The sequence below is a fragment of the Homo sapiens genome, chromosome X (assembly GCF_000001405.40).
Source record: "Homo sapiens chromosome X, GRCh38.p14 Primary Assembly".
NCBI classification, from domain to species: domain Eukaryota; kingdom Metazoa; phylum Chordata; class Mammalia; order Primates; family Hominidae; genus Homo; species Homo sapiens.
In genome coordinates, this window is record NC_000023.11 from 105807271 (window position 1) to 106095628 (window position 288358).

Consider the following 288358-nt stretch of genomic DNA (forward strand, 5'->3'; position numbering starts at 1 on the left):
CTCTGTTTGTCTATTATTGGTGTATAGGAATGCTTGTGATTTTTGCACATTGATTTTGTATCATGAGACTTTGCTGAAGTTGCTTATCAGCTTAAGGAGATTTTGGGCTGAGACAATGCGGTTTTCTAAATATACAATCATGTCATCTACAAACAGAGACAATTTGACTTCCTCTCTTCCTATTTTAATACCCCTCATTTCTTTCTCTTGCCTGATTTCCCTGGCCAGAACTTCCAATACTATGTTGAATACAAGTGATGAGAGAGGGCATACTTGTCTTGTGCCAGTTTTCAAAGGGAATGCTTCCAGCCTTTGCCCATTCAGTATGATATTGGCCATGGGTAGGTCATAAATAATTCTTATTATTTTGAGATACGTTCCGTCAATACCTAGTTTATCGAGAGTTTTTAACGTGAAGGGGTGTTGAATTTTATCGAAGGCCTATTCTGCATCTATTGAGATACTCATGTGGTTTTTGTCATTGGTTCTGTTTCTGTGATGGATTACGTTTATTGATTTCTGTATGTTGAACCTGCCTTGCATCCCAGGGATGAAGCCAACTTGATCATGGTGGATATGCTTTTTGATGTGCTACTGGATTCCATTTGCCAATATTTTATTGAGGATTTTCACATCGATGTTCATCAGGCATATTGGCCTAAAATTTTCTTTTTTTTCTTTCTTTCTTCTTTTTTTTTTTTTTTTTTTTTTTTTTTGGTGGTTGTTGTGCCTCTGCCAGGTTTTTCTATCAGGATTATGCTGGCCTCATAAAATGAGTGAGGGAGGAGTCACTCGTATTCTGTTGTTTGGAATAGTTTCAGAAGGGATGGTACCAGCTCCTCTTTGTACCTCTGGTGGAATTTGGCTTTGAATCCGTCTGGCCCTGTGCTTTTTATCGTTGTTGGGCTATTAATTACTGCCTCATTTCAGAACTTGTTATTGGTCTATTCAGGGATTCGACTTCTTCCTGGTTTAGTCTTGGGAGGTTGTATGTGTCCAGGAATTTATCCATTTCTTCTAGATTTTCTAGTTTATTTGTGTAGAGGTATTTATAGTACTCTCTGATGGTAATTTTATTTCTGTGGGATCAGTGGTGATATCCCCTTTATCATTTTTTATTGTGTCTAGTTGATTTTTCTCTCTTTTCTTCTTTATTAGTCTGGCTAGCAGTCTATCTATTTTGTTAATCTTTTCAAAACATCTCCTGGATTCATGGATTTTTTGAAGGGTTTTTCATGTCTCTATCTCCTTCAGTTCTGCTCTGATCTTAGGTGTTTCTTGTCTTCTGCTAGCTTTTGAATTTGTTTGCTCTTGCTTCTCTAGTTCTTTAAATGTATATGTTAGGGTGTTGATTTTAGATCTTTCCCGCTTTCTCCTGTGGGCATTTGGTGCTATGAATTTCCCTTTAAACACTGCTTTAGCTGTGTCCAAGAGATTCTGGTATGTTGTCTCTTTGTTCTCATTGGTTTTGAAGAACTTATTTATTTCTTTTTTTTCATTATTTATTTATTTTTTATTTAGGTCATCAATTTTTTTTATACTTTAAGTTTTAGGGTACATGTGCACAATGTGCAGGTTTGTTACTTATGTATACATGTGCCATGTTGGTGTGCTGTACCCATTAACTCGTCATTTAACATTAGGTATATCTCCCAATGCTATCCCTCTCCCCTCCCCCCACCCCACAACAGACCCCAGTGTGTGACATTCCCCTCCCTGTGTCCATGTGTTCTCATTGTTCAATTCCCACCTACGAGTGAGAACATGCGGTGTTTGGTTTTTTGTCCTTGCGATAGTTTGCTGAGAATAATGGTTTCCAGCTTCATCCATGTCCCTACAAAGGACATGAACTCATCATTTTTTATGGCTGCATAGTATTCCATGGTGTATATGTGCCACATTTTCTTAATCCAGTCTATCATTGTTGGACATTTGGGTTGGTTGCAAGTCTTTGCTATTGTGAATAGTGCCGCAATAAATATATGTGTGCACGTGTCTTTATAGCAGCATGATTTATAATCCTTTGGGTATATACCTAGTAATGGGATGGCTGTGTCAAATGGTATTTCTAGTTCTAGATCCCTGAGGAATCGCCACACTGACTTCCACAATGGTTAAACTAGTTTACAGTCCCACCAACAGTGTAAAATTGTTCCTATTTCTCCACATCCTCTCCAGCACCTGTTGTTTCCTGACTTTTTAATGATCACCATTCTAACTGGTGTGAGATGGTATCTCATTGTGGTTTTGATTTGCATTTCTCTGATGGCCAGTGATGATGAGCATTTTTTCACATGTCTTTTGGCTGCATAAATGTCTTCTTTTGAGAAGTGTCTGTTCATATCCTTTGTCCACTTGTTGATGGAGTTGTTTGTTTTTTTCTTGTAAATTTGTTATTTATTTCTACCTTAATTTAGTTATTTATCCAGTAGTCATTCAGGAGCAGGTGTTCAGTTTTCATGTAGTTGTGAGGTTTTGAGTGAGTTTCTTAATCCTGAGTTCTAATTTGATTGCACTGTGGTCTGAGAGACTGTTTGTTATGATTTTCATTCTTTTGCATTTGCTGAGGAGTGTTTTACTTCCAATTATGTGGTCAATTATAGAATAAATGTGATGTGATACTGAGAAGAATGTATATTCTATTGATTTGGGGTGGAGAGTTCTGTAGATGTCTATTAGGTCTGCTTGGTCCAGAGCTGAGTTCGAGTCCTGAATATCCTTGTTAATTTTCTGCCTTGTCAATCTGTGTAATATTGACAGTGGGGTGTGAAAGTCTCCCACTTTTATTGTGTGGGAGTCTAAGTCTCTTTGCAGGTCTCTAAGCACTTGCTTTATGAATCTGTGTGCTCCTGTATTGGGTGCATATATGTAGGATAGTTAGCCCTTCTTGTTGCATTGATCCCTTTACCATTTTGTAATGCCCTTCTTTGCCTTTAATCTTTGTTGGTTTAAAGTCTGTTTTATTAGAGACTAAGATTACAACCCCTGCTTTTTTTGTCTGCTTTCCATTTGCTTGGTAAATATTCCTCCATCCCTTTATTTTGAGCCTATGTGTGTCTTTGCACCTGAGATGTGTCTCCTGAATACAGCACACCAATGGATCTTGACCCTTTATTCATTTTGCCAGTCTGTGTCTTTTAATTGGGGCATTTAGCCCATTTACACTTAAGGTTAATATTGTTATGTGTGAATTTGATCCTGTCATTATGATGCTAGCTGGTTATTTTGCCCATTAGTTGGTGCAGTTTCTTCATAGTGTCGATGGTCTTTACAATTTGGTATGTTTTTGCAGTGGCTGGTACCAGTTTTTCTTTTCCATATTTAGTGCTTCCTTCAGGATCTCTTGTAAGGCAGGCCTGGTTGTAACAAAATCTCTTCAGTATTTGCTTTTCTGTAAAGGATTTTATTTCTCCTTCGCTTATGAACCTTAGTTTCACTGGATATGAAATTCTGGGTTGAATATTCTTTTCTTTTAAGAATTTTGAATATTGGTCCCCACTCTCTTCGGGCTTGTAGGGTTTCTGCAGAGAGATCCACTGTTAGTCTGATGGGCTTCCCTCTGTGGGTAACCCGACCTTTCTCTCTGGCTGCCCTTAACATTTTTTTCTTCATTTCATCCTTGGTGAATCTGACGACTATGTTTCTTGGGGTTGATCTTCTCAAGGAGTATCTCTGTGGCATTCTCTGTATTTCCTGAATTTGAATGTTGGCCTGTCTTGCTAGGTTGGGGAAGTTCTCGTGGATAATATCCTGAAGAGTGTTTTCCAACTTTGTTCCATTCTCCCCATCACTTTCAGGTACACCAGTCAAACGTAGGTTTGGTCTTTTCACATAATCCCATATTTCTTGGAGGCTTTGTTAATTCCTTTTCATTCTTTTTTCTATAATCTTTTCTTCACTCTATTTCATTAAGTTGATCTTCAATCTCTGATATCCTTTGTTTCACTTGATTGATTTGGCTATTGATACTTGTGTATGCTTCAAGAAGTTCTCGTGCTGTGTTTTTCAGTTCCATCAGGTCATTTATGTTCTTCTCTAAACTGGTTATTCTAGTTAGCAATTCCTCTAACCTTTTTTCAAGGTTCTTAGCTTCCTTGCGTTGGGTTAGAACATGCTCCTTTAGTTCAGAGGAGTTTGTAATCACCCACCTTCTGAAGCCTACTTCTGTCAAGGTGTCAAACTCATTTTCCATCCAGTTTTGTTCCCTTGCTGGCAAGGAGTTGTGATCCTTTGGAGGAGAAGAGGTGTTCTGGTTTTTGAAATTTTTCAGCCTTTTTGAGCTGGTTTTTCCTCATCTTCATGGATTTATCTACTTTTGGTCTTTGATGTTGGTGACCTTTGGATGAGTTTTTTTTTGTGTGTGTGGACGTCCTTTTTGTTGATGTTGATGCTATTTCTTTCTGTTTGTTAGTTTTCCTTCTAATAGTCAGGTCCCTCTGCTGCAGGTCTGGTGGAGTTCGCTGGAGGTCCACTCCAGACCTTGTTTGTCTGGGTATCACCAGTGAAGACTTCAGAACAGCAAAGATTGCTGCCTGTTCCTTCCTTTGGAAGCTTCGTCCCAGAGGGGCACCCGTCAGATGCCAGCCAGAGCTCTCCTGTATGAGGTGTCTGTTGACCCCTGCTGGGAGGTTTCTCCCAGTTAGGAGGCACGGGGGTCAGGGACCCACTTGAGGAGGCAATCTGTCCCTTAGCAGAGCTCGAGCACTATGATGGGGGATCCACTGCTCTCTTCAGAGCCGGCAGCAGGAATGTTTAAGTCGCTGAAGCTGTGCCCACAGCCACCCTTTTCCCCAGGTGCTCTGTCCTAGGGAGATGGGAGTTTTATCTATAAGCCCCTGACTGGGGCTGCTGCCTCTCTTTCAGAGATGCCCTGCCCAGAGAGGAGGAATCTAGAGAAGCAGTCTGGCTACAGCAGCTTTGCCGAGCTGCAGTGGCCTCCATCCAGTTTGAACTTCCCGTTGGCTTTGTTTACACTGTGAGGGGAAAACCACCTACTCAAGCCTCAGTAATGGCAGATGCTCCGCCCCCACCCCCCAAACTCCAGCTTCCCAGGTCGACTTCAGACTGCTGTGCTGGCAGCGAGAATTTCAAGCCAGTTGATCTTAGCTTGCTGGGCTCCTTGGGGATGGGATCTGCTGAGCTAGGCCACTTGGCTCCCTGGCTTCAGCCCCCTTTCCAGGGGAGTGAACAGTTCTGTCTCAATGGTGTTCCAGGAGCCACTGGGGTATGAAAAAAAAAACTCCTGCAGCTAGCTCAGTGTCTGCCCAAATGGCCGCCCAGTTTTGTGCTTGAAACCCAGCGCCCTGGTGGTGTAGGCACCCAAGGGAATCTCCTGGTTTGCAGGTTGCGAAGACCATGGGAAAAGAGTAGTATCCTGGCTGGAATGCATGGTTCCTCATGGCAAAGTCCCTCAGGTCTTCTCTTGGCTAGGGGAGGAAGTTCCCTGACCCCTCGTGCTTCCTAGGTGAAGCGATGCCCCTCCCTGCTTTGGCTCACCCTCCATGGGCTGCACCCACTGTCTAACCAGTCCTAATGGGATAAGCCTGGTACCTCAGTTGGAAATGCAGAAATCACCCGCCTTCTGCATTTATCTTGCTGGAAGCTGCAGACCAGAGCTGTTCCCATTTGGCCATCTTGCCAGCCTCACCCGGGAGATCTTATTTTTATTTAAAAGACCTTTATTGTGAGTTTGTATATGTTTGTAAGATCATACAAAATTGTGTCATAGCTAGTAAGTATGATTACCTCACAGGGAATGAGACAGCAGGTGCAAAGGTAAACTAGTAAGTTTTTCTTTATACACCTCTATTTGACTATTACCCTGTTTATAAAATGAGGTTTTACTACTTTTGTAATTTTTAATAAAATTTGCTTTTTCTTTGTGTTTGCATTTCCCTGATTACTAGTAAAGTTGAACAAGTTTTCTTATACTTATTGGCTACTTATATGTCTTCTTCTGTGAATTGCCTGATCATTGGTATTGCCCATTTTTCCATTAGTTAGTTCATAAATTTGTAGGTGTTCCTGGGTAGTAGGGATATTAAGCATTTGTTGGTCATATGTGTTGCAAATATATTTTCATGTTCATTGATTCATTTTAGTTTTCATGTGATCAAATCTGTGAATCTTTGTTTGTAGCTCTTAAAAGAGTAACTTACTCCTATATGTCCTGATGTACATAACATATTAAGTAAAATAAGGCAAGTTGCTGAATGATATGTATAGTTTGATCCTCTCTTCCTATTTTGAAAAATAGGGGAAATATGTTTGTGTATATTTGCCTATATTTGTATTAGCAAATATAAAGCTATGGAAAGATAAAAACCCAAACTGTTAACATTAACAGTGGGGTGAGATGGGAGGAGGCAATTTATTAACTTTTTCTTTACACATCCTTGTATCATTTGACTTGTTACAAGTTTGTATAACTATTGTAATGTTAAAAATTCCAGTAAAGAAAAAAAGTCTTAAAGAATAATATTGCTGTAATTTCATCATCCTCCTTGGAGGAGAATGTATATCATGTAGGGCAAGAACTACCCTCTCACAGATTCCCCTTGGAATCACTAAAAGAGAAGTAATTGATTGGATATGTCCCATAACTTATGGTTGGGTGAGTAGCACAATCTCTCAGATACATTCCCAGAGATTGACACAATACCCACCCCCGGTCTCACACACACACACTATCTGACCTTGGAGACTCTTCTCAATGCTAAATAACACAAAGAGAAAAACGGAGATGGAAGTAGATATTTGCAGACCGTAATGATAGTGCATTTTGCATAGTAATGCATAGGAGTGGGAGAGGGCTAAGGGGAGACGGAAGGAGTGGTAGCAATGTTTGCATTGCTCAGTACTTGCACCACATACAAAAATAGCTAGCTATGCCTTTGCATTCTAACCAAGTGTCGCATTTGTTCTGTGACCTTATATAAAACGTACTTTCCTGGGTGTGACTTAAGAATAGTACATGCCCCTATGTTGGAAACAGAAGAGCAATGCCCTTTGAAAAGAATAGTAGTTGCATAATTTCTCAGAATTGGAAAGGACTTAGAATTGCTTTAGTTCTATCTGTCTTCTAATCCATGAGTTTTTAATGCAAATCTGGTGCAGATGATCATCTAGTCTATGCATGAACTATTTCCAGTTAGAACTCTCTCCTTTAGAAAGCAGCTGTGATAATTGTTAGAATATTTTTCCTTTAGTTGCTCTGAACAGGGATAATTGTTATAATACTCTTCTTTAATTACTCTGAATTTTACCTTTTTATAACCCCTATCCATTGATCCTTCTTCCTTGTGACTTCCCATTAAAAATATGTGAAAATAGCTACTCTGTCTCCTAAGCCTTCCCCTCCAAAACTCTACATGGTACTCATTCTTCAAAACTTTCCAATTATGTCATGATTTCTGAATTATTCACCATCCTACTACTTTGGAAACTATTTAATTTGTTTGAAATGTAATATTCTGAAATAGTTACACCTCTTCAAATGTCTGCCTAGTATAGAGTGCAGTTAAGATGATTGCCCTTGATTTGGATATTTTACTGGTCTCTCTGGTGTCACTGTAGCACCAGATTAACATTACTTTTCAAGCTAGGTTTCTCACATCCCATGCTTACAGAATCAATTGCTTGCTTTTTTTTCTTTTCTTTTCTTTTCTTTTTTTAACTTAGCTGCAGAGTTTCACACTTATCACTGTAAAATGCCATCTGGTTGGTTTAGGCTAACAATTCCAGGCTCCTGCATTATCTGTTTCTCTGAAGAATGGATCTGCTTCTTTAATGCTTCAGCCCATGCCCAGAGGGAATGCAAAAAACCAAAAGCAAAAACAACAGGAGGAACCAGGCAGCCATAAACAAGCATGAACTGGCCTTCATCTATGCTTATTCCTTGATCCATGTCAGTTTGGCCCCTGCCTCCTTTTCCTAACCCCCTGCTCATTCATCATTCTAGCTTCCTGTCAGCTCCAGTCTCATCTCTAGTTTTATCTTCTCAGCTTGTCTGCTTTGCTGCCTCCCAAGCCTATATGCCCAATTTATTGCTTGTCTCCTCTACCCTGTTCTGGCCTTGGGACCCTTTCCTTTGAACTAACCCTAAAAACTACCTATGTTTCAGCCCAATCACTTCCCTAGCTCAACTCCCTTCTTGCTCTGACCTTGGAGTGCCAAACCCGGGAAAAATACTGTCAACATATAAATTAATAATTGTTCCCCATTGGGGTTCATCAACAAAAGTTATGTTCATGTCTTTCATGTTGTCACATAAAACATTGATAAGTAAGTTGAACACTGAGCCAAGGACAGAAAATCTGTACCACATTCCTTTTAGAGTATCTGTCCTTGGTTTTCTATTTCTTTTTTTCTCTAAAGTTTAATGAATCTGATTTTTTAAATTGTACAGGGTTGCACTAACTAATACAATAGCCACTAGCCATATGTCTATATAAATTTAAGTTTCCTTTGATTAAAATTAAAAATTCAGTTCCTAAGATGGCATGTTTCAAGTAGCCACACAGTTCTAGTGGCTATAATAAATATATGATATAGATATAAAACATTTTCACCACCATAGAAAATTCTATTTGATTATGCCCAACATAACCTTATAACAATATTGCAAGTACTCTTCATTTTGCCATTGATTCATTAGTTAACTGTTTTGTTCAACTAGTCATGAATATGTCTATCTTTGCTTTACATGCTCACATTTTTCTATCTTGCCCAAAAGGATATCATAAAATCTTTTGCTGAAATAAAAATACATTGACCACTGTAATACCCTGGTCTAATTGCTGAGAATGCTTTTTAAAAAAACATTTTTTTAAGACAGGGTCTCCCTCCAGTCGCCCAGACTGGAGTGCAGTGGCATGATCTCGGCTCACTGCAGCCTCGACTTCTCAGGCTCAGGCAATCCTCCCACCTCAGCCTCCTGAGTAGCTTGAAGGACAGGCATGTACCACCACTCCCAGCTAATCTTTTCTTTTGTATTTTTAGTAGAGACAGGATTTTGCCATGTTGCCCAGGCTGGTTGAGAAACCCATTTATTAGGTGTTTATTGCCTTTTAACATATCACCCCAAAATTTAGTTGGTTAACACAATAATCTTCTCTTATAGCTCAGGTTTTCTATGGGTCCGAAATTTGGGAGTGGCTTGACTCAGGGTCTGTCATGTAGTTATAGTCACATGTTGTCTGGGAATGTTTTTATCTTAATGTTTCAGTGGAAGTGAGAAATCTACTTCTAGAGTGGCTGACTCATGTGGCTGGCAAGTTGGTGTTGGCTCTTAGCATGGGCCTCAGTTCTTCTCTACGTAGGCCTTAACAGAGGTCTACCTTAGTGTCCTCAAGGCTTGGCAAGTGATTTCTCCTAAATCAATCTATCTGAAAGACCTAGCCAGAAGTTTCAGTTTCTTTTATGACCTAGCCTTATGAGTCAACACTATCACTTCCTCCATATTCTATTGGCCACAAAGGGTCAGTCCTGATTCAATGTGGGGGGAGACCACACAAAGTGAATAACATGATGACTGGTTCATTGGGGGTTGCATCGAGGAGGTTACATTGAATTTGCTATCACCACCCAAAATAGGAAATGATAGCCAGGCATGGTGATGGGCACCTGAAATCCCAGCTACTTGGGAGGCTGAGGCAGGAGAATTGCTTAAACCCGGGAGACAGTGGTTGCAGTGAGTCGAGATCACTCCACTACACTCCAGCCTGGGCAACAGAGTGAGACTCTGTCTCAAAAACCGAAAACAAACAAACAAAAACAAAACAAAATGAAACAAAACAAAATCAAACTAGGAAATGAGCTAGTTTGCCATGGCTCATTATTAGTGAACAACTACTTGCTCCTGGGAAGCATATTTCAGGAGCCATCTGTATAATATTGTGCTACAATTTCCCCTAAAAGCAACATTAAATTTGCTGATATACACTGTCTGGAATCTTTTCTTCCTGTTTCAAAATTTGAGTATTTTGGTCGAGGGAGTATTGGTCAGGTGGTATATGATTGGATGGAGAAGGTAGAGACTATTATTACCTTCTTCTGCATTCACTTTTGACTTTTTTGACTTGTAAAATAAACATATATTTATTTTGTAATTTTTTCTAATTAAATAATATAAGATATAATATGCTTTCTATCATTATTACTTTCTCCTCCACAGTGTTGTGATCTGTAGTTAAGAAGTATTGCCCATATAGTTCTTGTCATCAGTCTGTAACGTACACTCATAACAATATTACTTTTGTTTCCTCTTTCCATTTTATCCTCAATTGAAAGGATATCTATCCTGCTTAAGTGATATATTCCTTTCTACATAGATGGATAACTTCTTAACATTCAGTGCTATTCCTCCTTTGCTACTCTGGGCTTTTTCTCTTTTAAAAGTACATATTCTCTAGTTATGGATTGCTAGTTGCAACTCCTACTTTGTCAAGCCTTAGTGATTTATGGAGATTATACACACACAAACACATAATTCAAGTTTACTGTGTTCTCTAGATGTGCATTCAGGGACAGATTTGAGTTTTGTTGAGTCTGAAGCTTTTATAATTTGAGGAGCCCACATCAAAGTAAGGAATATAAAATTAGCAATACAGAATTACTAGGGCCACTCCTAGGGCATTGGAAGTGCAAGTGAGAGGCCTTGAAGCTTAAGCTTCATTAGTGTCACAGTAAATAAATTTCCATGTGCATCTGTGCCAGGTGAGGAAGAATGGGTAGCCTGAAGTTGCTGGGCTGGGAATTCCTGGAAGAGGATGGTATGGCCTCCAAAGATAGGAAACACTAAGAAAAAAAAAAAAGGAAGCCTCTTTCCAACTTCAGAAATCTATCTGACTTTTGGCCTTAATTTCCCTGTTTTAGTTGTCTTCATAAAACAATTGTCTTTTTTTAGAGTAGCATTCCAGTTTTCAATAGCAAGAAGACCCGTGTTCAGCTATGCTGAGGGTTTCCAGGGCCTCATTTTAGAAACAAGCATAGCTCAAATCATGCTGAGCTTAAGAGCATTCCATGACAAGCAACAGAAGCTTTTCAAACTATGGTCAGAAGGCACATTTCATGACCTCTAGCTTGAGAAACATTAGGTAGCTTGTTGCTTTGTCCCCAGAGAAGTGGCATGTAAGAAAAATCAAAAGTAATGGTGCCAGGAGTGTTACGAACTGTGGTGGAAATCCTACAGTTTGCAAAGGTGTCTCCAAAAAGAAGAAAGAAAACCTCAAGAAGGTCCTTTAGCCTAGTGGTTCCCAAAAGTTTCCTCCCTCTACTAGGAGGATCTTTCAGAGAGGCTACCCAGCCACTCACAAGTATATTGGAAGATATTGGACCTGAAATGTTTGGAATCACAGATGTGGGACTCTTCTTTCCAAAAAGATTGCTATATAACCTTATGTCACCATTCCCACCCAGGGCCCTCTGATGTACACAGCAAGCTTGTGCTAAGAGAAGAACTAATTTTCATATATGAGGTGTCAAAGTAGAGGAAAACCAGTAAATGGCAGACCCTTTTTGTATGCTTGAAAATTTTAATAAAGTGTTTTATGAGATGTTAAACAAATTTAAATAAAATTTTTGAATAAGTGTCTATTAAGGTAAATATTGCCAATCTTAAATGTGTAAACGAAAAAAGAAACAACCAAGAATATTTTGAATCTATATTTTTCATAATACACACATGCCCTTGCAGTGTAATTTCTTCAGATTACGTGATTAGCAACTTACATAGCAAAATGAATATGTGGTTCTTTGTGTACAAAGATGGAAGTACTGACTTTGGAGTTGTTTTTCCAGTAAAAGGGATGCGAATTGGCAAGGCAGGAGGCGCTATTAAGGGCCAAAGAGCAGACAGATGCATCCTGATCCTCTAGGGTATCAAACCCATGTCCTTGGCACTATGTCCATGGTACTCCTACCAACTGGGCTACTGTCTGTAACCTTGCCATGTAACATCTCAGTTCTGTTAAGCACGATTGCTCACAAACACAGCCTCCTTCAAGTCCTTACTGAATATGGTTTGTTCCCAGCCAAAAAAACTCACGGGAAGGAATGGGAATACATTTTAATTTTTTAGCATTAAAAGTTGCTGTTTTACTTTCTGGAAGTTTCTTAGCTTGAAAAACCGTGATTTTGCGCTCTGAGGTGATCCACTTGGTGATATCTGCTTAAGCAGTCACTACCTACTCTTAGGCTATGACTGGGTTCCATTTCTTTTTATAAATCCTGTTATTTCTGTTAGGAGGGCTTGAGGGCTGAAAGGGGGAAGGGGGAACTGGATAGCTCAGGGGCCTAGCTAATGCCATCTGATCTCTCTTACCCCGAGGCTTTTTTGCATTTGGCTCCTCTTCACACAATCTCAAAATATGCACCGCACCGGCCCTTCAACAGTCATCAACAAGTGGACTCTGGAGTCAGACTGCCTGAGTTGGAAGCCAGGCTCTTCCAATTACTAGCTGTGAGGCTTTAGGCAAGTTGCTTCATCTCTCTGTGCCTCAATTTCCTTGACTAAACACTTGGGGGCAATAATTTAAAACCTAGAATAATTGTCAACAAAATTAAATGAGATAATACATGCAAAGCACTTAGTCTGGTGCATACAGTAAGCTCTTAATCAATTTTAGCTATTAAAATATACCAACAATTAAAAGTTCCAAAGGGCTAATGGCCTTAAGATAACAGAATGGATTGGAGAAGAAGGGGATGGTACAAATATGGGACGTGTAATGTTGGCAGAGAGATCGTTTCAGGGTAAAACAGTATCTGAGAAATTCCTTGACCATGGACAGATTAGGGTTATTTTCATAAAGTTTGAAGTCAGGAAAGAGAGAGAGAAATAAGAACATGTTGGAAGGAGGCAGGGAGATGATGGTTAATAGGGTGAAAGGAAAAGAAGTCCCGAAGTTGGAAAACAAATGCCCTATTTCAAGGCTGTGCTCGGGTCACAGCCCCATGCCTGGAGGCCATCTATTTGCCTTCTCTTCTGCTAGAGGAGCTGACCTTCCCCAAGCTGGCCACAAAAATCCCCATAATGCCAGCTTACAAGGTAAAGTTTCCATGCTCTTCCATGCCTTCTTTCTCCCTTGAAAATAACAATAAATTTAAAAATCTGTAAGTTCCCTGTCAAGTTCTGGTCAAACACGTAGTTTCCCCTCCCCGCACCTGGGGAGGGGGGCGGTCCCAAGAGCCATGTGGCTAATCCCTATGGAGTCTCCAAGTGGCTAGCCTCCCACAGAGCCTTGCAACTAGTGAGCCCAATGATCTAGCCTGGATTGTTTTCCTGGCCTGGACTTGCCCTTTAGACAGGCTAAAACGGTCTTTGCCATTAGGGGCCACGGGGCATTTTCCCCCACACCCCACGTTCAGCAAATCGTATTGTTAAAAAAAAAAAAAAAGTTTTGACTTATGAACAGCTCTTCCCTTTAGCAAAGATTCTCTTCAGAGTTCCTTTAAATGTTGTATTTTTTGACTCCGTGTCTTATTTCTAAAAACTAAATGTGTATGTAAAAGTGTAATTTTCTGTTAACTAGTTCACCTGCCCTTCTCTAGTTAAGAAATGTTAATTTCAGACTCACATTTAGGAAGATTCAGTAGAGTTTTACTGATCATCCAGGAATTCTTAAAGTGTGTTTTAAAACGGTTTATTTTGTGTGGTAAAATTGTCAAGATTTGAATTATTGGAAAGTGTAATAGCTGAAAGTGTAATTTCAAATATGTATCATATTTGAATTATCGAGAAAATTCGATCCAGCACACCCGGGTTTGTTTTTGGGGGAAGGTAGTGGTTGGTTTTCTCTGCAACCGTTAACAGAGAATTTTCTTTATTTAGCGAGACCCGGTTCCTCACACAGGCTGTGGCCATTACACAGCTCACTGAGACTTGAAAGTTAAGGAATGTAAAGAGGTCAAACTCTGGCATTGAAACAGACAGGAAATAAACAAAATCTACCAATATGTAAAGATATTACAGAAATTAGAAGAATGAGTCAGAAATGGAGAGCTCTAGGTCAGTGGGAAGAATTATTCGTATAAATCTTCTTAGAAGAGGTAGGTAATTATTAATCAAAAAATAAAGAAAGAAACAGGAAACAAGTCCCCCCACATCGCTTTCCGACCCCGGAGTTAGGGTGCGCAGAATGCCGTCTGGGAGCTCCAGAGAAAGTAAGCAGTGTCGGGACATTTACTAAAGTGCTCTCTGCAGAGCATGAGTTTAGAATGCGGTTAGTTTATGCACCGACTCCCCTTCCCAGGAATGTTTCAAGGGGCTCTTTCTCAAAGCTGAATCACGTTTGTGAGATTCTTTTAAGCCATATGTCAGTCCCCCAGCGCTTTAAAGGAAAACGGAAGCAAACAACTTGGGCACTTGGAAAAGTTTTGCAATGAATGAGCGAATGAATGAAACCCGGCCGGAACGCTGGAGGCTGGAAGGGATGCAGGAATTTTCTCCGCGCGCTGCGAATACGGCATATGCAAAACTTAGGACCCAGGGCAGGCCGGGCTTTGGAGACGAGTCAGTCTTACTCAACCCTGCGCACCTGAGAACAGGTGCTGTTCTGAGTGAACGACTGGGACCTGGCACGAACTAGCCTGGGGCCAGAGGAGATAAGGCCTGCCGGGAGAAGAGTTCCCAGCGGCTCTGTCCATTCTGCTCTTGCCCTCGGCTAATGGCTTTGAAGGCCAAGCTGTGACAGCCCCGGGGCGTACTCGGTGCCTTCCTCTGTTCAAATAGGTGCTCGCCTAGGACTGATTCCCAACCCATGGCAAGTCATTTCCTTCTGTAACTCGGTAGGTCTTTGCAAGAAATGGAGCGATAAAATCAGAGGGACAGAAAGAGAAAACAGCCAACTAGAAAAGTCAGAAGTGTTTCTTGGGAAGTCTAGGGCGCGGGTTGTTTGGACTGTGGCAGGGCTGTGGGGCCCAGACTGGGAGCGGCGCGGAGCGAGACCGGTTTTCCGGGGCTGGCAGCTGCCTGGAAAAAGTTTCCTGTGGAACACTCGCCAGCGGGGGCGGGGGCAGGGGCGGCTGGCGCAGCAGTGGACGTGGGAGGGGGCAGGAGGGCCGGGGGAGGCCGCGAAGGGCCTGCTCGCAAACCGTTATAGTCCTTCAGCACCTCCCTCGGCCGGTGGCCCTCCTAGCCTGCCTCCCCGCCGGGCGGCTGCCCACCTGGCGACGTGACGCTGCACCAATCCCTTTCGAGCTGCTCCCGGGTCCCCTCTCCTTGCACCGCCCCCCTCCCCACCCTGAAAGAGGCGCACCCTGACGGGGCAGACACAGCGCTCTCGACACGGAGCACCCTTCTAGCTTCTTCGTCTCCAGGACTGACGCTCAGGCTCCTCTCTCGCCTTAGCCCAACTTGCTTTCCCGCCTCGCAAACTCCGGTTTCCCTCCACTCCCAACTCTTTTCACTACACGTTTCCCCTCCTCTATCTCCCACGCCACGAACCCCGATCCCCAGACTCCTCTCTCCCGCCCTCCTCCTTCCTCTCTCCTCCCTTCAACTCTTCATCCGCTTCCACCTCAGACTCTGCGCGCACCCAATTCAGTCGCCCGCTCCCGTTCGGCTCCTCGAAGCCATGGCGGGACCTGGGGGCTGGAGGGACAGGGAGGTCACGGATCTGGGCCACCTGCCGGTGAGTAGAGGACGCCCGTCGCCCCCCGAAATGCTCTCTTTTGGCGGGTTCTGCGTACCAGAGGGAGGGAGCGGACGCCCTCAAAACGGGCTAGACCAGGACTTCGACGGGTCCCCCGGGCGCGGAAGGGGATCCTGGGAGCCGGCATGCGGAAAAGGCGCCCCCTGGGCACCGGGACCGCACCAAACTCCAACGAAAGGCAAAGGCACGGGGCGGTGGGAAGGAGAGACAGAGAAAGAGATGGCAGTGGGGTGCTGCGGACCCTAAACAGCGGGGCATTTTAAATATGTGACCCGCCTTGTCTAGCGGAGCTCCAGTACCTGTCCTAGCCCGCTCGTTCCAACAGAGGTCAAAAAGTGCAACGTCGGGTGGCTTCCTGAGAGTACTCCTCCTTCCTGTTATCCCGCCGCCCCATCGTTTGCTGCTTCTTTTGCCATGGGAGATGCTTACTTGCGGGGTGACCTTTACTTTAGGTGACAGCGACTAGAAAATTAAGGCGTTTGAGTCCCACTTTTCTTATTTTCTAATACACTTTCTAAAACCTTATTCTTGCCAGGGCAATGTTCCTGATTTAGTGTTGTGAGAGTGAAAGAACTCGACGCCTTTTGGGGAAGGAGTGAATTCTGCACACTCGATTTTTTTTTTTTTTAATATTGTGTTCCTTACCCAACCAGATTTAGCTTTTTCTTGTGGTTTTCATTTGTGGGCTCATCTTTTCCCGAATGCCCAGCTTCCCTCTAGAGTTGTAATTGATTGGTAAGCTATTATCGCCGTCGTAATTAGTAGACTTATTATTTTGGCAGCGCAGTTTATTTCATTGGCATCTGGTTTCTGGCTAATATTGGATCCCACCCAAATCCGTGTTTCAAGTTCCCTTTTTAGATTGGCATTTCACTCGCACCCTGTCTTGAATGCAAAAGGCCCCTGGATTCTCCGAAAGGGAATAAGCAGGCACCGCGCTGGAATGATCACCAGGCAACTGTAGTTCAGGGCAGTGGCCTGCTTGCTTTGAAAAAAGCTAAATATTAACCTTAAGGTTATAGGACTATTCAAAGTCGATTGACTTAATTTTACACATATTTGGCATTTAAAGAATGTGTTTTTGATTATGACAGAAGCCTGCCTCCCTCAAAAATAGGGCATTCCCAAAGCCTTCCCTATATAATTTTACATTAGATGCTATATGTGGAGAGGTAAGGTGGTACACATGGGTAACATTTTACCAAATTGTTCTCTGCCATTTAAAAAAAATCAGTGCAAACTTGAATTACAGATATTAGTGTTGCAATTATTTATGCAGCTTCATAAAATATGTCACAGAACTTTTTAAAATTAAATCTTTTCTCATTCTGCATGCACCCAGAATTTCTTCCTTTCAGTGTGCATACATGAGATTTCCGGAAAATGGAGGCCTCAATTGGTGGTTTCCTTTCTAAGCAGAACTTTCATATTCAGACTAGATTTGCACCCAAGTAAAAGTATAAAACCAAGGAATAAAATGTTACCCTTCCTCCAACATTCTCTGCCTATGATTGGGAAAAGAGAAAAAAAGCAAACTAGGGCAGATATGTGAAACTGTTGCGGGCAGGTGGGCAAACTGAAATAAACTCCCTTCTAAATATGACTAAATGGGTGAGTGGTAAAGACGTCATAGAAATGATAGGACAGGGAATTCCAAACCCAAGGAAAAAAAGAAGAAAAGGTTTTACTGCCACAAAAAAAAAAAAAAAAATGTGGGGAAATGGCCCAGACTACCTGACCCGGTCATGGCCCTGGGACATAAGAATTTGGTGGAGCCCAGGAGATAAGAGGAAAGTCTGCAGTCTTTACATTGCAGTTCAGTGGAATATTAGTTTCCTGGAGGTTGGTGGAGTGGGTGTGTGAGGAGCGTAGAAAGATAAGATTGGTTTTTAATGTAAGGGGAGTAGCGAGAAGATACAAAACTTCAGGACATTGATGCTTGGCCTCATTTTCCAGACTTAATGAAAGTCTCATAAAGTCCTCAGATTCTAACAATTTCTAAATTTTATACATTAGCCATTTTGTCTCATGTGTGGGTTTTCACTCTCTGAGCAAATTATGCATAATTCTCCCCTGTCCTCAAACACCCTGATTCAAACCCTAAGAAATCTAGCAGAAGAGCAGTAGCATGCCCTTTAGAATTTTCTTTACTATCAAATTTTTAGTCATGGAAAAGTTATTGTTGCTTTGGTCACTGAGTTATATTTTTCAGCGATTTGGGGTTTCTTTACATTTGATTTATTTTCTGACTTTTTGAAGAAATAAAACCAAATGAAGAGGTGAAGAGACATCTTAATCACTTGTGTTGAAGTTTGCATTTTGATGCAAAGTAGAGTTGATAAAGCAAGTAAAGAAACCTTCATATGATGGTATCCCTTGCAGTAATTATCCTCAATAGGACATATGTGGAGGTCAGAAAATTGCCATCTGTAAACACCAAGTATACCAATTTGGCAACAGCCAGACAATGAGGGAAGATTCAAACATTGGAGTTGCAAACTGAGAAAAAACATTCAGAATGTGGAAGAATAAATAAATATGACTCTAGTTTAAGATTGATACATTATGTCCTTTGCAGGCCTAGCCAGCTAAATGACCACAAGACAAAGACCCTTGAGGGAGGATAGACTTGCTTTACAAATTGAGAATTGAAGAAATTGGTAGGTTATTTGGTATTTTTGTTATTAGATAGATATTATTTTTAAACCTAAAAGAGTAAACAGGAATGAAAGCTAGGAAACAAGAAACGGTGACAAAATTATATAACTTTCAACATTAAAACATTCACTTTTATACAATGATATAACTTTTTCACGTAATGCACTAAAATCAGAGACAAAATAAGAGAGCCAATGTAATTACAATAGATCAATTCCATTATGTTTGTTAATTAATGGGTTACTGTAATTTTCTGATTTTCTATTGAATAAATATTTTCTATAGGTGAAAAAACAAAAAAGGAAGTGCAGAGATTTGTGGTTTGTGTTTCCTTTCTGAAAAGAGAAGTACAAAGCTTTATGTCTTTATATATATCTTTGTAATATATGTGTGTATGTATATTCACCTTGCCCACCAGCAATACCTAGGGATGTGCGTGTATGCCTCTCTGTCTCCGTCTCTCTCTCTCTCTCTCTATATATATATATATACACATACACACACACACATATATACATATATATGTTTGGGTGATATATATATATATGGTAAGATATATATATGATTATATATATATGGTAAGATATATATATGATCATATATATGTGATAATATATTATCATATATATAATAATATGTGATAATATATTATCATATATAATATATATGATAATATATATTTCATATATAATATATATGAAATATATATTATCATATATATAATAGATAATATATATTTCATATATATAATAGATAATATATAGTATATACATTATATATAATATATTATATATATTATCATATATATAATATATATATAATATATATATATTCCTAGTATGCCTGTGTCCTTGAGACTGGAAACTATTTCTTCCTCTCCAAATCTGTCATGTCTTTCACTATGACTATCCCCTTTGCCTTCTGTGCCCAGTATGGTAATGACATTCCTCACGGCTGTGGCCTTGGTATTTGACACTGCCATGTGCAGTCCTAATCTATATTGGGGTCAGGATTAGACAGGCCTTGAGGGGACAGTAGTGGCAGAGGTTATCTGAAATAGCACATGATCCAAAAACTATATTTGAAATACATTAGGCTTATATTTAAATATAACTGCCAGCTCTACCCAGACCAGGCCTGCTATCCACATTTGGTCATGAGAAATTTCCCACTTTACCAAGTTCCTTAGCCCCCTGTTCAGAAGCAGTTTTACCTTCATTTCAGTTAACTATAATTGAAATATTCAGCATAATCCTCAATTACATATATATAGAGCATCACCTCTGCATAACACTGCACATCAGTTTATTTTCTCAGTCTTTTTTCCAGTTTCTAGAGCAATGGTTTTCATATGGTAGTGCACAAGAACAGCGCACAAAAATCAAGAATAATTTGGAGATTTTGGGACCCATGATCAAAAATTCTGATATCGTAATTCCAAGGAATCTGTATTTTTAACAGTATTACCCAGATGATTCTCACGTAGCGAGAGTCTATACAGTCTACAGTTTGAGAAACACTGGGCTGGATGAAGAGATTTCCCCTTTAATGCCACCATGTAAATTGTGAAGCCCATTCCTCTGACTATCTCTGAAACTCACTCAGGCACTCATCTTGCCATATCCATCCCTTTCATGTTCTCTCTCCATAAACTCTTTTCATAAAATTGCTGTTTCTAATATTACAAATAAAAGGAGGAAAGCCTCTGCTGTCTCCTTCAAGGTACTGTGCAGTCTCCTTCTTTTTGCAGCCTGACTGCTGGAGCGTGTTTCCTCACTCTCCTTTACTATCCTAAATTTGAAATTTCTTGCTACTCATGTTGACCATTTTTGGTTCCTTTTTCTCCTTAGTCTCTGCCATATTTGGTTCTGTGGATCAGCTTCTGCTTTGAAATTCTCTCCCTTGACCAGTTAACACTGCTTTCTATTGGCTCTTTTCCTTCCAGTTACTCCCATCCCTGGCTTTTATTAAAATTAGCCATCAAGATGGTCTTTCTTCCCTGCCCTTGAATTCAGGAGACAGAAACGACTCCCCAGAATTTGAGATTTCAGTGGGCAGCCAGACTAGGACTTTTAAACTGCAGGAGATAATTTAGATGCATAGAAAGAGATAACGAAAGTACAACAGGTTTGTCTAACAGTTTATGGTTCAAAAATGTTTTAAGACTTAGATTTTTAGTAATTTATTGTAAGACAAACTAGAAATTAGTTTCTTCTTTACTGACCATTTTGTATACCCAAATGGGACATCAAGACATACCAAACCCCCAAATAATCTCCAAATTGGTATAGCAGTCATAGATACGAACATCTACCTTCTGGTTTTCTTATCTCAAGGTGGCAGGGCAGAGGAAAGGACCAAATAATTATGGAAACCCCTCTGACGTGGAACTTCTATTTTCACAGTGACCAAAAAGATTGTTCCTTTCCAATTCTTCCTTCCTTGGAAACCCAGAATAAACTTGCTCTGACTGTAAGTGCAAAATATATGAGGAATTTGGCGTTGTTAACCTAGTATTAAGCATAGTCCTTCTCCTCTTTTCCCCAATTTAACGTTTAGTCTTGAAAGAGAGTAGCATGGAGATGGGGAACAAAAATAGCATATAGAACTAAAGAAAACAATATAGTCTTAGAATATATGAATACTAAGTTGAGCTGCCTTTAAGAGGAAATTTTTAAAATGTTCTTTTATTAAACATGAGTATGAAAGATGGTTTGGTCATTCGAGAGCAGAAATCAAGTTTCCCAACATAGATATGAGGCCTCCATGAATTTTGACGGGCATTTTATTCTAGTCCATTTCCTTGGTGTCTTTTTTGAATAATTAGGTAACTGTATTCAAATCAGGGTAAAGTATTTATGTTATTGAGGACTAGAGAAAGGAATAAAGAAATTTAAGACTGTGCTCAAAGATTCAAAAATAAAGCTTGTACAGATGTTACAATAATTCTCTAATATATGGTATCTTTTCCAGCTAAAATGCAGCCTTAACTATAGCAAAGAATAGTTTACCAATAGGAATCAGCTAACATGTTTGATTATTTTGACAGATGGCCAAAGACTGTTTCTCCAGAATTAACAATGTCTAAAATAAATCCCTCAATGATATCCATCACATAAATATGCTACAGTGATAAAGTCTTCAAGTCAGTCCCTAGTAACTTTTTTGTTGGCTTTTCTCTCATAAATCTTTCAATGAGTTATAACAAAAGTGATATGCTTAATAATAAGGGTAATATAATGATCTATTTTTACTTCTTAGATCCTAAAAATTATCATTTTAGATAAATTACATGTTCGTTGGGAGTATATTTCTGGAACTATTTCTTTGAAATGATAACTGTGTATTGTGATCTTAACTTTGATGATCATTTTGAAAAACTAAGCTGCTAGGCTGCTGCTTTATCTAACAATGCTTTTATCAATTCAGTGGAAACATCTAGATTTTAGAATGACTGATAGACTATGATTTTTATCTGTAGAATTTTAGAGCTGGGAGATCACCTATCACAAGACTTTTATTTTATGTATGTGAAAACTGAATCCCAGAGAGAGTAAATAACTTACCCAGAGTCATATAGTTAATTAATGGTAGAGCTGGGGCTAAAATTCAAGTCTTCTGACTCTCTGTCCAGTTGAATACTTATTGAATGATGTAATCCCAAAGCTGTGTCATTTTCCTATGACAGTTTTGCTAGATTACACAAATATCACGGCAGTTTTAAGGAGTTTATAATTTCATTCATCTAAGTTGCATATGCTCAATAGTTTTCCTGTTTAGCTTATATTTATCACAGCAATAAAAATGTTTTCAAACAGGATTAAACAACGTTTGTGTATATAAAATAAACTTTCAATAAGGTATGTGAATTTCCAAGAATTTGCCAATGTTCTTACCACTTTGTGTATAAATTGGCATCTACTCATGCCTTATATAAGTTTTGCTAAAATAGCAAAATAGGCTGCTAGACTAAAAGTTCAAACAGTGATAAAATTCAAGAAACCATATTTTGTGGTGAACAATCAAGGAGTACCCATATTTAAAGGTAAGAAAACAATACTTGAAGATAAATATGGAAGCCTCATAACTCTATCCCAAAACATGTTATGTTTTGTTTCCTATGATGCCACATTTAGGGTTAAGCCACAGAAAACGTCACTTTGTGCCATGAACAGGTATTTAGCAGATGCAAAGTTTAACTTTTAAAAAATTGTCTAATTTTCTTAAAATGATGCTCTTTTAATATCATGATCTTGCTTTGTTATTCATATTTAGTGATGGTATTTCTTTTTTAAGAGCTGTTACAGGTTGGTGCAAAAGTAATTACGGTTTTGCCACTATTCTAATGCCAAAACCGCAGTTACTTTTGCATCAACCTATAATTCAAATAAGTAATCTAAACTTTGTATCCAACATCTAGTCATCATTGTTGCATGTTAAATTTTCTGCTTGTCTAGTTATCACTCAAAAGAATAACATCGGCTGGGCGCAGTGGCTCATGCCTGTAATCCCAGCACTTTGGAAAGCTGAGGCGGGTGGATCACGAGGTCAGGAGTTCAAGACCAGCCTGACCAACATGAAGAAACCCCGTCTCTGCTAAAAATACAAAATAAGCTCAGCTACTCGGGAGGCTGAGGCAGGACAATCACTTGAATTCGGGAGGCAGAGGTTGCAGTGAGCCAAGATCACGCCATTGCACTCCAGCCTGGGCAACAAGAGTGAAACTCCGTCGCAAAAAAAAAAAAAAAAAAAAAAAAAAAAAAAGAAGAAGAATATTAAAAGAGTACTTCCATTGCAAATAAATGAACTTATTTCTATTTTATCTTTCTAATTACATCATTAATATGCCTCAGCCTTACATAATTGTGTGCATTTTACAGTTTTATGATAAATAATTACACGACTACTTAATGTCCATACTGCTTATTCTTTTTTATGAATGAGTATAGTCAGTTCAAGGAGATTGTGACATGTCTATTATTTTGGTAAATGACATTTAGGTTCTTCCCATGTAAATTTTAACAGAACAAGGCAGATTGGAAATACCACTTAAGATAGTTGAATGCAGCCATAAAAAAGGTAGAGTTCATGTCCTTTGTAGGGACATGGATGAAGCTGGACACCATCATTCTCAGCAAACTATCACAAGGACAAAAAGCCAAATGCCACATGTTTTCACTCATAGGTGGGAATTGAACAATGAGAACACTTGGACACAGGAAGGGGAACATCACACACTGGGGACTGTTGTGTAGGGGGAGGGGGGAGGGATAACATTAGGAGATATACCTAATGTAAATGACGAGTTAATGGGTGCAGCACACCAACATGGCACATGTATACATATGTAACAAATCTGCACGTTGTGCACATGTACCCTAGAACTTAAAGTATATATATTAAAAAAAAGATAGTTGAATGCTCACCTAATTTCCTAAGAAGATTAACAATTTTTATTTTACTTTTTTGCAGGATCCAACTGGAATATTCTCACTAGATAAAACCATTGGCCTTGGTACTTATGGCAGAATCTATTTGGTAAGTTGACTTACATTATTTATTCATTCTTCATTTTCTAATGACAACAAAGATTGTGAGTCAGACACTGCAAATCACATAATGCCAAAATATGGCATTTCACTTTGAGAGAGAAATCAAATTAGATAGCCCAGTGACACCTGTAAGAATTACTGTTTATTATCACAAAAGTAATGGATTGGCTAATCTATAGTGTACCAACCAACCAAACATAACATCTAAAAATTAGCAGAAAATAAAGTCACCAATGGAAAATTGAAGTAATTCAAATAAGATATACCCAAATAAGATATCACTTGTCTTATAGTATACATCCATACCATTCTAAATACTCACATTCAACTGAAAACTGAATGTTATTAAAAGGAATGTTTTCATAACATTCTATATCATACTGTGTACTTGAGTGTGCACATGTGTGATAAAATTTTCTAAAGAATCTAACAAGAAAAAATCTGAATTTATTTAGTGATTACTTATGGTAAACACTAAGTATGTGCAGATGCTGTGATAGTCTCTGGGAATAAAATGATGAACAAAGCAGATAAAGTCCCTTCTCTTTTGGGGCTTATGGTTGAGAAATGTATGTGAGTAAGTATGTATATGTTATATGTGTTGGGTTTGTTGGGGGAGCCATACATTACATAAGTAAGCACACAAATAACTGTATACTTCTGTATCTGTGCGTTCCACATCCATGGATTCAACCAACATTGTATCAAAAATTAAAAAAATGCGTAATGTACAGACTTTTGTTCTTGTCATTATTCCCTAACCAATAAAGTGTAACAACTATTTATATAGCATTTACATTGAATTAAATGTTATAAGTAATCTAGTCATCACTTAAATTATACTGGAGGATATGCGTAAGTTATATGCAAAAAAAAATTACTGTGCCATTATATATCAGGGACTTGAGCATGCCCTGATTTTAGTGTTCACGGGAGGCCCTGAAACCAGTCCCCCACAGATACTGAAGGATGACTGTAATTGCAACTGTAATATAAGATCTGTAAGAAAATTCTTAGTGATGTAAAAGCATAAAGCAAGGGGGCTTAATTTAGATTGAAATGTCAGTGTTGATCTCCCACTCCCTGGAAAGGGAAAGTGACCGTTAAACTGATATCAGAAGGATAAATATGAGGTAACCAAGAAAAGGTGTGGTTGTGGAGGATGATGTTAATACATTCTAGGTGGAGGCATGGACAGTGTTAAGGGCTGGTTTGGGGATGGGGTGCTTTAGTAGCCATATCACACTGATCAGGTACCTTTCTATTCTCTAATATGGGGAACTGACATTTTCTCAATCTTGTGTAATGTTCTATATAATTGCAGTGTTCTTTTTCCCCAGGCCTGTTGCTCAAAAACCGGATTACTGTCCTTAGGCTGATCCTTACAGCAGACTGATCACAGGTCCTCCACATATAGGTTGTATAGAGGTGTCCTAGTATAAGCCCAGAGGAGAAGGGGCTTCTTTCTAGTTCAGAAAAGGGTGCCTTTTTTCTTGCCAAGTCTTGCAACTTTGGGACTACATCTACCCAGAGGGGCTTCTTTTCTTATTCATCTGCCCAGGTGGGAAAGGAGTATGCTTTTTAAACTTTGCACAACAGCTCCTATAGGGCCTGGTGCTGTGGCTCACTCCTGTAATCCCAATACTTTGAGAGATGAAGGCAGGAGGATTGCTTGAAGCCAGAGTTGAGATGATCCTGGGCAACAAAACAAGACCCCAGCTCTACAAAAAATTAAAAAGAAAAAGTTAGCCAGGTGCAGTGGGTGTGCACCTGTAGTCTTAGCTACTCAGGAGTCTAAGGCAGAAGGATCACTTGAGCCCAGGTGCTTGAGACTGCAGTGGATTATGTTTACACCACTGCCCTCCAGTTTGGGTGACAGAGCAAGACCTTATCGCTTAAAAAATAAAAATAATAAAATAATAAACTAAATAAAGCACCCATAGCATAGAAACTGAGTAGTAGAAATAGCATGTGGACAGGTCTTAAAAACAGAAAGAACCTTGGTGAATATAGGGAACAGAGGGAATGCTAGTATTCATGACCAAATGTTTTCAAACCATTTTGATCATATCTATTAACAGAACCAATAAGCTATAGAGGGTGATATAATATAGACTGAAATATATTGCTTAGGCTACCTCAATTCCATCCTGTACTGAATGATTATTTAATATTTGTGCGATCTAGGTCAGTTTTGCCACCTTATACATAGATACCTACATCTTATACATAGATACCTACATCTTATACATAGACAAAATATTTATGGTACATTTACAGTCTCCATGGCTGTATGCACATTTTAGTTCCTTAGGGTGTGTGTGTAAGTGTGTGTATATACTTGTTCTGATTCAAATGTATAGAGCCACCAGATGTGAGAAATAAAAGCTCAGAGTCATATAAGGTAAGAAGCAAGGTTAAAATTAGACAACACAGAAAGATGGCTACTCATTATCATTCATGTGATAATGAACTGTGATGGCACCAAAAGAAGAAAAGTAAGACGGTAAAAAGGTAAGTTATGCATGTGAATATCCTTTTTTAAAATCAGGGTTTATTGGGATATAATATATATTTGGTAAGATTAACTCTTTTAAGTGTACAACTTTATGAGTTTGGACAAATGCATACAGTCATATAACTGCCACCACAATCAAGATTTTCAATGTACATCTTAAACTAATCACAGTCTAGATTCAAGGAGTATTCTACCTCTTCACTGTGTGGTTTCCCAACTGGTGTACTCTAGGGTTATGGCTGTCAGGCATTTTGCTTTTACATATGCTACAAACCCACAAAACTACTGTACTTTCCCTATACTTACTCTTTTCCCTGTTTTCACTACTACTATTTTTAAAATTTAGCTAATCAATTATCTTTTACAGCAATTAAAAGTCAGAAAGAGTCTTTTATGTTTATCTTCATTTTAACCATTTCTGGAATCTTCATTTCTTTAGTGTAGATCCAACTTTCCCTCTGGTGTGTACAACTTAAGCCTGAAAAACTTCCTCTAATATTTCTTATAGTCCAAGGCTTCTGAGTAATGAATTATCTGCTTTTGTGTGAAAAGTCTTAATTTCTCCTTCATTTTTGAAAGATATTCACACTGTGTATAAAATGTGGATTGAGAGTTATTATTTTTTTCTTTCTCTCAGCAGTTTAAACATGCCAATTTGTCTTCAGACTTGCATAGTTTCTGAAGTCTGCTGTAATTCTTACCTTTGCTCCTTTATATTTTGTCTCTGGCTTCCTTTAAGATTTTTCTCTTTGTCTTTGTTTTTCAGCAGTTTAAATATGAAATGTCTGGAGGTGTGTGCGTGTGTGTGTGTGTGTGTGTGTTGAAAGGATATTTATCTGAGATAATGGTTAGAGATCTTTGGGGTTCTCTTAGCTTCCTGGACATGTGGTTTGACATATTTCATTATTTGGGAGAAATTTTTGGCCTTTATCTTTTCAAATATTTTTTCTACTCTATTTGCTTTCTTCTTCTTTTGGAAATCCAATTTCATATGTGTTAGGCCTTTTGATATTATCCCTCAGTTCTTAAATGTTCTGTTTTGGAGTGTGTCTGTGTGTGTTTCATTCTTTTTTTTCTCTTTGTGTTTCAGTTTTGATCAATTTTTTTTCTATCTTCACTTTCATTGATTCCTTTCTCAGCTGTTTCAAGTCTACTTATGAGAGAGTCAAGGACATTCTTCAACTATATTACTGTTTTTCATTTCTAGCATTTCTACCTGACTCTTTAATAGTTAACATGTGTACTGAAATCCCCTATTTGTTTATTCATGTTTTTCATATTTTTCACTAAAGCATTTCATGCATTAATCATAGTTATGTTAAATTCTCTGTCTGATGGATTCAACATCTAAGTCATCTCTGAGAGGCTGGTTATGTTGATTGCTTTGTCTCTTGAGAATGTTTTTTATTTTACTTTATTTCACAATTTTTGTTTAAATGACATAGTATGTAGAACAGTAGAAATTAAAGTAAATAGTATTTATTTCTTGAAATGGGCACACTTTTTCAGCTAGGTTGTTTATATGGGAATTCACTCAATCTAATAAGAAGATAAACTACATTTGAGTTATGTTGTTGATATGGTTACTCTCAGTTCACTACCAGCTTCAGATTCCTCTAATACCTTGTGCATATGTGGGGGTTGGTCTTCTGGAGAGTTTTTCTTAATATCCCTGTTCTTTTCTCAACTTTCCATATTCCTTGTGTATCTGTGCTTCAAAGAGGTTCTTGCTCCATGCTGTTGCCCTCCCCTAATGGTATACTGCTATTGCTTCTTATTAAGTTCTCATTGGCCTGGTGGTGTGGGCAGGTAGAAATGCTCTGTTTTTCTGCTTCAACCTCAGTCTTGTAAGATCCTGGGCCTCTGTGTCACAGGAGTGAGACTTTCTTAGTTATCCTTTCCCTCTTCTAGTGGTAGGATACTTCTAATTGTTTGGGCCCACAACTAATTCTTGCCCTTCTCCCAAAATTGGAGGACTTTTTTTTTTTTTTTACCTTTCCCCAGCTGCAGTAGGTCTTCATCTTTACCCTGGGGAGAATACACTTTGCTGCCTTTCCCCTAGGGCTTAAGACTTTTATTCATGAAAAGGAAAGGAACTGGACCTGGTTTCCTACCTTTCCCACTGCAGTGGCTTCTCATCTCCATCAGATCTGTACCATAAATCTGTATGTTTGTATAAATTTGTCCTGTGTCTATGGCTTCCAAGGGTTCTATACTCTCATGCTAACCCACATTTGCTCTTTAGCAGTTCACTAAAAATTTGCATGCTTGCAACCAAAATATCTCATGCACCTCATAAATATATACACCTATTATGTGCCCACAAAAATTAAAAAACAAAGAAAAATTTAGTTGAATTCTTTATACCTGCTTCCGTTGTGACCTTGTCTTCCCTCTACAGCCACAGGTGAGCTAATGCTCATGTCCCATCTCTTTTTGCAGGTGCTTGTCTTTCTCCAGACCTCAGCCTAGTTGGTTGCCTTGAGACTTCTCTATAGATTGAAGAAAAGTTACGATTAGCTAGATTATTCAGCTTATTCTTGTTGTTAGGGTGGATGTGGCACACTTTCCAACTTTCACATCCTCATCAAAAGCAAAAAGTCCATGTTAATTCCTTTTAACTGACTCTTCATGAAGAATATACCATATGCTAGATCCTCCTGTACACATTTATAAATCCTAAGAATTTTCTGTGTACCTACTCAGATCCAGAGATAGAGAACAATTTCTAACATCAGATCTTCCAAGTACAAACTTCCTTGTTACAGAAGGTAGATGCTTAAAAAAACTTCATTTACACCAGAATGATTTCCGTCTGTCACTCATTGACTTTACCTCTTTTTTTCTACCTCTAATTACTATAAAAATATTTGGGATGGTGGTGCTATCCACTGACAATACCCTCATGGAAAACAATCTGGGAGTATGTAAATAAACACTTAAAAATGTTTATCCTCTTTACACCAATAATTCAACTTTTGGAAATATATGATAAACATCCCAGACATAGACAAACATGTAGATATACATTGCAGAAGAAAAGTAGCATATTGTGGTGAAAAAAGGGCGTGCTTTGAACCAGGCAGACCTGATTCAGTGCTTACTTAGCCATTAACTAGCTATAACCTTGAGCAAGTCACTTAACCTAAGTTTAAGTTTCCTTATTTATAAAATGGGGCTAATAATACCTACCTTGGGAGGTGCTATAAAATATCAAAACAATATACATATATGTACACATTTGTAATATTTGGAATATGGTAAATACCTGTTAAACGGCAGTTATTGCCATCATTATTGTTGCTATTATTTTTTAAAAGTTCAATTACAATAGTTTAAAAAGATGGAAGTAAATTACTTTTTAACCAGCTAATATATCATTGTCCTATAAAGCAATATTTATGAAGTTATCTAGCAGCATAGAACTATGTTTAAGATCTTAAGTAAAGTATTCCTTATTATATTTGTGCCCCAGTTACAGCTATGTTAAAATATGCAGATAAAAAATGGTGAATTAACGATTAGAATAGTGAGATATTGGATTTTTTCTTTTCTAATGTCTGTAATATAATATTTAAGTACAGAACATATATATCTGTACGTATATTTAACATATTATATATATGTGTGTATTAGACAGTACCAAATGTTGCATAAATAACCTGTACTGCAAAATAGAAGCATGATACCATTCAAAATTAATGTCAGAGTGACTCATAGAGTCCTTTGCTTTTTCAGTGCTGCCAACCACATCCCCTGCTGGAGTTTGTTTTGGTTAAAGTCTCTCCAATGTCTTCCAGCTTGTTTCCAAGGCTTCGTTCCCTGGCAGGTTTCCAGCTGTCTGCTGAAGTCTGTGCACATTGAAATGAAGGCTGAGTCTCACACTACTATTGTAATCCTCTTCCTTTCCTTCTTTTTCCTCTAATTAGATGCCTATCCTCTCACCCTCTCCCACCTCCTGCCAGTTCAAGCCTCACTTGAAATTGTGGGTTCTATTTTTCTCTCTTTTTAGGAGAGAAAGTACTGGTCTTCTCTTTTTTGCCCCAGTAGAGTTAGAGAATATAGTTTTCTCCTCACCTTTAACTGCTAGTCTCATAGTTTATGGGTCGTCATTTTAATTGGAGGAATGTTTAGTATTTGACCATGTGAGGCCATATTAGAAAAAAGAAAATAGGTTGGAACTCATTTTTAATGGTACTTTTTAAAAAAAGTAATTTCCCCAAGAGCAATAGACACAGAAAGACCACAGTATTAAGAAAGAGACCAAGACCTTTAGGGTGGCAAAATTGGAGGTGGCAACCTGACTCTCCCAGTAACTGACAGTAAACGTGTTTCTTGACTTTCTGGGCCCATTTCTTCAACAATAAAACAAATGTATTAGACTCTATAATCTCCAGGCTTTCTTCTGGCTCTGAGATATTGCACCTAGCACAGTGCCTGGCACTCAGTAAAATGTAACCTATTCTTATTCTTACTGTCATCAGCATAATTATAGTGATCCTATTGTCGCTTCTCCACCTTACACAGTAGAAGTTGATTATTGGCTATTAGCTGGAGTAGTTTCACTTTTTACCAAATAAAATTATTTTTAACATGTTTTTCTATTCTTTTCTTCTGTTTTACCACCTGATAGTGAGACCTGATTTTTAGCTCAGTAACTAATAAGACACTCAATGTGAATGTAAAACTGGGTAGCTGGTATATTGGGAAGGTAGGAATGCTTCATTATATATGTTATCTAACACCATTTTGTTAAGGTTAATACTAGTGAGGTGAGACAATGAATTGGTATCCAGAATGAATGAGTTTGCCTTGGCCCTTCATGAGGTCTTGACTACACCCCTAATATCAGTCACCTACTCCTACGTTACCATTTGCAGGTGGTGAGGACAGAAAAAGGAATGGGAAAGGATTCAAGGCAACCATTTCAAGCAAAGGAAAAATTCACCTGAAATAGAGTAAACTTCTACAGTTGGGCATACAGCCTAATTGCCATGTACGCTGATGCCTAGTTGAAACTCAGTTAAATGCTGGTGGAAGAAAGGGACCACCCCAAGTTTCTTATTGTTTTAACACCTAAAAACAGACCATGGCCATATGTGAGCATCCATCCTTGAAAGAGATCACAGGAGTCATCTGTCTTCTTGGTGGTCAGTAGATTAAGTGAGGTATATGAAGGTCACAGTCAGGAGCAAATTCCTGAATTGTTTGCACTCTGAAAGTATACAATTAAATATGGAAATTTCGTTTCAAAACAATGCATCACCCTTAAATTTGGTTTTATAAATCACCGCCTGACACATTGCTTTTATTTGCAAACCTCACCAGACAGTTGAGATTTATGTTTATTAGTTATATTTTCTGGATTTGAAGTTGGTGCAGGGAATGGGAATGGAAAGGAAGGAAAGGAATGTTGTCCTCAAAGTTGATGACATACAATTTATGATATTTTAAATTACATTTCAGAAACACAGTGCTGACATTTGGGTTGCCTAGCCACTAGGCCTATTGGATGGGGGTTTGAGTATTTTTCCTTTTAGGCTGAAATTATACTGTTTATTTGCCTACCAAATGTCTAGCACTGTGAATGCTTTCTTTTTAGGTAGAAAAGTTTCCCTCACATCCTTGCCATTTTGCAAATATAGCTTAATTAAGTCAGCCAACAAATAATGCTTGAGCACCCCTTAAAGCACATAGCACTATGCATTTCATTATACATTGCAAGTTTCTGAAGCAGGAGCTGAAGCTGAAGCTGAGTTGAGGCCACAGGCATACTAGGCTATTGTGTCTTCATAGTACAGTGCCACAAGTCCAGAGCTATGTCTTGGTTCCACCTTCATCCTGTGACATTGTGATAATGTGCCTCAAAAGTAGGGATTGATATTTCTTAAGGAACCCTCAAGCTGCTCTAGCATAGAAAACATTAAATTTACCTATTAACATTGATTTGAATGTGTAAACCATTCTGTAATAAAAATTTAAAAAATACATTTATTGAATGCACAGTATGTCCCAAGTATCATGTTACATACTAGTTGCTAGTTAGAATGATCAGAATACATTTTTTAGGAGCGGTCATTTTTATTAAGTTAGTTTTAGTAGAGATAAGGAAGGAAGTATTTTCTGTATGACCGTGACCGCTTTATTTGAAGAGGGAGTGATGGGTAATGGAAAGGAGTGAGAGAGATTGGAAAAAATGAAAAGAGGAAATTGGGACATAGTTTTTTTGTTTTTGTTCCTGTATGTAGAAAGTCTAATGAAGCTTCTAAAGAATGAGACTCCAAGAACAAGTTTTTCCTCAATAAGAAAACAGGTTGAATATTTGCAATGGGGGTGAAAAAAACAGCATAGGCTAAATAAATTGAGACTCAGGGGACCAAATTAGTGGAAATTGCTGAGGCTTACAGGCCTTGGAGAAAAATGGAATATTTCTATCTTGGCCGTGACAACTCTCCAACTGTGGAATAGAATCCAGGCCTCTGAGTTGCAGGCTTTACTTTTTCTTATTATGTTATACCAAAATTTTCTTTTGCTTCCCAATAAATCTTGAGGGAGGATGAAGCAGTTGGTAGCTGACAGGTATGAAAGGGGAAAGTAAATGTCATGGGATTTTTGCTCCCAAGAAGTCATAATTATTTTTCACAACTACTCTAATCTGCTTAATATGTTCACAGATATATATTGGGAAGTAATTCAAATTATGTATTTGGTGTATTTGGGTAACACAAAATATATTATGTCATTTCTGCAGATGCTTAATCCAGTTGATTGTTATAAAGTTGTTCCAGGAGCAGGAAAAATAAATTTAAATATTTGGAGACAAATACACATTTCTAAACAAAAGCCAAAACTAATAAATTCTTTATAGCATGGTGGCTTTGGTCAACCAGATAAAAACATCCCAATTATGAAAATCTTTATGAAATGTAAGTATAAATCTCCATGGCGAAATAATGCAGTTCCTTAAAAATAGGCATACAAAATTGCCTGATTGCTGCTAAGCTTATATATTTAATGCTATTTTTAATATATTAGTCCTAGGAAAATTTATCTGTACAATATTTTATAAACCACTTTATAGAGTGATGAGGGTGGGTTGGGCAGTGTTAGAAGTAATAATGTACTTTTTAATATATCAAAAAGCAAATTTTGTTTTATTTTGCTTTTGCGTATATATATGTATGTATGTGTCTGTGTGTGTGTGTATATATATATATATACATAGAGAGAGAGTTATATAATTATGGTCAGATTTTCAGAGTAAATTCTGTTAAGGTGGTTGAAGTATCACAAGTTCTTGCTTTAGTTTATCGTCTAGTAGTTGACCACTAAAAACTAGTTAACTAGGTCCTCATCACATTTCATGAAACACTCTTTGGAAAATAGCACTTCAACAGTTGTTACTCTTGAAATAAGAATAGTCCTAACTTGATTTTAGGACTTCCAACATTCTACCATACTTGTGCATCTGTGTCTAAGGTAGTTGTGTGGGTGGTGCCAAAATCGCACTTGGAGATTAATGTGCTGCTGTAGCTCTCTGAGGGTGTCAAAAGAAAAGTGGAAGCTCTTATAATTTTATGATGCTGAGGCTACTCTGAAGGCAGGCTTCTAAAAAGCAGCTTATCAGTAAGACTAAATTAAAATATCAAAGAATATAAAAAGACATAAACAGATTTTTATCCTGCAGTTTTATTTTTTCCTGCTTACCTACACCCAGGTTGTAATAAATTCCTCCTCTACCAGAGCATAAAGAGAGGGAAAATGAAGTGGGAATTTTGTGTTATTTCAATTGTAGAAATTATGATATGACGGTAGTTTATGTGTAATTTGTGTTAGAAAACTAAGAAAGCTCCTTTTGGGTTTGTCCTTCTTAGCCAGAGTCCCTTTATGACTAGGGAAAGAAGGTTAGATTGTTCAGGGTCCCCTGAGGGAAAGAAGATTGATTATATTCTAAGCACTGCCAGTAACATTTTGTATAAATCATTAACTCTGAAGAGAAAACAAAACAAAAATACCACCATGATCTAAAAGGAGAAGTCTAAGAGTCCTCAGAGAAAGACAGCTTTTCTTGACTCTGAGAAATAAAATAAAATAAATAAAATTATTGAGTGTTTGAACTGGGTGAGAAAAAGATGGAGATTTAAATATTAGTCACTTTAGAGATAGTGACCTCAATGTTCTAAAAATGGATAACATTTACTGAGTGCTTACAGCTCATAAGAGCATTATGAGGTAGCTACCATTGTTTTCATCATCCTACCATCTCACAAACGAGCAAACAGGATTCAAGAACCTGAGTTACTGAATAGGTTCACAAAGCTAAGATATTGCCTTGCAAAGTCAGGATTTAAACCAAAATTTGCTTGGCCCGAGGTCTGTATCTTAATCATAATATAGTATATTCAGCTCAACAGATATAAACCAAAGTCAAAAAACATTCAATTAGATTAGCCAATTGAAAAAACAATCTGCCCAAGTGCAAAAATTTACAAGAAACTAATGAGCTGAGGTCGGTAATGAAGATCTTTAATGATGTGTCTCTCCAACATATTTGTTTCCTTCATGATGGGCACTAAGACAGTCTAGTCTTAGGGTCTTTTTCTGGAACGTAATAGATTTCAGAAATGGATGTGGACAAGCAGATAGTCTTTACAGGATACTCAAAGCTGATGACTAAATTTCTACTCAGACTCCTGGAAGCCATGAGAAGGTAGAGAAGTACTTACTGTCAACCTCTTCACTCTCTTCTTGTGGGCAGGGGCCCATCTCTGAGGCAAGGGTGTTTTTCCTGTTTTATTGCTTCTACTGGGAGCCCTGGAAAAGAGGGAAACAACAAAGGATCAATGAAAGTTAGTGCTTTGCTTGTACATGATTGGTTTCTGATTGGTAGGAATTTTAAAAATCAACACATTAAAAAACAATTTGTGTATTTTCTAATGAATGTATTTCTGAAAACATGAGTGAATATTAAAATATGTAAAACTTAGGGGACCCTCATTTGTTCCCTGCCTGAGAACAGAGATCCCAGAGTCTGGGCTGAATAAATTACATGTAGGTCTAAGTGGCTATAGCTTGGAAGGTTAGAGGGTGGCAGAGGCAGAGAGTTAAGCAGGTGGATGGAAACAGTAGGGGTTTGCAGGTGAGGAGGTAAATACAAGGTGTGCTATTTAAGTAAAATTGTTCTTATATTGTTCTCATCAGATGAGCATGCAGGTTTGAACAGAAATTACAGCTTTAAGACTTTCCTGGTGGTTAACCTCTACAAGAATTTTGCAAGCAGCTGAATTCCTCCCACCTTTCCACAAAACAAAGTGTTTCAATGACAGTAGAAAACCAGTTACAAAGCTTGGGGTGGATGCCTAAGAATTCGTTAGTCTTTAGTTCATGAATTTCTTTAAGGGCAGGAACCTGGACTGTTTCATTTCAAATCTACTCTTAGAATACCTAGTAAAGTGCATTGTACATATTAGGCAGCAGGGCATAAGGGATAAATGGCAAGCAGAAATTTCAATGCAGACTGTTTTGTATATTTTCTGTTGCCCACACTCATATACTCCTTTTATTAGTAGTATTATCATTCTACAAGTAGATGTTATGAGAAACATTGGCTATGTCCAAAAAATCTATCTTAATCACCTTTGTGATCTCTTTGGGACTAGCACAATACCTTATACATATGGGTACTTGACACAATTTCTTCTGGAACTAAAACGATATGTGCAAAAATGACCCCGACCCCTCGGAATGACTATTTTTACAGGGGCTCTCTGCAGATGTGCCTTGATGGAAAGGACTGAGTAATGACACCCTGTTAAGCCAATGCTGGAGACAGGTTGGCCTTTCAAAATTATACCACCTAAGTAACTTTCTATTCTGACTATAAAAAGGTGGCACTGTGTAGAGATAAATATTTCCAAAGGATGGAAATATTAGCCTTACTTTTTTATTACTTTCTGCTGAATGAGTCATTTAGGAAGCTTGAAAGAGTATATTTTTTCTCTGGGTACTGTAGTTTGCTGTAGTGTTATTGGCATGGCCAAGTATAAGGATGGCTTCAAGAGAGTCTCATACCATCAGGAAGATGTCTAGAACATGTGTAAATATTTCCTGACTTGGAGGATTGGCAGCTGTTAGAAAGAAAAACACATATAAATAAGAGCCTACAAATGCCCTTGCTTCTTGTGGCCTTCTACCTACAATTCCCAGTTGCTGTAATGGTTTTTTTTAACTACCTTACATTTTAGTAGATTTCAAAAAAAAAATTAATGGCTTGAAATGTTAAACTCTAAAAGCTTTAGTAATGTTTATTTTGCAGGTCCTGCACTCTGTGTGTGTGTGTGTGTGTGTGTGTGTGTGTGTGTGTGTGTCTGTGTGTGTGTGTGTGTGTGTGTCTGTGTGTCTGTGTGTCTGTGTGTGTGGGTGCTTTTTCAGTCCCATGTCCTAGGAAACCACTGCCAGTCTGAACAGTTAGTCACCATATGTATATGCTTGATTTATGCCCTTTCATACTTAACAAAATATTATACTCTATAAGAGTTAGTGGTATATTCCCCTCTGCTGCACTAAGAGCAAGGAGGAACATACATGAGTAGGAAGGTGCCTACTAATTTAAAAGAAGTGTGAAGTAGAGAGATGATACTGGTAGAGAGCAGAGTCTGTGTATATCCCAGCCAGTGCAATGTGAAAATTGGTTTGACTGATTTCTTCACCACCACCACTACTGCACCCACCCCAAAATATACAGACAGAATTAGTTGGTTATTTGATGGAAATTACCAAAATGTTTGTTGGAATCTGGAACACATAGCCTTACTAAAATGGAAAATGAATCTTTTACATTACATCCAAATGCTTTTTGGGACTTCTCAGGCAGATCTGAATGTCTGGATTCAAGGGAGGAAGATTAGTGAAGTATAACTCACTGTCAACCTACTTCCCTGAGGCCCTTCAGATGGGATACCTAGGAATGAGGCCAGAACGTTCCAGATAAACCTCCCCCCATTTCCTCTCCTTTTTTGAATCTGGCAGTGGTATGAGTGATAGGTGAGTTGCATAGGAGAGGGTTTACAGAAATCCATATGGCTGGTTAATGTATACAAGAAAATTTGTTTAAAGAAATAAATAGCAAAGTAGCTATTTTCATAATTCCATTGAGGCTGAGCTGTAAAGCCTTCCTCACTCTACAAAACAGGAGAATTTATGATTTTTAAATAGGCAAAGTATCTGCCTCTCAGCAGCTGGTGTATATAGTAATGTGCTTCCAGCTCCATTGTAAGTGCTCATATCTTTTGAGTTCTGTTGGTGTTGTGAATCATCTTGCCATTTACTTGCATTTTATATATCATTATGCACTTGGTAGAAAACTACAATTCGTGAATTGTATTGTGAATTGAGTTACAGTAACAGAGATTTAGTGCCTGAGGATGTGTCTCTAGGTTTATAGGGAAGCAAAAGCCATTTGAGTTTCTAATGATGCCACTTGCCCTCTATTTGCATTGAAACATGCAGAATGAGATGTGGACCCAAGCAATTTTACTTAGCCTCAATCAAATTTTTTCGTTCTAAAAAAAGCTATGAGGGCAGGGACTAGATAATATTCATTGTTTCTTTTATATTCCCTGCAGTAGCACTGTGCTGAATCAAACTTTGTTGGTTAATTCTATATTTTGTAGTTTTCCTTATTCAAATCTTATATTCCAGGGCCCTGATGACCAGATAGAGGGGTGAAGGAATAGAGCCTGGTAAGTGGGGAAAGAGAGAAATAGGATGCAAGAGACCTTAGAACTAGGGTTGCCAGATTTGGCAAATAAAAATACAGGATGCCAAGTTAAATCTGATTTTGATGAAGAACAAATACATTTTTAATGTAAGTATGTCCCAACAGCATATAGTTATACTAAAAAAAGTTTACTTGAAATTCAAATGTAAATGGGCGTGTTCTTTACTTTATTTGCCAACCTTACACAGAATCAACTTTACCCCCATCACAGATTTGCCACCTGACAACGTCATGTTAAGAAACAAGAAAGAAACTGACTCTCCCACCTGCTGTGGTGTGGCAGAGAATCCCAGATCAGCCTATCTAAGAAGCTGCCAAAGGGTGGGGAGGAGGTGGTCTTCTGGTCCCAGAACAGCTGCTACTCCTCCCTGCTTCTTCTGGCAAATGTTTTGTAGTGCTTTCAGAGCTTCATAGGAATGCGGCTTTGCTGGCAGCTGTAGGGATCATTGACTCCAGGTGAGTAATTCTCTCCTCATTGAGGGGCTGGGTCAAGAAAAAAAGAAGAGTTTTCTCCTTGACATGCCAAGGAGAGCCTTTGCCTGCTCAGTCCCCTAGGCTGTAGAAGAGAATCAAGGTCACTCTGGGTTTATTTTTTCCTACTCCATAAGGGAAAGGGCTCAGGGCTGGTGACTTGAATTGATTAGTCACTCTCCGGTTTTATTATACCTAATATAGGCCCAAGCCCCTAGTGTGATTGCAATCAATGTCAATCAATGATATTAATTTTTTTGGTGAAAGACCTTATGTTCTTCTGTTTCACAGGCCAGGCTATCACTGGCTTTAATCTATAGATTTCTCACAGAAAGACCGTTTGTGTCATTTAGAGCCCCATTGCATGCGGTCCATCTCTGTGATTTTTAAGTTAAATTACTCATTTTATCTGTGGTACTGAGAAATTTACCTTAAGGAAGGATATGTAGGACATGAATGGTCAGTGTGTGGAGTGGAATTGAGGCAGACTGCCGGCAGAACTGCTTAAATTCAACTGTCACATCACCCTGCTCTTAATTCTGTTAACATAGCCCAGAGAATATACTGTTTTTTTTTTCCATTTTGTAAATAATGTTCTTCGAGGATAAATAACAATCTGCAAAGGAATAACACTTCTGTAGATCCTAAAAAGATTACAAAAGAGGCAGCAATACACTGTAGATCTCCAGGTGATGTAACATTGTTATTTATGTCCTCTCTGAATTTGCTAAGAGTCTTAGTGGAGACAGAGATAGAGCCAGAAACAACGTCACCATCTCTCAGCCCTCGGGAACTTCATTTGCTGTACCTTCTACCATCATCAACTCTCTTTCTAGTTCTTCAGGAAAATTAGTTTCTCATTAAAAAGTGAGGGAGACTATTTGCTGTAATGTATAGATACAAAATAAATAAGTCTTAGATTCTAGCCAATTACAATTCAAGATAACTTTAATTAAGAGCTTATTGTATACCAGATACTATTCTATATGCTTTATAGGCATTAAGTCATTTGATCCTCATAGGAATCCCATGAGGTAGTTTTTATCAATGTTATTCTCATTTTGTATATGTAACTGAGGCATAGTGAAGTTAAATAACTTGTCTAAAGTCATGCAGTAAATGTCTGAGCCAGGTCTGTAATGAGATATCCCTGGCCTGTAAAGCCCTCACTTTTAACTGTGCCATATAAAACTACAGGAGAATTGTTAAGTTTTAAAAAAGCAGTACATTTGTACATGATATACTCAAATCAGTGAGGAACTGGAAGGTAGTTCCACCAAGCCCCCAAGGAACATTTATAATGAGGATCCAATGTCTACAACTCTCCCAGTTCCAGTACCATTATTGTTTTCCTCCAGTCTGTGTCAAAGAGACTTTCTAATGAAAACAGAGAGAATTAATGAATTATATTTTCAGTCATTTGACAAAGCCAAATTACATGGCATGTTATATGGGGAATATTAGAAACTACTTGAAAAAATAATTAGCAATTCATGAAGTGCCTGTTCTGAATAGTAAATATTTAAGAAAGATTCAATTAAATTTTCTAGTAGCTAGCTTTTTATTACAGAATCAGTTTTATGTAAAATATTTCAACAGCAGCATGCCCAGTGCACAATATAGGTTTTGGAACCAACCAGAACAGGAATAAATTAGACATGCTATTGATATTGTGCTACACAGTTTCAAAAGGGAAAGTTCTCTCAAAAAAGCTAGACAGTTGAAGCATTTAAAAGACTAATCGCTTTGACAAGAGCCCTGACCAGGAAGGTATCAGTTTAGGTTCATGGAATACATTCTAGGTCATCAGCTAAAAATTCATGTAGAGACTTATTTTCACAAGTTTAGAGTATGCAGCTTCCATCTTTCTATAATCATGTCATACTAGTCCCCTGCCATGCCACAGTGGGAGCATGTGCTTTGGCATCACATAAATCTGATTTTAACTCATGGCTCCATGAGGTGAGTGACCAGGGAGTGAGTTGCCTAACTTCTGTAAGCCACAGTTTCACAAAACTAATGGGGACAATAAAACACATTATGCAATGTATCTCTTATCATCCTATGAAAAAACAGGCAAAAGTTTTTTATCAATATGGAGACCAGTATTAAAATGTTATTAGCATTGCAAGTGGACAAATTGGTAGATGAATATCTTTAATACAAAGTTTATTTTAATATTCACTACTCTGAAGCTGAGGCAGATGAGGAAGAATCAAACTTTACCACAGGACAGAGCTGATAGGACTCCATTCAGGTCGTAGGTCAATCCGTTATTTATAGATAACAAAACTCAAGCCCTGAGAGGGGAAGTGACTTCCTTTAGGTCAAATAACTAAAGATGTAGAGCATCCCTTTGCTATAGAAATAACACGTCCTTCTCCGTCCCTAACTCACTCCCACTCACTCAAGGTTTCCCAGGTATTACCTAATACTCTAATTTCCAGGTAGTTATCCTCTAAGTATCTTACTTCTTTCTAGGAATCTGAAGGTGAAATATCTCATTACTTTTCCCTCTCACATAAGATTGTGAATAATTAAAATGGTGGTAATTCTGATTGATAGTAATAGCTATTCTTATTATAACAGTGAAACTATAATATTTTTCAAATCAGAAATGATTCAGATGTACCTACAGAATCTTATGAATGACAGCTCTGAGTAAATGATATTATTCAATTTAAGTTAAGGAGGCTTATTGATGTTCATCAAAATACAAGGAGAAAAATATCTCATAAATCAGCCTTAAGTTACTGCAGCCTCTAACAAATGAACCCTCTATGTTCAGTTCACATCAGCCCCACTTCACATCTCTTTTTCTTATTTCATTTTAATTTTACATCTCACCTCCTCATTCTTGCTTTAGATTCTGACAATTTCAGTGTGGTTAACAACTGTGACTGATAGGAATCTTTTCAATATTTTTGGACAGAATCTGGAGATATGTTAATGATTTATTAGTTGATTTTCCAGAATCTGTTTCCACCATTCTTATCTTCATATGCTTTTTATTATTATGTAAAATTTTGATAATTTGTCCCTGGTATATTAGATGGTGATGAACATTTGAAAGCACTGAATCAAATGAAAGCTTAGCCTTCCTGCCTTGCCTTAAAATATCTCTCTGTATTGTGCCTTATGCGGCCCTGTGTATTAGTCTGTTTTCATGCTGCTGATAAAGACACACCCAAGATTGGGAAGAAAAAGTGGTTTAATTGGACTTACAGTTCTGCATGGCTGGGGAGGCATCCAAATCATGGTGGGAGGTGAAAGGCACTTCTTGCATGGTGGCGGCAAGAGAAAACGAGGAAGAAGCAAGAGCAGAAACCTGGATAAACCCATCAGCTCTCATGAGACTTATTCACTATCATGAGAATAGCATGGGAAAGACCGGCCCCCATGATTCAATTACCTCCCCCTGGGTCCCTCCCACAACATATGAGAATTCTGGGAGATACAATTCAAGTTGATATTTGGGTGGAGAGACAGCCAAACCATATCATACGGCCCCTGGCCCCTCCAAATCTCATGTCCTCACATTATAAAACCAATCATGCCTTCCCAACAGTCCCGCATTAACCCAAAAGTCCGTAGTCCCGTATTAACTCAAAAGTCCACAGTCCAAAATCTCATCTGAGACAAGGCAAGTCCCTTCTGCCTATGAGCCTGTAAAATCAAAAGCAAGTTAATTACTTTCTAGATACAAGGAGGGTACCAGAATTGTTGTAAATACACCTGTTGCAAATGGGAGAAATTGGCCAAAACACAGGGGTTACAGGGCCCATGCAAGTTCAAAATCCAGCGGGCCAGTCAATTTTAAAGCTCCAAAATGATCTCCTTTGACTACAGGTCTCACATTCAGGTCACATGATGCAAGACGTGGGTTCCCATGGTCTTGGGCAGCTCCGCCCCTGTGGCTTTGCAGGGTACATATTTATTACCTCCTGACTGCTTTCACAGGCTGGCATTGAGTGTCTGCAACTTTTCCAGGTGCACGGTTCAAGCAGTCAGTGAATTTACAATTCTGGGGTCTGGAGGATGGTGGCCCTCTTCTCATAGCTCCACTAGGTGATGCCCCAGTAGGGACTCTGTGTGGGGGCTCCAACCCCACATTTCCCTTCTGCACTGCCCTAGCAGAGGTTCTCCATGAGGGCCCCACCCCTGCGGCAAACCTTTGCCTGGTGATCCAGGCATTTCCATACATCTTCTGAAATCTAGGCGGAGGTTCCCAAACCTCAATTCTTGACTTCAGTGCACCTGCAGGCTCAACACTATGTGGAAGATGCAAAGGCTTGGGGCTTGCACCCTCTGAAGCCACAGCCTGAGCTCTACATTGGCCCCTTTAAGCTATAGCTGGAGCGGCTGGGACACAGGACACCAAGTCTCTAGGCTGCACACAGCACAGGGACCCTGGGCCCAGTCCACAAAACCACTTTTTCCTCCTGGGCCTCCAGGCCTGTGATGAGAGGGGCTGCCATGAAGGTCTCTGACATGGCCTGGAGACATTTTCCCCATTGTCTTGGTGATTAGCATTTGGCTCCTTGTTACTTATGCAAATCTGCATCTGGCTTGAATTTCTCCTCAAAAAATGGGTTTTTCTTCTCTGCTGCATCATCAGGCTGCAAATTTTCCAAACTTTTGTGCTCTGTTTCCCTTTTAAAATGGAATGTTTTTAACAGCACCCAAGTCACCTTTTGAATGCTTTGCTGCTTAGAAGTTTCTTTGGCCAGATACCCTAAATCATCTCTCTCAAGTTGAAAGTTCCACAAGTCTCTAGGGCAGGGGCAAAATGCCACCAGTCTCTTTGCTAAAATGTAACAGGAGTCACCTTTGCTCCAGTTCCCAACAAGTTCCTCATCTCTATCTGAGACCACCTCAGCCTGGACTTCATTGTCCATATCACTGTCAGCATTTTGGGAAAAGCCATTCAGCAAGTCTGTAAGAAGTTCCAAACTTTCCCACATTTTCCTGTCTTTTTCTGAGCCCTCCAAACTGTTCCAACCTCTGCCTATTACCCAGTTCCAAAGTCACTTTTTGGGTATCTTTTCAGCAATGCCCCACTCTACTGGTACCAATTTACTGCAATAATAGTCTGTTTTCATGCTGCTGATTAAGACATACCCAAGACTGGGAAGAAAAAGAGGTTTAATTGGACTTGGACTTACAGTTCCACATGATTCTGGAGCAAAGTCAGCAACATTGTGAGCAGAGGTAGCAGCAGGCCTGGTCTTGCTGCCTTCTGATGGAACAAAACGCCCTTATTTCTGTATTTCTGTGGTTCTTAAGTAAGGGTGCACACCAAAATCTTCTGGAGGAATCATTTGAAAATGCAAATGCTCATGACCCACCCTAAAAGATTTGGATTGGGAACCACTGCTTAGTTGAATTTGAGATTCTATGTGTAAACTAGAAATGTCAGAAAGGGTTTATTACTTTTCTCAGATGGTGAAAAAATTACGCATATGTATTGGGAAGGAAGAGATTGGACTTAATGTGGTGTGATTTGCAGGAAAGATATCTCAGACCAAAAATATGTTCCACGGACCAGCCTTCCACATTTCTCAAAATTCCAATTATTAGAGTCATTCTTTTGGACTTCTTATTAGAAATCACCTGTTCAAGTCTATATTATAAATTAAGTAATGCATTAAACAACTAATTAATACTTTAGCACAGATAAGAGTGGGTCTCACCTTAATCCCAAGGGAAATGAGGCACATGGCAGGTAAATTATTTTTGATGAGTGTGAGACAGTTGAGAGGAGAGTTTTGTAACAAGGGTAGTGGTTCCTTAACAAAGCAAAGCGAGATGTAGCACCTCTGTAAAAGGAGAGAACCCTAAGGGCACCATGGGAGGGGAGGGGGTTGAAGGCAAGGTACACTTCTGCCAGAGGTTATCCAATTGCCCTTGATGAAGGGAGCCTGCTTTTCTCTCTTACAGGATCAAGTCTCTCTTGGTTACAATGACCCTCCACTGACCCTGGTTCATTTAAATGCAAAGCAACAAAAGGGGAAAGGCTGGAGGGATTTAATCCTACCATTTAGGCTACATAGTATTAAACAGCTGATTGATTTGGCCCATTCAGTGAAGAGAAAGCACACACTGTATATTCAAAGCAACTGTTCGAGTTTATTTGGGAAAACAGTTAAACCATATTAGATAAATGGAGAAACGACTTTCTCAATCTTTTTTGCAAATGCCATTTTCTGTTTGCTCACCTGAAACTTAGCCAGAGTTGTGGAGCCTTCTAAGTCCTCTGGTGGATAGGAGAAGTGACTTCGGGTCAAATATTATCAGAACCTTTCAATATGTTGAGAATGTTGAAGTGGTAGCAAGCACAGGATCCTAGTCTGAAGGGAGGATTGAGGGGATAGGGAAAATAGTCATGTAGATTTGGCTGTTTTAAGTTAACTGACAAATAGGGAAATGGTGAAAGTTCTGGTCATGGCTATAAAAGAAGTTTTGGTACTTGGGACATTAGCAACCACGAATTCTACTATTCCTTTTATCTCTCTAGATTTCAATAAAGCCCATTTGTCCACATATCCTTAGAGCAGCATATAGTTAAGAGACTGTGTTCCCTTAAAAATGTGGTTTTGATTAATCTGCCTTTGGATTATCCAGTTGCTCTTTGGTTGGATAACTTGAGCCTTGGCCTTCATTTTTTTTCTTTTTTATATTTGGCCATCTAATAGAGGGATTAAAGCACATATCAGATCTAAGCAGCAGGATTTGAACAAAGCCAAATGCATGAACTCTCTTTCTTAGTCCTCCCCCTTTAAAGTTAGCATCCATTCCTTAAAACAGTACCAATGTTTTCAATTAAGGAAGCCAGTTGAAGTGGCATGAGTGTGCACCACTTTCTTAAAAGAAGCTCAGAAGCCAGAACAAAAGTCTTGGCAGATAATATAGTGGAATTAAAATCTAGTCACTATAGATTTACTGGAAATCTGCTCAAACCTCCCCAAGCCCCCTATATCTTAACAGTCTTGATGGCAAAGGAGGATGGAGTGACTTTTTAAAAATTTTTGAATTTCTTATTACACTCTCGTGAACTTCAAATCTGTCAGCCAAGTCATGAAATTAGTTAGGTTTTTTCCACCTCCTCTGGCTTACCAGTTTCTTCCTGTAAAGTTCAGTGCCATGTCCCTGTCGTCCTTGGAATGACTCATTAATCTTTCTTTTATGACCTTTTGGTATGGTTGATTCACAGATTCTACTTTCACATGTTAATTCCCTTAGCATAGTGGTTCTCAAAGTTTGGCCTCTTGACTAGCAGTGTCAGTATCACCCAGAAACTTGTTAGAAATGCAAATTCTTGGGAGCCACTCCAGAAATAGTAAGGCAGAAACAAACCCAAGTAGGAGTACTGGTTGGGGGAGCAGGCAATCTGTGTTTTAACAGATTAGGTATTTCCGATGCATGCACCAGATTGAAGAGTCACTGCCTCAGTTATAGCCCATCCTTTGAGGTGCTTCTTTGTTGCTTCATTGTGCATATTATCCTCACTTAGAACCAGGCACTAACATGAGAAAATCACGTTTTCATTGGAGTTTCAAGGTGGTTTGGTGACATTGATTCCTGACACTGCCCCACCAACCATGTGTGCACACGCGCAAGCACACACAGACACACACACACAAATTTAGGAAATAAAAATATTAATCATTACTTGAATATTCCAGGAAGGGGATAGTGAGCTGCATATCTCTCTCCCACTGGGTGAATCCCAGGAAAGGGCAAAATTTCCCCATGTCAGGCATATAAGTTTATATAGATTATCCTTCAGATTAAGTTCTTAGGATATATAGATTTGAGGAAGGTATTTAAGACTTTCCTTCACAATGAAAATATACTGTAAACTATGAAAGCATGTCTTCGCAAATTAATATAAGCAAATATCCTGAGTCTTCTACTCCCACACCATAAATCCCTAAAAGTTTAGAAATACATGTAGAACTGGTTTTGATTATAGAATTAGGTACTTTTCCTTGTTTTGCATATGTATCCTGTTAGTGAACTGGAAACTTAAGCTATTTGTTCCTTACATCTTAATACACAGTAGAGTAGCATTTTGGGGGCTGCCTTCACAAAGTTCCTTTTTGGCAAGTTGGTGATGGCAGCTTAGTACAATGGTTTGGAGTACTGTAACAGCATTCTGCAGTAAATTTCCCAGTGCTGATGGCTTAGAATTTGCTAAATGTTTCTGCAGAACTTTCAGATCTGGAAACCTGGGCAAGATTTCTCAGAAAGGGCAGAAGTTAAGGATGGTGATGTAGAAAGTTGTAGGATTCCCTCTCCTGATAGAATTTACGTAGTGAGATACTTTGCAGATGATTTGAGGACCTTTGTTAGTCTGCTGCCAAACAGACTAACTGGTCTCTTCCAGCCAACTTGGTCAATTTAATAATAAATAAACCTTGTCAATCCAGTTGTTTGACTAGGTTGTAAGTTAACTCTTGGTTATTTAAAACACTGGCTGATTATTTCACTGAAGACACATAGCCTCAAGATACAGCCTAAGTTTGATATATTCCTATTAAGAAAGTGAGGAAATATTAACATCTACAAGCCACTTGCATACAATTTTATATATTTGGTCAATGGACTTCAGATTAAACATAATTATTTGAGTCACAGGAAGCAAACATTTATAAGTTAGTATATTTCACCTACATTTCTTTTAATCTGAGCCCAAGTTGACTGAACCCAGGTTCGCTGTGTTCTGGTCCATAATATGTCAAGTGGATATGTCAGGTGATAAATGTTCTTCTATTCTTTCTGAGGCTGGGTTTCAGTATTTACAAGGGAATCCTCAGTTGTAATTGGCTCCTTTTATTCTTATTTGAAATAAATAAAACCTAGATTACCTTGGGAAGCTGAGTAGTGTATTACCGTAAGCATGAGCTTTGGAATCGCTGAGACCTGGATTTTAACTTTTAACTCTGCCACTTTGTGTGTGACCTTAGGCAAATTACTTAAACTCTCTGAGCCTCAGGTTTTCTCATCTATTAAATTAAGCATGATAATACTTACCTCACAGGACATAGTGCCTGGTACATAAGAAATGCTCAGTAAATGTTAGCTATCCTCTTGCAGGCAAAGGACTTAAGTTGCATTTGAGAATCTAATCTTAATTAAGAGGCATAAACATGGAGTTGCACCAGTGACCTGGAGGAAGTACCCTGCTTGCCTTTACCAGGTCAATCATGAGCTGTGGGTATAGATATCACATAAGATGTTGAACAGAGGGGAAGAGAGGGAAAGGGCCTTAGGTTGCCTCTCTGTGTTCTGATTTAATAACAAGTCCAAAAGGATTTTTTATTCAATAGAGGAAACAATACTAAATGGTAAGATGGAAGTACATAATTTTAATGGAAGAAGTAAAAACTAGAGTTAGGAGAAATAGGAAAAACTTCATAATTGAACTAGAAGAGCATAAAGAAATAATTGTAATACAATACATACTGTAAGAAATCTTATTAAGGAGCTACAAGTGACAGTGGGAATGTGAGAGAGAAAGAAGGAGAGACATATTGAAATTATTCTGATTGAGAAGATTCGGGGTGAGGCAGTTTCTGAAAGCTTTATCCTTAGGGCCTCTCACCTCCTCTAGCTGGGAGACAAGTCTGCATTTGCAGCATACATAATTGATTATCTCCTCAGGTGATGGTCTCATAAATGATTCTCTTTATCTCTAATTTATAAAACAAAAGAATGAAGTGAAATTATTGGCAGTAGGGACCTATAGATATTTGGAGACAGTAATATTTTAAATTTTGCTCTGACACTGACAGAAAGATGAGATCCACTAAACCACTGTAGATGCCATATATTATGTGAAAGATAAAGTATGTAAGATATCAACTCATGCTTCACTTTTTAAAACCACTCTAAAGTACCTTACATTAAGTGTACAACAAATTTTCTAAATAAACTAAGGATCAGTAGGATAGTCTCTTTATAGTTCTTAGACAATCAACAATAGTTATAGTTTTCCTGTAAGGAAAATAATTTTTACCTTACCAATTTCTTTTCAAGTTTGATGTTTATCAACCACACTCAAAAGGAAAATTTGTGGTTGTAACATTTTTATTGCTTCTATTGATCAGTTTCCTGTAATCGTTCCTTCTTTGATTAAAAAAACTCTTCTGACAGTTTTGCTAAATCCTTTAATTTATATTTTATGAAAATATATCTAAATATGTTATTTAGTTACATTAACAGTTGCTTACAACAAACTTGACAACCAAGACATTTAAGAGAAAGCTCTGTGAGGAAGTGCCTATGTACCTAACAAAGAACTCTCATTAGAATCTTTGTCCTTAAAGGAATTCTAAATTTTGGGGCTGTGTTTGTTCTTCACTTTTGCCACTTGATCTTCAATGGTATGTAAACAGTCTGTAATAAAGTGACACTAATGCTCCTTGAATGTCATGAAAAATCTCATTTTAGTTTATTATGTCATAGGGTTAGTGCTCATGTATGTAAGATGCTAAACATCTGAATATTTGATAACATTTGAATGTTATAGCATCATATTGTTATTGCCAATGTGCATGCTATTTTAGAATCTTTATGGATGCAACAGCAGCAGAAAGCAATATCAATATTTAGTATGCTTGTAGGTCATTCCAATTTCAGTAAAGGAGAAGAACATAATATACCAGGCTAAGGATACCACTACCACAGGACCGCTGACTGTTTAGGGACAGAAATAGGGACCTCAAGACCACTTAATAAAGATTAAAGGGCCTGATTTTCTTAGGTACAGCAGTATCTAAACTTCTCTATACATATATATGAGAATGTTTCGAATAGATGCTAATCAAATAGATTTGATCAGTGAGTGGGTTTTTGAGGGTCAGTTAAGAAAGTTATTTGACCCAACATGTAGTGAAAGGAAGTATTGTATAATGTTTTAAAAACATGGGATCTGGGGTCAGATTTTCTGGATTTGTATCCTGATTGTGCCACTTAAGTATCTCAGGCATGTGACCTCTCAATTTTTTCATCTGCAATGTGGGCACAATGATACTCTTTGACCTATGGGATAGTTGTGAAAGTTAACTGAGTTTGTCAATGTAAGAGGTTCCTAGAACCTGTTACATAATAAGTCATCCACAATTTTGCATTTATATTTATCACTGTTATTAGTTACTTGAGTCTAATGGCTCTTTGTCCTGGAGTAATTTTGAGACAATAACCAGCATATTGAAGAAATTTCAATTGATTCATTTTCTTTCTTAAACAATCATTATTTTTTATTGCTCTATTCTACTATTAAGAAAATAGTATTGCTGTATAATCTCTGATTAGAATCACACTCCTCTTAAAATATGGGCTATCAGTTAAGAAGCAAAAGGTTGGTACAGATCCATGTTCCACATTACTCTTTTAGCCAGTTACCCAGCAACCAGATGCAAACAATTTATAAATTAAACCCCACCTTTTGTCAGAAGATTTGAGGCAATTTGTAAAGTTAATATGCATTGCTGAGATCGAGGTGAGAGATCAGAAACCAATCAGGAGAGGAATAAAGATAACGATCCCAAGAATCTAAGATGCGAAACTGAATTCAGTTGAATAATAAAGATCAGATTTTCCTGGCATCTGAGGCCAAATAAACAAATACCCAAAACCTATGATAGTATTTATATTAATTTGCAGAGAACCTTATTTCTTAAAGAAAAAAATCCCCCCCTTTTTTTTTGCAGTCAGATCTTGATTGGTTAAGCCAATTCAAAGGGACCCTTAATTTACTGGGGGCTTTGTTACACACATAGCTAATAGCATGACTAAGAAAATAACCAGACAAATTTAAAAAGCTATTTCCAGGCATTTGCAGACACGTGGGCACATATTCAGCAGGGTTTCACAAATCTTCTGTGTCTATAATCAATAGTTAAAACTAACTCTGCAAAATGTGCGCATAAACAAGATTTCCTTTTCATCTTCCTTCCCACTTTTTTCCTTCTCTCTCTCTCTGTATGTGTCTTCTTTCTCTCTCTGCTGTTTGTTTGCTTGCTAGTATCCATCCCTTGCATCCCTGGATTGCCCAGGCCTGTCACCTGAGGAACCCTACCTGATTGACCAAGCTGGCTGATGTATCCTACTGTTCTCTTCTCTATCTTCTCTATAAAGCAGCAAATAACTCTAGCATTTTAGAAAACTTTTCAGCAAAAAATAGGGCAAAAAGTGTGTTTTAGATGCCTCTTGGTTAAGTTAAACCTTTAGTCAAATAGAATTTTCCATTAACTGATAAGTCCTTTACCAGCACAGTCAGTATAATAAGAATAAAGTGCCATCTGATGGGATTTTCTGGGGTAGTGAGACTATTCTTCATGTTGATTGTGGTGGTGATTATGTGACTGCATGTGTTTGTCAAAACTCATAGAAATGCACACTAAAATGGGCAAATTTTACTGATGTAAATTGTACCTCAGTAAACCTGACCAAAAAAAATGTGTACCATCTCCAGTTTTTTTTTTTTTTTACTTTTTTCTATTATAAAGGGAGAGACTTGAAAGATATGTGGATGGATGAATGGATAGATAACCAAAATGCTATAGAGATAGAATTGTGTAGTTATAGAAAAGCACTGAGACTTAGACCCCAGAGGTATAATTTCAGGCTCACTTATACTGCCAGCTGTACTCTCTTCTCAAAGTGTCACCAGTAAGGTTACTTTCCCTTTCTGGAATTTGTTTCTGCCTCTATAAACTGAAAGCATTGCACTAGTATCTGATTAAGCTCAGGCAATTCCTCTGGTGAGGTGGCCTGATTTGGGGGAAGGGTAGGAGGGGGAAGTAGGCAGATTTGCTTGAGTGTCAGAAAATAAATCATCTATCACAAAAACAGGTGGAATGGATAATGTCATGTGAAATTTGAGAAACATCTGTTCGCCTATATTAGTGTCTGGGTCAAGATGGAGCCACCTGGGTTGAAGTGATGTATCAGGTTGCCAAAATCAGTGTCTAGTTGACCCAAGATGATTTGGCCAGTGTAAAACAAGACTGTTATCAGTTTTACAGTTTTTAGGGTTTTTTCACTTTCTTTAATTTCTGGGGAATTGTTATTTTTTGGAGCTAGCTGGGGAAGAGGGAAAGTTAATTAATAAAGTTAATCTCAGTGTAAGAGAATATACTCACCTTAAAAGAGTAAAGATTGCCTTCTAAGAAGAGTAGGTATTATTTTCTAAATATTTTACTGTCTTGCTTTACTGTAATTGCTTGCTCAAATAGATCTCTTTCAGTTAGATAAAAGAGAAAAAACCTGGATCATTGATTGCATAAATACAGAATGGGGAAGAGTAATTTGTTTAGTAATATTGATATGTGCTTTATAACATAACCTGATTATGTTTGGGGGAGCTGAATTTCCACTTCCAAGCACAAACAGACCTATATAGAATAGTAAAATTGCTAAGATGATGATTTTGAAAGAGAAATAATAAGAGCCAAGGTAAACCATGTTCTATGATGGACCTTGGTTGTTTTCATCCTGCAAGGAGCATCAATAAATGAAACCTGCCAGATAAGGTTCTCCAGTGATAAACTAGACTACTCTTATGCCAATGACTTGCCAAATTATTGTATATAGCCAGTATCTGCATGATTTTATGATTCATAACCCAAAAAGGGTGTGTTTAACATAATATGCTGCTTGAACCTAGAAATCAGCAGCAGCTGAGAAATCTACATTTCAGAAATACACTGGAATATGTTCCTCAACAGAGTGTGTGGAAGCCAGGCTTTTAATATATTAATACAATGCTTTTGGAAAATATATCACAGCTATCCCCAGTGAGAGATGACTGCTTTTTAGTGTTCACTTAATAGCCACACATAAATAGAATTCTTTGCACTACCTTATGCAATGCCTCCTCAATCACATGTGTATTGGGGCAGGGAGAGAAAGGGGTGCAGAAGCCTTTTGAGGAGGCAGATGTGCAGTTGGGGTCTCTTGCCATACAGAAAGCTTGAAAAGAATAATAAAACCAGTCAATGGTAATTTTGTAATAGCTTAGATGACCCTGAACCCCTTGAAGGTGAAGTCCTTGACTTAATTTGTTTTTGAAGCTCTCACCCAGTACCTTGCCTTAAATGAAGTATCTCTGTTTGGCTTTGTATTTTTTTATTGCTTGCTATGTGTCGGGCACTATGCTACTTCTTTCTTGTAGGTTATCTGTTCTAATCTCTAAAACAATCCTGTGAGGGAAGGTATCATTATTCCCCTTTTACAGTTGAGAGGTCAAGTAACTTGCCTTATAGTCACAGAGTTAGCTAATGATAAACAGCTGGAATTCAAAGACAAAAATGCTTTTTTACCATACCAGAGCTTGCTTCAGTGTCCAGAGATTGACCATGCATTAATTTGTACCTTTAATATATGAGTATTATTATTAAAATGTATCTTTTCAAAAAATTTTTTAAGACTAGAGGAAATTCATATTTAACATCTCCACAGTCATTATTTAACTTATTTTCATTTAAAAATAACAGCTTTATTAAGATATCATTTATATAACCATCACCTTTTAAAGTATACAGCTCAGTAGTTTTTAGTGTATACAAAAACAGTGCAACCATGATAACTATTTGATTCCAGAACATTTTCATTACCCACAAAGGAAACCCTCTAACCATTAGCAGTCATCCCCCAGGCCCCCTGCCCCCAGCCACTGGCAACCATTAATTTATTCTATGGCATATTCTGGACATTTCACATAAATGGAATCATACAATGTGTGACATTTTATGACAAACTACTTTCTCTTAACATATATTAGGTTGGTGCAAAAGTAATTGCCATTACTTTTATTGGCAAAAACTGCAATTACTTTTGCACCAACCTAATAGTTTTCAGTTTATTCATGTCGTAGTATGAATCAGGACATTATTTTTTCTTATAGCTAAATAATATTCCATTGTTATTGATATACCACATTTTGCTTATCCATTCATTCATCAGTTTTGATGGACATTTAGGTTGTTTCAGCTTTTGTGGCTATTATTAATAATGTTGACATGACCATTCATATACAAGTTTGTGTGGGGATGGATCTTTTCAATCCTATTGGGTATATACCTCCAAACGGATTTGCTGGGTCATATGGTAACTCTATGTGTGACTTTTTGAGGAGCTGCAAGACTGTTTTCCACCATTACTACAGCATTTTCCATTCTTACCAAGGGTATATGAAGTTCCAATTTCTCCCCACCTGCACCAAAACACTCTTCCAATTTTAAAAATTATTATAGCCATTTTAGTGGATGTGGAGTGGTATCTCACTGTGGTTTTGATTTACATTTCCCTAACAACTAATAATGCTGAACATCTCAGTTGCTTATTGGGCATTTATGTCTTCCTTGGATAAATCCATTCAGATCATTTGTCAGTAGAAATCCCTGATAAGATATATGATTTAAAAATATTTTCTCCCACTCTGTGGGTTGTCTTTTCACTTTAATTTTGATGATGTCCAGTTTATCTGTTTTCTTTGGTTATTTGGGCCTTTAATATCATATATAAGAAATCATTACCTAATCCAATGTCACAAAGATTTACTGCTATGTTTTCTTTTAGGAGTTTTATAGCTTTACGTCTTACAGTTAGGTAGCTGATCCATTTTGAGGTAATTTCCGTGTGTGGTAGAAGGGAGGGGCACACTTTATTTTGTTTTGCAGTTTGCCCCAGCTCCATTTGTTAAAAGACTTAATCTTTATCCATTGAATTGTCTTGACATTCTTGTTAAAGATTAATTGCCCATAAATATAAATGTAAGGGTTTATTTAATATATTTTCATCAAATTATGAAAGGTTAATATTGTTAATTGTGCTTACCATGAATTTGATTTAAATTTTTGAATTTCAGCTGGGCACGGTGGCTCATGCCTGTAATCCCAGCACTTTGGGAGGCCAAGGCGGGCAGATCATGAGGTCAGGAGTTTGAGACCAGCCTGACCAACATGATAAAACCCCATCTCTACCAAAAATACAAAAAAAAAAATTAGCCGGGCGTGGTGGCACGCGCCTGTAATCCCAGCTAATCAGGAGGCTGAGACGGGAGAATCACTTGAACCTGGGAGGCAGAGGTTGCAGTGAGCCGAGATTGCGCCACTGCACTCCAGCCTGTGCGGCACAGCAAGACTCTTATCTATCTATCTATTGATCTATCTATCTATCTATCTATCTATCTATTTATCTATATCTGAGTTTCACATAAAACAAGATGGTGATAAGATACAAATTGTGCTTAGTTGCTGTAAAACAGTTATTGAAATAATTTTGTCATCAAGGAAGCAACAGTGAATGGTTTATTACTTTGAAAATAAATATAATTGAGTCTTTATCATAATAAATTAGTATTCTCTACTACAGCCTAACTTTAACTGTGAACTAGATTACTCAAGAGCTAGTTTTGAATAAGGTAATATATAAATGTCATCATTCATTGGCTGCCTTAGATGAAATCTAAGAATTTTTTTACTTGTTAGCCACTAAAATTTCCAATGAGAAAAAAAAAAGCCAGCCAGGAAGTTATCCTACACAAATTAAAGCTAATCATAAGACATTTTGAAAAATAAAAATAATAGGAAAGTCATCATCCATTTCCAAAATGAAGAAATACATTTTCAGGTCTCTGAAGTTCTTTCTTCCTCATGATTTTATTTTGGTTGAGATTATCCAGAGATTTCCTTCAAATAATAGCAATGGACAACAAAATATTTTGGTACTATGATATGGACCATTTGATGTACAAACTATATAGAGAATATATTGGTTTTGAAATGGGTGTGTTTGTGACTTTAACTTTCCAAAGTCAATATTTACCATGGATGCAATTAGTGGCTGATGTTAAAACTAAGGTGACGGGGCTTGTGCTTATTGTGCTCTTAATGGTCTCAGCAAGTTGATTAAATTTGTTTCCAGTGGGCAATACACTTGAGGCAAAGAGGCCCTGCATAGAGTTTAGCAAATTTATACTTTAACAATTCTTAAATATTCCATATCATGAGTGGCTGGTTTGAGAATTAAGATTTTAGTCACTAAAAAGTTAGAAAGTAGCAAGAGAAGTTATGTACTATTTATCTTCTAGACAGGCCTGAGAGAAACAAAAAACAATATTGTATAAATGGTGGACAAGGAATAATACTTAAGCTGTGGGATGGTATGGTATATGATTTTTATGAAACCTCAGCCCAGGCTTTTGCACCAAATTGATTGCATTTTCTGAAACGCAAGAAGTAAAGCCACTGTGAAGACACTAGGGATGGTTTTAAGGATGCTGAAGTTGCAGAAGGTACGAAGGCAGTTGTGTTATTGAATACTATTACTACTGGAGAATAAAGAGTTTTGTTTTAACACCCTTTATTTAGACTGGCCAAACTTCAGACTTTTAGGTTAAATAGTAACAGACACACACACACACACACACACACACACACACACACATACTATTTTAAAGTCTCTGTGAAAAGGAAGTTACCCATTCCCATGTGTTATTTTAATTGTCAAGGAATCCTTGCCGATGTTTAGTTAATAATCTTTTCCACTTTCATTAAAGCCCATTTCCTTTTTATCAGTTTTCTGTAGTCACAGCAGCAGCCATAAATTTCTGAATATTCAAAGATAATATTCCAAGTTACCATTGAGCCTTCTCTTCTCTCAGCTTAACAACACTAATGCCTGCAAACTTTCCTAGAAAGATTCATTTTCCATTACTTTAATCATTTCTGTTATTCTCTGTAGAAGAGTATTCTTCTCTTTTAAAGGTAATAATGCTCAGATTGACTTAAGTGGAGTTTCTTCAGGAGATTTTGCACTTTTTATACATTTTGTATAAGAGAAGGAGCCTGACAATCTCAGAATTCTATCTAAGAGACTTCCATTTCTTACACTGACATTTCTCAGACTGTCATTTCCCATCATCTTATGTGGTAATTTATGAAAATTCTATAAGCAAGGCTTATGCCAAAGCAGTTCCCAAAGGCTTTTGCTGTTGGAGTCAGTTTGGCCATCAACTCATGGGAATGACTTGTTTAAGTCACTTTTTGTAAGAGGATAATCTTCCAAGCTTTATCTTATCCAAAGCAATTCAGTTGCATGAAAATAATAAAAAGTTGTAATTCAGATGGAGACATAAAAATTTGATTTAAAAGACCTTTTTCTATTGCTATGACTTTATTTGGAATGTATAATGCAGAGATATGCTGAGTTTAACTCATATAATGAGAGGCAGAGTGTACACTTGTAAATCTTCATAGAAAGGATTTCACAGCTCTCAGTGCTGCTTAGTATCAAAAATCTAAATGAGATACCAACTAAACACAGATATTTGGCCTGCAATATTGTATAGTACATCTAGTTACCCTGAAAACATAGGGAGAGGTCTTGAGATATCTGTGGGCTACTTCACTATTACAACTTGCCAATTCTGTAAATGGACTCACTCTATTTATTAGGAAAATCTCTCCCTCTTGTTTGAGCTGGAAATTTCTAAATCTTTTAAAATAAAAAAAATTAATGAACAAACTCTGAAATAATCAAATGCACCAAGTAGAGGAAGAAATCAGATCTTTCCAGAAAATCACTGTTTGTTTTAACTGGTAGCAAAGATGGATCAAATTGTAAAGTTAAATTAATATATACATCTTAAGTAAAACACATACACATACACACACACACACAGACACGCACACATATGTATGGTTCTCAATACTTGAATAATTTTATGATTTAATTTGGTGATTAAACTTGTCAGGAGAGAAAAACTAGTTTCCCTTTGGCTTTCTGTAAGGCAAGACTTGGTCATGTCCCAGTTAATTTGGGAGAATATAACTAGGTAATTTAGGGTGTCTGAATTTTGCAGAGACAATAGGTAAACTTCACAGAGTTTAGGCAAAAAGGATTAATCAGATGAATTTTCAGGGGAATAAACTTTTCTCTTCTCTCTCCTCTCCCTTCTCTCCCCTTTTCTCTTTTTATCCCACCCCAACAGTTTGGGCTGGAAGCAGCTTACAGCAAATCAGCACCTTAGCACTCTTAATATCACCCAGTGAAAAGCAGGGTTCTATTCTTCTAGCCATATACACAACTCTTTATGCCCCCCTTCAGGCTCCTGTTGGGGATTGTATTTTCCCTTCACTATTGCCTTTGATGTTTATTTTAAACTGTGAATCTCTCCTGCATTTAAATACTTGTTGCACCCCTTAGCAGCTGCTGAAACGTATTGCAGGGGTTCCACTCTGATGAGACAATTATAAAACAATCTCACTATCTCCTAAGCCCGCACCTGGGGTGGTGGGTTGGGGATAGTGGGGGAGTAAGTAGTGGAGAGTAGCAGTGTATTCCTTAGAGGAAAGCCTTAATTTTGGCAGGAACAGAATCCTCCTTAAGGAGGCCCCTGAGTTCACACTCTTTTGGGTACTTCCCCATGAAGAGTATAGGCATTTTCTGACTTCTCATAGTTCGCAAAGGAATAAATAAGAACAAACTCTAAATTACCACAGTGACAGTGACTCATGACCATAGCACCAGAAAAGACCCTTGGAGCCAGAGTACTTTGGTTGTGTGAATTCCCAGGTGTGGGCTTAGAGAGATAGTGGGATCTTTTTTTGTAGTGGTCTTGCTCAAGTGGAAACCCTGCAATGTTTCAGCAGCTGTTAAGGGGTGCAACAAATATTTAAACCCACACAAGTGGCAAAGGCTGCTGAGCTGCTATTTATGTAAATATTGTAATTTGGGCCTGAAAGGAATTAGATTTTGTATATTAATAAATAAAATTGGAGTAAAGAAATAAATCATCTATCTTTACCACCTTTCTTTGCAGGCCTCTAGCTTGATTTCTGTATCTCTTAAAGACTTATTTAGGATGAAGATATTGGTCATACAGCCTTGTAGGCATTGCTATATCAAGATAATTTTTTCCTCATTTAGATTCTGCCAAGACAGCCATTTGTCGGTCAGCTCAGGGGAAAACCAGTTCAGTCAGTTACTTTGTGTTCAAAGTTTAGCCCAAGGAACACTGCTTAGCCTCAGGAGCACTCGAGGTGGCATAGCTCTCAAAAAATGTAAGAATGTAAGTCAGGTGCATAAAACAAAACAAAGCAAAAAAAAAAAAAACATAAAAGTCAGTACACTTTTTTCATGGATCGGTTTTAATCTCTGTTATGAATTCTCAAATAAGTGTTTTTTCTTACCTTAAATTTATTTTTATTAGTGATAGAGGAGGTTTATTTCATAAATGAAATTAAAAATCTATTAGAATATCAGAACTTCTGTGCATATATGCCTAAAATATACCCTAAAACTAAGTGAAGCTAAATTGATAGAATTACAAAAGACATTGATACTTCCATAATCACAGACTGGAGGACTTTAACATCTGCCTCGGAATGTTATAGATCAAGTTGGCAAAAACCTCCATAAGAATGCAATTAGCAAGCTTGGACCCATGGAAATATATTGAATTCTGAATCAAGAGTTAGAGAATAAACTAAAAAATAATCAAGGTTAGAAAATAAAATGTTTCTTATGTGCTGTATTCTTTTCCAGCACGTAAGGGACATTTTGAAAAATTGATTATAATCTTGGCTGTAGAGAAAATCTTAAATACCAAAGAATCCGTATCCTATAGAACATATTCTCTGACCAAAATTCAATACAATTTAGAAAGGAACAACAAAATGATAACCAAAAATCCTTAAGTGTTTAGAAGTTGAACACATACATGTCTGAGTGATTTATAGGAAAAGGAAAATGTTAATGTGAACTCAAAAAATGTATTTACTTTATTGGATATTTATCTAATGCATTAATACTTTTGATTAAAGAGGAAAATAGTTTTTGGGGCCTCTCACACATATCAAATGATAAGATTAAACAAATAGCATAATAATTCATAAATATTTGTGGGGGCTTTTTAAAAAGTGTTGTTGAGCAAATTAATATAATAGACAAAATTGTAAAAAGATTATTTAATCTATTTAGGACAACATTTTTTTTTCAAGTTCTTTGGTAGCCCTAGATTTTCTATCACACACTTCCTAACACAGTGTGTTGCAGACAGGCATTCAGTGAATTTTTGTTGAATTGGTTGCAGTAGAGGATAGTGAAAACATATACCTTGGTATAGTCTTGATGAGTTAATTAAAAATTATTCTTGCTCAATCAATATACTAGGTTCTCTAAGGTTCTCTGTTAGGCAGCCTGGATGAATATATTGAAGTTGCTTCAATTTAGATTTTAAATTAATTCAGATTGACCTTCCTGATAATACTGCTAAATAAACGAAGCATAACGTAATTGGTTAATCTTTTCAAAAAGACAAAGTAAATCTCAAAGCCACATCCCACAGATACTCTCTTGCCTCGGTCAGATGTGGGTGAAGTATCTTCTCTGGACTCTATAATCTGTCATCTAAGCCAGATGGGGATACATGGTTTTTGAAACTGATTAGCCAGGGTGAACTTGCTAAGGTTATAGATAGACCATCTAAATTTACTTCTAATTCCAGACTAAGAATTAGGTCCCAGTTCCTGACTTATACAAGCCCAAAGTGAAAATAAATTTCATCAAACATATTTTTATCTTTTAATAAGTTTGAGCATTGTCCGAGTAACACATAAATGGTTAAAATAATATTTAGACTGCATTTGTGCCTGCATTTGAATTCACAGAGATATTTATAGGTGAAGCTCTCTCTTCCCTTTTGCATAAACATTAAAATAATTCAATCAGCTTGTTATACCAGATATTTTCGTTATATCTCCCAAATATTAGCAGTTTGTTCCATAGGATTTAATCATGGTTCCATCCAGAGGCTTATTATTATAGCAGTAATTTATGGCAATGAAATCAATTTGAAAACATACAGAACCTAAGAACTAACAAAATGTAGTTGTTATGTGTGAATTAAAATATAAACTGAGAATTTGAAAATATTCAAATAACTAGAATCTCTCTAATTTGGTAGACTGCTGACCTGGATTTGTGAAACATTTTCAATAGGAAAATCTTAAATATCATTCTAATACTTTCAAAGACCTTGTAATTTTCACTTGTACTCTTACTGTGAAAATTGCCACATTGTCTCTTGCATTGTGGAGGTTTGTGTAACTTTATTATCTATATTAAAAATTCCTTAAAAATAAAAACTATAACTAATTTTTATATTTCCTTGCTTTCTACATATCATATAGGTAGTATTTAATAAATACTTACATATGCAGGTAGTGTGAAAGGGTTAAAGAGCACCAGGGTCTTGGGCTTAGTCTTGCCTCTGCTACTACCTCTATGCCTTTGGACAGTGGGAATCAATGAATTTGGAAAATTAGTGGTGGAGAATTCAGCAGAAAAAAATGGTGAAACTATTTGAAGGAGGAAAGAAAAAAGTCAAAGTTGTGAGCAAGGTAAAGTTGGTTTCTACGTGCTTCCATGATCCTTTAGATCGCTTTCCTTCCTTTCCTCCAAATCTGGGAATTGTCATTGCTACACATACACACTGCTCCCTCCACGTACTCCTCCTACATGCATGCATACACATATACACACATTTATTGAAACAACCAGATAATTGTTATAAATATGTAGTTTTATCTAGACGATTGCCTTAGTCTTCCATATTGCCTCGCTAGATTTCACTTGCCTACCTCAGTGACTTTTATGTTTGGGTAGCCTTAACTCAAATCTTCCTGTAGTTGGATTCTATTATTCTGTGCAATAGTACCATTCTACTTTTATCATGTTGCATTTTTCAGCTTGGCATTCTTTGAGTGGCTATATCCACCATACTTTCCCCCCATCCACTTCCCCCGCCCCCCACCACTCTGTTCGCCACACAACTGTAAGGGATATATTGAGGGGTTTAACTCTGAGACTTTCAGTTGATTTCACACTCTTCATATTTCATTTCTGCAGGCTTTAGGTAAACAGCATGTCATAGGCAAATCCAGCATTATAGTAGCCAAAATGTTCTGAAATTCCGACTGCCTTGGTAATTCCTTAGAGTTAAAAAACACTCTCAAAAAAGCATTAAATTTAAAAACTCAAGTTCGTAATTAAAAAAAACACACACACACACAGCCCCAGTTAAAATGCACATGTTGTACCATGATGAGAAAAGAGGTCACTGGATAAGATCTTTGCAATACATTAGTATGGGAAGATTAGCTAGTGCTTTGGCTTTGCAAAGGCCAAAGCCAGATGCTGAAGGAATGGGACAGCAGGGTGGAATGTTGAGGAAGGGAATGTGTGAGGCATGGAGTTTACCCATAAAGGTCAATTCAAGGCAACAGTCTACATGTAAAAGTAGTTTTCAGTCAACTTAGGGGCTACAATGAGGACTCATACCTTTTGAGGGTGGCAGGGCCTGGAAGTTAGAGGTAAATTGATATTGATAGAAGATGTCCTTTTGTTCTCTCATGTCTATGTTTAAAAGCATTGACTAGACCCTAAGGGCCTTGTACTATCTTAAATGTAAACTATGCTTTTTTCCTCATCATCATCTTTCTCCAGTCTTTTTCTACTCCCTGCTGCTTCTCTCATTTTCTCTTCTATTCTTTCCTTTTCTATTTTCCCTCCTCCTTGGCATTTCCCTTATTCTTAGTAGCCATCCCAGTCAACTTCAGTGCTTCTAAAGTGCCTTTGAGTACTACTAGTTACTGCTATGGTTTGCAGAGACAATTCAGTTTATAAAGACTTTTTAAAAAATGCATCAACATCCTCTTCACCTCATCTTTATATTAAGGGCTGTTGTGTTTGTACCTCTGTGGACACACCTGGAAAAGTTGAGAATTCCATTTTGACTGTGTAGATTTTAAGACAAAGTTGCTTCTTTTGGTTGAACCCCTCTTCTCAGTCATCACCCATCTGTCTCAGTGCTTTTCTTTCAACTAGTTGTGCTGTTTGATAGAATTGGAAACACTGCAGCTTACATCTGTCTGAGCAGATGGAATGCATTTTGCATGAGTGTTAACTGATTCATGCATTACATAAAGAAAGCAATCTGTGTTAAAACATTGTGACATTGCAATAAAGCACTATCTGCTGTATGCTGAAACCTGTTTGCTTACGGAGGGTTTTGTTGCTCTTGCCATACCCTCACCCACTGCCCCATGGTTAAGCCCAGACAAACCTTAAAAGGAAAAGGTATACAATCTACCATAGTGGGAGAAAATAGTAACTGAAAGAAAAAAAATCCTGAATATGTAAGTCATTCCAATAGATGAGTTCTTTTTTATTTTTGTAGTGTATTGTCATTCGGAGGGAAAAAAAGAGAATGTCATTGTGGGGAAGCTTCTTACATGGAGAACTAAATAGTCATCAATCACTTGATCATGCTTTCCATATACTTTGGTAAACAATGCTGCTTGGAAGTGTTATCAGAGGGTTTGAAATAGTGTGGGCCCTAGTCTCATGGAGTTCCTATGTAGTTTCCTCAGCATGTGCAGTTATAGCCTGTGACTTTAAATTTGAATTAGTGACCAGCATTGAAGGTTTTATGGTGTCACCCATTTGTAACAGCAAGCTTCAATGGCTTTGTACTTTTGTCCCCTGTAGATCTGGCTTGCCACATAGCAGTATGTTGCAGTCTTTCCTTAGTTGCCTACTAGTAGCTATTCATTTATTTCCTGCAAATGTTGTATGTATCCCACAGCCAAGAACACAGAACTTTATTGTCCATTTTGTACAATTCGTCATTTGAGTGCTATAGCGTAATAGAGAGCAGCTCTATGTGCAAATGATGTTACTATGTATTTTGACCTATTGTTTCCCTGCAGGAGTAATAACAAGGGCAATAAAACTCAGTCAAAGCTGCTGTATAAGCACACATAACTGCCTCAAATTACAGGGCACTTTCAAAGCTACAAAGCCACTGAAACTACGAAGGCTGTCTTCTGACTCCTTTCACAGTTCTAATAAGCATGACCATGACTGTCCCAGATTTCTGGAAGGGGAAAAACATTATTCTGTTGGATTATTCTGGTGATTCTGTAGCTTTTTAGCTACAAAAATCTGTTTCCATACAAATCCTTTGACTACATGTAGCAAAGGTTTGGGTAATTTAGGGGTATGTTAAGAAAAAAAAATGTAGAAGTAAAGAACTTAGAGCTAGCTCTCACTATCACATGTCCCCATAGTTGATATAACTACAGAGGGTATCAACTGCAAGTATTTAGTGAAGATTTCAGAGTAGTAGCCACAGGTTAGGGGAAGCATGGATGAACATTAAGTAATGTTACCTGACAAACTTTTGTCAATTTGGCAAGAGCCTTGGCACTTCGATTATTTTGTGAGCTCATGCCCTCTGACCGTGACTAGCTTCTTCATTGAGGCCCTCTGACTGAATAGAGTTGTGAAAAATTTTGGGTGGCATCACAGTGCAACCTAGGGTCAATGAAAATACCATTTACTTATGGACAAAGAATGGCCCTTGAGTTCCTGGAGTACTTAGCCACAGTACTTTCACAGCCTTTGTCAGGGAATTCCAGCATATCATGGAGCCCACTGGGCTTTGGGCTCCCTCTAACTCTTCTCCCATATTGTTTGGTATATAAATTATCTTTGTACACCCCACCAACACACACACACACACACACACACCTCTGCCTTTGCAACTCCTTCCTTATTTAGTGCTCCATGTTGCAATTGACTTGGTCAGTTCAGCACATATGTGCTGAGTGCCTATGATGTGCCAGGTACTGTGCTAGACCCTAAATTTAGAGAGGAAAGTTACCCTTAGGGAGCTGCCAATCCAGTAGGGGAGATAGATAGGCAAATAGATTCGGTGGCAAAAGGAACTTAAGATGGCTCAGGAATATAAAGTGCCAACTGATCATGTAAGTTTCATTTATGTTGCTAAAACAGCTTGAGTGCAAATTTACCCTCGTGATACATGTGAAGATAGGACATTTCTCCATAGAGGTTTAAAAGTGACAGCAGTGTCATAAGCAATATTTATAAAGTCTAGTAATAATCTCTTTGTTACTATTCTTGAAGGAAGAGGCGATCCTGTTCTTCCTCCCCCATTAACATGCAATGTTTGACCTGAAAGTTGTAGCAGCTTGATTATAGAAGCCTTTGTTGATCTTAAAGTGTCAAGGTTAAAATAGTATTTATTCAACTCCAGGATCCATCTGCTGAAAGTCAGAAATATCGACTCCTGCCAGTTCTGAGTTTTCTCCAAAAGGAAAAAACCACACCTAAGAAGAATTTCCCAAATTTGATACACTTAGGTGTATCAAAACTTTGTAATGATGGGATGCTTATACAGATATCAAATAACAGACTCTCTTCAGTGTCCTTTGGCAGCTAAATGACTGTCCCTCAATCTAATGTAATGAGTACAGCCTGTGGCCTAGCAGTATATACAAGGCTTTATGGGAGTTAATAAGTGTGAAGCTTAATAATCTTGTCAATTACCAAATAGCGCCTGTCAAACATCTAAACATCATTGATTTGCTTAAACCTTCTTAAAACAAATCTAAAGTTGATGTCTGTAAAATAACTTTGAGGATCTCAAAAACAGGCTACATCTCCTCTTTGGGCAATTGTTATTATAGTAATAAGTAAATCTTCCTGATGGATAAGATGTGAGATGGAGAGTAATTGCCATGTTCCCTTATATGTCCCCAAACCTATCCTCCCACCACTACTACCAATCTGTGGTAGATCCACTCCAATCTCAGCCACACCTCCAAACCCTGAATGTTCTGATCCCATCTGTCCCTTTGGGCTTGTTGAGCTTGACAATGGTGATGAAGACTAAGAAGGAAGAAGCAAAATGAAAACTTTCAAATACTAACCAAATCACCATTACTTCCCATCTCAAGCACTGGTGAAGGAAAGGCCTTGCTTAGAGACATTGATAAGGACTCGTTAGCCTTTCAAAGTCCTTTCTAGCCACATGTCTTTGTTTTTCTGCATGGACCTGATGCTGACAAAAACCATCTTGTCAGCCGTGTTGTCTTGTCCCTCCCTGGCACAGCATCAAGTACTCCCAGGTGCTGTTTACAATCGCATTCTCCGTGGCCTCGAAGGGTCACTTTGTTTGCTATGAGAAAGCTGGCATCCAAGCAAATGACTAGAAGGACAAAATTCTATGAATGAAAAACGAGGTTACAGAATGGACATGAGTGTAGTAAGTGCCTCATGGCCTTCTGCCACCAGAAAACCGATTGAAAAGAACGAAAGAATGCCCTGGGGGATTATGTGGTTTTGATTTGCCAACAGAAAGCAAAGCAAATAACGGGAAGGACTACGTAGGAACTGCTGAAGGATCAGCAGTCTTCCTACAACAGTTTCTTTAACTGCATGATTTTTTTAAAAATTAGCCTAATCAAGATTACAAGGCCATCAAGGACTGTCCTGTATTCTTTCCAGAGAAAAACATGGTAATTAACTGCTGCGGAATGGTGGATTTTCCCAACACAGCTGTCACAACTGCTATTTTAAATCATTTGTTATGGTTTAAAATGTGTAATCCCCAAGAAATTGATCATTACTGCAATTCAATGCTGGTTTTTCAGTGCCTTAACAACCCTGGGCTTTGCATCAGACCATTAAATAACAAAACCCAGTCATAAAGTGATAAACTACTAATGGCTCATCTCAGTGATGACTTCTGTCTTCTATTAAACAAGATTTTATTTAAAAAAATTTTACACTGAAATTTCTGGCATGACAAAAACAGGTGCACTCTTGCATTCTCTCCTTTTCATCTGTCTTCTCTCTATGACATTTCCCCCTTTTTCCTTTCTTCCCTTCTTTAGTGTCTGTGCCTTCCTGCTCAGCATTACCTCATAGCCTTTGCTCATAATGTCCCATCCACTGGGCCCAACCTCTGCTTCTGAATCTGTTCAAATGCTATGCCATCTTCAGGGTCCATTTGACATTTTACCTCTTCTGTGAAGTCTTCCCAGTTACTCTATTCATCATTCACTAAACTAGTACTCATTAAAAGGGCCTTATGTACCAGCTATGATGCTAGGCACTAGAGATACCAAGGTAAAATAAATATATTACTAGACTTTAAGGACTTTTATGTTTCACCTGATTTTATTGATAGAGTGACTAAATCCTTGATACAGTGATGTGCTTGATAACTACGCTTTAATGCCCTATTGTTTTTTTTCTGACATTTTCTGTATTTAATAAATTTGTCCACATACCTTACTCAATACTGTCAGTGTGGTCCAGATTTGAGAAGACTAAGCTCCACCTAGGGCCATCACCTGGTCTCTGCTCTACTCCTACCCTTCTCTCTCATCTCTCCCCACACTCCTACATCTATCTCGTAGATCTGCTTACAGAAATCATAGTGAGTAACTGGAAGAACCACTTACCTCTATCTGAGCATGCCCAAAGGCAGAGGACAGACTTATAAAACAAAAGTGGAAATCTTCAAATGCTGTGTGCCCAAAGGAAGTAGGGGCTAAAGACTATGGTAGACTTGTTGATCAGTTAGAAGTCAGCAAATTTAAGTCTCAGGTGACCAAGACACTGACAATTCATAACTCTTCTTTACAATTATTGGGTAACCTGTATTTGATTCTGGGTCCCCAGTGTAAAAATTGACCTTGCTTCATTACTTTTGAGATACAACTAAATTTGGGGAATTTGGTGTCGCATGAATGCAAGTCCTTTTGTAAAGTAGAAATGTTTTATGACTGTTCCTTTATTTGCTTTGTTATGTTTAACAAGATTTTCCTGCATTGGTTTTTGTTAAAAGCAGGCACATATACCTCTTAACAATGCCCTGTATGTGAGCAGTATCTTAAATTCAGGGACATGCAACATATTCTTTTCGTAGGACAGATTTGAAATGCTAATATTAATTTTAGAGTCATGAAGAACAACAGCACCGTAATAAACTAGGTTTTTCCCAGGGGAAGTGGACTAAATGATGCTGCTTATTTGATTATCTAAGTTAATTAATTAAGAACACAAATCCTTGCCAAACTGAAATCAACACATTAAGGGATATGTATTCTCCCTGGATAGTTTGAAATGATACTGCAAAAAGAATATACGTTCATCTTAATTACTATATTTTGGAATGCAACCCCAGAAAACAGATTTAGTTGTGTCAGCATAAATTAATCAGGGAAGTTTTTTAGGACTTTATTTAAGTCCTTCACATGGTAGCATATATTTTTTCTCTAGAACTGTTTAAACATACTGTATTTGAGATCCAATAATTTATGTTAATAACTAGCCTTTGCATTTGGTTCTATTCTCTAATTGTTTCTGGTGTATACATCTTACAAACTATAAATTTCTCCAATAAACTGTGAATAGAACAGTTTATCTTTCCAACTCTCCATCCTCTTCCCCTTTTTAAAACTTCATTCACTTTTTGAAATTCCCTGCTCACTCATGGTCTCATGGTTTCCCTGCTCTCCATTCCAGAAACCTGCTTCTTTCAATATGGCTGAAGAACAACCCCTTCTGGAACTCCTCAGGCTCCAGCCTTTTCTTTACTCCACCTTCTCATTCCATCAGTACTTAACTGTTCATTGCCACTGTTTTAGTTACCTCATCTGATAGTCTAACTCATGCTTAAATGTTAGTGACAAATTAATGTGTCCTTCTCTTAGCTAATATTGAGTTTCATTATCTTAATAACATGGAGGACAGGACTTAATAAATAATTTTTATACCTTGTTGTAGGTTGTGGAGTACCCGGAAGTATTTTGAATAGTTGACCTATTGCCCCCCAAATCAATAACTGAATTATTATTTATTATTATTATTATTATTAACTAAACTTGAATGCGTGGAATGAGTTTGACAACAAGACAAAGAGTTTTCTTAAGTGAAGATGATAGACTTCTTGATTCTAAATGCCAATAGACTTGAATCTAGAGTCAAGAATGACTACAAAGCATTGTTACTACCTATTGTCTTCTGTTCCTCAAATACGAAAGAGCCTATGAACTTATACAAAGTATTTAAGCAGCAGTTGCTTTTACGATAAGAATGAGAGCTAAGAGAATTTTTTTCTCCTAGCTCTGTGATGCTTGAAAATTATTTAAAAAGAAAGAAATGCTGTCATTTGTGACAACATGGAAGAACCTGGAAGACATTATGTTAAGTAAGATAAGACAGACATAGAAAGACAAATAATGGATGATCTCACATATCTGGATTCTAAAAAGTTGAACTCATAGAAGCAGAGAGTATAATAGTGGTTACCAGAGGTTGGTGGCAGTGGGGGACAGGGGATTGGGGAGATATTGGTCAAAAGACACAAAATTTCAGTTAGACAGAAGAATAAGTTCAAGAGATCTGTTGCACATCATGGTGATTATAGTTAATAACAATATATTGTTATAAATATATTTACTAAAAGAGTAAATTTTAAGTGTTTTCACCACAGAAAAATAATAAGCATGCAGTGTAATGCATATGTTAATTAGCTCAATTTAGCCATTCCACAATGTATTCATATATCAAACCACCTTGTTATAAACCATAAATATATACAATTTTTATTTATCAATTAAAAATGTAAAGGTCATTCTTTGTACTCAAACTCTAGTTAATGAAGCATTATTAATCTTGTGGAGCTAGTGGCTCCTGTATGATACTCCAGATATTACTGATAGGAAAAACAGCCCAAAAAATCCACATTTATAATTTACTACTGTTCTTGTGATTTTCCTGAATAATATTCACTGAGGTTAAAGGCAATTGTGAGATTATTTAACACTCAATGTAGAATCTAAAACTAAATTTCTTTCTTAACGTTCTAAAACTAAATTCCTTTCTTAGTGTTCTTTTGTGTGTTTAACACAAATGTTGTTAACGTAATTTGCCATAAAACTCACATTCTAACTGAAAAAGGGCACATCCTAAAAACTGGATTCATAGGTTCTAGTTCAGCATCTCATTTATGACAAGTCCTTCAGCTAAGATCGCAAAACAGCTTCTGTATAATCAATGAACCACAAGATGGCACCACTGAACAATTAGCTTATCTCAAGGTGGCTTCTAGGTTCTCTAGATAGGTGCCCAAGAATAGTGTTATACTTCTTCAAAACGAACATCAGTCACTTAATCAGTCACTTCTGGTGAATAGAGTATGAAAGGGAAAAATAACAACTTTATAGTGGAGAAACCTGGCAGGTTGTTACCTTAACCAAGTGCTCAAGGTTAATATCACCATTGATCAACATGGAGATATCATGTACCCCTGATATGATGTGATGAAAAGGGCATTTCACTTCTGTGATATCCTTCCCAAAAATTCACATAACCTCAATCTAATCATAAGAAAACATCAGCCAAACCCAAGTTGAGGGATATTCTACAAAATACTTGACCAGTACTCTTTAAAAGTGTCACAGTTATGAAAAACAGGAAAGACTGAGGACTTGTCACACACTGGAGAAGTTTAAGAAGACATGATAGCTAAATAGAATGTAGGATCCAGGTTTGGTTCTAGAAAAAGGACATTAGTGAGAAAACTGGGAAGTCAGAATAAGTTTTAAAATTTAGTTAAGAGTATTATACCAATATTAATTTCTTCATTTTGACAATTGTAGCATGGCCATCTAAGATGTTAACATTGGAAGAAACTGGGGAAAGGATATACAGGAACCCCCTGTGCTATCTTTGAAACTGCTCTATAAGTCTAAAATTATTTCAAAATAAAATTTTTGAGGAGTCAAGGTACAGGGGGAACTCTTCTGAAATGCTCTCTTAACAGTAGCACATTTCTATGATCTATTGTCTGTATATGCCAGACTTCTATGGAGTCTTGTAGAATGATTTGGCATATTAACTCAGTACATGGTTCCGAGACCTGGAGTTTTATTCCTCTGTAGGTTCAGTGAGCATATTTTTCAAACCCAATATTAGGACACATTTTCTGACGAAATAACTTCATTCAATTTTCAAGTGTGAATAAATCACAGATAATGAGGGTAGAACCAAGCTGATTTTTTTTCTGTTTTATGGCCATGGTTGGAATCTTTTAATGACATTCAGTTGTCTCACTAATATGTCATAATCTATTGATTTTAGACTTCAAAAATTTTGTATTTTACTTATCATCAGTTAAATAATGTATGGCTAATATTTTTGATAACCTGATAAATATTTTGTATTGCCCAAAATAATAGTGGCTCATAAATAATCTCTTAGAATCAAGGAAGGAAGCATTGTAACTTTTTAAAGGGATGCATGCAAATCAGTTTCCAACATGTTGTATTTGTGCATACAGATGTGGAAAAAATTTTACTAGCAAGTGTTCGTGTGAATAATTATGAAAACAATGCTTCCTAAGTTATAAGGACTGAATAAATAAAAATATTAATATATAATTCCTCCCAGAGATGTAAATAAATTTGAAGGGTATCCAACATACTCAATAATTTTTATAAACTCGGTTAAGTTCAGGTGTCATTACAATCCTACGAAAAAGAACAGTTTAAAACTGTTTTATTATAACTGTCCAGCAAAAGTAATCTGACTCCATCCAAACAGGCTGCCCCAATTAAGACAAGTGACAGAAGATAACACAAGCTCATGTTCTTTTGAAAAATTTAAAAGAAGCTAAGGAGGTTGCAAAAATAGTGCTTTTTGTCTGATAAAAGAGAAAATTGTTTCTAGAACTTGATAGTATTACTTCATGGATTGATCCTTACAAACTCTGCCTCATTTCCACTTCTCATGTAAATCTGATTTTGCCTTTGCATTTGTTTCCCAAGACTTTAGGTTAAACAGACAGGTCTTGATCTTGGGTTCCTACTTTTCTCTGGATCAATCAATAACCTGTAACTTTTTCCTTTCCTTTAAAAATTCTAGTCTTCTGTGGCTGGCATGCTCCGCCCTAAACTGCTCACCCAATTCTGGACATTTCCTTGTGCCTTGATTACTAGTCTCTGAACCCTATCCCAAGTCAAGCACATTACCTTGCTCAGTTTCCGTCTTTCCTGCCTTGTGTACTAGTTTCTTAGGTCAGCTGTAAAAAATTGCTACAAACTGGATGGCTTAAAACAAACAAAATGTATTCCCTCACAATTTTGGACATAAGAATTCTGAGTTGAGGTGTCTGTTGGGCCATTCTCTCTCTGAAGTCTCTAGGGAGGAAACTGTTCCTTGTCTCTTCCTGGCTTCTGGTGTTATCAACAATCCTTGACATTTCTTGGCTTGTAGTTGTATCACTGCAATTTCTTCTTGTCTTTTACATGACTGTCACCCCTTTCTGTATCCCTGTGTCTCTGCGTTCAAATCTCCCTTCCTTTCGTCTTATAAAGAAACCGGACATTGACCAAACAAATCCATATGACCTCATCATAGTTTGATTACATCTGCAAAGACCCTGTTTCCAAATAAGGTCACATTTTGAGGTTCCAGGTGAACCTCAATTTTCGAGGGGACACTGTTCAACCAAGTACAGCCCCCAGATCAAACCTTCTGCTGAGAAATATCAGATAAGGCATTCTATTTATTACTCATAGTAATGTTATACTGATTTTTTCTATGACTACAGTTTGGAATATGTCTAGAAGGTACCAGCCACAAAATAGGAGATCTGATTCCAAACCTATGTGTTCACCTTTAAAAATTACAAATCTGTAGCTTATACTTGCATTTAGGGTAAGATCTAAGCTCTTATAACTCATCATATTTTCAATAAGAGAGAATTTTCTAGAACTTATTCCTTTTATAAATATTTTTGGTTCATATGATTCAGGACATATTAAACAGTTTAGAGGCTGTTGAATTAATTATGAATCACTCACACTAAGTGATCATTATGGAGATAATGCATGGCTAATATTTTTGCTAACATGATAAATATTTTGTGTTTGAAGAAGAGTCCAGTGGAAAGATGTCTGCATAGTATCACATAATCAATTGAAAAAATGTTTAGTACAACAACTCGTTTTCTGCCATCTTCAATAGAAAATTTTCACTTAGATTAAATGAAAATTTTCATTTAGATTAAATGCTTTGGTGCCATGCAAACCTAGATTAAAGACACTAAGTAAGCAATAACTTTAAATAGGCAATTATGTCCACTAGTTACTACAGATGTAAACAGCCAAACTGTTCCATAACCTTCGTCGAGTGTTTTGAGTGGGATGGTGATTTCTTTAAAATGTTGATAATTTAATATTTCTGTTTTCTATATAATACTATATATTTCATTTGTATATATTTTATATTTTATAACATACAATGTATTCGACACTAATTTTAATATTTTCTACTTTAATTGCTTCTTGATAGCTGGATTACCTAGCCAGCATTTGATATTTATCACTATCCTGTATTTCAGGGACTTCATGAGAAGACTGGTGCATTTACAGCTGTTAAAGTGATGAACGCTCGTAAGGTAATATTATAAATTGCCTGTATTCTCTTCCCTTAGTGGACTGTGTTCCTGGGATACACAACTCAGAAAATATTGTATTTGTTTTTAAATCATTATTTTATATAATAATTATTACATCAATCTGGATTTATTATAGTTATCATTTAATATTACTTTTATTCATTAGTGTATTATATCTATTACTTTATTATATATCCACATAAAACAATGCTTCTTTCACAGCAGAAGTTCCACATATTTTGGTATTCTATAACACTGAGGAATATATCTGTACTCCTCTCTGTTTCTAGTTGACTATTTGTTTCCAGGGATAGCAAAGAAGAGATTGCTTCTAATATTGGGTTAATCCTGCTGTGTTCCATCATATTATTTTCCCTCTCCAATGATTTCCTCTGATAATTGAGGCCATTAGATTCTCAATGACAGGTAGAAGGAAGAGACTTATCAGAAATGCACATTTTTCATGTATTTTCTGACAGATGAGCAAAAGAGACAGTTTAATTGGCACCGTTCCTGGTAACATTCATAAAGTTGTGTCACGGTTCATAACATATTGGCATAGAATTTGCTAGCACTGATTTCTGTTCTTTTTCTTTAACGTGAGTGCCACACTTTCTCAAGATAATATTATCATAAACATAGAAAAGGTCAAAAAAATTTTACTTCACTATACCCTAAAGGGAAATTTGTGTTTGAAAAGCTATACACATTGACTGAACTGTTGTCAAGGCCATAAACTGTGCTTTTTCCAATTTGTGCAGGAAGTGAATTGCTGAAACTGTTTAAAGAGTTGTGTGCTTCCATAGCACATGTGTACCTATGTAACAAATCTGCACATTCTGCACATGTATCCCAGAACTTAAAGTATAATAATAAAAAAAGAAATGATAGCTGAATTAAAAAAAAAAGTTGTGTGCTTTTAGTTTTGCCAGTAAATGTCAAAAGTTGCAAACCAATGTGAGTTTCGAGGGATTTTGATGTTTTGTAGATTTATTTTGCCCTACAATCCATGGCTTCCAAATAATCAAACTTCTACTTTTTGAGTGATACTCTCTAAAATACTTATTTTCTTGTTTTAACTTAAGAGACCTTGACATACTTTTAACCTACATTTCAGATACTCTGACTTTTAAAATATTTAAAAATCATGTTCAACCCATGGAAGTTTAGTGTCAATTAACTGGTTTTGTAAGGAGGATAAAGCACTTTACTAATAACAAATTGTAATTTTCCCATTATTACAGCAGTTAAATCTACTACCATGAATTTGTTGCCAAATTTCTGTATGTCATAAGAATTTGGTTTTTTAAATTAAAACTATTGGAGAAAATTGAGAGAGGAATAATGTTATCTTACTTTTCCATTGAGTGCTAACGTAGCTTAAAGTACTTAAGCATAAATCATTTTTAGAGTGTACCAGTACATCTAATAACATTTTATTCTTGGTTACAGACCCCTTTACCTGAAATAGGAAGGCGAGTGAGAGTGAATAAATATCAAAAATCTGTTGGGTGGAGATACAGTGTGAGTACTAAAAGTTCTCATTAATACCCAAGTAGTCTTTCCTTTCATTTTCAGCTTTTAACTTATCCCTTTGCATTGTGTCATTATCTCTAGAAGACTGCTACTAAAAGTGTTCTTGCCTGAAAGTGATAACATATTTATATCTTTTAATATATTCACTTAGATTCAATCATCATATATGAGCACTAGCATATATCAGAGAGTAGGAGATAGGAGAAAAGGGCCCTTGAATAGGAATGCATTGACTGTCAGTGAGGAATTGCGTAAATTTACAGAGCATAGAACCCTCTGGCTGAATAGCAACAAAAAAGGAGGTGATGCGATCTACAGCAAATTTTGCCTAAAATTGGCCTTGGAAAGGTCCTTTTCACACGTTTATCATGACATTCTGGACTAATTGCTTTTCCTCCATTGTGATTCTAACAAACATTACCATCGTGTTTGAACCAAATGAGGAATGCCCCACGTGCCCACCCCCCCGCTTTTTGTAAGAGCAATAGCAGGCAGAAAACAAACCAACCACTTAGCCTCAAGGTCTTCAGACATCTGGTACCATACTTGAACACATGAAAGGATATGAACATGTTTTCTATGTGCAGCTTTTTGGCTTACCTTCAGAGCAGTTTTTCTGATACCAACAATTCTCTGGCTCCAGAATAAAACCAACCAAAGATAATCTCTCTTTTTCAGTAGATATTGGTGATCTATAAAATATTGTATGGGCCCAAAAGTTGAATTTTTGCTCTTATCAATATAATGAATTGATATATTTTTTCCTACTTTTCTCTCCTGCAGTCAGCTATACATGAGACTCAAATATTTCTAGCATTTTGTGACTTAGTAAATATGTCTCAGGCACATTAAAAATAACCCTTTTACTAACACAATCACATTCAGAAACTTTCTAGTTATATTAGAAAGATATTACTAAACAACCTCATGACTCATCTATTAAGTACTAGGCTCCTGTTATGTCTATAATTCATGTTAGGAGACTAAGCATATCCAGAGGACCAGCTAAAACAGATAGTATCATGCTTTTGTAGCTTAGGAAACCGCAAAAGATAAGGTATGGAAAATATGATTATTTTATTAATTTTGGTTTCATCAAACATTTGTGCTAATAAAACTTTTTTAAAGACCTGTCCCAAACCCTCTCTGGCACACTTTCCTTAGAGAAAAGGATTTTGATTCTAGAATTGGATGAAATTACAAAGGAAGTTCTGGCATCCTTGAGCTGCCTCCTCTTGACAAAACGCAGGGTATTCAGGCCAGTCTGTGATCAACTGGCCCTAAGCCAGGAAATGCTGTAGCATCATATTACTGGAAGATGTGTGAGAGTTTTAAATTACCCACTTGGTCTGATGGATATAATGTACTTATGTGTTTCTCACAAGCTCAGCTTCCTGTTAATTCAGAGTGGCAAACACACTAACGCTTCCCAAACATATCTGATCTTCATTTATTTGTTTTGGGGGAGTTTACATTTATGTGGGCAACCCACTCTTAAAAGGTTTTTCTAGTTGGGGACTTTGAATTATCTGATTATGTATTTTAGTAAGAAAAAATAACTGCTAGCTAATCATCCAGTTAGTATCTCTAAATTATCTTGAATCCTTTAGGATAAAAAGTATGTGACTTGCACACACATCTCTTAGATGCCAGGGGTTTATGGAAATAGCAATAATATGTAAGTCCAGAAACATGAGTTCAAATCCCAAGTCTACCACTAAATAGCCAAAAAGTGCTTGGGAAAGTGGTTTACCTTTCTATGTCTCAGGTTCCTCATAGAAAAAGAGACATCACAAATGCAACTACATAGCTGCCCAGAGCCCAGCGCATCTCTTGTTCTTTCCAGGACACATAAGCTTTCTAACTCAAAAAGAAAAGGAATCACCTTAACATCAAGCTACCAAACTAGTGAAATAATTCAGTCTTGCCCCTGCTTCTCTTTCACTTGTTCTTTGTATTCTTAACCTCCTACCATCCTCTCATTCCTATTTATTGCACTACTTATGAGTTCATATTCCTCTCAGCAGAACCTTGGCAACTTAATTGAAACTGAGAGTGCGTACGCACAAATATTCTATAATAGCTAGTCCCTGTGGTTTGCTAGTCTTATGCGGTGCCAGGTATTGTTACTATTTCAAAGGAGGGCCACATCACAGGGGAAGCAGAAAGTTTAAGGATCTTACATGACAAGAATTAAAGCCACAGGATTTTTACCTTTCTAGAAAACAGATTAAGATAATTTGAAGGGAACTTATTAACTGAACTTTGCTGGGAGGTTGGGATGAGACTCTAGCCTGAGCTTTCATGCAATTCTCATACCACAAGTTGTCATGACTTTATTACACAAATAAATAGAAAGAGGGAACCTATCACTGAGATTTTCAACTGCACATATCAGGACCTATCCTTTTCCCCCATAAGACAAATAGGTGTCTAGAGATTTATTTTCCAGTAGTTGAATGTTTATAGGTAAATCCAGTGGAAAATCCTTGGGAAATACTAAAGAATGTTCTGCAACTGCCAGCCATTTTCTCTGACATTGCAAACTTTTTTTTTTTTTACGAGATATAAATACCGGGCATTTTAGGGGAGGAAAGATAATTTATAACTAAAAGTTAAGTCAACTTAGAGACACTACAGAGCCTAGTGCACTGCTTTATATTTATGTCATAAGTATTTTTAAAGCCTAGCCACATTATACCTAAATATAGAAAGTAGTTGCCTATTTTTCCTGCTGGTTCTTAGAGAATTAGCTAAGAGAGAAGGTAATAACTGAGTTATGTTTAGTTACCAATTCATTTCAGCTAAGAGACTTATTTCCCTATATTTCAGTCATTAAGTCAGGATAGTTTGAGGAAAATGCTGGGGAGAACTAAAGAAAATTGGTGGTTAATCCCTTAATTATTTTCCATGTCAATTGTCCCTTTCCTAGGTCATTGCTCAAAAGAGTTAAGGAAATCTTTTTTTTCACTGGATTTCAGAACCGGAAGTCTTTAATTCAAAAGTTTTTTGTTTGTTTGTTTGTTTGTTTTTGAGACAAGGTCTCACTCTGTTGCCCAGGCTAGTGTGCAGTGGCACAATCTTGGCCTCCTGGGTTCAAGTGGTTCTCCTGCCTCAGCCTCCCCAGTAGTTGGGATTATAGGCATCTACCATCATGCTTGGCTAATTTTTGTACTTTTAGTAGAGATGGGGTTCCACCATTTTGGCCAGGCTGGTCTCAAACTCCTGACCTCAAGTGATCCACCTGCCTTAGCCTCCCAGAGTGCTGGAATTACAGGTGTGAGCCACCACGCCAGGCCAAAAGTCTTCTTTTCTTTACACTCTACAAATATATTTCACTTTCAACAATAAGAATATTTCTTAATAATTTTTATAAATTGAACTATTATAGATGAAATAGGAGAGCTTTTTAATTTACAATCAAATAAAATTTAGAGCTACTATGAATTCAAAGGAGGTCAGTGAGGAATCCATTTTTCAAGTACAGAATCACTTCCTGAGTCATCTCACATCACCTTCAACTTTATTATGTATTCAACTATTTTGTATTCACCGTTGGTTGTGTCATTCACATATGTGAATCTTATTTCCTGATGTGTAATTTCCTTTAAGTTAGGATCATAATACCTAAATGCACAAACCAATTATATTTTCATTGAAAATTTTAACAATTTAAGTTGTCTTTTTGTAAGTTAACATTTTAAGATATTTTTCTCAAGTGTATTGCATCTGTATACACAAAAGTGTAATTGTTTTCAAATTATTAAGAAGCAAAGAGTTTTTTCTAGATTGGCTGAGAAATAAGAGTTACAGAAGGAATATCAAAACCACTTGGCTATCATGGTACAAGCAGACATCACTGAAACTTTGAGAGAATTGCTTTCCATGTCACTCCACTATAATTAATATGCTGGGAATGAAGGAGGCTGATGTTTGTAGATTACGGTAAACAGTGGAGGGAAGTGTATAGTTCTGATAGCGCTCGGAGTAATTCAAAGAAGTCAAATAACAATGATATTTTGTGATAATACATTGCATTTATAGAATTTTTTTCAAAGATTTCAAAGAACTTTATATATGTTATCCCATTTGGTCCCACTAACATTCCATGAAGATAGGTAATGGCTGCTATCTTCCATCATTCTTTTAAAATAAATTGAACTTTAGGAAGATTAAGTGAATTTCCTACTCTGGGCTATCAGTGCTAAACCTCGGTGTCCTAATGCCTATGGTAGGTGTTTTTTTCTGACTGACATCACACTGTCTTCTGCTAGAGCTGTCTTGAAGCTATATATTGTACCTCGGTGATCTCATCTAACCAGATGGCTCCAATTATCACTATATAGATAATTCTCAGAAACAATACTTCTAGACCTGACTTGTCCCCTGAGTGCCAGACCCATATATCCTTTCTGTGCAATCTTGTGCAGCCATAAGAAGGAAGTGCATTTGTTTATTGATATGGAAAGATGTGCTTTATATACTGATTAAAACATGAAAATTGCAGAATATTAAAAATAATAAGAGCTTATTTGGATTTTTTAAATGACACACACACACATATATAAATGCATAATGATATGATCAACACACACACATACACATACAGACACACATGTATATATACATAATTATATATTATATATACAGATAATTATATATATAATTATATTATATATAATATATTGATAATTATATTATATATATTACATATTGATAATTATATATATATACGTGTGTGTGTATGTGTGTGTGTGTGTTGATCATATCATTATGCATTTATCTCTGTCATAGCTCTAGCTACTGCATTATCATATACAAATGTCTGAAAGAATATACACTAAACAGTTAATATTGCTTGGGGAAAATGTTCAGTGAGAGTAGACCCCTTACATATTTTATTAGTATATTTCTCTATATTTGGTATGCATGTGCCATTGTTGTGATTAATAAAAATAAATTATCGAAAAAAATAAAAATAAATAAATAAAATGTGAAAAAATAATAAAAATTTTTAAAAGATCAGCACAGAACAAACCAATACCTTTAAAATGTAAAGGATTACCAAATAATCAAGATAGTATGGTACTGTCCATCCACATGCAAAATAATGAGGTTGGACTTTTACTTTATATAAAAGTTAACTCAAAATGGATCAGACACCTAAGTATAAGAGCTAAAACTATAAAATGCTTAGAAGAAAACAAGGATAAAGCTTTGTGACCTATGATTTGACAGTGGATGCTTATATATGGCACCAAAAGTACAAGCAACAAAACAACAAATTTATAAATTGTGCTTCATTAAAATAAAAACTTTTGTGCTTCAAAGGTCACTATCAAGACAGTGAGAAAACAATCCACAGTATGAGAGAAATTATTTGCAAGTTGTCTATCTGATAAGGCACTTGTATCTAGAATATATGAAGAGCTCTTACAATTCAGTAATAAAATGACAACCCAGTTTTTAAAAGGACAAAGAATTTTGTATTAGACATTTCTTGAAGAACATATCGGCAATAGGCACAGGAAAAGATGCTCAACATCATTAGTCATCAGGGAATTGCAAATTAAAACCACAATGAGACACCACTTCACACCCACTAGAATGGTTATAATAATAAAACAGAAAATAGCAAGTGTTGGTGATAGTGTAGAGAAAGTGGAACCCCTGCATACATTGCTCTTGGTAATGCAAAATGGTAAAGCCAATGTGGGAGACAGTCTGTCATTTCATCAAAACATTAAACATAGAGTTACTTGACATGACTGTTCATAGAAGCATTATTCATAATAGCTAAATGGTAGAAATAGCCCAAACATCCCTCAATTGATGAATGGTAAACCAAAAGCAATGAAACATTGTTACATGCTACATATGGATGAACTTTGAAAAGAACTAGTCACAAAAGACCATGTTATATGATTTCATTTATATAAAATGTCCAGAACTGATAAATCTACTGAGACATAAAGTGGATTAGTGATTGCTTAGAGTTGGGGTGTGTGTGTGGCAGAATTGGGGGATGATAACTAAAGGATATGGGGTTTCCTTTTGGAGTGATAAAAATGTTCTAAAATTGATTGTGGTGATGATTGCACAACTGTATAAATATACTAAAAACCATTGCATTTTGCACTTTAAATGGGTGAATTTTATAGTATGTGAATTATATCTCAATAAAACTGTTACAAAAGAAACAACAATATAATGACTCCACTCAGTGAAAATTTTATACAGTGGCCAGTGCCGCTGGTCCAGGGACCATACCTTAAGAACCACTGAACTAAACGATCTTCAGTTTACCCTTTTTATTCCCCCAGACTCCAGGTTAACCAGAGGTCTTCATTCACTGACCATTTTAGTTGAGATTTTATTATAAATTGCTGTTGGATATAATTAGTTGCCATAGGATTCTCCTTCATTGATATACTGTACTTTAGGGACTTATAGTCATTGATTGCACAGTTTAGGAGCTTTGCTGTCTATTCTTATTCCATAGGATGAGGAAGAGGATCTCAGGACTGAACTCAACCTTCTGAGGAAGTACTCTTTCCACAAAAACATTGTGTCCTTCTATGGAGCATTTTTCAAGCTGAGTCCCCCTGGTCAGCGGCACCAACTTTGGGTATGTTTTTAATTACACTGTTCTTATTCTATAAGAATAAGTTTTACCCAAGGATGTATGTTTTCATGAGTTATCACTTTTGTGCATCTACAGGAAAACTTAGCACACAACTGTTAAGGTAGTATGGTGTATTAATCTGGTCTCACAATGCTATTAGGTTGGCGCAAAATAATCGTGGTTTTTGCCATTAGACATACCCGAGACTAGGTAATTTATAAAGGAAAGAGTTTTCATTGACTCACAGTTCCACATGGCTGAGGAGACCTCACAATCACGGCAGAAGGCAAAGGAGGAGCAAAGTCACGTCTTGCATGGCGGCAGGCAAGAGAGCATGTTCAGGGAAATTCCCCATTATAAAACCATCAGATCTCGTGAACTTATTCACTGCCATGAGAACAGCGTGGGAAAGACCGGCCCCCATGATTCAGTTACCTCCCACGACATGTGGGAATTATGGGAGCTACAATTCAAGATATTTGGGTGTGGACACAGAGCCAAACCATATCATTTCATCACTGGCCCCTCCCAAATCTCATCTCCTCAGGTTTCAGAACCAATCATGCCTTCCCAGCAGTTCCCCAAAGTCTTAACTCATTTCAGCATTAACTCAAAAGTCTGCCGTACAAATTCTCATCTGAGACAAGGCAAGTCCCTTCCATCTATGAACCTGTAAAATCAAAAGCAAGTTAGTTACCGTAGATACAATGTGGGTATAGGCATTGGGTAAATATGCCTGCTCCAAATGGGAGAAATTGGCCCAAACGCAGGGGCTACAAGCCCCATGCAAGTCCAAAATCCAGCAGAGCAGTCAAATCTTAAAGTTCCAAAATGATCTCCTTTGACTCCATATCTCACATCCAGGTCATGCAGATGCAAGAGGTGGGTTCCCATGGTCTTGGCCAACTCTGCCTCTGTGGCTTTGCAGCGTACAGCTCCCTCCTGGCTGCTTTCACGGGTTGACATTGAGTGTCTGTGGCTTTTCCAGGCACATGGTGCAGGCTGTTGGTGGACCTGCCATTCAGGGTTCTGGAGGACAGTGGCCCTCTTCTCACAGCTGCACCAGGCAGTGCCCCAGTGGTGACTCTGTGTGGGAGCTTCAACCCCGCATTTCCCTTCTACACTGCCCTAACAGAGGTTCTCCACGAGGACCTGGCCACTGCAGCAAACTTCGGCCTGGACATTCAGGAGTTTCCATACATCTTCTGAAATCTAGGCAGAGGCTCCCAAACCTCAAGTCTTGATTTCTGTGCATCAGCAGGCTCAACACCATGTGTAAGCTGCCAAGACTTGGGGCTTGCACCCTCTGAAACAACAGCCCAAGCTGTACCTTGGCCCCTTTTAGCCACAGCTGGAGTGGCTGGGACACAGGGCAACAAGTCCCTAGGCTGCACACAGCAAGAGGACCCTGGGCCTGGCCCATGAAACCATTTTTTTTCCTCCTAGGCCTCTGGGCCTGTGATGGCAGGGGCTGCTGTGAAGATCTCTGACATGCTCTGGAGACATTTCCCCATTGTCTTGGTGATTAACGTTTGGCTCCTTGTTACTTTTGCAAATTTCTGCATTTGGCTTGAATTTCTCCTCAGAAAACGGGTTTTTCTTTTCTATTGCATAATCAGGCTGCAAATTTTCCAAACTTTTATGCTCTGCTTCCTCTTGAACCCTTTGCTACTTAGAGATTTCTTCCAGAAGATACCCTAAATTATCTCTCTCAAGTTCAAAGTTCCACATATCTCTAGGGAAGGGGCAAAATTCCGCCAGTCTCTTTGCTTAAACATAACAAAGGTCACCTTCGCTCCAGTTCCCAACAAATTTCTCATCTCCATCTGAGACTATCTCAGCCTGAACCATATTGTCCGTATCATTATCAGCACTTTGGTCAAGGTCATTCAACAAGTTTCTAGGAAGTTCCAAACTTTCCCACATCTTCCTGTCCTTCTGAGCCCTCCAAACTATTTCAACCTTTGGCTGTTACCCAGTTCCAAAGTTGCTTCCATATTTTCAGGTATCTTTACAGCAGTGCCCCACTCTACTGACACTAATTTATTGTATTAGTCTGTTCTCACGCTGCTCGTAAAGACATACCTGAGCCTTAATAATTTATAAAGGAAATTTATAAAGGAAAGAGGTTTAATTGACACAGTTCCACATGGTTAGGGAGGGCTCACAATCATGGTGGAAAGCAAAGGAGGAGCAAAGTCATGTCCTGCATGGTGGCAGGCAAGACAGCATGTGCAAGGGCATTCCCCTTTATAAAACCATTAATCTCAAATCTCGTGACACTTATTCACTATCACTAGAAGAGCACGGGAAAGACCTGCCCCCATGATTCAATTACCTCCCACCAGGTCCCTCCCATGACATGTGGGAATTATGGGAGCTACAATTCAAGATGAGATTTGGGTGAGAAACAGCCAAACCATATCATGTGGCAAAATATACTATGATTCCTGGAGATGACAGTGATAAAATATGGGAAAATAACTTAAGTGCCTGGCAAGGGGATTACTGGTGGGATGGGGGAGGACTCAAATGAATACTGGAAATAGTCAACATAAATATTTTCAAATATTTTATGTAATTACTATGGTTGCTATTACAGAAATTACCCAATGAACTAATAAATAATGACTGGATAAGGATAAATTCTAATTAGCACTTGACATGAGCATATGGGTGCATTTTAAGTTTTTGCAAAGTATATGCGCTTATGGATAAACATAACTCCTAAGAAACTCTTTTCCAAATGGTAAGTTGACTTATCCTTTTCTTAGTCATTATGCCTGGTGTATCACAAATTCTAGATCAATAAGATATAAATTGTAGAGGATAAATGGAACCTATGCTACCTAAGTCACAGTTACCAGAATTTTTGCTGCCCTCCACTGTGGTAAAAATAGTTAAATCACAAGAAAATCAGTTTTGGTCAAGGATGTCTTTATTAAAAATTGAATATTTAGAATATAAGGTGGGGTTAGTATACACTTGAATCTCTATACTTGCTGCATTTCCATTCCATGTCCAAGTTAGTAGTATTTTTTCAAAATAATGACTAAAGCTTTTCAGTATCTTCAAGTGGCAATAAAGTATTCTATTACATTCTAAATAATGGACTTCAGAAAATAGGACAGTGGACATTATAGAAAGGTTTTCAACAAGGGGTGGAATTGAAACAGTGGTTCTCTAAATTTGGCAGCCATCAGAATCTCCCAGAGAGCCTGATAAAACACCTATTTCTGGGCGTCACTCACAGAATTTCTGATTCAGTAGATTTGGGGGTGTGGGTCCAAAAAATTATCCTTCCTAATAAGTTCATATGTGATGCTGCTGCTACTGCTGGACTGATCACCACACTTTGAGAACCACCAAATTTATAGACCTTCAGCTTAACTCTGTTTTCTCTCAGATGTCCAGTTAACATGCATCCTCTATTCTCTGACAATTCCAGTTGAGATTTTAGTAAATATGGCTGCATAGTTTAGTTACTGAGGAATTTTTTTTGGCATATACCATTTGTCTTTTTTATATATTTTCACTTACAAGTTTTTTTTTCCTCTTGATAGTATAGCAAAGTGTGAGAAATTTTGCAGTCTCCTTACTGGATATGTATTAGTACTCAGTTCATTCAGGCATTCAACATATATCAATTGAAAACTATCTATTTGTCAGGTGTTGTGCTAGATGCTGAGGATAAAATGGTAAGCTGAATAGACATGCTCCTGACCCAGTGGTGCTTACAATCTATTTGCAAAGACCAGCGTCAATCAAATAATCACACACATAAATGTATAATTGGTCAGAAGAGAAATATCATGGCTGTCTGTGGGTGAATAACAAACCTTAATTAAGCTGGGAAATGAGAAAAACTTCCTTGAGGAATAAAAGCTTGAACTGAGATCTGAAGGATGAATAAACATTTAATGCATAAATTATTTGTGAAGATAAGAATTTTCATGGGACACTTCACAAATTTTGGCCTATATAAATCAGAAAAACAAATAGGAAGTAAGTAAATAGCTTAATAATGACCATTAATAAAGAAGTGTACGTACCAGGCACCATGCTTACAAAGTTAGGAAAATTACTGAGAATGTCTTACATTCCTTTTATAGTTGAGCTCTTCTGACTCACATAATATAAGCAAGATCTTCCAGGGTTTATGTTAGTTGAATGGCTTTAATTCTGGTTTGTCATGGTTGAAAATGAGGAGTTACCACAGTGTACATGTTGTGCCCATTCAATATAGTCAATGCTTAATTCTCCACGTGAAAATCAACTTTTTGTGGCTTATCTGTTTTCGTTTTGTTTGGCTGTCTCTTCTTCTTTTTGGTGAAAGTGTACTCAGGTGAAAGACATGCAATAATATCAATGGTGAATAACCGTAAATTAGGGGAGTAGTTTTCTGAAAAGAAGATCTTAATATTCCACAGGAAGTAAGGTAGACTTTTTGAATAGTCATGATTTTGAGTTTATCCTTTTGCTTCCATTCATCTATGGTGATAATTAATTTGCACAAAGTTAAAAAAAGACATTTTGCTCTTTTGATAAAGTATTTTTGAAGTGGGCAGTAATACATAAACCTGTACTCAAAGAAAATATTGCTAGGATAATTATAATAGTTATATGCTCTTGTACATCACTCTTTAGTTAACTCATATTACCTGGATGAAAATTTACTAGTTGGGCCCTCAATTTATATGTGTCAAAAATAAACTTTCTGAGAAACTGAGTTTATTAATACAATAAAATCTGAATGAAATATTATTGAAGATATTAGTTTTAAAATAGGTTTTCCTTAGTAGCAATCCCATTTGGATGAAATTATCCCACAGGAATGCAATTGACAAATTCCACCTTGGAGTTGTAGCTTGCCAGTATCTTGAAGAAAATAGTTTGGAATTTGAAAATAAAAACAAAACAACAAAAACCAAACCTAGCCTTAATGTTGAAATGTAAACTCTTTTGAGACCCTCCATATTTTGCTTCTTCACCCCTGATTAAACTGTTTCCTTGACCATCCTTTCCTTCCCATTCCAGTCGTCACTTAGGTTTGTTCCTTGCACAAACTTCTTTCTAAAAGCATGTGTTTATTTAGTTTTCCATAAATGGAATGTTCTTCCTTTTAAGCATATACAAACACCACCTATCCTTCAAGACATAGCTCAAACCCCAACTTCCAGTTAAATATCTCTGGTGAAATACCTGGCTTCTCTGCCTCCACAAATCTTTGGTTTTAATCCAACTCTCTCTAATTTCGCTAGCCTTTGGAGTCTTCCATCAGACAATTGAGGCAGTACTTGCAGTGCCTTAATCTCTAAACATTACATATAGATACAAGCCATATGGACTAAAACTCTCCAGATATTTTCAGAAAATTGGACACTAATTTTTTATACTTTGCTGGCTTTCCTGCAGATGGTGATGGAGTTATGTGCAGCAGGTTCGGTCACTGATGTAGTGAGAATGACCAGTAATCAGAGTTTAAAAGAAGATTGGATTGCTTATATCTGCCGAGAAATCCTTCAGGTGAGTCTTCATACAGTCATTCTCTTCTGATCTTTTAAGAACCTGGGAGTAATATATACAATGCACCTTATACCTGCTCACATCAGATAGTTTAGGTATTCCAAACATAACCTGTGCATCAGGATATCTGAAAAGGCCAAAAAGCTTTTGAGAAAGCCAATTTGCAGCTGACGCCTTTAAATAAGCTGGGTAACAAACTCCTTTGAAATCATGGCCTTTAATACCTCTGTCGGATTAAGACTACTGTGTTCAGTGGATCATGGAAATGACCACTTGGATTATTTATTATGTTGTTATTATTTTAGAGTTCTTTAAACAAAAACATAGCACAAGCATCATAGATTAAGATGAAGATGAGTCAGAAGAAGTCAGTATTTTATGGAATGGCCTCAAACCAACTGTAGCCTTTTGGCAGACAAACATTTTCTTTGATTACTGCCCCCTTTTTAAATTTCTTTATTTTCCACACCCAGTTGGATGAGAGCAACAATCTTCTTGATGTACCAAATTCCATCTTTTGTGACTTCAGTTCTTAGGGTCATCCAAGAAGGATATTAACAGAATTGAACAGTACTACTCATACAATGTTAGAATGTCCTTCCTGTCATTTTGGTTGGATTCACTTGTGATAATAGTGTAAATGGTTGAGAGTTCAAACTCTGGGCTGAGTTTACATTTAGTTTACTAAGGATAAGTTTTATTACTTGGAATCTGTTACTTAATATTTCCAAGGCTCACTTTCCTCATCTATATTATAAGGGTGATATTAACACCTTCCTCAAAGGGTTTCTGAGAGGAATTAGTAATTTACTCCATGTAAAGCACTTAGTACAATCCTTGGCAAAGAATAAGGGCTCAATAAATGTTAGCAGTTTTATTGTTACTTTATTATGAATCTCCAGTTAGTGTCTGAGGCAGTCTCACTACAGCTTAACATTGCATACCACATCATGGGTTAGCCAGGTCATGGGTAAATTTTAGTGGTGAATGGGCTAGAGCCAAAGTGTTAAGCCAACACAGATTACAAATGCTGTAAAATGAATTTCCACATTCCCCTAAATTCTCAGCCTACAAAGCTGACTAGAAAATATTTTGGACTAAACAAATGGTTGGGTAAGAAATAGAGCAAAACTATAGCTGAGCTGTGATATTCAAGATGTCCAGATCTTTACTCTTATGGCTAGTTGGAAATACGGAGGCTAAAAAGGAAGGTAAAGTGGCCCAATGTATACAAACATTACTTTTGGTGCTCTTTTTTTTCGTGGGTGTCCTGATTTATTTTCCTTTCCTTATAGCCAAAAGTCATATTTCTGGGAACGGGTTGTAGTGATTCCAGCCTAAAGAAAGAATTGTGTCTGAAACATCAAAATTAAGCTGTTTCTCTTATCAAAAGTTTTTCCAAAAATACTAAGAACTGTACCAGAAAGAAAGAAAGAAAGAAAGAAAGAAAGAAATATATACTGATGTGGCTTTTTAAAAAATATATACAGGGCTTAGCTCACCTTCACGCACACCGAGTAATTCACCGGGACATCAAAGGTCAGAATGTGCTGCTGACTCATAATGCTGAAGTAAAACTGGGTAAGTTTATTCTTATAGTATTTTAAGTCCAAAACATCTTAATGGAGAAAGCTCCTTTAAGATAACTATGCTTTCTATCATGTCCCTGCCAATATCCTCTACTTATTTGAGCTGGGTTTTCCCTGCCTGCAAAACCAGTCAAAATTTGAAAATTTGTTTGGGAGAGGAGGCGGGGCAAAAGAAAGAGGATGCACATACCTGCTTCTTTGAAATCATGTAGATAAAACAACTTTTGAATTATAATGGGGATTTACTTTTTGGCCATCGCTTTACCCTCTATTAGAAATAGCTATTATATTTATTTCAACAATTGAATTGAGTATTTACCATGTGCAAATTTCGATGCCAAGGGAAGGGATTTAAAAAAATAAAAAAATTATTTCACATGACAGAGTCATATTTTCTCAAGAATATCAAATAACTTTTAAATTATGTAAGGATGAATTGCTTCTTTGGATTTTTTCAGATATGTAAAGAAATGATATTGATCAGAATCGATGCTCCAATAATATGCAAGTCAAGTTCAGAATTATAAATCAAAAGACTGGAAGTACCTAGCTTTCTATGCCAGAATTCAGAGTTATATAATTTACTTGAAAATAACCACACATACTTTCTGATTTTCTTGTCCTTAAGCTCATAGGGAACAATATATTGTACCCTTTAATGTGTAAAATAAATATCAATAGTTTTTAGAATAATACCATAAAAATCATGTCAGTACATTGTAGTGGCAGATAATCCCATGGATATAGAGGATAAGTCACTTGCATTATTTTTCAACAGTTTGTAAACATGTGTCTGAACATGACCTTAAGATATTTCCCATTTTCTTGCTAAATAGATAGAACAAGAGTAGAGATTTTGTTCATTCATTAGGAACATTTTTCACTGAACATTTGTGGAAGAAGCATGAGGTAGTAATTGTTTATTCTTGGAATAAGTGAAAGTAGTTTCAAGAGAGTGTATTATTTCTTTTGTGTCTGTCTAAAAGCTATAAAGCTAGAAACACAATTTTAAAATACATAAGGAGAGGCCAGGTGCAGTAGCTCATACTTATAATCCCATCATTTTAGGAGGTCAAGGCATGAGGATCACTTGAGACCAGGAGTTCAAGAGGAGTCTGGGCAACATAGCAAGACCCTATCTCTACAAAAAAAAAATGTTTAATTAGCTGGGCATGGTGGTGCGCACCTGTGGTCCCAGCTACTCGAGAGGCTGAGGCAGGAGGATCACTTGAGCCTAGGATGTTGAGGTTGCAGTAAACTATGATTGTGCCACTGCACTCTAGCCTGGGTGGCAGAGAGATACCTTGTCTCTAAACAATAAATGAATAAACAATGAAAATGTAAAAAATACATGAAGGGCATACATACTTCACATTTAAATACGCAGGATAGATAGTTAATCACAAGGCTAAACACTGTGTTCGCATATAGAGCAACACTGTCATATACTTGTGTCAAGTTGCTGGTCAACGCAAACATTTACAGCACAAAAGAGAAATTGTATGTAAATGAAAAACCACTGAAATATCTGTCACAATGTCCATGCACTAAAGTTCATGTACCTTCCTCTGGAGGAGAGACCTTCTACTGCTGGATTAGAGTTTAATCAGATTTACTTTACATGTAGTCCCTGTACAGTTTGTTCTAGATTTCTCAGATTATCATTATTTTGAAGTAACACATTATAAAATTTAATCACACATATTTTGCACTTAATTCTTTTACAATTTGTTTTAAATTTTTAAGATTATAGTTGTTTTTAAGCAACATAGTATAAGAAGAAAGTTTCAGAAAGCAAACCTAATGACAGCCAAAGGAACTGATAGAAGGGAAAGAGATGGAAAAATGATTATATTGCAGTTGCAATTGCTCGATAATCTTCATATTCCAGCCTGTAAGGTCATGAAAGAAAACTTTAAATTATGCCATTGTTGAGGTTTCATCTCGTCTTGGCTTTCATTTCTCTTTCTCTTGCTCTTTTTTCTTTTCTTCTATTAATCAGTCTTCTAGTCTTTTCTCCTTTCATTTTCTCCTCTGGATATGTGCCATATAGCAACTTATGGCCTTCCTAGGTAATTCTTGGCCCCTAATGCCAGTTCACAGGGATAGTGAGAATGCTGGGCAATTATTTAACCTGTTTCTTTTTAAAAATCTAGATAAAAACATGGCACAACACCCAATGGTGATCTTCACAAATATTGTGGACATTTTTTTGTTGTTGTCGTTCTTGTTAGATCCTCTAAAACTGCCTTAAACTCTTAGGTTTTTCTTTTTCCTTTTTCTTCTCTTCCCCTAAATTCCTGAAGCTTCTTTTTAGTCAGTTTTGTTCGCCATCCTCTGGATTCCTGGAAACCATTCTAAATTAGAAAATCTACTTCATTTTTCATCCCTGTTTTATTTTTTCTGGAATAAATAACCCCAGCCTACTTCAGCCTTTTTTCTGTTTCTGAGGATACCATACCAAATATTTTCTTATAATGTATCCCACAGATGAATAGAAGACTGAACTTTTATAATCTAAGCTAAGATGTAGATACCACAGTAAATACCTGCATCTGATTCAAAAGGTCTATGTAGGAATTTAAACTAAATTCTAGCAGAAAAACTCATTTTTATTTATCAGTGTGATAGAGCCTTCTCATATCATGTGTGAGGCTTCCTGATCAACTGCTAATAAGTTTTAGATTTCTTTGTTCTTGCTTATAGTTCTGGTCTTCCTCCAGCTTGGTTCCCAGGTCCAAACACTACATATGTTATCATTTCGGAGGTTCAGAGTGTCCCGACAGAACATTATTTTTAATATTCATGGTAAACAATCAGCCAAACCTACTGTAGATTTATAATAGCACTGCTGAGTCTCATTCCAAAATAAATAGCAGGAAAAGCTTATTTCCCAGTATTCCTGGAGTAGACTTCATGGTAAAGTTTGCTAGGCTGGAATGAAAATCTGTTATCCATTGTGGCTTTTGTATCAGCTTTCCAAGTTAAAGCAATAACTTATTAAGCTTTTTTCTCCTGATTGATTATTTTGACATATAATGATTTTTGGCAGTTGATTTTGGAGTGAGTGCCCAGGTGAGCAGAACTAATGGAAGAAGGAATAGTTTCATTGGGACACCATACTGGATGGCACCTGAGGTGATTGACTGTGATGAGGACCCAAGACGCTCCTATGATTACAGAGTGAGTGTGAGAATTCAGCCAGTGGAAATTACAATTTGGAAAGGATTTTTGATTAACATTTATTTTTAATGATAAAACAAAAAATAAAAAGCAGGCAGCTCCACATTTTACATTAAATGCTAGTAGGAAATACAAGCCTCTATTTCGGTAAGTGGTTTGATTATATTCATAAAATAATATTTTCTGAGAATGTGGACAAAGTATATACCACTGAGAGTTACCTGCATTTGAGGCAGAATGTGTGGTTTATGTTGCTTGCAACCTATTGGTAAAAATATTATATAATGTGGATTTATATGTATATAAAAATTTAACTTCCAGGAGCAAAGGGCATTGTAAACTTAAAAATGAATAAATGTAAAGCCAATTATTAACCCCCACAGTAACTTAGCTCCAGAAAAGACAAAAAATAATTTGATTACTCAGGGTAATGGAGAAAATCCTTGGCATGTTTCACTTCCAAAACCACAGAAAATCAGTGTAATAGACAAATTAAGTAACAATTCATGCTATTTATTAAAATTTCCACTGAAACTGCAATTTGAACAATATACATATATCCATGTACACATTTCAAAAGGTTGATGTGGAAAGAAAACTCTGCATTTGCTATAGACTGGAAAAACCTCACTCACTCTCCACATAAGTCCAAACAATTAATTGTGGTCTCCCTGAGTGGAACCTAGGACTCAAAACTTGAAGTTGATTAAGATTCATCTCTTTTCCCTTTCCTTAAGTGCCCTTTACATGATCTGCAAAATAATTATTTACTGAGAGTCTATTATGTTCGGTGCTGTTAGGAGCTACGAAGACTATGGAAGCATGTTCTTCAAGTGGCTTTTTATAAATAATGCTTTATAATTGTATACTTTTTGCAGTCTTCCAAGGACTTTCACCTGTATTCGTTATTTATTTTTAGTTTTTAGCACCATGTAACTGAAAGAAGTCTTAAGCATAGACTATCACAACTCAAGCTAAGAAATCTATCAACTAGGGTTCTAAAAATCCAGTTAACCTCCGAGGCCGCAGATCACCTGAGGTCAGGAGTTCGAGACCAACCTGGCCAACATGGCGAAATGCTGTCTCTACTAAAAATACAAAAAATTAGCCAGGCGTGGTGGCAGGCACCTATAATCCTAGCTACTCGGGAGGCTGAGGCAAGAGAATCGCTTGAACCCAGGAGGCAGAGGTTGCAGTGAGCCGAGATTACACCATCGCACTCCAGCCTGGGCGACAGAGTGAGACTCTGTCTCAAGGAAGAAAAAAAAAGAGAATTCAGTAAACCTGTTTAGGAGTCATTTAGCCAGCCGTTGTATCTCTAGCCCTGTGCCCTTTCCACACTCTGAAGAAAAAAAGTACTAAACAGTTGGTAGTGAAGAGAATTTTCTAGAGTCTTTTTCTAGTCTTAGTTTAGTATATTCCAGGAACTGCTGAAGTACACACACACACACACACACACACACACACACACACACACACATATCAGTCCTATGTAAGTGTATGCTATTGTTATCACCATTTTACTTAGAGTGGAATTAAGGCACAGGGAGTTAAAACATTTGCCCAAGATGATACAACTGGTGGGTCTATGTAATAAAATGTCTTTATGGCAAGTTTCTTTTGGTATTTCAGGTAAAACGATAATATCAATGCATCCAAGATGAACTTTCCTTGAGCTTAACTCCATTCCCTATCAACCTGTTGTGTAGTGAGGTACTGGCTGGTCAGTAGCTCAGATTATGTCTTCCTATAATGTCACTCTATAATAAAGCTTCATTATGGGAAACCCATAAAAGAGCTCTGGCATTGACATCCACACCCCCAGCTAAACATTGTTTTGAGATTCTAAATACTACCAATTTCCTATTTTTAAGTGACTTTTTTGTCATCTTTGTCTTTGCAGAGTGATGTGTGGTCTGTGGGAATTACTGCCATTGAAATGGCTGAAGGAGCCCCTCGTGAGTAAAAAATGTTTGATATTTGTTAAAGATTAGGGAAATGTACTGTACAAATCATACAAATCTCTCTCTGTCGAAGAAGATGAGATTGCCACTTGTACCACTCAGCTTTCACTGGCCACACAGGTGTCATACTATGTGCCAAACTACGAATGGTGGCCTTTTCAGTGATTACCAAATGCTTTCTTCAGAATAGCTAGATGTGGGTATATAAATCAGCTTGTACTTTTCTTTCTTATAATATCTTATTTTACATTGACTGAGTGTTGTTTCCATTTAGTCTCAGTAGTATTTGGTCCTGACAGTCCTGAGCAACCAGAATAAGGATTCTGGTTGGCGTTCCAGTCTATATTTCCTGGTGGAATATTTAGATTCCAGAACATTTACAGTCACACAGTGCTACTGCCTCAGGCTGTGATAGTTGAGAAAATTCTCCAGCATTTCATTGAAATTGAGCTAATGTCAAGAAGTAAGCCTGTTTTTTTTTTCCTCTGGAGTCAATTCAACTTACCTTTGTGCCCTCTTTACTCCTTTCAGCTACCTCAGCGCCCATTTCATCTTCTTTTCTCTACCTCCCCATCATTTAAATGACCTGTTAGCATCCTGTTCTCTCAAGGCACTGCTTTCTGATAGGAAAGTAAAAATGGAATGTAAACTGGGTATAAGTGATTGATAACCATCTAATGTGTGACTCCAGAGCATGGCATATTTGCTGTCCTTAGTACCTAAAATCCAAAAGTATAAATGACAATGCATCTTTGGTATTGTTGGATGAGAAGTGTAAAGTAATGCCTTCTGGGGTATGGGGAGGGTTGCTTTGCTTTCCCCTCTCCAAAGCAGATCCTATAGGTTCCCATGTTCTTGTATGCTCTATCTGCAAAATGTCCACCCATCAAGTTTTATGAGCTTGAACTATCTTAGCATTTTGTTTCAAGGCCAATGAGAGGAATTTCAAGAAATAGAAATAATGGTAACATAATTGTTGAAAATTCCTGGTATCCCTTGGAATATTAAAGAGGGGCTGGGATAAAGCTAGGACACCTGTGGAGATCATGTTGCTTCTTGCCTGTATTATAATGCCCCCAAATCAGCAAAGTACCTAAGTTGGGTGAATAAAAAATTAATAATGGAAAATGTTAAACAATAAGAAGATTACATACGACACATATATAAAATTGAAATTATACTGAGGGGATGTGGACTATTCCTCATCATCTCCTGATTATTTCTGTTTTGGAAACATACTTAGATTATGTTAAATTGAGCAGCAGCAACTAATATTTCATATTAGTATTGATGCATGGATTTGGTTAGGATACATGCCTGCATTGAGTAGTATCTTTTTTCCATTGTTTCTGAATGCTCCTCACCATGCCTTTCCGGGAAACCAACTTTCTATGTTTTCCAGTTTGTACTTCCTGGGTCACCTTCGTTTGTTTCACTTTTTTTTTTTATTCCAAAATATTAAGTTACGGGAAAAAGTATTGCTGAGCAAACTCACAGGAGTGCAGAGAAGGAGTTTTGCACAGATTACACAAATGGCAAGCTTCTTACAAAAGATAAGTGAAGGCCAGGAGATTTGGAACTCACAAAGGGAGAAAATAGGGCTGGCCTGCCTGGGTCAGTAATTGGAGTAATACAACTTTGGTCAAGAGCAGCCCTAAATAGCCTCCCTACTAAAACATTTCTCTTTTACCGGTGTCCTTTGTTGCCTGGAATATTAATTTTGTATGGAAATAATTGTCATCAGTTTAACTGCAGAAATCCTCCAGGTTATGATAATTATTATCTCATAAGGGATGGCCTTCCAAAGTGACAATTATCTGATAATATCCTCTGAGTTCCAGATAACAAAATTCTCTTCCTTTGGTCTTCCTTTGGTGAGTCTTTTCCAGAGAAGTAAAGAGAGAGAAAGAATAACTTCTCCTTGATAGGATGCCATGGGGCATAGGTTCCCAAACCCTGGGCCACACAGCAGGAGGTGAGCGGCGAGCAAGTGAGCAAGCATTACCACCTGAGCTCTGACTCCTGTCAGATCAGCAACGGCATTAGATTCTTCTAGGAGTGGGAACCCTATTGTGAACTAAGCATGCAAGGGATCTAGGTGGTATATTTCTTATGAGAATCCAACTCATGCCTGCTGTTCTGAGATGGAACAGTTTCATCCCCAAACCAACCCCCTACCCCTAGGTCCATGGAAAAATTGTCTTCCACGAAACTAGTCCCTGGTGCCAAAAAGTTTGGGGACCACTGTTGTAGTGGCTCTAGAAAGAGAGAACTGGACACTTGTAAACCAGGAACCCCTTCAGTCCCTAGTTTCTGGGTAGGAATTCAAACAATACGGGGACCTTTATACCAAGGCCAGAACATTTATAATAATCATCCAAACATCAGAGTATCATAGGTTAATTTTGAATAGATGTGGTTTTTAGTCTCTATCTTTTATAGAAAAGATAATCTGTGCCTGGAGGAGAAGCGGGATAGGATCAATAGTTAAGCCTGACACCCCTTTCTTGGCAAAGCTGTACACTAGTCAACTTGCCTTAACCTGGACCATATTTTCCCCTATTTTTGCATTCTCCTTGATATTGTAGATCATTTTAAATATTCTCAATGATGCTTCTTTATAGTCCTACTTCTATCCCTTGTAGTGTCACTCTCTCATACCCCATGTCTGTCTTTACCTGAGTGCATTGTGGCTCAAATCTACCCCATCCCATCAAGAGGCTTATTCCTTCAATATTCAGAAGATTCCCTCAGATCTCAACATGTGTTAAGAATAAATCACATTATTTAACCTAATTCAGACTAAGCCCAATTTAATATGTGTCCAACCCTTCAAGAGATAATGTGATTTTTAAGGGAGGCTTGCTGTTTCAAAGGAATGAGCCTCTAATGATGAACATTTAGGTAGTGTTATGAGATATAGGTTGGAGGGGGCAGTTACTGACATTCCTGAAATTAGACTATATAGGAAACCATAAACAGCTACTGTTGACATAGCTCTTGTACCCACCCTATGCTCCATTCCTTTGTGAACTTTTCCTTTCCGTTAAAGAAAACTTACCTAGTCTGTGTCCTAGCTCTTGACCCCTGAAGATGTTGTCAGTGGACTAACTGTTGCCCAGATGTTAATAAATGACAACTGCTTAATATTGTACCAACTCCCTTACAATAAGTTTAAAGGACAGAAACTGGAGACTGATTGGACATAGTAAAAGAATAAAAAGGGTTAAATATGATCCTGATACTTTGTACTTGGAGCTAATTCTGCCTTCAGTTATAAAAATGCATCTTCTATTAATTTATACCCATGTAATTGAAAACAAAGCTTGGCCTTTAAACAATTGCCTTTGTATAGCCCTAATAAAATCACTCTGTGGAGTTTTTGTCTACTACTATGAAAGGCCAGTTTGTCACTTTAGGTATTTCTGAGGATGCATTTTGGGAGAGAAAGGATGGCTCTATCAAGAGTCATTAATATCAAATTATCCTTACAAGAATGACACACTTGTAATGTTAGATGAAATTGACACTGTGGTTCTCCATTGGGGATTTTTTGCACTGCCAACTTTCTTTAATCAAAACACAAGAGGAAATAAGTGAGACATATTTAAACACTTATAGAAAAAACCAAATTTCCCAAACCAATGAGGTAATTAATTTATATAGCACATATTGGAATAGGTTTTTATTTTTATGCCTGTGTGTATGAAAGAGAGAATGAATGTCCAGTAATTTGGCACAGTCTCAAAGTGCCATAGAGTTAACATCTTTGTTATAATATCAATAGCTGATATTTATTTAGCATCTACTACATGTCAGATACTTTTGAGGGGATTTTAAAAATTATTTAAAAAATTTTTGTGCATACATAATAGATGTATATATTTATGAGGTAAATACACTTTTACTTGTAAGTTTCTAATTAATCCTCACAACAATTCTTTGAAGGGATTCCTCCTGCTACATTTCCTGTTTTTCAGGTGAAGAAACCAAGATACAGATAGGCTAGGTAATTTGCCCAGTCACAAAGGTAGAGCTAGGTTTGAACGCAGATGATCTTACTCTAGGGGGTGTATTCTTAACAGTTGCACTATACCTATTTTTTTTTTCTAGAACTCTCAGCTTCCAAAACAGATGCTTCTAAGCTTTCTAGACTACTAAATCATTGTTCTTTAAATATTATTGTACTAAGCTAGTAGTCTGGTTGAATTTTTCAGTCTGTAATTACATATTCCAATTTTATAACTAAATACCTGCAATACAAAAACATAGAAGTGTGCTTGTTTCACTTTCAGTTAACTTTTCTAGATATAAATTATCAACTATACATTTCAAATATTTTGTCTAGTTTATTATTAATTTATCCTACTTGGTGATAGTGAAACTTGAGAATCTTATATATTGCAACATTGCATTAAAACGAGCTTTTCTTTTTCTTTTGAAATACATTCTTTTGTATCTATTTGTCCCTTAGTGTCTACTCAACATAATATGTGAAAGATCACTGAGAATCCCCTCTGGAATAAGGAGTGTGTTCTTTAGTTACCCTTCTCATTCTTTCTAAATTTATCTATTTCCCTTTGCAGCTCTGTGTAACCTTCAACCCTTGGAAGCTCTCTTCGTTATTTTGCGGGAATCTGCTCCCACAGTCAAATCCAGCGGATGGTAAAGATGAATGTCTTAATCTCCTAATTACATTGACTTGACATTTTTATGTTAGCAAAGAAGTTTTAATTCATTTGGTCAGTCCTGCTGCACCATCCTGGTTGGACAATATTTCCTAAAGTCTAATATCTTAACTGGGAGGTCTAAATGACCAGTTTTCATTAAGAGGTAGCTAGCCAACTATAAATAAGTAATATCCTCTATAGTATTTTCTGATGATATTACTGTACTGCCATTAATGGGCATGTTCAGTTGTTTCCCCAGTAATGGGATGAACTGATGGCAACTATTTGTGAAGTTTCTTGTGTTGCTTATATAGGCAGTCAGTTATATGCAGCCCTGTTGATTAGTACATTAAACCAAACACACACAGACCTAGAGCAGAAGACTTGTTTTCCCAGGGCACTTACATGCCAGCTAAACTTGGGAATCCTTCTCTCTGAAGCTTGTTGATCTTGTACCTGAAACTCTTGCTTATTATTAGTTTTTATTGCTTTCCCTGGTAGAAGTGGTGACTGTGATTTGATTGTTAACATTCTGCATTGGAATTCAATTTAACCCTTTCCATGGATTCAGTTTTTATGGCCACATCTGTTTTCATGGGTCATTTTACAAGATTAGTTAGTCCTGGTGCTTTTAACATCCTATTTTTGGATCATTATATTCATTCCTCTGTAGTTAAAACTGCATATAGTCAAATGAAAAATACAGAGTATGACTGCTGTGGGCCGATCAATCTAGTCTTGCAGACTACATATATCACATTAACCATTTAATCATCATATCTGCACTTGAGTTTTTACCAGGTACATACAGTTAACTCATTGAAACTTCTACTGTAATTTAGATGGAATATGCTATTGACTCTTGCTTCTTTTTCTGAGGTCTAAATGGCCTCACTTTATAACGTATGTTGCCAAACTGCAGGATATTTGGCAATTGAGAAGACAATAATACCTAAAGGCAACTCTCTCCAAATATGATTTTCAGAGAGGCATGTGGGTGGTGGTGGGAAGAGGTCTGACAGGACTGAGAACACTTTTTTTTCCTCTCTTTGACTCATTTTTTAGGTCCCGTAAGTTCCACAATTTCATGGAAAAGTGTACGATAAAAAATTTCCTGTTTCGTCCTACTTCTGCAAACATGCTTCAACACCCATTTGTTCGGGATATAAAAAATGAACGACATGTTGTTGAGTCATTAACAAGGCATCTTACTGGAATCATTAAAAAAAGACAGAAAAAAGGTAGAATCTGTTAAGTTTTATTTTACTGAAATGAATATTCAGAGTTTATTCATGTATTGTTTCCAGGAAAAAGTAATATTTGTTTAAGACTTAGATTGAAAATAAAACTTCTGAGGCCTTTGATATTTAGTTTTGCCAATAATATGCCATGTGCTCTTATTTAATTTTCTCTTGCGTGTGTGTGTGTGTGTGTGTGTGTGTGTGTGTGTGTGTGTGTGTATAGTTACTAATTCTTGCCAGTTACACCTGGCAAATGTTCATATTTATGAAGACCTTGAAAGCATCCAATAAAGTTTTGTGATATGCCAATTTTAAGTAACTAACTAAATAAAATAAATAAAAGATAAAAGGTAACAAAATGTATATCTTGCTTTTTTTTCAGCTGGTATTTTGACTCTACAAGAGATAAATGGATTTGTAATTAACCATTTATTCACTGCTAATTTTGAAGTAGTATTTGTGCACCATACAAAGCTTGTTTTATGTACTAAACTCCAAATATAAAATATAATTAAAGGAACTGATTTATACAAATAAACATAAACTTCTGTCTATTAATAAAAGTGAACTTCTATTAAAAATGGCAGGATTTGCAGTGAGCCAAGATCATGCCACTGCACTCCAGCCCGGGTGACAGAACAAGACGCTGCCTCAAAAAAATAAAAATAAAAGTACCAGGATGGATTTTCACCAAGTCCAGAAGAAGCCCCTGGGAAGTCCTAACTTTATATATTATATTACATATTCCACATTTGATTTTGCGGACCATAGGCAGAGTTGAGAGTAACAATGGAATGTAAAAGGGAAAACTTGAAAAAGCAGGCATCCTCAGATCAGCTGTGGGATTGATTGTAGTGGGGCTTGTTGTATCTATACATGTATCATGTTTTGAGGCAAGGAGCAGCAAGAATTAATTTATTTACCTATGGTAATGAAGTTATTCAGCCAACTTTACAGAGGCCAGCCAGTTTCAAATGGGTTCAGGAAAACCACACATCTATATGGTAATTTGCTAATTTCCAGAATTGCAAAATTTCCAAAATGTTACCTGTAGGAAAAGTTCCATTTATATGGAAGTTACACTAAAGATATAAATATAGTTGCCCTGAACATTTTAATATAGGAAATTCAAAATAAAACTCTTGTTTGTAATCTTCTATATTTCAGTAGTCACAGTACAGCTGATGATAGGAAAGAAGCTGAATGTTTTCAATGTGTTTAGTGTAAAACACAGAATTAAGAATTTGCCTTCTCATTGAAAAGACCAAATATCAACCTCAAGCCATAAAGTCCTTACATCTAGAGCCCACAGCTGTAAGCCATGCTCACCACTATTTAGAGTTTCTCTTGTCTCATTCTCCCTTTGTCCCATTCTCTCTTCTTCCTCTTTAGAATTGCAGAAATCAAGTTGCTAAATTTTCTCTGTTCAGAGAAATTAATCTGCATGCAATAGCTATATTGTGCTGCAAAAGTGGGCCTAGAAACTAGAATATGGTCTACATCACAAACCAAGTACTTTTGAAGGGCTACCTTCTTGCCCTTGTAATTCACTCCACATCCTAAGAAGCAGAGGGAACAAGGTGATTAAGTGGATAACATGCTTATCTGCTGACTGTTTATGCATTATGTTTTTCTCTTTTGTAAAAAAAGGAATACCTTTGATCTTTGAAAGAGAAGAAGCTATTAAGGAACAGTACACCGTGAGAAGATTCAGGTGCGTTCCACAAATTGCATATATAATTTGATGATAGCAATTCACATAAGGCCGTTGATTCCATACTGTTGCCTTTGGTTCAGAAAGACTTAATTCTTTCTGATACAACAAATAACAAATCTCTGTTTTTAAGAGATATTGAGTGAAAATGTGAGAATTCTTTATTACTACCCAAAGACTCCTTAATATCTGGCAAGTGAAGATCAAGTAGATATCATATTTCATTAATAATTGAATACATTAGTAATACAAATGTTACCTGCAGAATATTTCAGACATCAAGGGAATGATTTCAGAAAGGTTTACTGAAGGTATCTTCATTGCAGAAAATGTCCATCTTTTAAAGTAAAAACAATGCCCCTGAATGGCTCCATTCCACTAAAAATTCTAATTGTATGCCAATCATTTGTGTGTTTATTTTAGAGGACCCTCTTGCACTCACGAGCTTCTGAGATTGCCAACCAGCAGCAGATGCAGACCACTTAGAGTCCTGCATGGGGAACCCTCTCAGCCAAGGTGGCTACCTGATCGAGAAGAGCCACAGGTCCAGGCACTTCAGCAGCTACAGGGAGCAGCCAGGGTATTCATGCCACTGCAGGCTCTGGACAGTGCACCTAAGCCTCTAAAGGGGCAGGCTCAGGCACCTCAACGACTACAAGGGGCAGCTCGGGTGTTCATGCCACTACAGGCTCAGGTGAAGGCTAAGGCCTCTAAACCTCTACAAATGCAGATTAAGGCACCTCCACGACTACGGAGGGCAGCCAGGGTGCTCATGCCACTACAGGCACAGGTTAGGGCACCTAGGCTTCTGCAGGTACAGTCCCAGGTATCCAAAAAGCAGCAGGCCCAGACCCAGACATCAGAACCACAAGATTTGGACCAGGTACCAGAGGAATTTCAGGGTCAAGATCAGGTACCCGAACAACAAAGGCAGGGCCAGGCCCCTGAACAACAGCAGAGGCACAACCAGGTGCCTGAACAAGAGCTGGAGCAGAACCAGGCACCTGAACAGCCAGAGGTACAGGAACAGGCTGCCGAGCCTGCACAGGCAGAGACTGAGGCAGAGGAACCTGAGTCATTACGAGTAAATGCCCAGGTATTTCTGCCCCTGCTATCACAAGATCACCATGTGCTGTTGCCACTACATTTGGATACTCAGGTGCTCATTCCAGTAGAGGGGCAAACTGAAGGATCACCTCAGGCACAGGCTTGGACACTAGAACCCCCACAGGCAATTGGCTCAGTTCAAGCACTGATAGAGGGACTATCAAGAGACTTGCTTCGGGCACCAAACTCAAATAACTCAAAGCCACTTGGTCCGTTGCAAACCCTGATGGAAAATCTGTCATCAAATAGGTTTTACTCACAACCAGAACAGGCACGGGAGAAAAAATCAAAAGTTTCTACTCTGAGGCAAGCACTGGCAAAAAGACTATCACCAAAGAGGTTCAGGGCAAAGTCATCATGGAGACCTGAAAAGCTTGAACTCTCGGATTTAGAAGCCCGCAGGCAAAGGCGCCAACGCAGATGGGAAGATATCTTTAATCAGCATGAGGAAGAATTGAGACAAGTTGATAAAGTAAGAATTTTTGATATTTTTACTCTGAGTCAAAAATGAAGAGAAAATGTGATAGCTCATGCGGATGTTTTTTCTCAGTAAAACCAAATGAAATAAATATTCCTTGTGTTCTACAGAAGATATACTAAATAATTTGTACTTCAAATAAATTTTCATGAAATTTCTAGATAATTGTAACTAAATATGATAAAAATATTTTTCAGTATCTCTACTGAAATATAGCTTTAATTATTAGTTTTCTGTCTATTATTCTTTAACCAATAAAGTGTCAACGAATGCACATTAAAAATTACTATTTTGGATCTTTAAAAATTACTTTCATAGCTTAAAATTTCAAAGATAACTCATCAAAAATAAGCACAAAACAAAATTTGCTTTTGTTACTCTAACCTTTAAGTTAGTTTATTCTTTCTTCCAATAGAATGCCAAACTATACTATTTGAGTGAATTACACTCATTTTTGTACTACAGGATGTTTAAATCAAGGTTAAAATGAGAAGGCAAAGCAGTTTCCAAAATATTTGGTATATGGTTACCATATTTATGACTTGTTTCACTAATTTGCTGCCCGTTTTACATAATTAATCAATTATGTGGCCTCACAGAACGTGAAACAATTTACAAATTATTCTCCGTGTTAGAAGACCAACAGGTTCGTATGCCCACTGCATAGTAACAGACCAATTACACATGCATCAAGAATGCAGCAGAAGAGTTTAATGATCAGCAGGGCATGGAGTGAGGAGGTGGGGAGGAGACCCTCAAATCCATCTCCTGGAGGAGTTCTGGGATGGGGTTTTTAAGGGGATTGTAGAGGGTGAGGTGCTGGATAATTGGAGTTGTTGATTGGTCAGGGTAAGGTTGATGGTCCTTGAAATCATCAGGATGTGGAAACTGCATTTTTTGATGAGTCAGCCTCTTGTGGGGTCCTTCAGACCAGTTGGCGTCAGTGGGGTCCTTCAGACCAGTTGATTGACAATAGTTTCACTGGTATGCAAGACCTGAAGAAATATCTCAAAGGAAAAACAACATTTCATAATGTTCAAGTTGTTATCTACAGAGCAGTTAAGGGGAATGATGATGTTGCAACAAGGTCTACGTGAGTCTAGGAAAATAGGCAACAAACATCTATTGAGGAAGGAGGTCAGAGAGCAAGCTGACCTAAAGATTAATGCTAAACGTGCTGCAAGCTTGGTATATTTTTGTTTCTTCCCCTCTCTTCTTCTGTGATTAATTTTATAAGTTAATAAGGGTGGTTTCATCTGTACCCTTTTGAAATGTGGAATACAGTGTGTTAAACTCCATTTTATCTAAGAACAGTCACTAAAACGTAATTGTTTCAAAAATCCTTTAATAAAAAGTGAATATAATTTTACTGGAGTTATTGAATTTAATCTGGTGGATTCTAAACTGATAATGAAGAATTATGGGCTTGATAACAAATTAATGAGGTTAGATAAGGTTAGGGGAGCAGTTGTTTTCTAATACTCCCCACATCCATTTGTGTAAAAGGAATCATTGTGATGATCCTAACTTATACCCTTTTATCCACATCTATTTACCCAATAATAATCATTGTAATAATTACAAATGAATTTTATCTGAGTATCTAGATAAGGAATTCTTTGAGTTTGTGCACATTGAGCCAATTAAACAAATGCTAATTTGTTGACATGTTTAACATGAGAAAAGGTAGGAGCAGCAAGAGAAGCAAGGCCCAAAAGGGAAAATGGATGTCTAGTTCTCAGAGAAAAAGGGAACTATAAGGAGCAAGAAACTAGATGGAGAAAAGGGAGGTTTAAGTCTAGAATGGTGACATTTGGCAAAAACTAGCTCATCTAAAATGCTAATGATTATTCTCGATGAACCCTAGTAATCAATTAGATCTAATGGGTTTTGCATTTATGAATAAGACTTTTATTGATCTCTGAAAGATTCAGTGATACCAGCATGGCACACACTTATTGTCATTTATTGTTTTAAACATATATGTGGAAAGCCATTCTAAAATTTTTAAAAGTCAATAAATAATAGTTACCAATCTCATGACTCTAGGATATTGTACAAGCATTTATATCTTTATATGTGGTCGTTGAAGAAAATATAAAGGAAAAGAAAATTATTGATAATATAGTCAAAGTCACAGATCTTCATGATACCTGAAATTTTATTAGAGTTGAGAGACATAGGTGGGTGCTTTAAGTCACCAGCAGGAAACAAAAAATGCATTTTTATTAATCTTTCAGTTGAAGAGATAATATTGATTGGATTAAAGGGGAAAACAGTTTCCTAAAGTCCTAGATCTCAATTAGGGAGAAATATTTGCACCACTGTATTACAGATCTTCCATTGCTCAGGAAGACCAAACTTTGGTTATAATAGCTTGCTAAATGTGACAGTTAGTTTGGTGTTATGAGTCAATCAAGTTTTAGGCCAGAGATTCTTAACCTGGACCCTGTAGATGAACTTCAGGAGGTCAGCAATCCACCAGAAAATATATGTAATAGGTATGTCTATATGCAATTTTCTGTGGACAGTCTATAGCATTTCTCAGATTCTGAAAGGGATCCAGAACCAAACACTATTAGAAACTACTGGTTTAAATCATTTTTAATATTTGGATATTATTCTTTTAAATTGTGTATTATTTTAAATTATATATTATATAATACATATAAACAATTCAGCATTAAGATGATGAAGTTGTTCCTATCACTTGCATTTTAACAACAATTAAAACAATTACTTTCCTTTTTGTTTCAAAGGACAAAGAAGATGAATCATCAGACAATGATGAAGTATTTCATTCGATTCAGGCTGAAGTCCAGATAGAGCCATTGAAGCCATACATTTCAAATCCTAAAAAAATTGAGGTAAATTTTTCAATATGAGTTGTTGTGACATTAGTAAGAACCCAGAACAGTGGTTCTTAAACTTTTTGGTCTCAGTGTCCCTTTATACTCTTAAACATTGAGGACCTCAAAAAGCTTTCATTTTTTACATGGGTTGTATCATTTGATATTTAATTTATTAAAAGTTAAAACTGAAAAACATTTAAAATATTAGTTCATTTAAAAGGAATGAAACTATTACATGTTAACATAAGAAACACATTTTTAATGAAAAAACTGTATTTTCCCAAAACAAAATTTTAGAGAGATTGACATTGTTTTACTTTTTTGTAAGTCTCTTAAATCTATCTTGCTTAATGAAAAACAGCTGGATTCTCACATCTGCTTCTGCATTCAATCTGTTGCCATGTGTTGTTTTGGTTGAAGTATACGAATAAAAGCTGGCTTCTCACATATAGGTAGTGGGAAAGAGTCAATTTTCATAGATTGCTTAGATAATTGAGTAAATTATTGAATAATGTACCAAAACTAGAGAAGTGGAATCTAAAACCATATCAATGAAATGTTGTATATTCAGTTAATAATAAAACTCATTGATCTATCTTATGCTATGAATAGATGTTTTGCTTATGCATGATTTTTAACTTCATGCATTGATCAGTTGGAAAATACTGGTTCACTTTGTATATAGATCTTCCCAGACATTTACATGTTTCATTATACAATATCAAAAAACAGCATTTGTTAATGTTACCATCAAGTTCATCATAAAAGTTACTGAGTGTTGTTAAATTGTCAAGTGCTTGGTGGGAGATATGTTTGAAAATTCTAATTTTCCTTTGCAAGCTCAAATTTTATCATTGCTAAATTGTGGCATCATTTTTTCCCCTTAAATTGACAGGTTTACTTTATTCATTAAAAATAAAATGTCTACCAAATACCCAGAGTTTAAATAATCATAGTTTGTCAGTCTTTCTTTAAGCAAAAATATTGTACATTAAAAATTCTGGCAGTTTCGTTTTGTAACACAAACACAAATATTTTTCCTTGATTAGCTCTGGTCTGGAATGCAGTTTGTGACAGGGTCTGGGACATTTAATCTATGTTTTGTTTTGTTTTGTTTTACAATTATAAGAATAATTAAGTTAGTCCTAGTGTCCATTTTGACTTCTGTTTTCATGAGTATATTAATAGTATCCTATTTAGAACATATATTGGTGAGGCCGGAGTTGTAGGTTTTCTTGTCTAGAAAAGGTAGCATCATCATCATAGCCAGTATTCCTAATAGCCAGCCATCTAAAACAATCTTTTTGTAGATTGTTTTGAACAATCAAGTAGATTAGGTGAGTGTGTGAAGAACTCAAACTCTTGCCTTATTGATGGTGGGTCAGGAGCCTCATTGTTGCTCCTAATCAGCACAAGATGTTACACAGGAGTCTACTATGAAGTCTTTTATGGACAACTCTCATTTTTAAGTACAATTCCCCTAATACTAACAGTCCTCTGAAGTTAATAACAAAGAGTATTGTTTTATAAGTACTAACCACTGGCAGAAGGTACATAAGCCAGACTGTATTATATAATTAGAAGAGGCAATATGTCTTTTTCTTTGCCTTATTAAATGACTTTACTCAAACTCACAGGTAATAATTATTACCTTAAACCTGACACTTTAAGCAGGAAATGTAATGAGCTGTGTCTGATTTGAAATACATCATTATCTTAGTATATGCTATTCTTACTAATCATTTTCTTCTCCCCAGTTTTGAAATTAAATACAGCCAATTTATATTAGGAATTATATTTTTTATTTTTGGCCGTTACCTATTTTGAGTAATTTTTGCCTCCAGTAGTGACAATAAACTTCCTAAGATCAGCTTCATAAGCCAAAAGTCCCCGACTGGGTCATATGATACCAATTATATGAAATGAAAGTGGAAAAAAATAGGCAGATACTTACCCTCACCTACTTGTCTCTCGGAGTGTAGAGAGAGCCTTGATAAGCCACTTCATAAAGAAAAAATAGTTTACTAAGGCTACTCTAGTTTCTAGAAAGTATAGAATGAGTTTATCAGCATGCATATGCTAGATTAAAAAAGTAACACTCTTAAATTTCCTTTTTAAAGAATCTAGTATGACTGCCTTATTGCATGTCAGAATGACCTATGTTTTGGGCAGCTAAAACTTCTTTGAGTAGAAACCTGGTGATACAAGTCTTAGTGAGGCAAGGCAACATTCCCTGGCCCTGTCTACCAATGTTGGCAGAAAGTAAAATTCCCCCATTGGTGGAAGCTGGCTTATTATATGCACCCTTTCTTGAGTATTTGGCTATATTCAATGATTGTATGATTAGTAAAATGCAAATTAATCTATTTAGAGTTGAAACAGTACTTGGAACACTAATTATGATAGTACAGTCAAATTGTAAAGCAGAAAAACATACTTTCTTACTTTCTTAAAGATGGGACACTTTTGACTAGAGAGATTTTAATGAAATGTATGTATGTGTGTGTGACAACTTTTGAAAATCTAGGGTTAGCTTAAAAGGATGAGTGTATAAGAATTAGAACTTAAATTCTGAGTAAGAAGTTTAAACTTGATATAAAAAGCAATGTGATAACATGGAAAGAACATTAAATTAGAAGTTGGGAGACCTGCATTCTGATTTTAGACGTTCCTTTCACTTGACATAAAATTCTTAGAAAAGTCATTTTCCCTCTTTAGGCTACAGATTCCTCAACAATAAATTAAGATTTTGATTATATGAGCTCCAGAATCTGTTCCTATACTAAAGATCAAATATACCATCAGAAATTATGGTTAAGCAAGTCTAATGTTGTAAGTCATTATGAAATAGAATCTGTTTATTAAAATCATATTTTATAAGTTAGATTTTAGGAAAATATATATGAAGACAGGCATTTTCCCACAAATTAAGAGCTCAGTACAATTTATGATCAAGAATTCTACTGAAGTATTGCATTGTGTCTTTAAGGTTCAAGAGAGATCTCCTTCTGTGCCTAACAACCAGGATCATGCACATCATGTCAAGTTCTCTTCAAGGTATGTGTCTTTGATTTCTATATTAAAATTATTCATAATTATCAAATGGAAAATTAAAAATTATTTCATTGATAATACACTTTGTGAAGTCAACTAAAATATCCGTGACAACATCATCACCATTGACTTTATTGGCCCACATTGAAAACCTTAACTGCAATGATCCATTACCTATATCTTTCATATTTGGTCATACTGCAGTCTCTGTGATATTTAGTTTGCTAAATAGATGGCAAGGTTCACAATTTTAAAAAGAAACAATAATAACAAATACTTTGACAGTATTCAATTAGTAGTCGATGATAAAAAGACATGAAATTTCAAGTGAATTTTCACACATGTGCTGCATGATAAAACACACACACCAATTGTCTTTAACTTCAGAAGCTAATGCCACAGAATGGGTAAGCCTAAAAATGTCCTATAGTCAAAATCAAATCTAAAACTCAATATTATATAAATAAAATATCATATATAATATTGATACCAGTCACTGTATTTTTTAATCTTTGTAATATTGGTGATCTTCAATAATTTTCAAAGATCACGTTCCATATGTCAGATATTGTGTGCATTCTGTTATATTTGAAAACTAAATTTTAAGGTAGATTTTTTTAAGAAAATCTCACCCCCTCCAGCCCCAACTCACAATAGAGAGAACTTAGCCTATATTGATTCATTTAGTCAGTAAATATTTATTGAACACTCACTATATTCAAGATATTGGACAGTATGGCCAGATGGCGTACAGTTAATGTTATGTAGTATATATTTTCTTGCTTCATTACTTTAAAAAACCCATACAATTATGTCTTCAGATTTAACTGGAGTGCAGAAATCTTGAAAAATTGTAAAGCAAGACTGCGAACTTTCTTTTTCTCTGCACTCAATGAATGGATTGTCATGGTCGAACTGACCTCAAAGGAAAGAAACCAGTTTAGTTTTGAGTAGTTGGTTTTGGTATCATGGAACATGACTTTAATAAAATCCAATATATAAAATCCATACTTGGTGTTAAACTCAGAGTAATTGTTCACTTTACAAAAGGATTTTGAATTTATGAATAACAAATACGTTGCCTTTAAATATAGTTAAATTTAAAAAGTTAACTTAAATGAAACTCAAATCTTTCCGGAAATTTGGGGCCATGGAAAAAAGTTTGTCTATTCCAGACCTAAATCAATAACCAAAGTCCTTCCCATATAGAAATACCAAAATAACTGTAAAATTTAGCAGCATTAGTCCAAAGAAACTCTCTAAATATTCTTTAAATTTGAATAGTAAGAACGAAAGTGCTCTATTTTTCTGTCAGTGTAGCTATCTAAATCCGGAATGGGACGTTAAAAACATTAATTTCAAGCATTTAAAATCTGGATAATAACAATAGAATATATGACATAACAGTAACTTGTTTATTATGTTAAAATACTCACATACACTATAAGGTTATGTTTATTGCTGTGTTACTCAGGTAAAATATTGTCTGAATGTTAGCTTTAAAAGCTTATAGAAATTTTTAGAAATTAATATATATATAAAGGAAACATATACTCTATGAAAACATATTTTTCTTATTTTGGAAATCGTTACTCTATTCTAGACAAAATAGCAAGTTTGGGGGAGAATGGAAACTGGAAATTATTACTCAAGTTATACTTCTTTTTCAGTTTGATATGTACCCATATATTTAAACAAAACTTTGTGTTGGACTTTATGTTGAGTTGTACATTCCCTTTATGAATGTTAGGACATGGCACATGCTTTTCTGTCTTTTCATTAGCGTTCCTCAGCGGTCTCTTTTGGAACAAGCTCAGAAGCCCATTGACATCAGACAAAGGAGTTCGCAAAATCGTCAAAATTGGCTGGCAGCATCAGGTGATTCAAAGCACAAAATTTTAGCAGGCAAAACACAGAGCTACTGTTTAACAATTTATATTTCAGAAGTCAAGAAAGAAGAATTTCAAGAAGGAATGAATCAAAAGTGTCAGGGAGCCCAAGTAGGATTAGGACCTGAAGGCCATTGTATTTGGCAATTGGGTGGTCAGTGGTGGCCTTTGAGAAATGGAAAATAATTTTTCTGAATTTTCTTCTTTTTGTTGGGTAGTAGTTAGGAATGTGTCTAAGAAGGCGGGGGGAGTCAGCTTTATTAGGTTTCTATACCACGTAAGAAAAGTATGGTAAAGAAACTTGAGAGAGACCTCTCCAGCAGGCTAAAATTTATAGGTAGCAATTAGAATATTGTATGGAGGAGTTGTGAGTGTGTGTTTCATTTATCAGTTGGTTACTTCACCTCTCCAAAATAGGACAATATCTGATAAATATCCCTAAATGTTACAGAGTGATGGTTTTACTCAAAATACATGAACAATTAATCTATCAAATCATAGAAAATAACTTCAAAAGTTGTGATGTGAATTTCAAAAAAGTATTTTAAGATGTGCTTTTGAGAGAGTTTAAATGAATTATAGATTTATGAAATATTAGGATAAACAAAGCCAAAAGTTGTGCCATGGATCATGCAATCTGGCATTATCCAGTTTTAAGCAATCCAGGTAAGTTAAGCAAGGGAAAAATGGCTGATTGAGTTGCTGATATGTAAAAATATAGTATACTGATTTTATTAAAATGTTAATAATAAAAATGATACAGATGTACTTCACTTTTTGAAAAGTGAATATTTGAAGATCAAAACTTAAAACACATTATTCTTCTTAAGTGACTCAGATTATGGCAGAGTTCTTTTAAATAGCACTGTCTCCTCATACACAAATACTATGTTGTGAAAATTAGATAAGCCTGAGTGAAAAGCAAATTTTTAAAAATTTTTTCCCAGAGTCTTTTCTTTCTGGCTTGACTATGGCTAATTTTGCTAATACAGGGCAAACAACTAAAAATTTAAGGTTTATTCATGTGGCATCTTTGAAATAAGGAAATTCTGGATTAGATCCCAAAGCAGTCATAGCATTGATAGAAGGGAGAAGGCATCTGTGCAGATAATAGCTAAATGTCTTTTCAGCTCCAAATTTCTTTTATTTTATTGTTTATGCTACATAGACCATTTGATATTCTCATGAAATTATATGCTTCATTATGGAGGAAATCTCAGAGCACCTTACTATAAATTTGTCTCAGAATCTTAGTGCACTCACTTGAACTTATTTGGTCTACTAACATACCAAAAGACTTAAAAGAAAATGGTTTCCTGAAAAAAAAAAAAAAAAAAAAAAGCACAAGTACAACAGTGTCAGAAGATGGGGACACAAATTTTAGCATGTGTTCAGTGTAATGTTCTCAAAGGACAGCAGTATTTGCAAATATATGTCTTTTGGAGTTGGAGTATCTATACTTTGGCTATGTATACCAAGACTGAAAATAAGAGGGACAATAGTATTTATCTTGAAAATCTAAGCACACAAAAACATTAAACAGGGACCTGAGTTTTCTCTTAGTGAAGCTTTTTCTAAGTACACTCACCCAGACCTGAATTTTGAGCCTGTTAAATATTCTCACCAGATTTTAATCACAGGGGTTATTTACCATACCACAACTCAATATTAAAACCTAATCTCCAAACCAGATACATTTGTATTTTAAATGGAAATATTTACACTATAGAATTGAGCTGTTCAATGTGGTAGCAACTAGCCTCATGTAGCTATTAAAATAAAAAGTAAAATGAAAATTAAATAAAATTTAAAAGTCACTTTCTCAGGCACACTGGCCACATTTCAAATGCTCAGTAGTCATGGGTGACTAATGACCACTGTTAATGGACAGTTCAGATACAGAAGATTTCTATCACTGCAGAAAGTTTTGTTGTACATTGCTGCTATAAAAAGGTTCCCAGCTTTATAGAAACGGGTGTTATCTCTTTTCAGTAGTTCACTCCTCAACTGTATTGAACTACATCTGGATATATCATTGGGTGGAAATATGTGGGGGTTAAGATTGAAGAATGTAAATTTGTTTGAGTTCATTGTAGATTCTGGATATTAGCCCTTTGTCAGATGAGTAGGTTGCGAAAATTTTCTCCCATTTTGTAGGTTGCCTATTCGCTCTGATGGTAGTTTCTTTTGCTGTGCAGAAGCTCTTTAGTTTAATTAGATCCCATTTGTCAATTTTGTCTTTTGTTGCCATTGCTTTTGGTGTTTTAGACATGAAGTCCTTGCCCATGCCTATGTCCTGAATGGTAATGCCTAGGTTTTCTTCTAGGGTTTTTATGGTTTTAGGTCTAACGTTTAAGTCTTTAATCCATCTTGAATTGATTTTTGTATAAGGTGAAAGGAAGGGATCCAGTTTCAGCTTTCTACATATGGCTAGCCAGTTTTCCCAGCACCATTTATTAAATAGGGAATCCTTTCCCCATTGCTTGTTTTTCTCAGGTTTGTCAAAGATCAGATAGTTGTAGACATGCGGCGTTATTTCTGAGGGCTCTGTTCTGTTCCATTGATCTATATCTCTGTTTTGGTACCAGTACCATGCTGTTTTGGTTACTGTAGCCTTGTAATATAGTTTGAAGTGAGGTAGTGTGATGCCTCCAGCTTTGTTCTTTTGGCTTAGGATTGACTTGGCGATGCGGGCTCTTTTTTGGTTCCATATGAACTTTAAAGTAGTTTTTTCCAATTCTGTGAAGAAAGGCATTGGTAGCTTGATGGGGATGGCATTGAATCTGTAAATTACCTTGGGCAGTATGGCCATTTTCACGATATTGATTCTTCCTAGCCATGAGCATGGAATGTTCTTCCATTTGTTTGTATCCTCTTTTATTTCCTTGAGCAGTGGTTTGTAGTTCTCCTTGAAGAGGTCCTTCACATCCCTTGTAAGTTGGATTTACAAGATAAAAACAAACAACCCCATCAAAAAGTGGGCGAAGGACATGAACAGACACTTCTCAAAAGAAGACATTTATGCAGCCAAAAAACACATGAAAAAATGCTCATCGTCACTGGCCATCAGAGAAATGCAAATCAAAACCACAATGAGATACCATCTCACACCAGTTAGAATGGCAATCACTAAAAAGTCAGGAAACAACAGGTGCTGGAGAGGATGTGGAGAAATAGGAACACTTTTACACTGTTGGTGGGACTGTAAACTAGTTCAACCATTGTGGAAGTCAGTGTGGCGATTCCTCAGGGATCTAGAACTGGAAATACCATTTGACCCAGCCATCCCATTACTGGGTATATACCCAAAGGACTATAAATCATGCTGCTATAAAGACACATGCACACGTATGTTTATTGCGGCATTATTCACAATAGCAAAGACTTGGAACCAACCCAAATGTCCAACAATGATAGACTGGATTAAGAAAATGTGGCACATATACACCATGGAATACTATGCAGCCATAAAAAATGATGAGTTCATGTCCTTTTTAGGGACGTGGATGAAATTGGAAATCATCATTCTCAGTAAACTATCACAAGAACAAAAAACCAAACACCGCATATTCTCACTCATAGGTGGGAATTGAACAATGAGATCACATGGACACAGGAAGGGGAATATCACACTCTGGGGACTGTTGTGGGGTGGGGGGAGTGGGGAGGGGTAGCATTGGGAGATATACCTAATACTAGATGACGAGTTAGTGGGTGCAGTGCACCAGCATGGCACATGTATACATATGTAACTAACCTGCACAATGTGCACATGTACCCTAAAACTTAAAGTATAATTAAAAAAAAAAAAGATTGAAGAATGAACTCTCCTCTTGAGGGTTTTGGCTAGTCTATCATCTTCTAATAAATACACTGTCGGGCTTTTTTTTCTACTGGTCAGTATGTGAGGCCAGTGGTACTCCCAGTCCTTCCTACTCTTGATACATTTTTTTAAATGTATCTACCTGGCTATCAGTTGGACTATGTATCTTCTTACATAGATAGAGATATTTGGTAAGTGTACACTTAATATTGAAAACAGAGCAGCCATGTAAGTCTACAGATGGAAGAAAACTTGAACCCCTGCTAATACCCCTGAAAAGAGAATTTAAGATCCTGGCCCCATGAGAATTTTCAGGTGATACTTCCTGAATGGAATCATAAAAATGACCAAGAAAAAAAAAAAGAAAAAAAACCAAGGGATTTAACTGATACACTATACATATGAAGGCAATGGCTGTAATCACCATTGTTACTAATGTGTTTTTGGCATTCCATAGAATCTTCTTCTGAGGAAGAAAGTCCTGTGACTGGAAGGAGGTCTCAGTCATCACCACCTTATTCTACTATTGATCAGAAGTTGCTGGTTGACATCCATGTAAGTTTCCATCTTAACACATTAATGTCTATTATTTTTTATTTTCCATTTATTTTGACTTACACATTCTCATATTCACTTGAGGGAAAGGTTAAAGAGTTTAGTTTTTTAATTAACATTTTAAGGATAGATTCTCATTGCTTTGTGAATACATAGAACACAAAATCTAGAAATTAAAATTGAAATGGGAAAACATTTAATCAATCAGAGAATATTTTATTTTCACATTCTTGTGTCAGTTAGAACATGTCTGGGAGAGTAGTGATAACAAGCTGTTTGTAAAACCTAATCTCAGATTGAGGGGTACAGGTTAGATGTCCAACTTTTAATAGCATTCCTTGAGTGATGAGGCAATGCATAAATATAAAACATTTAGTAAAAAACAGAGTGTCCTCTGACTGCATAAATAAAAAGTCTTCCAGCTCTTTGTGAACATGTTTAAATTGTTCTAATGCAGATTTTAAATTGTCCTAATGCAATGTGCTTTCAGATTATTCTATTTCAATTTTGAATTACCTCTATGCTACCGTACACACATCCCTTCCAGATTGCCCAAAAGTTGTTAAATGATACATACCATACTTAAAAGATGGATTTAGATTAATTTGCACTTTGGAAGTGTTTGAGATACTTTAAGACAACCCATGGCACGTAAAACCTGAGCTGGTAAATTAACATATCAATTTCAAGAGCTGTGTGTTAATCCCAATGTCAGGGGATAAAACAAAAGGGAAAAGTTACCATTTTTAAGGAGCATCAAATCTCCTGTTCTCTCCAGCATCAAAAGCAAGTGTCCATTCCTGAGCTGACAAGTATGGGTATTTTTTTTAAGTGAGTAAATTTTGCCCTATGTGATCCAGAAAGGCCACTAATAATCACAGTCTGATGTTTGGGTTTTGACATCTCATCCTCACTAAAATTTTGGCTCCATCTAATGAGTGAACATCCTTGTTTCAGTTTAAAATATATTTCAAAATGTTGTCAGCTTGGAAACTTTCCAATCTAGAAGAAAATGAAAGCTACTAGAGGCTACATTAACCTTTCTTGTGCACACAGGTTCCAGATGGATTTAAAGTAGGAAAAATATCACCCCCTGTATACTTGACAAACGAATGGGTAGGCTATAATGCACTCTCTGAAATCTTCCGGAATGATTGGTTAACTCCGGCACCTGTCATTCAGCCACCTGAAGAGGATGGTGATTATGTTGAACTCTATGATGCCAGTGCTGATACTGATGGTGATGATGATGATGAGTCTAATGATACTTTTGAAGATACCTATGATCATGCCAATGGCAATGATGACTTGGATAACCAGGTTGATCAGGCTAATGATGTTTGTAAAGACCATGATGATGACAACAATAAGTTTGTTGATGATGTAAATAATAATTATTATGAGGCGCCTAGTTGTCCAAGGTTGGTTTTTTTGAATTACTTATACTCTCCATGTTTTATGACTGCAGAGCTATTTGCATTTTTGGTTTATTTTCAAAATTTATTACCAAGAGAGTGACCTAATTTCACTTGCATTTTAGTAAATAGTTTGATTGTCAATAATGTATTTTAAATTGTTCTAATGCAGAACATCTAATTTTGTGTCATTTGTGTATTTTAAAATAAGCATTCAAGTATTTATTAGTTTCTTTATAACTGGAATTGTCTAGATGCTTATGTTAAAATTACTGCCACTGAATCATCCTACTCTATAAAACTATACTGAGTATGAGAAAGGACAACAAAGAAAGTGTGTAACTTAACAAGCATAAGATGAAGTCTTGGTATTTGCAAACATAGCTATTCATTTCTCAAACTTTTGTGATATCACTATATATATATATATATATATATATATATATATATGTGAAATTTAAGATGATCTTTATCTGTTTAATTGGTGGAGAAATTACCAAGAGCTCTTTTAATTTTTTCCAACCAAAAAAGTCTATCAAGAATTCCATTATGAAATAAATTTACTTTTAGAATTACCACAGGCACGTATGTTTAATTTTGTTTCCTATGCAAAAAGAGAGCATTGGCACATTTTGTTAAGCTTAGTATTTTTAGCAATTAATTAAATAACTTAGTTCCACAAGACATGAGGTATGTATTGCTGAACTTCCTTGGTGGGAGTAGTAGACCAATGGAGTTCTATAGCAAAGCAGTCAGTACACATGTTAGAAAATCAAGGCACATGTTGAAATGAACACAAACTAGATATACTGCAAGAAGAATTAATCATGTTGTGGTTGAGCTAAAACATAGGCTTAATCATTCATGTGTCTGTGAAGTTGCTAATGCATGAAATAGTATATATTTAAGAAAAAAACTACATATTCTTGCTGTTAACCTAATACACGCACCTAACAAAGAATACAAGTTCTCTTCCCTCTGCCATCCAAATGCATCTGAGAAATTGGTGGTGGCTATGGCTTTAATCATTACATAAGACTGAGAAGACATAGGGGCATTTTTATGTTCTTTATCATACCAGTAGTGTTCACATAGAACAAAGACAAGCCTGGGCATGGTAGATATGTATAAGACACATCCTAATTCTGTTGTACTTGCTAACTTTCAAATGTGTTTTTATTGCGTGACTTTCTTTCATTAATTGGAGCTTGTTGTCAGGGCAAGCTATGGCAGAGATGGAAGCTGCAAGCAAGATGGTTATGATGGAAGTCGTGGAAAAGAGGAAGCCTACAGAGGCTATGGAAGCCATACAGCCAATAGAAGCCATGGAGGAAGTGCAGCCAGTGAGGACAATGCAGCCATTGGAGATCAGGAAGAACATGCAGCCAATATAGGCAGTGAAAGAAGAGGCAGTGAGGGTGATGGAGGTAAGGGAGTCGTTCGAACCAGTGAAGAGAGTGGAGCCCTTGGACTCAATGGAGAAGAAAATTGCTCAGAGACAGATGGTCCAGGATTGAAGAGACCTGCGTCTCAGGACTTTGAATATCTACAGGAGGTAATGCACCATTTGAAAAGCAGATTGAACTCCTCTCATTGCGAATGTGTTTCTTCATGGGACATGTAGCATTTCTAGCCATTCCAAATAGATTTTCATCATATACCCCAAGGCCTTAAACATTTTTAATTATAGGTTTGTAGGTGGATCCTTATTACCTCTAATTTGGGTGGTTCCTATTTACTTCCAAAGACAAAAATCTCTTATTTGTTTGCCTTTATTACTCAGATCACATATTTGAGGTAGTGTCTCTTGACACACACTTTTTAAAAATATTTTAAAAAATTAATTGACACCTAATAATTGTATATATTTATGGGGTACAGAGTGATATTTTAATATATACAATTTGTAATGATGACATCAGGGTATTTAGCATGTCTATCACCTCAAACATTCATCATTTTTTTTGTGTGTTGGGAACAATCAATATCCTCTCTCCTAGCTATTTGAAAATATGTAATGAATTATTGTTAATTATAGTTACCCTATAGTGCTATAGAATATTAGAACTTATATCTCCTATCTAGTCATGCATTTGGATCCTTTAACCAGCCTTTCTCTATCACTCTCCCGTACTCCTCTTCCCAGCCTCTAGAAACGACTATTTACTCTCTAGTTACTTGAGACCAATTTTTTAGCATTTGCATATGAGTAAGAACATGTGGTTTTTATCTTTCTGTTCCTGGTTTATTTCACTTAACATTGAGTCCAGGTTCATCCATGTTGCTGCAAATCACAAGATTTCATTCTTTTTTATGGCTAAATAGCATTTATTTCTGTATATATGTCATGTTTTCTTTATCAATTCATCTCTTGATGGATGCTTAGGCTGATGCCTTATTTTGGCTATTGTGATTAGTACTGCAGTAAATATGGAGGTGCTGATAGCTCTTTGATACACTGATTTCCTCTTTTTTTGAGATATGTACCTAGTAGTGGAATTATTGGATCATATGGTAGTTCTATTTGTAGTTTTATAAGGAACCACAATACCATTCTCCATTGTGGGTGTAGTAGTTTACATTCCCACCAACGGTATATAAAAGTTCCCTTTTCTCCACATCTTCACCAACATTAATTTTTTATGTTTTGATAATAACCATTCTAACTAGGATGAGATAATATCTCATTGTGGTTCTGATTTGCATTTTCCCGATGATTAATTATGTTGAAATTTTTTTTCATCTATCTGTTGGTTATTTCTAAGTCTTTTGAGAAATGTCTATTCAAATCATTTGTCCATTTTGTTTATTATACTTTAAGTTCTAGGGTACATGTGCACAACGTGCAGGTTTGTTACATATGTATACATGTTGGATTATTTGCTTTTTTCTGTTGAGTTGTTTGAGTTTCTTACATTCAGGATTTTAATCCCTTGTTGGACGAAGAGTTTGCAGATATTTTCTCTCATTCTTCAGGTTGTTTCTTCACTTTGTTGATCATTTCCTTTTCTGTGCAGAAGATTTTTAGTGTGATATAATTCTATTTGTCTATTTTTGCTTTTGTTGCCTGTGCTTTGGTCCTATTCTTTTTTCCCAAACCAATGTCCACAAGCATTTTCTTATATTTTCTAGTAGTTTTATGGTTTCAGATCTTACATTTAAGTCTCTAATCTATTTTGAGTTGATTTTTTTATAAGGTGAGAAATAGGGGTCTAATTTCAGTCTTTTGCATATGGATATTTAGTTCTCCCAGCACCATTTATTGAAGACATTGTTCTTTCCCCAGTGAATATTCTTGATGCCTTTATCAAAAATCAACCACAATGAGATAAATGAATATGTGGATCTATTTATGGGTCCTTTATACCGTTCCATTGGTATGTGTGTCTGTTTTTTGGTTGCTGTAGTTTTGTAGTATATTTTGAAATCTGATATTGTGATGCCTCTAGTATTATTCTTTTTCCTCAGGATTGCTTTGGCTATTCTAGGTCTTTTTTGGTTCCATGCAAATTTTAGGATTTTTTTCCTATTTCTGTGAAGAATGTCATTGGTATTTTCATAAGGATTGCATAGAATCTGGATATTGCTTGGGATAGTAGGGTCATTTTAGCAATATTAATTCTTCTAGTCCATGAGCATATGTTGCCTCTCCTTTTGTGTGTGTGTCCTTTTCAGTTTCCTTCATCAATGTTTTATAGTTTTTCTTGTAGAGATCTTTCACCTCATTGGTTAAATTTATTTCCAAGTATTTTATTTTGTAGCTACTGTATATGGGATTGTTTTTGTGATTTCTTTCTCAGCTAGGTTATTGTTGGTATGTACAAATGTTACAGATTTTTCTATGCTGATTTTGTATCTTGCAACTTTACTGAATTTGTTCATCAATTCTAAGAATTTTTTGGTAGTGTCAAAGGATATTCTATTTATAAGATCATGTCATCTGCAAACAGACACTCTTTGACTTCCTCTTTTCCAATTTGGATGTCTTCTATTGCCTTCTCTTGCCAAATTGCTCTGATTAGGACTTCCAGAACTAAGTTGAATAAGAGTGGTGAAAGTGGATATTTTTGTCTTATTCCAGTTCTTAGAGGAAAGAATTTCAGCTTCTCTCATTCAGTGTGATGTTAGCTGTGGGTTTTTCATATATGGTTTTTATTGTTTTGAGGTATGTTACTTCCATACCCAAACTGTGGAGAGTTTTTATCACGAGGGAATGTAGAATTTTATCAAATGCTTTTTTTGGTATCTTTTCACATGATCATATAATTTTTGTCTTTGATTCCATTGATGTGATGTATCATGTTTATTGATTTGCATATGTTGAATCTCCCATGTATCCCTGGGATAAATCACACTCAATCATGGTGTATAATATTTTTGATATGGTATTGGATTCAGTTTGCTAGTATTTTGTTGATTATTTTTGCATCTATCTTCATCAGAGATCTTGGCTTGTAGTTTTTGTTTGTTTGTTTGTTGTAACTGTTGTGTCCTTATCTGGTTTTGAGATCAGAGTCATACTGACCTCACAGAATGAGTTTGGAAGAATTCCCTTCCCTTCAACTTTTTTGGAATAGTTTGAGAATCGACATTAGTTCCTCTTTAAATCTTTGGTAGAATGCAGCACTGATGCCATAGGGTACTGGACTTTTCTTTGTTGGGAGACTTTTTATTGCTGATTCAATCGCATTATTCATTATTGGTTTGTTTAGGCTTTCTATTTCTTCTTGGTACAATCTTGCTAGGTTGTATGTGTCCAGGAATTTCTCCATTTCCTCTAGATTTTCTAATATGTTGCTGTGTAGTTTTTCATAATAGTCTCTTATGATTCTTTGTATTTCTGTGGTATCAGTTGTGATGTCTGCTTTTTTGTTTCTGATTTTATTTGGGTCTTTTATACTTTCTTGTTAGTTAATCTAGCTAACGGTTTGTCCATTTTGTTTATCTTTTCAAAAAGCCAAATGTTCATGTTGTATTTCTTCTGTATTGTTTTTGAGTCTCAATTTCATTTACTTTTGCTCTGATTTTTATTATCTCTTTATTTCTATTAATTTGGGGTTTGGTTTGTTCTTGCTTTTCTAGTTCATTGAGGTGCATCATTAGATTGTTATTCAAAATCTTTCTACTTTTTTAATGTAGTCATTTATTGCTATAAACTTGTCTCTTACTACTGCTTTTGCTGTCTCCTATAAGTTTTGGTGTGCTGTGTTTCTATATTCATTTGCTTCAAATAATTTCTTAATTTCCTTCTTATTTATTGGCTAATTGATGTTCAGGAGCATATATTTTTAATTTCCATATATTGTTACAGTTTTGAATGTTTCTCTGGTTATTGATTTCTAGTTTATTCTATTTTGGTCATAAAGGATACTCAATAATAATGTTGATTTAGAAAAATGTTTTGAGACTTGTTTTGTGTCCCAACATATGGTCAGTCTTAGAGAATGTTTCATGTGCTGATGAAAATAATGCATATTCTGCAGCTGTTGGGTGAAATGTTCTATAAATGTCTGTTAGGTTCATTTGGTCTATGCTGCAGTTTAAATCCAATGTTTCTTTGTTGATTTTCTGTGTAGATGATCTGTCCAATGCAGAGAGTGAGGTGTTGAAATTCTCAACTATTATTATATTGTAGTTTATCTCTCCCTTTAGATGCAATAATATTTGCTTTTTATATCTGGGTACTCTAGTGTTTGGTCCATAAGTATTTATAATTATTATATCCTCTTGCTGAACTGATCCTATTATCATAATATAATGTCCGTGTTTTTCTCTTTTTTACATTCTTTGACTTTTAACACCTGTTTTATCTGATATAAGTGTAGCTATTCACGCTTGCTTTTGATTTCTGTTTACATGGAATATCTTTTTCCATTTCTTCATTTTCAATCAGTGTGTGTCATTACAGGTAAGGTGAATTTCTTATAGGCAACATATAATTGGGTATTTTTATTTTTTTATTTTTATTTTTTTTACTTTTTAACTGTTCTACTAGTCTATATGTTTAATTACAGAATTTTGTCTGTTTACTGTCAAGTTTATTATTGATATGTGAACACTTACTCCTGTCATTTCGTTAATTGTTTCTGGTTTTGTGTATCCTTTTTTTTCTATTCTCTTATTGTTAATCTATGTTGTTAGGTAATCTTTTGTAGTAATAAGGTTTGATTCCTTTCTATTTCACCTTTCTATACCTGCTTTACAAGTTTTATAATTTCATGTTTTCATGATAGTTGTTATTGTGTTTTTCCTTTCAGATGTAGGACTCCCTTAAGCATTTCTTGTAAGACCTCTCTAGTGGTGATGAATTCCTCTGCTTTTTGCTTATCTGGAAGAGGCTTTATTTCTCCATTTCTGAAGGATTGCTTTCCTGGTGATACTATTTTGGGCTATCAGGTTTTTTCCAGCACTTTGAATATATCATCCTATTCTCTCCTGGCTTGTAAGGTTTCTGTTCAGAAATCTGCTGTTAGTCCAATGAGGATTTCCTTATATGTGATAAGACTCTCCTTTTGCTGTTTTTAGTATTCTCTCTTTGTCACTGACTTCTGACAGTTTCACTGTGATTTTCTTTGGGAGGACCTTTTTGAGTTGAATATATTTGATAACCTTTGAGCTTCCTGAAACTAGATGTTCATATCTCTCTCCCAAGACTTGGGAATTTTTCAGCTTTTATTTTATTAAATAAGTTTTCTACATCTTTTCATCCTTCTGGAACCCCCATAATTCAAAAATACATCCTCTTAATGTTGTCCCATAAGTTCTATAGGCTCTCTTTATTCTTTTTTTTTCTCTTTTTTCTTTTCTGCCTGAATCATTTTAAAAGACATGTCTTCAAGTTCAGAAATTCTTTATTCTGCTTGGTCTAGTCAGCTATTGAAGCTCTGTATTGTATTTTTTAATATTATTCATTGAATTCTTTATCTTCAATATTTCTGTTTGGTTCTTTTTTAATGATACCTATTCCTTTGTTGAATTTCTCATTCAGATCATGATTTTTTAAAATTTCATTGATTTGTCTATCTGTATTCTCTTGTATCTTGCTGAATCTCCTTAAGATCATTATTATTAATTCCTTTTCTGGCACTTCACTTTTTCTTTTCTGTTGGGTCTGCTACTGGAAAATTATTATGTTCCTTTGAAGGTATCATGTTTCCTTATTTGTTAATGTTTCTTGTGTCCTTGTGTTGATATCTGTCCATCTGATGGAGCAATTGCTTCTTATAATGTTATGGAGTGGCTTTCATAAGGAAAGACTTAGTCCATAGATGGGTCCTGGGGTGTTGGTTGGGTTGGGTGCATTGACTTTGGTTCTGGGTGGATGCAGCAGTGTGGTCTCTATGCTGTAATATACATTAGCAACGTTTGCTAGTACCTCACTGGCCCAGGCTGCAAAAGTTTGTGGCAGAGGTGGCACACCTTTGCCAGGGGTGGGCTTGCCAGGCTGTTTCTCAGTCCAGAGGCAAAAGTGCACATGCGGTGGGTTGGGTGGCTCAGGAATTTGCCCTCCAGTGTTGAGCTATCAGACTACTTCTCTGGGCAAGAGTGTGGTCACACAGGGTGGGAAAGCTAGCTTGGGGTCTGGCTTACTGGGATCAGTGCTGCTGAGCTGTTTCTCTGGCCAGGGTTGCAAGTGCACAGCAGTTAAGCCAGCCTAGAGTTGGCTTCGCCAATGTGCAGTACTGGAGTTATGGCTGACCTTTCCTGGGCCCAAGATCTGAGCAGTCAGGGTCACAGCATTTCAGCCATCAGTTGGGGCTTGGTGAAATGACAGTGGAGCTGCAAGACTGGAGAGGCACAGTGTTTACTGGCCCCCAGAACATAGTGTATTTCAGCAGTGCCTCTAGATTCAAGATGGCACCAGGCTGCAGCAGCTTAGGTCATGGGTTGGTGGGAAATGCACAACTTTTGCTCCTTATCTGGAGCAATGCAGACACATGAATTTCAGGCACCTTCCCAAACTGAACTCAGGGCTTGTGAGGACTATGAGATTCTCCTGTAGTAAGTACTACAGTTGTCTGTGGTGGCAATTGGGGCTGATGAGAGTCTTCTGCTTACCTTTTCCCAATAAGGAGAATTTATTCCGGGCTCTGAGCTGATCATGGTAGGGGAGATGGGGCAGCAGAAGCAGAGTACCTCACTTCCCTCTCTTTGCTGCCATTTTGAGATTCCATGCTACACAGTGACCTCACCACCCCATCACTGCACTCCAACACTCTCCCTCAGACACACCAGTTGAACTCTGTTTATTCATTCTCTTTGTCCTTTTTTGTGAGGGGGACAAGCACCAGGTGCCACCAATAAGCTATCTTACTGACATCACTCCAACTGGAACCGATTATTTTTTTCTGAGTTTTTTTTTATTGTAGTAAAATATGCATATCATAAAACTTACCATTTCAACCATTTTTAAGTGTACAAACCAGTTGGATTTATTACATTCAGAATGTTGTGGGGTTGTCACCACTATCCATTTTCAGAACTTATTTTTTTTACCATCCCAAACAAACTAAACAATTAAGTCTTGTTTCCCCCCTCCTCTAACCCCTGATAACCTCTATTCTACTTTTTTTTCTTGGTGACTTATATAAGTGGAATCATACAATATTTGTCCTTTTGTGTCTGGCTTATTTCACTTTTTAGGTTTTCAGAGTTTATCCACATTGCAGCATGTATCAGAATTTCATTCCTTTTCAAGGGTGAATAATGTTTTATCTTATGCATTCACCACATTTTGTTTATCCATTTATCTACTGATGGAAACTTGGGTTGTTTCCACCTTTTGGTTATTGTGAAAAGCGCTGCTGTGAACATTGATGTACAAGTATCTGTTTGAGTCCCTGCTTTCAGGTTTTTGGGGGGTATATAGCTAGGAGAGGCATTGCTATATCATGTAATCAGGCTATGCTTAACTTCTTGAGCAACTGATAACATAAAATTTTAATTCAAGAAATATACTGTGTTTAGACAATGATTTTGTCATTCACAAAACATTTATTGACTTTATAAATAGGTTTAAAATATTCAAGTAGTTCACAGATGCTACATCAATAGAAATTATCACACATAATATTTTCTGAACCATGTGGTATTTGAACTCATTCTTGAGAAATGGGGAGTATCTGGATATCTGAAAACACAGGTGGAACTCCAGACAGAAAAAAGATTATGCCAGTCTACTCCCCTAGCCTATTTTCTTGTCACACAAACTGGCTTTGGAGATGCCATGCTCTTTCATGAATCAGCGCTCCTGTGCAAGCTGTTTCCTCTGGAAGGCTGCCCCCTCACCTCTTCTCTGCTTGGTAAATTAGTAATCCTTCATGGGCCAAATTAAGTATCAACTTTGACTTCCCAAGGCAGAGTTATATATCCCTTCCTTTCTACTTACAAACCTTTTGTCCATAGTTCCAATTTAGTACTTATGGTATTATTGTTAGTTATTTTATTTTTTTGCTTTCATACTATATTGTGAACTCTTAAAGGAAATAATTATGTCTAATCCTTCCATGATTATTTGTCTACCAACTCACCCAACTTCAGTGTCTAACCAAGGACATGGCATATGATAGGCACACAGTAATTATGGAATAAATCAATAAAGTTTGAAAAGAAAGAAAAAAAGGAAGGAAGGAAATTTCCTGGATGGTTTCTAATGGGAAAGCAGTGTCAGTGGGAAAATATCTATGTCTGTCTATCTATCTATCTATCTATCTATCTATCTATCTATCTATCTATCTATCTTAATTAAAGACATTAAAACAGGATGTCCCAACATAAGTTTCATAGCAACCCTGGTTATATCCAGTTATCTCAAGGAATGTTTTGGAAATTTATAGAGGAAGTGGATCTTCCTTTCATTTTAATTTAAAAAGGACGTGATGTCATACCATGTTTTTGTGGTTGAAAAGGTCATAAAAACCAGTCTTTTGCAGAATAGCACAGCTCTCTCAGTGCCAAGAATCACTGTTTAGACACAAAGATGAGCTTATCAACAGAATAACTTACCAACAATAGTTGACATATTTTCCCACAGGACAGGGCATACCACATAAATTGTCACATTTCGTGGCTTTTATCCTTGAGTATCTTCTTTGTAAGTTAATGGAAGCCAGCTACATTTTCAGTGATGCATGTTTACGCTCTTGGATTTGTGTTGGTTGATTTGCCTTCATTTTCTTTATCATTTGAAAATTATTTATGCAGGTTTTTCATGCTTTCAGTTTTGTGAAGATACCTTAAAGCAGTAGAACAGACACCCCCACACTGTGCTTTATATTTTTTCAAGAGGCTGTTTGGCATAGCATAGCTGGATGTATGCTTTGGAATCAGACAGACTTTGGCTTCAAATTCTGCTTCCCCTACTTACTAGTACTATGACTGAATACATTATTTACTGTCTCTAAATTTTAAATTTGTATAAGTAAATTGGAGATAATTATACTTACTTGTTGGGCTATGGTAAGGATTCACAAAGATATCTAAATATCATGCTTAGCACAGTAGCTGATACATGGTAAAAATTCCACAAATGTTAGGTCTCAAATTGTACAGTTGGGAACCTATAGCTCCTTGCTTTTCTCCTGTACCATCAGTCATCTCAATAATAGGTTAGTTTTCTCCTTCTGATGACATTGTTGAGTTTTTCTAGTAAATGTGGATTTTATAAGAATGTAGATGTTATAGATCTTGCATTGTGTTTTTCAAACGACCCCTCACTAGGCATATTTCTCCCACTGTTAACCTACTAATGAAATAAAAATTGGTTTTTGGACTTCTTTTAGGAGCCAGGTGGTGGAAATGAGGCCTCAAATGCCATTGACTCAGGTGCTGCACCGTCAGCACCTGATCATGAGAGTGACAATAAGGACATATCAGAATCATCAACACAATCAGATTTTTCTGCCAATCACTCATCTCCTTCCAAAGGTTCTGGGATGTCTGCTGATGCTAACTTTGCCAGTGCCATCTGTGAGTGTGTTCAATGTAATCTCTAAATGCTACTATCTGTTCACTTATTAAATAGTGTTTAACCACTGCTTCATGATCTGTTAGGAATCAAATTATTCTCACATTCACTTGAAATAAATTCAGATTGATATATGCTTTTAAAACATCTACTCTTTACTGAATCTTTATGGTACCTAAATTTGAGCTACAATTGAGAAATTGAGTCCCTTATATGGATTTATGTGTGTTTTCTAATCACAATAACTTAAAATATATTCGTGTTCAACAATGTATTTTAGCCATCACGATTTGTGTTATCTGATGGTTTCAGAGTTACTGAAACTATACTTCCAGTAAAAAATAAAATACAATAAAAGGAAAGAAATTTATTTGTTTTTTTATTTTGAAATAAGATCTCGCTCTGTCACTTAGGCTGGATTACAGTGGCAGGATCATGGTACATGGTAGCCTCAACCTCTGATTCTTAATGATCCTCCCACCTTGGCCTCCCAAGAGCTGGGATTACAGGTGTGAGCCACGACATCTAGCCAAAGAAAATAAATTTGGCTAAGTCGTGTCTCATTTGCGGAAACACTGTAGCATATAAGGTGTACAGAGGAGTAATTTAAAAAAAATTTTTCTATAACTCCATCAGGTGCAGATTTTTCTTTAAAAAAAAATTCTGTAACTCCATCATGCACAGAACTAGTAATTTCCCTTATTATCTTCCCCTTACATCTTTGCAGTATACGCTGGATTCGTAGAAGTACCTGAGGAATCACCTAAGCAACCCTCTGAAGTCAATGTTAACCCACTCTATGTCTCTCCTGCATGTAAAAAACCACTAATCCACATGTATGAAAAGGAGTTCACTTCTGAGATCTGCTGTGGTTCTTTGTGGGGTGAGTTTGTTTTGTTTTCTTAAAGAATATATTTTTATGTAGCAAACCTGTGAAAATCATAGACATAAAATATTTGCTTACTCTTACCAAGTCATTACAATAAAAATATATTTATAGTAGTTAATTTGCTCAGAATTGGTTTTGCTGATTTTTTTTTTCACTCAGTGCAGTTTGATGTTTGAATTGACGGCCCCCACCTTTGTATTCTATTTCTTTTAAACCTGAGTTAACTTGGATGGCAGGTGGATCACGAGGTCAGGAGTTGAGACCAGCCTGGACAACATAGTGAAACTTTGTACTAAAAATACAAAAAAATTAGCTGGGTGTGGTGGCAGGTGCCTGTAATCCCAGCTACTTGGGAGACTGAGGCAAGGAGAATTGCTTGAACCTGGGAGGTGGAGGTTGCAGTGAGCAGAGATCACGCCACTGCACTTCAGCCCGGGCGACAGTGCAAGACTCTCTCTATATATATTATATTTATTATATTTTATATATATATATATATACACAACTGGACTAGGTTATGATTGTTTGAAAGTTTAAGTTTCGTATTTCTAATTTAGGGTAGTGTTCAACATGTGATACTTTATGAGGTATTCCAAGAAATATTTCTGCAGGATCTTGTTTTTAAAAAGCCTTGGAAATTTGTAGAGAAAGTTCCTTCTATAATGTCTTAACTCTGATAGACTTTTTAAAATCCTTTTTTTCAGAAGAATTATAACCACATTGGCAATGCTGAGACAATATTTTACCGCAAGCCAATCTGAATCATAAATGAAACAAAATAAATGAATTCAAGAAAGGGAGAAATCCAAAGTAAATGCCAACCTCTGTCTTGCAATTTCATAGATTTTGCTTAATGTATGATTGAACAAAGGACAGGGTTTTAAATTAAAAATAGAAAAGGGTAACAAACATTGTAATTATGTGGATTAAAGAATTTTTAAAAATCATCTCAAAGTTCTGCTAATTTAGTGTGTCAAACAACAAGATAGCATGAATATTTCAGTCTGGCAACTACCTAGAAATGTAGTTAATGTCTAATAATCCATTCTTATAACGTGTAATTTTATATTTTGAAAAATAAAAGATTATAGTAAAAATTGGCTATACTTCTTCCTCCTTCTCTGATTCCCCTGTGAGAAGAAGATGCAGCTCCTAAACATGCCATTGGCCATGAGTTAGAGAACTGATTAAAGACAGAGTGAGAAAATGAAGGCAAAATCACTTAAGTTTTCTCCTTATGCTCATGGAGCACAGGTATGCTCCAAGTGCAAGGAGGACTGTGAAATTTTATCTTGTTACATTACTTGGCTGGTTATTTCCTATGTCACTTTATGGTGAAAAGCTCCCATAGTAGTTTGAAGTGTAATTTAACTTTGGTTCTGTCTTCTATTTCAGTCCTCTTATTTGGTCTTTAAACAGTGCTTATATTTGAACAAATAGAGCCAGTCAACAAATAAAAGAGAGTGTAGAAATTGAGATCCATGAAGGCAGGAACTAATTTCATAGGCATTTGGCAACGGTAAATTTTTAATATATGCATGAACATAGAATCATTCAATTTAAAAACAATTATTTACATATAATTATTTTAAAATCATTCAAACATTTACTTATGTTTAGAGATGAGAAATGAGCTGAATTGAACTCTTTGTATGTGCTAGACTAAGAATGTTTAATGATAATTTTCAAAAAGGTTGATTGATTTTGATAAAGTTCAGAACACTACTAAAGGGTGCTAATATATCCATAAATTTCCATTTGTGAGATGGCATACCAGATGCCAGCCAGTGGAATACTGCCAGAGGGAATTATGTTCTATATTTTTATGTATTTCATTGAAATTTGTTCTGTTGGTAGAGAGTACATAGTTACACAGTATGAGGTGAATATAGCCTAAACTGATAAGTCATCTTTACATAGATCAGCATACTGGAATAGCAAAAATAGTAATATAGATGCAATTATGAAAAATAATATGAGGTGAATATAGCCTAAACTGATAAGTCATCTTTACATAGATCAGCATACTGGAATAGCAAAAATAGTAATATAGATGCAATTATGAAAAATAATCTGAGCTAATATAGCACTTTTTATATATGAACAGGAGTCAATTTGCTGTTGGGAACCCGATCTAATCTATATCTGATGGACAGAAGTGGAAAGGCTGACATTACTAAACTTATAAGGCGAAGACCATTCCGCCAGATTCAAGTCTTAGAGCCACTCAATTTGCTGATTACCATCTCAGGTTTGTTTAAGAACTAAAATTAGCTGAGTAATTATGCAGATTAATTAGTCTGCAAACTGGGTTAAAGACTTTCTCAGGTTAAAGTGTTCCTAGAAGAGCACTTTAAATATAACCTTTAATTGGGACACCAGACTTTCCTACTTATATTATCTTATCTATTTACAATTTAAAGTAACTTCCTTTTATTGTAAAGTACCTAACCTAGGTTACTGATAAGAAAAACCACAACATTTGCATCCTTGCATGTTCTCTCCAGTGCAGCCTCCTACAACTTCAGATTTCTAATTTTCATCCATTCATGCACAGGACTGCATCAACATCCACCATGTCCCGTTCTTGTGAGGTGTTAGAAGCAACAAAGAACAAAGTGAACAATAATCAGATACAAAAGAGAGTTGTCCTTAGTATATAGCCTTATCACAAGGGCCTACAGGTAGAGTTTGTAACAAGAATGGATCCCCTAAAGATCTTTACACCTTTTCCAAATAGTAGTTAAATTTCTTAGTTTTGGTCAGTCAGAGCCTGAAACTTAGAATACAAGAAAGCAAGTAAATGAGTGTTAAGAGTGATCGTGATTACTAAACAGCATTTAGTATCAGGAAAGCACCAACATTAAAGCTGACTATAGGCAAAAGATGACTGACAAAAGAGAGAAAAAGTAAGAAAATATGGTTTGTCTATGTGAATAAAATGATGCTAATCACAGACACTTATATGAGTTTATGTATTTTATTATATATAACATGCTTTATATATAATTAGTGCACAAATTGCCATGTTGCACACTAATGATTTTGTGTTATTCCTAAAATGATTAACTTTGCTTTACATTTTGGTTAGAGGAGAAATCCCTTTAGAGGTATGCTCAGACTTCATGATTTTTTAAATCATGTTTTATAGTTAGTTGCTTATAATTGTTTAAGGTACGTAGAAGTAATATTTATTTTTTGAAAACATCTGGGTGGCTTATAGACTACATATCTGTATAACAGATTTCTTTACTTTTTATCCAACTTCCTCTAACCCAAATATGTTCTTCTCTAGTTCTTGAGCTTCTCTCAAATGTGGAATATTTTTCCATCAAACAGTACTGAGAACATCAGTATAAGAAGGTACTCAGTAGTTTAAAGCACAAATTTATTTTACCATTTAAGAAATAGAATAGCGGTAGTGTTTTAGTCCATTCTCATGCTGCTATAAGGACATACCTGAGACTGAGTAATTTATAAAGGAAAGGGGTTTAATTGACTCACAGTTCCACATGGCTGGGGAGGCTTCAAGAAACTTACAATCATGGCAGAAGGGAAAGCAAACATGTCCTTCTTCACATGGCAGCAGCAAGGAGAAGTGCAGAGCGAAGGGGGGAGAAGCCCCTTATAAAACCATCAGATCATATGAGAACTCAATATCATGAGAAAAGCATGAAAGTAACTGCCCCATGGTTCAATTACCTCCCACTGGGTCCCTCACTCAACACATGGGGATTACTATTTGGATTAAAATTCGAGACCATATCACATAGATGTAGATATCTGAACCCTAACACTGCTTCAAAAATGTTGTGTAAAAACATATGAAAGACTAATCACATAAGTAAGAATCCTATTGTTGGGCCTAGAAATCATGTAATAATAAACCATAAAAATGACAAAGAAAAATGATTATAAAGTCACTATATAGGGGAAAAGAAATGTGTGATTTTTTCATGGCCTGTGTTTCCTGACTGAATTGTAAGAATTTGATGAAATTTACAATTAGGAAATTAATATTAACGATAAATTTAGTTGGAGGAAAATATAATGAAACTGTTCAACTATTTTACAAGCATGCTGGAATGACAGAACACAAAGATACCCATATTGCTGTCCCTGAATACCTTAACAGTCAATATTCAGCCACCCCTCTCGTACACACACACTACCAGGGACAGCTTTTAGGTCTCTGAACTCCAGAGGAGTTATGACTTCATGAATAGCCAAGGTACAAATGAATGGATGGTAATTATCTTGCCTGCATAGTGGAAGGCTTAACTTGTCCCAAAAAAAGTTTAGATCCCCTTCTGAGAGGCACATAGGTAGATACTTTGACTATCTCTTGGAATTGAGAGACTAAAATAATCTGTCATATTTCCAAATCCTGAATGGGAGATTCTGATGCAATGCAGTTTTTTTTAAGGTGCTTTTTACGTTAATAAAGATATTTTTAAAAGGCAAAATATCTTTACTTTTTTTTCTTCTAATATATGAAAAGAAAGACTGATTTTAAATACTGTATATTTTCTTATCTATCAGGTCATAAGAACAGACTTCGGGTGTATCATCTGACCTGGTTGAGGAACAAGATTTTGAATAATGATCCAGAAAGTAAAAGAAGGCAAGAAGAAATGCTGAAGACAGAGGAAGCCTGCAAAGCTATTGATAAGTTAACAGGCTGTGAACACTTCAGTGTCCGTAAGCCACATTTCATGTTTACTACAGCTATATAAATTTTGCATCCTTTCATTTGGTGAACTACATAATTATGAAAGGCAAAGCAGAGAAAGGAAACAATTTGCAGTTTCAAATACAGACGAGATCAGGGACGTTCAGGGTGGTATGGCTATAGACAGCAACTTCAAATCAAAGAAGAGTAAATTTCACTGACACATCTTCCAGGTCTTCTATGTTACAATCTTGATTTTTTTTTTTGAGAAAACATTGACTGACTAAAATAGTTATTGATGTTAGGTTTGGTTTACCTCCTCACCTTACTTTCTTTCCCAGTCACCCCGAATATTCCAGATAAACCGATTTTTTTTTCCTGCCTTTATATAGCTTCAGCTATATAAATGGTCTTGATTTATCTTCACAAACTTGGGGAGATGCATATGATATTCTCTTTCTTTGGAGCAACAGTAAGATTGAATCCCTCCTAATACTGTCCAGGAAACTTAATGATGAGTCAGAAAGAAAATTCTGTGATCTGCTGGCTCTCACTCCCACTGTTGATATTAATGAATATAATCACTAATTGTTTTCCATCTGATTAGAATGTTTTCATATACCCTGTATCTTCACAACCATCCACTGTGAAAGGATGTAACAACCCTAGGGGTTCAGAATCCTGCTCTCAGCTATAAAAAACCGTGAGCTAATGTCATCCCATTCTGTTCTATTTCTGAAGCAAATCCCCCTGTACTCTCAGCCTTCTTTTGCTTCTTTCCCTCTTCATTAATTGCCTCTTCAGGCAGAACTGGTGGCATAGGTGAGAAATAGCTGGAATCACATTATATAAATTGCAATGGGATATTTCTGTCCTGACTGACCATTATTGTTCTGCATATAAAGTGACTTTCTCAGGGTAGGTTTTTGTATGTGTGTGCATATGTACACATACACCACTAAAGAGGGAAATGAGTACCCAGATAATTTAAGCATTAAATAAATACACTAGTTTCTTCCAGGTTTAGGTATCACTACTTCCCTCCAAATCATATTATGCAAATGTGATAGTCCTACAGGTGAAAGATATCCCCAGATGTTAACTCAGGAGTTTATATAGCAAAACTACCTCCTCCTAACTTGTAAAATATTAGTTCAGTAAGAGATAGTCACAAAGTTACTCATATTGCAAATCTGTGCTCTTTGTGAGGGGTGGACTAGTTAAGTTTAGTTTTCCTGGCTGACCCCATTCCAGTCCACCTAAGCTCTCAGAACAGCAAAAAGCATTTGTCCCACTGACAGGTGGAATTAGTAGCATCTTCACATAGGAAGACAAGAACAAATCATACTTGCCTGGTATTTTCATAGCCTTCCAAGATCCACAAGACAGTGAACTGTCACCAATTACTACCCTATATTAAATATATAGGAAGTGTTTTCTTAAGAGAGAATATTTTTTATTATTGGAGGATTAGTAATCATGCTCCTTTGACCTACTTGGGAGCAATGCAAAAGAAAATGCAAGAGTAAGCTAGACCCAGAGAGAGACAGAAAGAGAGAGAGAGAGAGAGAGAGAGAGAGAGAGAGAGAATGCGTAGGGATGGCAGAAGAAATTGCAGCCAAGAAAGGGCTTTATAGCACAAAGTATAAATCTATCGGGTAAGACAACATATTCCATAAGAACCAGAAGGGCTAATCAAGAGCAAGCATATACCTATTTATACTTTTTAATTTACCTTTTAAAATAACCCTATTGAAATAATGTACATACCATGAAATACACTTGTTTAAAGTGCACAATTCAATGGGTTTTAGGAGGTCTATAGAGTTATGTGACAATCGCCATGATCTAATTTTTATCATCCCCAAAAGAAACCCCATATTCATTAACAGTTACCCCCATTCCATCCTTCTTTACTTCCCCCTCTACCACTCACAGTCCTAGGTATCCATTGATAAACTGATAAATGGTTACCTAGGACTTTCTTTCTCTATTGATTTGCCTCTTCTGGACTATTACTATAAATGGAACCATATATTATGTTGTGTTTTATGACGGACTTTTACTTAGCATAATATTTTCAAGGTTTGTCTATGTTATATATAACATGTATCAGCAATTCCTTTTTATTGCTGAGTAGTATTGCATTGTATGGATATACCACATTTTGTTTATCCATACATCAGTTGATGGACATTTGCACTCTTCCCACTTTTTGGCTATTAAAAATAATGCTACTACAAACATTTCATACATCTTCATATGTGGATATGTATGGTTTTTTTCTCTTGGATAGTATCGTTACACTGTTTTTCAAAGTGGTTGCACCGTTTCACATTGCTATCTGTAAAGTATGAGAGTTCTATATTCTCTATATCCTTGTGAGCACTTGTAAATATCTGTTTTTTTATTCTAGCCATCCCCATGGGTGTAAAGTGGGATGTCATAAAAGTTTCAATTTGCAGTTCCCTCATGATTAATGTTGTTGAGTATCTTTTCATATGTTTACTGACCATTTGGAGACATGTCTATTCAAGTCCTTTGCCTGTTTTTTAATTGGTTTGCTTATCCTTTTGCTGTTGAATTGTAAACATTCTTTAAGTATTCCATATACTAGAGTCTTTTTTTCTTTTGAGGCAGAGTCTCGCTCTGTTGCTCAGGCTGGAGTGCAGTGGAGTGATCTCAGATCACTGCAACCTCCACCTCCCAGGTTCAAGATATTCTCCTGCCTCAGCCTCCCGAGTAGCTGAGATTACATGTGCTTGCCACCACACCCAGCTATTTTTTATATTTTTTTTTTTAGTAGAGATGGGGTTTCACCATGTTGGCCAGGCTGGTATCGAACTCCTGACCTCAAGTGATCCACCCACCCTGGCCTCCCAAAGTACTGGGATTGCAGGCGTGAGCCACTGTGCCCGGCCCATATACTAGACTCTCATCAGAATATGATTTGCAAATATTTTCTCCTATTCTGTATGTTGTATTTTCACTTCCTTGATAGTTTCCCTTGGTGCCCCAAATTTTTAATTTTTGATGAAGCCTAATTTATCTTTTTTTTCCTTTTCTTGCCTTATATTTGGGTGTCAAATATCAGAATTCATTGCTATATTCAAGGTCATCAAGATTTATCCCTATGTTTACTTCCAAGAATTTTATTGTTTTAGCTATTACATTTAGGTGTTTGATCAATTTTGAGTTAATTTTGTATATGGTGTGAAATTTGGACTCCAACCTTATTGTTTTGCATAGGTATATCCGCTTGTCCCAGCACCATTTGTTGAAAAGACTGTTTTTTCCCTATTGAATGGTATAACACCATTGACCATAGATGTATGGGTTTATTTGCCAACTCCCAATTTTATTCCATTGATCTATATGTCTCTCCTTATGTTATTTAGTACCATACTGCTTTGATTACTGTAACTTGCAGTAAGCTTTGAAATTGGAAAGTGTGAGTTCTCCAACTTAGATTTTCTTTTTCAACATTGTTTGGCTATTAGGAGCTTCTTAAGATTCCACGTGAAATATAGGATCAACTTTTCCATTTCTTCAATAAAAGGCCATTGGGATTTTAATAGGGATTGCATTGAATCTATGGAGACAATTTTGGACCGTATTGCTATTTCAACAATGTTAAATCTACCTATCTATGAACAGGAAAACTTTTTCCATTTATTTGGGTCTTCTTTAATTTCTTTCATCAATGTTTTGGTGTACAATTTAGAGTGCTCTTGAAGGCGAATATGTATACTCCATAAAACTATACAGTAATTTTGTTACCTTTTTGTGGGCATCAAATTGTAACCAAGTAGCTTCCCCAAAAATATACTGTCTGTGCTCTTAAATTGTGGTTATGGCATTTTTTATGACAAATACAAATACTTGAGTGTTCTTGTTAACTGTGGCATCGTTACTTTTTTGTGTTTTATCATTATAGTCCAACATGAAGAAACAACATATATTGCAATTGCTTTGAAATCATCAATTCACCTTTATGCATGGGCACCAAAGTCCTTTGATGAAAGCACTGCTATTAAAGTGAGTGAGCTCCTTTTTCTTTGGATTATATGATTTTTTATTTTGAGAAGAAATTGTGAACAGAATCGTACCTTGGAATACAGATGCAGAAGTATATACCATTCTTCTATAGTTAATGAAATTTTGTTGTTAGTTTGCTTGCTTGTTTGTTTGTTTATTTTTTAGATACAGGGTCTCACTCTCTCACTCTGGCCCAGGCTAGAGTGCAGTGGCATGATCATAGCTCACTGCAACCTTGATCTCCTGGGCTCAAGCCATCCTCCCACCTCAGCCTCCCAAGTAGCTAGGACTACAGGCATACATCACACCTGGTTAATTTTTTAATATTTTGTAGAGATGGGGTCTCACTAATGTAACTTGAATATACCATGTCAGTAATTACTGTTTAACCCTTTTTTAGACAATTCACAGGCATCACAGCAAGGGAGAATGCGAGGGAAATCCCTGGCCCCTCCCCTTATAGGACCTCCCCACCAGCGCCTCACTCCCAATTCCTGTAGTCAATATGAAGACCTTCTCTTTCAGAGCCTCAAACACAGGCTTTGGGTGCCACCCCAATAAATTGAAGCTGAGAAAGTCCCTGTTTTCTCTTAGTGGGGGATAGAGAGCAGAGGGAAGGTAAAGAAAGGTATGGTAATGATAGAGGGGGAACACCCTTGGAGGAAAAAGGAGGGAAAAGAAAGCCTTTGCTCCAGTTACCATGGCCACAATATGTGGGTATGGGAAGGGGTTGGATGAGTCTATATTCTTTCCAAGCTGGAACTCTAAACACATTTCTCTCTCTATCTATTAATATTGTGAGACATGGTGGTTAGGCTTACCAGTACTCTTTCTAACTTTATTACAGTTTGGCTGAACTTCTATGGATAGGCCACATAAATAAACAATTGAGTGTCTTAAACAACTAACCTTAAAATGAGGGACTGTTTTTATCTAGAGTAACTTACTTATAATGCTCCAGAATTCTACTTAAATGGAATTATTTTGTATTTATTCCATAGTAATGAGGGTTGACTAAAGAACTGGCAGCATTCTATCATGTCCAGTAGCTTCTAACCTAGGATGTATATCAGAATTAGCTGGAACATTTGGTAAAGGTTTAGATCTCAGACCCAACACCAGGCTGAATTAGTGGGTCTGGAGTAGGGTCTGGGAATTGATATTTTTAGCAGATGTTCCAGGTGATTTTTAACTAGTTGATCCATAGACAGGTTTTAACAAAGCACTGATAGGGACCCATCCTGACAGACGCAGCAAGGTATTCATGAAATACTTTTGTATCTTAAGTCAGGATCTGTTTACATGGTATATTTTGTAAGGGAACACATCACATGTATACAATAAAGATGAGCAAATTCTTATGACTACCTGCCAATGTCTATTTGCATAATAACTATGTTCTTCTATAAATTATACAGATGACTGTATATACAGTCTGAGTCAACCCTAAGACAAATCACGTCACATCCCTGATCTGATCTCCCTAAATTGGGCCTTGGTTCAGCTGTCAGTATTTGGATATGGGTTTATTCTTGGGTGTCTGCTGATTGGTCAGAGCTGCCTGGTATGGAGCTGGAAAGCGAAGAAATAAGTACCAACAGTCTGTCTAGCCTGATACACAGTTCTTGTCCAAGTCCTCACTGCAGTTCTTGACTCCCACCTCACAACTACAGTATGTTGAATCCTGTGATGCTCAGTCCTCTACCGTGATCTGATCTTGGCAATGAATCCTGTTTGGCCTTTTGTTTTGGACTAGAAACCATAGGAGCCTAGAGTACATACCCAGTATATGGTAGGTTAACATGTCTGGCCCTTTTCATTCCCTACCAAGTATGCATTGATCAATCAGCAGACTCTGAAGGAGACTACATGTCCTATCAAGCCTATATACGAATACTGGCAAAAATACAGGCAGCTGATCCAGTGAACCGGTTTAAGAGACCAGATGAGCTCCTTCATTTGCTGAAGCTCAAGGCAAGGAACTTGAAGACAGCAAACAGAATGCAGGGTCATACAAGGCTCTTATGATCATTGCCAATCTGACCTTTGAAGAGAAACTCAATATTTTGAAGCTATTGAACATAATTATTTCTTTGTTGTAATAACAGGTCTAAGAAAAACTGTAATACACAGGTCTCTAAATACAATATGCCATTTTAAAAATCCACCTGGGTTTTGTACACTTATAAACCTGACAAAAGAGTGAGGGAATTTTTGCCTTAGTTAGAATGTCATTTTTGGCCTTTTGGCCATATTTGGTTTTATATTCACAGGTATTTCCAACACTTGATCATAAGCCAGTGACAGTTGACCTGGCTATTGGTTCTGAAAAAAGACTAAAGATTTTCTTCAGCTCAGCAGATGGATATCACCTCATCGATGCAGAATCTGAGGTTATGTCTGATGTGACCCTGCCAAAGAATGTAAGATAACACCTTCAGATTCCTAGAAATTATTGTATACCACCATTTGAGTTTTTCCAACTGTCAAAACTCTGAAAGGTTTAAAAATATGATTAGTAATGTCTATACCGGAACTGAGACATAAAAGGTAAGTATAGAGTGCCAGAAAGTGGTCTTGCATAAACAAAAAACACTGATGATTCCTTAGTTTAGAAAGCTGAGTATATTCTGCAGATAGATTTTGCTTGTCTTGCCTAATTTTTTTTTATTTTTAATGAATAAAGTTTACACTTAAACTCTGGACTTCTATTGCTACATCAGAAGACCAGATAGCATCAGTGCCACATTACTATCTAGCCATTATCAATTGGAATGTATTCATTCATAGCTCCTTTTAGATGGGATATGTGCTCTACATTCTCTACCCATTTATGTTTATATATTTATAATAACTGACCATAAAGTGTATTTGATTTTGCAGTACTTGCTTTAGTTTTTCTGCACTTCACAATGCATTAACAAATTTTTAAAAAATACAACACCAGTATTGCAGCATTATTATGTGTATTCCTATTCTTTATTATATTACCTCAACAGTGACATAACAGCAAATTATCATAAAATGTTCTCTTATCTGGTTAATTATAGTTAGAATTTCTGATCAAAAGATTCAGCATTTTAAAAGCAGATACTCCTCAACTCTTAAATGCTTATATTTTGTGAAATACGGTGCAACACGCCTGTAATCCCAGCACTTTGGGAGGCCGAGGCGGGCGGATCACGAGGTCAGGAGATCGAGACCATCCCGGCTAAAACGGTGAAACCCCGTCTCTACTAAAAATACAAAAAATTAGCCGGGCGTAGTGGCGGGCGCCTGTAGTCCCAGCTCCTTGGGAGGCTGAGGCAGGAGAATGGCGTGAACCCGGGAGGCGGAGCTTGCAGTGAGCCGAGATCCCGCCACTGCACTCCAGCCTGGGCGACAGAGCGAGACTCCGTCTCAAAAAAAAAAAAAAAAAAAAAGAAAGAAATACGGTGCAACATCTAAAATATAGATTGTCATAAAAATATTATACACATCATTTACATAAAGAGTTTGAACATAATGTAATATCCCTCACACACACCATACAAAATATAATTCTACTGTGTCTCAAATTTGATGTTGGCAATGATGTTTGTCCTATTGAAATTTTTATTTAAAAGGAAGGCCTAAACCAACAGTTCTCTGCTTCACTATATTTAAATTCCCAATTTTTAGACAACCAAAGTTTTAGCAGTTTAGCATTATACAAAAAGTCCAGGAGAAAACTTTGATGTATTTTCAAATTACTACAGTTGTGTGATATTTTGAACAGCTCTCAGAATTGTCTCATATGTCTCTAACAAATTACATAAACCAATTGTCAGGACATTAGTGGGGACAATTTTGTAAAACTCTTTTGGTCATATTAAAGATAATTAGCTTATTACTCAGTTGTTGCCCATGATTATATAGAAATCACACTGTTGATAATGTATAAAATACTGAACCAATCTTAGCCAAAGCCACTTAAACGTGAGGTCAAGTTAATTTTGATATAGCTATTGTTGTACTCTTCAGTTGGAGTGTCTTCCGTAGCTTCCTGCATCTCTCTTTTTTTTTTAAATGTTGCGTCAGATAGCTTTTATTAAGAAGCTAGTGCAGTATTGAACTTTGCAGCATTGGTCCATGTTTACACTTATTTGAAAAGTAATTCAGGAATGTTGACCCGCGTGTTTCACATGATTAATAAGCAAGGAAAGTTATTTCCTTTTGAAGCAATTTGTTAGTTAGAGATGAGTTCTTAAAAATCACTTTCTGACCCAATTAGGATACCTTGTGTATATTCAAAAATATTTTTAGCTAAATACTCTAGTGTCTTGACCCATTTAAAGAGAAAGGACTCTAATATCAGGGAGGGGGGTGTCTTCTGAGAAAGAATATAATAAAAATACTATTTTTCCAAGAGTGCTAGATTACAAAAGCTGTAATGATACAAGGGAACCATGTGTGCTAAAGAATATCTAGTTACTTCAGGAATCATCTGAGAAGCATCTGAGGCTGTATGGATTTGCAGCAGTCCAGTTTTTTTCTAAACAGATTTTATTAAGACAACCTTCTTTCCTGCAATTTCTTTTACTCTCTTCCTTTATCTTTTTTTTCTGATTCAATTGCTCATGCAAGTGCCCAGGGAACGCATTAAAATTGCTTTTCGTCTCTGGATCCCCATTTTAGTTATAAGGATTGTTGTTGCTGGGACATGGCCTCAAGCACCTGGCCTGAGTACGCTGGGTTTGGCAAGTATAGTTTCTGACTTTTTTTTTTTTTTAATGTGCTAGTTTGAAGAAACCATAGAGGAACACAATTTTTCATTTGTAGGGAAATACTGTTAATGTGACAATATCTGTAGTTTAAGAAAACTTTATTGCATTGTTTTATGCATCATGAAATTTAGAAATGCTTAGATATTTCTTAGTTTTTCATATTATGTCACCAAATATGTCTTTGAATGTGTATCTTAAGTGCATTTGAAATTATATTAATTGGAAAAGAAATTCTAACTTTTTTGCAAAGGGGGAAATGACTTAAAGTTATATTTCAAGCTGTGAAGACTATTATAAAGCTGTCCCTTGTAAACATTTTAAGCTTAAGCTATTTTTTAGATTAGTTTTCTATTTCTAATTTGAGTGAGTTGGCTGATAAGCAAGTATTGTATATTTGTTATTTGATTTGTACATTAATTACTAAAGTATTTATTAATGTGTTATCTTAAACCCAAGTCTATAACAAGTAGTGTTTCTTCTATTATGATACATAATAATTTGTGAAATGTCAAGAAATCTCTTTGTGTTGGAAATACATCTTTGCTTTTTTAAAATAAGGCTTTCTCCTAATTATAAAGAAGAATATTTAACAGTTATGAATTTATGACATAAAGAAAGCAGCTCTCTTCAAATATTGGATAGCATGCTTATTACTTTGGAAATAGAGGTTTCTCTTCCTCCTTGCTCTTTGAACCTCTTTTGGTCTTTATTGCTCTGCCAAGCTGCTTCGATTAAAGTAGTAGTGATAAAATATTGGACATATAAATCTTTATGAAACATAATTCCAGCCCCTGGAAATCATTATACCACAGAATATCATCATTTTACCTGATTGCTTGGGAATTGGCATGATGCTCACCTTCAATGCTGAAGCCCTCTCTGTGGAAGCAAATGAACAACTCTTCAAGAAGATCCTTGAAATGTGGAAAGACATACCATCTTCTATAGGTATGTATACAATTTATTTCTTCTTCAGGACCCCAGAGAAAATTTACAAGGGTAAAAAAGTGTCCTAAGAAAAGATTTCCTGAATTATTACATTTTCTTAAGACACATAAGATTAGTTTGGGGTTCTGCATAATTATTCTCTTAGTAAGGTGATGCCTGTATTTGTCCTATGCTTAATGAATTCGTGAGAGTACCACAAAGAGACTCATTTTGGTTATCTGAGTTATTTGCAATATTGTATAACTGAAATGAGAGCTAATTCCTTTCCACAAAAATCTATAATTTTGTTTTAACTCCCTTTACTTGCAGACTTTACACAGATATTGGAAATGCTTCTTTTCATCACACTGATTGTGGGGTTTATCTTTATCTTAGGAGACTGCCAACTAGTATAAAAGAGCCAAATACTTCTATTTTTTATAGTCAGTAGAGTTCTATTTTGTGAGTGATATTCCTGTGAAGAATCAAATCATTTAGAAAAGTGACAGATATGACTGACTGGAGTGCTTGTTAGGTACCAACCACGTGGCAACAAAGAAAAATGCCTTTTCACCTTCATCAAACCAGGATATTTTTTTCTTCCTAGCCAAAGCAGGACTGCTGATCTGAGAAATCCAAATAATTTGAGATTCTTGTATATGTTCTGAGGCTCAGTGACCCCAGACGTGATTCTAGATAGGGAACATAATGCATACAAAAAGTAAATATATTAGAGAGAGTAGAATGATTAGCTGGAGGATAGCTATTATAGAAAAGAGAAGTTTAATGGAGAAAATAAAGGAAAAAGGCAGCAGTGTGTGTGTGTGTGTGTGTGTGTGTGTGTGTGTGTGTGTGTGTGTGTGTGGAGAGAGAGAGAGAGAGACTTAACAATTGCATCAGATATTACTAAGTGTTCCCATTTCCAAAACATTGTGTCCCATCTCAGAAAGCAAGCTAGCTCAGTAGCTAGGTTAAGTGGCAGATGTAGGTGTTTTGGGACTAAGGTGGAAATTATGCGATGTCATATGAACTATGTACTTGGACTCAGCAAAAAGCCTTTGCTTTAGGTTTAGAATTTTTAGTCTATGTTGTTGTTGACAACATAGAGACAGAGAGAGAGAGAGAGAGAGAGAGATGGTCTGTCAAATGAGAAGGCAGATGCTTCTGAGATCTCTATAAAATGACTAAATATGATCCTCATGTGGCTTTAAGGACCATTTTGAAAGAACTGCTTTTTAATGAACATTTTTTATATGGGATGATGGCACTTTGCATTGCATCTGCAGAATCCTTCTTCTTTTTTTTTTTTTCATATATAGTCAGTTTAAGGATTGTCCTGAAAACCTGCTCCAATTTCCTCAAACAAGTAAGAACTCACAGAGGTTTTAAAACCACTTTAAGTGACAGAAGATAAATGCTTACAGTATAATTGACAGATTCGGGGCAAAAGAAAGTAAAAATAATGACTCATGTTCTATCCTTTACAGTGGTACTTTTGTGATCGATATGCTAATCAGAAATGGTTATAAGGAAATTCAGTTCAAATAGGAAACTGAACAAACCCTTATATTTATGCCAGTAGACAATCATAAGGGTCAAAGGGATCTTGAGAAGTCATCTGGTGCAGCTCTTGTCCTCAGACAGGACAACTTCTGACCTAAAACAAAAAAAAGCTACTTTAAGTTGCTAGAATTTGAAAGACAGCTACACGTAAAATAAATTACAGTACTATAAGAACATGATACTTTAGTTTGTATATTAAGGATATTTTGAGAGTATGCTAAAGACTGTCATATAACACTGATATTAAGGAGATCAATTACTGTATTATTCTGTCTACAAACAACTGCTTTGTTATTTAAAACTAATTCAGATCCAGATTTCCCCAATTTAAATTTTATGTTTTCTTAAGTTATAATAAATGTGTTCAAATCATTGCTCTCCATTTCCAAACAAATATGTACAGGCTTAACAATTGCATCAGGTATTACTAAGTGTTCCCACTTCCAAATCATTGTGTTTCATCTCAGAAAGCAAGCTAGCTCAGTAGCTAGGTTAAGTGGCAGATGTAGGTGTTTTGGGACTACGGTGGAAATTATGCGATGCCATATGAACTATGTACTTGGACTCAGCAAAAAGCCTGTGCTTTAAGTTTAGAATTTTTGATCTATGTTGTTGTTGACAAAAATATCATTTTTAATAAAGTAGTCACATAGGTGAAGAAATTCAACTCTAGATAGACTAGATCTGTTACTTGTTCCCAACCCTCTGGAGACTGATTTTCCTTATTTCCCTTATATCTGGAGTTATTTTAATTCTAGTCTGAAATTTGACTTATAAAGTCTTCTTCCAGGATAACCATTTTTCTTAGTCAACTTATTCCTTTTATAATAGAAAAAATGAAAAATCAAAGTAATTAATTGAATTCTGATTTTAATCATGTTAATATGAGAATGAAGATGCCTTATTTTGTTGTTTCCTAGACTATTTTAATTTGAGTTTAAAATCTTGATATTATTTTAAATGTCAGGATTTTATTTACTTATGGAATTTTTCCCCATGAAGTACATAAAGAATATTAAATTGAAAGTTAAAAATGTAATAATAGTGCTGTTCCTTGTGTCAAAAAATACCTTGCAGCACCAGCTGACTGACTGTTTACACAATTAGGTTTAAGGCAATTATTGTCATAATCTATATTTGTCACAAAGTATTATAAAATAGAGTCAAAAAAGTTAAAATCTTAATAAATATTTCCTGAGCAGGAAAAAACCTTAAGAATATCAAATTAGCTTTGGTTCTGCTTACAACATGATAATTTATTGAATTGCATTAGGGTTGCTACAGTCATTATTTGAGCAAGTCATTTTTTAACTATTTTAATTTTTGAGAGTCAGGTTTTCATGTACGTCACTGGAGCACAAATATACACCCTTATTAGGAGCCCTTATTAGGAATGCTGTATGTCACTTAGACTATAAAATGAAGAGTGGCTGTGAGTAGATCACAATGTCTACAAATGGGATAGAATTAGTTCTTAGCTTTTTCTATGGTCTTAGAGGATATGAATACAAGAATTAAATAACTGAGACCTGGTAATTAAATGTTGATTACAATGGTGCCTTTAGATAGCCAGTTTGAACACCACTCTTGAGCAGCAAAATGGCCAAACAACTGACTACAGGAGGGAAAAACAGGATGTGCTAACCTGAACTGTAACAATGAGCCTCTTAATAAACAAACATTGACTGTAGTTATAATTTTCTATGATGGCCAGAAAGATTTTGTGTTTTTCTGATTTTTTTTCATTTGTATTGTAGCTTTTGAATGTACACAGCGAACCACAGGATGGGGCCAAAAGGCCATTGAAGTGCGCTCTTTGCAATCCAGGGTTCTGGAAAGTGAGCTGAAGCGCAGGTCAATTAAGAAGCTGAGATTCCTGTGCACCCGGGGTGACAAGGTATAGCTTACACCCTCCAGTTACAGCAAAAATAACGCAACCATTGAAAATGAACCAACAAAAGAAATTTCTGTCCTTTTCCTTCTGGCTATAAATATATTTGTGGTATATTTTTTCAAACTGGCATACTATTGATTAAAAAACAATTTTATATTTTGCAGTAGAAACGCTAATTTGGTAAGTGATGAAATTTGGTTTCAAAAGAAGCTCATTTTGAAAAAAATAAGAAAAAATTCTAGTTATGTCTTAAGCAAAGCTTAGCCATTATTTTATTTGGTTCGAAATCCTTTATTGTCTTTGATTCATAGTACCTTTCATGTTCATATTAAAATGATATTTTTAAACAAAATGCTTGAGCAAATCTGCCTTTTATAGCTTTCAACATAATTCAATAACAGAAGGAAAATGTACTTATGTTTACTGAGCACTTAATTGTATAGTAGGCCTTGTGCTAGATACTTTAACAGCTATCTCAATTGATCTTCACAAGTGGGTGTTATGATGTTTATTTTGCAGAAAATAAAAATAAAATCAAGATCTGGCAATTATTTGTATAATTTGATCAATTTTAACAACTAATTCAAATAGTTTAGATGGAAAATTTCATGGTGTAAGATTATTACCATTCCTACCTATTATAGGAAATAATAGTGTGAAGAAATAGTCCTAATAGGATTAGGAAACATTCATGTTGAGAAGAGATTGCAGAGGGTTTGAGTTAATATCAGAACAGCCAGGGTAAAGCACTGTATGTCAAGCAAAGTTGCCAACTTACAATGTGAAGAGATGAAATGGCAAAAACCTGTGTTTCAGGTCAGCGAGACCTAGAATGCAGTCCTGGCTCTAACCAGGACTAACCAGGTTAGAGAACCTGAGAAGTTTGATTAATCTTTCTGATCCTTAGTTCCTTCATCTCCAAAATAGAAATATTAATAACTGCTTTGGGAACAATTGTGACAACTAGTCATATCTGTAAGCATCTCACAGATTGCCTGTAACATCAGATATGTTAAGTCAAGAATGACTAGCATATCTTTTAAAAAAATTACAATGTTGTCTCTTTATTATGAGGTAAAATACTTACTATGAAATGTAAAATGCTGTTTTCATATACACTTAAAGCCCTGCATCCCCCTCTGTATAGAGCAAACTCTGTAAAGGTTTATGAAGATTTTTATTTAATTGGGTATAAAGCAGATCTTAGAAGAGTTAAGCGAGGGCATTTTAAATTTTATTTAACTCAGTATAATCATATAATTTTTTCTTAAAAGATTATTTGTTTTCTTGATGACTACTAACCGAAGTAACTATGATTGCTGCCTTTGTCTAATAATATTAAATATTTTTAATATTTAAATTTTAATAATTTCAAATATTATCTTTTATCAAGCAAAATGTACAGTTACATACACTGTAAGCTCACAGTATCACAAATTAGAGACTCCCTGCTTCCCTTTGTCACACCTAGTGTATCTTATCATCATCATTATGTCACAAAATCTCCTAAATATAGCCACTGTGGATGTCAAAAGCCTTAGTCCTAACAAGGAGACATTTGTTTGATATTTATGTGCATATTTTGTTATAATTTTCTTTATGGTACAGACCACATTTACACAACATGTCCCTCTCTAAGCCACTGGGTTTAACTCATTTTATCAATCTATTGATGTCCATTTTGCTGAGATAGAAAATTGCATGAGTGGATGTTAAGTGCTCTCACCATAAAAATGATAACCACATGAGGTGATACATTTGTTAATTAACAAGATTTAACAATTCCACAGTGTATATGGACTTCAAAACATCATTTTGTTTGTGATAAAAACATACAGTATTATCTGTCTGTTAAATTTTTTAATATTAAAAAATAATGAAAAGAAAAAAAAAGAAAATTGTACCAAGTAGAAAATTTCAATGGCTTCTTAAATATAAGCAGCAATGGTAAACAACACCTAAATAATTTGTTTCCTTATATTAAAAGAAAAGCCAACTGGAATATAAGTAGATTATTGTTTTAAAAAGCAAAGAATTATTGCCCAAAAATAATCAAGAACTTCAGCAAATGAAGGCCACCTACGAAATTACTAATTTTATTTAACCATATAAATTATAATTATGTAGACTATAGTAAAAGGGTTGTTTTAAAAATGTATAAATTAGACTTCAAACTAAAGTAAACTCATTCTTTCATTTGAAAAACAAACTATTCCACAAAACAGTAAGGCTTAATATCTTAATTAGCAGATGCAGATAAAATTATAGTTATATGAAATATCTGGTTGCAATGTATTAAATATCTGTTGACAGTGTATTTCTTTCTTTTTCAAGCTGTTCTTTACCTCTACCCTGCGCAATCACCACAGCCGGGTTTACTTCATGACACTTGGAAAACTTGAAGAGCTCCAAAGCAATTATGATGTCTAAAAGTTTCCAGTGATTTATTACCACATTATAAACATCATGTATAGGCAGTCTGCATCTTCAGATTTCAGAGATTAAATGAGTATTCAGTTTTATTTTTAGTAAAGATTAAATCCAAAACTTTACTTTTAATGTAGCACAGAATAGTTTTAATGAGAAATGCAGCTTTATGTATAAAATTAACTATAGCAAGCTCTAGGTACTCCAATGGTGTACAATGTCTTTTGCACAAACTTTGTAACTTTTGTTACTGTGAATTCAAACATTACTCTTTGGACAGTTTGGACAGTATCTGTATTCAGATTTTACAACATGGAGTAAAGAAACCTGTTATGAATTAGATTACAAGCAGCCTTCAAAAGAATTGGCACTGGGATAAGATTTTTCAGAAAAAGAAAAACATCGGCAAACTGTGTGTGATTTTTCCAAAGCTATATAAAGAACCAAAGGTTTAGTCAAGAAACAAAAATCTTAAAGATTATTATAACCCAGACTAAGGTTGAACAACCTGCATGCCCAGAGAAAACTATGGCGACAAAGGGGAAAAGGCCACCACTCGTTTTCTCACTGATTCATGCCAATTAAGCCTACAGTTAAAGACCAGTTTTGTTCTTTTCACCCATTTTTAAGCTGGTTTTCTCCTGATAAGAAGAAAGGAAGAAAGCCCCAGACGCTTGGTTTTTCTCAGAACCCCCAAAAGATGTGCAATAGCTGTTGTTACAAACCACCAAATAATACAGTTGTGAGCCTGAATACAGGACTGAACTCCTATACACGTGTACTGTAGAATGAGTATTTTTTAATACCTTAAGGTAGGCGTCAAATTCTACTCCCCAAAGCAGAGATAGATTGATTTATCAAAATTATTATCTGGCCAACAGTGTGACTATCAGACAGCATCAAATATTTGCCCAATCCAAGATTAGACTACACAAAAGCTTCCTTCCAGTATTAAACAAAAAGAATTAAACATAACTATGAAAAAACTTTGCTAATATCTGTGTTTTTCAGATTTCATTTTTTGTAAAATCAGAAATTAATCTAAACATATTCAGTGATAAGTTCATGTGTAACGACTTAATGTTAAAGGTTAAAAAAAAGATTTCACAAAATATACAACTTTCACCATATATATAAGCCTGCAAAATTAGAGTAGTGAAAGTCATGCTAGTCCATCACCCAAATATGTTATAGACGCCATAGACAGGTGATGTTTGGTCACCTATGGTAACTGCTACCTGATGAAGAGCATAATTTCTGCATATCCATCCTCAATACCATGGTAAATTCTGGGGCAATAGAGAAGCAACAGAACTGCCACAAAGTATACCTCAATATAATTCCTCTAGTTCTGCTTCTAAAATCTGAGGACAGTGCTAGTGGGAAAATAATTTTCAAACTACCTGGTTAACCAAAATACAAAAGCAGCTGACTATGTGTGATTTCATAATAGCACATTTCTTGACACTTAGTGCTAGAAATGAAGATTTGGATTTTCCTAACAACTTACATCAAGAATGTAGTGTAGCTCATTATTGAGAATTTAGGAAAGCCTGAATCCATTAATTAAGGAAATAAATGTGACTCACATTTCTTTTACTGTGACACAATAATGTGATCCTAAAACTGGCTTATCCTTGAGTGTTTACAACTCAAACAACTTTTTGAATGCAGTAGTTTTTTTTTTTTAAAAACAAACTTTTATGTCAAATTTTTTTTCTTAGAAGTAGTCTTCATTATTATAAATTTGTACACCAAAAGGCCATGGGGAACTTTGTGCAAGTACCTCATCGCTGAGCAAATGGAGCTTGCTATGTTTTAATTTCAGAAAATTTCCTCATATACGTAGTGTGTAGAATCAAGTCTTTTAATAATTCATTTTTTCTTCATAATATTTACTCAAAGTTAAGCTTAAAAATAAGTTTTATCTTAAAATCATATTTGAAGACAGTAAGACAGTAAACTATTTTAGGAAGTCAACCCCCATTGCACTCTGTGGCAGTTATTCTGGTAAAAATAGGCAAAAGTGACCTGAATCTACAATGATGTCCCAAAGTAACCAAGTAAGAGAGATTGTAAATGATAAACCGAGCTTTAAAGGATAAAGTGTTAATAAAGAAAGGAAGCTGGGCACATGTCAAAAAGGGAGATCGAAATGTTAGGTAATCATTTAGAAAGGACAGAAAATATTTAAAGTGGCTCATAGGTAATGAATATTTCTGACTTAGATGTAAATCCATCTGGAATCTTTACATCCTTTGCCAGCTGAAACAAGAAAGTGAAGGGACAATGATATTTCATGGTCAGTTTATTTTGTAAGAGACAGAAGAAATTATATCTATACATTACCTTGTAGCAGCAGTACCTGGAAGCCCCAGCCCGTCACAGAAGTGTGGAGGGGGGCTCCTGACTAGACAATTTCCCTAGCCCTTGTGATTTGAAGCATGAAAGTTCTGGCAGGTTATGAGCAGCACTAGGGATAAAGTATGGTTTTATTTTGGTGTAATTTAGGTTTTTCAACAAAGCCCTTGTCTAAAATAAAAGGCATTATTGGAAATATTTGAAAACTAGAAAATGATGGATAAAAGGGCTGATAAGAAAATTTCTGACTGTCAGTAGAAGTGAGATAAGATCCTCAGAGGAAACAGTAAGAAGGGATAATCATTAAGATAGTAAAACAGGCAAAGCAGAATCACATGTGCACACACACATACACATGTAAACATTGGAATGCATAAGTTTTAATATTTTAGCGCTATCAGTTTCTAAATGCATTAATTACTAACTGCCCTCTCCCAAGATTCATTTAGTTCAAACAGTATCCGTAAACTAGGAATAATGCCACATGCATTCAATGGGATCTTTTAAGTACTCTTCAGTTTGTTCCAAGAAATGTGCCTACTGAAATCAAATTAATTTGTATTCAATGTGTACTTCAAGACTGCTAATTGTTTCATCTGAAAGCCTACAATGAATCATTGTTCAACCTTGAAAAATAAAATTTTGTAAAACATCGGTTGATGTCATTATTGAAATATACTTATCTAATGCCATGGAATTAGGACTTACTCAAATAATATTCATTTCTTTAAAGTATATAATAATGAACTGATTAGAATATGTTAGGGGTTCAGCTTGTTGTTGCATTTGGAATTCTGGCCAAAGAGGGATATATTAATCTGATTTTAAAAATACCTTCTGGCTACAGTAGTGAAATTAGAAGCTGATTAATTTTCCTCTAAATATATAGGACTTTACACATAGGCATAGATTCACAGGGTATGGGTAAAACTCAAGCAAGTTTCAATGCTGCCTTCCCTCCCATGCCACCCCAGTATTTTCAAGTCCAGAGGAGAGGAAAGGTGAAGCACTCTATCACAGAGTATCTTTCATTTAAGAAGGGTTTTAGTGCAGGCTGATGGCGGAATACAGAAGACAGAGTAATCATGGCAGGTTTTCAAAAGAAGCTTAGTCCTTTCTTTAGGACCAGAAGAACAGAATTTCCCTCAGCAGGTCTTGACAGTGGAGTATTAAAAGTATAATCCCATGCACATCCTGTCATCTTGGGACATTTTGGAGAGGTGTTCATCAGGCTTACTCATTAGAGCCTGTTGGGTATTGTCCTAATTTGGCATGTGTGGCCAGGCATTCTGGAGCTGGGCTACCTGGATCACATAATGCTTATCCAGGTTGTTAAGGGCTGAATTCAAAACGTTTCATTACAATCAAATTGTTTTACTCAACTTTATTATAGGGTACACTGACTTCAGCTACTTTAGGGGACAGTGTTATGAGCGAAGGAATAAAAGTATCATCACAAATTGGAATTAGCTCAGACAGGGTGAGTCCCTAAGGCTGAGAGAGGGCATTATTCTGGGGACTTTTTATCAAAGCATGGGTACAGGGTAGGTCATGACTAGAAGTCATTAGCTATTCGCTATTAGTAACTTGCAGGAGCAGTGGGGTCTAAGGATGTCGATGCTGCAAATCTATTGACTGAATCATTTTTTAACACTGATTTCCATCTGATATAATAGCATTTTTTTAATAGAGCCCTTACCCCTGATTTAAGAATACTCAGGGTCTGAGGGAGCCAAGATGGCTGAATAGGAACAGCTCCAGTCTACAGCTCCCAGCGTGTGAGGCAGAAGATGGGTGATTTCTGCATTTCCAACTGAGGTACCGGGTTCATCTCACTAGGGAGTATCGGAAAGTGGGTGCAGGACAGTGGGTGCAGTGCACTGAGCATGAGCTGAAGCAGGGCAAGGCATCACCTCACCCGGGAAGCGCAAGGGGTCAGGGAATTCCCTTTCCTAGTCAAAGAAAGGGGTGATAGATGGCACCTGGAAAATCGGGTCACTCCCATCCTAATACTGTGCTTTTCCAATGGTCTTAGCAAATGGCACACCAGGAGATTACATCCTGTGCCTGGCTCGGAGGGTCATATGCCCACGGAGTCTTGCTCATTGCAGCCGGGAAGCTCAAACTCGGTGGAGCCCACCTCGGCTCAAGGAGGCCTGCCTGCCTCTCTAGACTCCACCTCTGGGGGCAGGGCATAGCCAAACAAAAGGCAGCAGAAAACTCTGCAGACTTAAATGTCCCAGTCTGACAGCTTTGAAGAGAGTAGTGGTTCTCCCAGCACACAGCTGGAGATCTGAGAATGGAAAGACTGCCTCCTCAAGTGGGTCCATGACCCCCGAGTAGACTAACTGGGAGGCACCCCCCAGTAGGGGCAGACTGAAACCTCACATGGCCGGGTACTGCTCTGAGACAAAACTTCCAGAGGAACGATCAGGCAGCAACATTTGCTGTTCACCAATATCCGCGGTTCTGCAGCCTCCGCTGCTAATACCCAGGCAAACAGGGTCTGGAGTGGACCTCCAGCAAACTCCAACAGACCTGCAGCTGAGTGTCCTGACTGTTAGAAGGACAACTAACAAACAGAAAGGACATCCACACCAAAACTCCATCTGTATGTCACCATCATCAAAGACAAAAGGTAGATAAAACCACAAACATGGGGAAAAAACAGAGCAGAAAAACTGGAAACTCTAAAAATCAGAGCACCTCTCCTCCTCCAAAGGAACGCAGCTCCTCACCAGCAATGGAACAAAGCTGGATGGAGAATGACTTTGACGACTTCAGAGAAGAAGGCTTCAGATGATCAAACTACTCCAAGCTAAAGGAGGAAGCTCGAACCCATGGCAAAGAAGTTAAAAACCTTGAAAAAAAATTAGACGAATGGCTAACTAGAATAACCAATGCAGAGAAGTCCTTAAAGGACCTGATAGAGCTGAAAACCATGGCACGAGAAATACGTGATGAATGCACAAGCCTCAGTAGCTGATTCGATCAACTGGAAGAAAGGGTATCAGTGATGGAAGACCAAATGAATGAAATGAAGCAAGAAGAGAAGTTTAGAGAAAAAAGGATAAAAAGAAACGAACGAAGCCTCCAAGAAATATGGGACTATGTGAAAAGACCAAATCTATGTCTGATTGGTGTACCTGAAAGTGACGGGGAGAATGGAACCAAGTTGGAAAACACTCTGCAGGATATTATCCAGGAGAACTTCCCCAATCTAGCAAGGCAGGCCAACATTCAAATTCAGGAAATACAGAGAATGCCACAAAGATACTCCTCGAGAAGAGCAACTCCAAAGACACATAATTGTCAGATTCACCAAAGTTGAAATGAAGGAAAAAATGTTAAGGGCAGCCAGAGAGAAAGGTCAGGTTACCCACAAAGGGAAGCCCATCAGACTAACAGCTGATCTCTTGGCAGAAACTCTACAAGCCAGAAGAGAGTGGGGACCAATATTCAACATTCTTAAAGAAAAGAATTTTCAACCAAGAATTTCATATCCAGCCAAACTAAGCTTCATAAGTGAAGGAGAAATAAAATCCTTTACAGACAAGCAAATACTGAGAGATTTTGTCACCACCAGGCCTGCCCTAAAAGAGCTCCTGAAGGAAGCACTAAACATGGAAAGGAACAACTGGTACCAGCCACTGCAAAAACATGCCAAATTGTAAAGACCAGAGAGGCTAGGAAGAAACTGCATCAACTAACGAGCAAAATCACCAGCTAACATCATAATGACAGGATCAAATTCACACATAACAATATTAACCTTAAATGTAAATGGGCTAAATGCTCCAATTAAAAGACACAGACTGGCAAATTGGATAAAGAGTCAAGACCCATCAGTGTGCTGTATTCAGGAAACCCATCTCACGTGCAGAGACACACATAGGCTCAAAATAAAGGGATGGAGGAAGATCTACCAAGCAAATGGAAAACAAAAAAAAGGCAGGGGTTGCAATCCTAGTCTTTAATAAAACAGACTTTAAACCAACAAAGATCAAAAGAGACAAAGAAGGCCATTACATAATGATAAAGGGATCAATTCAACAAGAAGAGCTAACTATCCTAAATATATATGCACCCAATACAGGAGCACCCAGATTCATAAAGCAAGTCCATAGAGACCTACAAAGAGACTTAGACTCCCACACAATAATAATGGGAGACTTTAACACCCCACTGTCAACATTAGACAGATCAACGAGACAGAAAGTTAACAAGGATATCCAGGAACTGAACTTAGCTCTGCACCAAGCAGACCTAATAGACATCTACAGAACTCTTCACCCCAAATCAACAGAATATGCATTCTATTCAGCACCACACCACACCTATTCCAAAACTGACCACATAGTTGGAAGTAAAACACTCCTCAGCAAATGTAAAAGAACAGAAATTATGTAGAATTTCTGTTGAACAAACTATCTCTCAGACCACAGTGCAATCAAACTAGAACTCAGGATTAAGAAACTCACTCAAAACTGCTCAACTACGTGGAAACTGAACAACCTGCTCCTGAATGAATACTGGGTACATAACAAAATGAAGGCAGAAATAAAGATGGTCTTTGAAACCAACGAGAACAAAGACACAACATACCAGAATCTCTGGGACACATTCAAAACCGTGTGTAGAGGGAAATTTATAGCACTAAATGCCCACAAGAGAAAGCAGGAAAGATCTAAAATTAACACCCAGCATCACAATTAAAAGAACTAGAGGAGCAAGAGCAAACACATTCAAAAAGCTAGCAGAAGGCAAGAAATAACTAAGATCAGTGCATAAATGAAGGAAATAGAGACACAAAAAACCCTTCAAAAAAATCAATGAATCCAGGAGCTGGTTTGTTGAAAAGATTAACAAAATTGATAGACCGCTAGCAAGACTAATAAAGAAGAAAAGAGAGAAGAATCAAACAGACACAATAAAAAATGATAAAGGGGATATCACCACCGATCCCACAGAAACGCAAACTACCATCAGAGCATACTATAAACACCTCTACTCAAATAAACTAGAAAATCTAGAAGAAATGGATAAATTCCTGGACACATACACCCTCCCAAGACTAAACCAGGAAGAAGTTGAATCTCTGAATAGACCAATAACAGGCTCTGAAACTGAGGCAATAATTAATAGCTTACCAACCAAAAAAAGTCCAAGACCAGCAGAATTCTACCAGAGGTACAAGGAGGAGCTGGTACCATTCCTTCTGAAACTATTCCAATCAATAGAAAAAGAGAGAATCCTCCCTAACTCATTTTATGAGGCCAGCATTATCCTGATACCAAAGCCTGGCAGAGATACAACAAAAAGAAGAGAATTTTAGACCAATATCCCTGATGAACACCGATGCAAAAATCCTCAATAAAATACTGGCAAACCGGATCCAGCAGCACATCAAAAAGCTTATCCACCGTGATCAAGTGGGCTTCATCCCTGGGATGCAAGGCTGGTTCAACATAAGCAAATCAATAAACGTAATCCAGCATACAAACAGAACCAATGACAAAAAACCACATGATTATCTCAATAGATGCAGAAAAGGCCTTTGACAAAATTCAACAACCCTTCAAGCTAAAAACTCTCCATAAATTAGGTATGGATGGGACGTATCTCAAAATAATAAGAGCTATTTATGACAAACCCACAGCCAGTATCATACTGAATGGGCAAAAACTGGAATCATTCCCTTTGAAAACTGGCACAAAACAGGGATGCCCTCTCTCACCACTCCTATTCAACACAGTGTTGGAAGTTCTGGCCAGGGCAATTAGGCAGGAGAAAGAAATAAAGGTTATTCGATTAGGAAAAGAGGAAGTCAAATTGTCCCTGTTTGCAGATGACATGATTGTATATCTAGAAAACCCCATCATCTCAGCCCAAAATCTCCTTAAGCTGATAGGCAACTTCAGCAAAGTCTCAGGATACAAAATCAATGTGCAAAAATCACAAGCATTCTTATACACCAATAACAGACAAACAGAGAGCCAAATCATGAGTGAACTCCGATTCACAATTGCTTCAAAGAGAATAAAATACCTAGGAATCCAACTTACAAGGGACATGAAGGACCTCTTCAAGGAGAACTACAAACCAATGCTCAATGAAATAAAAGAGGATACAAACAAATGGAAGAACATTCCATGCTCATGGGTAGAAAGAATCAATATCGTGAAAATGGCCGTACTGCCCAAGGTAATTTACGGATTCAATGCCATCCCCATAAAGCTACCAATGACTTTCTTCACAGAATTGGAAAAAAACTACTTTAAAGTTCATATGGAACCAAAAATGAGCCTGTGTTGCCAAGTCAATCCTAAGCCAAAAGAACAAAGCTGGAGGCATCACGCTACCTGACTTCAAACTATACTACAAGGCTACAGTAACCAAAACAGCATGGTACTGGTATCAAAACAGAGATATAGACCAATGGAACAGAACAGAGGCCTCACAAATAATGCTGCATATCTACAACTATCTTATCTTTGAGAAACCTGACAAAAACAGGAAATGGGGAAAGGATTTCCTATTTAATAAATGGTGCTGGGAAAACTGGCTAGCCATATGTAGAAAGCTGAAACTGGATCCCTTCCTTACACCTTGTACAAAAATTAATTCAAGATGGATTAAAGACTTAAATGTTAGACCTAAAACCATAAAAACCCTAGAAGAAAACTTAGGATAACATTCAGGACATAGGCATGGGCAAGGACTTCATGTCTAAAACACCAAAAGCAATGGCAACAGAAGCCAAAATTGACAAATGGGATCTAATTAAACTAAAGAGCTTCTGCACAGCAAAAGAAACTACCATCAGAGTGAACAGGCAACCTACAGAATGGGAGAAAATTTTTGCAATCTACTCATCTGACAAAGGGCTAGTATCCAGAATCTACAATGAACTCAAACAAATTTACAAGAAAAAAACAACCCCATCAACAAGTGGGCGAAGGATATGAACAGACACTTCTCAAAAGAAGACATTTGTGCAGCCAAAAGACACATGAAAAAATGCTCATCATCACTGGCCATCAGAGAAATGCAAATCAAAACCACAATAAGATACCATCTCACACTAGTTAGAATGGCGATCATTAAAAAGGAAACAACAGTTGCTGGAGAGGATGTGGAGAAATAGGAACACTTTTACACTGTTGGTGGGACTGTAAACTAGTTCAACCATTGTGGAAGTCATTGTGGCGATTCCTCAGGGATCTAGAACTAGAAATGCCATTTCACCCAGCCATCCCATTACTGGGTATATACCCAAAGGATTATAAAACATGCTACTGTAAAGACACATGCACACGTATGTTTATTGCAGCACTACTCACAATAGCAAAGACTTGGAACCAAGCCAAATGTCCAACAATGATAGACTGGATTAAGAAAATGTGGCACATATACACCATGGAATACTATGCAGCCATAAAAAAGGATGAGTTCATGTCCTTTGTAGGGACATGGATGAAGCTGGAAACCATCATTCTCAGCAAACTATCACAAGGACAAAAAACCAAACACCGCATGTTCTCACTCACAGGTGGGAATTGAACAATGAGAACACATGGACACAGGAAGGTGAACATCACACACTGAGGCCTGTTGTGGGGTGGGGGAAGGGGGGAGGGATAGCATTAGGAGATATACCTAATGTTAAATGAAGAGTTACTGGGTGCAGCACACCAACATGGCACAAGTATACATATGTAACAAACCTGCACGTTGTGCACATGTACGCTAAAACTTAAAGTATAATAATAAAAAAAAGAATACTCAGGGTCTTAAGGATAATAAAGCCATTGAGTATTGCTACTTTTTAATTCCAAAAACTGAATGGTGGAACTAATGAATTAAGGTCAAACATGTTTTAGATATCATTGTCACATGTCACATTTTACATTGTTCACAACCATCTCAACTGATCTAAAAATAATAGTTCAAGAAAGAGTAAAATGGATTCTATATGGATTTATATTTTCAGAAGCTAGTCCACAGCCTACTTTGTAAATATATGGATTAACCATTTCTTACAGTTTTGCCACCTCGTATTTCAAAGTGTCTTGTTTGGTGCTTAACATACAGAAGCTGTTCAATAAAAACATGAATTGAGGGGCAGAAATGGGCCCTTTTTGCTTTGCCTGGATTGTTTTTGGTGCTATTGTATCTACAACCACTTCAGACTCAGGAATCCATTTGTTGTTTCATGAAAGTATCATCTGTGTTCTGGTGACCAAAATGTCATGACCTATTATTGGTAATTTCAAAAGATTTTACCCCACAAACCTGAAGTGAAACAAAGGATAGGTCAATATAGACATTGAGTCTTTCTAAATTTTACTTACTTACCTTTATAACAACACATAAGGGCCACTATAACCCTTCAGTAATTACTCGAGGCTCATAAATAATGACAAACATAATTTAGTAAAATAATAGCACAAAAAGTTAACAAGCCATTTAACTGGCTGTTTTATGCAGACATTTGGTTTGAAGGTGATTGTTTTTCTCAAGATCAACTATTTATGTTGTATCATCCCGAGACATATTTAAGGGCATTCAGAGCTTGTCAGTATACTTTTTCATCCAAAATTTTTAATTATGTTCCTATAAACAGCTAGATATCAGGCATTCCCTAAAGGCATGTTTTGTTTTGTTTTTTGTTTTGTTTTGTTTTGTTTGCAGTTGAAAGAGTCTGTCTGATTTGCAGGTAGGTAGATACCTCTAAAATGCATACCAAATGGGATCATCTATCCAAAAGTCTAAAAAGTAAACATGCAACACCATAAAGTTGAGTCTCACATGTTGAAATAGTTGGAAATGAATGGAATGAAATTCAAAGCAAATTGAACTACATGTAAAAGGAAAAGCTTTTCTCCATAGGTAAAATTTAAATTATGTAAAAAGTTGGGGAAGTATGGGCTTCATTTGATATTGTAAAAACTATGAGTTTTACTCCACAAACGAATGTGCAGAATCCAAGCAAACAAAAACAGTTATTTGGATTCCAACACCCATTCCACCAGTCTGGGGGAAATTTAATTTTAATCATTTTTCTTTCATTCACTAGGGTTATAGAAAGGTCCCAGGTATCTTTTATGGATCAGAAAATTCAGGGGTGCCCTACTGGCCTATAGTTTACACTAGTCTACATTGATACATTTATTGCTCACTTAGTTTCTTACAGTGGTCTCTGAGGCATGTGTGGCCATGGAAATATTTGTCAAGACAGGGAGCCCAGACACCTAGTGTTATATTCACTATCATCCCACTACTTCCATGGGAGCTGAGTGGGCATGGGCCCCTGATGCTTTAAAAACCATAGTTCCTGCTATCCTTTCCCATGCCTAGTGAATCTCCTTCTCTCCCCTAAGCTCTTGTATTTCTGTCCCACTCCATTCAATACAAAATGCATTTACCTCTTTCCCTTTTCATTTGAGAATGGCCTAATATAATTGTGCAAAAAAAAATCTAGCAGGAGGTTTTCAGAAAACTTTTGCTTTAGGTTCTACTATGTAACCTCTCTACCCATCTAAGACGAACCCTCCATGAATTGGAGGAGGGGAAATATAGTGAGAACAAATGAAAACCATAATTAATTATGCTGTCACCTACACATGAAAAAAAATCAAGTAAATGTAATCAAAGAAATTAAAACTTTAAAAGATGAGACATTATTGCTATTGATGAGGTAGGCCAAACATTTCTAATCATCTCTTATCATCTCTATAATCTCCTTAGTGCCCTTATTCTTTCTTCTGTGTCATTGCAGCTTCCAAACAATTGTACCTTCTTACGTCATTGTCCCTCCTTTCTCCCTAATAGCCCCCACCTTTGAATTTATTGCTATCAGATTATAATACCTATTATGCCTCCTTGTTGCTGTCCTGTATAGACAGACCCACACCATTCCTTCTTTCCTTGGTCCATTTGGGATGCTATAACAAAATACCTGAGACTGGGTAACTTATAAAGAACAGAAATGTATTTCTCATACTTCCGGAGGCCAGAAAGTTCAACATCAAGGTGCATGCAGGTTTGGTTGTCTGGTGAAGGCTGCTCTCTGCTTCCGAGATTGTGCATTGCTGCATCATCTGGAGAGGATGAACACTGTGACCTCACATGGCAGAAGAGATGCAAGGGCAAAATAGGGTGGAAAGGGTGAACTCACCTTCCCAAACCCCTGTATAAGGCACTAATACAATTCATGAGGACAGAGCCCTCATGGTCTAATCACTTCCTAAAGGCCCCAACTCTTAATATTGTTGCATTGAGTACTAAGTTTTAACATGAATTTTGCAGGGAACACAAATATTCAAAGCATAATACTGTTACAGACCACAGGTTCTTACACTCTCATGTAATGGAAATTGACACGAAGTCCAGCAAGTTTCCTAGTCAAGGCCCTTTTTAGGGGTTTTTGTTCAAATACAAGGGAGTCAGCACTGGAATTAAAGTTATCCAGCTGCCTCCCCAAGTGGGGGGCATTGTGGTGCCTTAAGGAGTGTGACATGCATAATTCATGAGGTAAGTGAACTTTACAACATGATGTGATGGAATACAGGGTGCACAAGTGTAGTAAGGAGTCATGCTAACACATATATCACATGATTACAAAATGGCAGATGAGCACATCTTTGGGTGGAGATTTTAGTATTATAATGAAGCAAAGGCAAAGATCTGTCATCCTTCTGGTCTTGTGCGCATGCAGGTGACAGGGTTAACTTCTTTGAGTGAAACTTATGTCTGGAGGCCATTTTTTTTTTAGACTTTCTTAAGGTCCCTCAGTCAGGGATATGGTGCCTTGAATGAAATTTAGAGGGTGGAGGGAGCACAGCTTACCTTAGTTTTTAAGGTTTTGAGGTCAACAGGGCTGGGTTCCAGAGAAGGCAGGATTGAAAGTTCAGGATTGTCTGGTTGAGGTCCCAAACAGTTATAAGGCCCCCAGTAGTTTGTAGTAGAGGTCTTTGGGGTGGAGGCTGTGCTGGTGCTTCCTTGTTGCAGGTTGCAGGTGTGGGCTGAAGCCTCCACCTGCCATTGCCCATGACTGTGCTATGCCCAACAGTGCTAGTCCAGCCAGCAGTGGTGGCATGGGGCCCCACAGAGCTACGCACCATACTTTGCCCAATTCCTGGCTTTGGGCTGTATCCCCACACCCTAGGGGCAGTTTATCAATCTTGTTTATTTAAAAAAAAAAACTAACTTTTAGTGTCTTTGATTTTTTTTTCTTTTGTTTTTTGAGACAGAGTGCTGCTCTGTTGCCCAGGATGGAGTGCAGTGGCATGATCTCGGCTCACTGTAACCTCCACCTCCTGGGTTCAAGCGATTCTCCTGCCTCAGCCTCCTGAGTAGCTGGGATTACAGGTGCCCGCCACCATGCCCGGCTAATTTTTGTATTTTTAGTAGGGACGGGGTTTCACCATATTGGCCAGGATGGTCTTCAACTCCTGACCTCAGGTGATCTGCCCACCTCAGCCTCCCAAAGTGCTGGGATTACAGGTGTGGGCCACCGTGCCTGACCGCACATCAGCCGTTAATGTTCAACACATGAATTTGGGGGGACATGTTAAGACAATAACATTCGGCCCTGACCCTCTTACAAGTAAAATACATACATTCTATCCTAATAGCCCCAAAACTCATAACTCATTCTAGCGCAAACTTGTCTAAAGTCCATAGTCTCATCTAAATCAGATAAGGGAGAGAATCAAGGTATGATTCATACTCAGGCAAATTCCCCTCCAGCTGAGAACCTGTAATATCAAACAAGTTTTGTGCTTCCAATGTACAGTGTTGTGACGTGCATGGGATAGACATTCCAATTCCAAATGGGAGAAATAAGCAAGAAGAAAGAGGTTGCAGGACTCAACTAAGTCCAAAACCCAATACAGCAAACAAAATTATATCTTAAGGATTGAGATTAAACTTATTTGACTCCATGTTCTGCCTTACAAACACACTAGGGTAGGAGTTGGGTTCTCAGGACTCTGGGGAATCCAGCCTCCATGGCTTTCTTGGGTGCAAGCCACACCATACTTCTTACAGACTGGTCAGGTGCCTGTGGATCTCCCAGGCTGGCATTGTATCCTGGTGGCTCTACAGGTCTTGGGGTAGGCCTGCCCTTGTGGCTCCAATAAGCATTGCCTTAGTGGGGGCTCTCTGTGGTGGCCCCAAACTCACATCTCCACTAAGTTTTTCCCTAGAGGGAGCTTTCTGCAGTGGCCCTGACCCTGAGGCAGTTCTTTGCCTGGATCCTGAAGCTCTCCATTGCATTTTTTTTAAATCTGGGTAGAGGTAACCATGCTTCCGTAGCTCATGTACTCAGTATGTCTGCAGAGCTAGTACTACATGAACTCCACCAAGACTCACTGCCTGCACCCTCCAGAGTAGTCACCCAAGCCATGGCTGGACCCTCCTGAGCCCCAGCTGGGGCATTTGAAGACTTTTGTGCATGAATGCAGGGTGAAGAGACTTGAGATAACCCTAGGAAGTGAGCACTGAGGTCCTACGTGCAACCTGGGCTTCTCCCTAGAAGCCATTCTGCCCTCAAGGCCCTGGCACTCTGGTCCTGTGGTGAACATGGCAGCCTCCAAGATCTCTGAAATGCCTCTGGGTCATCTTCCTATTGTCTTCGTAAATATCAATATCGTGAAAATGGCCATACGGCCTGAAGTAATTTATAGATTCAATGCTGTCCCCATTAAACTAACATTGACATTCTCCACAGACTTAGAAAAACTACTTTAAATTTCATATGGAACCAAAAAGCAACCTGAATAGCCAAGACAATCCTAAGCAAAAAGAACAAAGCTGGAGGCATCATGCTACCTGACTTCAAACTATACTACATGGCTACAGTAACCAAAACAGCAAGATACTGGCACAAAAACAGACACATAGAACAATGGAACAGAATAGAGAACTCAGAAATAAGACCACACACCTACAACCATGTGATCTTCTATAAATCTGTCAAAAACAAGCAATGGGGAAAGGATTCCCCATTTAATAAATGATGCTGGAAGAACTGGCCAGTCATATGCAGAAAATTAAAACTGGGCCCCTTCTTTACACCTTATACAAAAATTAACTCAAGATGGATCAAAGACTTCAATGTAAAACCCAAAAGTATAAAAACCCCAGAGGAAAATCTAGGCAATACCATTCAGGACATAGGCACAGGCAAATATTTCATGACAAAAATGCCAAAAGCAATTGCAATAAAAGCAAAAATGGACAAATGGGATATAAGTAAACTATGGAGCTTCTGCACAGCAAAAGAAACTATCATCAGAGTGAACAGATAATGTACAGAATGGGGGAAAATTTTTGCAATCTGTCCATCTGACAAAAGTCTAATATCCAGAGTCTATAAGGCACACAAGAGAAAAACAACCCCATTAAAAAGTGGGCAAAGGACATAAGTAGGCACTTCTCAAAATAAGACATTCATGTGGCCAACAAACACATGACAAAAAGCTCAACATAACTGATCATTAGAGAAATGTAAATCAAAACCACAATGAGATCGCATCTCAAGCCAGTCAGATGGCCATTATTAAAAAGTCATAAAATAACAGATGCTGGTGAGGTTGTGGAGAAAAAGGAACCCTTATACACTGTTGGTGGGAATGTAAATTAGTACAACTATTGTGGAAGACAGTGTGGTGATTCCTCAAAGATCTAGAGGCAGAAATATCATTTGACCCAGCAATCCCATTACTGGGTATATACCCAAAGGAATGTAAATCATTCTATTATAAAGATACATGCACACATAAGTTCATTGCAGCACCATTCACAATAGCAAAGACTCGGAATCCATTCAAATGCCCATCAATGATAGACTGCATAAAGAAAATGTCGTACATATACACCAGGGAGCACTATGCAGCCGTAAAAAAGAAGCAGATCATGTCCTTTCCAGGAACATGGATGGACCTGGAAGCCATTATCCTCAGCAAACTAACACAGGAACAGAAAACACTACATGTTCTCTCTTTAAGTGGGAGCTGAACAATGAGAACACATGGATACAGGATGGGAAACAACACATACTGGGGCCTGTCAGAGGTAGGGAGAAGGAGAGCATCAGGAAGAATAGCTAATGGTTGCTGGGCTTAATACCAAAATGATAGGTTGATCTGTACAGCAACCACCCATAGCATACATTTATTTATGTAACAAACCTACACATACTGCACATGTACCCCAGATCTTAAAATAAAAGATGAAGGAAAAAAAGATAGCATCTGGCTTTCTTCTATTCATACTAACCTCATCATCAAAGGTATCTTGGCCACACTCTTGATTTTCTCTCCTAAATACTATTTTTTAAAAATTATTTACATGGCCAGTCTGAGAATTTTCCAAATTTTTACATTTGGCTTCTCCTTTGATTAAGAATTCAAATTGTTTTCAATGATCTCAGTTTCTCTCTCTCTCTCTCTCTCTGTCTCCCTCACCTCTTTTTCTGGAACTCTGATGGCACAAATGTTAGCTTTTTGTTATTCTCCCACAGGTCCTTCAGATTTGGTTCATTTTTATTGCATCTATTTTATCTTTATTATTCAGAATGTATAAATTCTATTGATCTTTCTCAAGTTCACTAATTCTGTTTGTGTCATCTTTACTCTGTCTTTGAGCCAATCCAGCATGTTCCCTTTTATTTCTAATATTTAATTTCTATAATTTCCATTTGGTTATTTTTATAACTTTATTTCTTTTCTGAAATTTTCTAGGTTTACATTTAATTAATTATTGAAGTATTTCATAACTGCTTTAAAATCTTTGTCAGACAGTTACAACATTAGATTCATCTTGCTGTTGGTTTCTGTTGATTGTCTTTTCCAAATAGATTACTGATTTCCCTAGTCCTTGATATGACAGGCTTTTTATTGCTTCCTCGTCATGTTGATTGTGTTTTGTGACTCCTATTTATATCTTTTATGTGAGCAGGCAGTCATCATGCCTAGGTTTAGCATGCAGATGCTAGCCAACTTTTGTGGTCTGTGATTATAATGACAGCTTAATTTTTAGAGACTTTGCAGTATTAGTATGATCTTAGTTTATCTGGTGCTGCTGCAGCTCCCACTGCTACTTGTCAGTGGAGTGGAAGAGGTTTCCCTAGGCCTGGGTGCCTGGTGTTGATGGGTGGGGCAAGGGATTCTCAGGCCGTGAAGGTAAACGGGCTTCCCTGGCAAGGAGGTTGCTGTGGCATTCTTTTCCCTGACTGTGGAAGATAAAGAGCACTTCTTTGGCTAGGCTCTTGTCATTGTGGTTATTCATTTACTGGTGCCCTAGTCTCTCTGGGTGGGAAAGGGGAATCTCAGGACTATAGAGGTACAGAGACTTTTAGCCTGAATGGTTCTGATGTTGAAATCCCTCTTCCTGGTGCCACACAGGCAACCAGTGTCTCTGGATAAGGAAGGAGTGTCTCGTGCCCATGGAGAAAAAGAAGCTTCCCAGGCTGGGTTGATTATTGGAGTGGAGCCCCCTTGCTTGTGTTGCTAGGCTTCCCTGGTTATCTCCCAGTGCAGGATTGAAGTCTCTGGCGTATCAGGGAAAGAGAGTTATCTCTACTTTCTGTTTCACAGCCTTTTCCAATACCGTGGGAGGCAAGCACAGCCTGAATATATGGCTGATTTAACACTACCTGTGAGTAATGCTCAATCAGTGGGGGACAGAAACTAACCAAGAAATATTTTCAAACTCTGAACCCTCAGGTGGACAATGCTTGGAGACATTGTACACACTTCTCAGAAGGTCCTGGTGGAATTTAGCCTATAGTAGTGATCCACATGATGTATCCTTTAACTGTCCTTTCTTCCTCTCCATCTCACTCTACAACTCTCCAACTCCTGTTTTCTGAAATTACATCCCAAATAAACTATCTGAATCCAAGTTCTTGCAGCAGGCTTGGCTTTCAGTGGAACCCAAACTAAGACGAACCCAATAAAAAGTAGGCTAAAAATATGAACAAACTTATCATCAAAAGAAATAGTATAACTTAAAAACTTACAAAAACATGTTTGGCCCACTCATAACAAAATAAATGGGAATGAGAACAAAGGTCGCATTTTTCATCTGTCAGATTGGCAAAGGTTACAGATTTTGATATCATACCATTTGTAATGTGCTATTACATATGCTATTGTTGCAATCCCATTGCAAGGCAACTTGAAAATACCTTTTAGCACACACATTCCCATTGACCTAGCGATTTTACTTTCAGAAATAAATACAACAGATATATTCACGCATGTGTACAAGTATATACCCAAGAATGTTTGTTGCAGCATTGATTGTAATAAAGCACCAGACTAGGAGAAAAAACACTGAGTTTCCATCAATAAACAATTGGTTTTAAAATATATGGTGAATCCATCCAGTAGAATACTATGCCATTAACAAAAACAGAGCATATCTGTGTATGTCAATACAGAAACATCCCTCAGATTTATTACAGAGATAATGCGAAGTTCAAAAAAATACACAGTATAATTGAGAATTATATTATCTATATTATCTATTATATTACACAGTAGCTTTAACATTAATAAATATTGCCACTAAGGAGAGAAAGCAGTGCCTGACTGGGGTGGAATATCTAATTTTTATTTTGTATTTATTTGTACTCTTAGAATATTTAGTCATGCACACGTATTAATTTTCAATTATGAAAAAATAAATAATGGGCATTGTTTCTCAATTAGGATTGAAATTAATCTTCAATTTATTTTTTCTTAGATTTATTTTTATTGATATGTAACATACACTATAGATATTAATTGTAATGAATCAGTTATTCACATACACTCATGCATACATGCATGTGTACATGTGTGTGTAACCATCACTCATATCAAGATATTGAACATTCCCAATGCTTCCAATAATTTCTCTCCAACTTCTTTCCATTTAATACTTACCCTTGTATTGAGGTAATCACTATTCTGACTTTTAACACCATTGATTGATCTTCAGTTTAAGTATTGGTTTTAGGTAGAAAAATAGTTTATTATATAGAGAATATACATAGAAAAAGACACATCAAAATGTTAAAAGTGATTATCTACATAGATCTAGGAATACACATGATTTTACTTCTGCTTTATAGTCATCTTACTTGTAATGTGGACATATTAACAATAAAATAATAAAAGCCTCTCTCCTTAAAAAATACCTTTTATAAACTCTGCATGGAATGTTTGGATGTCATTCATCCAAAACTTTCGCCAACGTTTCTTTATCCTATTATTTCAGCTGATTTTTTTTCCCTTTGACTCCTCTACTGTGATCTAATCACAGCTATCAGAGTAGAAAGGGCAGGATAGGGAGAAAAGGAGTTCTCTGACTTGGATACTTGAGATTAGGCTTTCAATGCTGTATGTTTCAGAGGGAACATGATTTTTCCCCAAGCATCAATGAAACTAAAACTGTTTGATATTTGGACTATAGTTCTACTGCACTTGATTATTTAAAATGTTTTACCAAATTGAGAAGATACAAACAGCATTTATTTTTCTACTAGGCTAAGGACAATTTAAAACCACTTAAACTTCCTTTGCTTATGAACCATACAAACCACTAAGTGGAGCTGTAGGCTCAAGTATGAGAAATGTGTGCATGAGTTCAATTATTTTGTGGAAACAGATATAATGAGGTTCTGAGAGTTCACCAAGAATAATGAAAAATTCCAGCTTCATTTTTCTCCTAAAATTTTACCTCCTTGTTTAAAGAAGTATTCAGAACCTGGGATTTTGAAGGGTTGGGTGTGGTCATTTAGAAGGGGTGGGATACATAGAAGCCATTCAGTTTCATTATTTCATTTCATACCATGTTATTTACAACAATTATAGGACCATAGATTATACAACAATTGCAGCATTATAGAACGTTGTCCTTTTATTTAAAATCCTAGCTTTCTGAATTTCATTTGTCATCCCTCTATGCTGCTGTGATCATTGCAAATTTATAACATAACTTTATACACTCGGGGACTGGAAAGAAAAAATGCCTCAAATTTATAGTAGTCCTGTTTTTCAATACAATTTTTGTTAAATGGTTCACATTTATAATTGATAAATCTACTATTTAATTTTTCAACATTTTATTGCCAAAAGTAGTGGTGAAAATGGAAGGAAATTTTGCCTTCCAGGGGGTTAGGCAATGTCTGGAGGCAATTTTGGTTGTCACAACTGGGTAGGGGATGGTGCTACTGGCATCTAGTGGGTAGAGGCTAAAGAGGGGAGTACTTGATCTTTATACCTCACTACAAAGTAGTAATAAATGGAAAAAGAAAGAAGGAATGAAAAAAAAAAGAAAAAGAGACAGAGCAAGGGAAGAAAGGAGGGAGGAAGGGAGAAAAGGAAAAGAAGAAAAAGAAAAAAGTAGCAAGTGAATTGCCCAATGACATCTAAGTTAAAACTCTGCTCTCCTAACTTTAAGGTCATTTCAGAAATTGACATTCTCTGAAAAATCATATAAAATGCCAATTTTTTAAACTTTTAAGTTCAGGAATACATGTACAGGTTTGTTACACAGGTAAACTCATGTCATGGGGGGTTGTTGTACAAATTATTTTGTCACTCAGATATTAAGCCTAGTACCCATTAGTTATTTTTCCTGATTCTCTCCCTCCTCCCACTCTCCTTCCTCAACAGACCCTGGTGTCTGTTTTTCCCCTATATGTGTCCATGTGTTCTCATCATTTATCTCCCACTTACAAGTGAGAACACGTGATATTTGGTTTTCTGTTCCTGCATTAGTTTGCTAGGGATAATGTCCTCCAGCTCCATCCATGTCCCTGCAAAGGACATAATCTTGTTTCTTTTTTATGGCTGCATAGTATTCCATGCTATATATGTACCACATTTTCTTTATCCAGTCTATCATTGATGGACATTTAGGTTGATTCCACGTCTTTGCTATTGTGAATAGTGCTGCAATGAACATACACGAGCATGTGTCTTTATGGGTAGAACAGCTTATATTCCATTAGGTATATACTGAGTAACAGGCCTGCTGTGCCTAATAGTAGTGCTGTTTTTAGGTCATTGAGGAAGCACCACACTGTTTTCCACAATGGTTGAACTAATTTAAACTCACACCAACAGTGTATAAATGTTCCTTTTTCTCCAGAACCTCACCAGCATTTGTTCTTTTTTTACTTTTTAATAATAGCCAATCTGACTGGTGTGAGATGGTATCTCATTGTGATTTTGATTTGCTTTTCTCTAATGATCAGTGATGTTGAGCTGTTTTTCATATGTTTGTTGGCCACATGTATGTCATCTTTTGAAAAGTGTCTGTTCATGTCCTTTGCCCACTTTTTAATGGGATTGCTTTTTTTTCTTGTTATTTTAAGTTACTTATAGATGCTGGATATTAGACCTGTGTCAGATGCATAGTTTGCAAAAATTTTCTCTCAATTTGCAAGTTGTTTTTTTACTCTGTTGATAGTTACTTTTGCTGTGCAAAAGTTCTTTTGTTTAATTAGATCTTATTGGTATATTTTTGCTTTTGTTGCAATTGCTTTCAGCATCTGCATCATGAAATCTTTGCTCATTCCTATGTCCACAATGGCATTGTCTAGGTTGTCTTCCAGGGTTTTAATCACTTTACCTTTTACATTGAAGTCTTTGATCCATCTTGAGTTTATTTTTGTATGTGGTGAAAGGAAGAGGTCCAGTTTCAATCTTCTGCATATGGCCAGCCTGTTATCCTAACATGATTTGTTGAACAGGGAGTCCTTTCACCATTACTTGTTTTTGTCAGCTATGTTGCAGATCAGATGTCTGTAGATGCACAGCTTTAATTCTGGGCTTTCTATTTGGTTCCATTCATCGGTGTGTTTGTTTTTTTCTCCAGTTCCATGCTGCTGTGATTACTGTAGCTGACAGAGCAGGAGCACCATCATCTTGGACAAACACTGACACTTTAAGTTCCAGCTCCCTTTCTAGCCTCATACATTTCAAGGAAATCACTTCTCCTCTAACTACAAGCAGACAGAAAGAGCAGACAGTAAAACACAGATAAGACAGCTCGGGCACAGAGAGAAGTAAGGGGAAAGTCTCTTGCCAAACTTCACTCTCATACAATGGGCCCCAGTAAAACAGTGGGCCGGGCCTTAATAAGCACATTCATTTCCCTTCACGTGCAGATAGGGAAGCTCAAGCAGACTCAGGGGATATGCCTGCAGCTGCAGAAAGATGTATGGGAACAAACACACAACTCTCTCTCTCAGATAAGCATTACAAAGAGACACAGAAGCAGTCTAAGCCTCTGATAATTTCTCCCACTCTGAATCCTTAAAAACTCTTAGTCTGTAAGAGAGCGTGGCTCTGACCTAACTTTACCAGCAGCCCCTCTCAGGTTTGTTTAAAATAAACCTGTCCCTGTTGACTGTAAAGCCACCCTTCATGTTTCACTCCTCTTTTTTTAATTCTTACATCAGGCTTGTAGTATATTTTAAAGTTGGGTAGCATGATGCCTCCAGCTCTGTTTTTTACTGCTTGGGATTGCCTTGGCTACTCAAGCTTTATTTTTTTGGTTCCATGTGAATTTTAAAATATTTTTTGTAGTTCTATGATGAACATCATTTTTAGTTTCATAGGAACAGCATTGAATCTACAAATTGCTTTGGACAGTATGGCCATTCTATTTATATTGATTCTTCCTATACATGAGCATGGAATGTTTTTCCATTTGTTTGTGTCACCTCTGATTTCTTTTAGCATTTTTCTTTTAGATTTTTCTTTTCTGCCTCTATTGAAATAATCATGTGATTTTTGTATTTAGTTCTGTTTATGTGATGACTTGCATTTATTGATTTGCATATGTTGAACCAACTTTGCATCCCAGGGATAAAGCCTAATTGATAATGGTAGATAAGCTTTTTGATGTGCTGCTGATGTGGTCTGCTAGTATTTTACCGAGGATTTTTGCATTGATGTTCATCAAAGATATTGGCCTGAAATTTTTGTGTCTTTGCCAGATTTTGGTATCCAGATTATGCTGGCCTCATAGAATGAGTTAAGGACGAGTCTCTCCTCCTCAATTTTTTGGAATAGTTTCAGTAAGAATGGTACTAGCTCTTTTTTGTTTATCTGGTAGAATTCAGCTGTTAATCCATCTGTTCCTGGGCTTTCTGTTTTTTTTTCTTTTTTCTTTTTTCTTTTTTTGGTAGCTACACTATTTATTAGTGCCTCAATTTCAAAGCTCGTTATTGGTCTGTTCAGGGATTCAGTTTCTCCCTGGTTCAGTCTTGGGAGGGTATAGGATTCCAGGAATTTATCCATTTCTTCCCTGTTTTATAGTTTGTGTGCATAGAGGTGTTCATAATATTCTTTGATGGTTATTTTTATGTCTGTGGTGTCAGTCATAATAACCCCTTTGTCGTTTCTAATTGTGTTTGTTTGTATCTTCTTTCTTTTCTTCTTTATTAGTCTAGCTAGTGGTATATTTTATTAACTTTTTTCAAAAACTCTGCTCCTGGGTTTGCTGATCTTTTGAATAGTTTTTTTCTATCTCAATCTCTCTCAGTTCAGTTCTGATTTTGATTATTTTTTGTTTTCTGCTAGCTTTGAGTTTGTTTTGATCTTGGTTCTCTAGTTCTTTTAGTTGTGATATTATGTTGTTAACTTGAGATCTTTCTAATTTTTTAATGTGAGTGTTCAGTGCCATAAATTTCCCTTTTAACAATACCCTATCTGTTTCCCAGAGATTCTGTTATGTTGTATTTTTGTTCTTATTACTTTTAAACAACTTCTTGGTTTATGCCTTAATTTCATTATTTATCCAAATGTCATTCAGGAGCAGGCTATTCAATTTCCATTTAATTGTATGGTTTTGAGCAATTTTCTTAGTCTTGATTTCTGATTTTGTTGTGTTGTGGTCTGAGAGAGTGATTGTTATTATTTCAGTTCTTCTGCATTTGCTAAGGAGCATTTTATGTTTGATTATGTGGTTGATTTTGGAGTATGCGCCATGTGGCTGTGTGAAGAATGTGTATCTTGTTGTTTTGGGTTGGAGAGTTCTGTAGATGTCTATCAGGTCCATTTGATCCAGTGCTGAGTTCAGGTCTTGAATTTCTTTGTTAATTTTCTGTCCCGTTGATCTGTCTGATACTCTCAATGGTGGTGTTGAAGTTTCCCACTATTATTGTGTGAGAGTCTAAGTCTCTTTGAAGATCTCTAAGAACTTGCTTTATGAATCTGGGTGCTCCTGTTTTGGGTTTATATATATTTAGGAAAGTTAGGTGTTCTCATTGAAATGAATTCTTGACCATTACGTAATGCTCTTCTTTGTCTTTTTTGATCTTTGTTGGTTTAAAGTCTGTTTTGTCTGAAATTAGGATTGCAACCCCTGCTTTTTTCTGTTTTCCATTTGCTTGGTAGATTTTTCTCCATCCCTTTTTTTTTGAGGCTATGGGCGTCATTGCGTGTGAGATGGGTCTCTTGAAGACTGCGTACCATTGGGTCCTGCTTTTTTATCCAGCTTGCCACTCTGTGTCTTTTAACTGAGGCATTTAACCTGTTTATATTCAAGGTTTGTATTGATATGTGTGGATTTGATTCTGTTGTCATGTTGTCAGCTAGTTAGCATGCAGACTTGTTTGTGTGGTTGCTTTATAGAGTTGCTAGTCTGTGTACTTAAGTATGTTTTTGTAGTGGCTGGTAACGATATTTTCTTTCCATATTTAGTGCTTCCTTTGGGAGTTCTTTTAAAGCAGGTCTGGTGGTAAGGAATTCCCTCAGTATTTGCTTGCCTGAAAAGGATCTTATTTCTCCTTCACTTATGAAGCTTAGTTTGACCAGATATGAAATTCTGGGTTGAAATTTCTTTTCTTTAAGAATGTTGAATATTTCCCCCCATCTCTTCTGGCTTTGTAGGATTTTTGCTGAGAGGTCTACTGTTAGTCTGATGGGCTTCCCTTTGTAGGTGACCTGACCTTTCTTTCTAGTTGCCCTTAACATTTTTTCTTTCATTTCAATCTTGGACAATCTGATGATTATGCATCTTGGCTATGATTTTCTTGTGGGGTGTCTTAGTGTGGTTCTCTGCATTTCCTGAATTTGAATATTGGCCTCTCTAGCTAGATTGGGGAAATTCTCATGGATGATATTCTGAAATATGTTTTCCAAGTTGCTTCCATTCTCTCCATCTCTTTCAGGGACACCAATATGTCATAGATTTGGTCTCTTTACATAATCCTATAGTTTCCAGAGGTTTGATTCATTGCTTTTCTTTTTTCTCTCTATTCTTGTCTGACTGTCTTATATCAGAAAGCAGTCTTCAAGCTCTGAGATTCTTTCTTCAATTTCTGCTATTAACATTTGTGATCATATGAAATTCTTATATTTTGTTTTTCAGCGCTATCATGTCAGTTACATTCTTTTCTATATCAGCTATTTTGTCTGTCAGCTTCTGTATCGTTTTATTGTGATTCTTAACTTCCTTGGTTGGGTTTCAACATACTCCTGCATCTCCATGATGTTCATTTCTATCCATATTCTCAATTCTGTTTCTGTCAGTTCAGGCATGTCAGCCTGGTTGAGAAACTTTGCTAAAGATCTAGTGCAATTGTTTGAAGGAAGGGAAGTACTCTGGCTTTTGAGTTGCCAGAGTTCTTGCACTTGTTCTTTCTCATCTTTGTGGGCTGGTGTTCTTTCAATCTTTGAAGTTGCTGTCCTTTGGAATTTTTTTTTCTTTTATACTATTTGATGACCTTGAGGTTTGGTTGTGGTTTAAGATGGATTCAGTCAAATGGCTTAGTTTGTGGAAGTTTTTAGGGGGCCAAGGCTCAGCTACCAACTCCTATACTGTGTGTTCTAACTTCAGGGACTAGTATCAGGGCCATCTTTGTTCTCTGGCTCCTCAAGGTTAGGAACCCACTGCACTTGGGGGCCCAAGATGCTCTCAGAGTGCTGGTCACCACATTCTGATGGATGGCGCCAGCCAAAGCATTTTGTAGGGCGCTGGCAGCAAGGTTTCTCCTCGTTTGCACATGCCAGCAGTAGCAGCAGCAACAGCAGCACGACGGGAGAGCGCTAGTAGGTATGGGTGCTTGCCTCCATCCAGGCATTCACAGCAGCAGTAGAGGCACCATGGCTCAAGGGGGCAGGAGACCAGTTGGTGGATGTGTGCTGGTGGTAGTGTTAGCACAGGGGCAGGGCCCTGGCAAGCTCAGGTCTGTGTGTACCCTCTTTGGCCACTCAGGACGGGGGAGGGTCTGCTGTTCTCCAGGCCCGGCAGTGTTGAGGCAGAAGTGGGGTGCTGGCAGGTCCAGGCTGGCGGGCTCTATGCCTATCATGGCTCAGACTGCAATGGCGGTAAGGCAGAGAGATGCGGCAGAGTGCATTCCCGTCGTCAGCACAGGCAAGGCAGGGGAAATGTGCACATACGCCCTGGTGGGGCAGGTAAGGCAAAAATTCACCCGCACTCACACACACTGGCAAAGTATTGTGGGGGCTGGAGGTGGGCCTAGGGGAAGCTGCAGTGGGGAGAGGGAGAGGCTGGGCTGGTATGAGGCCCTGGTCTCCACGCTGCAGTATCTCTGCCCTGTCAGGCACCACTGACCAGTGCAGGAGCTATGATGTGAGCCCCCAAAGCATCTGAGGCTGCACTGCAAGTAGGCATGGCTAGACTGGGACTCCAGGAGAGGCTAGCAGCCCAAGGGGTGCTCAGGTTGGATGGGCCTCCTCTGATGGTCAAGACCACCTTGCAGAGTTCAGGTCTGACAGTTCCCCTAGGATTAAAGTCTCCTGTGGGAGCAAGTGGAGCCTGGGGGCATGGGCATCTCTGGCCATGCTCAGCAACAGACTCTCCCGCAGCAAAACCTCTGGGCTTTTCCTTGGCTGGTGTGCTGTCCCTACTACTTTTCTAAGCAGCTATCCCTGCCCACTCAAGTGTCCATGGTGGTTGAGGTGTCTCCGTCTGCTTGGATTCCAGAGGCACTTGGAGAAAGTGGGTTGCTTCTTTCAGTTCAACTCACCCTCACCCATTATCCTGGAGTTGTTGGGGGGCCAAGAAGGAGTCATGGTTTGTGGTAGCCCCATGCAGCTCCCAGCTTCCTCCCCACTCAGCCCAGCTTCTGTGTCTTCCCTCCATCCACTCTCAGTGCCTTCTCTGTAAAGATCTGCTAGGAATGTGCCAGTCTTCTTGGTCCCTTGGTGGCAGCTGTTCCACCTGGCTGCATGTGGTCAGCCATCTTGCCCGAATCTCTAAAATGTATGCCAATTTTGATTATCTTGTTTGAACAGCTTCTATATGGATATTTGGGTAAGTTTTTATGTGAATAACCATACATGTATATAATAAAATACCAATAGATGCTTCTATTTATTGAACTATATGTTAAACAATGTGCTTAAGCAATTTATATACATTACTGAGATGAAAATTACACTAGCACCAGGAGCTGGCAGTATTATTTCTACTCCACAGATGGGAAATTGAGATTTGGGGAGGTGAAATAACTTGCCCAAAGTCAAAGAGCTTATAAGTGGAAGAATTGGAGTTTAAATCTGAGGTGTGCTGACTTAAGTCTATGCTTTAAAAAAATTTTAAATAGACTTTATTTTTAGAATAGTTTGAAGTTCACAGCAAAATTGAGCAGAATCAAGTCCATGCTTTTAGCTATTATCTCATCGGATACTGCCTCTCTCATAAGGCTACTAGAGACACACACACATACGCACACACATGCACACTGATATTGTCTTACACATATATATGACTGAAAAGTAGCTTAATTGAGAAGGACTGTGGCAGAAGGAGGCTCCATTCTTCTTAAGTGTGTTACTTGCTTCCTTAATTTATTCATGCTGCTATAACAAATACCAAAGACTGGGTAATTTATAGATAATCAAAATTTATTTCTCACAGTTCTGGAGGCTCGCAAGTTCTAGCTCAAGACACCAGCAGATTTGGCATCTGGTGAGAACTGCTCTCTCCTTCTAAGATGGTGCCTTCTGGCTGCATCCTTTGGAGGGAACTAACTCTGTGTCATCACATGGCAGAAGAGACAGAAGGGCAAAGAGCCTAGCTAGTTTTCTACAACCCTTTTTATATGGCACTAATACCATCCATGAGGGCTCCTTCATGGCCTAATCGTTTAATACTGCCCCACCTCTTACTACTGTCACGGTGGGGGTTAAGTTTCAAGGTAAATTTTAGAGGGGACACAGTCATTCAAACCATAGCTCTGGCTCTTAGAGTCAATCATCCAAATAATAGTATTTTTAGCTAGGAATGAGGCTGCCCAAATAAAGAATAGATTTCTGAACATCTCTGCATGTTGTCTGTAATTAATTTCTGAACAATGAGATAAAAGTAGAAGCATTATGTGACAACTTTTGAGAATTTTCCTTAAAAGTGCTGGAGTTTACACTTTGTATCTTTTTCTTCACCCTTCCCTCTATCCTACTTCCTGGAATGCAGGTGATGCTTCCAACCTGGGAATGGGGGCCACACTCAGCATGGTGGATAATGAGCTGGAGAAGCTTAAGTTTTTGAGGATTTCATTGATCAGAGCTGACATGTCACCCCTGAACTGTGAAGCTTCAGAGTTTTACATGAAAGAAAAATACATATCTAAAGTATTTAAGAAACTGAAATTTTGAATTATTTATTCACCTGCAGCAGATCCTGATCCTAACTATTGTAATGATAAAGTGTTTCTCAGATGGATAACTAAAGGTGTGAAATACAGTCAGGTCTCAGAGCTTATCGACTATACCAGAACCCTACTTTCCCAGTGCCACCAGTCTGCAAGTGTATAGTGACTTTTTTTTGAACAACATTTCCCCAGATAAAGCTGAAGAGACACCCCAGAATTCATTATTTTTTGATACTGTTAGGACACAATCTTCCTGAGAAAAAAGAATCCTGGCTTCATGAAAATAAAGCTGCTTTCACTTTGTCACACAAACACTTTCATAGATATATCTGACACATAGGTGGAGGAGACTGTCTGTATTGACTAGACCTTAGCAGTGTCATCCTTTATAAGACCCTTGTTATATGCAATTCCTCTCCTAGAAAATAACTTGACTTATCTGTACACTAAGACTTTACATGCTATGCATAGATGCCTATCTGTCAAATAATATGAGGAAAGCACAACAGAAATGATTTCATTGCCCTGCAAATGAATAGAACATGGTAGAATATAGAATCTAGCAACATGAGTCAAACCATGCAATAGAGACTGAGATTAGAGAAGAGTAAGTATTGGTACAATATGTGGCATTCTAAAAACATTAAGGCATACTCAGTCCACGGTCTTCAGTTCACCCCAAACCCACTCCCAAGAAGCACTTTTTTTTTTGTCCTAGGAGATGAAATAGTTGCAGGAATAAAATTAAATGTGTGATATTATAGCACAAGAGTTCCTTATATATTTACTATTAGACCCTTCTAAAGTAGCATACAGATATGATTAAAAAGCTTTTCCTAATAGGCCTTAGAAACTTAAGTCTAAAACATGATTATAAGAAAGAAAGCCTCACAGGAGGAGCAGGGATACATTATTTAGAGGCACACTATGATGGTAAACTATGAGTTGTGGTCTGTAGCACCGAGTTTGCAGAAATGACTAGTGGCATTCAAACATATAAGAGATCCATAAAGGTGAGCATTGGACAAGTTTGCCCTAAATGACGGCAGCAGAAACTGGGACTTATAGGTAGAGAGTGTCAATTAGCAATACAAATCACCTGACTTCAGTGGCAGTGAGATAAAAATGGTAAAAATGAATGAATTCAGGGGTGTTCTATGTCTAGATAAGAGTAGCCCTGAAATCAGTCCAGGTGTAGCATGATTTAAAATTCACCAACTTTTTTTGAGTATATATTATTTGTTAGGCTCTCTAATACTAGACGCCGGTGACATAACAGTGATCAAGAGATACAAAATCCTTTGCCCTTATGAAGCTTACTTTCTAGAAGTGTGAGACACTGAAGAAACCAAATTAATCTACTTAAATTATACATTATTTTAAAGATATATTATGAAAAATATAAAGCATGCCAAAGCAGAGGAAGAATGCTGGAGTAGTTGGTTGCAATTTTAAATAGGATGGGCAGAGTGAATCACCCTGAGGTGATATTTGAGAACAGATTTGAAAGAGATGAGGAAGTAGAGCATCCTATGGAGAGGAAATAGCAAGTACAAAGACCATGAGATGGGACCATGTCCAGTATATTCAAGGATCAAGGAGCTCAGAGGGGCTATAACTTATTGAACTGATAAGTAGTACAAGAGGAAGTCAGAAAGGCAAGGTCTTGTAGACCGTTTGAAGGACTTTGGCTTTTATTCTAAGTGACATGGATGTCATTAGAGGACTTTGTGCAGAAGAAACATACGAGAGACTTAGGTATTAAAAAGATTACTCTGGATTTTTGAGAAAAGACTGTAAAAGAGTAAGAGTAAAATCAGTTAAAGATAATTACAATGAACAAGTTGAGGGATGATGATGGCTTGGACCAGGGTAGTAGCATTGGAAGGAGTGAGAAGTTTGAAATATTTTTTGAAGGGAGGGTCAACGGGATTTCCAGATTAATTATATTTAAAGAGCAAAAGAAAGAGATAAGTCAAGGATTATTTCAAGGTTTGTGTTCTGTGCAACTAGAGGGATTAAATTGCCATGAACTGGAGGAGCATGGGCACTCATACCTGTAATCCCAGCACTTTGGGAGGCCGAGTTGGGAGGACTGCTTGCCTGGGAGTTCAAGAGCAGCTTGGGCAACATAATAAGATCCTATCTCTACAAAAAGTAAATTTAGCAAATTAGCAGGCTGCAGTGGCATGCACCTGTAGTCCCAGCTACTCAGGAAGCTGAAGTTGAAGGAGCACTTGAGCCTGGGAGATCGACGCTGGTGAGCTACGATTGTGCCACAGCACTCCAGCCTCAGTAACAGATTGAGACCCTGTCTCAAAAAAAAAAAAAAAAAAAATCCTATCAACTAAGATGAAGAAAATCAAAGATGCAGCATTGTATTTGTTTGTCTGGTTTTTGTTGCTGTAATTTGTTTCTTGTTTGCTTTAACGGTAGATCAGTAAGCTGGTTTCAAATGTGTTAAATTTAAAATGTCTACCAGACAGCCAAGAGGAAATGTCAAGCAGGCAGTTGAAGAGTTGTATAGATCGTAATACAAACACAAGGTGAGAAAGATTACATGGGGATAAAGTAAATAGAGAAGAAAAGTGGTCTAGGAATTGAGTCCTGGGGCTGTCTAATCTGTAGAGATTTGAATTAGTAGGAGGAACAAAAAAGACTAAGAAAGAGGACCATGTTATAGGTGAAGAACCAATAATGAGCAATGTCCTGGAAATCAAGTAAAAAAATATTTCCAGGAGTAGGGAGTGAGGAATTATATCAAATGCTAATACATAATGTAAGATGAAGAATGGGAATTGACCATTGGCTACAGCAATATGGAAGTAATTAGCAACATTAACAAAAGCATTTTCAGTGGGATCTTGGGGACAAAAATCTGATTGGAGTTGGTTCAAGAGAAATGGGAGGAGAAGAATTAGAAACAGCAAATGTCGAACACTTTTTAATACAATGAGGACACTGAATAAGAGTATAGCTTTGGCAGCGTTTGTATATTGAGAGATGGGAAGACGCAGAGTGGAAGGATGCTCTTGTTCCCAAATCTGATGTATATGTAGCCCTATAATTTGTGGAAGTCAATTCCAGAAGATGGGCTGAACAGGCATACAACTTTCTAGGAAATTGGAAGGCGGCAAATGTATGCATTGGAGGGAGCAGGAGTATGTATCAATTTAAGGGCCTCTGCTTTTATTTTCTGAAAGATATTGTGGAGAATTGGTATTATTTCTCCATTAAATGTTTGGCAGAATACGCCACAGAACAACCCGGGTTTGGTGATTTTGGGGGAAAGTTTGTTAATTATTGATTCAGTGTCTTCAATGGATACAGGCCTATTAAGTAATCTATTTCCCCTTGTGTGAGCTTTTTTAGTTTGTGGTTTTCAAGAAATTAGCCTATTTCATCTAAGTTATCAAATTTGTGGGCATAGAATTGGTTGTTCATAGTGTTCCATTATTATCTTTAAATGTCCATGGGACCAGTAGTGATGACCTCTCACTTCATTTCCTTTCACTTCATTTCATTTCATTTCATTTTTTTCATCTCATTTCATTGCATTGGTAATTTATGCCTTTTCTCTTTTTCTCATGCTTAGCCTGGCTGGAGGTTTATTGATTTTACTAATCTTTTCAAAGAACCAGCTTTTGGTTTCACTGATTTTTTTTTTTCTATTTTTATTCCTCTTTCAAATTTTTATAATAATTTCTGCTCAAATTTTTATTTTTTATTTTCTTCTGCTTGCTTTAGGCTTAAGTTGCTCTTCTTTATCAAGTTCCTAAGGTGGAAGCTTAGATTACAGTTCTGTTATAATATATGCATTTAATGCCATAATTTCTGTCAAGCACTGCTTTTGCAGTATATCAAGTCTTTGATAAAATTTCTTTTCATTTTTACTTAGCTCGAAATATTTTAAAATGTTTCCTGAGACTTTTGGACCCATGTTTTATAACTGATAGATGATCTGTCAGTTGACAGGATTTTATGAGGTCTACAAATATTTACTTTTATTTTATTTATTTTTTTAGATGGAGTCTTGCTCTGTTACCCAGGCTGGAATGCAGTGGTGCAATCTCGGTTCACTGCAACCTCTGCCTCCCAGGTTCAAGAGATTCTCCTGCCTCAGCCTCCCTAGTAGCTGGGATTACAGGCACGTGCCACCACACCTGGATACATTTTGTATTTTTAGTAGAGATGGGGTTTCGTCATGTTGGCCAGGCTGGTGTCAAACTCCTGACCTCAAGTTATCCGTCCACCTTGGTGCTGGGATTACAGGCATGAGCCACCAGGTCCAGCCAAGCAAATATAATAGTGAATTGTCTATTTCTATTTGTGTTCTATCAGTTTTGCTGCACGTATTTTGATGCTTTATTATCAGGTGAATATACATTAAAGGTGTTATGTCTTCTTGGATAATTGACCCCTGTATCATATGCAATGCCCATCTTTATCCCTAATAACTTTCCTTGTCTTGAAATATGCTTTGTCTGAAATTAATAGCTATTCTGGCTTTTTTATTAGTATAAATCTTTCATCAACTCTTAACTTTTAACCTAGCTGAGACTTTATATTTAAAGTGGGTTTCTTATAGACAATACTTGGTCAGGTCTTATTTTTTATTCACTGTGACCATCTATGTATTTTAATTGGTGTATTTGCACATTTATAAGTGATTATTGATATAGTCACATTAATATCTACTATGCTTGTTACTGTTTTCTATTCACTGTGCCTGTTCTTTATTTTATCCTGCTCTTTTGCAACATTCATTAATTTTAATTGAGCTACTTTTTCTTTTCTTTTATTCAGAGATAGGATCTTACTCTATCACCCAGGCTGGAGTACAGTGGTGCCATCATAGCTCACTGTATCCTTGAATTACTGGGCTTAAGCAATCCTCCCACCTCATCCTCTCAAAGTGCTGAAAGTACATGCCACCATGCCTAGCCTTAATTCAACTTCTCATTTTATCTCCTCTGATAGCATATAAATTTTATTTATTTTAAAAACATTTAGTGGTATCCCTAGGATTTGCAATATGCATTCTAAACTAATCTATAGCTACCTTCGAATAACACTATGCTACTTGTAGCACAAGTATAGAATATTTCCAATTCTTCGGTCCTATTATGTCATTGGTACCATTCATTTTATGTCTCCATACATTATAATTCCTCAATATATTTTATTATTATTACTCCAAAAAACCATTTCCTTTTAGATCAATTAAGAAAAAGAAAAATAAGATTTTATTTTATCTTCATTTATTGTTTCCCTGACACTCTTCCTGTCTTTACATGAATCAAAGTTTCTGACCTATAGAATTTTCTTTTCTCTAAAGAAAATATTTTAACATTCCTTGAAGGGTAAATGTGCTGCAATGAAATTTCTTAGTTTTTGTTTGTTTGAATGAAGCTTAATTTCTCCTTCACTTTAAAAGGGTAATTTCGCTGGATATAGAAATTTATATTGGTGTAGGTTTTTTTGAAGACTTCAAATATTTCACCCGACTTTGTTCTCTCATATATGGTTTAGGGTGCAAAGCCCACTGTAAGTCTTATCTTTGTTCTTCTATGGGTAAGGTCTCTTTTGTCCTGTTGTTCCTTTGAAGAACTTCTCTCTGTCTTTAGTTTTCAGCAGTTTGAGTACAATATGCCTAAGTGTAGTTTTTTGCTATTCATCTTACTTGTTCTCTGAAATTCCTGGATCTGTGGTCGGTGGTCTGTCTTTAAGTTTTGAAAATTTTTGGACATTCTTACTTCAAATATTTTTCCAATCTGTTATCTCTTTTTTCGCCTTCTGATATTTCAATTATGAATAGTAAAGGAAAATAAATCTTAGGGCCCCAAAATCACTAAGCTAAATGGAGAAGTCGAGCTGGGAAGTGCTTAGGGCCAACCTGCCTCCCATTCTATTCAAAATCACCCCTTGCTCACTGAGATAAATGTATTATCTGATTGCCTCCTTTGGAGAGGATAATCAGAAACTCAAAAGAATGTAACCATTTGTCTCTTGTCTACCTATGACCTGGAAGCCCCCTACCCACTTCCATTTATCCACCCTTTCCAGACCTAACCAATGCTCATCTTACAAATGTTGATTGATGTCTCATGTCTCCCTAAAATGTATAAAACCAAGCTGTGCTCTGACCACCTTGGGCACACGTAGTCAGGACCTCCTGAGGCTTTATCACAGGCGCATATCCTCAACCTTGGTAAAATAAACTTTCTAAATTAACTTACACCTGTCTCATTTATCCGGGGTTCACACACATATGTTGCATCTTTTGAAATTGTTCCATGGTTCTTGGATGTTATTTCTTTTCATTTTTTTCTCTTTCCATTTCAGTGTAGGAAGTTTACATTGACATATTTTCAAGTTCAATGATACTTTCCTTGGCCGTGCCCAGCTTACTGATGAGCCCATCAAAACTATTCTTCATGTCTGTTACAGTGCTTTTAATTTCTTTGTTAGAATTTCCATCTGTCTTCATTTTCTTTTGATTCTTTATTAGAATTTCTATCGCTCTGCTTATATTACCAATCTGTACTTGCATGTTGTCTCCTTTTTCCCTTAGTGTCCTTAACATATTAATCACAGTTCCTTCAAATTTCTTGATAATTCCAAAATCTGTGCCATATCCAATTTTGGTTCTGGTGCTTGCTCTGTCCCTGAATAGTGTGTGTTTTCGCTTTTTTGTGTGCCTTGTAAAATTTTTTGTTATAGAAATCTAGACATGATATATCAGATAATCAAAACTAAGATAAATAAGCCTTTAGTGTCTGTTTTTTATGCTGATCTGGTTAGGAGTTGGGCTGTGTTTAATATGCAATACCTGTAGATATCTGAAGCTACAAACTCCTCCAGTGTCTTTGTTTTTTTTTTTATTGTATAAATCCTTTATTTTTATTCTTTAACAAATTTGTTTTAGCTATTCTAGTCCTTTTGCCTTTCCACATAAAAGTTTGAAATCAGCTTGTCTATCCCTACAAAAACAATCAAACATCCTGCTGAGGATTGAATTATGTAAAACCTATGACCAAAGTGGGCAGAATTGACCTCTTTACTGTATTGAATTTTTCAATTCATGTATACTGTATGACTCTCCATTTATTTAGGTATTCTTTGACTACTTTTATTAGCCTTTTGTAGTTTTCAGCACACAAATCCAGTATATGCTTTGATAGACTATATCAAAATATTTCATTTTGAGGAGCTATTTTAAATGGTATTTTTAATCAATATAACCATTGCTAATTGTCCATTGTTAGAATATATTAAAAAATTGATTTTTGTGTCTCGATCTTATATTTCATGATCTTGCCAAACTTCCTTATTAGTTCTAAGTCATTTCATTTTTTTTTTTTTTGGTACTTTCCTTGGTATTTTTTATGTGGACAATCATGTCATCTGCAAATAAGCCTGCCTTCCTTCCTTCCTTCATCTGTCCTTCCCTCCCTTCCTCCCTCCCTTCCTCCCTCCTTTCCTTCCTTTCTTCCTTCCTTCTTTTCTTTCCAATCTATATGAACTTTAGTTCTTTGTATTGCCTTATTGCCCTGACAAAAAAATTCCAGTGGAATCTTTATTTATTTATTTATTTATTTATTTTTTTTATTATACTTTAAGTTTTAGGGTACATGTGCACATTGTGCAGGTTAGTTACATATGTATACATGTGCCATGCTGGTGTGCTGCACCCACTAACTCGTCATCTAGCATTAGGTATATCTCCCAATGCTATCCCTCCCCCCTCCCCCCACCCCACCACAGTCCCCAGAGTGTGATATTCCCCTTCCTGTGTCCATGTGATCTCATTGTTCAATTCCCACCTATGAGTGAGAATATGCGGTGTTTGGTTTTTTGTTCTTGCGATAGTTTACTGAGAATGATGGTTTCCAATTTCATCCATGTCCCTACAAAGGACATGAACTCATCATTTTTTATGGCTGCATAGTATTCCATGGTGTATATGTGCCACATTTTCTTAATCCAGTCTATCATTGTTGGACATTTGGGTTGGTTCCAAGTCTTTGCTATTGTGAATAATGCCGCAATAAACATACGTGTGCATGTGTCTTTATAGCAGCATGATTTATAGTCATTTGGGTATATACCCAGTAATGGGATGGCTGGGTCAAATGGTATTTCTAGTTCTAGATCCCTGAGGAATCGCCACACTGACTTCTGACTAAAGAGCTTCTGCACAGCAAAAGAAACTACCATCAGAGTGAACAGGCAACCTACAAAATGGGAGAAAATTTTTGCAACCTACTCATCTGACAAAGGGCTAATATCCAGAATCTACAATGAACTCAAACAAATTTACAAGAAAAAAACAAACAACCCCATCAAAAAGTGGGCAAAGGACATGAACAGACACTTCTCAAAAGAAGACCTTTATGTAGCCAAAAAACACATGAAAAAATGCTCATCATCACTGGCCATCAGAGAAATGCAAATCAAAACCACTATGAGATATCATCTCACACCAGTTAGAATGGCAATCATTAAAAAGTCAGGAAACAACAGGTGCTGGAGAGGATGTGGAGAAATAGGAACACTTTTACACTGTTGGTGGGACTGTAAACTAGTTCAACCATTGTGGAAGTCAGTGTGTCTTTGTTTTTGTCTCTCATTTTTCCTTTGGGCTTTCCTAGGAACTCTTTCTTAGGTACAGTCTGCATCTTGCAGCTGTTTTAGATATAATCCATTGTATTATGTGGTTGTACTGTGAGTGCAGTGGTAAGGTGTGGGAAAACAGAAGTGTTCTAAAATCATTTTTCTTCAGTTAGGAAATATTTTATTTCATTTACTTTTTATTTTTTGAACAAATTATAATCATATAGTTATGGGTTACACAGTAATGTTATAATAATGTGTACAGTGTGGAATGATTGGATCAAGGTAAGTAACATATCCATCACATTAACTAATCCTTAATTCCTCCTGTCAAACTGAACCTTCTACAATTTGACCAGCATCTTCCCATCCTTCCCCCAAGTCTCTGGTAACCACCATTCTATTCTCCACTTCTATGAGTTCACTGTAACAACTCCACACATAAGTGAGAAGACATGTTTTTTGTCCTTCTGTGCCTGGCTGATTTCATTTACCGTTATTTCCTCAAGTTTCATCTATGTTGTCACAAATGACAGAATTATTTTTTATTGCTGAATAGTACTCCATCATGCATATATACCATTTTTTCTTTACTCATTCATCTGTTGAGGGACACTTTGATTGATTCTGTATCTTAGCTACTGTGAACAATGCTGCAATGAACACGGGAGTGCAGATGTATTTTTGACATATTGATTTCAAGTCATTAGGATGTCAGGATCATTTGACAAGGGGTTAATATCCAAAATACATAAGGAGATCAAACAACTTAATAGCAAAAAACCCAAACAACCTGATTTAAAAATGTACAAAGACCTGAAGAGTCCATTTCTCAAAAGAAGAGGTACAAATGACCAACAGATATATGAAAAAATATTCAATATCACTAATCATTGGAGAAAGGCAAATTAAAATCACAATGAGATATGACTGAACACCTGTCTGAATGGCTAGTATAAAAAAGATACGTGTTGGTGAGACTTCAAGAGAAAATGGAACCCTTGTACACAGTTGATGGGAATGTAAATTAGTACAACCATTATGGAAAACTGTATGGAGTTTCCAAAGAAAAATAAACTAAAAATAGCATTCTATAATCTTATAATTAAATATCAGATTTTGGTGTACCTGTATTTCTGAGCTGTGACTTTTACAAATGTTTTTAGCCTTCCTCCCCTTGGGTAAGACAGGAACGCTAGAGGGGCTGAAGCAGGGCAAATGCTCTTACAACACAAGGTGGGAGAAAGCTCTGGTAAAGTCTTTTCTCCTGGTCTCAACAATAGTTACTTTCCCCCTCCTTCTCCTTCTGCCAGATTCAAGACTGAGTCTTTCAGATCTGCACTCTGATAAGCTAATGGGATTCCTGGAGGAAAACTCTCGAAAGTGTAGACATGTCAGAGTTGAAACCAGAAGTCAAAGTTGACATTTTTTCTCTTTAATTTGGTAGATTTTAAAAAGATAACTTCTTTTTTTTATTTTTTATGGTGGTAAAAAACCACAACATTAAATTTACTATTTTAATCATTTTTTTAAATTTCTTTTTTGAGACAGAGTCTCACTCTGTCACCCAGGCTGGAGTGCAGTGGTGCGATCTCGGTTCACTGCAACCTCTGCCTCCTGGGTTCAAACAGTTCTCATGCCTCAGCCTCTGGAGTAGCTGGGATTACAGGTGTATGCCACCATGCCTGGCTAATTGTTTGTATTTTTAGTAGAGAAGGGGTTTCATTATGTTGGCCAGGCTGGTCTCAAACTCCTGTCGCCAAGCAATCCACCTGCATTCACCTCCCAAAGTGCTGTGATTACAGGCCATTTGTAAATGTACAGTACAGTTGTATTAACTATATGTACATTGCTTACAACTGATCTCTACAACCTTTTCGTCTTGCAACTTTTAAACTATACCAACTGAAATTCTGTAACAACTCCCCTTTTCCTCCTCCCCCTAGGCCTTGGCAGTTATAACTCTACTTTCTGTTTCTAAGAGTTTGACTGCTTTAGATACCTCACATAAGTGGAATTATGTAGCAATTCTCTTTTTGTGACTGGCTTATTTCACAAAGCATAATGTTTTCAAGGTTCTTCCATGTTGTATCATGTCCTGGGATGCAAGGTTTGTTCAATATATACAAATCAATAAATGTGGTTCATCACATAACTAAAACAAAAACCACATAATCATCTCAATAGACACAGAAAAAGCTTTTGATAAAATTCAACATCCCTTCATGTTAAAAACCCTCAGCATACTAGGCATCAAAGGAACGTACATCAAAATAATAAGAACCATCTATGAAAAACCCACAGCATCATACTGAAAGGGCAAAAGCTGGAAGCATTCCAGTTGAGAACCAGAATAAGACAAGGATCCCCACTCTCACCACTTCTATTCACCATAGTACCAAAATTCCTAGCCAGAGCAGTCAGGCAAGAGAAAGAATAGGCATTCAAATAGGAAGGGAAAAAGTTAAATGATCATTCTTTGCAGACCATAAGATTCTATACCTAGAAAACCCCATAGTCTCTTCCCAAAGGCTCCTAGACTTGATAAACAATTTCAACAACGTTTCAGGATGGAAAATCAATGTACAAAAATCATTAGCATTCCTACACACCAAAACAGCCAAGCCAAGAGCCAAATCAGAAAGGCAATCCCATTCACAATTGCCACAATAAAGAATAAAATACCTAGAAATACAGCTAAGCAGGGAGTTGAAAAATCTCTACAATGAGAATTCCAAAACAATACTGAAAGAAATCAGAGATGACACAAACAAATGGAAAAATATTCCATGTTCATGGAGAGAAAGAATCAATATTGTTGAAATGTTTATATTGCCCAAAGAAATTTATAAATTCAATGTTATTACTATCAAACTACCAATGATTTTTTTTGTGGAATTAAAAAAAGCTATTCTAAAAGTCATATAGAACCAAAAAAAGAGCCCCAATAGCCAAAGCAATCCTAAGCAAAAATCAAAGCAGGAGGCATCACACTATCCAACTTTAAAGTGTACTACAAGGCTACAGTAACCAACATGGCATCGTACTGGTACAAAAACAAACACATAGACCAATGGAACAGGCTAGAGAATGCAGAAATAAAGTCAGGTACCTACAACCATCTTATCTTTGACAAAGTCAACAAAAAGAAGCAATGGGGAAAGGACTCCCTATTCAATAAATGGTGCAGTGATTACTGGCTAGCCACATGCAGAAGACCCCTTCCTTTCACCATATACAAAAATCAACTCAAGATGGATTAAAGGAACAGGGAACCTACATAATAGGAGAAAATTTTTGCAATCTATCCATTCGACAAATGGCTAATATCCAGAATCTACGAGGAACTTAAACAAATTTACATAAAAAAACATCAAAAAGTGGGCAAAGGATATGAACAGACACTTCTCAAAAGAAGATATTTATGCGGCCAATATGAAAAAAAGCTCATCATCACTGGTCATTAGAGAAATGCAAATCAAAACCACAATGAGATACCATCTCACACCAGTTAGAATGGTGATCATTAAAAAGTCAAGAAACAGCAGAGAGGACGTGAAGAAATAGGAATGCTTTTTCACTGTTGGTGGGAGTGTAAATTAGGTCAACCATTGTGGAAGACAGTGTGGCAATTCCTCAAGTATCTAGAATAAGAAATACCATTTGACCCAGCAATCCCATTACTGGGTATACACCCAAAGGATTATAAATCATTCGCTATAAAGACACATTCACATGTATGTTTACTGCAGCACTATTCACAAAAGCAAAGACTTGGAACCAACCCAAATTCCCTTCAAGATAGACTGGATAAAGAAAATGTGGCACATATACACCATGGAATACTACACAGCCATAACAAACAATGAGTTCATGTCCTTTGCAGGGACATGAGTGAAGCTGGAAACCATCATTCTCAGCAAACTTCCACAGGAACATAAAACCAAACACTGCATGTTCTCACTCATAAGCGGGAGTTGAACAATGAGAACATATGGGCACAGGGAGGGGAACATCACACACCAGGTCCTGTCTGGGGGTGGGGGACTAGGGGAGGTATAGCATTAGGAGAAATACCTAATGTAGATGACAGGTTGATGGGTGCAGCTAACCACCATGGCACATGTATACCTATGTAACAAACTTGCACTTTCTGCGCATGTATCCCAGAACTTAAAGTATAACAAAAAATAAAAATAAAAACAAAACAAAACAAAAAAATGGATTAAAGACTTAAATGTGAAACCTAAAACTATGCAAACCCTAGAAGAAAACCTAGGAAATACCATTCTGGATATAGGCCCTGACAAAGATTTCATGACAAACTTGCTAAAAGCAATTGCAACAAAAACAAAACTTGGCAAGTGGGACCTAATTAAACAAAAGAACTTCTGCACAGCAAAGGAAACTGTCAATAGAGGAAACAGACAACCTGCAGAATGGGAGAAAATATTTTCAAACTGTGCATTCTGCTGAAGGTCTAATATCTAGCATCTACAAGAAACTTAAATGAACAAGAAAAAACAAACAACCCCATTAAAATATCGCCAAAGGGGCTGGACGCAGTGGCTCATGCCTGTAATCTCAGCACTTTGGGAGGCTGAGGCGGGTGGATCATTTGAGGTCAGGAGTTCGAAACCAGCCTGGCCAACATGGTGAAACCCCGTCTCTACTAAAAATACAAAAATTAGCTGGGCGTGGTTTGGGGCACCTATAATCCCAGCTACTCAGGAGGCTGAGGCAGGAGAATCACTTGAGCCCAGAAGGCAGAGGTTACAATGAGCCGAGAGATCGTGCCACTGAACTCTTGCCTGGGTGACAGAGTGAGACTCCATCTCAAAAAAAAAAAAAAAAAAAAAAAAAAAAAAATATATATATGTATATATATATATATATATATAGCCAAAGGATGTGAACAGACACTTTTCAAAAGACATACACGTGGCCAACAGGCATTGTGAAAAAATGTTCAACATTACTAATCATTAGAGAAATGCAAATCAAAACCACAGGGAGATACCATCTCACACCAGTTAGAATGGCTACTAGTAAAATGTCAAAAAATAACAGAAGCTGGCAAGGTTGTGGAGAAAAGGGAATGCTTACACACTGTTGGTGGTAGTGTAAGTTAGTTCAGCCACTTGGAAAGCCGTTTGGAGATTTCTCAAAGAGCTTAAAATAGAAATACCGTTTTATCCAGCAATATCATTACTGAGTATATACCTAAACGAATATAAATTGTTCTACCATAAAGACACATGTACATGTATGTCCATTGCAGCATTGTTCACAATAACAAAGATATGGAATCAACCTAGATGCCCATAAACAGGGGACTGGATAAAGAAAATATGGTACGTATGCACCATGGAATAATATGGAGCCATAAGAGATCATGTCCTTCACAGGAACATGGATGGAGATGGAGGCTATTATTCTTAGCAAACTAATGCAGGAACAAAAAATAAAATGCCACACATTCTCACTTATAAGTGAGAGTTAAACATTGAGTACACATGGACACAAAGAAGGGAACAATAGATACCAGGGCCTACTTGAGGTTGCAGGGTGGGAGGAGGCGGAGGATGGAAAAACTACCTATTAGGTACTTATTATGCTCATTATCTGGGTGATGAAATAATCTGTACATCAAACCCCCACAATATGCTATTTATCCATGTAACAAACTTGCACCTGTACCCCATGAACCTAAAATAAAAGTTGGAAAAAAATGCCAATTTGAGGAACCAGTTTGCAACGTTAAATAGTTTGTTATGATAAATTTCATTGAAAAGTGATTTTTTTTAAACAAAGATTTGAAGGAGGTGAAAGACAGTCAGGCAGGTATCTTGGGGAAACTTTCCTGGCAGAGGGAGGAGCCAGAGCAAGCCCCTAAAAGTGAGAGTGTACTTAGCATATTTGAGGAATCAAGGAGACCAACGTGGACAGAATAGAGAGAGTAAAGAGGATAATACCAAGATAAAACATCAGATAAAGAATAGTGGGTGGAGCAAACACAATATATAGGCCGTTGTGGGTAAAGGCCTTTTTGGGTAATTGTAAAAACTGTCTTTTTTCTGAGTAAAATGTGAATCTATTGGAGGGTTTTTAAGCAAACACAATCTAGTGTGTGTATAGAAAGATCACCATGGAAGTCATGTTAAAATTAGGCTGTATATATGGTAGAGGGGAATGAGTAAAAGTGGAAGGAGGGAGAAATAAGGAGGCCACTATTTATGTCTAGTGTTCTATTTTTGGAATGCTAAGCATGTGGGAGTTTATATCCCACTGCTCAAGGTCATCTCCAAGTCCAACTGCAAAAATTCAAACAATTGCAACCTCAGGCATAAAAGGGCTAACCATAATTCAGGAAGAGAAAATGCTTGTTTGAACCAGGGTGGTAGCAGTCTAGGTGGTAAGAAGTGTTCGAATTCTGGGTGTTTTAAAGTTAAAGCCACAGAATTTTCTAATGGATTGGATATGGGCTGTGAAATAAAGAAGTCAATGATGAACTTTTTGGTTTGGAGTTACTATTAACTATGATAGGAAAGTCTGTGGGTGCACCTGGTATCAGGTAGATTACTAAAAACTCCACTTTGGGTAAGTTGAATTGAGGTGTATAAAACACATCCAAGCAGAGATATCAACGAGTCAGTTGGATATATGAATCCAGAGTTTGAAAGAGGGGTATGGTGAAGATATAAATTTTTTTGTCTTCAGCACGTGGATGGTATTTAAAGCCATGAGACGATGTAACTAAGGGAGTGAGTATGGGTAGAGAAGAGGAATAAGGAATGTACCCTGGAGAATGCCAATGTTAACAGTTTAGGGAGAACAGAAGAAACTAGTATGGACAGTGAGAAGGAGTTGCCAATGAAGCTGGAGAAAAATCATGAGAGTTCTGTGTCCTGGAAATCAAGTAAAAAATGTCTATCAATGAAAAGGTAGTAATCAAGTGTGTTAAATGTTGTCACTAGGTCAATTATTATGAAGATTGAGAATTATGTCATATTCATACAATGGGATATTACTCAGCAATAGAAGGAATAAGCTAATAATACAGGCAACAATATAATGATTTGCAAAAACATTAATTTCAGCTTGTTATGATCACCTATTCACTCTGTCAGTGAGGGAGGGAGTCATGCCCTAAGGTTCTGGGAATGGCCAAACACAGGACACCTGACACTTAACAGATGCATTTGGCAGCAGTTTATTAGTCACATACACTCACAGTCTGGGGGAGGAGTATACCTGGGTGTTCATGGGGGGGTTGCACCTAGGAGCAGAGTGAACCAGAAGAGGTTGTGGCAGGGAGGCTTTTTAGTAAGAATAGGATGGGGTAACCCCTGGCTCCCACAGGAGGATGTGATTGACTTATTTAACTAGTTTGACAGGCTGGCAGGGAAATGAATCCCATTAGATTGAGGAGCTGATGAGGTGCATCTGTTCCAGCTGATAGGTGGACAAACCAGGTGGGGAATTTTCCTGCTTGAATGAGAAGCATACCCGGCAAGAACAGGGAAACTCACAGCTAAGAATTTGGGGCTCTGTGAGGCTCAAAAATGTCAAGGCAGCACGTAGAAAAGGGAATCACTGGAAGGCCCACTGCCCCAGGGGACGAAGGTCCTCTGAGTCAGAAGCCACTAACCAGATGATCCAGCAGCAGGACTGAGGGTGCCTGGGGCAAGCGCCAGCCCATGCCATCACCCTCACAGAGCCCCAAGTATGCTTTACCATTGAGGGCCAGGAGGTTAACTGTCTCCTGGACACTGGCGCAGCCTTCTCAGTCTTACTCTCCTGTCCCGGACAACTGTCCTCCTGATCTGTCACTATCCGAGGGGTCCTAAGACAGCCAGTCACTAGATACTTCTCCCAGCCACTAAGTTGTGACTGAGGAACTTTACTCTTTTCACATGCATTTCTAATTGTGCCTGAAAGCCCCACTCCCTTGTTAGGGAGAGACATTCTAGCAAAAGCAGGGGCCATTACACACCTGAACATAGGAGAAGGAACACCTGTTTGTTGTCCCCTACTTGAGGAAGGAATTAATCCTAAAGTCTGGGCAACAGAAGGACAATATGGATGAGCAAAAAATTCCCATCCTGTTCAAGTTAAACTAAAGGATTCCGCCTCCTTTCCCTACCAAAGGCAGTACCCCCTTAGACCCGAGGCCCAACAAGGACTCCAAAAGATTGTTAAGGACCTAAAAGCTCAAGGCCTAGTGAAAGCACGCAATAGCCCCTGTGATACTCCATTTTTAGGAGTACAGAAACCCAACAGACAGTGGAGGTTAGTGCAAGATCTCAGGATTATCAATGAGGCCATTGTCCCTCTATACCCAGCTGTACCTAACCCTTATACTCTGCTTTCCCAAATACCAGAGGAAGCAGAGTGGTTTACAGTCCTGGACCTTAAGGATGCCTTTGTCTGCATCCCTGTACATCCTGAGTCTCAATTCTTGTTTGCCTTTGAAGATCCTTTGAACTCAATGTCTCAACTCACCTGGACTGTTTTACCCCAAGGGTTCAGGGATAGCCCCCATCTATTTGGCCAGGCATTAGCCCAAGACTTGAGCCAATTCTCATACCTGGACACTCTTGTCCTTCAGTAGGTGGATGACTTACTTTTAGCCACCCTTTCAAAAACCTTGTGCCATCAAGCCACCCAAGTGCTCTTAAATTTCCTCGCTACCTGTGGCTACAAGGTTTCCAAACCAAAGGCTCAGCTCTTCTCACAGCAGGTTAAATACTTAGGGCTACAGTTATCCAAAGGCACCAGGGCCCTCAGTGAGGAATGTATCCAGCCTATACTGGCTTATCCTCATCCCAAAACCCTAAAGCAACTAAGAGGGTTCCTTGGCATAACAGGTTTCTGCCAAATATGGATTCCCAAGTACAGCAAAACAGCCAGACCATTATATACACTAATTAAGGAAACTCAAAAGCCAATACCCATTTAGTAAGATGGACACCTGAAGCAGAAGCAGCTTTCCAGGCCCTAAAGAAGGCCTTAACCCAAGCCCCAGTGTTAAGTTTGCTAACGGGGCAAGACTTTTCTTTATATGTCAGTCACAGGAAAAACAGGAAGAGCTCTAGGAGTCTTTACATAGGTCCGAGGGACGAGCTTGCAACCCATGCCATACCTGAGTAAGGAAATTGATGTAGTGGCAAAGGGTTGGCCTCATTGTTTATGGGTAGTGGCGGCAGTAGCAGTCTTAGTATCTAAAGCAGTTAAAATAATGCAGGGAAGAGCTCTTACTGTGTGGACATCTCATGATGTGAATGGCATACCCACTGCTAAAGGAGACTTGTGGCTGTCAGACAACAATTTACTTAAATATCAGGCTGTATTACTTGAAGGGCCAGTGCTGTGACTGTGCACTTGTGCAACTCTTAACCAAGCCACATTTCTTCCAGACAATGAAGAAAAGATAGAACATAACTGTCATCAAGTAATTGCTCAAACCTACACCGCTCTAGGGGACCTTTTAGAAGTTCCCTTGACTGATCCTGACCTCAACTTGTATACTGATGGAAGTTCCTTTGTAGAAAAAGGACTTCAAAAAGTAGGGTATGCAGTGATCAGTGATAATGGAATACTTGAAAGTAATCCCCTCACTCCAGGAACTAGTGCTGAGCTGGCCAAACTAATAGCCCTCACTCGGGCACTAGAATTAGGAGAAGAGAAAAGGGTAAATATATATACAGACTATAAGTATGCTTACCTAGTCCTTCATGCCCATGCAGCAATATGGAGAGAAAGGGAATTCCTAACTTCCAAAGGAACACCTATCAAACATCAGGAAGCCATTAGGATATTATTATTGGTGGTACAGAAACCTAAAGAGGTGGCAGTCCTACACTGCTGGGGTCATCAGAAAAAAAAGGAAAGGGAAATAGAAGGGAACTACCAAGCAGATATTGAAGCCAAAAGAGCCGCAAGGCAGGACCCTCCATTAGAAATGCTTATAGAAGGACCCCTAGTGTGGGGTAACCCCCTCCAGGAAAGCAATCCCCAGTACTCAGCAGGAGAAATAAAATGGAGAACCTCACGAGGACATACTTTCCTCCCCTCAGGATGGCTAGCCACCAAAGAAGGAAAAATGCTTTTGCCTGCAGCTAACCAATGGAAATTACTTAAAACCCTTCACCAAACCTTTCACTTAGGCATTGATAGCACCCATCAGATGGCCAAATTATTATTTACTGGATCAGGCCTTTTCAAAACTATCAAGCAGGTAGTCAGGGCCTGTAAAGTGTGCCAAAGAAATAATCTCCTGCACTGCAAGCCATACATTTCAATCCCTGTATCTTTAACCTCCTTGTTAAGTTTGTCTCTTCCAGAATCAAAGCTGTAAAACTACAAATGGTTCTTCAAATGGAGTCTCAGATGCAGTCCATGACTAAGATATACCGCAGCCCCCTGGAGGGGGCCTGCTAGCCCATGCTCCAATGTTAATGACATCGAAGGCACCCCTCCCGGGGAAATCTCAACTGCACAACCCCTACTATGTCCCAATTCAGCAGGAAGCAGTTAAAGCGGTCATCGGCCAACCTCCCCAACAACACTTGGGTTTTCCTGTTGAGAGGGGGTACTGAGAGACAGGACTAGCTGGATTTCCTAGGCCGACTAAGAATCCCTAAGCCAAGGTGATCGCATCCACCTTTAAACACGGGGCTTGCAACTTAGCTCACACCCAACCAATCAGGTAGGAAATAGAGCTCACTAAAATGCGAATTAGGCAAAAACAGGGGGTAAAGAAACAGCCAATCATCTATTGCCTGAGAGCACAGTGGGAGGGACAATGATTGGGATATAAACCCAGGCATTCAAGCCGGCAATGGCTACCCTCTTTGGGTCCCCTCCCTTTGTATGGGAGCTCTGTTTTCACTCTATTAAATCTTGCAACTGCAAGGAAAAAAAAAGAAAAGCATAGTTTTAAAAAGCTAGACATAGAAGAATCCATCTATGGACTCTTGAGTCCATTTACATTTAGGTTCAAACATATTAAACTAATCTATGGTTATGGAAATGAAAATGTTTGCTTGATATGAGAGTGGTGACGATTGGAAAGGGACATGAGGAAACTCTGAATTGATGCAAATATTTCATACCTTGATTTGAGATGGATTTTGTGGCTGTAAATTTGTGAAAACTCATTGAACTGCACACTCTCAATATAATTATTTCACTCTGTAAATTATAATGAAATGTGTGCATGTGCTTATATGAGGGAAAGAGATGGAGGGAGAGAGAGATACAGAGGTGCAGGGGACAGAGAATGGGATGAGGGGAATTGGAGAACTCAAGTGTTGACACATTTTAAAGTTTTGCTGTGCAACTTGAGTAAAGGAATATGGTATGATTTAACAGGGAATTGAGATCAAGGAATATTTTCTTTCATGATGGGAGAAAACAGGAAATCAGTATGTTTATTGGAATGACCCAGTACAGTACAAAAATAAAAATAGTTATATAGGAGAGAGAAGGGAGAATTGCTGGAGCTGAAGGCAAAAGTGGGCTAAAGGACATGTGATCTAGTGCAAAAAAATGGTTTTAGAGAAGAGTAAAGGAAGTTCATCTTTATAAGAAACAGGAAGTTACAGTATACAGGTATTGATGCTGCTAAGTGGGTAACAAGTCTGTGGAAAGTCTCCTTTAATTTTTAAAAATGTTCTCTGCAAAGCAGGAAGCAAAGTCATCACCTGAAAGAGAAGATGAAGGAGGCGATATTGGAGGTTTGAGGACAGAGAAGGTGTGAAATGGAAGATTTAATGGATTAGGAATAAATAATAAGATATTCTTGAAGTGTTACAACCGTCTTTTAAGTGTGTGGTCATTAATTTATCATTGTGCACTTTTTTCCCCAGTTACAATCTCAGGTATAGGCTTGGAAGACAGTTGCATTTGATCAAGGTTGCAGCTTTTCCAAGCAAATGTGACAAAATGAGAGAAGGGTAAGAGTTTCAAGGGTATATGCAAGAAAATTATTATAACGATTGACCATGGAACTTAAGTGAAATAAAATACCTAGATATAGAGACTATTTTAATGAACTTCCTTTAAAAATGCCTTCAGAAGAAAGGATCTATAGCTTCAAAAAAGTGAGTAATTGTAAAAAACCTCATATGCTCCTTGTTCAAAGAAAACGAAGTATACAATGCTCAATGTCCACATTTCCACCTCCACCCCAACAATACTCAGGGCCAACTACTGTTAATAGCTTTGTATATATATGTACACGTCAAAAATGTAGTTGATTTAAAAACACTCTCTTTAAAAATACAGCATTTTTGAAGAGTAAAAGGACTGCATTCATAAAAAGAGATTTGTGGCTTTTTAAATAATAATAATATATAAATATATAAAATATAAATATAAAAATTAAAAAACACAAATAATAAATCCAGACTCCCACACATTTATCAAATTCTGGAAAAATACATTAGAATAAGCAATTGGAAAAGATGTCCTTCTAATTGTTAGTTAATTGTACTAAGAGTGGAGATTTTTCTCTGGTAGTCCTGCTCTAGCACCAGGGAAAGAGGCTTTTGAATCCTGTCAGGAGCAAAACTTGGAGTTGCCAGATGTAAAAGGGAAAGTGGATAATGGGGAAAGTTTAAAGGTCCTCAGTGTTATCAAAGTAAACACTTGTTAAAAAATACTGATAAAACGCTTTAGAACTCTGAGGCAGGCCAATGGGAATGTGATGAACTACAGGAAGTATTTAGGTCAAAAATTTGACTATATATGTGTTGGTGATGAAGATTTGATTACAGAAAACATTTGGAAAATAGACCCAGAAAGGGGAAGTATTGATCAGCATCTCCTGGAAAAGAAATCGTTAGGGGAAGAGGAAAGAATGCTTCAGCTGAAGCTCTCAGTATCAGATAAGGCGAAGAACACCCTTCCACCTCACATGCACACCTAACTTATTTTAATAAATATGAAGTAAACCTTGTTGTCTCTGGTAAGTTAGTTATATACAAAAGACTCCAGGCCAGTAGCCAAAAGTCATTGAAAAGCAATTTAAACATTTATTATTTTCCCCCAGGAGTAGCTCCTAGCCCTATCCTATGTAAACAGAGCTGATTCTTTTAGTGTCTTTCAGTTTTACTGTTCTACCCATTATTCCAATAAGCACAATAAAATCTCATGTCTGGGTACTGCCCATGAAATTGGGCATTCTTCCTTTAACATGATAGTGAAGGAGGAAAACTTAACTTTTTAAAGTAACTGTTATATACTACTAATGTTAAGATTTTTTGGACACTTATCAAAGAATAATTCCAGGATGTGGGTGCCATTTTTATCATCTCCTTTTCCCAAATGAGAAAACTGAGTCCCAGAGAGGATAAATAAGCAGCAGAGCCAGAATTCAAACACTTGCTTTGATGTTAGTACTCATGTACAACATTTTTATATTATATGTGGCCTTTCTATTAAACTCCTTGAAAGTGGTTATGAAAAATAAAATAAACAACTCAGACAAACTCAAGCAGAAGTAAATTTATCATAATGATATTAAGGCTTCAGAGAACCAATGGGAAACTAGAGAACTGAGTTAGTGATGAACAAAAGTGGTGTTGTAGAACAATTGGTCTGATTAGGACACTGACACATTAATTGCCTGGACCTTAGACACTTTTAGTCTTTCTATCCCTATGACTAAAATTCAAAATCTAGCCACAGAGCATTACATTATCCTCACTTAAGTCATGTGCCTGCCTCCTCGTTACAGAAGAGAAGTGCCATTGATTTAAGTAGACTTAATATAAAGGCCAAGGAGTAGTTATTTAAAAGGAAATTGGAGTACCATTAAAAAGGGAAAAAATGATGCTCCAGTTCCTAAAAAGCCATACATGTCAACTAGAACCCATGCTTACAGCTGCCCATTATCTACACACCTTCCTCCCATAGACTGTCTCTGAAAAATGCTCCTGCCTAAAAATATACAGTTATTTCATGGACAACCCAAAACAAATCCTGCCACTTCCCAATAACTCATTGGTCACTTCATTGAGCTTTAATTCCTGGATCTGTGGGTAATATTCATACCCCCTCTAGATCCATTGTGATTATGTTTTGATACTCTTCAATCTGTGGACTAAATTTAGCCACCATAATCACAACTTATGTACAGATTAGGAAAAATAGAATACATATTAATTAAAATATATAGGTATATATCCATGACCATGAAGGAAGGACAAGTTTGTGAAGACCAAAGTTCTCAGTACTGTAGCAGGTCTTGAGGTCATATTTAGCATTTATGACTTCCTTCCTCCACTCTTCACTTAATATCTGCTTTTCTTTTCACCAGTATCTCAGTAGTGGTTCATTGCTCAGTGGTATACCCAAACTTTAATTATTGGCAGATCTGATCCCTTGAATGTCCTGATTGAGAAGAGTTTCATTGATTTACATTCTGATGCCAACTCCTTAATCTACGTCACACTCCAGAATGTTTCTTTAGCATTATACCCATTTCATACTACTCAGGCATTAAGTAATTTGTCAGAGTTCCCATAGCCAGTAAGTGGTAGAACCAAGGTATGAACTCAGGTACCTTTGACTCCAAAACTCACGCTTGTGATGCTAGTCTTGCTCCTTGAAAACATAGGAAGAGACTGAGACAGAAGTCAGGAAATAGGTGGAGCAACATCACAGATAGTTGTTCCTATGGTAGGCCCACAGTCAGCAAAGAGAAGGCCTGTTGTTTAGGTATTAGCAAAATGGAAAGCAGATAAGACAGTTGCCACAACTGGGTGGGGGGAGGAGGATGCATGCTCAGACAAGCCCTTGCAAAATCTCACCTTGCAAAGTTAATCATTTGCAGGGACATAAGACAAACAAGTGATAGGGGTAGCAAAAATCAACTTAGACCTCTTGTGGGGGCGTTTCATCTAGGTTCTGGGAAGTGAGGTGCATCAAACAGAAAGAGTAACCCTTGTTTCTCCAGCCTGCAGAAAGGAACAATTATAGCTGAACTGCTGTACTTTCTTTCTGCCCTGCTTTATTATTCTCCATAGTACTTATCACCTTGTAACATCTGGTATATTCTACTTATTTAGTTTACTGTCTATCTCCCCTCACTTAATATGTAGGCTCCATGAGGATTTTTGTTTTGTTTTACAGGAACACACCCTGGCATATGGTAGGCCCTCCATTGATGTTTATTGGATGTGAATAAATGAATGTGTCATCAAGAGGATTTGCGATGCCCCGCTCGTCATGGAGATGTTAGGACTCTAATATCCAGTTTCAACTTTCCAACTGGCTTCTTGGAAACTTGTGGCTCCTTCTTAAAAACTGGTAAAACTTTCTGCTTTTGTTTATTGTTTACTATTTACCTTGTAGGCGGTTTCCTGCTGCAGCAGGATGTAACTTCAGAAAGAGGCCAGTGCATTCACAGTAGTAAAGACATGGAATCAACATCAACACAAATGCCCATAAATGATAGACTGCATAAAGAAAATGTGGTACATATACAGCATGGAATACTTTGTAGCCATAAAAAGAAATGAGATCATGTCCTTTGTAGGGACATGGATGGAGCTGGAAGCCATTATCCTCAGCAAACTAATGCAGGAAGAGAAAAGCAAACACCGCACGTTCTTACTTATAAGTGGGAGCTGAACAATGAGAACACATGAACATAGAGAGGAGAACAACATACACTGGGGCCTGTTGTGGGGTGCAAGGGGAGGGAGAGTATCAGGAAAAATAGTTCTTGCGTAGTGGGCTTAATACCTAGGTGATGCATGGACAGGTGCAGCAAACCATCATGGCACACGTTTACCTGTGTAACAAACCTGGACATCCTGTACATGTACCTCAGAACTTAAAATAAAAATAAAAATTAATAGAAAAGAAATCCTAAGTCTAAAAAAGAAAAAAAGAAAGAGGCCAGTGCTGCTTTCATTGCCTTTGTTCCTACCGTTTTCCAGGAGGCAAGTAAGATCCTAGCCAAAACCAGAGGCCCAAGAGTGAGACAGCCTGGGTAAATATCCTGGTTTCACCCCTAAATAGCCATGTACCTCTGTAAAAGATCCTTACCCCCCTGAGCCTTTATTTCCTCATATGTACAAAGTATTGGTACATTTTTAGATAAGGGTAATGCTAACTGGTTTTTATTTTGTTTGTTTTTTAGAGACGGGGCCTCCCTCTATTGCCCAGGCTGAAGTGCAGTGGTACGACCATGGCTCACTGTAACCTTGAACTCCTGTGCTCAAGTGATCCTCTCGCCTCAGCCTCCAGAGTAGCTGAGACTGTAGGTATGTGCCACCATGCCTAGCTATTTGAAAAAAAAGAATTGTAGAGACGGGGGTCTCCCTGTGTTTCCCAGGTTGGTCTCAAACTCCTGGCCTCAAGTGATCTTCTCACCTTGGCCTCCCGAAGTGTTGGGATTACCGGCATCAGCCATCATGCCCAGCCCACTTACTGTTTTATCAAATAAAACTGAATGTTTTCATGGCTTAATACATCAGAAGTTTATTTCATTCTCACGAGAGTCCAAAGTAGTTGTTTGTGATAGATATGTGATTTCCTCCACATAGTAATTCAGAGGTCCCAGCTCTTCTATGTCTTGTGATTCCTCCATACCCTCAGGGTCTCGAGTGACCCCACTTCCAAATGGCAAAAGGAGAAAAGAGATAATGGAAAGAGCATATCGGCCTCTTGGCTCATAGTAACACAGATCACTTCTACTCATATTACATTTTTAAGAACAAGCCACAAATATCTGTCAAATATCTGGAAAATATAGTCCCTGGATAGCCAGCTGTTTCTTAACAATTTTATCCAATGGAGGGCAGGGCATAGATCTTTAGAGGACATTTATCTTTGTTTGCTCCTCTGGCCACCAAAGATCTGTATGCACATTTCTTCTCATACTTAGAATACACTCACTCTCTTCCCAAGGGAGATAAGCCAAAGTTCTATCTAGTTACTACATCCAGCTCAGTATCTATCAGGCTCCTATTGAGATAAAAGTTATCTGTCTCCCTCAAATCCTCAATGCATGATGGTGGAATAGATACAGAAAAAACCCAGTAAAAAACTCCCATTAAAAAACAGAAGGAAAGTTACAATGATTGGTGGCCCATGGCAATAACGGAATCTTACTGGTCAGATACATTCTGAAGACAGCCTGCCAGGGCGGTTGGGGAGACTCTCTGATTAGATCCTGATTCTTCTCTCTGTGGGAAACTTTCTTGTCCATTCCTTTCCATGATTATATCTCAGGTGGGTTTGGGGGAGCTTTTCCTCCTTAGTGGATACATAATTTTCCACAGCCATCTTTCTGCTGGTTCAGGTTTAGAGGCCAGGGCATTACTATACAGTGGTGGGCTCTTGTAGACTTCCTTTGTGGTTTCTTTGGCAGTACAATTATTTCAAATTCAGTAAGCTTTCAGTTAATTTATATTCAACCATTTCTGTGTGCCAGTAACCTAACCCCACTTTTTTCCTTGACAAAATTATTGTCTGCCTTATTTCTTTGCTTTCTCATCCTATTGCTCTCTCTTTTCTTAATGGAGGCCATTTGAACCAGTTGGATCAAGTGAGAAGGAAAGAACCTTAATCTGATATCTGCTGAAGGACTAAGTCCATCTTTTTAACTGACAAGTCTTAATAAGCATTTTTTATTCACAGACTATTTCATTCTGAACATTTTCTATTTAGCTTGAATTTTTGTGTGACTCTGAAAATTCGAATATTTAGTTGCTTTCTGGAGTCCCACATATCATGTAGGCTTTGTTCATTCCTTTTTTCTTTATTTTTCTCTGTAATATTTCTTTATTTATCTCTGACATATCTTAAAGTTCTGAGAGTCTTTCTTCTGCTTAATCTGCCTTATTGTTGAAGCTTTCAAATGTATTTTATATTTCATTAAATGAATTATTGTTTCAGAATTTCTATTTGCTTCTTTTTATGATATCTATTTGATAAATTTCTCATTCATATCTTGAATTGTCTTTCTGATTTCTTTGTATTGTTTTTCAGTATTCTCCTGTATCTCACTGAGCTTCCTAAAAATCAATATTTTGAATTCTTTTTCCAGGATTTCTTAGATTTGTTTTGACTGGGGTCTGTTACTGGAGAATTACTATATTCCTTTGAGGGCATCATATTTTCTCATTTCTTTCATATTTTCTGTGTCCGTATATCGATATCTGTGTATCTGGTATAATAGTCACTTATTCCAGTATTTTGAATCTGCTTTCTTGGGAAGGGCTTTTTCCTGAAGATGTATTGATTTTATTGGTTGGGTAGGGCACTTTGGCTTTGATTCTGGATGAGTGCAGTAGTGTAATCTCTGTATGATTACTTTGGCTGTAAACAGCATTACTAGTACCTGTGATTTCTTCAATTGTTTTAATAGTGGAGGCTGTGGTGAAGTTCTGCTGAAGACTGGGATGCCAGTTGGGCCAGTGATATGGTTTGATTGTGTCCCCATCCAAATCTCATCTTGAATTGTCGTTCCCATAATCCCCACATGTTGAGGGAGGGACCCAGTGGGAGGTAATGGAATCATGGTGAGGGTACCCCCATTCTGCAGTTCTTGTGATAGTGAGTGAGTTCTCACAAGGTCTGATGGTTTTATAAGGGGCCCCTTTAGCTCTGTACCTCTCCTTCCTGCCATCATATGAAGAAGGACGTGGTTGCTTCCCCTTCCACTATGATTGTAAATTTCTTGAGTCCTCCTCAGCCATGCTGAACTGTCAGTCAATTAAACCTCTTTCCTTTATAAATTAGGTATGTCTTTATTAGCAGCATGAGAACGGACTAACACAGTAAATTTGTACCACAGAGTGGGGTGCTGCTGTAAAGATGCCTGAAAATGTGGAAGCAATTTTGGAACTGGGTAACAGGCAGAGGTTGGAACAGTTTAGAGGGCACAGAAGAAGACAGGAAGATGTGGGAAAGTTTGGAACATTCTAGAGACTTGTTGAATAGCTTTGACCAAAATGCTGATAGTGATATGGACAATAAAGTCCAGGCTGAGGTGGTCTCAGATGGAGATGAGGAACTTGTTGGGAACTGGAGCAAAGGTGACTCTTTTCATGCTTTGGCAAGGAGACTGGTGTCATTTGCCCCTGCCCTAGAGATCTGTGGAACTTTGAACTTGAGAGAGATGATTTAGGGTATCTAGGGGAAGAAATTTCTAAGCAGCAATGCATTCAGAAGGAAGCAGAGCATAAAAGTATGGAAAATTTGCAGCCCACCAATGCATTAGAAAATAAAAACCCGTTTTCTGGTGAGAAATTGAAGCCTGCTGCAGAAATTTGCATAAGTAACAAGGAGCTGAATGTTAATCCCCAAGGCAAGAGGAAAAACGTCTCCAGGGCATGTGAGAGAACTTTGTGGCAGCACCTTCCATCACAGGCTCAGAGGCCTAGGAGGGAAAAATGGTTTCCTGGTCTGGGCCCAGGGCCCCCTACTCTGTGCAGCCTCAGGATATGGTGCTTTGCGATCCAGCTGCTTCAGCTCCAGCTGTGGCTAAAAGGGGCCAAGGTACAGCTCGGGCCATTGCTTCAGAGGGTGCAAGCCTCAAGCCTTGGCAGCTCCCATGTGGTGTTTGTCTTGTGGGTCTGCAGAACACAAGAATTAAGGTGTGGGAACCTCCACCTTGATTTCAGAGGATGTATGGAAACACGTGGATGTCCAGGCAGAAGTTTGCTGGACTTCTGCCATGTTGTGGAGCCCTCATGGAGAACCTCTGCTATGGCAGTGGAGAAGGGAAATGTGGGATCAGAGCCCTCACATGGAGCCCCCACTGGGGCACTGCCTAGTGAAGCTGTGAGAAAAGAGCCATCATCCTTCAGATCCACCGAAATCATGCATCATGTGCCTGGAAAAGCCGCAGACACTCAATGCCAGCCCACGAAATCATCCTGGAGGGGGTTGTAGCCTGCAAAGCCACAGGGGTGGAGCTGTCCAAGACCATCAGAACCCAGTTCTTGCATCAGCATGACCTGGATGTGAGACATGGAGTCAAAACAGAACATTTTGGAACTTTAAGGTTTAATGGCCGCCCTATTGGATTTTGAACTTGCATGAAGCCTATAGCCCCTTTGTTTTGGCCAATTTCTCCCATTTGGAATGAGCATATTTACCAAATGTCCGTACCTCCATTGTATCTAGGAGGTAACTAACATGCTTTTGATTTTACAGGCTCATAGGCAAAAGGGACTTGCCTTGTTTCAGATGAGACTTTGGAGTTGAGTTTTGGGTTAATGCTGGAATGAATTAAAACTTTGGGGGACTCTTGGAGGGCATAATTGTGTTTTGAAATGTGAGAACATGAGATTTGGGAGGAACCAGGGACAGAATAATATGGTTTGGCTGTGTCCCAACCCAAATCTATCTTGAATTGCATAATCCCCACGTATTGTGGGAGGGACCCAGAGAGGTAATTGAATCATGGGGGAGGTTACCCCCATGCTGCTGTTCTCATGATAGTGAGTGAGTTCACACAAGATCTGGTGGTTTTATAAGTGAATTTTTCCCTCCTTTTACTTGGCACTTCTCCTTGCTTCCACCATGTGAAGAAGAACATGTTTGCTTCCCCTTCCACCATGATTTTAAGTTTCCTGAGGCCTCCCCAGCCATGCTGAACTGTTAGTCAATTAAACTCTTTCCTTTATAAATTACCCAGTTTCAGGTATGTCTTTATTAGCAGTGTGAAAACAAACTAATACAGCCAGTCTTCAGGCCACAGTGGTAGCCACAGTGCACTGACCATACCTGTCCTTGGGCCCTAGGGCAGCATATACTGGCACCAGTATCACCAAGTGTAGATGGGATGATACTTGTAACTTCTTGGATGCTGGTAGTGGCAGTGGTGGGCTGGGTGGATGGGTGGGTTCTTGGGCCCTTGGGAAGCTGGTATGGTGTAGGCAATGACAGTAGCAGTGGCAGGATAATCATCTAGGTCCTGAGTGGTATGTGGTGGTGTTGGCAGTGGCTGTGATGTGCTAGGCAGGCCAGTCTCCAGGCCCACGTGTGGCACCTGCTGGCAGGTGCCCTTGAGGTGATAATGGCCAGGTGGGTAAGCCCAACCTCAGGCCTCCAGGAGGATTGCTCTGGTGCCAGCAGTGGTGGACTGGGGTGGGCAGCTCCTAGGACCCCAGACTGCTTGCTCTGGCTTTGGGGGTGTGGGGAGCCAGGCCAGGCTGACTTACCCTCAGGCCCTTCAATGTTGTGTGCAGGTGCAGGAGTGGGACTATCATCAGGCCCCAAGTGGAATGCTCAGGTTAGGAACAGCAGTGGCTATGCTGTATCCCTGCTGTTGGGGAGGCAAGGAACTCCTTTAGTGGTGGCAGCCTAGGCCAGCAGGTAAGGAATGTGGACTCTGTTCATGCCTCAGCCCCAGCAATGGCAGCCAGCACCTCACTCATGCCTCAGCCCCAGCACTGCTGGGCCTCAGGACAATGTGCAGTCTGTTGTGGGGTGTGCTCTCAAAATGGCCCCTTGCTGTGGCTGTTTAGGACTTGGAGAGTGTTTGGGATCCAGTGCAAGGTCCCTTTCTGGAGCAGTGCCACTGGACCATCTTTAGGCAACTCCTTATGTTAGTTTCAGGGTTTCAGGGCCCGTAAGGGTCAAGGGGACTCTTCTGTGGCTAGGATTGCACAATTCCACTGTGGGAATGTGGTCCACTGGGGTCTCTCACTTACCTTTTTTCTGGACTAGGGAGTCTATCCCAGGTTCGAGCCAATCTTGGTCAAGCAGGCTACCTCACTTCCCTCTTCTTTGCTTTAGGCATTTCCTGTCACTTTTCTATTGAACACTAGTATTCTCTCTTGTATGATCTATTCAAAGTAATATTTTCTATTTACTATTTTGATTTTTCTTAGTACAGGAACCGAGTACTAGATACTACTAGTAAGTCATCTTGAAGCCTTTCTGGTGTCTATTAGGGTTCTCTCTCTGTGTGTGTGTGTGTGTGTGTGTGTGTGTGTGTGTGTATCCCTAGGTTTTTTTTTAACATAAGATAATGTCATCTAAGAATATAGTTTACTTCTTGCTTTCTAGCCTGTACACCATTTATTTCTTTTTTCTTGCCTAATTGTTTTAGCTAGAACTTTTAGTAAAATGTTGAATAGAAGTGGTGAGAATGGGCATCCTTGTCTTGCTCTTATGGGGAATCCTGTCGTTCTTTATCATTAGTCATAGTATTAGATTTGGGTTTTCAGTAAATGCCTCTTATCAGGTTGAGAACATTCCATTTCATTCCTAGCTGATTTTTAATGCGACGGTGTTGTTGGATTTTGTCAAATGCTTTATCTTCACCCATTGAGATGATAATGTGCTTTTATTCCTCATTCTGCCAATATGGTGTTTACAGCCTGATAAATTTCACTCTGAGCACTGCTTTTGCAGCATCCTATAAATTTTAATATGTTGTGCTTTTTATTTTCACCCATCTCAAAATATTTTTTAATTTCTCTTGAGATTTCTGCTTTGACTAGTTGGTTGTTTAATACTGTGATGTTTCATAGCACCATAGCAAAGAATGCCTGCTACTACAGTCCACTCTTCACTATTGATGTTGGAGAGAATGACCAAAGGATATAGCTTTCATTTTATCTTCTTGGATTCCATTTTGGCTGCACTCTCCTCTGCTTCACTTGGGGCTTTTCTCTTGACACCAGCCCACTGTTCTACAGCAACTTTAGGCCCTCCTGCAAATACAGAAGCAATAGGGTTCCAGAGAATCTTTCTGTTTAAATCAACTTCAAAATTTTACACCCTCTAATAAATACCTTATTCCATATCATTTATAGTGGCTCCACTTCCTTGATCAGAACCAAATTGATGTGAAACCAAATTCTGATGCCCCAAGTAAGTTTTCTGTCTAATGTACATGCTAGTTTTGTGCTGCTATAATCACAAGAATTTAAAAATGTCTTCTACTTCACTGAAAGCAAATTCTGTGGAAAAACATATTTTCCTCAAAAGATTATTAGTTGACAACCTATTTCATATAGTAAAGGGAATTTCAGATGATATGGAAGTTCTAATTGAGTAACCGCTTCATGCCTACGTAATTCTTGATTTTCAAGCTATGTTTGCTCATGTATTCCTTAAGCAATGTTTTCAGAAATAATCTGGGGAAATAAAGGTTCCATTTGGGCAAGCTGAAAATGTCTTTGATTTAATGATTGTTTAATGATTTCGCTGGTGATTTTGCTCTTGGCTCAACATCATTTTAATCTCATGATACAGAAAAGCTCCCTCAATTATCTTGTAATAAATATTTTTGTTGATGAAAATTTAAAAAGTAGTGTGATGTTTAATTTTCACATTTCCCTTTGTTATTGATTCTAATTTTATTCCATATAAAGAGAAGATACTTTATATGATTTCAATCTTTTAAAGTTTATTGAGACTTGCCTTGTCATTTAACACATGACCTATTCTAGAATATATTGTATGAGGGCTTGAGAAGAATGTGTATTCTGCTGTTTTTTGTGGTGTGTTCTATTTATGTCTGTTAGTTCTAGCTGCTTTACAGTGTTATTAAAATCTTCTATTTACTTGCTGATCTTTTGTCTAGCTCTTTCATTCAGAATTATAGGTGGAGTATCAAACTTTCCAGTGTTATTGTTGAACTGTTTATTTCTTCCTTAAATTCTGTTCTTGCCACATATATTTTGAGTTCTTTTGTTAAGTGCATATATATGTTTATAATTGATATACTTTCTTAATGAATTGACAATTTATTATTATATAATGTCCCTTTTCTCTTGTAACAACTTTTGTTTTAATGTCTAACTTATCTGATAATACTGTAGTCATACCCACTCTCTTCAGGTTACTATTCACATGAAATGATTTTTCCACCCTTTTACTTTCAAACTATGTGTGTATTTGAATCTAAGTTGAGTCTTTCATAGACATCCTAAGGATTGCTTGTGATTTTTTACCCATTCTGTCCATCTCTACCTTTCAATTGTAGATTTTAATCCATTTATATAATGTGATAACTAATAAGAAAAAACTTAAATCTGCCATTATGGTTTTTGTTTTTTATATGTCTTATAGCTTTTTAGCTCCTTAATTGCTCATATATTGCCTTATTTTGTGCTAAACAGTTATATTCTAGTGTATCATTTTAATTCTCTGGTAATTTATTTTACTTTATATATTTTATTTGTTTTCTTAGTGGTTGTTTGGATTACAATTAACACCTTAATGTACAACTATCTAGTTTGGATTAATATAAACATATTTACAATTAAAAAAATTTCTATATAGCTGTGTCTCCTACTTTATAAGACTATTGCCACATATTGCATCTTTATTTTATACATTGTGTGCCCATCACCATAGATTTATAAATATTGTTTTATGCAGTTGTCTTTTAAATAATATAGGAAAACAGAAGAGTTACAAACCAAAAATACATTAATACCGAATTTTTAATTTTCCTTTGTGGTTACCTTTAATAGTTCTTAATTTATTCATGGTTACTGCCTGATGTTTTTTTTAAATTCAACCTGAGCTGTTTAGCATTTCTTGTATGGCAGGTGCACTAATAACAAACTCCCTCAGGTTTTTTTTTTCTCTGGTACTATCTTAATTTTTACTTCACTTTGAAGGATAGTTTGTTGGATATAAGATTATTTGTCAACCATTTTTTGTCTTTTGGTATTTTGAACTTCTCATCACATTGCCTCCTGACCTCCATGTTTTTTGTTAAAAAATCTGTTCTCACTCTTATTGAAGAGCCCTTAGAATTGATGAGTTGCTTTTCTGATGCTGCTCTCAGGATTCTCTTTGTCATTGTTTTCTGATAATTTGACTGTAATATATTACACTGTTGATCTCTTTCAGTTTATCCCATTTGGGATTCATTAATCTTTTCAGATGTGTGGTCATATCTTTCATTATATTGAAGAATTTTCTGTCATTATATCTTCAAATATTCTTTCTGCCCCTTTTACTCCCTCCTCTCTTTTAGGACTCCCATTATAAATATTTTGGTACACTTGATCATGTACTAAAAGACTCAGGCTTTCTTCATTATTCATTATTTTACTTTCTGATTCTTGATTGACCTATATTTAAGTTTGCCATTTTTTCTGCCTTCTCAAATCTGCTAGCAAATTTCATATAAGTTACTGTACTTATTGACTCCAAAATGTTAATTGGTTTCCCTTTATAATTTCTATATCCTTACTGATATTCTCTAATTGATGAGACATCATTTGGTTTTCTTTCGTTATTATTATGTGGTTTCCTTTAGCTCTTTGAGTATATTTAAAATAGTTATTTCAAAGTCTTTGTCTTGTAATTCTAATGCCTGAGTTCCACAATGAGAGTTTCTAGTAATTCTTTTGTCTATAGCATATTGGCTATATTTTACTATTTCATTGCCATACATATATATATATGTATATATATGCATATATACATATTTATATGCATATATGTATATATATGCATATATATGCATATATACATATATACATATTTATATGTATATATGCATATATACATGTTTATATGTATATATGCATATATACATGTTTATATGTATATATATGCATATATACATGTTTATATGTATATATATGCATATATACATGTTTATATGTATATATATGCATATATACATGTTTATATGCATATACATATAGTTGAAACCTGAGAATTATCATAACGTGGCAATTTTAGACATCATACATTCTCCAATTTCCATGATTTGTAGATGCTGCTTGTTGTAGTTGTTATTGTTTGTTTGTTTAATGACTTTTTCTGAACTAGTTTTGTGAAGTCTGTGTTCTTTTCATGTACCAATAAAATCTTTGCTCCATTAGCTTAGTAGTCAGCTAGTAAATGGACACAGATTTCTCTATATGCCTGGGGAAAAAAAAAGTATTTGCAAATGAGCTCACCATGTATATTGGTGCCTGTCTTCAATACCCAGCCTGGCCATTCACAACTCTGCTTTAGTTTTCACTTCCTGCTTGCACAAAGCTGGATGGTCAGCTAGAGCTGATGTTTAGGTCCTCAGGAATTTCCTGAGAATGTAACCAACCCTGGGCACATGTGTGGACTTATGTATTCCTAGGAATATAACAGAGTTTTGAAAGTCCTTATTCCCAAAGCATGTAATTCCCCAGACTCTTCCCAAGCTTTTTGGTTAGTTTATTGTTTGCTCCACCAGTTAACCATTTTCTCAGGCAACAGTGGCAAAGTGTTTGCCTTTAAATGTTTTCAACAAGTGTTCCTTGGGTAGTCACCTTAGCAGTGGGAGAGTTAGGCAAGCCTTTTAGCCTATCTTCTGGGCAGCCACCAAACACGTCAAAGCAAACAACCACAATCTTTTGAGAAAAAGGTCTGTTCTGCTCTCTCTGGTACCACCAGTGTCTCTTCTTAGAATGTAGGTTGTTGTCTTTGATGGCACCATCTAGCTAAGCAATGGGATATGGCATCAAGGTAACTTTAAATTCCAAAAACTTCTCTCTTCCCATTCATATTCAACTGGTTTTTTCCTGAGTAAGCATTCCCCTAGTTGCTACAGGTTTTTGGTTAGTTTTCAGAGTTCAGAAAAAATTGATTGTGACAGGTTTTGCCAGTTTATTAGCTGCCTTTGTGGAGACATGCAACTTTGGAGTTATGTATTCTCCCATTTTCACTCTAACTGATGAGCTTTACTGAGCCTTTTTGCTTAAATAACTTTTCAGCCTGAGTTCTTCCTATTTTGAGTACAGCAATAGTTGGTATTTTAAATCATGCAAGGCCACTACTATGGACAAAATTGTGTCCACACAAAATTTATATGTTGAAATCCTAAGCCCCAAAGTGACTGTATTTGGAGACAGGGATTTTAGGATGTAATTAAGATTAAATGAGGTCATAATGATGGGATCCTAATCTAATAGGATTGGTGGCCTTATGAAAATAGGAAGAAATAAGTTTTTATGTCTCTCCATGCACATGCACAGATAAAAGGCCATGTGGGGACTCAGTGAGAAGGCAGCTGTCTGCAAGCCAGGAAAGGAGTCCTCACCAAAGATCAACCCTGTCAGACCTTGATCTGGGACTTCAGCCCTCCAGAATTGTGAGAAAATACATTTGTGTGGTTTAAGCCACCCAGTCTATAATATTTTATTATGGCATCCTGAGCAGACTAAGACAACCAACAATTGCTGATCTGTATTGCTTTCTGTTTTAAATCTCAAACTAGGTAATTCTTGCTTGTATGCATCCCTTTTTCGACACACCTTGCTAAATGCGCAAGTAACAACCGATACACACTACTAACATTCTGTTATTCAATCTCTCTTCCTAGAGATTCAGTCTTAGTAGGTCTTTTGTCTGATTTCCAAATTATCATGGATAATAAATTCATCCAGTATTTGCCACTGTACAACTTGGGTATCCATATCTCCAGTTTCCAATGTCAGCTTCCTTACTTCATACAAATTGACTACTAAGGGAAAGCCATACAATGTAGTTTTTAAATTATGGGTGAATCCCACTTCAAAACACCAAATTTATGTATTGCTTAGCATAGTGTCAGCTGTCGTTTAAAATACACCACAATATTTCTGTCACTTAGAACAACAAAAGTTAATTTTTCACTTATGTAACAATATAATGTAGGTATTCCCAGACAGAAGGTAACTTTCTTCCACCTGATGATTCAGAGAAAACAAAATCTTGTGCATGCTGCTGGCATCCTGAGCAGACTAAGACAGCCACCAATTGCTGGACTCCATTGTTGGACTTTCTTAGGAGAGACCTCTTTCAAGAAAGAGAAACTGGAAATGACACACTAGCTTCATAAAATCCATGGTCCAGAAGTGACATGCAGTACTGACTTACCTTATTAGGTACAGTGTTCACAAGACCTAGAACTCATGAGAGTCTTAACAGCCCATAAAAAATGGTTTTAATTTTAACTTCTGTTAAAAACAGAAGAAAAATATGAACATAATAATAACAAACATGTAATTGTGAATTAAGCCAGGATTATATTCATCTGTATATCAATGTAGTCATAAAATATATTTTATGGGCTGGGTGTGGTGGCTCATGCCTGTAATCCCAGCACTTTTGGAGGCCGAGGCATGTGGATCACCTGAGGTCAGGAGTTTGAGACCAGCCTGGCCAATATGGTGAAACCCCATCTCTATTAAAAATACAAAAATTAGCCGGGTGTGGTGGCGTATGCCTGTAGTCCCAGCTACTCGGGAGGCTGAGGCAGAAGAATGGCTTGAACCCAGGAGATGGAGGTTGCAGTGAGCCAAGATCACGCCACTGCACTCCAGCCTGGGTGACAGAGCAAAACTCCCTCTCAAAAAATATATATTGTTTCTTTATAGAGGAAAATAGCCATGAAGTCAGAATACCTAGGGTCTTTGCAAATCACTATGTGGGCCTTGTGATATTTTGGGTCATATTTTTTTGGGTGGGAACGGTATCAGTTTCTGATGGCTGCTGTAACAAATTACCACAAACTTATTGGCTTACAACAACTGAAATGTATTTTTTCTTACAATTCTGGAAGACAGAAATCCAAAGGAGATTTACTGGACTGAAACCAAGATGTCAGCAGGGCTGTGCTCTCTCTGCAGGCTCTGGAAAGAATCTATTTCCTTGCCTTTTCCAACTTCTAGTACAGCATCCTCTGCATTATTTGGCTTTGAGGCTCTTTCTCCATCTTCAAAGCCAGCAAGATAGCATCTTCCAATCTCTCTCTGCATCCCTCTTAAAAGGAACCCTTGTAATTGCATTTAGGACCCACTTGGATAATCCAGGATAACGTCCTCATCTAAAGAGACTTAACTTTCTTTATCTGCAAGGTCCCTTTTGCATGTAAATTAAAATTTACCAAGTTCTGTAGGTTAGGAAGTAATTATGAAGACCATTATTCAGTCTATCACAAGAAATAATCACATTGCTCCATTTAACTGCATGGATGTGGATAGAAAACGTAGCCCCTCCTTGGGCTGCCACTTTCCAGAGATAACCCTTCACTGTGGAGGTAGGAGCAGGACAGCTATCTGACTCTGCCACACTCCTCCATAGGGTTTTCATAAAATTAATTGAGATAATATATATAAAATGCTTAGCATAGTGCCTGGCACATACTTAAACCTTGATATAGCATATCACCTATTATTCTGGTCACTCCTACTGTTCATTTGTACTATTTCTCTCCCACTACCTCTTATCCACTTTTTCCTGTGATGCTTTGTTCTTGACTCTTGGGGGCAAGGGTTAATATTGGGAAATATTTTTCAAAACACACTCTTGTTGCCCACATTTGGTGATCTTGCCTCAGCGTGGTATATCGTTTTCTCAGACTGCTTAATTAACCCCACCTGTCAAGGAATTTGGAAACATTTTCTAAGAACCAGATTCAGAAGCACTGTGAAGGAATCACACAAAGTCAAGTCAAGGTGATTCCTCAGAAAGGGTATAATTTACCTCATTCATTAACTTAGGTTGAGTTCTCTATACACCAAGAGGCCTTCCACCAGTGGACAGTAAAGCTTTTGTGTCCTTCTTGTAGAACCTTAGTCTTAATTACCCAAGACCTGATTATTAGTTCCAAAGTCACCTTTACCCTAATGTCCTAGGAGGCCTTGAGTTTTTCACCCAAATACTCTCCTGGTAGCTTCTCTGATAGCTCAGTGTCTATGGCACATGTACACAACAGTATTGACTATGATCTATAATGCATCTTTTATCAGGACAAGTCTATTATCTTTGAAAAGCCTTTGTTTTTATCTAAGGACCCTCTCCTTTCAGTTATGAGTCTCAGGCATGGCGTCTACTGAAGTTCTTCCTTAATCTCAGTTCTTGAGGATAGCATATGTTCCCATATTCCAGGAAGCATGAGACTGTATGCATAAATTGCTTTTGTGTAACACCCACTATGGGCAGCAGAGGTTAGCAGACACACCACTCTTTGAGAAAGAAATCTATAACTTATTCCTACCCTGCCTCCTTTACCTTCCTTGGCTGAGTTCCAGGTGGAGAGGACAAAAGAGACTCCAGATAAGTCTAGGGACCTTGCTTTAATTTCAAAATGTCATCCTGGAAATTTAAAACCTGTGTGGATAAGCCACATGTCCAATACAGCGTTTCAAAAGAGTAGCAATGGCTGAGAGAAGTATTAAGGTGCATGTACATTAGAACAACCTCATAAAAATGCTGGCATACCTATGTGGTATGGGGACAGCCTTTCTCAGTCTTCATGTCTCTAGGAGAGGGGATTCCTCAAAGGTTGAAGGAGAGCCAGAGTATTGAAAGAAAACTTTATATTGGCATCAGGACAATGCAATACGGGGGCCTCTATGAATTAAAGATCATGGCAGGACAGGAACCAACTGAGCCAATGCCAGCAGGAATGGGTAGCAGCCAGCATGGAAAGGAAATAGCAGCAGAAGTCAATGTGGACAGAGGCTACCCACTTTGGACAAAAAACCTCTCCCCTGACATGAAGGCAATACATGAGCAAGTCCCCTCCTTCTATGTTATTTAAATCATTGTGAGGGTTGGGAAGTAGGAAAAAGGTGGGAGAAATCCTTGAATGTGACAGTGTATCATCCAAAAGAGAGAGGAAGAGTTCATAAATGACTAACTTAACCTTGAAGTGACTAGATACATTGATATGCTATTAAAAGGGTTGTGTGGTCAAGAGCGAAGTTCAGTGCAGTTATAGGAAAATAAAGCAACATTTTTTAAACTTCATAAGCTACTTCAGGGAGATGTCCCCAAACTAAGGTTGCTCGAGACAAACATATGTGGAGAAAAAGGGAGAGAGAGAGATTTATTTTAAAGAATTGCCTTACGCAATTGTGTGGTTGGAAAATCTGAACTCAGCAGGGCTGGCAAGGTGGAGACCCAGGAAAGAGTTCCTCAATCTTTTCTCTTAAGGCCTTCAACTGATTAGATGAGGCCCACTCACGTTATGAGGGGTAATATGCTGTATTCAAATTCTACTGATTTAAATGTTAATAACATGTAAATAATAACTTCACAGCAACATCTACACTGGTATTTAACAACAACAACAACAACAAAAACCAGTATCATAGTCAAGTTGACAAAAAATTAGCCAACATACTCACCGTAAGAGAGAAGAATTTCAAAGAACTACATGTGAAAGTTATTTGGCCACAGAAAATACAGTCACATTTGTTTTTTATGCTATAATCCATCACCTTTCCCAAGGCAGATGCTATATGCAAAGCAGGCAATGATCAGCTAACCTCTGATCAGAACCAGGACAGACCTTTCAAGGATGTAGCCCCCTGGAACAAGGAGGGAAGCTGTGACTTACATGACCTTCCAGAGGAGCATGCTGCTTTCACGAAGTTATGAAATGGATGAATGCAAGTTAATAGTAACAGGAGTACCACAGGTGCTGTTCCAAGATGACAGAGGACAACTAGCTTTATGCCATTCCTTGTAATATGTATTAGACACAAAAGGTAACAAGGGCAACCCAATTTTTTCTCTTCAGGACTACCTGTGGTTCTTAGCTCTGGCTGCACCTTAGAATCACCTAGGAGGCTTAAAAAATATTCATGCCTGGACCCTACCTCTTGTTATTCTGATTTAATTCTCTTAAATTACTCACTTTTTTTTTCTTTCTTTTTTTTTGAGACAGAATCTCACTCTGTCGCCCAGGCTGGAATGCAGTGGTACGATCTTGGCTCACTGCAACCTCCGCCTCCCGGGTAAAAGTGATTATCCTGCCTCAGCCTTCCAAGTAGCTGGGATTACAGGCATGTGCCAGCATGCCCAGCTAATTTTTGTATTTTTAGTAGAGACAGGCTTTTGCCATGTTGGCCAGGCTTGTCTCAAACTCCTGACCTCAGGTGATCCACTCGCCTTGGCCTCCCAAAGTGTTGGGATTACAGGCATGAGCCACTGCACCCGGCCTAAATTACTCACCTTATTGTGAGATAGTTCCCCATATAATTTTTAATGTAGAAGTAGCAACATGTGAGCAAATAGATTATTAAAATAGGTTGTGATTAGTGCTATAAAAATAAATGTCAGGGAGAAAAACCTGTGGGCATAGCTAGACAAGAGTTATTGAGTTTTCTCGAGGGACTCAGTAATCATTCACCAGAAAGGTTATATTTAAACTGAGTTGTCTTTCTTAAGGCTCAAAAATTTCAAGCCTGCAGAGAAGTACTGAGAATAATATAACCTCACCCAGATGCCAATCACACAGTACTAGAAAATGTTTATATTTTATTTTACTCCTTAAGAAATAAATAAAAATGAAATAAACAATTATAGATGTAGTTGACTTCCTCTTTATTCCTTTACTCAATCTCATCACCACCTGCCTTCCCCTAGAAGTAAGCATTAACATAAATTTGATGCATGTATTTCCAGTTCACATTTTTATACTTTTACTTCATATATGTGTATTCATGAATTGTTTAGGTATTGTTTTAAAAAATATTTTTGAATTAAAATTGGCAAATAAATATATATTTATAGTATACAATGCAATTGTATACCTGTTAGACAGGTAGTTCTAATTTAGCAATTTGGGTGCTCAAACAATATTCCATCATATGAACATTTCTATTATACAATTTAGTCATCCATTCCTTTATTGATGGATATTTCAGTTGTTTGCAGTTTTCCCTTATAGCGTTGTTGCCATGAATTTCCTGGCACATGTCTCTAGTTATACACTTGCAAGTGTATCTCTAAGACAGTAGTTCTCAATGGGTTCTACACATTCGAATAACATCGGAAAATTTTAAAGAACGCATAAACATTTCTCATTTCACGTAGATGGAGTAGTTCGTGGTAGGTCAATGCTCCTATAAAGAACACCTAAAAAAGCCAGATAGATTACTAAAATCTAGTTTTAAATGTATCTGAAAACTGCAGAAGCAATTAGGATAAAAGGGAAAAAGATTCCAGAGAATAAAATCTTTCCAAGCTGTATTGAGTATCTGTAATTTGTTGTCCCCCGCTTCCCCCGTACCACCACCACCCCAGGAAGATTTTGCCAGTTCCAGCCAAGGGCAGCACCTGGGGAATTAATAATCCAGGTGAGCTTTTGGTGTTCACAGGAAAATGAGTGACAAATTTGAAGACATGGGGGGAATAAAACACACAACCAGAACCTTGCTCAAGGCATTTGCTGATTTCCAAAGCTGTACAGGATTGGAGGCTAAATATAAGTAGAAATGTCCTCTGAAAAGCAGAATGGAATTCCATATACTCTCTCAAGGCTACTCTGAAGTCTTTGTCTCCTAAGACTCTGTGGAGACAAAGACTTCACCAGAGAGTCTTAGGAGACATAGACTTATCATGTAAGGAGACAAAGACACCTCAGGGAAAGTGGCTAAGAACCCAAATGGAAAGATTTGGAAATCTTAAAGGGAGTGCTGAATTTTCAACAGCTTTCCCAGGGGAAAATTGCCAATCAACCAGAATGCACTTAGATGCTGACAATCCAGATTCAGGCAAAGATAGAGGGATGTCTATGGAAGCTGATTATATGCACACCCTATCACTCAGCAATTCCATCCCGTGGTTTATACCCATAAGGAAAGCATACATTTATTCACTAGGAGACCTGCTTAAGAATGCTTAGAGAGATATTATTTATCAAAGCTCATAAACTAGAGATTGCCTAAATATCTATCAACATTAGAAGGGATAGACAAAATGTGTTTTCATAAAACAAAATACCATGTAACAATGAGACTGAAAACTCTGTAACTATAAGCAATCATCCAGTGTTGAGTGGAAAGCAGAAAAACACAAAAAGAGTATAAATTATATGATTTAATTTGTTTGTATTTATTTGTATTTATTTATTTATTCATTCATTTATTTTTGAGATGGAGTCTCTCTCTGTCGCCCAGGCTGGAATGCAGTGGCGCAATCTCCACTCACTGCAAGCTCCGCCTCACGGGTTCACTCCATTCTCCTGCCTCAGCCTCCCTAGTAACTGGGACTACAGGCGCCCACCACCATGCCCGGCTAATTTTTTTGTATTTTTTAGTAGAGATGGGGTTTCACCGTGTTAGCCAGGATGGTCTCGATCTCCTGACCTTGTGACCCCCCCCTCCCCCCGCTTTGGCCTCTCAAAGTGTTGGGATTACAGGCGTGAGCCACCGCGCCAGGCCAATTTAATTTATATAAAGATTTAAAAACAGGCAAAGTAATTTGTGATGTTAGGAATCAGGATAATTACACTTGGGAGGTTACTAACCATAAGGTGGCATGAAAGCGGCTTCTTTCTTGATCTGGGTGCTGATTACATGGATATGTTCTCTTTGTTAAAATTCATTGAGCTAAATACTTATGACTTGTGTACATTTTGTATGCATAGTGTACTACAATAGAGAGATAAAAATTAAGATAAACAGAACAACCAACCAACTAATAAACACATATGCACAGGCCTCACCTCCAGGGATATGGTTTCAATTAGTCCTTGGGAGGTCCAGTTACCAGCACTTCTCATAGGTTTATTGGGCAATATAATTTTTTCCATCAGCACTGGTTTCTCTAATTTTTGCCCATTTTTTCTCTTAGATTATGTGCCATTTTCTTATTGCTTTTGTTGGCATTTATTATATCACTAATCATGTGCCTGGTATACTTATAGCAAATATCTTATTCTTGTCTATAATTATATTTTCACTTTGTTTAAGATGTATTTTGTCAGTTCTTGAGGTTAAATTTTCCAGTATTCTTCTGTATATGTTTTACTTTTGTTATTATTTCAAAACTCCTTCCCCATTTATTATTTTATGATATGCTATTAATACTTTTAAAGTTTACTTTTTACATTTAGATCTCTAATCCATCATGAATTTATTCTAGTATGTGGCAAAATGTAGGGTTCTCATAATTTTTTCTACACTGCCAGTATAGATGTAATCATCACTTCCTCAAAGATTTTTTACTCCAATTCCATCATATATCAAATTGGTTTACAGTTGGGCAAAATCATGTAACACAAGCCTATTTTATAATAAAGTGTTGGATACCTCATGTAATTTATTACATATTGTACTGAATGTGAAAAACAGAATTGTTTCACACCATCATACCATTAAAAAATTCTAAATCAGACCATTGTAAGTCAAGGACCATTTATAGTAACACTTGGAAGTTGCTGTCATAAAAGAGCATCAGAAAGACGTGATGAAGGCTTCCATAAAGCACAAGCTCAGAGGTGATACTTCACAAAACTGGATTCCTTCTTCCAAGGCACAGTATACTAACTTTAATCAGAGATCACTACATGATGTTGTGCTCCCAATAGGAAGAATTCATGAGTCAGGAAGCAATTGATGGAAAATGGAGTGACCACACTCGCATTACTCTCAATGGCCCACTGGGGAACTTTGCAACCTGTCCCTACAATTCTGGGATTTGTAGGGTTGCAAGTAATGATCACCAAAGGAAAAACACTTCTGCCATGAAATTCAGCAAGTGTCCCATTGAACTATAAGCTATGGATGCTGCCTGAACACTTCAGGATCTTTATGGTCAGGGAATATCAGGCAAGAAAAGGAATCACATCATTTGCTGTGGCCATCCTACAGACACAGGGTGGATTCTCACCCAAAACTTGGGTCAGGTGTCAAGACTGATTACATCACACACACACACACCAGGAAAGCAGGACAGGCCTCCTAAGCTGGTCAAAAAATGGCTTGAGAGAGGAGGGAAAGGAAATAGGCTTGGGCTTTTATGATTGTTAGGGGTTGAGGCAACTGTGAGGGTTTCTTTGTATAGGCAGCAGCTTGTTTGGCTGGAAATTCTCACTAGCACCAAAGAAGTGAGTGAACTGGCTTACTTATCAGCATACCCAGATGTAGGGCATAAAGGAAAGAAGTAGAAATAAGACTTATAAGATGTCAAATATTAAGAAAACGGAGTTAGACTCTTTATTACACCATTTAGTCAAGGGTAATTGATCCCAATCATTAGAAGGAAGAAGATATGTTGTTACATAATGGGACAAGTAGAATATGTTTGACATTCAAGTGATCCACATGAGTGCCTCTTTATAATTCCTTGCCCAATTTTGATGGGAAGTGGAGATATGAAGTAATCTTGGTCAAAGAATGCTATGGTAACTGGTGGCTCAATACTTGTCATGGATGTGGTTTTTAATAATGTCATCAGGTGAGCTATGGAGATCAGCTAAAGGGAAGGAGAATCTAGAATAGATAGTGGAGGGGAATGAAGCATTATCAGTTGTGACAATGAGACCAGCTGCAGCAGCAGAAGCTGTAGTTCATTCTACCAAATGTTTCCTTCTAAGCTTCCTCCAGGAAGAAAGATTCACCAGAATCCTTAAGTAAATACTTCCAAAACTTACAGAAAGAAGTAGATTTCAGCAGACAAGGAATTGACTGTGTTGGACATGGAGGTGTGCCATACAGATTTCTCTTCAAGAAAGGACTTGTTGTTCTAGTTGCTTAGGAGTCCTGTCAGCAGACAGGCTTCAGCTTTCAGTCCCTTCAAGGGCTGCCTTAGTTGCAGAGATGTCTTGCCCTCAATCATTACCTTTTCTGGTCAGCTCATATTCAATGACTGACCAAGGTAGATGTGTGAGGGTCCAGCTATTTTGACCTAAAACAGAACAACTCTAACTGGCCATTTTAGCTCCAGATTTCCTTGTGCAGTCAACCAAGGTTGTTGCTATTTGGACCTGCATGTTGGCTTGACTTCAGCCTCTGCCTAATTTTGCTTCCTTCCCTTCCATTCTATAGGCATCAATCCCAAGGGCCCTCCCTAACAAATGTTCTGTACTATAAACTCTGCTTCAGGATCTGCTTCCTGGATAATCAAACCTGCAACATCCCCACTACTACTACTACCAACTTCTGTATTACTTGGAGTAAGGCTAGTGTTATGGGCTTAATGTATCTGTACCCCTAATATTCATATTTTAAGGTCCTAATCCCCAGAGTGGCTGTATTTGGAGTAAGGTAGTAATTAATATTAAGTGAGGTCATAAGGATGGAGCTCTAATCTGATAAGATTAGTGTCCTTACAAGAAGAGACACAGGAGAGCTCTTGCTCTCTCTCTCTCTCTCTCTCTCTCTCTCTTTCCCTGTATGATGCACCAAGGAAAGACTATATGAGAACATAATGAGAAGGTGGCCATCTTCAAGCCAGGAAAAGAGCCCTCACTAGAAACAGAATTTGTCAGCACCTTGATACACATTTAATAACAACTCTCCATTTCTCCCTTCCTGCAGTCTCTAGCAATCACTGTCCTATATCCTCTGCTTTTAGGAGTTTTACTAATTTTGATACTTCATATAAGTGGAATAATACAGGTTTCTATTTCTGTGACTGGCTTATTTTATTTAGCTTAATGTCCTCCAGATTCATCTATGTTGCAAATGGCAGGATTTCCTTCTTCTTTAAAGCTGAATAATAGTCCATTGTATGTAGAAACACATCCTTTCATCTATTGATGGACATTTAGGTTGTTTCCATATCTTGCCTATTGTGAATAATGCTGCAGTGGACACTGGTGTGCAAATGTCTATTTGAGATCCTGATGTCAATTATTTTTGGTAAATATCCAGAAGTGGGATTGCTATATAATATGGTAGTTCTGTTTTTAACATTTTGTGGAACCTCCATACTGTTTTCCATAATGGGTATACTTACAAAGGGAATTTGTCTGTGTATTGTTGTTGAATTGGTGTTTGTCAAGGAAGTGGGGGAGGAGGATCCAGGGCTTCCTATTCTGCCATCTTGCTGATGTAATTTCAATATTATTTTAATAATTATATTTCTACATTATCGGTAGCATTGTAATCCTACTTTTTCTTAGCATTTAAATAATTATTCTGAAAAGATGTATGTAGATTTCACCAGACTGCCAAGGAGCTCTTTACCTGCTTGTGGTCAAACTTGGTCATAAGTAAGTCCACAATCCAGCTTAACAAAGGCAGAAAAAGAGTGGAGGAAGTACTCAACTATTGTAATTCCCTAGTTGATAGATGTTATATGTCACCTACATTCATATTTCATTGTTGAGAATTTACTTACAAGGCCACACCTAACTGCTAGGGAGGCTAGAACATGTAGTTTATCAGGGAAGCCGTGTGTCTATAATTCTATCACAATGTAGAAAGGAAAGCAGAATTGATAAATTCCGTGCAATCCATACCACTGCTTTCTTGTGGCTGGTTCCCAGATAAGTTTTCTGTCTTTTGTTCTAAGAATTCGTTAATATATTTTCTTGGTTTTTCTGTGTAGACAGATTTTTCTTCCTTTCCACTCTATTCTTTTAATGTTTATTTATTTTTCTTGTTTTACTGCACTAACATCTCCAATATCATTTTAAATAAAAGCAATAATATATAGAATCCTTGTCTTATTCCCAATTTAGTAAAAATTCTGCTACAAATTTTCTCTATTAAGTGAGATACATGTTCTAGTTATTTTGTGGGTAAACTTCATGAGGTTAAGGAAGTTATGTTCTATTCTTAGTTTGCTATTCTTAGTTTGTCACAGGACAAACAGTGATAGCCCTTCATGATCTGACCACAGGAAAGAATGACTGAATGAGGTTTAGTCTCTAAGGAGACACATGAACTACTTGAGGGATAATGTCTTTTAATCCCTGACTTCCCTCTGAAGATACTGATATTCCTTCCAGAACAAGTTCTGATGGAACTCATTTGGACGGTAGGGGGTAGGAAGGAGTTGATATTTACATTTACTCTGGCCTCTGGAGGTAGAGCCTGAGCTAGAGAACAGAAACCCGCAAATCAAGAGACTCACATTACAATCCTGGTTCTGATACCAGCCCACTGTCTGGTGTTGACCAACATGATTGAAACAACTAATATTTACAGGGCTTTTTATCAGGTCTCAGGCTCTGTGATGAGCATATTACATGCTACCTGCTTTGCAACATTGAAGGTTCACAAAATCCCAATGACATGGATATTCTTATTGTTCCCATTTTACAGATGAAGAAAATAAGGTACAGGGTTTAAGTGCCTTGTCCAAGATCACCAAACACTAAGTAGCAGGGCCAGGATTGTAATGTAACTTTAGTGAAACACAACTCCATGTTAACAATGAATTTTTGTACCAGAGATTCTGCTCTGGGCTTCAAAAATTGCTTACACAAAAGCAAAGTGTGAACTATACCAGGAATAAACAAACTTCCATGCAAATGGGTCTAATCAGAAAAAATTAGAATGTTTGTAATACACATGCTTTTCTAAACATAAATATTTATTTCAATATGGAAGTACAACATCTGCAACAGTACTTATGCATTTTTTTTACTATTTTCCTGTCACTGAAGTGTTTTACCTCAGGGCTAGAATTTCAGATACTACATCATTACCACTCACTGTGCCATTTATACTCAAGCTTTAAATACATAGTGTCTGAAATAAAATCTAGTTTGGTAGGTGGTAATGAGTTGGCATGTACAGGTAGAGGGAAGGTTGTTGAAGGATCTGGGGATACAAAAGTACCAATATTCAGTGAAATTAGAGCCAAAAAGGAGATTCCTACTTAAACAAGTGGGACAGGGGTGCTATATATGGAAAGGAGTCTGATTGGGATACAGAAAAAGAGGGTCTATGAGATATGACATGAATGAATTACTTTCTTTCTCCACTCCCAGCTTATACATTGGCAAGGTGGAAGTATGTTTTCTTGGGGGGAAGGTGGGGTTGGACAGGCAAGTTTATCTCTTGCTGTATTGTCCCATGCTTGTTCAGTAACTTGTTCAGTTGTCTCAGTCTGTAACTCATCCCCATAGTGGGAGTTCCTTTATTCAACCTACCAGTGTCAGATCTGGCAAGAACTCAGAGAATCCTACTAATGGGACAGTGGGAAGGGGGTTGAGAAGTTCACATATAAGACAATGCATCTGCATTGTTTTATGTCCATTGATCTTATTGGAGTACTGGGATACGAAGACCTGACCTGCTTTTTAGCTATTCCCCAGAAGACAGAAAAGGGAAAATTTTTCAACCCAGTCAAATTTATTAGAGCAAATGAGTTGAGGGGTATTCTGACAAAGAGAAATATACAAACATAGAGCCTTCCTATGCTTTGGATAATAATGAATTACTCATTGACATTCTGAATGCTCTGCCATAGGATTGGCCTCTTCCACAGCCAACAAAGTTCAGCCAGGGTTCAATCTTCATCCCATCATAAGGGAATGCAAGTCCAAGCTCACATCAATCACACCAGGCTATATTATTTATTTATTTCCCATTGCAATACACACGTGCAATTAGCCAATGGCCTTTTTCCCAACTACGCTTCCGTTGGGTTCACAACTTTCCCTAGAAAGAGAATACTCCTTGTGCTTCTCTCCAAAATCAACAACATGAAAGATCTATCAATTTGGATAATAGGGTGTAGGAAAGTGTTTTCAGGCTGATCCGAAAGTTCAACTTCAGGGACAGCTGCAGCTTCAGTTCCCTTTTCACCAATGTGCAGCACAGCCTTATGGGCAGCCTGTGTGGGGAGAACAAATCCTGCGGGTCTCTGAAGAAACAGGAACAGTCTTTGGGAAGGTCTAGAAGTAAGAAAGGGAAAGGAAAGGTGGGGCCGCCCCTTTGCTATACTATGTTGATGGTGCTAGAATATGAAGTTTCCTCTGCTAAATGTAGTCAATCATTCTCTGGCGATTCTACGGCTAGCCATTGGGAAACACCTCATTCACTATGGCCTGCTGCCGCCAGGAGTCACCTCTTAAGCATTCCCTCCTCACACCTCCTTCAGAACTGCATCTCACCAGAGTCACTTCTGATCATTAAGCTGTTCTATCAGAGTAATTCTGGGACATAAAGGTCAAGGATGGAAGAAACTGATACAATTACTTATTTGGAGTAATGGGAATGACTCTGGAGTGATTCTAGCTTAGGAGGAGTCACACCGCCTCTCTAGGCATCAGATTGCTAATTGGTAAAATAAGAAAGTTGAATCAATTGACTCCTAATTGCTCTTCCAGTTCATACATTTAAGAACTCTAGTTTATCAACTTACATTGGAAAGTTTCAGACCATTGTCCTCTGTGAGTCCAGAAAAATCAGCATTTTCAGAATAGGCATGCTGAATGCCCATCTTCAAAAGTGTGGCTCCAAGGTCATATGTGGCAGAAATGGAAAACTTTGGAACAAACAAGTCAACCCATCTGTGGGAAAAGAGGAAGGGAACACATGGCAATCACCATATCAAGCTTATGATTCTCTCCTTCTCTCTCTCATGATGGTATTATATTGGACTCTGCTTCTTCCCTGAGTATTGATAACCATTACTATGTAAGTCAATACATGGCACCAAACTCACAGAAGTTATTCTGAAAGGAATGCACTCAGGTACAGCCAATGTTGGACTGAAGCACTGGGAGTAGGGAGATGTAACTCCTTTATAATCAAGAGAAAATATCCCTGAGGTGACGACCAAGGTTGGGGAGCTAGTGGCATGAAGGTTAATGGGTAGCACCCAGGAGCTTCACAGTTTTCTGCCTTGCACTTCCAGTACAGAGTGGCTGCCCAATCACCTTTCAACATCAAAATCCAACCTGTTCTTTGAGCTCTAGTTGGTCTACAGGAAGCCATCAATTTACTAATAGGCTGACTTTGGGGAGCTCATCTTATCTTTCAAGACCAGACTTCCTAATTTGAAAAATGCCAATTATACTGCCTCCTTTGTAGGTTTGTTGATGTGCTTGGATGATATGAAGTATGTAGAATGCCCAGCCAAGGGCCTGGTAGACAGTATTTTCTTGGCATATTCTAGTGATCATACATAGCTGTTGGGTAGTTCAGGGTGATTCTTCTGCCTCTGGGTTTCTGCTGAACTCTGTCTCACCTGCACTTTTATGCCCACCTTCCACCCACACATCCTCTAAGGCATTTACCCCTTCTGTAGTAAGCGGTTCCACTTCTTCAGTGTTTTAGATGACATGGCAGCTTCCACTGACTCCATCTGTCCCTCCTTGGGAAGAACAAAGAGTGCCAGAGCATTCTTGCTGTAGTCCATTTGCAGAACTGTGCAGTTCAATTCCATATCCACTAGGTGATAGTATTGTTCCATCTGGTGCATCATGGGCACTTGAACAGTGGTGGTCTTGTCTATTAAGAAGCTGGAACTGTCTTCTGTCTTGGATGGATCAAAAGGATTTGCCCACTGGGCTTAAAATACAAAGAAAAGAGAGGTGTTTATTTTAAACCGGTATCAGTACCAACAAGACCTTTTCCATTAGTGATTTCATTTAGAAATTAAGATCACCACAGAGTTAGGTACCTACAGTCAACCAGTTTTACAAGTGACTGAGGATCAGGCAGAGAAAGTCATTTGTCATGGTCTCCCAGTTAACAGGTGGCAGAGCCAGGAATCATACCCAGGGCTGTTGGGCTCCACAGTCTGTATTCAAAACTACTATACCACACTAAGCCCATCAGAGCCATAGTTTCCTCTTCCATAAAAAGGTATAACGACATCCAACACACTAGGGAGAAGTGAGAAAACAGATCTGTTCTGCAATTTTAGCCAATCTATCTATGTGTGGTTTGTGGCCGACAATTGATTACTCCTCCAAGAAATGTGGCTGACATATACTATAGAACCAGGAGAAATCATTTGAGCACAGTACCTTTAGGAAATAGTCACATGATTCTTGTTTCTACAAGCACCAGCTTTAGACTCACACAGACCTTGTTGGTAATATCAGTTCTAAAACTTATTAACTGTGTAAACTTGGACACTTATGAGTATTGATTGAGACAGTGTGTGTATACCACACATGTCAGATGGTGTTTAGTACACAGTGAGTGCATAATACATGGTAAAATTATGTATGTAACATGCCTAAGTATGTACAGCAAGTGAGAATCACAGTAGGCTTTACATACAAATATGTCTACTTGACAAGTGCAAGCTTGTCCCACCTCACCAAATCTTTTGGAAACCATGAATCTTTAGCCAATTATGAGCAAGATGTTCATACCATTGTCACCCACCTCTCTGAAAGGGCGCTCTCCCTAGAAATTTCCTGGACTCATTCACAGAGCTGTGTGTCCATCTTGGAAGATCCAATACTATTCACAGCTATGTCCAGTGGAGCAGATCACTGTGGTATGAGGGACACCTACTGATGCCAGTAATAAGAGACCATGAGCTCCCCTCAGCACTCCACCCAAGTATCTGAGCCCTAGACTGAAAATTGACATCTGAAAGTCTTACCTTTAAAGTGAATATAGTTCACTAAGACCATGATGGTGTTTGGCTTGAGGTCTTGAATTAGACCCACAACTTTCCCTTTGGTTTGCATCTCCACATGACTGTTAATCTCCTGCTTGGCTGCAGAAATGTTGGAGAAGTCGGTAGAAAAGACTTCAGTCTCATAGAGGGTCTTGACATCATTCAAGAACTTTGCCAGTGGTTTCAGATGCTTGCCAATGAAGAGGGCATTTCCTATCTGCAATTCCAGTTCCTTCTTTGGAAAATTCAGTGAACAGATCAGATGCTGGAAGCCATGCTGGATCTCTACCATTGGAGTGTCTGTGAGGTTGAACCCCAAGGTCTCCACAATCTCAGTTTGGGTGCTGCAGCAGGCCCCAAAGGAAAGCATAACCAAAGCTGCAGAAATGCTCACAGGGGAAAAGAAGATGTTCTTATCTGGGGTCTCCACAGTGAACCTCCGGTACAGATTGAATGCAAAGTCAGCATTAATGGATGACATCTTGTAGAGAGTGGCATTTGGTTGGGATGAATGGCAGGCTGTTACTTTGCCTTCAGGTGATGCACAGTGGATTGTAGCATGAAGCCCAAGTACCAAGAGAACCAGATACAGGAATGGTGACATTTTGGAAGGAAGTTAATCTATAAGAGATGAAGTGAGACAACCACTGAGGGAGCTTAGTTGGATGAAACACTCCCTGAGCCAGAGACACATAATAACCACCCACATTGATTAATAAAACAATAGTAAATATTTGATGATGTGCTCATCAGGGGCTGAGCAGGGGTTTCTCTCCCTTGAAAAACAGGAGATGCATCTAATATGGACAGGGAGTAGGAGAAGTGGCTTGCTGCAACCACGGAAATAATGCCATGGACTGTCATTCAGATGTTATAGCAACATTATGAAAACGCTGTGAGTAAATTAAATTTATGGAAATTGAATCACTTTTTTTCTGAACTAGAGGCAGCCTTTTGGAGAGAGGGGATATTCTTAGGTTAAACTAGTACTCCCTCTGTATACATTATTCATTGTAGATTAGAATTTTAGATTTTTTTTTTCATCTGGCATTTTCTTAAGATAAAATCTATGAGATGAGAGAACACTCGCATCTTATTTGGCTAAAAGACAAAATGAAAGTAATTTGTACAATATATGATTAGTTGGAATGGATGGGTGGTGGTTTATGGAGCCACGTACAAGGTCATGAGCTGAAATTCATGCATTTTGCAATGCATGGAAGCCATAGAGGTATTTTCGAACAACCAGAAAATGAAAGAATAATTTTCTAAATTTTACATTTCTTTCACCATTAATCTTAGTAACATCTAAACAGTCATTTCTAAGTTGTAAGACATCTTAACACTATTATTCTTACACCTATGCATGTTACTTTTAATTATTATAAAGAAAGCCAGAAAGATAAGGTGTAAGGTTCTCTGATCCTGAAAGAGTGCAAAGAAATGGAGTAAAGAAGTCAGGTGTGGAAATCCAATGAAAGTGGACATGTGTGCTTAGAAGGAAGAGGTCTATGAACTCAGAAAAAGGATCCTTCCTCCACCCTCCATCTTCTTCCTGAGTGATCTTACCCTCCGCACTCAATTGCTAGAAACTGTATCTCTCTCAGATTGCTCTCCTGAGCTCCTAGCCATTTATCCAGCTTTCTTTTGGATATAACCACCAGGATGGTCCACACAGACCTCAGTCTCAATAAGAAAATCTCAAAGTTGCCAGATGTAAACATATCATCTCCCTACACCTTAAGCTTGCTCCCTCATCTTCATTCCACATCTCAGTTTATCACATCACTGTCTATAGAGACACCTAAGCCAGATACCTGGGAATAATCATAGCCTCCTTTTATTCTCATTCCCCATATCTAATGAAGCATGATGTCTTATGAATACTAACTCTTAAATAACTCTCAAAACTTCTCCCTTCTCTTCATTCCTGCTGCCTCTGCCTCTCAGTTCATGGCCTGAGCTACTATATCAGCTCCTAACAGATCACACCATCTCCTATATCCTCCATACCAACCCCCTTTGTTCACCACTCTATCCAATCTCCATATCATCATCAGAGTCCTCTTTCTTTAAAAGTCACTGAGGCTGGTAGAAAGTCAATTATTAGATGACCACACTTAGACCTTCACCCCTAGAGCCAGGAATTTGGTTTGGGACTCTGACTTGCCAACTTGGTTATTTGGGACTCTGACTTGCTGATAGAGATGTTCAAAGTTTCCAAAGAGAAAAAAAGTACTTACAGCAAATGCCCAAGAATCCACCTGCATCTCTCAGAAAGCAACATCTTTCCATTTTTATAGCATGTCCTGTATTGCAAAACTAGAGCACTCTTAGTTATAAATTAACCCCAGCATTAACCCTGGGATGGTATTTTCAAAGCTGATGTACAAAACCAAGGCCAAGAGGAACAAAGCAAAAAATGATAAGGTTTGAACTTTGAGTGATTGCTTTGGCTGCCAGACCCTTCATGTAAAACAAAAGAGAAAGAGGATTGTCAGAGCTGGAGGGGTTTAAGTCCATGCTGGCAAGAGTGTCTTCAGCAGGCAGAATAGGGGCCATAGGCAAAAGCACCAAGAGGCAGCAGGAAAAAGTTCTCACTATTGGGCCAAACAGCAGTGGAATTGGCAGTTTTTTAAGGGAAAGTTGTACAAAAGCAGAGGCTGGGTGATCCTTTCTAATAGGTTCTGTAGAAATTATACATGCATTCGCAGAGGAAATGATGTCAAAGGTAGCTTCCAGCCCTAGACTTCTGATGCTGCAAACATATATGTCTGCTAAGGGGGAAACCAGCCCTGTCTTCTCGTCATTAAAATTCCCTGTACCGTCCCCTGGCCACAGGACTCCAAAAGAGGATGCAGAAGGAGTCAAGGAGACTGAAATTAAAGATTCCACTGTCCAGTATTAATTGTGTACTGATTATATGCAAAGAAGCAATGGGAACAAAAAGAACTGGACTCAGTCAGGAGACTTGAGTTCAACCTGCTTCTGAAAGTTTCCAGCTCTAGTAGTAGTAGTAGTAGCAGTAGTAGCAGTAGCAGTAGCAGCAACAGCAACTCCTGCTTCTGAGTATTTACTACAGGCATGTGAAGCATTTTACTACAGACATTTTGTGAAGCATCAGATTCCAGACCCTGCCAGCTTCAGTACTACATTAAGAATCTATGTGTTAATTTGTAGTGGGAGGGGAGGCAGGGAATGAGGAGCTAGTTCGAACTAAGCCTAGATGCAGTCTATGGTAGGACTTATAATCCAGGACAAATAGTACTGACTTTACCTTGAGGGCACTGGGAAGCCACTGGGGGATAGACAGAGGGTGACTCTGTGTACCATTATTTCTTCTTAACAAAACATAGACTAAGCTCCCACTGTGTGGAAAGAACCACAGTCAGCACTGAGGTTTCAGAGCTGGTTGGTAAATATCAGTCCTGAACCCAAGAGGTCTTTCTAACTACCTGACACCCGCTGCCCATATTGAAGAAGGCACACCTCACAAATGTGATGGTCACTAGTACATGTGTCCTAAAGAAAGGGAGTGACAAGCTCAAGTCTCTAGACTGCGAGGTTAGTCCATGTAATATAACACATTGCTCTCTCAGCTACAGCAAGTCCCTGCAGAGAAAACAGCAAAAGACTGTGTAAAAAGAAAACTTCCAAACCTGTGCCCTCTGGTGGCATAGTCAGACAATGGCACAGGTTGTTTTCTGCTGCTTCTGATTCAGCTGAGCTTTGCTAGCAGGGCTTATCTCCGACATAAGAGAAAGGTACCCTTCCCTCTGCAGACTCCCTTGCCCTGTGCTCTGGCATCACAGGCATTAGACCTGTGCCCCTGCCATGTCTCTATGTTGTAACTGTGTAATTTGGGACAAGTTACCTAGTATCCTTGAACCTCAGTTTTCTCACCTCTAAAGTGGAAATAATAATGATTCCCATGTCATGTGGTTATTGAGAGTATAAAATGAAATTTAGAGGTGGTGTCCAGAAGCTCCTATAATAGTGCCCCGTACAAAGTGGGGATCCAGAAACAGATAATTCTCTTCCCTTTCTTCTGTTATCATATATTCCCTCACCTCAAGTCTCCATATTCCCTGGGCTTTATCTCTACCCCCTACTGCTGTTCATTTCTGCTTTCTGCTAATACATTCTCCTTCAGATGCAATTGATTGAGAAGGTGTAAGATCTTGCAAACTTATATTTATCACAATAATTTCAGTCTTGTGTAAAGCTGCTAGAGTAGCACATTGAATAAAGACTCTCTAGGAAGTTTTACCATATCAATAAATTCAATCAGATCTAAAATTATATATCTCCTTTTTTGAATGAACACCCTCATAATTATTCCCACACAAATTTTATTTTAGAAATGTTCAACGTTCCACAGTTCTTTCAGTTTGTAAACACTTTTCTCATTGTTTTGATATTTGATCCTCCACCCTAGTCTGGAGAGAAATGATGGGATCTTACTCTGCTTACAGGTCTGGAGACAACAATAGTTGTGAGATGGTGGCATTAGGAAAATTGGCTTCTTTTTGCAATTTAAGTCTCACGGGCAAGGAAATTACCGGGTGTGTAAGCAAAGGAGAAACAGCTGCATTGGACAAAGAGAAAGACTGCTTTTGCTGGCAAGAGAGGCTCAGTGGGGATTTGGAGTTGAGGTTCTTTTAACTCTCTCAACTGTCCTATTCTTGAATTTTTACTCTTTGCATTTCAGTGACTAATTTCGACAAAACCGACATCAATGTTGAGAAATCAACAAATTCTGTAATTTGGTAATACACAGGATCAAATGGCAAGCATAGGATTTGGCTAACTTAGCTCTCCAGAAATTATATTTACATGTTCCCTGTCTTCCATATATTCCTGGAGCACTTGAGCCAAGAAATTAGGCTTCTGAGCAAGAATTTAGGCTTCTTTTTTAAAGCTTTCTAGTGCCATCATAAGCATCCACTTCACCTCACAATCTATTAACTACTTACATTTTTCAGACTTCTCTATGGCAGCAATGAGGTCTTCTAAAGCCAGGCCTTCCAAAGGCTTTACATTTTAGAGAACCACTTAATTAAATGATATGCTCTTTCATTTCATGGGCTGCCATATTCCCCTTATAGAACACAAATGGAGTTTTCAACTACCTTTAGCCCTAATGGGGCAGAAAATCAACTTCAAAATTCCCCAATTTCCTTAAATTTTGTTGCATGAAACCTAATTTCTGTTATCAATGTCTGTATTAGTTATAGTACTTGGATCTAAATAACAGTAACTGCTGTTGCTAACCTTAAAATAAAAGACACTTATTGAAGGATATACATTTACCCAAAATGAAAAGGAATGCCAAAGAAACTTGCTCATTTTGTATGGAGAAAAACATGGGGACAGAGGTATGAATTTATCCCACTTCATAGACAATGGTTAATAGTTTGGCTGGAAGTCCTTTGGAAAGGACATGATTATAAAATAAGTGATAAACAAGTGTAGGGAAGAGGTATATGTGGCTATCTCTGCAAATGGGCATATGATATAAAGATATTCAGGTTTCATGTGAATACTCACCAAAGAACAACCTCAGCAGAGAAGTTTAATAATCAGGGGGATAAGATGATGCATTCTGTGGATTTCAGGCAGCCTCTTTCCCAGACACTCTTGTCTTTGTTTGATGTGTTCATGAAGAAAGTGGTCATACCAGCCAGGATGAAGCTTGTGAGTGGGCTCAGAATCATGGACCTCCATGCACCAAAGTCAATTTGGCTACAACTTCAGCGGATACCAAAACTAAGATTCCAATATGGCATTATTCCTCAGAAGGACTTGCAAGCTACATGTTTTGAACTTGATTACATTGGACCACTTCCATCTTGGAAGGGGTATTGTTTTGTTCTCACAAGAATACACAATGACTCTAAATGTGACATTACCACTTCGCCTGCAAAGCTTGTGCCAAAACTACCATCTGAGGATTTACTGGCTGCCTTATCTACCATCATGGTATTTTATACAGAGTCCCTTCTGGTCCAACAACTGATCTCATACCAGAGTGTGGCAATGTGCCAACTCATAAAATTCACTGACCTTACCATGTTACCTATCACCCTGAAGCAGCTGGCCAATCGAGAGTGGAATGCCTTTGATGACTCAGTTACAGAGCCAGCTAGATGATATTTTGCAGGGTTGGCCCATGTCCTCTGTAATGTGGTATATGTTTTAAGTTAGTGTCCAAAATGTGGTGCTGATTCTCCCATAGCCAGGAATCCTAGGTTAGGGAATCAAGGAATGACATTAATTTTAGATCTACTCATTATTTCCCTACTGATCCACTAGTAAAATTACTTTTCTCATCCCTGTAACTTAGGTCGTCCTGATTTAGAGGCCTTAATTCGAATGGTTGAATGATTCCACCACAGGTTGCAGCAATGCTTCTAATGAATTTATAGCTGAGATTGACATCTGGTGACTTTGAGTACTTGTGCCACTGAATAAATAGCAAAATAAGGGGGCTACAGTACTTACTGTTATGGTAGATCTTGAATATCAAGAAGAAATTGCATTGCTACACATAATGAGGATCTGTAATGCAGGTGTTCCCCATGGATGTCTCTTAGTACTTCCATATTCTGTGACTAAAGTCAATGGAAAATTATAGCAACCCATACAAACAGGACTTTTAATGGCTCAGACACTCGAGAAATGAAGATTGGGTCACATCTCCAGTCGAGGAAGCTCAACCAGGTAAGGTGCTTGTTGAGGGCAAAGGCAATATGGAATGGGTTAATGGAAGAAGGTAGTTAAGGAAGAAAGTTGTTAAAAACATCAATTTTGATCTTCTGGCTAGTTGCAAAACCCAATACTACAATAGTTAGGAGTACTTCCTTATGTTGATATCAAGATATCTGTGTTTATATTAATCATTTTGCTTCCACCTTCCTATTCCTCTATTCCTTCCTATTTACATAAGATGTGTTAATTGTAATTAATTTTATATGACAGTATCCAAGTTACTGGATGTCAAAGAGGACTCAAAGGAATAAGGAATGTCAGCCAAAGATGGATAAAGGGACTGTATTAGACCATTCAGGCTGCCACAACAAAATACCATAACCTGGTGGCTTAATAAACAACAGGAATTTATTTCTTACAGTTCTAAAGGCTGAAGAGGCCAAGGTCAAGGTGCCAACAAATTCAGTGTTTGGTAAGAAAATGCTTTCTGGTGCATAGAGGGTGCTCATTTTGCTGTGTCCTCACATGGTAGAAAGGATGAAAGCTCACTCTTGGACTTCTTTTATAAGAGCACTAATACCATTTTTGAAGGCTATGTCCCTGACCTAATAACCTTTCGAAGGCCCCACCTCCTAATATCTTGCATTTTCTTTATTATAAATCCCTTATTTCAGACAGAGGGAGAGAGAGAGAGAGAGAGAGAGAGAGTAAAGGAAGCTCTCAGACAACAAGTGCATTTTGAGGAGAGTAAAGTGAAAACTGTGCTCCCAATTCAGAGGTCTTTAGCCTATCTTTTGAAATCCACCTTAAGTTCTCCTTCTCTCTTTCCTGAGAAAAGCTCACCCACTGAGATCCTTCCTGATTCTTTCAGCTACACAATTTTTTTTAGTCAATGTATTACATGTAAAGATGCTTAAATCATGGATCCATTTCATATTCAGCATTTCCCCCCAGCTTTGATCCCCTTATTTCTAGAGACTGTGGCACCCACTTCTCAGTCTGACCATGTTTGTGATCAAGAGCTGGGTAGGGGGATAGAGACAAGCTGAAATGATCCTTTCAGTATCCCTCTACTTGGGGGTATTGAGTTCCTCTGTGGCTGGTTAATTAACCTTAAGTTGTTAAGCTGCCCCAGAAGCTGGATAAGAAAAAAGGAATACAGCCTCAAATGCAAATTGAACGTCATAAAATCTTAGTTTGAGGCTTGACTCCACCACTAACTAGCATGACATTTGGCAAGCCAGTTATCTGCTCTGGTCCTCGGTTTCTCCATTTGAAAAAGCATGGGCTTAGATGACATCTCTAAGGCACATTCCTGCTCTGGCATTCTGAGAGAATCTAAAATTTTTCTCTCGTGTGCCCTCCCATTATAGAAAATGCAAAGGAGTGCATAGCCACAAACCAGGGATGAGGAGAAGAATTATTCAACAAATAGTGTTGTGTGTTAATTATTTTTTTTAAATCATCTGAGATTTCAATCTTATACCAAGTGCCAATGTTAATTCCAGATGCATAAAGGAGTTGAATGGAAAAGTTCAGAAAACTTCCAAATAAGAAGAAAATATAAAATAAGATATATTTTACCTTTTGATAATTTGGAAGTTTATAAATAAAGGAAATGAACACATTAAAAAAACTGTTTATAGATTTTGAAACATAAAATTGAAAAACTGTGTACTTAGATATATTAATATTTTTAGCATGTAAAAAACAAACCAGGAGAAATATTTGTTAGGCAAGTGGTGAATAGCCTAAATACAATCCTATGTCATCCTATTTCAAACCTTGACTAAAGAGAAGGCATGAATTCTTAACACAGTTATCCAGGGAATAATTGCTTAAACCCCATGTACATGGGAAAAATTGATTGCTCCAAAGTCAAATTAGAAGATTCATTCTGAAGGCCTGAGAGACTAATCAGTAACTTCTCTCCAATAAATAAACAATGAGATTGTGAAAGAAAATGAAGTAAGTAAGGCTAAATCTTTCTAAAGAGGGGTCAAGAAATCCTTTTGAGAGGAATGCACACTCACACCTGCTAAAGGTCAACCACGGAATGTTCCAATAGACTTGGATAAGCAACAGAAGTCAGTATTAGGCTTTTGACATCTCTCAGCTGGGAGTACTCTAATTAATTAACTAGTCGAAAGGGGCTAATTTAGGATATAGGATTTCTGACTAGCCAATGAACTGCCTCCAAAAAAAACTTTTTGTGGAAATCCCCTGTTAAAAAAAAATCTTCTCCTGTCCTTGCCTTATGTGATACTATTATTATTCAGGGCTTCCCTGATTCCAAGTATCTGAGTTACACTTCTTTGTCTCCAAAATAAATGCTATTTATTTTCACCTCCGTGTCAGTCTTTTTTTTTTCTTTAAAGTTAACATAGCTAATGTCAGAAGTGGAACTCAAAATGATCTTATGTTGGAGTAGATTGGCATTTTCTGGAACAGAGCTCCTTGTGCTCTCTGCTTTCTTGAATTGCAGGCACCCTCTCTCATAAATCTTCTCAGGCTCCTACCTCCTTCCCTTTGGTTGAGGTCAGCACCTTTATTTGGGAATTTGAGGATGGTTGTTCCATTTGTGGAAGCAAAATGTGAGTTTTCCTATTGATGAGTATTATCTTAAGTGTGATATTCTTTAATTCTAAATCTCATAATGATTTTCCTTCTTCTGGGACTCCAGCTGGTAATATGTCCAAAAATTATGGGCCCTCCTCTTGTATTTATTTGGAACAGTGCACATTATATACAAAAGATACATTAGAACTGCAGTGGCCAAATTGAGGTTCCTTTGATATGTCAAAACGAGGTTTTCTCCAAACTAAATTAGAAGACTATGGTTCTAAAACAAAACAACCTGAATGTGGTGCATATTTTAATGGGCATTTAGAGGCATCCGAATGCATTCAGGACTCTAAAACTGCCTGTCTCCAAAACAGTCTGTAAACTCACTAATAAAAAATGGAAAGAGAAGGAAATTGTCCTTGAGACTCAAGTTTCTTCCACCAAATCTCATTCCCCGACTCTTTCTGTTCCCCTGTTTTTATATCATACACTTGCTGAACTTCCCTTTTATTCTTATGATCCCAAAGTTTCCCTTGATTCCCTAAATTTATTCTTTCAAACTCTGCCCAAATAATGAGGGCACTCTCTTAAACATTTCATATGTATTCTGAACAAAAGCCGAATTTAGGGCTATGGCTAAAGATTTCCTCAAGGTTACTGAGGACTGTCATAAATTAGCTGAAGAATTTTAAATTCTTATCTAAACTGATGAAACTGATTTCTCTACTATTTGCCAATTAACACTCATTGGAGAAGGTCAAGCACACATTGGATGGCTAAAGCAGGCTGAAACAATCCTCTTATGGGCCTCCAATTCAGTATATTCTCCAACAGAGGAAAACGTCCAAGAAAGAGCCAAAATTTTCTAGTAAGTTATTTCTTTAGCATTCCCTAAACCAGTAGATTGTAACAAGATTCAGGCTTGCACCCAAAATGAAGGTGAGGCTGTACATGATTATTCCCATAGATTTGAAATAGTTTTCAAGGAAAACTCTGGACTTGACTCAGATACCAAATCTACCAAAGTGGCTTTTAATTCTGTATTCATAAATGGCTTAGATAAAGATCTTGTAATTCTAGTTAAAGGGACTCAATTTATTTGGGAAATAATGTTCACCTCTGATTTAGTTAACCTGGTCAACCAATTAGCCCAAACAATTTCTAAGACAAATAAATAAAAAAGAAAATAATGAATCTACAGTAATTTTCAACCCCCATAATAAAACATGGCAGTCTAACATTAGGAATCCAAATCTTAAAGGGGTCTTCCACCAAAGCAAAAAGACCTGGACATTGATGAAAATATTGTGTACAATTAAAACATGCCAAAGGATACCTTAATAAACTGCCCTCCATGTTCCTTATGGATTGAGGGTGTTCTGAGAAAACACATGAGATCTTTCAGATCTTGCCTCTTAATCACTTGAGTGAAACTTCCCTAATGATTGGAGAGGAAGGTTTCACTGTCCTTATTGACACTGAAGCCACCCTTTCTGTGGTTAGCCCCACCAGCCTCAAGCAACCATTCCTTGGAGTACTGAAAAAATGCAAATTGTGGGAGTTTCTAATACGTCTTTAACAATTTACAAATATTTACCCTTGATTTTTCAAATAGGTCCTCTCCAGGATAGTCATTCTTTTTTAATAGTTCCCTTAGTCACAGTTTACTTACTTAGAAAAGATTTCTTAGAAAAATATCATGCTGTCATTTTCTTTCCCAAAAGGGGGAGATAATTCTTGAAATTGACTCAACCCCTGCTTTAACTGACAAGAGTAAAAATTATTCAACATCCTTGCACATTTTTGCCTTTAGCCTTAATAACAAAAATGCTGAGTGTTAAGTCTTTTAAAAGAGGTTCCTAAGCAACTTTGGGCTAAATCCACAACAGACAATGGACATACCCACCTGGCTCCCCAAATAGAGATTCAAATTGACCCAAACAAGCCTGTTACTAATATCAGAAAAAACCCCATAAGCCCTTAAACTTTTGTAGGAATTAAACAAATAATAGAAGAACACAAAGCAAAAAAAAAAAAAAAAAAAAAATCATCGTGCCTTGCACTAGCCCCTGAAATAACTCCTATCCTTCCTGTGAAGAAACCTCATGAATGAAGATGGAAATTTATACAAGACCTAAAAGCTATTAATAACATTGTCATTCCTTGACATCCTGCCTTTTCAAACTTCTAAACCCTCCTAACTTCCATTCCCACAGAAAGTAAATTTTTTACAGTGATAGACCTTCGTAGTGCATTTTTATAGCATTACTGTGGACCCTGAGAGTTAATTTTTATTTGCCTTCACATGGGAAGGACAACAATATATCTGGACAGTAATGCCTCAAAAGCATACTGAAAGACCCTCTTACTTTTCATAAATACTATAAGCAGATTTAGCAGTCATACCCCGAGGATCGACTCTCTTGCAGTATGTTGATGACCTTCTTTTTTCCTCTTCTAAACAGGCTTGTGAACATGATAATGTTCATCTTCTTAAACTTGTAGCAGACAAAAGCCTAACGTTTCCAGAGAAAAACTCCAATTTACTCAGGTTCATGTCAAATATTTAGGACACTTGACATCAAACCAGTGACTACTCTTAGATCCTTAGAGCATTTTAAACTTTCCTCAACCTCAGATTGAGAAAATAATGAGGGTTTGGGGGCCTGGCAATGTACTGTCAAAACTGGATATCTGATTTTTCTTTGATAACTCAACCCTTAATGCTCTTCTGAAATTTAACAAACCAGCATCCCAGGACTGGGAAGATAATGTCTGTATAGGCTTCTATCAATAAAAGGACTTCTAAGTCTTCCTGCCACAGTACCATAAATGCCAATTATGAGCTCTTTCTTTCTTTCCTTCTTTCTTTCTTTCTTTCTTTCTTTCTTTCTTTCTTTCTTTCTTCTTTCTTTTTCATGAAAGAGAAGGAAATGAATTGGGGATCCTTATACAAAAAAATGTAGATCAACACAGGGCTGTTATTGCAAGCAATTACATTCCATAGCTAAGGGATTCCTTCCCTTCATGAGAGTGATAACAGCCTCCATGGCTTTAACTAAATCTGTAGAAGAGATAGTCATGGGCTCTCCTCTCATTACCCACATTCTGTTCCTTATGCTGTAGAAGCCTTACTGAACTTTCATCATGCTTAACATCTTTCTGCAAGCAGACTCACTTCTTAAGAGATCTTGCTGCTTCCTTTCTCCTCATGTAATTCTTTCTCATTGCAACAACTTTAATCCAGCAACCCTTCTTACCATACCTGATAAGGGGATACCTCATGACTGTCTAAATCTAATTGGCCAGCCACTCAAACCTGGAGGTGATTTACAAAAAAATTCCTATACTAAATGGAGAACTATTATAGTTTACTGATGGATCCTATGTAACAGATGATGAAGGAAAATATCATGCTGGATATGCTATTACTACCCTTTTAAAAATGATCAACTTATTTTATATAGCTTTCTTGAAACTCTTGGTTTTTGACTTCTACTGCCTTGCACAAAAGAAATGCCTTGAATTATATCTTGGCTGAGCAAGGAGGTGTTTGCACTGTGGCCAATAACTCCTGTTACACTTAAATAAATACTTCTAACAAAGTAGAACCTGAATTGAACAAAATCCATGCACATGCTAATTAGCTAAGTAGAGTACCCACCATATGTTTGCCTTTTTTTAAATCTCTTCAACTGACTAACCTCTAAAGTCAGAAAGTAAGTAAAATCCAGTCTTCAACTCTTGTTACTCACTGTGTGGTTGTTGTTGCTATTATTGTAATATGTAAGTTACCTATGATACTCCTTACCCAATATTTCTTAGAAATAACAACCAAAGTAACAGTCATTTAGAAGATCAACATGGTCAATCATGCATATTATTGAAAAAACACCTCCCCTCTGATAACTTTTTTAGGTCCTAAACAGGCTTGATTCCTCTCCTCTCATAACCACTTTGTTACTCAAATGTGGTGACAAGGGACAAAATCAGACTTGTCAATTGATCTGTGAGTGTCTGGAGAAAAATCATGATTAAAAAGCAGAAATCTGAAAGAAAATGAAGTAATTAAGGCTAAGGCTTTCTAAAGTGGAGTCGGGAGATTTTGAGAGGATTGCACTCACACATGCTAAAGGTCAACCACAGAATATTCCAATAGACTTGGATAAACAACTGAAGTCAGTATCCACCAGACTCCAATATTTCTCAGCAGGGTGTACCAAATTAACCAATCAGAATGGGTTAGCAATTTAGGATTTCTGTCTAGCCAATGAACAGCCTCTAAAATCACCTTCTTTTGAAAATCCCCTGAAAAAAAAAAGCTCTCCTGTGCTTGTCTTATGGGACACTATTCAGGGCTTCCCTGATTCAGGGTACAGGAATTGCAATTCTTCATCTTCCAAATAAATGTTATTTCCTTTGATCTCTGTGTCAATCATTTTTTTTAGTTAACAGGACAAAAATATTGATATAATTTATACATGTATATCATATCAAACTATGAAAAGTGCTTACATATGCATTATCTCATTTGATTGTCAGAATAACCTTGTGAGGTAGCTAGGATTTGTTTCCCTAACTTGACAATTGAGAATACCGAGTCCTGAACATAGATGCAAAAATCCTCAACAAAATACTAGCAAACCAAATACAACAACACATTAAAAGATCATTCCTAATTATCAAGTGGAATTTATCCCAGGGATGCAAGTTTGATTTATCATACTCAAATCAATAATTGTGATACATCACATTAACAGAATCAAGGAAAATAACCATAAATAACCATATGATCATTTCAATAGATGCAGAAAAAGCATTCAATAATATCCAACGTCCCTGCATGATAAACTCTTAACAAATTAAGTATAGAAGGAACAACCTCAACACAACAAAGGCTATATATGACAAACCCACAACAAAAATCATACTGAATGGAGAAAGTTTGAAACTTTTCCTCTGAGATTTGGAACAACACAAGAATGGCCACTTTCCCCACTTTTATTCAACATAGTACTGGAAGTCCTAGCCATAGCAATTAGGCAACAGAAAAAAATAAAGGGCATCCAAATTAGTGAGGAGGAAGTGAAATTGTCCACTTTCAGCTGATATGATCATAGATTTTAAAAAATCCTAAAGACTTCACAAAAAAACTCTTGGAACTAATGAATTCATTAAAGTTGTGAGATATAAAATCAGACATACAAAAATCAGTAGCATTTTTGTGTCCAGAAAAGAAATCAAGAAAGCAATCCCGTTTATAATAGCAACAAAGGACATAAAACACCTAGGAATCAATTTAACCAAAGAGGTGAAGTATCTCTACAATGAGAACTATAAAATATTGATGAAACAAATTGAAGACACAAATAAATGGAAAAATGTCCTGTATTCATGGATTAGAAAAATAAATATCATTAAAATGTCTACATTATCCAAAACTATCTAAAGATTCAATGAAATCCATATCAAAATACCAATGACATTCTTTACAAAAATAGAAAAAAATTCTAAAATTTGTATGGAACCACAAAAGACTCCAAACAGCCAAAGCAGTCCTGAGTAAAGAGAACAAAACTGGGGGTATCACATTACTTGACTTCAAAATATACAGTACAAAGCTATAATAACTAAAACTGCATGGCACAGGCATAAAAACATACACATAAACCAGTGGAATAGAATAGAGAACCCAGAAATAAATCCATGCATTTACAGCCAACTGATATCAAAAAAGGTGCCAAGAACACAGATTGGGGAAAAAACAGTCTCTTCAATAAATGGTGCTGGGAGAATTGGTATCCACATGCAGAATAATGAAATTAGACTTGTGTCTCTCACCATATACAAAAATCAAAATGAATTAAAGACTTAAATTTAAGACCTGAAGCAATGAAATTACTAGAAAAAAAATTAAGGAAATGCTTCAGGAAATTTTTTTAGGTAAAACCTTAAATCACAGGCTAAAAAGCAAAACTAAACACATGGGATTACATCAAACTAAAAAATGCTTTTGCACATGAAATGAAACAACAGAGTGAAAAAGCAATCTACAAAATTTGAGAAAATATTTTTAAACTATGCATCCAACAAAGAATATCCAGAATATATAAGAAACTCAATAGCAAATAATAATAACAATAATTTGATTTTAAAATAGGCAAAATACCTGAACAGACATTTCTCAATAGAAGACGCATAAATTTCCAGCAGGTATATGTCAAAATGCTCAGTATCACTAATCATCAAAGATATGCAAACAAAAACCACAATGAGCTATCGCCTCACCCGAATTAGAATGGCTATTATCCAAAAAGACACACACACAAAAAAAAACCCACACACGCTGGCGTGGATGCAGAGAAAGGGGAACTTATACACTCTTCCTGGGAATGTAAATTAGTATAGCTGTTATGGAAAACAGTATGAAGATTCTTCAAAAAAAATTAAAAATAGAACTATCATACGATCCAGCATTTCCACTGGTGAGTATATATCTAGAGGAATTGACATCAGCATGGGGAAGAGCTATCTGCAATCTCATGTTCACAATAGCCAACATATGGGACCAACTTAAGTGTCCATCAATGGATGAATGGATTGAAAAATATGGTATACACATGTTCTCACTTGTCAGTGGTGTTGCAGGGCAGGCAAGCCCCAAAACTGGGACTTAGCCCATGAGAGTTCTTGGCTTCACCCAGGAAAGAATTCAAGGGTGAGCTGATGATGTTAAGCAGCAACTTTCATTGAAGCAGCAGTGTACAGCAGCAGCAGAAGTATTGTTCCTTGCAGAGCAGGGCTACCCCACAGACAGTGTGCCCAGAGTAGCAGCTCCAAGGATCTCTGCAGTCATATTTATACCCACATTTAATTATATGCAAATTAAGGTAAGGATTATGCAGAAATTTCTGGAAAAAGGATGATAACTTCCAGGTGGTCGGGTTGTTGCCATGGAAAGGGATGGTAACTTCTGGATGTTGCCAGGGTAATGATAAACTGACATGACACACTAGTGGGCATGTCTTATGGAAAGCTGCTTCTGCCCTGTCCCTGTTTTAGCTAGTCCTCAACTTGGTCCGGTGTCTCAGCCCTGTCTCCAGAGTTGAGTTCCACCTCTGGAGTTGAGTTCCATCTCCTACCTCATTGGGAGCTAAGTATTGAGTACACATGGGCACAAAGAAGAGAACAACAGACCCTGGGGCTTACTTGAGGGTAGAGGGAGGGAAGAGAGTGAAGATCAAAAATCTACCTATTGGATACTACAATTATTACCTGGGTGGTGACATAATTTGTATACCAAACCCCTGTGACATGCAATTTACCTGCATCTGTACCCCTACACCTAAAATAAACATTTAAAAAATGTAATATGTAAACACAATATATTACTGTTCAGCTATAAAAAATAATAAAATTCTGTCATTTGCAGCAATATGGATGAACCTTGAGGACAGAATGTTTACTAAAATCAGGCAGAGAAAGACAAATACCACATGATTTCCCTCAAATATGGAATCTAAAAAGTTTGATCTCATAGAAGCAGAGAGTAGAACGGTAGTTACCAGAGGCTGCAGAAGGAAGGGGGATAGGGAGTGGTTGGTAAATGGGAACAAAGTTACAGTTAGATAGAAAGAATAAATTGTTGTGTTCTATTACATAATAGAGTGACTATAGCTAATAACAATGTATTATTTATTTCAAGATAGCTAGAAAAGAGGACATTGAAAGGTATCACCATGAAGAAATGATAAAGGTGTGCGGTGAGGGACATGTCAACTACCCTGATTTGATCACCATGCAATGTATACATATATTGAAACATCACAATGTAGCCTATAAACATGTACAATTATGTCTGAGTTATAAACAAAGAAAAACCGTGAAGCCTAGAAATGATAAGTGACACACTAAGGTCCTATCAAGGAGCAAGTGATAAAACCAACTCTAGACTACAGATTGGGATTCTGATTCAGTTTTGATGTTTTTATGAAGAGATTGAATTAGAAATTTTCTACACTTCCTTTCAGATTTAAAGCAATAATTTACGATTATTCCATGCTTCCTTCTTTAGGTGGGACCAGTGGCAAAATTGAAAACAATGCAAATTTGGTGGGAGTGATGAAAGGAATGTATTGGTATTACTTTTCTGAGATGTAATATTAAGTCATTTGTCATACTATGCTTTTGCAAAGAGCATTTTCAGAGTTAGAAAACATTTTCCTTTTCTGAATAAGCATGAACTAGTGTTTGATGTCTCCTGTGAAAGGAAAATAAATCTTTGGGCCCCCAAATCACTAAGCTAAAGGGAAAAGTCAAGCTGGGAACTGCATAGGGCCAAACTGCCTCCCATTCTATTCAAAGTCACCCTGCTGCTCACTGAGATAAATGCGTATCTGATTGCCTCCTTTGGAGAGGCTAATCAGAAACTCAAAAGAATGCAACCATTTGTCTCTTATCTACCTATGACCTGGAAGCCCCCTCTCTGTTTTGAGTTGTCCTGCCTTCAGCTCGAGCTGTCCCACCTTTCCGGACTGAACCAATGTACATCTTACACATATCGATTGATGTCTCATGTCCCCCTAAAATGTGTAAAACCAAGTTGTGCCCCTACCACCTTGGGCACATGTCATCAGGACCTCCTGAGGCTGTGTCCTGGGCACCTGTCCTCAGCCTTGGAAGATTAAACTTTCTAAATTAACTGAGACCTGCCTCAGATATTTGGGGTTCACATCTTCGTAACCATGGAAGGATTCTGAATGGAGATGTTCCTGACCTTTGACAAATCTCCTATTGGTGCTTGGTACCAGCATGAGCTAACTTTATGGCTCAAACCAATAGGACAATTTGCTGAGGTCTGGGAGGGCCCCATCCAGAGAATCTCTAATCTCCCAAAATTTGGATGAGATCTAAAGTTTATTTTGCTGTACAACTCCCCTTCTTTTTGGAGTTCTACATGCTTTCAACAAGGAAGGCAAGATTTCCTGCTTTCATAATGATGGAAGGCAAATAACTCCTTTATGGAGTTTGAGCTCGCTCCCAGCAGGGAAGACAAGTATGAGTTGTTTTTCCTGCTTCTAGGATGGTAGAAAGCAGTCTTCAGCCTGAGACCCATCCCTAGGTAAGTAGCTGAATTGGGGTTTTGTCTTGGCTAAAGTTTAACAACCAGCTGGTCTTAATTTCTCCTTCCCATTTAAGCACTCAGTGATCATATTGTTGGGGTTTCTTTGTTGTTGTTTGTTCTGGTCTTTCTCCCATCAGATTTGACCAGCTCTACCTGACTTGATCAAACCCGAGTGAGAATTCCAAATTATGGGTAACAAAACCTCTTTAATATGGCTAAAATTCCTCACAGCTGCAGAAAAGAAAAGAAAAGAAAAGAAAAGAAAAGAAAACAAACAACAACAACAAAATGCGCTTGGTTTCTGTGTTTGCTTCCTGTCTTAAAAAACAAATGTTTTCTTCATTTACTTTCTTCCACCTGATACCCTTTCCCGTTTGCCATCTGGAGTACCAAAAAATCTAGAGAAGGCTTCTAATGACTTGAACCGCTTTAAAGAATTCAGAACAAAGGTGCCACTCACCTTTTTGAAGTGTTCTGTTTTCTCTGTGGATTTTCAAGAGTCATGAGAAGATTCTTTGTAGGTCTAAAACTCTGTTTTCCTGCATAGCATGACCTGACCTCTTTGGCTTTGGGGGTGCCAGAGATGACCTTAGACCATGAGAGGATTTGACCTTGGCATGTGTAATGATGGACAGGAGCTACAAACTAGGGGTGGCTGAGCCCAGTTTACAGGAAGTAGTCTTGGCTGGTTTTTTTCCTCCTAGGAAGCTGTTGTTTAATGGCCCTAGTTATAATTCAGAGATGCCTTCTAAAGGGTCTTTTTTATTGCTTTTTCTCCCAAAATTAATCTCGATTCAACCTATCTGTGCACATTTGTGTGAGGAACTGAACTGTTGTTTTCGTAGATAAATGAGATACTGAGTTTTCTCAGCTCTGAAGAGAAAGGGCATTTTGCTCCTCCCAGCCAAAAAGTGCCCCTGGGTGACTGGGGGCCTTGTGGGAATGTCTGGGGGGTTAACCCCCACGACGTGCAGCAGCCCTACAGGGAAATCCCCGACAAAAATTAATTTTAAAGAATGCTCATCCAGGAAACTAATATAAGGGCTAATTATCCAGAGTTTTGAGCCCTCTCAGAGGTCATACACCTCTGGAGAGAGAAACTGAGACACATAATAGGGTGGAAATGACTCAGTGATGACACACTGTGGAGTCCTGCCCACAAGCAGCACACATCGATCACCATACAAAAACCCTAGGCCATAGCTCAGTTCCTCCTTTTAAAAAAATAAAAAGTGGAAAACAATCTAAGAATGAGGAGAAAACAATGAAAATGACCCCATTGCGAACACTCCATAGGTTTTATGGCACCTTTACTTGCCAGAGTTTATGTAAAATGGAAGTAATATGGTCTTTGTGCATATTTACATTAAGGAAAAGAGCCCTAAGGCCCACCTGCAAACTATAGAGTTCTTAAGTCTTCTTTTTCTCTATTTTCTTTTCTGTCTGTTTTAAATTTGCTGCTATTTTTCTGTTAAGATAAAAACCACTGTTTGGATCCAAAAGGTTCTTTTCGCAAGCCGGTGAATTCGTATTTATCTTATGGCTAAAGTTCTGAAGTAAAAGCTATAGAATCTTTGTGTTTGTGTGTGTGTGTGTGTGTGTGTGTGTGTGTGTGTGTGTATCTTTAAAAGGCCTTTATAATTTCTATAATTTTGTGTTTAATTGGCAATTTAATCCATTTCAATTTCCCTCTAGCACAACAGACTTTTTCTTTATTTACCATATGGTATATATTTTGCTATCTGATTTTCACTTGAGTTGTTTTCTTTAACATGCAAGTAATGAGGAGAGGAGAGGAGAGGAGGGGAGGGGAGAGGAGAGGAGGGGAGGGGAGGGGAGGGGAGGGGAGAGGAGGGGAGAAGAGGGAGTTTATTAAGTATTAACTCACATGATCCCAAGTTCCCACAATAGGCCGTCTGCAAGCTAAGGAGCAAGAAAAGCCAGTCCAAGTCTCAAAACTGAAGAACTTGGAGTCCGATGTTTGAGGGCAGGAAGCATCCAGCATGGAAGAAAGATGTAGGCTGGGAGGCTCGGCCAGTCTAGTCTTTTCATGTTTTTTCTGCCTGCTTTAATATTCTGGCTGCACTGGCAGCTGATTAGATGGTGCCCACCCAGATTAAGGGTGGGTCTGCCTTTCCCAGCCCACTGACTCAAATGTTATTCTCTTTTGGCAACACCCTAATAGACACACCCAGGATCAATACATTGCATCCTTCAGTCCAATCAAGTTGACATTCATTAACCATCACACATGTGATATTGTTTGGCTCTGTTTCCTCACCCAAATCTCACCTTGAATTGTAATAAACCCCATGAGGCAAGGGCAGGACCAGGTGGGGATAATTGAACCATGGGGGCAGTTTCCCCCATGCTGTTCTGATGATAGTGAGTTCTCACGAGATCTGATGATTTTATAAGGGGCATTCCCCTTTGCTTGGCACTCATTCTCTCTCCTGCCACCCTGTGAAGAGATAGATGCCTTCCACCATAATTGTAAGTTTTCCAAGACCTCCCCAGCTATGAGGAAATGTGAGTCAATTAAATCTATTTTCTTTATAAATTACCCAGTCTTGGGTATTTCTTCATAACAGCGTAATAACAGACTAATACACCATGTATCCAAAGTTCAAAAACATGCAAAACAATTATGTATTGATTATGAATTCATATATGTAGTAAAAACCATGCATAGGAGGGATGTATGCAGATGTAGAAGGTGAAATGCATTTATGAGAATGATAAACATCTTATTGAAGATAATAGCTATGTATTGTGGAAAGAGGGAATATAATTCAATTGGAGAAGATGCTCAGCTTTCTATATCTGTCATAACAAAGTTTCACAAACTGGGTGATGTAAAGCAACAGAAAGGTATACTCTCACAGTTCTGGAGGCCAGAAGTCTGAAATCAAGTTGCCAGCACAGCCATGCTCCCTCCGTAGGTCTAGGAGAGAATCCTTGCCTATTCCAGATTCTGGTAGCTCCTGAAAGCCCTTGGTTTGTGGCAGCAAAATTCTAATCTCTGTGTTTGTTTTCATATAAACTTCTTCCCTGTGTCTTTCCCTCTCCTTTCTCTTCTGAGGATACATGTTATTGGATTTAGGGCTCACCTTAAATCCAGCATAACTTTTTCTTGAGTTTGTTACTGAAATTGCATCTACAAAGACCCTACTACCAAATAACATCACATTTACAAGTACTGGTGGTGAGAACTTTTGACATTTTTTTTTTTGGAAAATGAAATTCAACCTACTATAAGGATACAGGGGACTTCAATTGTACTTGTGATATTATATTGCTTAGGTAGTGTGGCGAGTACTTGACATATCCTTTATACCTTTATGTAGGTTTAAAATATTTCCTAAGAAAAAATGACAAAAATCAAAAGAGAAGGGAGAATATAGGCTTCATATCTAGAAGCCATTTAAGGAAAATGAAGTCTCAGTTGACCTTAGTAGAGAATCAAAGAAAGATAAAGGCCAGAGATTTGGTGGTAGACAACCTTGATTTTGCATTTATGTAAGGCTGCCTAGGTGCTCTCATATTCTAACTAATATTCTAACTAACATTTTTATTTTAAAATTTATACATTTACTCCTCTACCCCTTTGAATATCCCATGGGTTATGAAATTCTGAATAATTGTAGCTATAAAAGGTTTTATTTATCCTTTCCCGAAGTATAATTCACTGTTTTCTCCTTTTCAGAAGCTCAACCTATTAAATAAAGTGAAATAAATGTAATGCAAATACAACACACTTTTTGTCACCAGTGTTAACATTTTAAAATGTATTATCATGTAGTATCTATTCCTTATGGCTAGTACCATATGGTGAGACAGAAGGCACAGGGCCCTTTTTTACCATTATTTAAATGGAAAAATCAGGCTAAATAGACAACTACCCATGTAGTATGATTAGAAGACCCTCAATTTGTTTCTGATAGTTAGGGTTAAATATAGTATTTGTCTTATATCCTGTCAAGAAAAGCCCTTGTTCTGAACTCCATGCTTTAGAGACCCCTTTTGGCTTTCTTCTTGCTATGCCCTTCCTACAGTACCAGGAGCCCAGTTCGTGGGTCCAGAAGAATGTATACACACTCAGAGTTCTTGCCCATTGTGGTGCATCCTTAAGATACCTATGACCCCTGAATTCTTTACCCCAGTGGCCCCAAGCCTGCTTCCATCACCTACATGCTCCTCTGCACTGGGTCTGTCATTTTGAGGACTAACAGCACTGTTGGTGTTACATATGCCCAGCTAGCCATGGAGTGGCTATACATGGGTAACAGTTAAAGAATGGGTTGGGGTGTCCATATGCACGTACAGATGAGTCCTCTCATGGTGAGGGATGAAATCCAGGGTAGAAAGTGGAAAGAACAGGATTATCTGGGACCATGGCCTATAGAGGAGGTAGTAGTTCTTCTCACACTCATGGTGCAGAAGGTAGAGCATTTCAGGGATTCTAAATTAAAACCTGACCATTCTAGTCATTATAAATGTGTATTTGTTATGGAAGGAGATGTATAATATTTTATTTTACAGTTATTAGTCGATTAAAACATTCTAAATTATTTAGTATATGGTATGTAGGCCTTCAGTCAAAGTCTTGCTTTGAACCCTGCAAACTTTACAAATGTTACAGGCGGGTCATGTTAAATATTTGTCTACTTCTTCCTCCACGAGCCTTTGGGCTCTCTCTTGGTGTTTTGTGATGGTTTATGCTAACCACATGACTAGGTTAGAGAAACCAGATGTGCTCCTTGTTGTGCATATGTCCACTAATCATTGTCCCAATCATGGTATTCTCCATCTGGGACTTCCCTCATAAAAGTATTACAAATACTTAAAACATATAGTTCAAATAATTGGCAGGGCCAATTCCTGACAACTGGACTACATGTATTCTCTGCCTCAATTTTGTGGTTACCACTGGTGTCTAACAGGCATTGAAACTTGCTCCAGCTATGAAGTTGCCATTCCTATGTCAACAGCAGAATCTGGTCACTTAATGCTGGTTCTTGAGTCCAAGCTCTGCCATATTTTTGGGTAACTAGGAGATTTACATTCAGACAATGGCATTCTATTTATGATGAAGAACTAACGCTACACTACTAGACACAGCTTTCAATGACCATTTCATGTTTCTTTTAACATTTGTGCTGCTGGCATTTTCAAGAGGTAAAATGGCCTTTTAAAAAATTGGTAATGAAGATTGTTAGAAGTTTCACTTCTGACATAATAGCATGAGAAGCTCTGTAGATCCTCTCCTCAGTGAAACTGGTAAAAATAATAATAAAAAAAAACTCAACCACTTAAATTTTCTAGATATGTTCCTAAGGACACACAGCAAGTGAAAAAAACATTTATTCCAGAAAATCTACAGAAACTTGATAAGAAAAGCAAGAGTCTGTGGTATTTGAACCAAGACCTGAATCCTCTCTGCCTCCTTCTGTCATTAAAATGGAAACCCCAGACTGGTGCAGTCCAAAAAAACAGGGACCCCCTCTCATTTCAGCTCCAGAGTAATCTTTCCAGAAAAAGTATGTCAATAGCATTTTTTCATCCTATTTACAGCTACATTTCACTAAACCTGAATTCCAGGTGAGTACAGTGGAGAGGTGGGGTCTTATTTTCCATGCAGCCTCCATTCATAGGATGAAGGATCTACCTTGGACACAATGCTGCTGAAACTATTGGGCTTTCAATTGGGTAAGCAGTTCGACACAGGGAGAGGCAAGCAAAGAAAACCTGAGACTACTGCCACCCTCCACTGAATGCCCAGCTCCTAAAGCAAGTGTCATTCACTGAGAAGCACACAGTTGTCTCCAGATACAAATCCATAGCTCAGAGATTTTGTTCAGGGGAAAAAGCAGACCAGAAAACAGAGAGCTCTGCATCTCTTCTCAAAGGAAATGAGTCCATTTGCAACAGTGTGAAGAAGCTGAAGCCTATGGCTCTCTCAAAAATAATGGAGCTGTGGTTAAAAGCAATTAAGAGGAACTTGGTAAAATAATTGGAATAAAAGCTAACTATAGGCAAGCTAGTTTACCAAAAAGAACCAGGGAAAGAAACAACTAAGAAGAGCCCTCCTAGGGTCAGAACAAACCTCAAACACAGACTAAAAATCTATCCTTTAAAGGAGCCTGAACTTACTTATTTTTTTAACTTTCATTTTAAGTTCATGAGTACATGTGTAGGCTTGTTATATAGGTAAACTTTTGTCATGGGGGTTTGTTGTACAAATTATTTCATCACTCAGGTATTAAGCCTAGTACCCATTAATTATTTTTTCCCAATCCTCTCCCTCTTTCAACCCTCCAACTCTGGTAGGCCCAGTATCTCTTGGTCCCCTCTATATGTCCATGTGTTCTCATTATTAGCTCACACTTATAAGTGAAAATGTGTTATTTGTCCTTCTGTTCCTGTGTTAGTTTTCTGAGGATAATGGCCTCCAGCTCAACCCATGTTTCTGCAAAACAAAACATGGTCTCATTATTTTTCATGGCTAACACAGTATTCCATAATGAATATGTCCCACATTTTTTATCCAGTCTACTATTGATAGGCATTTAGGTTGATTCCATGTTTCAGCTATTGTGAACAGTGCTGTGATGAACATACACGTGCCTGTGTCTTTATGACAGAATGATTTAAATTTCTTTCAGTATATAGCCAGGAATGGAATTGCTGAGTTGAATGGTAGTTCTGTTTTTTGGTCTTTGAGTATTCACCACACTGCTTTACACAATGGTTAAACTAATTTACACTCCCACCAACAGTGTATAACTGTTCTCTTTTCTCTATAACTTCACCAGCATCTGGTATTTTTTGACTTTTTAATAATAGTCATTCTGACTGGTGTGAGATGGAATATCATTGCGGTTTTTATTTGCATTTCTGTAACACTCAGTGATGTTCAGCTTTTTTTTTCATATGTTTGTTGGTGCATGTATGTCTTCTTTTGAGAAGTGTCTGTTCATGTACTTTGCCTACTTTTTAATGGGGTTGTTTGATTCTTGAAAATTTGCTTAAATTCCTTACAGATGTTGAATATTAGACCTTTGTCAGGTACATAGTTTGCAAAAATTTTCTCCCATTCTGTAGGTTGTCTGTTTACTCTGTTGATAGTTTCCTTTACTGTCTAGAGCTCTTTAGTTTAATGAGGTCTCATTTGTCCATTTTTTCTTTTGTTGCAATTGCTTATGGTGTCTTCCTCATGAAATATTTGCGCATTCCTATATCTAAAATGGTATTGCCTAGGTTGTCTTCCAGGGTTGTTTTTCATTTTGGGGTTTACACTTAAGTCTTTAATCCATCTTGAGTTGATTTTTGTATATGGTGTAAGGAAGGGGTCCAGTTTCAATCTTCTGCATATGTCTAGCCTGTTACCCCAGCACCATTTATTGAATAGGGAGTCCTTTCTCCATTGCTTGTTTTTCTCAGCTTTGTTGAAGATCAGATGGTTGTAGGTGAGCAGCCTTTTTTCTAGGGTATCTATTCTGTTCCACTGGTCTATGTGTCCGTTTTTGTACCAGTACCATGCTGTTTTGGTTACTGTAGCCCCGTAGCGTAGTTGGAAGTTGGGAAGCATGATGCCTCCTGCTTTGTTCTTTTCGCTTAGTAGTGCCTTGGCTATTCAGGTCCTTTTTTGGTTTGAAATGAAGTTTTAAATAGTTTTTTTCTAGTTTTGTGAAGAATGTCATTGGTAGTTTTACGGCAATAGCATTGAATCTATAAATTGGGCAGCATGACCATTTTAACGATATTGATTCTTCTTATGCATAAGCATGGAATGTTTTTTCTATTTGTGTCATCTCTGATGTCTTTGAGCAGTGTTTTGTAATTCTCATTGTAGAAATCTTTCACCTCCCTGGTTATCTGTATTCCTAGGTATTTTATTCTTTTTGATGCAATTGCAAATTGGATTGCATTCCTGATTTGGCTCTTGGCTTGGATTTTGTTGGTTTTTAGAAATGCTAGTAATTTTTATACATTGATTTTGTAATGTGAGACTTCACCAAAGGTGTTTCTTAGCTTAAAGAGCTAATAGCTAATAGGTAGAGATTATAGGATTTTATAGATATAGAATCTTGTCATCTGCAAACAGGGAGAGTTTGACTTCTTCTCTTCCTATTTGGATGCCCTTTATTCTTTTCTTGATTGTTCTGGCCAGGACTTCCAATACTATGTTGAATAGGAGTTGTGAGAGAGGGCATCATTTTCTTGTGACAATTTTCAAGGGGAATACTTCCAGATTTTGCCCATTCAGTATGATGTTGGCTGTGGGTTTGTTGTAGATGGCTCTTATTATTTTGAGGTATGTTCCTTCAATACCTAGTTATTTGAGAATTATCAACATAAAGAAATGTTGAATTTTTCTTCAACTTTTATTTTAAGTTCTGGGGTATATGTGCAGGATGTCCAGGTTTGTTACATAGGTAAACATGTTCCATGGTGGTTTGCTGCACAGATCATCCCATCACCTAGCTATGAAGCCCAGCCTCCACTAGCTATTCTTCCTGATGCTCTCCCTCCCCCTGCACCCCACAACCCGCCAGGCCTCAGTGTGTGTTGTCCCCCCTCCCATGTGTCCATGTGTTCTCATCATTCAGCTCCCACATATGTGAGAACATGCAGTGTTTGGTTTTCTGTTCCTGTGTTAGTTTGCTGAGGATAACAACTTCCAGCTCCATCCATATCCCTGCAAAGGACATAATTTCATTCCTTTTAATAGCTGCATAGTATTTCGTGGTATATACGTACCATATTTTCTTTATCCAGTCTATCATTTGGGTTGATTCCAGCACTTTGCTATTGTGAGTAGTGCTGCAAGGAACATTCATGTGCATGTATCTTTATAATAGAATGATTTATATTCCATTGGGTATATACCCAGTAATGGGATACCTGGGTCAAATGGAATTTCTGCTTCTAGATCTTTGAGAAATCGCCACATTGTCTTCCACAATGGTTGAACTAATTTACATTCTCACCAACAGTATACAAGTGTTCCTTTTTCTCCATATCCTCACCAGCATCTGTTGTTTCCTGACTTTTTAATAATCGCCATTCTGATTGACATGAGATGGTATCTCATCATGGTTTTGATTTGAAAGAAATGTTGAATGGTATTGAAAACCTTTTCTGTGTATTTTTCTTTAGTCACATCTATATGATGAATCTTATTTATTGATTTGTGTATGTTGAAACACTCTTGCATCCCAGAGATAAAGCCTACTTGATTTTTGCGGGTAAGGTTCTTGATGTGCTGCTGGATTTGCTTTGTCAGTATTTTGTTGAGGATTTTTGAATCTATGTTCGTCGAGGATATTGGCAAGAAGTTTCCTTTTTTTGTTTTGTCTCTGCCAAGTTTTGGTATTAGGGTAATGCTGACTCTACAGGAAGAGTTGAGGAGTCCCTCCTCCTCAAATTTCTGGAATAGTTTCAATAGGAATGATACCAGTTCTTCTTTGTACATCTGGTAGAATTCAGCTGTGAATCCATCTAGTTCTTGGTTTTTTTCTTTATTTGTTTGATAGGCTAACTATCACTGATTCAATTCCACAACCTGTTATTGATCTGTTCATGGATTCAGTTTCTTCCTAGTTCCATTGTGGGAGTGTGTATTTGTACAGGAATTTATCCATTTCTTCTAGGTTTTCTACCTTGTGTGCATAGAGGTGTTCATAATATTTTCTGATGGTTATTTCTATTTCTGTGAGGTAAGTGGTGATATCCCCTTTGTCATTTCTAATTGTGTTTATTTGTATCTTTTCTCTTTTCTTTATCAGTCTAGCTAGTGGTCTATTTTATTAATTTTTTTCAGAAAGACAACTCCTGGATTCATTAATCTTTTGAATGGTTGAATGTCTCAATCTGCTTCATTTCAGCTCTGATTTTGGTTACTTCTTCTCTTCTGCTAGCTTTGGAGTTGGTTTGCTCTTGGTTTGCTTGTTCTTTTAGTTGTGATGTTAGGTTGTTAAATTGAGTTCTTTCTAACTTTTTTTATGTGGGCATTTAGTGCTATAAAATTCCCTTGTATATCTGCTGTAGCTGTGTTCCAGAGATTCTGGTATATTGTATCTTTGTTCTCGTTTATTTCAAAGAACATCTTGATTTCTGCCTTAATTTCATTACTTACCTAAAAGTCATGCAGAAGGAGGTTATTTAATTTCCATGTAATTGTATGGTTTTGAACAATTTTCTTAGCCTTGATTTCTAATTTTTTGTGCTGTGGTTCAAGAGAGTGGTTGTTATTATTTCAGTTATGTTGCATTTGCTAAGGAGTGTTTTATGTTTGATGACATGGTTGATTTTAGAGTACGTGCTGTGTGACAATGAGAAGAATGTATATTCTGTTGTTTTGGAATGGAGAGTTCTGTAAAGGTCTATTAGGTCCATTTGATCCAGTGATGAGTTTAGGTTCTGAATATCTTTGTTAATGTTGTGCCTGGATAATCTGTCTAATACTGTCTTTGGGGCATTGAAGCCTCCCACTATTATTGTGTAGGAGTCCAAGTCCCTTTGAAGATCTTTCAGAACTTGCTTTATGAAACTCGGTGCTCCTGTGCTGGGTGCATATATATTTAGGATAGTTAGGTCTTCCTGTTGAACTGAACCCTTTATTATTATGTAATGCCCTTCTTTGTCTTTTTTGATCTTTGTTGCTTTAAAGTCTGTTTTGTTTGAAATTAGGATTACAACTTTGCTTTTTTCTGCTTACCATTCACTTGGTAGATTTTTCTCCATCTCCTTTTTATTTTGAGCTTTTGGGTGTCATTGCATGTGAGATGGGTGTCTTGAAGACAGCATACCATTGGGACTTGCTTTTTATCTAGTTTACCACTCTGTGCCTTTCCAACTGGATCTTTTAGCCCATTTATATTAAAGGTTAGTATTGATATGTGCAGATTTGATCCTGTCATCATGTTAGCTGGTTGTTATGCAGGCTTGTTTGTGTGGTTGCTCTATAGTGTCACTGGTCTACACATGTAAGTGTGTTTTTGTAGTGACTGGTAGCAATCCTTTCTTTCCATAATTAGTGCTTCCTTTAGAAGCTCTTATAAGGCAGGTCTGGTGTAATAAATTCCCTCAGTATTTTCTTGTCTGTAAAGTATTTTCTTTACTTGTCTGTAAAGTATTTTCCCTCAGTATTTTCTTGTCTTATTTCTCCTCCACTTATGAAAGTTAGTTTGGCCAGGTAGGAAATTCTTGGTTGAAATTTCTTTTCTTTAGGAATGTTGAATATTGGCCTTCAATCTCTTCTGGCTTGTAGGATTTCTGCTGATTGGTCTTCTGTTAGTTGGATGGGCTTCCCTTTGTAGGTGATCTGACCTTTCTCTCTAGCTGCCTTTAACATTTTTCTTTCATTTTGACCTTCGAGAATCTGAAGATTATAGGTTTTGGGGATGATCTTCTAGTAAAGTATCTTACTGGGTTCTCTGTATTTTGTGAATTTGGATATTGGCCTGTCTAGCTAGATTGAGGAAATTCTTATGGATAATATCCTGAAATATGTTTTTCAAGTTTCTTTCATTCTTCCCATCTCTTTCAGGGACATCAATAAGTTGTAGATTTGGTCTCTTTACATAATTCCATATTTCTCAGAGGTTTAATTCATTGCTTTTCATTCTTTTTACTCTATTGTTATCTGACTATGTTATTTCAGAAAGCTTGTCTTCAAGCTCTGAGATTCCTTCCTCAGCTTGGTCTATTCTGCTATTTTTATTTTATTTATGTATTTATTTTTTGAGACAGAGTTTTGCTATTGTCACCCAGGCTGGAGAGCAATGGCATGATCTCAGCTCACTGCAACCTCCGCCTCCCAGATTCAAGCGATTCTGCAGCCTCAGCTTCCCAAATAGCTGGGATTACAGGTGCCCACCACCACGCCTGGCTAATTTTTGTATTTTTAATAGAGATGGGGTTTCCCCATGTTGCCCAGGCTGGTCTCAAACTCCTGACCTCCAGTGATCCACCTGACTTGGCCTCCCAAAGTGCTGAGATTATAGGTGTGAGTCACTGCACCTGGCCTATTCTGCTATCAATACTTGAGATTACATTACAAACTTCTTGAAGTATGTTTTCCAACCCTATCATGTTGGTTACATTCTTTTCTATAAGGGCTATATTTTTCTGTTAGCTTCTGGATTTTATTGTGATTCTTAGCATCCTTGGTTTGGGTTTCAACATACTCCTGCATCTCTGTGATCTTTTTTCCTATGCATATTCTGAATTCTATTTCTGTCATTTTAGCCATCTTAGCCCAGTTCTGAATCCTTGCTGGAGAACTACTGTAGTCCTTTGGAGGAAAGAAGACATTCTGGCTTTTTGAATTGTCAGAGTTCTTACGCTTGTTCTTTCTCATCTTTATGGGCTGGTGTTCCTGCAATCTGGAAGTTGCTGTTCTTTGAATGGGTTTTATTTCCTTTATCCTATTTGGTGATTTTGAGGATTCGATTTTGGTATAAGATGGGTTCAGTCAACTGACTGTTTCTGGAAGATTTAGGGGGTCAAGGCTCAACTCCCAACTCCTGGATCACATGCTCTAATACTGGAGGACTTGTATCTGGTCCCTATTTTGTTATCTGGATCCTTGATATTAGGAACCTACTGTACTTGTTGCATTGTGTGTGGGGCAGGGGTGAGGGGTCAAAATGCTCCCAGACTGCTGGTCACTACACTCTGATGGGTAATGGCAGCCAAAATGTTTCATAGAGTAGTGGTGGCTGGATCCATTCTTGTTCTCATGTGCCAGTGGCAGCAGAAGTGTGGTGGGGTGCATGCTGGTTGGTTTCGGCAGGGTGCTAGTGAGTGCCAGGTGCCTGCCTTTGTGGAGGTGTTTACAGCAGCACAGTTCAGGTGTGCTGGGGTCCTTCACTGGTGACTATGCTCACAATTGCACTGGTGATGGTATTAGCACAGGGGCTGGCCGCTGACAGGCAAAGCTCTGTGTGCATTTATGTTGGCAGGGTTGACCACTCAGGGTTGGGGGGATGGTCCACTGTGTCTAGTTTTACTCTGGTGACAGCGTTGACACAAGAATGGGGCAGGGGCAAGGTGCTGGCAGGGTGGGGTTTACTGTTTCTGCCCACCAGGGCTCCATCTGCAATGGCTGTACAGCAGGGGAGGGGCACAAACTGCATTCCCACCGGCAGTAGAGGCAGGGCAGTGTGCATGTGCACATGGATGCTGCAGGGTAGGTATGGCAAGATCCACCCATGCACACAAGCACTAGCAAAGTGATGTGTGGGGTTGCTGTGGGCCCAGGGGAAGCTGCAGTGTGGGGAGGGTGTGGGCAGGCTGGTATGTGGTCCTGCAGGCCGCCCTGCTAGAGCTTGTCACCAGTCAGGTGCAGTCTGCCAGCACAGGTGCTATGATGCGGGCCCCCAAGGCACCTGAGGCTGCACTGCAAGCAGATGTGGTCAGGCTGGGGCTTCGGGAGAGGCCAGCAGACCAAGAGCTGCTCAAGTTGGACTGTTCCTGTCTGTTGGGCAAGACCACCCTGCAGAGTTCAGATTCGACAGTTCCCTTAGGGCTAAACTCTCCTGTGGGATGAAGTCAAGCTTAAGGGAATGGGCGTCCCTAGCTGAGCTCAGCTACAGATGCTCCTGCACCAAACTATCTGGGCTCCACACCAGCTGGTGTGCTGCACCTACCACTTCTCTAAGAAGCTCTCCTTCCCAACTCAAGTGTCTGTGGTTGTTGGGGGGTCACCTTCTGCCTGGATACCAGAGGCCCATAGCAAAAATGGGTTACTCCTTTCTAGTTCAATTCACCCATTTCCCAGAGACATAGTGGGCCAGGAATGAGTCCCAGTGTGCAGCAGCCCCATGCAAGCTTCCCAGCTTCCTCTTCCTTCAGCCCAGCTTCTATGTCTTCCCTTTGTCCACTTTCAGTGCCTTCTCTCTGAAGAATTGTTAGGAATGCACCAGTTGTCTTTGTCTCTGCGTGGCAGCTCTTCCACCTGGCTGCTTCTAGTTGGCTTGCTCTAACTCCAAGAAGCCTGAATTTAATTGGATCAATCTGTTAAGCAATTTATGACCTACCCAGCAATTGGTGAAGATTAACAGGTGAGTGTGGTCAGGGAACCAGACAAAGGAACTGCAGGGCAAGGTGTCGGAGCCCCAGCATCGGGAAGTGGTCAACTCGTTGGTTGGTAAGTAGAATTTACTGACAACAGTATAGGCTTGAAAAAGGAAAGTTTTATTAGAAAGAAAGAACACTGTAGAAGAGCGCAACGGGGTGCCTCAGCAGGAGAGGACTGAGTGTACTGTGGTGGATTTTTTCCTTAGGGGTATTTATGGACTTTAAGGGGGAGCTGAAGGGTAATGTGCATGATAAATGATTACTTTTTTATACATTTTGGTGCCTTAATGTCAGCAAGGATTGCACAATAGTTTCGGCAAGCATGCATTCCAGAGATGTATAGAAATTATAGTTACTTAGAAATTTTAAGTTGAAATAAGGCTTGGAACCAGGTGCTTTAGATAATAGGGAATTCTAATTACTTTGAAATTCCTCAAATAAGGAGTTTTTGTCTTTGGGGCCTGCCTGATCACCAGGTGAGCCTTGCTCCCCTCAGGAATCCTGCAAATACACTGTCATCCCACAGTGACTGTGGGCATACCCAAGCCTTTACTCTCTGAGGAGGAACATCAGGGGTTTCACACTTTGGAAGAGGGAGAGTAGACTTCAGCTAAATAATACAACCAGTCACTATACAAATCACAAAGTGAATAACAATAATAGGCCCGAAGTTGGGAGGAGGAACCAATACCCAGAGTTGCTGCAATATATTGTACAAAATGTACAGTTTCTCACCAAAAAAAAAAAAATTATAAGACTTGCAAAGAAACAGGGAAATTTAACCCTGGTTTTAGTCTACTCCTATTCACTCTATTGGTGAGAGAGGGATCCTACACCCTAAATAGTAAGAGATAGCCAAACACACAACACATAACACTGGACAGATGGAATCAAAGTGAAGTTTATCAATCAAACATACAATTCTGAAGGAGGGCATAGCACGCCATTCAGGTCCATATGGAGGTTGCACTCAGGAAAAGAGTGAATTAGCACGGCCTTTAGAGAAAGGCTTTGTGGTAAAAACAGACTGAGGTAACTAACTCCAACTTTTATAGGTAGATGCTATTGGTTTGTATGAATAATCTGCAGCCTGGCAAGGAAATGAAGCCCTTTAGGCTGAGGACTGGGAAGAGTATAGCTGGTCTGGCTGATAGGGAAACTAGCTTGGTGGAGAGGCTTTCCTTCTGAGGTGGAGGAACATATAGGGCAAGAGTAAAATAAATTCTGGCTAGACTTTTGAGGTCCTATGAGGCTCAAAGATGTCAAGACAGCACATGGAACTTGAGGCCTTGCAACACATACGCATACATTGGGGAAAAAGTGGTCAAAAGAAATTGGCTGGCTTTGCATTCAGGTCCCTGTACATACGGTGCAGCAGGGCAGTAGGTAAGAAATCAAAACTGGCTGAGGGAGCTGGTTCTGTTGCTGCTGCAGGCTAAGCAGAAAAGATACACACATTGAGCAGTTAGGATCATCATCAGGGCCTGAGGACACTTCTTTGTTGCCACAGTTAGTTTTATATGAGGCACCCATCAGTGATGAGGCTAAGAACATACAAAGGTTCTCAGCAATCAAATCAAATCTAAATACAATGTACTGACAGAAAAGAGGAAATATTTACAGGTTTACAATACCCTGCCTTCAGGAGGAGAAAAACCACCAAAGAATGAAACTGCCTGTTGACTTCAGTTTTTTCTCTTCACCCAAGAGAGCAAGAGAGAGAAAATCTTTCAAAATAGAGTAGAATTGGACATGATATATATAATAATTTGATCACATCAACATCTAGAGCAGGAGAAAAGCCTAACAAATATCTTGAAATCTGGTAGTTATGAAATGATAAGTTAATACATAAAACAAAATGTAGAAGTAGAAGATACTCCTTCCTCTGGCAGTCCCCCAAGGACTACATTGCTGGGGACTATATTTTCTCCTGTCTTCAACTATTTCTTCACTGGGAAATAAAAATGTAACATCAAGATCAGATTCTTCAGGACAGGCTGTGGAAGCTGAAGAGATACTAAAACAACTTGATATGAAACCGGTGGGTGAAATCACTACTGGTAGGACAGAATCAAATAATGGAGCAGCTTCTTCAAATCAAGCAGTTCAAGGGAGGCTATCAATAAATTATGGTTTAGAAGAAGCAGAAGGCACAGTTCATTGTGATATCCCACCCCTTGAACGCAAATAACTTAGACAGTGATTATTCATCAGCTCATGCAGAAGCTGCCTAAGAATAAGACTAGAAAGTATTTGACCCTAATTATGTCATCAAGCATGTTCTATCACTAACAGAAAAAACAACTTGTAAATTTGTTTAAGTTTCTTATAGGTGCTGAATATTGACCTCTGTCAGATGCATAGTTTGTAATAATTTTCTCCCATTCTATAGGTTGTCTATTCATTCTGTTGATAGTTTCTTTTGCTGTGCAGAAGCTCTTTAAGTTTAATTAGATCCGATTCGTCAGTTTTTCCTTTTGTTGCAGTTGCTTTAGCTGTCTTTGTCATGAAATCTTTGCCTGTTCTTATGTCCATGATGGTATTGCCTAGGTTGTCTTCCAGATTTTAATAGTTTGGGGTTTTACATTTAAGTCTTTAATCTATCTTGAGTTGATTTGTGTATATGGCATAAGGAAGGGGTCCAGCTTCAATCTTCTGCATATGGCTAGCCAGTTATCCCAGCACCATTTATTGAATAGGGAGTCTTTTTCCCATTCCTTGTTTTTTTCAACCCCATTAAAAAGCGGGCAAAGAACATGAACAGACACTTCTCAAAAGAAGAAGTACATGCATCAACAAGCATATGAAAAATAGCTCAATAACACTGATCATTAGAAAAATGCAAGTCAAAACCACAATGAGATACCATCTCACAATGGCTATTACTAAAACCAGTCACAATGGCTATTTACTAAACTAGTCACAATGGCTAATTACTAAACCAGTCACAATGGCTATTACTAAAAAGTAAAAAAAAACCAGACTCTGGTGAAGTTGTAGAGAAAAGGGAACCCTTATACATTGTTGGTGGGAGGGTAAATTAGTTCAAACATTGTGGAAAGCAGTATGGTGATTCCTCAAAGAGCTAAAAGCAGAACTACCATTCAACCCGACAATCCTGGCAATACCATTACTGGATATATACCCACAGTAATATACATCATTCTACACAAAGACATATGCACATGAATGTTCATTCCAGCACTGTTCACAATAGCAAAGGAATGGAATCAACCTAAATGCCCATCAGTGACAGACTGGATAAAGAAAATGTGGTACATATACACCATGGAACATTATGTAGCCATAAAAAAGGAGATAATGTCTTTTGCAGAAACACGAATAGAGCTGGAGGCTATCATCCTTAACAAAATAATGCAGGAACAGAAAAGCAAATACTGCACATTCTCACTTATAAGTGGAAACTAAATGATAAGAACTTATGTACACAAAGAAGGAAACAACAGCCACTGGGGTCTACTTGAGGGGTAAGGTGGGAGGAAGGAGAGAAGCAGAAAAGATAACTATTGGGTACTGAGTTTAGTACCTGGGTGATATAACATGTACAATGAACCCTTGTGACACATGATTATCTATGTAACAAACCTTCACATGTACCCCCAAACCTAAAATAAATTTTCTTAAAAAGGAAACAAGTTAAAAGAATTTCAAAAAGAAAAAAAAAACAACTAAATAGGAAAGCTGCACACCAGAATTCTGCCTATTTTTAGACCTGAAAGAAACACTAGTACACTGCAGTCAATCTAAATGAGTAAGAAGATGTATCACTTATTTTTCCAGTTCATGCTAAGATTTTATCAGGTTTATATGAGATTAAGATCATGCTTCGAATAATTGCTGAAATGAATTTCTCAGCGGTATCAATGTTTCTACTGCTTCTAAGAAGGTATATGCAGACAAGTTACTGAATATATTAGACCTGAAAATGTGACTAGGTAACTGGTCAGGCACCAGCCCTTCTGAAAATATTTTGTTTGTGGACAAGGAAACTATATAAAGGACTTAAATATCCTCGAAAGAGATCTTTCAAAAACTAAAATAATGAATAACCCACCATAAGCATTTGCATATTAGCTTTCTAATGGAATCCCTATAGAATTGTGGTTTATAGATTAAAATGCCAGTGAACAACTTAAATTGATTTCATTTCTGGAGAATCTTGTAGAACTGAATGAAGATATTTGACTTCATGTCAGAGACAGATTTCACTTACATCACTTGCTGTCATCAGATTAAACACAAAGACTTGTCAAATCACTTAAGGAAGAGAGAAGTTAGGGCCCTTTTGGACTAACATAAAAATATTGTCAATACAATTGAAATTTTGTGTTTTGTACCCCATCTTGCTTTTCTTCTTCAGTGTCCAATAATAATGATTACAAAAATCCATCTCAGATTGAATATATACAGCAGGAGACTACAAACAGAAATCTTTGGAACTTGTGCAACTATTGTATTTTTTTAATGTATAGGATGTCTGCAGCTTATTAAAAATTCTATTTTTTCCACAAGCAATTTGACCCATAGTCAAACAGGATTTTATAATAAGAGATGAAAATGAACTTGGATTTTCATATCTGCTTTTTGCCCTAAGTGGAGTTGAAGCTACTTTTCTGTTACTTTACGATTGTCATTTCAACAGATACTGCCAGTAAGTTTTCTTTTCCCTATATTTTATAACCTTGTTAACCTGTTTGACCTGTATTAAATTAGCATTTCATTATGCATTCTCTTTAGTTGGGGCACTTCATAGTTTTTTGGACCTAATAAATTTTTATTACCCATTTGAATGCCATTTTTGTGCTTTGTTTTCCTGCATGCTGCATATTTGTTTTTTAAATATTCTCAAATGTTAGTCATTGAAAATTTCATTTGGAAAGATGTACATTTGTATATTTTTCTGTAATCTACTGTAGGTGAACTCTATTAGAATAGATAAGAATATATGTACACTGTTGGAGGGAATGTAAATTAGTGCAACGACTATGGAGAACAGTTTAGAGGTTCCTCAAAAAACTAAAAATAGAGCTACCATATGATCCAGGAATCCCACTGCTGGGTATATACCCAAAAGAAAAGAAATCAGTGTATCAAAGATATATCTGCACTCCTGTGTTTGTTGCAGCACTGTGTACAAGAGCTAAGATTTGGAAGCAACCTAAGTGCCTATCAACAGATGAATGGATAAAGACTATGTGGTACGTATACACGATGGAGTACTATTCAGCTATAAAAAGAATGAGATACAGTCATTTGCAACTACAGAGATGGCAATGGAAGAATTATGTTAAGTGAAATAAGCCAGGCAGAGAAAGACAAAAAATTTGCATGTTCTCACTTATTTGTGGGAGCTAAAAATCAAAACAATTGAACTCAGACATGGAGAGTAGAAAAATGATTACTGGAGGCTGGGAAAGATAGTTGGGGATTTGCGGGGAGGTGGGGATGGCTAATGGGTACAAGAAATTAGAAAGAATAAATAAGACCTACTATTTGATAGCACAATAGGGTGATAATAGTCAATAATAACTTAGTTGTATATTTTAAAATAACGCAAAGAGTGTAATTGGATTGTTTGTAACTCAAAGGATAAATGCTTGAGAAGATGGATACCTCATTCTCCATGATGTGCTTATTTCACATGGCATGCCTGTATCAAAACATCTCATGTATCCCATAATTATATATGCCTACTATGTACCCACAAATATTAAAAATTAAAAATATAGAGAACCAATTAAAAAAGATTTGGGTAGCACAAAATTCTGACATTTATAAGATTTTAAAATGGATTATATAGCCTCTCATTCCTTGTTATTTGATAGCCATTTTGATTTCCCCTTTCGGTTATTACAATAAGGTAGAAGGGGATGCCAGGCCTTTGTAGGATCTATCACAGAGAGTCAAGTGTCAATAGTATTAAAGAAGGGTGTACAATTGGAGAAAGTGGGCAGGCAGCCTGATCAAATGCAAAACACAAATGAGAAGTGCCCTTTAAATAATTGCTGCTCTGAGACCACAAACTGCTTCCCTGAGATATGTAGTCTAAGCTGGGGGCATCTTGTCCCATCTTGCCAGCTGCTTAAGCCTGTCCTCTAAATCACTGAACCACCCTTATGGCTTGGGGATGATATGAAGCACAGAGAGTCCATCATATACTTATGATTGTGTCCACTGGTGGACACAAAACTATAGCTTTGGTCACAAATCTGAAGCCATTATTAGATGCAATGTGTTCAGGAAACCTGAACAGGAAATAAATGTGGTTTTCCAGGTCCGGGATAGCCTAACCTAAGTCAGTGGAGCAGACAGGGATGGCTAAGACAAACTCCAAATTAAGTTTCATCTGTCCTCAGAATCCAGTGAAACCCTCTAGATGGGCCCAAAGCCCCAATGTGATGAAACTGTTGAGAATTTCCTGTCTGATTGGCTTGGGGTATCTGTCCCTGGGTACTGGTAAACCTTGGGCAAGGTTTAGCAGGCAGGAGAGATTTTCCATTCTGCTTCATCATTTTCTAATGATAGTGACAATCCATCTGTGTAGGTCAAGTCTGGAATAGTGTCAGAATTCCTATGGGTCATCCTCTTGTGTATCCAGGAGGTGATCTACCAAACATCTACTTGCTCTGGAGCAGAGGACATTTTAGTCCCTGCACTTAGCTGACAAGCACAGTATGCTCATTGATTGTGTTTCCCTTATCAGCCTAGAGGCCTTTCTTTTGAATATCTACATAAGGAACAAAATGTTTATTAGGAGCTGAACTAACCTTTCTCTAAATGCCTTGGTCTCACTGGGAAGCTTGTTTTATATGCCAGTCTGAGACTTCTTAGTAGCCTGATCAAATGACCATGCCATTACCTATAACTCATGAATCAGATAGGTTTACAGTTTTCTATTTTCACTAAAGTAGCAATTCCCATAAGAACCTAGAGGTGAATGCTAGCAGAGGTGTGTGTGTGTGTGTGTTTACACACACATATATATACACACAATATATATATCAATTTCAATAACACATTCAGTAGTGCAGTCCATAAAAACAGATTTGTAGGAGCCCACTGGTACCTACCTACAGTCGAGCTTTATGGTGGTAGCTTTAGGCTTCAAACTGGAAGGTATTATCTACTTTTCTCTCAGGTGTCAGGTGTGAGGACCATAGTCACCTATGAAACAATACCTAGACGGCCAAGAAGTTTAACTTTTTCACTTTTTAATTGAATCTTAACCTTGGCATAGGGACTCCCAGCCTCACTGTGGATAGAGAGACATTGGTTTAATCCCTAGTCTTGTTTGTTTTTTAAAGCTGAGAGGTCTGGGCAAAAACTGTTGAGCCTTTTCATCTATCCCCAGGCTTACAGGGAGGAGTGGAGGGAGCAAAACCTGCATGAGTCACAGGGGCTGCCAATGTATAGAGCCAAGTGGGGCCACCTGCCTTGATTTGGCCATAAGTTTTCTAGGGAGAGAGGGAGCAGAGAGTGGGTGGAACTATGGACTGGAGTGGACGGCTGTTTGCTGGCCAGGACTTCTAAAGCTATGCAAGGCAGGCCTGTTCAACCAGAGCCTGGGCTTCCTTGGAGGGGGATGGCACCCACATGGCTACAGCTGCTGTTGCTCTTGCTGATTGCATTCTGTTATTCTGGCAATGGCTGCTGTGAGGACACTCTAAAGAAAGGAGCTTGTAGTAACACACCCCACACCATGACACTACCTTATTAACTTTAGCAATAGTACCTCTGGAGAGGTTGTAATTAAGTTTCTGTGGTCTCTTCAGAGATACTGCGCAAAACTAGGAGGGAACTATATTTTTCTCTTGAAGTTTCAACAACTTGATGCACCGCAGCGTGTTTATTGGTACCAAGGATATATGTAGAGTTACTTAGCATGTTGGGTAGTCCCCACCCACACTTCTAGTCCTATTATCAGAAATCCCTAAGCAGTGGCTAGGATGCCGCTTCCCTAGCTTTTCTTTAAATTTCCCTGTTGTATCCCTTTTCTGACAAACCAGTCCAGCTCAGCTGAGGTGTCAGGGACTAAAGAGACTAAAAGTCACCTTGGAACTGAAAAGTTTATGTAAAAACCTGCTAAAACCTTCTAAAAATGTCCAATAGCTTCCTCTAGCACTGCCCAAGACCCATACACGTTGCTGGTAATATGTATTCTGTATTATAAATGCTTTAGTTTGTTTTTTGCAGAAAATCTGCCATGATTTTTTTAATGAATAAAAATTTTCCATAAAACAAGTTTGGTTTATGTGCTAAATTTTAAAACAATTCAGTGACACAATATGCTAACTACATACACCCTATATAATAAAACAGGAAAACACTCAACTTGATGGAATGTTAAAATCTTCATTAATATACTGAAAATTGGCATAACTCGTCTTTAAAATAAATAATACAAAAGCTATATGTTTGCCTAATATGACTTCCTTATTTGAAACATTCATTTGAAAATGAAGCTGCATTTATATGTACACATAAGTTATAAAAATGCAACATTAATATACATAAAAATTAGCTGACATACTCCTCAGTTATCAATTGTCTGCCTTTAATTTCCAATACTATACTTTCTTCACAAGCATACAAAATATCAAAATACTCTTTAGAGAAAACATGCCATTCTTTGAAATCCTTTATACAAAAATAGTCTTATCCTGTGGCAAGTTAATGCAGTTGAGAAGCAAATTATACTTTTACAAATTATACCTTCCATTAAAAAGCCTCCCCCAAAGTAGGTTACATACTGCTATAAAAATTTCAACCTCTTATGGTAGCTTCAAGCACGTAGCTTTAAGCACGTAGCCTTAAAGACTATTTTTATACAACATCAAAAACGACTATGAGAGCATATTAACTGCATTTGTGGCTTGAGAGAGAGTTGTGCCACAGGATTGTGTATAGGTACTATTAGTTGTGAAGACTATTACATAGAGTTTTAGATTGACTATAACCAAAAGCATAATAAACGTACTTCCAGCCCATGCAAAATAACTAAAAACACAGTTATTATGCTGAATACTTCATTCCTAGAGAAAACTGAAGGCAACAGTAACCACGTCAAGCCCAACAGGTGGCCACACTCATTCTTCTTAAAGATTGTAGAGTACAGTGAAGTCTGAAGTGGAAATTACCTTTTGGAATACATAATATTAAAATGGTTTAAATATTGGAAGTATCAGTATTCTTTATTTATTTCTTATTATGTTAAAAAAAGTTTGGCTGGGAGCAGTGGCTCACGCCTGTAATCCCAGCACTTTGGGAGGCTGAGGCGGGTGGATCTCTTGAGGTCAGTAGTTCCAGACCAGCCTGGCCAACATGGTGAAACCTCATCTCTACCAAAAATACAAAACGTAGCCAGACGTGGTGGTGGGCGCCTGTAATTCCACCTACTCAGGAGGCTGAGGCATGAGAATCACTTGAACCCAGGAGATGGAGGTTGCACTGAGCCAAGATCCGCCACTGCACTCCAGCCTGGGGAATAGAGACTCAGTCTCAATAATAAATATATAGATAGATACATTTGTGGATATGTATTAGGTGTATATATTTATGGGGTGCATGAGATGTTTTGATACAGGCATGCAATGTGAAATAAGCACATCATGGAGAATGGGGTATCCATCTTCTCAAGAGTTTATCCTTTGAGTTACAGAAAATCCAATGACACTTTTTAAGTTACTTTAAAATATACAATTAAGTTATTATTGACTATTGTCACCATATTGTGCTATCAAACAGTAGGTCTTATTCATTCTTTCTAATTTTTTGTACCCATTAGCCATCCCCACCTCCCTGCAAATCCCCCACTATCTTTCCCAGCCTCTGGTAATCATTTTTCTACTCTCTATGTCCGAGTTCAATTGTTTTGATTTTTAGCTGCCACAAATAAGTAAGATCATGCAATTTTTGTCTTTCTGTGCCTGGCTTATTTCACTTAACATAATGTCTTCCAGTTCCATCCATGGTTTTGCAAGTGATTGTATCTCATTCTTTTTATGACTGAATAGTACTCCATTGTATATATACCACATATTATTTATCCATTCATCTGTTGATAGGCACTTAGGTTGCTTCCAAATCTTAGCTATTGTAAGCAGTGCTGCAACAAACATGGGAGTGCAGGTATATCTTTGATACACTGATTTCCTTTCTTTTGGGTCTATACCCAGCAGTGGGATGGCTGGATCACATGGTAACTCTATCTAGTTTCTTGAGGAACCTCTAAACTGTTCTCCATAGTGGTTTTACTAATTTACACTCCCACCAACCATGTACCAGGGTTTCTTTTTCTCCACATCTTCACCAGCATTGTTATAGCCTGTCTTTTGGATAAAAGCCATTTCAACTGGGGCGAGATGCTATCTCATTTCAGTTCTGAGTTGCTTTTCTCTGATGATCAGTGATGTTGAGCAGGTTTTCATATGCCTGTTTGCCATTCATATGTCTTCTTTTTTTATTTTATTTTATCTGTACTTTTATTTGAAATCAGGATGCTTAAGAATTTTAGTTTCTTTATCCAGATATCATCATCTAATTCAAGCCCCACTTAATAAAATGTACAGACTAATTCATTTTCTTTGTAAGCCACCATGACTGAATTTAGTAATTAAAAAAAATCACTTCTTAGTTCTAAACCTTGAACAGGAAGTTGCACTAATATTAATCTTTTTTTTAATCTGTTTTCTTTTTTTTTTATTATACTTTAAGTTTTAGGGTACATGTGCACATTGTGCAGGTTAGTTACATATGTATACATGTGCCATGCTGGTGCGCTGCACCCACTAACTCGTCATCTAGCATTAGGTATATCTCCCAATGCTATCCCTCCCCACTCCCCCCACCCCACCACAGTCCCCAGAGTGTGATATTCCCCTTCCTGTGTCCATGTGATCTCATTGTTCAATTCCCACCTATGAGTGAGAATATGCGGTGTTTGGTTTTTTGTTCTTGCAATAGTTTACTGAGAATGATGATTTCCAATTTCATCCATGTCCCTACAAAGGACATGAACTCATCATTTTTTATGGCTGCATAGTATTCCATGGTGTATATGTGCCACATTTTCTTAATCCAGTCTATCATTGTTGGACATTTGGGTTGGTTCCAAGTCTTTGCTATTGTGAATAATGCCACAATAAACATATGTGTGCATGTGTCTTTATAGCAGCATGATTTATATTCCTTTGGGTATATACCCAGTAATGGGATGGCTGGGTCAAATGGTATTTCTAGTTCTAGATCCCTGAGGAATCGCCACACCAACTTCCACAATGGTTGAACTAGTTTACAGTTCCACTAACAGTGTAAAAGTGTTCCTATTTCTCCACATCCTCTCCAGCACCTGTTGTTTCCTGACTTTTTAATGATTGCCATTCTAACTGGTGTGAGATGGTATCTCATTGTGGTTTTGATTTGCATTTCTCTGATGGCCAGTGATGGTGAGCATTTTTTCATGTGTTTTTTGGCTGCATAAATGTCTTCTTTTGAGAAGTGTCTGTTCATGTCCTTCGCCCACTTTTTGATGGGGTTGTTTGTTTTTTTCTTGTAAATTTGTTTGAGTTCATTGTAGATTCTGGATATTAGCCCTTTGTCAGATGAGTAGGTTGCAAAAATTTTCTCCCATGTTGTAGGTTGCCTGTTCACTCTGATGGTAGTTTCTTTTGCTGTGCAGAAGCTCTTTAGTTTAATTAGATCCTATTTGTCAATTTTGGCTTTTGTTGCCATTGCTTTTGGTGTTTTGGACATGAAGTCCTTGCCCATGACTATGTCCTGAATGGTAATGCCTAGGTTTTCTTCTAGGGTTTTTATGGTTTTAGGTCTAACGTTTAAATCTTTAATCCATCTTGAATTGATTTTTGTATAAGTTGTAAGGAAGGGATCCAGTTTCAGCTTTCTACATATGGCTAGCCAGTTTTCCCAGCACCATTTATTAAATAGGGAATCCTTTCCCCATTGCTTGTTTTTGTCAGGTTTGTCAAAGATCAGATAGTTGTAGGTATGCGGCGTTATTTCTGAGGGCTCTGTTCTGTTCCATTGATCTATATCTCTGTTTTGGTACCAGTACCATGCTGTTTTGGTTACTGTAGTCTTGTAGTATAGTTTGAAGTCAGGTAGTGTGATGCCTCCAGCTTTGTTCTTTTGGCTTAGGATTGACTTGGCGATGCGGGCTCTTTTTTGGTTCCATATGAACTTTAAAGTAGTTTTTTCCAATTCTGTGAAGAAAGTCATTGGGAGCTTGATGGGGATGGCATTGAATCTGTAAATTACCTTGGGCAGTATGGCCATTTTCACGATATTGATTCTTCCTACCCATGAGCATGGAATGTTCTTCCATTTGTTTGTATCCTCTTTTATTTCCTTGAGCAGTGGTTTGTAGTTCTCCTTCAAGAGGTCCTTCACATCCCTTGTAAGTTGGATTCCTAGGTATTTTATTCTCTTTGAAGCAATTGTGAATGGGAGTTCACTCATGATTTGGCTCTCTGTTTGTTTGTTGTTGGTGTATAAGAATGCTTGTGATTTTTGTACGTTGATTTGCAGACGGCATGATTGTATATCTAGAAAACCCCATTGTCTCAGCCCAAAATCTCCTTAAGCTGATAAGCAACTTCAGCAAAGTCTCAGGATACATATGTCTTCTTTTGAGAAATGTCTATTCAGATCTTTTGCCCATATTTTGATCAGATTATTAGATTTTTTTTCCTGTAGAGTTGTATGAGCTCCTTTTACATTCTGGTTATTAATCCCTTGTCAGATGGATACTTTGCAAATACATTCTCCCATTCTGTGAGTTGTCTTTTCAATTTGTTGATTGTTTCCTTGGCTGTGCAGAAGTTTTTTAACTTCATGTGATCCCATTTGTCCACTTTTGCTTTGGTTGCTTGTGCTTGTTGCATAGTACTCAAAAAATTTGCCCACACCAGTGTCCTGTACAGATTCCTCAAAGTTTTGTTTTTAGTAGTTTCATACTTTGAGGTCATAGATTTAAGTATTTTATCTATTTGACTTAAGGAGTCTAGTTTCATTCTTCTGCATATGGATATCCAGTTTACGCAGCACCATTTAGAACAAACTGTCCTTTCCCCAATGCATGTTTTTGGCACCTTTGTCAAAAATGAGTTCACTAAAGACACATGGATTTGTTTCTGGGTTCTCTCTTCTGTTCAAATGGTCTATGTGTCTGTTTATGTGCCAGTACTATGATGTTTTGGTTTCTATAGGCCTGTAGTATAATTTGAAGCCAAGTAATGTGATTCCTTCAGTTTTGTTCTTTTTTCTCAGGATAGCTTGGCTATTCTGGGGCTTTTGTGGTTCCATATACATTTTAGAATTGTTTTTCCTATTTCTATGAATAATGTCATTGGCATTTTGTTGGGGATTGTATTGAATCTGTAGATTGCTTTGGGTACTGTGGATATTCTAACAATATTGCCTCTTCCAGTTCATGAACATGGAATATATTTCCATTTTGGGGTATCGTCTTTAATTTTTTTCATCAGTGTTTAATAGTTTTGCCATGGAGATCTTTCACTTCTTTGGTGAAGTTTATTCCTAGGTAATTAATTTTACTTGTGCCTATTGTAAATGGGATTAATTTTTTATTTTTCAGATTTTTTTGCTGTTGACAGGTAGAAATGCTACTAATTTTTGTGTGTTGATTTTGTATCCTGCAACTTAACTGAATTTGTTTATCAGTTTTAAGGGCTTTTGGGCAGTGTCTATAGGTTTTTCCAAAAATAAGATTATATTATCTGCAAACAAGGATAATTTGACTTTCCTTTCTAGTTTGGATGCCCTTTATTGTTTTCTGTTGTCTGATTGCTGTAGCCAGGACTTCCAGCTTCATCCATGTCCCTGCATAAACAAACAAGCAAAAAATAAAACTAATAAAAACTCTACAGGTTAACTTCATCCCCCTGCTTTTAAATTTTCTGTTGTTTCTATTTATATCTTATTGTACTGTCTATGTCTTGAAAAGTTGTTGTAGTTATTATTTTTGATTTGTTCACCTTTTAATCTTTGTACTTAAGAGTAGTTTACACACCACAATTACAAAGTAATAATATTCTGTGTTTTTTCTGGTACTTACTATTACCTGTGTGTTTTGTACCTTCAGATAATTTCTTATTGCTCATTAACATCCTCTTATTTCTGATTGAAGAACTCTCTTTAGCATTTCTTGTAGGACAGGTGTGACATTGATAAAACCCCTCACCCTTTGTCTGGAAGAGTCTTTATTTCTCCTTCATGTTTGAAGGATATTTTCACCAGATATACTATAATAGTTTAAAAGTTTTCTTTTTTCCTTCAGCATTTTAAATATGTCATGCCACTCTATCCTGACCTGTAAAGTTTCCACTGAAGGGTCTGCTGGCAGACATATTGGAGCTCCATTGTATGTTATTTGTTTCTTTTATCTTGCTTTTATAAGATTCTTTCTTTATCCTTGACCTTTGAAAGTTTGATTATTAAATGTCTTGAAGTAGTCTTCTTTGGGTTAAATCTGCTTGGTGTTCTATAACCTTCTTGTACTTGAATATTAGTATCTTTCTCTATGTTTGCAAGGTTCTCTATTATTGCCCCTTTGAATAAACTTGCCACCCCTATTTATTTCTCTACCTCCTCTTAAAGGCCAATAACTCTTAGATTTGCCTTTTGAGGCTATATTCTAGATCCTGTAGGCTTTCTTTCTTTCTTTCACCATGCCTCGCTGCTTTATTGTTTTTTACTCTTTTTTCTTTTGTCTCGTCTGACTGTATTTTCAAAGAGCCTGTCTTTCAACTCACTAATACTTTCTTCTGCTTGATCAGTTCTGCTATTAAGAGACTCGGATGCATTCTTTAGTATGTCAGCTGCATTTTTCAACTCCAGAATTCCCACTTGATTCTCTTTTTCAATCTGTTTGTGAAATTTTATCTGATAAAATTCTGAATTCCTTCTCATGTGATATTAAATTTCTTTGAGTTTCCTCAGAACAGCTATTTTTTATCTCTATCTGAAAGGTCACATATCTCTGTCTCTCCAAATGGGCTCTTGGTGCCTTATTTCATTCATTTGGTGAGGTCATGTTTTCTTGGATAGTCTTGATGCTTGCAGATGTTTGTCATTGTCTGGGCATTGAAGAGTTAGGTACTTATTTTAGTCTTTGCATTCTCCGATTGTTTGTACCTATCCTTCTTGAAGGTTTTCCAGGTATTCAAGGGGACATGGGTGTTGTGATCTAAGCCATATCTGCATTAGGGGAGACCCCTAGCCCAGTAATGCTGTGGTTCTTGCAGACTCGTAGAGGTACTGTTCTACCAGAGGTACAAGGAGGAGCTGGTACCATTCCTTCTGAAACTATTCCAATCAATAGAAAAAGAGGAATCCTCCCTAACTCATTTTATGAGGCCAGCATTATCCTGATACCAAAGACTGGCAGAGACACAACAAAAATAAGAGAATTTTAGACCAATATCCCTGATGAACACCGATGCAAAAATCCTCAATAAAATACTGGCAAACCGAATCCAGCAGCACATCAAAAAGCTTATCCACCATGATCAAGTGGGCTTCATCCCTGGGATGCAAGGCTGGTTCAACATACGCAAATCAATAAACATAATCCAGCATATAAACAGAACCAAAGACAAAAGCCACATGATTACCTCAATGAATGCAGAAAAGGCCTTCAACAAAATTCAACAGCTCTTCATGCTAAAAACTCTCAATAAATTAGGTATTGATGGGACGTATCTCAAAATAATAAGAGCTATTTATGACAAACCCACAGCCAATATCATACTGAATGGGCAAAAACTGGAAGCATTCCCTTTGAAAACTGGCACAAGACAGGGATGCCCTCTCTCACCACTCCTATTCAACATAGTGTTGGAAGTTCTGGCCAGGGCAATCAGGCAGGAGAAAGAAAGGGTATTCAATTAGGAAAAGAGGAAGTCAAATTGCCCCTATTTGCAGATGACATGATTATATATCTAGAAAACCCCATTGTCTCAGCCCAAATTCTCCTCAGGCTGATAAGCAACTTCAGCAAAGTCTCAGGATACAAAATCAATGTGCAAAAATCACAAGCATTCTTATACACCAATAACAGACAAACAGAGAGCCAAATCATGAGTGAACTCCCATTCACAATTGCTTCAAAGAGAATAAAATACCTAGGAATCCAACTTACAAGGGATGTGAAGGACCTCTTCAAGGACAACTACAAACCACTGCTCAACGAAATAAAAGAGGACACAAATAAATGGAAGAACATTCCATGCTCATGGATAGGAAGAATCAATATCGTGAAAATGGCCATACTGCCCAAGGTAATTTATAGATTCAATGCCATCCCCATCAAGCTCCCAATGACTTTCTTCACAGAATTGGAAAAAACTACTTTAAAGTTCATATGGAACCAAAAAAGAGCCCACACTGCCAAGTCAATTCTAAGCCAAAAGAACAAAGCTGGAGACATCACGCTACCTGAATTCAAACTATACTAAAAGTCTACAGTAACCAAAACAGCATGGTACTGGTACCAAAACAGAGATATAGACCAATGGAACAGAACAGAGCCCTCAGAAATAATACCACACATCTACAATTATCTGACCTTTGACAAACCTGACAAAAACAAGAAATGGGGAAAGGATTCCCTATTTAACAAATGGTGCTGGGAAAATTGGCTAGCAATATGTGGAAAACTGAAACTGGATCCCTTCCTTACACCTTATACAAAAATTAATTCAAGATGTACTAAAGGCTTAAATGTTAGACCTAAAACCATAAAAACCCTAGAAGAAAACCTAGGCAATACCATTCAGGCCATAGTCATGGGCAAGGACTTCATGTCTAAAACACCAAAAGCAATGGCAACAAAAGCCAAAATTGACAAATAGGATCTAATTAAACTAAAGAGCTTCTGCACAGCAAAAGAAACTACCATCAGAGTGAACAGGCAACCTACAACATGGGAGAAAATTTTTGCAACCTACTCATCTGACAAAGGGCTAATATCCAGAATCTACAATGAACTCAAACAAATTTACAAGAAAAAAACAAACAACCCCATCAAAAAGTGGGCGAAGGATATGAACAGACACTTCTCAAAAGAAGACACTTATGCAGACAAAAAACACATGAAAAATTGCTCACCATCACTGGCCATCAGAGAAATGCAAATCAAAACCACTATGAGATACCATCTCACACCAGTTAGAATGGCAATCATTAAAAAGTCAGGAAACAACAGGTGCTGGAGAGGATGTGGAGAAATAGGAACACTTTTACACTGTTAGTGGAACTGTAAACTAGTTCAACCACTGTGGAAGTTGGTGTGGCGATTCCTCAGGGATCTAGAACTAGAAATACCATTTGACCCAGCCATCCCATTACTGGGTATATACCCAAAGGAATATAAATCATGCTGCTATAAAGACACATGCACAAATATGTTTATTGTGGCACTACTCACAATAGCAAAGACTTGGAACCAACCCAAATGTCCAATAGGGATAGACTGGATTAAGAAAATGTGGCACATATACACCATGGAATACCATGCAGCCATAAAAAAGGATGAGTTCATGTCCTTTGTAGGGACATGGATGAAGCTGGAAGCCATCATTCTCAGCAAACTATCACAAGGACAAAAAACCAAACACCGCATGTTCTCACTCATAGGTGGGAATTGAGCAATGACACAGGAAGGGGAACATCACACACTGGGGCCTGTTGTGGGGTGGGGGGAGGGCAGAGGGATAGCATTAGGAGATAAACCTAATGTAAATGACGAGTTTACGGGTGCAGCACACCAACATGGCACTTGTATACATATGTAACAAATCTGCACGTTGTGCACCTGTACTCTAGAACTTAAAGTATAATTTAAAAATATATATATATATATATATATATATATAAAAGATCCAAAATAATTCTCTGGATTACCAGGCAGAGACTCTTGTTCCCTTCCCTTACTTTCTCCCGAACAAATGGAGTCTCTGTCTGTGCTGAACTGCCTGGAGCTGAGGGTGGGAGGACATGAGATCCCCTGTGGCTACCACTTGGACTGCGCTGGCTCAGACCTGAAGCCAGCATAGCACTAGGTCTTATCCACAGCCCACTATAATCACTATCTATCTACTGCCTGTGTTTGCTCAAGTCCTTAGGGCTCTGCAATCACCAAGTGGCAAAGCCGGCCAGGCTTCTATCCTTCCGTTCAAGGCAGTGAGTTCCCCCAGGATCGAGGTAGCTCAGGAGATGCCATCCAGGAGCCAGGGATTAGCATTCAGAAACCTTAGAAATCTCCTTGGCCCTCTATTCTGTTGTAGCTAACCTGGGGCTCAAACCATGAGACAAAGTCCTTCTCATGGTTCCCTCCCCTTTCCATAGACAGAGAAGCCTCTTTCCATGGCCACCACCACAGAACTACAGGGGGTACTTCTAGGCTAACACTGATGTTCACTGAAGGCCCAAGGACTCTTCAGTCAGCTTGTGGTGAATGCTGCCAAGCCTGTGACTCACCCTTCAGGGCAGGTCTAAGAATGCCATCCAAGTGGCAAGGCCTGGAATTAGGGACCCCAAGAGCCCACTTTGTGCTCTACTCCACTGTGACTAAGCTGGAACCTGAAGCTAGTATGTCTCAGAGCCTCACTTAAGGCCCACAGCTTACTACCTGGTAATTGCTGCTGGTTCTCAGGGCTCAAGGGTTCTTTCATCAGCAGGTGATAAATCCTCCCAGGATTGGGTTTTTTCCTTCAAAGCAGTATGTTCTCTTCTGGCCCAGGTATATCTAGATATGTCATCTGAAAGCTGGGGCCTGGAATAAGTGCCTCACAACTCTGCCCGGTGCCCTATCCTACTGTGGATGGGCTGGTACCCAGGATGGAAAAGTCCTCTTCACTGGTCCCTTTCCTTTCCTCAAAAAGAAGGAATGATTCACCCTTGCTGTGAGCTGCATTGCCTGAGCTTGGGGGAAGGGTGGCACAATCACTTCCTTAGCCACCCCATCTGGTATCCCACATCCACTGGGTCTGCACCCAGCACAGAACTAGGACTTACCTAGGAATTGCAGTCCTTGTGGCCTAGACTGCCTTTCAAGTTTATTAGGACCCCAGAGAACTTTAGCCCATGGTGGCAAGGCTTGCCAAAACTTAAGTTCTGACCAGGACGGGTGATTCCTCTCTGGTTATGGCCAGTCTACATGCTCCCTCCTTGAGCAGGCACTGGCAGAATTTAGCCTGGTTTTGCTGTCCGCTGCGATAGAGCAACACTGAATTCAATGCAGGATCCCACAATTGCTGTGCTTTCCTTCTCTCAAGTGCAGATTTTCCCCATTCCATGTGGCCTCTGCTGGGGTGGATGATGGAGGGGTGGCTTCAGCAATTCAACATAGTCCTTCCCGCTCTATTCAGTGCTTCTTACAGCTATATGAAGTTAAAATCAGCTACTGTGTTTGCTCACTGATTTTCAGTTCTTATGAAGGTACTTTTTTTGTGTGTAGATAGTTGTTAAATTGGTGTTCCTGTGGGGGATGATGATTGGTGAAGGCTTCTATTCAGCCATCTTACACTGCCCTTGTCTACCAAATTGTTAAACATGGTTTTTTTTTCTGGCTATGGTATAAAAATATTTTTCTAGAAAAATGCTTTTTTTCTCTTGCATACAGTCCTTCTGGAGAAAATGTTCAGATACAAATTTTAAAATGATTTTTTTAATGTAAAGTTTTGCTTACTGTTTGAGACACCCTGGCAACAATAGAAGAAAAAACTTAACCCTGGTACCTGGGGAGCTGATCAGGATGGAAAAGGGCATTAACGTCATTTATTTTGCAGAATCACGACTGAAAGCTTTCCCCTTTTCCTGAAAAACCAAAAGGAATGAACAAAACACTTTCCTACTGCCTTTCCAAGCTACTTTGAGTGCTTTGGCTTCAGACTGATTACTGTGTGTGTGTGATCATACCTGATAGTGTTGACTATAAGAAAACTGTAGCTTCTATAGTATTAACTAAGAAAAGACACCTCCAGATGTTGTCCACACTCATGAGGCTGATAAACTGAGGTCACAGACAAACAAAACTTTAAAACTGACTGCCTCAGGAAATACCTCTAAAAGCAAGAACTAATCTAAATTATTTAGACTGGACTGAGGATCTTTGGGCAAGAGGCCCTGCAATGGAAGGCTGCATTGAAAGCTCTGTTAACCTAATTGTCTGCTTAATGTTTGTCCTACTTAGTATGACCTAACATTGTGAACTCTTTATTTTCAAAGATATCATGTGTACTTTCTAGGACTGTATTTCTTATGCACATACCGTGACTTTCATGACACTGCCTCAGCCCTGAAAGCCATTCAGGTCAGCTTCAATTTAATGGCCAGAATTGTGCTGTGCCTTAATTGATACCTCAGCAAAGGTTTGAAAAATCTTTATATAGAAATTTTCAAAATAAACCTCCTGGCTTTCTAACATGGACCTTAATGGGCTATGGGACATATTTTTTTCTGGCAGGACAACAGTTGAGGCTCATGTTTCCTCCATACAAGCCTGATCATCCTGCTTAAAGTGATCTTGATCATGGCCTTGGTAATATTGCCTCAGAGCAGTTAGCAGGTGATTGTCACAGCCCTTCAAAGTCTACCCTATTCAGGTCCATGATGGGTAGCCCATGTTTCTTATTCATGTCCTGAAAAATCAAGGAGTGAAGTCGAAGAGTCCAGATCCTAGTTAAAAACCTACATACAATTTTTCAAGCCTGACCATAGGCACCGCAATGGCTTTACCTGGCCAACCTCATAGGAAAAAGCTGTTTTCCCAACACAAAACACAAATGTGGAGTATAGCCAATGCATTGTAATCTCAGAAAGGAATTGCCAGCAAGGACTCATGCCTACCTGACTGGACATGCTTTTATACATACCTGCATTCCTAGTCCAGCCACCTCCATTTGGAATCCTCTTTATTCGGGATCTTCTGCAAAGGGCTTCCTTTGGTTTTGAACCAAAATCTCATTATGAGGGGTGGATAGTGGAAGAGACTTGAAGTCATTTCCCCCCCTACTCTGGCTCAGTAATCAGTACTTTTCCACTCTTATCCCTTCCCTCTCCTCCTTTCCATGACCCACAGGTCCATAAAACTGCAGGAACCTTTAGTTCAGAGCTCCCTCAACAGTGAGATGACCCCCATGTGTGTACCCATCCACCTGATCTTTGACCAGTACCATTCCATGCAGAAAAGTGGAATGTAGGGGGCGGGTAGCACTTTTCTGGTTTAGCCTCTTGCAGTAACCAATTAAGGGCTTGACCTTTAATTTGAGTAACTTTGAGTTTGACTTGTTGTCTTAATCAGCTCTTCTGATACTTGACAATTCAGTACTGTCTCCAACTCACCTGAGCTCCTGATACAAAACTCATTTAAAAAATTAAAAATGTTACATTAGAAAATATTCACTTAATGCAAAAGAAGACAGTGAAGCAGAAATAGAAAAACAAAAATTGCATGTGACATACAAAATGAAGGTAAATGGTAGATAGAAGTATAAATATATTAATAATAACATAGAGTGTGAATGCACTAAGCATTCCAATAAAAAGACAGTGATTCTTAGACTGGATAAAACTATAAGATTAAAGTATATGCTATCTACAAAAGACACAATTTAGAGTTAAAGATACAAATAGATTGATAATAAAAGGATGTAAGAAGATACATCATGCAAACAGCAAGCTCAAGAAAGGTGTAATGGCTATACTAATAACAGACAAAATAGATTTTAAAACAAAATGTTACTTGAGATAAAAAACATTTTACAATAATAAAAGATGAATTCATCAGTAAGATATTATGATCATAAAGCAGTAAAATACATAAAGCAGAAACTGATGAAACGAAAAGAGAAATAGATGATTTAACAATAATAATTGGAGTTTCAATCCTGGATAGAAAAACTAGACAGAAGATGAATAAGGAAATAAGTAATGAAACAACAATAGAAAATCTAACCCAATAGACATCTACAAAACACCCCCAAACAGTAAAATACACAGTCTTCTCAAATGTACATGTAAACATTCCTTAGGATATGTTATATGACATGATATAAAACAAATCTCAATACAGTTAAAGTAAAAGAAATAATTCAAAACATGTTCTTTGACTATAATAGAATGAAATTAGCAATCTGTAATCAAAATGAATTCGAAAAACTCACAAATATGTGGTAAACAGCATACCCTTAAATAACTAATGAGTCGAAAATGATGAAAAGGAAATTGGAAAATACTTTAAGAAGAATTAAAACAAAGACACAGCAGAGTGAAATTTATTGATTTTAGGTAAAGCAGCGCTTAGAGGAAAATTTATAGCTGTAAATGCCTCTATTAAAAGAGAAGGAAGACCTTAAATCAATTACTGCACCTTGCACTTTAAGACACTAGAAAACAAAAAGGCAAAGCTCAACCCAGAGCAAGGTGAAGAATGGAAATAATAAAGATTAGGGGAGAAATTAATAAAATACAGTATAGAAAAATGGTAGAGGAAATAAATGTAGCCAAATCCTGTTCTTGAAATGATCAATAAAATTGGCAAAAATTTAGATAGATTCACCATTAAAAAAGAGAAGGCTCAAATTACTAGAATCAGAAACAAAAGAGGGGATACAATACTTATCCTTCAGAAATGAAAAGAACTTTTGTAGCTTAGGGTGGCAGTTAGACAATAATGTATGACAACCCCAATCTACTGGTTCTACTATCACTTAGTTTCAGGTGTTGTATGTGGTGCATCACAGACCACTAGGATAATAATATTTTGATGGAATTTGTGAACCTTTCAGTAGTCCACTTGAACAGCAATAGAGGATATTACGGAGCACTTGAAATGTTAGCATGGTGCCCCAGCCACCATGCTAGCCCTTCCTAGACCCATCTAGGAAGGTTTGTATATAGGTGGTGGATGGCTGGGTGAAGGGAGAAGTAATGACTACCAAATAAGTTCGAAAAGACTATGTGGTTATGGAGGGAGAACAACCACCCCGGCACCTAGATTTGAGTTTTGTGACTTTGAGAAGTGCAAGGATTGGGAGAAATCAACATTTTTTTTCCTTGGATTCAGCACACCAGCATGGCAAAACAACCCTTTAGTCAAGTAGCAAAAGTAGCTGATTATTTGACCTGTTTCTGGTTTTGCAATCCCCATCTACATGCTAAGGGAATTCACGTCTATCTCTTGATGTCTTAGTAGCCTTGGAGTACTTCATGAATGGCTGTCAATGTTGTATCTACTCAGTAGCACTGCCATTGTGGCTTTGTGGCTTAACCAAATCACTGTAAAGCTGATCCAAATCAAGTGTAACATGAAATCTCAAACTGGAGGGTCCTGTGTCACCTTGAGTTTTATGTTTTATATGTTGTAGAGTTGGCTACAGAACATCTTTACATTGGGGATGTGTATGACATTTTATTATATTATTACCACCTTTAATGAGCGATAGCAACACAATCCCCTGGACCCCTTAGTGGACCACTAAGTAAAGAGAATTGTCCTACCCAAGTAGGTACATTGACTTCTGATTTCATACAGCAGCATGAATACAACTCCCTAAAATCAGCGTCTTCACCATAGAGACAATGGTCAGGAACCTATCCATTACCTTTAGCTACTATGGCCAACAAGATAGATCAATAGACCTATTTAGACTCCCTTGAGTAGGTTTTAATGAAATTAGTCTTACCATAGAATACATTTAGGTTTAACAGGGAGGCTATGTATGGTCATTAGCATCTTCACGTTTGACTTAATTCCCCCAGCCAGGTGAAACAGTTTAGCTAACCTACCAGTTTAGGCTGGTTACCCTGCAAAGTTGTGACACTTTCCTCCAGCACTGAACCCAAAACTGGTATTTGGTGCCATGTCCTCAAATCTAGTGTGCGTGAATCTGGCAACAAAGAGGTGAAAACTGGATTGCCTCCTTTCACACATCATTATCATTCATTAAATTTTAGGGTCTGCCAGAATAGATATCCTGCTTCCCAGGAGAGAATGCTTACACTAAGTGAAAGCTTACAACCTAATCACTTCAGTGTCCTCATGGAAGTGGATCAGTAGGCAAAGAGTTAGTACACTAACGGGACAAATTGAACCTGATTACAATGCAGAGCTAGGATTGCTGTTACATAATGGGAATAGGGAAGAATATGCCTGAAACCAAGATTCTTTTATGCTTCTGTGCCTTGTGACAATGATAAATGGGAAATTGTGGGAACCATGGCTTGCAAAGGAAATTAAGGGTTCAGATATTTGGGGGATTAAGTTCTGAGTCAACCTACCAGGCATAAAGTAGAAAAATATTTATTTCCACGGGACTGTCTACTGACATCTGGGACTATGACACTTCTATTAAACCTCTTGCATAAGTATTTGCATAGATTTCAGCTGGCCACTATGGTAAATATGATTTTGAAATGAATTATACTTAATGATGTGATTAAGCAGACCCAAGCACTTTATTATGTTGTCCATATAAGGTATTCTTTCTGCAATTCTGAGTTTCCTGGCTTCATGATGCCTAAATGTGCTTTAGTATTGAACCCATCTACCTTTAGGTAGTGCCCTCATATTGTCAAGAATCATTTGTCATTCAGGCCCAAAGATTTCTTATTTATTCAACTCATTATAAGAATCTCCTCAAGAGGCAATAGGTGAAGATTGAGAGTAAGAAGCCAATGAAACAAGAATATGGGCAAGGGGAATCGGGGCCACTTGAGGTTTTTTTTTCTGACACCGTGTAAGTTATGTCTTTTCCAACACTAGTTCTCCATTTTTTTAAAGTTTTTTTTTTGAAAATTTTATTTGAGGTTCAGGGATATGTGTGCAGGTTTGGTATATATGTAAACTCGTGTCATGGGATTTTTTTTGTACAGATTATTTCATCACCCATGTATTAAGCCTAGTGCCCATTAATTATATTATTCTATGCCTCTCTTTCCTCCCACTTTCCAGCTTCTGGTAGGCAATAGGGTCTGCTGTTCCCCTCTTTGTGTCCACGTGTTTGCATCATTTAGTTTCCACTTATAAGTGGAATATTTTGTTCCTGTTCCTGTGTCAGTTTGCTAAGGGTAATAGCCACCAGCTCCATTCATGTTCCTGGAAAGGACATGATATCCTTTTTTGATGGCTGCATAGTATTCCATGGTGTATATGTACTACATTTTCTTTATCCAGTCTTCCATTGATGGGCATTTAGGTTGATTCCATGTCTTTGCCATTATGAATAGTGCTGCAATGAACATACATGTGCATGTGTCTTTATAATAGAATGATTTATATTGCTTTGGGTATGTACCCAGTAATGAGATTGCTGGGTTGAATGGTAGTTCCATTTTTAGTTATTTGAGGAATCACAATACTGCTTTCCACAATGGTTGAACTAATTTACACTACAACCGACAGTGTATTAGCATTACCCTTTCTCTGTAATATTCAGCAGCATATGTTATTTTTTGACTTTTTAGTAGCCATTCTGACTGCTGTCAGATGACATATCATTGTGGTTTTGATTTTCATTTATCTAATGATTAGTGATATTGAGCTATTTTTCATATGCTTGTTGTCCAAATGTATGTCCTCCTTTGAAAAGTGTCTGTCATGTCCTTTGCCTACTTTTTCAATGGGGTTGTTTTTTTTTCTTGCAAATTGGTTTAAGTTCCTTATAGATACTGAATATTAGACCTTTGTCACACACATAGTTTGCAAAAATTTTCTCCCTTCCTGTAGGTTGTCTGTTTACTCTGTTGATAGTTACTTTTGCTGTGCAGAAGCTCTTTAGTTTAATTAAGTCCCATTTGTCCATTTTTGGTTTTGTTACAATTGCTTTTGGTGTCTTCCTCATGAAATCTTTGCCCATCCCTATGTCCAGAATGGTATTGCATAGGTTATCTCACAGAGCTTTTATTGTTTTGAGTTTTACATTTAAGTCTTTAATTCATCTTGAGATGATTTTTGTATATGGTGAAAGGAAAGGGTCCAGTTTCAGTCTTCAGCAAATGGCTAGCCAGTTATCCCAGCACCATTTATTGAATAAGGAAGTCCTTTCCCTATTGCTTGTTTTTGTCAGCTTTGTGGAGGATCAGATGATTGTAGGTGTGCAGCCTTATTTCTAGGCTCTCTATTCTGTTCCATTGGTGTATGTCTGTTTTTGTACCAGTACCATGCTGTTTTTATTACCACATCCATGTAATATGGTTGGAAGTTGGGTAGCATGATGCCTCCTGCTTTGTTCTTTTTGCTTAGTACAGCCTTGGCTATTCAGGCTCATTTGGTTCCATATGAATTTTAAAATAGCTTTTTCTAATTCTAGGAAGGATGTCATTGGCAGTTTGATAGGAATAGCATTGAATCTGAAAATTGCTGTGGACAGCATGGCCATGTTAATAATCTTGATTCTTCTTATACATGAACATGGGATGTTTTTCTATGTGTTTGTGTCATCTCTGATGTTTTTGAGGAGTCGTTTGTAGTTCTCATTGCAGAAGTCTTTCACCTCCTTGGTTAGCTGTATTCCTAGTTATTTTATTCTTTTGTTGCCAATTGTGAATGGGATTGTGTTCCTGATTTGGCTCTTGCCTTGGCTGTTGTTGGTTTATAGAAATGCTAGTGATTTTTCTACATTGA

The 288358-nt window shown here is 37.5% G+C and overlaps 2 protein-coding genes, 2 long non-coding RNA genes and 1 pseudogene across 13 annotated transcripts, besides 3 other annotated features; 3 read left to right on the plus strand and 2 right to left on the minus strand.

Annotated features, from left to right (window-relative positions):
* Nucleotides 14170–15150: an enhancer, noted in NCBI's record as "H3K4me1 hESC enhancer chrX:105065433-105066413 (GRCh37/hg19 assembly coordinates)". NCBI's record gives its function as "activates a minimal SCP1, AML or CMV promoter by ChIP-STARR-seq in naive H9 embryonic stem cells {active_cell/tissue: H9 hESC(naive)}" and the evidence as "EXISTENCE:reporter gene assay evidence [ECO:0000049][PMID:30033119]".
* NRK (Nik related kinase) lies at nucleotides 14516–151340 on the plus strand. Of its 5 annotated transcripts, none has more exons than XM_011530887.4 (29): nucleotides 14516–14787; nucleotides 23784–23849; nucleotides 72929–72985; nucleotides 74438–74509; nucleotides 81024–81149; nucleotides 86562–86672; nucleotides 88163–88253; nucleotides 91314–91444; nucleotides 93348–93402; nucleotides 97995–98073; nucleotides 99144–99319; nucleotides 100970–101033; nucleotides 101457–102612; nucleotides 105378–105485; nucleotides 108460–108527; nucleotides 110308–110402; nucleotides 114694–114791; nucleotides 115848–116212; nucleotides 117425–117761; nucleotides 126988–127174; nucleotides 127900–128055; nucleotides 130169–130312; nucleotides 132604–132762; nucleotides 136671–136771; nucleotides 138602–138745; nucleotides 139045–139194; nucleotides 142305–142464; nucleotides 145764–145903; nucleotides 148235–151340. In XM_011530887.4, exons 3-29 carry the CDS (start codon nucleotides 72971–72973, stop codon nucleotides 148328–148330), a joined length of 4584 nt encoding a protein of 1527 aa, XP_011529189.1. In that variant the 5' UTR covers nucleotides 14516–14787; nucleotides 23784–23849; nucleotides 72929–72970; the 3' UTR covers nucleotides 148331–151340. The 5 variants fall into 5 exon arrangements, with proteins under 5 accessions (XP_011529189.1, NP_940867.2, XP_006724695.1 ...); NM_198465.4 differs by lacking the exon at nucleotides 14516–14787 and adding an exon at nucleotides 15269–15632; XM_006724632.4 differs by lacking the exon at nucleotides 14516–14787 and adding an exon at nucleotides 15269–15632 and having other exon boundaries at nucleotides 142329–142464.
* On the minus strand, nucleotides 140198–200647 carry LOC105373304 (uncharacterized). 2 transcript variants are annotated; one of them, XR_938495.3, is made up of 3 exons: nucleotides 200509–200647; nucleotides 144006–144100; nucleotides 140198–142528 (listed from the first exon to the last, which is right to left on the minus strand). It is a non-coding gene; the product is annotated as an uncharacterized LOC105373304 (long non-coding RNA). The 2 variants fall into 2 exon arrangements; XR_007068301.1 differs by lacking the exon at nucleotides 140198–142528 and having other exon boundaries at nucleotides 143989–144100.
* Nucleotides 200698–200842: an enhancer, noted in NCBI's record as "145 bp enhancer 3 fragment used in the MPRA reporter construct; PK_construct_169". NCBI's record gives its function as "activates an SV40 promoter by MPRA in HepG2 cells {active_cell/tissue: HepG2}" and the evidence as "EXISTENCE:reporter gene assay evidence [ECO:0000049][PMID:23512712]".
* Nucleotides 200763–200776: a transcriptional cis regulatory region, noted in NCBI's record as "HNF1 motif; enhancer activity is reduced when this motif is scrambled". NCBI's record gives its function as "necessary for full MPRA enhancer 3 activity {active_cell/tissue: HepG2}" and the evidence as "EXISTENCE:site-directed mutagenesis evidence [ECO:0005528][PMID:23512712]".
* On the plus strand, nucleotides 200845–202417 carry LOC105373305 (uncharacterized). Of its 3 annotated transcripts, none has more exons than XR_007068302.1 (3): nucleotides 200845–201254; nucleotides 201890–201942; nucleotides 202093–202417. It is a non-coding gene; the product is annotated as an uncharacterized LOC105373305 (long non-coding RNA). The 3 variants fall into 3 exon arrangements; XR_938497.3 differs by lacking the exon at nucleotides 201890–201942 and having other exon boundaries at nucleotides 200845–200994; nucleotides 201078–201254; nucleotides 202093–202216; XR_007068303.1 differs by having other exon boundaries at nucleotides 200845–200994; nucleotides 201078–201254; nucleotides 201890–202138.
* SERPINA7 (serpin family A member 7) lies at nucleotides 225165–231457 on the minus strand. Of its 3 annotated transcripts, none has more exons than NM_000354.6 (5): nucleotides 231428–231457; nucleotides 229167–229805; nucleotides 227842–228115; nucleotides 226965–227112; nucleotides 225165–226433 (listed from the first exon to the last, which is right to left on the minus strand). In NM_000354.6, exons 2-5 carry the CDS (start codon nucleotides 229786–229788, stop codon nucleotides 226230–226232), a joined length of 1248 nt encoding a protein of 415 aa, NP_000345.2. In that variant the 5' UTR covers nucleotides 229789–229805; nucleotides 231428–231457; the 3' UTR covers nucleotides 225165–226229. The 3 variants fall into 3 exon arrangements, with proteins under 3 accessions (NP_000345.2, XP_006724746.1, XP_005262237.1); XM_006724683.3 differs by having other exon boundaries at nucleotides 226160–226463; XM_005262180.5 differs by having other exon boundaries at nucleotides 226160–226494.
* On the plus strand, nucleotides 265380–266125 carry CTDSPL2P2 (CTDSPL2 pseudogene 2; annotated as a pseudogene).

Excerpts from the sequence above, each read along its gene's own strand:
- NRK (NM_198465.4), top strand. The coding sequence starts at position 15,576 with ATGGCGGGACCTGGGGGCTGGAGGGACAGGGAGGTCACGGATCTGGGC. Across the intron at positions 138,746-139,044 it reads TTCATTTGCTGAAGCTCAAG|GTATTTCCAACACTTGATCA; the intron begins GCAAGGAACTTG and ends TTATATTCACAG. Across the intron at positions 139,195-142,304 it reads ATGTGACCCTGCCAAAGAAT|CCCCTGGAAATCATTATACC; the intron begins GTAAGATAACAC and ends ACATAATTCCAG.
- SERPINA7 (XM_006724683.3), bottom strand. The coding sequence starts at position 229,788 with ATGTCACCATTCCTGTATCTGGTTCTCTTGGTACTTGGGCTTCATGCT. Across the intron at positions 228,116-229,166 it reads GAACTATATTCACTTTAAAG|CCCAGTGGGCAAATCCTTTT; the intron begins GTAAGACTTTCA and ends TTGTATTTTAAG. Across the intron at positions 227,113-227,841 it reads AACCGCTTACTACAGAAGGG|ATGGGTTGACTTGTTTGTTC; the intron begins GTAAATGCCTTA and ends CTTTTCCCACAG.